Raw genomic sequence first — 229,647 nt, 5'->3', positions numbered from 1 at the left:
ATTTATTTTTTTTTTTAAGGAAATTGATCTGACTACTACATTTTTTATTATAATCTCTTTACTTACCGACATAATTTACAATGTATGGTTGATAAGTCGGCCTCTATAATCAATTAAATTGAAAAAATGCTATAACTTACACCATTATCCCACAATTTTTTAATCTTTTAATATATATATATATATATATATATATATATATATTTTAACAATGACTAATCCAAAGACTAATTAATCCTACCACACCAACAAGATAAAATAGTTGTGAAATAATAATGTGATTTATTTATTAAATTGACAAGTTAACCATTTCACTATTTTATATAGAAAGGGAACTTAGAGTAAAAATTACATACCCTAACAACTTTTTTTTTTTGGTTTCAAGCTATGAGCATGTGTTAGGATTTATTTATTTTTATTTTTTTTGTAAGTGCATGTCTTAGGTTTCAAACTTTCATATATACCACATGCTGAAGGAGCTAGGACTTGGTCAACATAATACTCCTGAAGAGGAAGGGAGTGGCCCAGTGGGAGGGCCCAGGGGGTCTTAAATAAATCTAGAAATATCATTACAGCATCGAAAGAGAGCGTTTGCGCAGCCCACTCTTTCAGAGGGATGTGCTCATTTTGTCAAGAGTGGTGTTCTCTTGACTACTCTCAACCCATTGAACTCAAGCACAGCCACCCCATTGGAAGATGGGGGAAGAGGGAGGAAAAAAACCCAATCATGATGCAATGAATTTTAGACTTCTCTTTACTTTTTGACGAATTGATTAATTTGCCACCGAACACATTTGTGGAATTAACCCATATTGAAGTTTTGAAATATCTACTACAACATCATGATGTTGGTCGGATCGGGCAGGTGAACCGTGTAAATCTCTTTCTATTTGATTGCTCGAATTGCATTGTAGGAATTCCAAAATAAAAATAGAACAAGATATTTTTGTCCCGACTACACTATAATCGTATAGGCAATTGGGCGAGTATTCTAATAGAGTCAAAGTGCACCCATCAAATATCTCTCTCATGTAACAATGTTTTTCCCTTGACGAAATATAGTACCAATCAATATAAGTTTATTTTATTTTTCCTTTTATTTATTTATTTTAACATATTTATACGTCAAATATCATGGGGTAGGGTCGGTTCAACCCTTAGACTTCTACGTAGAAAATATTTGAATATTTGAATTTAAAGAAAATATAGGCTTTTAAAATTAATCGTTCAAGAAAATACAGAACAAGCCATGTAGTCCACTTTTTATTCAACATATACGTTTTTCCACGACCGTATTATTCATTATTCAACATCGAATTATTTCACATGTTTAATTAGAATAATCAACTACGTAAAGCTCTCAAACTTTTTTATAGAAGGTTCAACACAAGCACTAGATTTGCTAACAACTACAAGTACTAATTACTCGTTCCCAAGAGGTAGGTCAATCGGCTGGGATCACGCCTAATGAAGCGGAAGTCACTAGTTCAAATTCCCTTCTCCCCTCTTATGTGGACATATCAAAAAAAAAAAAAAAGTACTAATTACTCATTAAAAATATAAAATAAAATCAATAAATAAAAAGCCTTCTGATTGATTCCCTATAAAATCAAATGCTCTTGGAGGATTTTTATTTTTAAAAAACAAGAGTTTATCTATGAGTTAACGAGGTTAAATTAGGTGACGATATAATATAGTATTGTTCTTTCTAAAAATTCTGATAAAGTGACAAATGGGTGCACCCTCTTTCGGAAAGAGGTGTACAATTGTCAAGAAAGGTAATGACTTTAAAGTGGGTCTATTTAGTTGCTATCAGATGACGGGGAGAGGGAGAAAAAAAAAATTCATGCAATGAATTCTAGACAACTCTAGTTGTTTGACAAATTGATCTTGCCATGAAAACATCAACGTAGAATTAAGCAAGATTGTTATTTACAAGCTGGTGATCGATGTTGCTTGGGGCAGGTGGATCTGAAACTTTCTGTTTGTTTGATTGTCAGGATTGAATGGTAGGAAATTGATTCTTAATAGTCAATGAAACCGAAATGATGGATACTTTGCAATTGCATGTCCCGATTACATTATAATCAGGTAGGCAATTGGGTGAGAATTCTGATGGGATTTACGTGTCCAAGTAGGTTTTTGGTTACCCAAGCTGCATTATAACCAAACAAGCAATTGGATGAGGACTTCGATAAAATTCACGTGTCCGAGTAAGTTTTGGGTTACCCAAACACTTTTTTGGACAAATGATCATCATCTCATACAAGGGTTCAATAAACTACAATTCAAGCAGGCAACCAATCCTAATCCATCATCGGTGCATCACCCTAGTAAAAATAATGCTTTGTTCTCCACGAAATATAGCACCAATCAACCATGTAACTTAAAGCTTATGATTACGTGTTGAAATGAAAAACTCCAATTACTCTTATATTTTTAGAGAAATGCTAGACTTCAATAAGTTTTTTATATTTAGTTCATATTCCCTTACAATCAACTATTGAATTTGTACACTTATGTAGATCCCACATAAGTCAATGGTGGACTCCACAAATTCAATGGTTGACTGTAAAGGAATATGAGCAAAATATGGAAAACTTATTAACCTTTAGCATCTTTCATATTTTTATTTTCTTTTATTTTTTTCTCCTTGAATGTTCTTAATATATATATATAAACAGCTTTATACTTCAAATATCATGGGTAAGTCAGTTCAACCCTCAGACTTTCCTGTAGGAAAAAATAAAAAATAAAATAATATTTGGATTTAAAGTGCAGAACAAGGTGGAGTCCAACATTGTGGGCATGAAGTCTGCTTGGATGACCAAAATGTTAGAAACAAATGTAACGAATTTGCATTTTCTATGGCAGTAAAGTTGACAAAATGAAAACATCTGATAATTTTCGCATGAGTTATTTTGTATCTATATAATATAGAAAGAACGTGGATAGACCATCCATGTATGAATTACAAAAGCCAAGAAAAGTGATATACCCAACCCAAGCAAGATGTACTTTATGTTTGTGATTTGCGAGACTTCAGGGCTTCAAAGCGAGCGGAAAGTGCATCGTAATCCGGCAATTTGGGATGAACACGATGAGCTGAATCTTGTTTATCATGATATGAAGGTGGTACTGGTGGTGGAGATCGCTTGGGTGGTGGTAAAACGCCACTAGGAGGTTCTTCCATCTCAATTTCTTCGTCACAGTCTGATTCATCAAACTTTATATCTGAATGTCTCGAAGGTGGTGCATTGTTGTAGCTATGCCTCCTATAAGCATTTCCATTTCCTCCAGTCACATTGGTAACCCTTGTCTCCTCACTGTTGACATAATGTGACCTTCCAAAACTCTGCGACTCGTATGTCCTCCCTGGAGCTTTCAGCTGATGACCAGCATTCTGCGAGTTAACCGGGGAATGGTCATTTGGCTTGAAGGAGCCAGAAGAATTGCCAGAAAGGGTTTCAAATCCATGGTTGATACTTGAAGCATTCAACTTATTATCAAGAACAGATGCTTGAGTGGCTGGATTGAAATCTCTGTTGGCCAAATAGGCAGCAGCTTGTGCAGCAGCAATTGCTTTCTTGGCAGATTCTGCAGCTGATTCAGCAGCTGATGCAGTGTCCTTAAAATGCATATTGCCATTTTCTCCACTGCTTGTTGATCTAAGGAAATAGCCAGAAGAGACTTCTAAGCAATGAACAAACAAATTCTTGATTGAAGTCTTTTTATGGTGAAACAAAGGGGGATAAATTCGATATCTTACCTGGTAGCAGGCTTCAAGGGTAAGCTGGTAGCACTAACGAAAGTCTGTGGTCCTTCCTGATCAGCGAGGAAAAAGAAGATTTTTAGATAAACAAACTTGACTTTCACAAGTGTGTGTGTGAGAGAAAGAGCGAGGAACACACTATACGCTCTTCTGCCGGCTTGAGAAGCTCCAACTCGGATTCTGTTGTATCCCATTCAATCTGGTACTCCTTGGCTATTTCCTTCATGACTTTCAACTTTACTTCACCAGTAGGGGTTCTTACAGAGAGCTTGTCAATTAACTACAATTTTGAAAGAAAAAAAATTATAATCTTACGGAGAACATAAAAAGCTAAATATCGTCGACTCACTCACAGGTAAGATATAATTAACCAAAGGAAGATGGTAGTTACCATGCGGTTCACACCACAACTAGGTCGCACATCAGTAGCTCCAGATACAAAATCTTTCCCATATTTTTTCTCAAAAATATCCCTAATTGCCACTAGTTCAGGAATCTCCGAGCACCTTGGGGCTGCAAATATTAAGCTGGCAATCCCTTCTTTCAGATCTGCTGGGCATTCCCTGGAATAGATGGACCAAGATCAGAATTACATGTTTTTAATTTCTTTCTTAGAAAGTAATAAATATTTCATTTCTTTCACCTTCGCTTTGCAATGATCGAAAGTCTGGACACAACTAATTCACAGAAGAGCTCAATGAACTCATTTGCAGCCAGAACATTCTGTTCTCTGATAACATGTTCAACCTACAAAAACAACAAAAATGAGCCATGCTGCTGGTCAAAATCATTTATTTTACTATCAATCAACAAGCCATGCCATGCTGCCTAATCCCAATTAGCAAATGTATGATCACAAAAATGAGCCAAAACCTTTGGCAGCTGACATGGAAGGAGGTATATTACCAAACAGGAAAAAAAAATAATAATAATAATAATTAAGAAACAGAACATTTTTCTTAAATTTAAGAAACAGACCCATCTGAATAGAAGATCCACAAATAGATAATGCTCAATGATAAAAGTAGCTGTTGGGTACCTGCATTCTAATGTGCCCTCGTCCTTCTTTCAAAACCATTCACTTCACAATCATACACGTACACATGCCTAGTTATAAGAATTTTGGTATCTGATATGAAAAGGCCAATCCAAGCCTCTGATAGCACTAATTCTAAAACCAAAATACTGTAAACCACACCACTTTCAGGATTAAGAAGAAACCTGAATAGAATTAAAAGGGAAGTAGTGGAGAAGAAGCCTTCTTATGTCCGCGAATTCAGAAAACCATAAAACTTACATAAAGAGAAAAAGAGACAGAAAAACTATGTACACCATAAACATTGGGGAATCCATTAGAAAAACCGGTAAAATAAAGTCAAAACAATACTTTGAACTGGAAATGACAGGGCAAGGTAATAATTAGAACCATTTTATATGATATAAAGAGCAAGAACAAATCAACTTTCATCAATTTAAATATGAGCATCCTAAGATTGCAAAGGCACTAAGCCATAAGCTATAGTGCCTTTGGAAATATAACTGATACAATCCAGTGTGCTATTGCAAAAAATAAATGGTAGATGCATGAAAGAAGAAGCACTCGGAGAGAAAATGAATAACTTCAATTAGTTAAACAGTAGACTTGATACATATTCTGGTTTCACAACACACCAATCAAAGCAATTAACTTGTGGAATGGAAGGGTGACACACATTTAATTTGATGACCTGTTTGAGTTACACACTTAAATGAGGGCAAGTCCATCCCTTCTAACCACTTCTGTGGTTCCTGTTTCAGTATGGTGATCTCAGAAATGCATCAAAATGCAGCAAACCTACCCTAAGGAAAAGGAACCCAATCTATTGTGATTCACATAATTAGTACCTTACAATCATGTTGTTATGTAATTTAAGGGCATGGTCATTCTGACCACATTAAAGTGAAAAGGAACCCAATCTATTGTGATTCACATAATTAGTACCTTAAAATCATGTTGTTATGTAATTTAAGGGCATGGTCATTCTGACCACATTAAAGTGAGAAAAGTTTTCATATCAACCAAGTTTAGCCTGCAAAGGCAGTGGGCTCATTTAGTATCTAATTCTTTTTTTTTTTGATAAGTAATAATTAATTTAGTATCTAATTCTAAGCACCACAAATTAATTCAAACCCAATGTCCAAACACCGTGGACTATTGACCCCAGCAACCCAAAACTGGGCCATAAAAGGAAACCCAACTAGCTCCATTCCTGTTCTCTTGATGCTTAAAAGACAAATGTTATTTCCTCTCATGGCGTTTCCATTATATTGCACATTTTCAGTTGGGTTTCCATTATATGGCAATTCCATTATATTCCATTAGTGACCCCAAGGGAATATAATCATAAAAATATAAAATGAAAAGCAATATGTTAGCAGCAATTCCAGCATAAAACAAAAAATAAAAAAATATTGTACTATACCCCAAGCTAAAATAATATCAATTCCTACTCCAATGAAGAAACCCAAAACACAGATATCCGCAAATGTTGGTCTTTAAGACTTGGTTAGTTTCATTTCAAAGTTCAGTCTCAAACCCAAAAAAGAAATGTAGATGGACAATTACCATCATGTTAACAGCAATGCTAATACATCAAAACACGGTAAACAAGATTCTAGTGCACCCAAAGCCAAAAAGAACATAAAATCCTACACCAATGAAAAAACCCAATACACATTTATGCATAGATGTTGGGATATAAGACTCCATTTGCTTCATTTCAAATTTCATTTTGACACCCAAAACAGAAATTTAGATGGTGGATTACCCGGATGCGAGCAGTGGCATCTTGACCAGACTGTAAAAGCAAAGCAATGTCTCGCCTCATCTGCTTCACCACCACCTGTCTCTTGTTCCTCAGCAGCTTTATTCTAGCCACCGCCATCTTCGCCGCTGTCTTGCTGTTGTACAAACCCAAAATTCATTTCTCATTTTTATTCCAAAGAAAAAAGAAAATACTAGGTAGATACTAGCTAGCCCCTGTCCCCTTTGGTTGCCTAGAAAATCAGTATTCTTGCATCGTCTTCCAAGGATATATACAGAACAAAAACCACAAGACCCAGAATCAATCATCAAAAAAATTTATTTTTTTACAGATTTTCTTAGCAACCCAGAAAAGAAGAGAAAATGGAGATGTAGAAGAAATGTACCATTTCGAAGAGTTGAAGCCACGGCGGAAGAGAGAGATGCTGAGCTTCATGAGACTCTTGGCTTTGGTGGTGGCTACACGAGTGACAGTCATGGCGGAGAATGTGTGGGAGAGAGAGAGAGAGAGACTGAGAGAGAGCGGTGTGGTTTTTGCTTTACCTTTCTTGGACGAAGTAACGGTCGCCTGAGTTGGAAAGTCGATCTTTTTGGTTCTCGATCCGATAGTCCCACTCAGGGGCCCCGCTGATGGCACCGATCCTTTTTGATTGAGGTTTATTTTCTTGACTCCGGAGGATCGTGAGAGGGGAAGAACAGATATAGCCGTTAGGAGATTCGACACGTGTGAGAAGAATTGGAGGATTTGATGATTGAGTGGCAGAATCCAATGTCGGATTTTAGAAGTTTAGAATTAGAAGTACCAATTTTCTTTTTCTTTTTCAATTTTTTTCTTCTGTTTTCCTTCAAACATCTCTTAATTTTTTGTGCTCTTCTACTGCTTTCATGACTAATTTGTGTTATTGTTTGTGGTCTATTATTTGGTTCTAATATTTGAATAAAATAGTATTTTTTATAAAATATTTAGGATATCAACATGTATTATGAGGAAATAAAATAATATTTCTTATCTTATGAGATATTTAGCTAGGATAATAGTATTTTTTTCAATTATTTTATTTTTTGAGCGAATAAAATAATATATTTTACAAGGTATTTAGGAATATGACTAATAGTATTCCCAATTTCGACAGGTGATTTGCAATTAAATAAATTGAATTATATTAAAAAAAAAAAAAAAAGTAACAAGAACAAGTCGATTGGCCCAAGTGGGCAAGAATCATAAGGTCTAAAAACATACAAAACAGGCCCAATGGATCCATTGACATAGTGGACCCAACTTGGCAAAGACAAAATCCAAAAACTTCTAGCCCAACTCATCAGTAACTCACATTGCACATTTGCGCTCAAATAAAGGAAAATCTTTAGTTACAATCCAAGAAATGATGTGGATTATTCAAGAATCCAAGCAACTTGCTTTACAAAATGAAGATATCAATGAAATGGTTTTGCCGGATTTGGCCAATTGTCTTGATCATTTAGAAATGAAAATTTGAGTAATCAAGAGATTTTCTGCCATTATTTCTTCCACCAATTTGGTATCTTATTGAACAAAAATGGTGATATATATATATATATATAATGTTTTGCTATTAATCAAGAATTTTGAAGGCCTATTGAATTGAACAAATATCAATATTGCAAATCAAATTACATAGCAGTGTGAGTGAAGTATATCTATACAAATTTTAAAGTAGAAAAATAAATATGCAGATCCTTCAACAAATTGGTGTTGGAGATCCCCTAGTGAGACATTATATTTAGGAGGAAAACTCTGGTTTGGATCAAGTGCCTAAACAAGCACTCCAACCCTTTCACAATGCCTTCCATGCTAACATCCAAAGCATCCAGCCCAATCTGCGCAGATTGCATCTTTTGCCCCTCCATTTCTCTGCAAGAACTCTGCATCAACAGGCTGCCAAGAGCCATGTCGACGCCTTCCAATTCATTCACATTCTGCACACTTTTCTGCACCAATTTGGAAACCAACGACCATCTGCTTGGCTTTGGTTTCAACACTTGTGCAGAAAGGAACAACAAGAGTGAATGGAAGATTGAAATGGTAATCAGGCTTGTTTCTCTAAGCACTCTGACCACCGCCAAGAGATGATCATCTTTCTTCTCTAAGCAATCCAAGCCATCCATCAATGGCGGCTTCAGTGATGCCAGAGACTTTGCAGTCTCCTTTTTCATCTTTCTTCTCGAGCAAAAGTAGGCAGAGACAACGCTTTCATTGCCCAATTCTCCAACTTTTCTCCGGCGAAGAGCAGATTGGAGCTCTCGAACGGTTTCTTGCATTGAGAGAACAGAGTCCCTGGTGTTCCCGCATGCATCCAAGTATCTCAATGATCCTTCCAACAACTCGTTGACCCATTTCTGGTGTTGATCTTGGGAAAGAGCTTGTTGGGTCAATGGCAGATTCAGAAGATCTTGTATTCGTTTATACAATTCGCTCAGAAGCGATAGACCGAGGCATATTGTTTCTGCCTTTGATGATGAAGAACTCGACGATTCCCATGATTTAAGCTTGTTTAGCTCTTCCTCCACTCTCACTGTGCTCGGATGAGATCTGGCCGGCAAGCTGATGGATCGAACATTGGGGGAGAAGGCTGCCGCCATTGTTGTTGGTCTCTTCATCATGAAGAAATTCAAATGTAAGATAGATTTCTAGTCATCATCTCGTATTTATATTTATATATATAAAGGAATTTAGAAGAGAGAAGATGTGGGAAGGCGACAGAGGAATCTAGAGGTGATTAATGCGAATGTGATCAACATGTGGAGGCAGAGTGGGGGGGTTCTCTATTGCGTTGCGTGGGTTATGTTGTCACGTCTTTCCACCAACAAGATTTGTTTTGTTTGATATTATTATTATACAAAATCTTTTGGTGTCATTTTGGTACGGTGTATTCCATAATTGGGTGCACCAAGACTATCTATATATTCATCATTACCCTTCGTTCTCTGTCATCTACCACCGTCACCACCAACCTATGCTTATCCATGGCTCAATATTCATGGAGCCATTGAAGAATGTGTGGCCGGCCAAAGTTGTTAGGATCTATAAATAAATTATTTACTCCCTTAAATTGAGAGCTGCCACGTTTAATTTGGAACACATTATATATTATAAAAATAAAAATAAAAAAGTTAAAGGGTACCAAATCTTTTATTAAGAGATGTGTACTAAAATGATGTAGAACTTATTTATTGGACATGATAAAGACAAGTAATTAAAAAAAGGAAAAAATATAAAAAAGCTCCACAAACTACCAGCCGTTTTCAATTTAGGCCCCTAATGTTCCAAAAGTGATAAAGTAGCCTCCCAAACTACCAAACTATTGCATTTTGGCCACTCCGCTAGTCAAAACAGTCAGTTTGGACGGAAACTGCAAAACATCGTCGTTTTGCTATGAATAAGTTACTACAATGCCCTTTTATGAAGAAAAAAAAAATTGAAAAAAATATCAAAAAGCCCCCCAAACTATCAGCCGTTTTCATTTTAGCCCCCTAATGTTCAAAAAGTAATAAAGTAGCCCCCAACAAAACGATGTCGTTTTGCAGTTTCCGTCCAAACTAACGGTTTTAACTAACGGAGTAGCCAAAATGCAATAGTTTAGGAGTTTGTGGGGCTACTTTATCACTTTTGAAACATTATGGAGCTAAATCGAAAACGGCTGGTAGTTTGGGGGACTTTTTTATATTTTTCCCTTTAAAAGAAATGTTACAAGTACCAATAAATAAGATCTACATCATTTAGTACCTATCTTTTTTGTAAAAAAATTGTTACCTATAACATTTTTCTATAAAAAATGCATGTACATACCAGATCGAATATGCCCCGTTAAGAAAAACTCAATTGTTTTGGCAAGGGTGACTGCGCAGCCGGGTCTGGCCAAAACAGTGGAGAGTGGTCATGTTGCCGCCCCTTACCAGAATAGTGTGTTTTCCTTGATAGGGCATACTCAATTTGGTGTGAACATGCATTTTCAATTGATAATGCTACATGTATATAGAAATGCTTACTCTTTGACGTGGCATAAAAAATCATCATTTACTTAAACAAAAATAATTAATAATAAATCATCATTGAATTTTGGACAGATTATAATAATTTTCATTGTTACAACAAAAAATAAGCACAAATAAGTGCGTGTAGCATTTTTCTTTGTAACAACTCAATCTTCATTGAAAGGTGTAAACGTTATTAAAGTAATTTTGAATAAAGAATCTTTAGTATCTAGAAATAAAGATCCGGAGAGATCCAGAACCATATTAATTAAGTAATTAATTGAAGAGTTTCGATAGAGGATGGTGGTTAAACAAAGAAATGTATATGTTATCATTAATATATGGGTGCACGGGTGGCATGTTGGCACCATGTACCCCTTGGGGTTTACAACCTTCCAATGTAAGATATGGGTTTAGTCCATGACTTGTGGCACTATGAGCTACCTTTCATACATCTAGTACTTGGTCCGTCCGTGAATCCAACCACTGCCCTTATTGGATTGGAATTCTCTATAATTGACTATTCAAATAGGTGATTGAGTCTATTTGTTTGAACGAATCCAACTAAGTAAGCTTTAACAAAGCCCTCTCTCATTTACAGACAAGGCAGATTGTGATTCAGTCAGCGAATTGTGACCAACTTTAATCTACATCAAAGCTAATGAATGCTAATTTTTATGAAGAGAGGAATCTGTGAAAAGTTAGATGCCGCTAATGTCTTTGTCTTGAATGGTTGTTGTTAGTTATCTGTACCTTATTTTCTTCTTTTTATTTGTATTTTATAATACTTTTTATAGGTAGACTCCAATAGTTTTGGTCACTTTTGAGGTAGGATTGAACCGAGGACAAGGATAGGTTCCAGCCAGCTGTTGGTTTCTAAAATTTTGAAAGAAAAATACTAGTTATAATGGCTGAAAATTACTGGTAGAGATTGATCTTGGTAGGTAATGTCCAGATTTAGTTTTTTAAAAAAATAAAAAATAAAAACAAGTCTTTCAAGTTTCTTCTAATTTGACTATGAAACTATTGCATCATGCATTCGGGCAAGCTTGAATTGATGAATTTAATAAACTATTCGACTGAAATAAACAATTTGGGGTTTATATCTAAAGATGAGCCTCAAGTGATTTCGAGAAGTTGGTCTTAATTTATTATAGGAGACAGGACAAAAAAGGCAATTTTATTATTATTAAATTTATATCTATGTGTAATTTTTAATAAGATTAATGGTTATTACTTTGTGAGGAGCTGGCTGTGACCCTTAAAATGTGAAAAAGGTGTAAGATTAGATTAGCCTTTGCTTGCAAATCAAATATAGAGTGGATTGCCTTTGCTTGGGAAATAGCTTCCAAAAAAAAAAAAAATATTGCTTAATCATCGGCATGAGATGTGGCAGAATCTGTGTTGGAAACTTGGAGTAAAGGATAATCATCGACTCTTTGTGCACACACGTGTGACATTATTATTAATAAACATGTTCTATGTTCCCTTATGCACGCTACACGTGGAGGAGGACAAAACCATATATAGGGCTTTTCAATAATTGTAATTAGGGGCATCTTTATTGTGGAATAATCGAGACTTCTAAGTTCTATCAAGTTTAAATCTTGACAATTAAGTTTCATGTTCTTGATAAGCTGTTGGGCCACCTCATGGCTTCGTAATTTTCATATGATATTTATTAATGTTTGTGTCACTATTTAATAAAATGATAGGGGTGTACCATCTCTAGCCATTCCCTCATTTCCCAAAATAAATTAATAAAGAAAATGAAATAAAATATGACTAATTCCAGATGATAGGTTGGGGGCTTCAGACTCCTAAAGTTTTTGATTATTTTACGGGTGAGATTAAATTTTATAGATCTAACTGTATATTTGAGTTTCAGACTCCTAAAGTTTTTAATTATTTTACGGGTTAGATTAAATTTTATAGATCTAACGGTGTATTCATGTTTCATATTTCACTATGTACTATTCATTAAACGATAATATATATATATATATAATATAATTGTCATACATCTTATGATGAAGTAACAGAAAAAATTATTAAGCAATGGCAGAGAGGATTGAATTAAATAGAAAATTTTCTAGTCAATATTGACGGTTCACTTTCTCCTACCTAAAATTAATATATATATATATACATTTTTTGAATATTATTTTTTATTTATTTAGTAGTTAGATATAATTAAAATTTCACATAAATTGCAAGTGTTGATTTTTATTATACATATCAACACTTGCAAAAGTTTTTGATTCCTAAAGTTTTTGATTATTTTACGGGTTAGATTAAATTTTATAGATCTAACGGTGTATTTGGGCTTTAGACTTCTAAAGTTTTTAATTATTCCATATTTCATCATAGTATGTACTATTAATTTTTCAAAATAAATAAAGAATGAAATTTTTTCTCCAAATTATATTAAAATAAATTATTCTAATTAATTTGAGGTTTGTTTTGATGATGTCATAAATACAACTAAGAATTTCTTTCATCCATACCTCAACCCAATTTGAGGGTTGTTTTCATCACTCAAGCAAACAAAAGATATCTTAATGAATCAATAGAGAATGTAAGAGGAAAATTGATGTGGAGCTCAAACTTTCCGTTTGTATTTACTCTATAATAATTTGATAAATGTACGTAGTTGTTGTTGAATAGGAAATATATATGAACCCTTTTGGCACATCCTCTTAAAAATCTGATGGCCTTCAAGGATTTGGATACAAAAATGGGTTTTGGTAATGCTCTATTGAGAGATTATGTTCAAAAGAGAGGCTCTTGTTTTGATCAAGCGCCTAAACAAGCACTCCAAACAATTCTCCATTTCTTCCATGCTAATCTCCAAATCCTCCAAACTTTTATGTGTGCTTTGCATCTTCTCAGCATCAGCATATCTGCAGAGGGTGCGGAGTGCAGCATCAACAGCTTCCATCTCATTCACATTCTCTTGCTTTTCTTCGCATGCTACTACACCCTTGTGCATCAGCTTTGAGACCAGTGACCACCCAGTTGCCTTTGGCTTTGACAATGGCACTGTCAAGAACAGCAAGAGGGATTGAAAGATGGAAACATTCATTACACAAACTTCTCTAAGCGCTCGAATCACTGCAGAGAGGTGTTGATCATCTAGATCTAAGACTGGAAATGCAGCCCATTTGTTCTCCATTTGCTTTAGTGCTGTGATCAACTTCTTGGCATCCTTCTTCATTTTCTTCTTGAACAAAGTGTAGCTGTTGATGTTGCTTTCAATGCTAGAATATTCTCCCTTTCTCCTTCGGAGAGCAGATTGAAGAGATCGAACATGTTCCTTAATCTGCAAAAGGGTATCTCTTGTAATGCCACAGATGTCCAAAAGCCTTACAGATCCATCCAACAATTCCTCGACATATTTCTCATGTTGATTTTGAGACAGGACTTGTTGGGCCGATGACATGTTTAGAAGATCATCCATGCATTTGTACAACTCCTCCAGACCAACTAGACCTTTGCAGATTGAATCTGATGTTGATGCAGAACATGTTGCCTCCCATGTTTTGAGCTTGTTCAGCTCTTCTTCGAGCCTAAGAGTGGTAGGATGAGATCTGGAAGGCAAGCTAATAGATCGAACATGGTATTTACCAGCCATGGCTGCTATGATTTCTTTTTTCTCTCAGAGAGCTTATAGTTAACTTTGAGGTGCTTCTGCCAATTCTATGATTCTCCCTATATATAGGAACACCCACAGAGATGAAAAAGAGACAAAACTATTCATGTCAATGTGGCCAGCATGTGGTGCCAGTGAATGGGCTTTCCGTTGTCTTCGGTTGCCTGTCACAGCTTTGGCCAGCATTGCCTCAATGATTTCCTATTCATTTATGCCACCTTTGTTATTGAGGTGTCCTGCTATTTTGTCATTTTGGGTGTTTCTGATCCAAGAAACAAGAGGAGTCATCACCCATTTTGCCTCCCCTGCTGCCACATTACCCTCCATTTTCAAACTAAAAAATTGCAGCTGCCTCACCTACAAAGATGTGCCCTGTCTGGGTTGTCTCAACTAGGAGAGCCATGCTCTGCAAAATGTATTAAACAAAAGCTTTAGACAGATCGAGATCCAGATCTGTTGAGATTAAGATAATGTGTAACGATTGATTTATAGATAATGATTAGAATTCCCATGCCATTTCAATGCTGAAGTTTCTATTTAATTGTGTGCACGAGTGGCCTGTACTTGCTATGTCTCCATTGTATTTAACCAACAAATGCTTTCTTATTTATCAAAAAAATAACCAAATTTATTTTCTCTTCCTCCATTTTCTCAGTAATCGAAAGGTAAGCAGTAGTAGGATATGGTAATGGAAACAACTTAACTTTATGAAACTCATTATATCAATGCTTTGAACTGGTAGTCTGTTAAGTATTAGTTAAATGATTAAATCATTTCTATTGACTTAAATTTTTAATATGGTATCAAAGAAGAGAGCTTATTTCTCATTTCAAGTAAATATTGCTCATATTGCAAACAATTTTATTGATTAAGCTGTAACTATCTAGGCATCACCAACAGAGCTGCAAGAATGAATGTACATATGCTGCTGCTTCATAATTTTCAGTGCAGAGTCATAGATTAAATCAAATAGAGCCCTAGGTTATGTAGTTAGACTAACTTGTCCTGTGACACATTTTAGGCACAAACTGTGAACCTCATCAATTAGATGGTGTCCCTATACCAAACTCCCCCTAGCAAGTGATAATACAACATAAAACATAGCATCAGAAAAGAATCACTTATTGAGAGAGAATTTGAGTTTACATGTGAGAAAGAATATATGATTAAATTCACTATTTCTTATCAACATATACTGTTGGAATAAGTAGTGATTTAACACATCTTAACATAGCTAGCTAGTGAAAGAAGAAAAAATATCATTCCTCTTACAGATTTACATGAGTTCCAACTTTCAGTAACACAGCCTGCTTGTAGTTCGATCAAAAAGGTGAGAGTTTTTGAATTTGTGCAGATTTTGCATATGCAGTTCAATTCCAAACTAATAAATTTGGAAAGAACAATAACAAAATTGAATGAAAAGAAATCGATAAGTTCTCTAAATACTATTTTAATTATATATGTCAATTCTCTTACAAAGATGTACAAAGATTTGATAGCCTTAATTAGCAAGGATGTTCAAGAAAGACACTCTATTTTGGAGTAAACACCTAAACAGACAATCTAATCCATCCTCAACATCATTAATGCTAAGATGGAGTTTTTCCAACATCCTTTGTGCCAATTGAACTTCGGCCTTAGCATCCTTATTTCTTAGATGCCCATGGAGGGAACAAAGAGCAACATCAACGCTCCCCACCTCATTGATAATCTTCTGGCCTTTCTCACAGGACAATAATCTCGCCGTCGCCGGCATCAATCTCGAAACCAACGATGACCAACGTGCAGCGTTTGTCTCCATTGCCGGCATGGACAGGAACAGCAAAAGAGATCTAAAAATGGACATGGTGATGGAGCTTGCTTCTCTTAGAACTTCGATCGCCATCGATAAACGGGGGTCTAAATCCAACAGTGGAGAGGAAGAAACTTTTCTTTCCGTTCTCTTCAATTCTTTAAGGCACTTAGCAACATCCTTCTTCACCTTCTTTCTGAAGAGCATGTAAGCATGAATATCACTTTCAATTCTTGAATCCACTCCCTTTCTACGTAAAGCAGACTGCAGGGTTTGGACATGTTCCTTCATGGTAAAGATAATGTCCCTTGCAGTGCCGCATGTGTCCAGCAATGTGATTGACCCTTCAAGAACTTCTTCTTCCACTAGCTTTCGATGTTCATGGCACAGAAGAGCTTGTTGGGTGAGAGGAGAGTGGATGAGTTCCTCCAAACAATTGTACAACTCTGCAAGCCCAGCTAGACCAGTTTGAATAGCCTCTGCTCCGACCGGAAATGCTGTCAAAACTGATGAAATTTGGCAGGATTTTATAGTGTTTAATACTTCTTCAAGCCTGACAGAACTTGGTTGTGTCCTGGAGGGCAAACTAATAGACCTAACAGGTAGATGGGCACCACTCAATTCAGATGAGGCTGCCATATTTACAGCTTTGTTCAAATGCTGAAAATCACTAGAACTCTATGAGTACACAAGTGATGCTTGAAGTTGAAGGCTATCAATATCATTGTTGAATCTGTATTTATAACAACACAATGCAGCTAGCAAAGTGTGCACATGGCAATGTGGGTGATCAGGATACCTTTCCGATTCTCCTGTATTGTTTCCGGCCAACAATCCGCCACCCCGATTGATTGTTAATCTTGTTTGGCCATGAGACAACCAACATATTGCTTTGGTAAGAATCTTCAGGCATTATTTTGAAAATGTAAACATTATTATGTACATGCCTCTTTGCCTGCCCAATCATCAACTGTAAAATTCTCTTATTAGAGCATAATTCAATATCATACTTTGAATTATCGTTTGTAATAAAGAATTTCATGCTGTACGTATGCCTCCTTGTCTCCCCAATCATCACTGCTACCATTCTCTTAAAGATAATATAGTATAATTCTCTGAATATATATATACAGTACAGTTGGTGTCCTTGGGAGACAAGGAAGCATTCGGCACTAGATTTTTCTTATGCCTTGGAAATTGATGTTAATTATCAGCCGAATACAAACAAAATTACTATAGAAAAGTTGTAGGGGAGGCAAGCTCGTTGTAGAAATTGTGAGAGCTAAACTTCATCCAAAAACCACTCTTTGGCTTCATATGCTCATTCTATATAATGATTCTCCTTGTCCCCTACAGTTTTCTGCCTGCATTCAACTCATAAGCAAGCCTTCATATTCTGCGGCAGGCAAAGAGTCAGGGTAGTAATTCACTGAGTCTTCCTGCCATGTCATACCAAACTAATGGCCGAGACAAGGGCATGACGAGGCAAATGGGATCCGGAATCCCACCAATTTGCTATACACATTTGAGGCATACATGTTCAAACAAATGAGCAGGGCAACCCAAAATTTGCTTGAACAAGTGGGCCTCATAATAGTTATCTCATATTTACTGTCTAAATTGCTAACAATCTAGTTAACAAAATTACTAGAATCTCTATCTAGGCAAATGAACCTCCGGCCCGTTGCTGAACTCTCATGCACACCAAATTTATAAAGAAAGTTCAGTTTTCCTCAAATTTTTCATACTCTTGCTATTCTGCATCTTTGAGGTGCGTTGACAAGTATTTGGGCTAATTTCATTTCTTTTAGTCAATTGGTGAAATAAAATAGAATGCCCTCATCATCGGCCCATGTTCCTTCAACTTGTGTTGAACTCTAGTGCAGCCTATGTTCCCTTAGCTTAAGAAGAAAATTTCCTGATGACCAATTGACCATCTAATTAGAGGACCAAAATATGAAGAAATCATGCAACAATTTTAAAATATAAAAAGGCATAGAGGGCAGCTGAATAAATTAACAATAGGCATAGAAAAATAAATTACAAGTATTATATATATACATATATGCGTGTGTGTGTGTGTGTGTTTTAAACGATACTGAAATTTTCTTAAATTGTTTATTTATTTCATTAGTTATATTCTTTAATATATTTTTAACCATTTTTTCAACTCTATTTTTTAAATTGTCCCTGTGAATACCAAAGACGCTCTTCTAGATTAATACTATCTTGATAGCTAGAATGGAACTAACGCAACCCAAGATTTGGGGGTAGTTTTGAACAAATATGCCAAGCCTCTTAAAAATGTGCAATTACAAACAAATGATACCAAATAGTTTGATTCTTACCCTTCCAAATCCATGCCTTCTAGACACAATGATATGTTTCAAAAGATCAACCGTGTTTATTGCTGACTATTGATTTTGGCCTATTATTTTTAGAATGCATAATATTCTCCAACAAAAGAACATGGGCATTACCATTACATCTGACCAAATCTAATTTGAACCATAAAAATTCATCTCTACTTAACCAACAGCTATTATTGCATGATGTGAGGCCTTGCTGAGCTCTATTTTGTTTCTCACATACTAGGGCTCACTCTCTAGCCCGCCACGCCTAGTTTTGTTTGGCAATGGGAAGCTTGGATTTTGACCGGAAAGGCTGTATCAGAAACTTCCAGATGCTAATCCAATGCGATTAGTTACCTAAGGCCGAACGTTATTCAGAACAATCTCTGCCAATTGAATGTTGCCACTCAACCCAGCAGCCTTGTCGCATGGCATGAATGAGAAGCCGTCAAGAAGCTTCACACACTTCAACCCCCATTTTTCCATCAAGAACTCAATAAGATGATGCCCACTGCATTTATGAAAGAAAAGAATTATAAGACGTTAAATGTGTACAAAAGTGCATATGATCCAGGGTAATATTTCACCAGATTACAAGAATACCTTCGATTATGATATGTAGTTATGAAGACTGACCCAGGCGAATTTTCAAGCAGGAAAGTCACGGTGGCAAAGAGGTCATCAAAGGCTTACAAATGCAAATGGAATCCACATATCAGCTCAATCAATAGAGAAAACAGACAAAAACATAATTCATAGCAAATAACCTACCGCTTGTGTCGTACAATACATCTGCCCCAAGAATAATCTTTGGGTATAAACTAAATATGGATGCATCCCAAACTCCCCATGTCAATCCTAGTACCTACAAAGACAGTACTATATCTCCTTAAAAGTGACTCAAAAAGGCTAAAGTCGCTTAAAGGGACAATATATTGAACTTTCAATTCATGCTTGTAGGTGATGAGCAACTAAGCAATGGGATCAAGAAAAATGAAGTCCATTATTTGTCTTTTCAACTAGAGCAAATTTCCACCCTCAGGGGAACTACATGATCTGGCAATTTTATACATAAATAACAATAATAGCAGCAATAGTATTACATTACACTGGAGTTTATTCAGATCACACACTCTTCTCATGTTGTCCATCACCTGTAAATCCAAAAGAATCGGACTGTAAGACGTTATTTACAGACATATTAAACAAAAATATTGCTTAGGGCATTAAATAACAAGTCTTGTTAGCAAAACTCGTGTACCACACAGAATGATTATTTTCCAGCAGAAAGCCCATATCTTGAATGCTCATTCCTGGTTTGTGGCTCTAATTATAGCCTCTTGAATTGGTTCATTAAGGCCCCCTATATTTGTGTCTGCATTGCGATTATTATCTAAGTAGGAAATTGATCTTGTTACCTTGTACATATTAACACAAACTGTGTCCAAAATATGGCAAACCCCCTTTTGGCCCTAAAGGAAATTTCAGGACCTTTTACTCATAAGAAAATGAATTGAATAGGACTAAAATATGAAAACAACCCATCTTGGCAATCACAATTGGGTTCAATTCTATGTATAAAGAATGTACAAAACTCAAATGTTAACCCTCATACTTCAATGTAGACACCACAACACAATAGATAATCATCAATTTGTAGTCCATATTAGATTTCACAGATTTAATGGTCTATATGTTACCATATGGTGAATGCATTACCAAGTAATTTAAAATTTTTAACTGATGTGGCAATATGTACACCGTTAGATGGAACAAAACAAAATTTGAATTGTGAAATAGATCCTCTCCATTTCACTTGAATACTAACCATTATTTCCAAATTAAATGATTAAGATTTTGCCACATAAGCATTTACCACTTCAGTAATTATCAAATTTTCCTCAATCTTAATAGTGGTTGATGTAGCAAAAACCCAACCAGTTAATTTGATAGAATTGTACATAGTATAATGCCCTAGGAATTGTCAAAGGACGTTTGGTCCCTCATGAAGTACATTGAACATGTCCAATGATTAATAATAATCACAATAAGTTAAATTAAGATTAGTAAAATTGATTGAGAAGTAAACCTCTAATCTATCGGAGTGGTCGGTAATAGTGACGTCAGCACCGACTTTCGCGGCGACCAATCCGGGCAAGGAAGTCCCGGCGCCAAGCTGCAAAACCCAACAATTACAATAACAGTAAATCTAAATTTTTCATGGAAACGTCGATTATAGAAATTATTTCGCAAACAATTTGGATGAAAGGAATTCAAAGTACCTTACCTCAACCACGCTTGCTCCGGAAAAACGCAATCTCTGTTGCCAAACATACTCGGCCAGGATGACACTGCAGGGCCAGACAAACAGGCCATAGTCCTCTTTCATATTCTGAATCAGAAATCGTTAACAACACCAAAAAGAAATGAAATTTCAGGTTTCGTACTCGGTCTTTTGTTTGAATTTTATTTTTCATAGAAGAAGAGACGGAGGACCTCAATGATAGAGATGGAGAAGGGCAGTTCGTCCGTGTCATCGCCGAAAAAATGCTCCGATATCGTTGTCAAGTGGTGATCGGCCGATTCGTCGGAGTCACTGCCTTTCATGCCGTGGCCGATATGCTATAGACGAACTTCGCAGGGGCTCTCTAGTCAGTGGAACGGATTCGGCTTCTATGCGGATGCGGTAGTTCGTTTTGGTGCAATTTTGAGCTACAGCAGGAAGGAAATAATGGGTGGGCCCTACCACTCAATAAAATATAATGAATAAATCATTAAAAAATAAAAATTATAAACAAATCGATAATTAAAAAATTAAAAAAGTAAAAACGAAGACCAGAGGGGCGGCTCCAGCCACCCCTCGGCCAAAATGGAGTGGCCGGCTGTAGCCACCTCCATGGCTGATCTGGGGTGGGGTAGTTCGCCACCCCAAAAAAAAAAAAGGTTGGTTTTTGCATAAATTTTCCTCCTCATTCCTTGCTAGTGCAGACAGTACCCAAACCAGCATCCCAACTCGGCCATATGGGTTTGCAGAATCATTTTCATCGGCCGATGGACGTAGAAGCTTTTGGGAATGAAGTTGGATTATTCTTGATGGCTCCCAGTGGCCATAAGAGAAAACAAAACCCACATTTTGAATCTTGAATCCTGGGCTCATCCACACAGGAGCAAAACTCACACTGGAGAGCTTAAGTTCACTGAGATTAGTCAAACAAAACAGGGAAGAAGCTTAAAAGCAAGCAAAATCTAAGAGCAGAGAAATGGCAAAGCCATTGAAGTCCACAGGAGTCAAAGTCGTATGGGTTTCACCACGGGTCTGAACCTGCTGCTCCTCGTAGCCATGGTGGCCACCAACATCCTCTCCCTCTACCACCTCTCCTCCACGCTTCAAACACCCAAGAGGCAATCGGACCTAAATTAGCTAATGAAAATGGACACAAATTTCCTCAAATTCGGTTGGGAGAAAAAAAAATTTCGATGTCGAGTGTCGTACATCTTTGAGTTTTAAAAAAATTAATACTTAAGTTCCTAGTTAGTAGAATGTCAATAAATTACTCTTAAAAATATTTAAAAAACTATATGAGAAATGACACTCATGAAGTAGGACAGAAGAAATTTTTTTCAAATTAGTTTGAAGGAAATTCTGTCCAATAAAAATGAGCTACATAAGTGTAAATAATGTCACGTAATAAATATTGTCAAAACATTATTTAAAAAATTTAAATAATATGGCATTATTTACCCTGTTAAATACAGTAATATTAAATTTTAACCAAGGCTTAGGCTCTTTTTTGGTCTTGCCTTTTTTATTTCAGTCTTCTTTGGACTACGATTCTATGAAGAAGAGTGCTACACATCCTAAATTTTCCTCTAAAAAATTAGTTTCCAAATGATGTGTCATCATCTCATGAAATTTATTATTTTGGGAAGTGTGTCACTAACTCATAGGATGTCAACACATCATTTGAGAACCAACTTTTTTTTAAAAAAAAATTGAAATATATAGCATTTCTCGTCTTCTAAATAGAGATTCAAGAATGATAGTCCTTCAAGCATCACTTGTGTACTTGATAGTGATTTTCAGCATAAGAAGAAAACACTAAATATGGCAGCCTCAACCGAATTGCCTGGTGCGCATCAGCCTGTTAGGTCAATCAGATTGCCCTCTAGGACACACCCGAGCTCTCTTATGACTAGAAACATGTAAACACCATAAAATACTGCCAAATTTCGTCAGTTTCAACAACAGTTCCTTTCCGAGCTGTGACTGCAAAAACTGTTCTAGTTGGGCCTGCAGAGCTGTACAATTGGCTGGAGAAAGTCATTCTCCTCTCACCAACAAGCTCTTCTGTGCTATTAACATGGAAGAAGTCCTTTTTGTCCCTCGTAAGTCAAAAATCACAAACCAGAATAGTCACTTTAAATTAAACTCCAGAAAACATAATCGGCTAAAAGAGAACACCCAATTCACTGCAATCCATAACAATCGACAAAGAAGAAAATTCACAAACACCCATTTGCATTACAAAACCACAAGCTCTTAACACACACACACACACACAAACACTGCTGACTAAAACGACAGTACCTTGGCTTGCCACTCGCAAGCCTTATGGTGCTTGTGATATATCTTCACCAGTCTCAAGTCCATACAACATTCATCAGCTTAGCAACATAATGAGCCAATGCTACTAATAATACTAATACAATTTCAAGATGGGTCCCAAAGCACTGATTCTCTGCCCAGCTGAGACTATCCTCATTATAACCTTCTTCCTTCTATATTCTAGATCCTCCTCCTCTTCCTCTTCTTCTTCTTTATCACCCTCGTCATCATTGTCATTATCATGATCATCATAATGTTCAGGATCTTCTGACCCCTATTCTTTATATTCTTCTTCCTAGAAATACCCTAACTTGAAGGATCTTTTGTCCATTGATATCCTACAAAGAGGTACATAAAGAAGGTCGCTTGGGCTCTTTAGGAGAAAAGTATTTCTGGGAAAGTTTCTAACCTAACATATAGACGCATGTGCTTCATGACTAATCAGACTAGAAACAACATCTTTACCACCTAAAAACCACATATCAAGGTGACAAGAAATAGTATGCCCTCAGATTAGCTAATCAGCAAAAATGAGCTTATACTGTGGTATACTAAAGCCACACGATAAAAAATAAGAATACCATCAGCTGATGTTTCACCTGACTCTACCTACTTGAGCTGGCGATATTGCTCTCTCAATTCATTCAACCATACTGCTGCAAGCCTTTCGTGCACCAGGGATAGTAACTATAGATTTCTTGAACAACCACTTCAACCTCAGGACCATCCAATCAGGGCATTTTGTTGCAACCGCTGGCAATTTGACTGAAACTGCTGCAAGCCCTTGTGCACCAACAATAGTGATGTAACACACACATGCAGTCTTCTTCTTTAGACAAGAAATGCTCACTGACGACTCAAGTCAACAACAGAACCTACAACAACCTCAGCACAAGAGAGCTCGTGGCCAGGAATGAGAGGATTATGTCACTTCTGTCAAGACCTTCCAGGAAGAGAAACATGCCACAGCAATATTTGCAGCAGAAGATAAATGAGATAAGATAGCCATATATATAACGAGTGAAGTATAGAGCTATGGAGATCATTTTATTTCCAAAGTTTAACAAAGAAATATTATGAATCAAAAGTGGATAAATGAGATAAGATAGCCATATATATAACGAGTGAAGTATAGAGCTATGGAGATCATTTTGTTTCCAAAGTTTAACAAAGAAATATTATGAATCAAAAGTGGATAAGAATAAAGCCATAATCAGCAATTCTACATGGATTAGTGCCTAGTGGCACAGTAAGCCCAAGTTGACAAATGTCGCTTACCATAACCATGGGATCATTTTATTTTAAAAAAATGATACATCATTTTGATTTTGGTTACTAAGACAGGAAAGATGGAAGTATGATTATGCCTTCGGGAAAAGAAACAAATGCAACAACTTTATTTGTAGAACAATAGTAAAAAATAAATTAACAAATCTAGCCTTTTTATGGACGTACAAGTAGCCAAAAACCAGGTAGTTATCATGATTAAAAGTGTGGAAAAGGACAACATGCATCAATAAATATTGGTGTCACTTTGTCAAATTTTAACATCAACGGGCTCAGGGCAAAGGGAGCAAAATCATTGTGATGTCTAATAAGTCATCTTATTGAGGTTTTTATCATAATGTGGAGTCATAAACTTCACAATAACATGGAATCTAATATCAAAATGTTTATCCACCTTACCTCCATTATTATAAAAGAGAATAAATGACCATTACAAAATATCATCACAAAGTTACTAGGTGGCACAAATGATACAGATTGTTTACAGTAATTAGAAACAAACAAGTTGACAGCAAGTTGTGTATCCTCGCCCAGTCAATGCTTGTGTTGAATAGAGAACTTTAAGCACCTTTTATCAAAAGCCAAGAAACACTTTCTATATAAGGAAACAAAAATTAGCATGCTATATTGATCACCTAATAATGAGGAATTGCATTTAAGATAAAGAGATGGCAACCAACCTTTCAATCAATCATAATTATTTTTGGATAACTGAGGTGTCCCTGACTAGATCCCCAGGACACCATGCAAAGTGCTCCACCACACGGGTTGACTAATAATGAGGAATTGTTTCACTCAGAATACTTATACTCATAATGAGGTAATATGCGTACTACTCTCAACCACCATCCAATCTCTTGATAAACTCAGTTGTCTATAAGTCTTATATAACTTGTTGGTGATTGGAAAACTTAAAGACAACTGAGTTGATATAGAGATTGGATGGTAGTTGAGATTAGTGCGCATATTACCTCCTTCAAGAATAGGTATTCTGAGTTAATTTCATACATCTAAAATCAAAAACTTATATCCTTGGATGGTAGCAATCACAAAAAGGATCCCATCATATATTAATTAGATTTCCATTTAAACCAATGCATATATTGATCATAAATCATTTGTTCAATATCATAGCTACGGTATCTCATTCAAACCCAAATCCTTCTCACAACAAATTAATGAAAATTTTTTTACAGTAATTGAAAAGCATACCAGTTAGATGGCATGGCCTTGTTCCTTAGCTTTCTTCAGCCATTTAAGCGAACTTTCCAATGTTGTGTAAGCAGCAACGTCCGTTAAACTCTTACTCTCAACCGCATAATCAAACACTTCATAAGCTTCTGCTACCCTCCCTTCCCTACAAAATGCCCTCACAAAGGTAGCATAGGCTGCCGTCTCAAGCTTCATATTCCCTGATTTCATCACCCCATACAGCTCAATCGCTTTTTCCATAAGTCTAGACTTACACAATCCATGAAGCAGCGTATTGTAAGTGCAAGAATTAGGACTACACCCCTTTGCTTCCATCTCCTCCAACAACACCAATGCGCCCAAAGCATTCCCCTCCCGACACATCCCATTCATCAACGAAGTGTATGTAATAGCATCTGGGAAATGACCCTTCTCCGCCATAATACCCAGAAGCTTCCTGGCTTCCTTAACCCGTCCGGCCTTCGACAACCCAAAAATCAAAGTGTTATATGTAACAAGATCTGGCTCCACACCTTCCTCCTTCATTTTATTATAAACCCCAATTGCTTCACTCCCTCTACTTAACATACAATAACCCTTCATAATTGTATTGTAAACAAAGCAATCAGGCTTAAACCCCTCCTCATTAAGCACGTCCACCAACCTCATTGCCTCACGGAGATTCTTTGTATTACACACATTATCAATCAATATTGTATAAGTAACAAGATCAGGCTTCAAACCAAAAGAATTTCGCATATCATCTATAAAACTATAGACCGTACTCAAAGCCCTGGACTTACAGAGATGCTTAACAAGAAAATTATACGTATAAGTATCAGGCTTAGTGTGTTTTGAAGATAATTCTTTTACCAATTCGATAGCATGCTCAATTCGACCCGCCAAGCAGAGCGACCGGACCGCAATATCTGTGGCGACCTTATCGGGTTCAAACCCATTGGTGAGCATAAGATTGAGGGTCTGGTGAACAGAGGCGAGAGTGGAGTCGGGTGCTTTGCAGGACTGGGAGAGTAGGATGAGGTAGGTGGATCGTTCGGGGGAGAAGGAAGGGTGGGACTTGATCATGTGGCGGAGGAGCGAGATGGAATCGTTGACGGTGGAGATGGAGGCGTAGGATTGGAGGAGAGAGTTGTGGAAGCGAAGGTCGAGTGGGCCTTTGGCGGTAGTGGAGGAGATAACGGAGTCGATGAGCTTCTTGGCATCTGAGAGGTTTGGGGATTTGAAAAGGAACGGTGGGGGAGAGGAGGAGGAGTCTTGGGTCTTCCCGGAAAGTTGGGATGGGGTTGTTTTCTTGGTGGGTTTCTTGGGAAAGTGATGGGGTTTTGGAAGCGGGGGTGGGGACTTTGCAGGAATAACAGAAGATTGGTTTTTCATGAGCGTAGTTGAGATTGCTGAACGCATTGACGGTGGGAACTTTCCCATTTTCTTCTTCCTCTGCTTGGCTGCTTCAGCTCTGTGCTGCTCAGAGTTTCCTAGGGTTTTGGCAGGGTTTGAGATGAGTTTCAAAGAGATTCATGTACAAGTGTCAGCTTAATGGGCTTTGCATTTCGTCTCGTTCAGGGATGTTTGTCATCATATGCAGTAGCCCATTTGACATGTTTCATGTTTTCTTCCCTTTTCATGAGTCGAATCGTTTGGGCTTTACATTTTATGTAACCCATTTAACCCCATAATGGTGGAGCTTAGGGGCTCCGGTCAGACTAACCGGAGCTTTATAACGATTCGTGAAAAGTTTTAGTCACGTATGTATTATTATTTTAAAAAGATTTATTAATTTAAATTTTATAAAGTTTAATCTCACCTAATACTTTGCCGTCCCTTTGACTTCTATCGAAAACGATAAATCACATTTAACCACGCCTTCGCTTGTCATCAAAAGCCGATTACACAAGTTGAAATCATGTCAACAACGAGTTAGTGGTTAGAAGCTCGGGAATTTCCGCTCCCTAAATCCAACTGAGCTACCAAGTTGCAAATGGATGGATTTTTTAACATGTGTTTGTGATTGAAAATAGAGCTTTTTTGGGAGACACAATGTAAAGATGAATGCTATAAATAAGAAACACTTATACAAACAAACAAACAAATAAAATATTGTGATTTTGGGGGCTAGTTTGCGTGATCTTGGACTTATTTATTGCTTGTTGGATTCTCCTTCGTGGGCCTTTCCAAGGATACTCCTTCGTGGGCTTCTAAGGGCACTCGAGTATGTGACATGAGTATTTACAATTATACATGACACTTTAATAAATAATTAATTGAGATGTGTTTGGTATAATTTTCTTATATTTTATTTTATTCATATATTTTTTATCATTAAAGAAATGCGTTTGATATCATTCTCTTACACATCTCTTGTCCATTTTTTTTTGTAAATCCATCATCACATATTCAATGACAGATTTGCTTCGTCTTATACAAAATAGACAAGAGATAGGCAAAAGATGAAAACCAAATATTGTTCACCATTGAATATGTGAAATTGTAGGTCCTATATATTCAATAGTAATTTGCACATCCTTTGTACATACCATGATACAAAAGATATGCAAAGAATGAAAATCAAATATTTCTTTAATTAAATAATTATTTATTGTTCTTTTTTATCTATGTTCTCCTATCCCTGGTAGATATTATTTTCTGAAAATCATAAGAGATAAATAAGGTCAATTACTTAATATCATGAAAATATTAGAAATATTAGAAGAACATTTTACATTTTTGTTGTTTTTTTTTTTTAAAAAAAAAAAACATTGACGGAAAAGAAGGTCAACAATTGGACCGTTTTCACCAATGAAATTCCGACACGAAAGATCTGACTATTCCTCCACCGTCATCCTCCTCCTTCTCTTTTTGTTCCTCTGCGTCGTTTTTCTTACGCAGCCCTCTTCATCCGCAAACCCTAAACCCTAAACCCGACGCGATCCAATCCCAGAATCTCGATGGCGAGAAAAGCCATACCCGTTCTAAAGCAACTCCTCTCGAAACCGCCAGTCCCCGCCACATGCGTCAACCCAACCCGGTCCGTGACGTACATGCCCCGGCCGGGCGACGGCGCTCCACGCCCCGTAACATTGATCCCGGGGGACGGGATCGGACCACTGGTGACCGGTGCAGTGGAGCAGGTGATGGAGGCGATGCACGCGCCGGTGTACTTCGAGCGGTACGAGGTGCGCGGGGACATGAAGAGGGTCCCCGAGGAGGTGATCGAGTCGATCAAGAAGAACAAGGTGTGCCTGAAGGGCGGGCTGGTCACGCCCATGGGCGGCGGCGTGAGCTCGCTCAACGTGCAGCTCAGGAAGGAGCTCGACCTCTACGCCTCGCTCGTCAACTGCTTCAACCTCCCGGGCCTCCCCACCCGCCACGAAAACGTCGATATCGTCGTCATTAGAGAGAACACCGAGGGCGAGTATTCCGGCCTGGAGCACGAGGTCGTTCCCGGCGTCGTCGAAAGCCTCAAGGTGGAAAACTATTCTTTAATTCATTGTGTGTTGCTGAATTGTATATATATAAAAACCGTGAATCGATTGAATGAAAATAATGGTTAGAACTCTTGAAAATCCGGACAAGGATGTCTCTGTTTGTTTCTTTCGATTTAATCTTTGTGATTTTGATTGGTATCTGCATTGTATTAGGTAATTTAGGTCGGTGTGATTTTTATTTTTTATTTTTAAAAAAAAACCTTTAAATTTTTTATAAATATGTTTGTGATGAAAAATTCTGAATCATTTCAAAAAAAAAAAAAAAACTTTAAATTTTCAATAAATATGTTTGAGATGAAAAAATCTGAATCATTTCACTGTGAATTTACCCTAAAAACTCTAGAGGATGGTTCGGTTTGTTTCTTTTATTTTCATCGTTGTGATTTTATTGGTATCCGCCTCGCGTATTAGGGCAACTAAATCTTTGTTACTTTTTGTGATTTTTCATGAATATGTTTGTTTGTGCCTCATACTAATGTTTTGGGTAGGTGATAACAAAGTTCTGTTCGGAGCGGATTGCAAAGTATGCATTCGAGTATTCTTACTTGAATAACAGGAAGAAGGTGACTGCTGTGCACAAAGCTAACATTATGAAGCTTGCAGATGGTCTGTTCTTAGAATCTTGTCGAGAGGTTGCGACAAAATATCCTGGGATCCAGTACAATGAGATTATTGTGGACAACTGCTGCATGCAACTTGTTTCCAGGCCTGAGCAATTTGATGTCATGGTATGTGAATCTATGTTCAAACAATACCATGGTTTATACTAGAAATGCTTGGCTACCCGTCAGGTGTAGTCTAGTGGTCAAAGGGCAGGTTTGGAATGACACAGAGACTCGACATCTAGGGTTTGATTCCGACTAGGAGTTTTCTGAATTACCTGGGGTGGGATCCTGTATCCGGGGTTTACTCCCTGGGGTGGGTCCCGTAGGTCTGCCTTGGTGAGGTTCCATGCCATAAGAAAAAAATATTAGTAGTACTTGGCTACATTCTGTGTAGTTTATGTTAGTAATATTAATGGAATATTATGAGCTACATCAGCTCTTATTTGCTGTAGGTTAGCAAAATGTCTTACTGGAGGGCTTTAGTAATGGAGAGTAATCAACGTTAGAATGAGATAATTAGAGATTATAAACCTTTTGTTTTTTTTTTAATCAAGTAATCATATGAGAAAAATTAATGCAGCAGGAGCTTAAGTGCTAAAGTGATAAATTTTTCTGCAACTGTTCTGATTTATCTTTACTCTTTGTGTTCTCCTCCTACTATATTTTATCAAATAACAAAAATAGATGATGCAGGCGGGTTTACATTTTGTAGGTGACACCAAATCTTTATGGTAATCTAGTTGCAAATACAGCAGCTGGTATTGCTGGTGGCACAGGAGTCATGCCGGGAGGTAGGTCCACATATTTTTTAAATTTCAGAGCTCATATTCCCATACGTTGCAACTTGCCCAGGAGTCATGCCAGGAGTCTGTGTGTGTGTGTGTCCTTGTGTGTACATGCCGGCGTGTGTTTGTGAACAAATGGTTGTATAAAGAAAGGAGTCAAACTACGGCACCATATTATTCCATTTGTGTCTACATACCCTTGTCTAGCTCTCCAAGCTAGGTGGAACACCATTGCTTGCATATAGGTAATAAAACCTTTTCTGCAGCCTAAGAAATCATTATGCCGTCTTTAGCCATGATGCATGACTTCTTTTGCAACACAGCAAAATATCATTGATTAGATTGGTTACAGATTAGTGTGAAAGACAACTTCTGTTTCAGTTGCATGAGAGCTAATCTTGATCAAATTAGAATTGGAGAGTCACCATGTGTGTAAGATTGAGAATGTGGACAACTACACTAGAGTGCAGCATGAGGGGTTTAAATTATTGATACTAGTTAGGATATAACATAGGAATTGGACAAGGATCCTGGAGATGCTGATTAAATTCGAAGGTAATAATAATCATATCTAATTACATAAGTTTCTAGTGCATGGTTGGACTAAAGTAAAGCTGAAGGTTTAAATAACTGTTGCCTGGGCGGTACATATGGTGTGACAAAGGGAGACATTCTGTATTTATGTTGATTCTGAGTTTCAGCAAACTTATAATTTAGTTGGGGTTTTTGCTAGAAGGCAATTATTGTGCTTATGATGCTTCGTCCAGCAAACTGCCATAGGAAAGTTATGTGAAGGGAGCTTGGGGTGAGTCTTGAGAAAATTCCTAGGCGCAACTTTTGTTGCTAAAACTTCAAGGCTAAGAAGTCAAGCTCACACGGCTCTTACGTTAGACATCCCCCAAGCCTCCAGCACTCCTCATATGCATAAATACACTCATTCTTGCTAGTTTCTTAGAAATATACTGGCCATCTCATTAAAGTTTTGCTAGGTATGTTCAAAATCAATTTTTCTTTTCAAGATGAATTCATTACCTATATTTCACTTTTTGTCCTCTGAATACTCTATGTTAGGCCTTACTTTAGCAGAGAAAAGAAGTTTTTGGTTGCCTATTTTCTTTAAACTCTAGTATGTGAATGTTTAGTCTGTTTGCATGTGCATTAAAAGATGAATTTTTCTGTATTCGTATCCCCCAGCCCCCCTCACGTGTCAGGTTCGGCTCGTGTCGAAACATAAGAATAATAGACTATATAGGTCAATTATAATCTAACCAATTTAATTAAACGGGTTAAACCTCTCAACTCCAACTGTAATTTTGTGTTAGGTTCGCTTGTGTAAAAAATAAAGCCCTAATTATATTTGGTGTAGTGCTGAGAATAACTCTCTCCCAGTAACCCAAAAAAGAAAGTAAGAAAACGTAACCATGTGTTTGAATATAATTTTGCTGCTTTTGATCCACGCATGGGTGATGTTGCAGGCAATGTCGGGGCTGATCATGCTATATTTGAGCAAGGTGCTTCGGCAGGGAACGTGGGCAATGAGAAGCTATTGGAACAAAAGAAAGCCAACCCAGTAGCCCTGCTTCTCTCATCTGCCATGATGCTCAGACATCTCCAGTTTCCTTCATTTGCTGATCGATTAGAGACTGCTGTGAAGCAAGTGATAAAAGAGGGCAAGTACCGGACAAGAGACCTTGGTGGACACAGCACAACTCAAGAAGTCGTTGATGCAGTTCTAGCAGCTCTAGACTGACCCAGAACATATTCATTCCCACCACCGACCTAAACAATTTTGTGGTTTACCGTGGAGTTCTTACCTCCTGTATTCATTTTTTTCCCATCTTCATAAACACATTTTCCGCTGACCACCATTGAAATGGCTTTTTTGGTCTAAATAATAACAATTCAAAGATGGAAAATGTTTCTTCTTTGGTAAATGCAGTAAAGTGATCATATACTTTGCTCTCGACTGTGATGACTGATGAGATCCTCATTGTATTCTAATGCAACAACTATCATTATTGGTTGAGTGTGGTATTATCTAAAAGTGGATGTTAATCATGGTTCTAGAAATCCTCATGGTATCATTTATGTATTTAATGGGAAAATTTCATAACCGGAGGCCATTGCTCCCCTCTGACTCCGACCCTGAATGATGATGCAAAGATTTTAGTAGGTTTTACGGCCAGACAAATAGTGAGAAAGCCTCTTGCTCTATGGAATACGAGTTGAAAGAAAGTTAACTTGATTCCTTAGATAAATGAATTCTTTCATTCATGGAAAAAAAAGAACCAACTTGACTATAGATAGAGTCGATAACAGAATAAATTATCCTATGCTACTAAACCTTAACTTCTCTGTACAGGAGTCAATAACAAAATAAATTATCCTATACTACTAAATCTTAACTTCAATCCTAGGCTCAAAATACATACTGCTAAGCTACAACTAGAGCTATAATGATCACTAAATTGTGTCAGGCATAAAACAAGCAGGCTGCCGATCAAAGAGAATGCATCAGAAATGAGTGATATATATATCAAAACAGAGTTGGAGAACAACTTACAGTCATTTACTTCAAGAATGCTTCATATTTGGGCTCCCTTGAAAACTCATTTTACCATAATCCGAATACCTCATGGCTTTCAGCAAGCTGCCATTCATTCTGGACTCTGGTGGCTTCTGTTCATCCGCTGCCTGAAGTTCTGTATGGGTCTTTCTCCGACGCTCATTATGACCGGCTAACTTTTCCCGACAACTCTTTTTGTTGCCATCAAACTGTGGAATCTCATGAAACCTGCACCACACATTCAGACCCCAACCAAATACTTATACAGAAACAATAGGAAAGTCAAACATGGATGCTTCTATTCTGGCATATGAAGGAAACAGAAGTTATGATTCAAATTTCTACAAAATTACCATGGCATGGAGAGCAGAAATACTACGGCAATTAACTGAGGAAACAAATTGTAAATCCAAATGAACACTACTGCTGCAATCTACAGAAATACCAGCCTCAAGAAATAAAGGTAGCAGGAATTCTTCAATTGCAGAACAGATGCCATAAAATGACATGAAACATATCAGCTACACTCCAGTTATGTTACCGTTGCAGATATACTAAATTCAACTAACCACAGTATTATGTGAAATTGGTCAAAATGTTCCCAGTAAGGAAAAAGGCGCAGAAAGAAAACAATCGAACACATAATGGGCCAAAAAAAGAACACCCAATTAATCCACTTGCAATCAATAACTCGACAGAAGCAGAAAAATCACAAGCACCCATTTGCACCACAAAATCAGAGAAGCTTTTGCAACATAAAAAGGAGGGAAAAGTTCAATACTTGCTACACTGCTGGCAAAACCTCTGGCGAAGGCCGCTGACCAAAACCACAGCAGCCTTGGCGTGGCGCTCGCAAACCTTATGGCGCTTGTGATATGCCTTCGCCATTATCAATTCCACACCACATTCATCAGCCTGGCAACGTAATGAGCCAATGCTACTAATATTGTTATCAATACTACTACTACTACTACAATTTACAAAGGGCGACAGAGTACTTAATCTCTGCCCAGCTGAGACTACCCTTATCATCACCTTCTTCCTTCTATATTCTAGTTCCTGCGCTTCTTCTTCTTCTCCTTCTTCTTCTTCTTCTTCTTCTTCTTCTTCCCCTTCCTCATCGTCTTCATCGTCATGATCATCATAATGGTCATTATCTTCTTGTTCCAGTTCTTCATATTCTTCTCCTTTCTTGAGAGATCTTTTGGCCATTGATACCCTACAAAGAGGAGCAGCAAAAGGGTATTTTGTGACTATCTACGAGGAAGAAATTTCTGAGAAGGCTGGAGTTTCTGGGTGTGAGAACTAGAGACGGAAATGGGTTAGAACCTGGAAAGAGAGAGAACAGAGGAGAGGACTGATGCCAAAGCAAGATGAAGAAGAAAAGCCCACTGGACTCTTCTAAGGACACAGAAAGCAGACCATAAAGTGTCGTATTCGTCATAAAAAAACACGGAAAATTTTGGAAATTTTCGACGTACACTTTTATATAAAATATAAACTTAGATTTGAAAATAAAAATCATTACTTAGGTTACTTTTAATCATCTTAAAAATCATTTCCTTTATTAATCTTTTCGTCCAAATTATTTATCGAGTTTTTGGCTAAGGTAGCTAGTACTTATCAAGTAACTTGCAATCACTTTTTTAAGAGAAGGAAATTAAAAATTACAAAATCAGTCCTTATAATTTATCTGATTTATAATTAATTTTCTATGATATTAAAATGAACTTATAGATATCTAAGATATGCAAAAATAAAAAATAAATAAAAATTTAGCCCTTATAATCGAATTTGGTGCACTGATTTAATAGATTTCGTTAATGCGTCATTAACTTAAATAGAACATGTGTCACAATTTTATTGGCATCGATGTATCACACTATCAAAACTTATTAAGTTATGGGAAAAATGAAAAATGAGTCCTTGTGGTATCAAAATGAACACAAAGGTCCCCGAAGTATGCCAAAAAAATAATTTAGTCCCTACAGTCAAATTATGTCCACTAATCTAACAGATTCTATTAGTGTGACACTGACTTAAATATGACAAGTATCACAATTTTATTGGTTATAACGTTTCATGTTATCATAATCTGTTAAGTCAGTGAATGAAATTCGACCGTAGAAACTAAATTATTTTTTTGGCATACCTTAGGGACCCTTGAGTTCATTTTGATACTACAATGAGTTAATTGTAAATCAAGTAAACCACAATGACTGATTTTGCATTTTTTCCTTAAGTTATTGGACAAAATTTGACTGTATGGATTTTTTTTTTTTTTTTTTTGGTGCATATCTCATGAACTTTTGAGTTCATTTTAATGTCATAAGGAATTAATTACAAATCAAGTAAACCGTAAAAACTGTTTATTAAAGGAAAAAGATATACTTACAATTTGCATGAAATTTCAATTATACTTTTATCCCATAAAGGAATGAAAGGATAGTCTCCACCCACCTCATGAGTGCAACCCCCGTCTCCAACCACCTCATCAAGGGGTGACTTATGACTGATTGATTTACGTCGTCATTTTGAATGGAAAAGTTAAGAGGGAATGAATTTTAAAATTAAAACTTACTTAGTAATTTTTTTTATTTTATTTTTTTTTAAAAAAAAAAACTAAATTATAATTTTAAAACACATTAAAATTCAAAGACCAATTTTTTTTAATTTTCAAATAAATATATAAATAATGAAAAGAGAATATGAGTTATATCCCTGAATTTTACCAACCATGCATACAGGACTTACATTTTGTTTTCAAAAAAAAAAAGAGAAGAAAAAGCTTTGGCCATTGATATGACAACATTAACCTATTATGTTGATATAATAGTATTAACCAATCCTTACCGTATCAAACAGTAAGATAATTATAAAATAAAAATGTAATTTTTAACGTGGGGTGTTCTAAATTAAGCATTGTCAATGATGATTTGCTTTTGCCAATTACATTATTCATTGAATAAAATTACAAAAGACAAAAGATGTTTGATTAGGGCATGTGAATCAGACACCGTACGTTTTCATTTGTTTTTGTCTACCTCAACGGGTGGTGGACCTACATTTGCAGAGAGTTGGGTGGTGGGCCAGGCTATTCGCACATGCAATGAATCGACACCGTCCAAAATGCTGGTAAAACTTTACGTAGCAGGAGTACTGTTTTGTTGATAAATCATGAATGACCGTTGATCGCCCAATTTGAAAGTGGATTGTCTGAATTTGAAAGTGGATACACGTGTCGCAGAAAAATGATTATTTGGAATTTGTTATGAATCTTGTATGATACGGATAATCTTGATGATGATGCAGGGAAACAATACAACCCCCTCAGTGAAGATAATTTTAATGCCTTTTAATTTAGCCTTAAATTCTTCATAATTTTAAGAATTGGTTCTTATTTGAAAGATAATATGCACAATGCTATCCGATGACTTATTGTAAACTTAAAAAAAATGTAGGGCCTTTCTCGTCTCTCCTCAAGGATATTTAATTAATATAGAGAAACATAAGAGAATTTATTTAGCAGTGTATTTAGACCGAGAAGTAGAACCACTCTCGTTAATAAATAAATGTTGTAAGTATTTAATTTTTTACTAAGGCCTTGTTTGTTAAACTACACACATTCCACCACACTATTCACTTCATTTTTTTATTTTTTATTTTTAAATCAACATCAAAACAGTCTCATTTTTATATCACATTATTCACTTTTTAGAGCATCTCTAGTAGCATTAAGTATTTTACCTAGTTAAAAAGCATTATTCTCTATTTTACTTACTCATTTTTCTGTATAAACTCCAACAGCTTCTTTATTCTATTATCTACTTTTCTTTAAATATTATTATTTAATCTTTTTTATTTTTTATTTTTCTCTCTCTCACACTCTCTCCCTTTGACTCAATCCAAACCCCCCATGGCCTACCTCTGCAATTATCTCTTCCCTCTCCTCTCACTCCCTCCACACCACCACAACCCAAGAAACTTAAAATTTGGGAGCTTAAACAACGCTACCACATAAGAAGGATTTGATACTAGAAGAAAAAAGGATTTGATATGGTCAGCTTATGGTGGGTTCTGGTGCTCATATTGAGAAATGTTCTATTTGGATTTTGGATGATTTTAGGTGTGGTTAACTTGGTCTTGAGGAATTGGGTCAGTCTCATGGGGTGTAGGTGTGGAAAAATGATTTGACACTAGAAGGAAATATGAGATAAGGGGTTGTTGGGTGTGTTTGTTCAAAAAACCATGAATGCCTCGGTGAGGAAGAGGAATATCGAGTGAGAGAGATGAGAGAGAAAAAAGAAGAGAGAAATAATATTAAATAATATTATATTCAATATAGTGTGTTACAATGAATAGCTACAAATTGTTATTCACTGTAGCAGTTAAGGTATAATAGCTAATATGAAGCTATTCTGTTGGAACAAAAAAAATGTCAACAATAACTAAATGTAGCTAATATCTCCATTTTAGCTACATTGTTAGAGATGCTCTTATATTATATTATTTATTTTTTATTACTATTCAAATAAAAAAATCACTACAAAACAAAAAAAAAAAATTTACTTTATAATACCACTTTTTTATTTTCCTATACCAATTATTTTTATTTTTATTTTTAATTTTTTAAACTATGAAGAGTGTCATGGGGGCTGTTGTTGTTTGCCAAACACCCTCTAAAAAAATAGGTACCAAAATATTGTATTTATTTATTGTTTGTTTCGGTCTTACTTTCCGAAGCTTCCCCGCTTGGGGCAATTTGGAAGACCAAAAACAAATCTTCAAGAGTCAAGAGTCAAGAGTGTAATTACCAAAAAAAAAAAAAAAAAAAAAAAAACAAAGAAAGATCAAGAGTGATGACAGAGTTATTGACGAATCGTGTCTCGTCACTGTCTTGACTCGTGAAGACTTTGAAAACGTCAAAGTGTGCTCTTCTTGGTTGTGGCCTTCTATAGACCAAAATGCAAACACACAAACTCAAACATTCAACAACCTACAAATTACACAAAAACAGCACCACTATTGACGCCCCCACCCCAAAGGCATGCAACATAAATCCACATTACCAGGTGTACTACGTACGAAAATGTCATTTCCATGCGGCCCGGTTAAAATGCAAAGTCAATGCAGGTATTTTAAAAAAATAAATAGTTAAAATAGAAAAATACGATGATTTAACTAAACATTTGTTTAGCAGAATGAGACTTTCGTAAGCCTTCTACTTTTTTGTGGGGGTGCTCTTATTTTGGTGACCGGTTCTGTCAGGTCCATCAGATGTTGAGAGAAGTCAAAGAACTAACTTTGTGTTAAAATATAATTTTTTCATGTGGGTACTCTTATTTAAGGAGTAATTTTACTTACCATTCATTTAATTAAAATATTTTATATATTGAACCTCACTTATTTATGAGGAGATTAAGCCTATACGTTAAGAGAAAGGTTAATAATATAATTTAAATACATACATCAATCATTTCCTATATCACAATATAAGAGCAAGTGTCATAAATTTGAGAGAGTATTCAGTTTACTTATTTCTATGGGAGTTCAAACTTTATATATGACCATTTGGAAATTTCGTTTTAGCAGTATTAAGAAGAATTATGAGGGTATTTGAAAATTCTTCAAACCGCGTATTGAACGCGCCAACTTCCTAAGTCTCCTCCACCCATTTCACGCTCGTCAACCCTTTCAATTATCCTGCTTAAATTGACTTCACCCAGAGATGATCAGACCTCATAGACACACGTACACTCTCTGCAACAACACCTTCTATTCTGAGCTATGGCCTGGCCTCCTACTATTCCTTCTACATACTACTCTTCCTTCATATTTTTCGTTTTGATGTTGCCTTTCGCTTCCCGGAGCAGTTACGGGTTCGGGTTGCAGCTCAGCTTTGACATCCACCACCGGTACTCCGACCCGGTCAAGGCAATTCTGGGCGTCGAGGGGCTCCCAGAGAAAGGGAGTATAGAATACTACGTCGCTATGGCACACCGAGACCGCATAATTCGGGGCCGCCACCTTGCCGCCAACAACAACCAGTCGTCGCCGCTCACTTTCTCTAGTGGAAACGACACCTATCTCTCCGCCTCTTTGGGACAGTACGACCCTTTTAAGCCCATCCCCGAGTTCTTTTTTTTTTTTTTTTTTTTCGGATTTTTAGGTGGGTTTTTGAAGATTAAGATGATGACTGTTTGGTTGCTGAGAAACGGGAGGAAAGAAAAGGAGATAAAAGTTTTTCTATTTACTTTTGTTGTTATTAGTCGACTGACATAAATTTAATCATTTAATCAATACTTTTGAGTTTATTAACCATTATTAAGCTCTTAATTAAAGTGTTTATTTCTCTTGTCGTCTTTTTTAGCGGATTCTGTCTTTTATTTTAGTAACGTGTACTTCTATGGCGTTTTTTCCATGTTGGTTATTGAAGATAAAAAATATATTAAAATATTGATTAAATTTATCTCTTTTTATAAACTTAAGATTTTATAATAAGTAGTAATTTAACAAAATATATTCTCGGAGCGTGTTCTTCAATGAAATTTTTTTGGAATTTCCCTCAATTTTCTTGCTGAACAAACAGGGGATGAAGGTTTTATTGGGTTCTTCTTCATGTGATCACTTCTCTACTAACAATTTCTTCTTATTTTCTTCGTGTTTCAGTTTGTATTATGCCAATATTTCAGTGGGGACACCAAGTTTATCTTTTTTCGTGGCATTGGACACACGCAGTGATTTGTTCTGGCTACCATGTGATTGTAAGGAAGGTGGTTGCATTGGTAGCTTGCTCTCGTCTGGACAGGTATGTTATTAAATTTGGATTTTAATATTTGTTTATTTATTTATCTTCTTGGAACCATGGTTCTTTAAATCATATTGTTGCTTAAACTGCTATGCAGAATTATAGTATTGCAATCATGCTTAAAAACTGATCTATATAATCTTTATTTTTAGGCTGGACTTATGTTTTCCAAGTAATTAGTTGTTTTAGTTGATGAATAATGATATTTCCCACCGACCGCGCCAAATGTTAGTGTTTGTAATAAAAAAAAATAATAATAATAATTTTTATTATCAAACCAACATAATTGTAAATTAGTTGTAAATCAATCTATTAAATAGTATTTCTCATAGTTGTTTTTTGGATTGGTGGTGAAAGAAAGTTTAGTCAAGTCTTAAGAATTACTTAAATCTTTTTATCCAGCGGGTATTACTCAACATCTACAGCCCTAGTAATTCATCAACAAGTGAAATAGTTTCCTGCAACAGCAAGTTATGCACACAAAATCAATGCCCTTCACCAAGCAGTAATTGTCCTTATAAAGTTGACTATCCTTCTGTTAGCACTTCATCTACTGGGATATTGGTGGGGGATGTTTTGCACTTAATTACAGATGATGATCAGCCAAAGGCCGTCGACACTTCGATTACTTTTGGGTAGGCTATCATCTTTCACTTACGTAAGTCATATAAATGGTTGATTTTGAAAAGTAGACCTTGTGATCGAACCGTATTACTCGGTTGCAGTTGTGGTCAGAGCCAGACTGGTGCTTTGTTGGAGGGTTTTGCACCAAACGGTCTATTTGGGCTTGGTATGGGTGATATATCTGTTCCTAGCACCTTAGCAAGAAATGGGCTAGCTTCGAATTCTTTTTCCATGTGTTTTGGACCTGATAGGTTGGGGAGAATCTCTTTTGGAAATAATGGCAGCTTATACCAAAAGGAAACACCATTCAATGTCGAGCAACCACAGTAAGTTAGTTGTCACTTATTGATCTTGAAAAATATTGATGGGAAAGTTTGTACTGATTTTTCCCTTTGGAACTTGTTACTATCAGTCCAACTTATAATATCAGCATCACTCAAATAGTTGTGGGAAGCAATTCTTCTGAGCTGGGGCTCAATGTAATCTTTGACGCTGGTACTTCGCATACAAGCCTAACCGACCCAGCTTATACTTTAATTTCTGAGAGTGTAAGTGCTTTATTGTTTCATGATATCATTAATTGGGAATTTCATAAATAAATAAATAAAACATATGAATACATATATGTTATTGTGCAGTTCAATTCCCAGGTGCAAAACAAGCGGCATTCATCTGATTCCTCCCTAATCCCCTTTGAATACTGCTATGAATTAAGGTTATCCATATATCTAATTCCTATTTTGTATTAGTTTTTTCCCCTTCCAACTCTGGGGTATTATTGACTTCCACTTTATTTACAGTCCAAATCAAGTCTATGAAGTTCCTAGTGTGAATCTGACAATGAAAGGTGGAGACCAATATTTTGTCACTAATCCAATAGAAGTTGTCGACACTGAGGTCTGGTCTCCCTTATAGTGTTTTTAATTTTCCTGCTCCTGCTTGAGTTATGCTAAAATTTTGAGGTTGTGGTCTCCAGGGAGGAAATGTTGTGTATTGTCTGGGTATTGTCAAGAGTGAAGATATAAGCATCATCGGACGTGAGTATCTATCACTTTATCTGTAACTTCTCTTATATTATAAATTCAAGATGGTCACGAATTTATTTATTTTGATCCAGAAAACTTCATGACTGGCTATCGCATAGTTTTTGATCGCGAGAATATGGTATTGGGTTGGAAGGAGTCAAACTGTGAGTGCTGTTTCACCCTGTATTTCTTTCAAGATTGAATTTGGGTGTGAGATTATTTCTTCTCATGACAATTTCTTTGGTGTTCTTAGGTAATGATGATGAGAAATCGAACACTCTAGCTCCATCACACTCTCCTTCTACTTCTCCTACTCTTGTTGTCGATCCCACCAAAAACAGTGGAAGCAGTCATTCACCCAAGTTGAAGTCTTTTGCCTACGCACTCACACTGCTTCTTGTTTCATTTTTTGCCTTTTTTTGATCATGCTTTTTAGTTTTTAGTATTGGTGGGGGCTTTTATTTGTAAAAACATCCATTGTGGACCAGTGTGTGCTTCTAATAAAGGAAACAGAGTGTTTTATCTTTCCTTTTCAACTCTGTTTACTGTATTGTAAATCTCGCGCAATAAATTCCAACACTTTCTTGAATTGAAAAGGGTATGGTGCATAAATCGTTGCAGGATGATGTGGGGATTACACATCTTCTGAAGGACGCGTGCGGTCACGTGCAGGAGCAGTCTGCTTTGCTCTGCTGATCACCCAGCATGGGCGTCTGTCTTCATCTTGCTCGGTTGGCATGAGCAGAGCAAAGCAGAGTGACATTAACAAATTTCCAATCTTGGGATTAACAAATTTTTCTTTAGCATGAGCAGAGCAAAGGAATCTTGAGTATGTTCTTTAGGCGACAAATCATTTTTCTTTAAACATATCAACTACACCACAATTGGACATCGCCTCTTTGATCTTTGTTTTTTAAAAGAAAGAAAAAAAAACTTAACTCACTGGTCCTTTATCATTTTTTTAAGAAAACAATATCAGAAAAACATAATTAGAACCTCACGAAGAACCGTAACATTTTTCGAAGTTAAAATAAGTTTCAACATTAATGGCATGCATAAATTTTGGAGCTTGACCTGGATGATACTTCAACATGGCAAGCCAAACGGCTACTTTCTAAACGTGGCTCTTTCCTAGCATCACGGGTTGATTTTCCCAAATATACAAGGACAGGTATTTCTTCCCAAACTTGAAAAAATATCTTTCAATCTATTTAAAATAATGTCAAATGCTTATAAATATTTAAAGTACGCATTAAATTCTTAAGATCATTAATAGCAGTTTAAGGATTCGGCTTACATGCTGTATGCTGTAATTTAATTAACGACTAAGATTGAATCTTAAAGTTAACTTATTTTTAGAAGCTTTTAATATGAAAGAGAAAATGAATAAAGATTTTGAGAATATCTGAATAAGGATCATCTCCATTTCAAAATCTCCATATTTCCACTATTTAGTGCATTTTAAAGGGTAGTGTTATCCAAAAGTTTTAATGATGGTAGTACACTAAATGTAATACCTTTAAAAATACACTAAAATGAGGAAATGGAGAGGATCTTTTTCCCTTAAAAGTTGGATAGACTGTTGATTAAATTACAAAATACATACTGTTATTTTAATAACAACATGTAAGCCGAATCCACACTTTAGTAACTTAGACTAACGTTTTAAATGTTTATAGACACTTGACACTATTTTAAATAAATTAAAAGATATTTTCTCCAAACTAATTTGGAAGCATGACTTTTAAAATGTGACCTTACTTCTAGGATATTGCATAGAAGGAAAATTAGAATATTCATTATGTCTTTTAAAATGTGTTGACTTTTAAAATTATTATTAAATTTAAAATAATTAATATTGAATTTCATTAAATTTAGAAAGACAGATTAGAATATTAATTACATGCATTCCTTCAGATAAGTTTAAAGTTGCAAATTAACTAGTGATTTAATATTCACCTCAGGTTGAAGCAATAAATAGGATCCTCATCTATAACTAGAGCCCAACATTTAATATTACTATCCTCTTTGTTTCTCCAACACTATGAACCAGTTCTTCAAGAACTCCTGGACTCGCTTCCTGCGTAGTTCCAATCACTTTCATTTTTCCTTCTTCACTCAAAATTCTCGTAAATTCTCTCACTTTTCCAGGAGCTTTGAGCCAGAATCATGGAGATCAATGGAGGGTCTGGTTCGTTGTTCAGCAAACTTCGCTCCTTTGACTCCCATAAGCTTCTTGGAGCGAGCAGCAAAGGCTTACGGAGACAGGAACTCGGTCGTTTATGGTTCTGTGAAATACACATGGGGTGAAACTCACGAACGATGTCTGAAACTTGCATCTGCTCTGACCCAGATGGGGATTTCCCGCGGTGATGTTGTGAGTCGGTTTATATAACATGCAATTTGTGCTACTTTTAGATTAAATTTCATGTTATTCTTACAGGTTTTTATGTTTTCCATGGTTCCTTGATTTGATTATCGGTCTTTATCATTGTTTTCCGGAGTTTATGTGACTTCTTCCTTTCCATGAAGCCTTGGTTTATATCCATCATGCATTGAATTTATTTGCTATTTATGGTACTTAATTATAACATTTGTTTTGTAGTCTCAACTAGTTCCTCTTTCTGCCATATATGGATACTTTGATTTTTTTTTTTGACAAAATGGATACTTTGATTAAGCCTGATCTGTTTTGGTATGAAATGGTTTTCTTTTTTGATAAGCAAATGTGTTGTTTCAGGTGTGCTGGGTATTACTCTGCTGTGATTTCTTGTCATGGTTTTTTTTTTTTTTCCTCTTGTATCCCTCCAATAATGATGTGGCTTTTAAAATCACCATTGAGCTTGTGATTAATTATTATTGGATTTTGATTTAATGGTGATTTTAAAAGCCAGCTCATTTTTAAAGGGATAGAAGAGAGACTTCTAGAATTACTAGTTAGGAAAGCTTGGTATGTTTGTTAATGTATTTTGAGGGATGTTTTTGGTTTTTTATTTGAAAAAGTGTTTATTAATGTCTTCTTTTTTGGATCAGAAAACGAAAGAGAGAAGAAGAGATTTTTGATTTTCACATTTTGAGATTAATTGAAAGTTGCAGGCCAAATTTTTCCAATCACTTTGAGTAGCTTGCCAGAATACAAGGCTATTGGGAAAATTTTGTTTACCCAAATATGCTACCCACAGTCCACAGAGTCACTGCTGCTAGATCTGTCAGCTGATATAAAGAAGAGTTGAAGCCCTTATTTTCACGTTTGTGACTCTTTGTTTGTTTTTGCAGGTTGCAACCCTGGCCCCTAATGTCCCTGCAATGCAAGAGCTGCATTTTGCAGTTCCAATGGCGGGAGCAGTTCTCTGTACACTAAATACACGGAATGATTCAGCTATGTTGTCATCCTTACTAAGGCATTCAGATGCGAAGATCATCTTTGTAGACTACCAGTTACTTGAAATTGCTCAGGGAGCTCTCCATCTTCTTGCAAAGACAGACACAAAGCCTCCATTCCTAGTCTTGATATCTGAATCTGATGGTCCATGTCCCATCGACGTTGCTTCGGAAACCTGCGAATATGAGAGTCTTCTCGCAAACGGACACGATGTATTTGAGATAAGGCGACCAAATAGCGAATGGGATCCTATCAGCCTGAATTACACTTCTGGCACAACATCTAGACCAAAAGGAGTTGTGTATGGTCACAGAGGTGCCTATCTCAATTCCCTGGCAACTGTTCTTCTCCATGGGATAGGCTCAATGCCGGTTTACCTTTGGACTGTTCCTATGTTTCATTGCAACGGGTGGTGTCTCATTTGGGGAGTGGCAGCTCAGGGTGGCACCAATATATGCCTTAGGAAAGTCACTCCAAGGGGTATATTTGAAAGCATTGCTCAGCACAATGTGACACACATGGGAGGGGCACCAACTGTCCTGAACATGATTGTGAATTCCCCAGTCAGTGACCGAAGGCCGCTTCCTCACAAGGTGGAAGTGATGACAGGCGGTTCACCGCCACCCCCACAGATTATTTCCAAAATGGAAGAGCTGGGTTTTGGAGTGTCTCACTTGTACGGCCTCACGGAAACATTCGGTCCGGGGACTTCCTGCATATGGAAACCTGAGTGGGATTCTCTGCCTCTTGTTGAACGATCCAAATTGAAAGCGCGACAAGGGGTGCATCACCTTGGTTTGGAAGAGGTTGACATAAGAGATCCTGTCACAATGGCAAGCGTGCCAGCTGATGGTAAAACAATAGGTGAGATCATGTTTAGAGGAAACACAATAATGAGTGGATACCTCAAAGATTTGAAAGCAACAGAAGAAGCTTTCAGCGGTGGATGGTTTCGAAGCGGGGATCTTGCCGTGAAACACCCTGATAATTACATAGAAGTAAAGGACCGGTTGAAGGATATAATAATTTCTGGTGGGGAGAACATATGCACAGTTGAAGTAGAAACAGTTTTGTATGGTCATCCAGCAGTTCTTGAGGCTGCAGTTGTTGCGCGGCCGGATGATCACTGGGGCCAGACGCCTTGCGCATTTGTGAAGTTAAAAGAGGGGTGTGATGATGTTGGTGCTGAAGAACTAATCAACTTCTGTAGGGATCATTTACCACATTATATGGCTCCCCGGACTGTTATTTTTGGGGATTTGCCAAAAACTTCAACGGGAAAGACACAGAAGTTTATTTTGAGAGAAAGAGCAAAGGCTATGAGCAGCCTTTCATGACCAAAAGTTATAGCTGTCGTCTGTTGGAAAATAAAAAATGTGGGATTTCATATTAGTTAGAAGAAAGCAGTGCAGTATACAAAATGAGAATGCTGAAGCTTAAACAAATTTTGTCTCCAACTTATACAATAAATTTGCAAATTTAGTCTTATTGAAAGACAATCATTTATAAAGCACAAAGAGTTCTTGAGAGTCTCAGACAAAGTGAAAAGACACAAATGGAAGAAAAGTTAAATACAAGGAAAAGTCTATTTTTGTCATTAGGTTCACAGATCACCGATTCATCAAATAGTCTCCAGCCCCACATTCGCACATGCACAGAGATCGACTCCAAGAGCCAGAACAATAGACAAGCTTGTTCTTAATCTTATAGGGGGCCTTGTTGCATGCTCATGTGGTAGCTCGCGCAGGATGTTCTTTCAGATTAAGGCGGGTAATGTACGGTGAAAAAGCGGAACCACAGTACAAATGATCTCTGATCTTGATCCCACTTGTAACAAATGACAGTCCAGGATCATGGTAGTAGGCAGTGGGTTTTCCTGCCAAATCAACGGCCAAAACCCCACTATTCTTCTCTGTACGTGGTCGCACTCTATACTTCTCCATGATTGCAATAACCTTCCGGATGAAAGGGTATCTGACTGCTAAATCCCATGAAAGTGTAGGTCCCTGCCAATATTACATAAAAAGATTGTCAAGAAAAAGCTGTTAAGAGTACTAAAATTGAGCATACTATCATTGTTTCACAGGCAACAAACAAACAAAAATTCTTAAGAATGAAAAATATATAAGAACCGATTTACCGTAAAGATTGCAATCCAGTAATGGCCTTCTCCATCATATCGGATGTTATCAGGCGTTCCTGGTAGATTATCGATAAACTCATCTACTCTTCCCTCTTCCTTGCCTTGTATATGATATTTTCTACACCTCCTCCTGCATTAATAATTAATAACCCATTTCGAATCATCAAAACTTTGACAGATGCCAAACAAAAACTAAACTTTCATTAATATATAGCAAACATACACTGGGGTTTCACAAAAGATCACATAATTTTGATCGGGTGAGACCGCAACACCATTAGCAAAGTAGAGGTCGTGGACCAGCACCTTGGTGCTTTTGGTTGCAGGATCATAGCTCAGAAGCCTGCCATGGGGCCTACCCTCCAAGATGTCCAAAGTACACTCGCTTAAACTATATTTATATGAAGCATCTGAAAAATAAATTATGCCATTATCTGCTACATCCACAGCGTCTGTGGTTCTGAATTTTTGTCCCTCAGCCTCATCTGTCAACAACTCCACAGTACCTTCCACGGTCACGTTTAGTAGGCCCTGTTATACAATATTACATCTCATTAAAACTTCAAAATAATTTTTTTTTTTGTGTCTTGGTTTCACCTACCTCTGCCGCACTTTGTGTGCCGGCTGTGAACCAAGCGTAAAGGCCGAGTCAGAATCCACCAGACTAATCCATAGTCCAATACTCCGCACCATTTGGTGCATTGAACATTGAGTCGTGGGCTTCGCCCGGGTGGCTGGCCCCAAGAGGTAACTAACACTAGGGAGCAAGGAAATTTCGAACTCGAGACCTCAATGAGTAATATCCCTATTCAATTTTTTCCAAGAATAGAATAGTCTTTTATTCAAAAAAGAATTGAATATTCTTTTTCGCAAAAAAAAAAAAAAATTAAAAAAGAATTGAGGTAAGAAGTGAATTTAGAAAATTCCCACAGTACCCTTATTACAATGTTTTTTCCAAAATTATTACGCTGAACAAGTCCAAAAGCAAATAAATGGACTGATTTACCTTTATGCCATCAGCGACGATGACTTCGTTGTTGCGTCCAAAAGCGATTCCCAAAGGTCGCCCGCCGGTGTTGACCCACTTCTCCACCACCGAGTGAGAGACCGAGTCGTTCACTGTGACCCGTTTGATCCACCCGTCGGCACAGCCCGTGTAGATGACTCCGGACTTGGGTTCGTAAGCGACATCTTCTGGGCCATTCAAATCCCCCACACCCACGAGCTCCGATCCTTTTAGCATGCGGTTGTTGCGAGCTGGCACGGCAATGGCGTGCCGAGTCAGCGCATCGGGGGGCATAGGAGCCGGGTCGAACGAGTCGAGTTGGTAGAGGATTGTGGCGGCGACAACGGGAATCAGTGCTGTAATAACAAAAGTGAAGGGCCATGAAGTTTTTCTCTTGGAAGTGATATTAGAAACGTTGCGTGGGGAAGCTGAGACGGAGTCGGACATGACTGGGGAGTTTAGGGACAGAGTTTCAGGAAAGGAGGAGATAAATAGATAATGGCTAATTAGTTCAAGATGGGAAGTTAATTAGAAAGTGGGCCACTTCCAACGATCTCGTGGGAACCAAAGGAGCAATTGATTTTAATTTTGGCAACTGATGAAAGCAAGGCAAATACATAGATTTATGAATTCAATAGCGCACACAACCAAATCCGATGACTTTTACCTTGAATACATCGGGATATCCCTTACAAATCTAACCAAGATTTATTGTATTAGGGTTTGTTTGGTAATGGGGATGGGGATGGGCCAAACACTGTTCATCACCATTTTCCAAAAAAATCAACATCAAAACATTCTAACTTTTTTACTTTTAATATCAAATCATTCACTTTTTATTATTATTCAAATAAAAAAATCACTACAGAACAAAACTTTTTTACTTTTCTATACTACTTTTTCATTTTTTTTATACCAAACATTCTTATTTTTTTTCACATTAATATATATCAACTACAGTGTTTAGGCCATTCCATTTGCCAAACACCCCCTAAATCTTGGTAACAGCCTTGGCCCACACACTGTTTAGCCTTGGCTCTGTTTGGTAACAGCCTTGACCCAGACACTGTGCAGTGTCTGGGTCAAGGCTCGATTTTTGGTGAATTTTAACCCCTAATTTTGCCCATTTTGCCCCTCTCTCTTCCAAAGTTGAACCAGAACATTTTTTTGTGACTTTCCCCCGCTGAACAGAGGAAACACGCCAGCTTCTCCCCCACAGTGCCCCCTCACACGCGTCGCAGCTGCCCAAGACCTCAAGAGGAACCTTCCACCAAACTACCCTCCTCTTGTCTCCCTCACCGCCCGATTTCGTATCTGATTTCACTATTGCATCCGCACCTGCTTTGTTCTCAATCGAGCCATTTCCACCGTCCAAATCACTCGAAATCTCTGACCCGTCTCGTTGCTTCTCATAATTATCCCCGAATTCCATCGAAACCAAAGCGTCCCTGCCAGAATCGGACCAGTACTTGCTTGAATCCTTGTCTTTCACATCGAACTCCCTAAATTTACTCTCATTGGGGCCCAATTTACCCCAATTTTCATTCCCAGATTTCATTTCTTCAATTCCTTCAAAACCCACTTGGCTTTTCACAGTTTCTGAAAGACCCAGATCGTGTTTAGAATCGAATTCACCCAATTTACGCTCATCCGAACGATCGCTGCTCGAATCGGACCAGAACTCGCCCGAGTTCTTCCTAACGTACCGAGTCTCGGACCCCGGATCGACCCAACTCGGATTCTCCGACTGAACCGAGTCTCCCTCCTCGCTCACATCACCCTCTGCCGCAGTCTTGGCAATCCTCTCCCGATTCTCGAGCGAGAAGTGATCGGACCTGATCATGCCCTCCGAGTCACTCTCGATTCCCTCAAAATTCCTCGGAGTTCCCTCCTTCTCGGACGACTCAACCAGGGCGGCACCCACCGAATTAACCAGGCCAGCATCGTCCGAGTTGTGGAGCAGCTCCCAGTCTAGAAACTCACCAGCCTCTCCTTCCATCTCGTATGTTTGTTTGTGGGGGGTGTTTAGAGGATCAAACTGAAAAAACAAAGAAAAAAGCAAACCCTATATAAGCCACGGAGAGGGGGAGCGTGCTGGAGGAGCTTCGAGTTTGTCTCTGTTTTCTGCTCTGTTTCCTTCACTACGCAGGACTTGGGTTGGAAATATGGGGTGAAACGACTTGACACAAGTTGCTCCTTCAGTTTTGCAAATATAAGGGGAAGAGACAATATAAGGGCATAAGTGTAACAACATATGGGCAAAAGGACAAAAACAGTAACTAGGCCTGGGTGAAGGCTGTTGCCAAACACCCCCCCTAAATCTTGGTAACAGCCTTGGCCCACACACTGTTTAGCCTTGGCCCACACACTTTTTGTTTGCTCAGCGTCTCCCCAACCCCACCCCCTCCCCCCCACCACACGCGTCCTCTGTTTCAAGGGGGCTTTGAACTCGCCATCAATCAAGAAATGGCCACCACACCCACCATCGAAACACCACTACTATTAGGCACCGTCGATGGTGCCATTGACTACAAAGGCCGTCCGGTCCTTCGATACACCTCTGGCGGCTAGTGATCCGCATCCTTCATCATAGGTAACACTCGCCCCGAATCTAACTCACAAGCAAAGGAGGGAATTTTTTTGAGTTTGACTATTAGGCACGAGTAAATTAGGTGTGGAAGTCGCGGAGAGGTTTTCTTACTATGGGATCAGCTGCAACCTCATAACGTACCTCACTGGGCCGCTGGGACAGTCCACAGCCATGGCCGCCGAGAACGTGAACGTGTGGTCCGGAACGGCGTCGTTGTTTCTGCTTTTGGGTGCATTCGTGGCCGATTCTTTTCTGGGCCGCTACCGCACTATTGTCATTGCTTCTCTTATCTACATCCTGGTTCACCTCTCTCTCTCTCTCTCTCTCTCTCTCACGTTGCTGCTACACAGAAAAATTGAAAATTCCTCTGCTAATCTATCTTTGAATTGAAAAACAGGGACTATTCTTGTTGACTCTGTCGGCTATGCTTCCGTCTCTAAGCACTTCTTCTGACTACTTAGACACCAAAATCGTACTGGGTTCTTCAAATCAGGTCCAAGAAATCTATTCTTTGTATCTCTGTATATAGTTGCTGTTGGGTAGGGTGGACACAAGCCTTGTGTTCAGGCTTTCGGGGCAGATCAGTTTGATGGGCAAGATCCAGACGAGTGCAGATCCAAAAGCTCATTCTTCAATTGGTGGAACTTTGGTGTTGTTGCGGGCGGCACAGTAAGTAACAATAATGATGATGAGCTATATACAAGAAAACCTTATCTGGGGTCTAGGATTTGGAATCCCCTGTATTGTGATGGTCTTTGCTTTGGGTGTCTTTTTGCTTGGTACTAGGACATAACGGGCTGGTGCAGTTTTCGCAAGGGCGACTCGCGAAGGAGAAGACACGGAGATGAGGAAATGAGGGAGCTGGAGGAAAAGAGTAAAGCGCTGGAAATTTTTTAGAGAAACAAATGAAGGGTAATAGTGTAATTTTACATCAGGGAAAAGACTTAAACAGTATTTAGGCTGAGCCTTGCTTTTTGCCAAACACCACCTAAATGAGTGAAAAAGACCCTTCAATCTTTTGTTTGTTATATGTCACATATATCCACTGATTAGCTCGGGTCGAAAATGTAGACCCAGCAACCACAGTTTGGGCCGAATTAGCCAAGCTCAAATCACGGGCCCTGATCGAGTCATATGAGATAAAGTGCCAACACAATAATTACATAAAGAACACCATAAGTGAAATATAGAGAAAACCCCACTCGTCACCGATAAACTTAGAATCCTGCACACCATTAGAACACGATCATAACTTGTTAGTAAGCCGTAACTCGGCATCACACTTGATCAGGATCATAATTCAGGCCACGCCTAGTTTAGGCCGTATGTTATCAGTAAATGACATAGTCAAGATTTTACTGTATTATTGGTGGATACCATGCATAAAGAGAAGACGTACATTATTTCAAGTACAATCAAATAGCGAATCTCTTTACCAATATTCTAGCTCTTTCATCCTTAGAGCAATACTACCTTCACTTTGCTAACTTAAGCACAAAAACACAGAGTGCGAGAACCAGAGTTTCATTGTCTTGGATATTATGTCTGCCCAATTATTTAAGATGTCGTCAAGGATCGATTTTTCTGCAGCATGCAAGAACTAGAACGCTCGTGCTGTTGCTGATCATGTCGCAGGATGTTGTTTCAGATTGAGGCGGATAATGTAGGGAGAGACAAGGGAACCACAGAACAAATGATCTCCTATCTTGATCCCAGTTGTAACCATTGACAATCCAGGATCATGGTAGTGGGCAGTGGGGTTTCCTGCCAAATCAACAGCCAGAACCCCGCCATTCTTCTCCATATTTGGTCTCCCAACGTACCTCTCCATGATTGCTATACCCTTCCGAATGATAGGGTATCTGAGTGCTAGATCCCATGAAAATGTCTGTGCCTGCAGCCAGTATTTGTACCAAAATATATACACTCAATGACAATGCTGTTAATTAGGAGTACTAAAATTCATCCATGAAAACTAACTTGCTTTTCTCTATTAATCAAAATCATTAAAGTATATATAATCACGTACACCATGGCCAGTCTTCTTTAGGAATTAATTACAGATTTACAGTGCTACAGTTGAATAAGATTTATTGCATTATTGTTAGTCAAGCTTAGAGATATTTTGTTTCAACCAACATTCCTAGCATCAACCGCAAATGATTCATAATTACCACCATTAATTGCCATTATATCCGTACGTGATTCGTGAATAACAAAAGTGGCAAACAGTATAATATTTTTCTCATCCTCTCGGTCTAAATTAGGAAAGGATTGTAGGTTTTGGATTCTATCTAATATGTTAGATTATATAGGAAAAAGGTTGGGCCCAGTGTATTGTACTCTATTTCTCTTTGTACCCAAGTTGCACAACAGCTGCAGTGGCAGATCCAGGAGTTCATTCTATCGGAGGCGTCAATAAAATAATAAAATATAATAATAAATATTTTTTTTTCTCTTTATATATTATATTTTTATTATAATATGGTAAATACAATAAATAAATAAAATTAAATCACAATATATGTATCACATAAAGCATATTTATATGCTAAATTGATATTTTAGTTACCATGTAGGCACTAGTACAAAAGTAAAGGAAAATACAAAATACAAAGTGCCTAAAATTGCATTTTATACGGTCTTAGAGAAACAAAATTATCAAGTATTAAATCTGAATCGAAGCTTTCAACAATTTTCCTTTCAATGTAGACAAGTAAATTATCTTTAAGAAATTCATCTTCCATTTTGTTACGAAGTATTGTTTTAATAATTGCTTACTTCTCATACTCTAATAATATTATAATAAAATTATTAACATATTCCGATAGCTATTAGCCTAAAATGAATTAATAAAAAAAACAAATCTAAGATTGGCAATAATCTTCTGAAACTCGTTAATACTTGACAAAATCTCAAAGCACTATATAAAACACATCAAACAAAGGAAAAAAAAAAAAATTAACAATATTGTTTTAGAATAAGATAAACAAAACGATGAAAATGAGAGATATATCTCAATTAAAAAGCTTAAATTATAACCAAGACAAATTAAGAGTGCTGTCATAATCAAGACAAATTTAGGGGGTTAATGGCTTTAATTATAAAATTTACTCTTAACTTACTCGGTTGGGTACTTGGATTATGACAAGAAAATGCCAAATGTTGGTAAATAAACATTAAATTTCTTGACTTTATTTTTTTTTATTTTTTTTTTTATTTTTAATGTGAAACCAATAAACCAAAAGAAGAGTTTTTTACTTTCTTTTTTTTAAAAAAAAAAAAAAAAAAACAAAATTTTGTTACCTGGGGCAGTAAACAATTCAGCCAGAAAAATATTTTTTTAAAAAAATTAAATTTTATTTTACCAGGGGCGACCGCCCCCAGGTCACCCCTGCTTCTCTCTGCCACTGAACAGCTGACTCCCGACCCTCAATCATGTCAAATAACGAATTTTTCACGTTAAAAACCTCCCCAATCACTACAAAAAATATATATATGATTTAGGGACATTTTTGGGCCAAAAAACATCCCTATTTAGTTAGGGACGCTCAAATGGTGACATTTTGCAAATGTTCCAAGTAAAGTGACTAAAGTTAAATTTAGGAACGTTGAAATAGTAAAAAATGTCCTTAAAATGGGACATTTTCACTCACAATATGACCTTAACAGCATTTAACTCCCTTAACAATCTTTGAAATTCCCAAACCCTAACAAGGAGAGACGGGAATGACGAGCATATATAAGGAGAGAAGAACTTTTTACCGGGTACACATTCATACACTCTTACTCTATCAATTTGTCTTTCTTCCTACTCATTTTAACTTAAGCATTGGAGGTGATTACGCCCTCCGATCGACCTTTCTAACTGTTTCTTCTCCTTTCAACCTTTTTTCTAGTACTTGGTGTGCAGTCACTAGTATTGACTAATAGTAAACCATATATATATATATATATACTCTTCTTGTACGGTTCTCAATATATATGATTCAAAAGCAGGAATATCAGAAAGTAAGAAGTGGCTTAATTTACCGTTGGAAATGCAATCCAGTAGTGGCCTTCTCCATCATATCGGATGTTATCAGGCATGCCTGGTAGATATTCGATAAACTTATCTACTTTTCCTTTTTCCTCGCCTTGTATGATATATTTTCTACACCTTCTTCTGCATTAGTAACCCATTTGGGGAATCATCAAAACTTTGACAGATGCCAAACAAAAACTAAACTTTAATTAATATATAGGAAACATACACTAGGGTTTCACAAAAGATCACATAATTTTGATCCGGTGAGACTGTAACACCATTAGCAAAGTAAAGGTTCCGGAGCAGCACATTGGTCCTTCTGGTTGCAGGATCATAGCTCATAAGCCTGCCATGGGGCTTACCCTCCAAGAAGTCCCAAATGAACTCGCTTAAGCTATATTTATATGAAGCATCTGTAAAATAAATCATCCCATTCTCTGCTACATCCACACCGTCTATTGTTCCGAATTTTTGCCCCTCTGCTTCATCTGTCAAGAACTCCACCACACCTTCTGCAGTCACGTTCAGTAGGCCCTATTTACATGTACACTACTTCTCATTAATATAATTAAACAATTAGCAATCTTCTTTTTTTTTTCTTTTTTTTTTTTCTTTTGTAATTAGCAATTATTGATCAAGTAATAATATAAACTACATTCTATCTCACAATGCTGATATAGCAGTTTCAATCAAAATCTTTGAATCCGTCTTTGTTAAAAATAAAATAAAAAATAAAAAATCAAACATCATTTGAAACTGTCGTGTTTATTAACCTCATGCGCACAAAGCAGAAAGAAGAAAATTTTTAATTTCCAATAGAAAAATTCGTTTGTTAATTTTTTAATTTATAGTTTACTTTAAAAATAATAATAATAATAAAGTGTTTTAATGCCGTATAAAAGTGAAAGGAGTTTTTAGTATTTTGTGAACGTTTTATATTTATCTTTTAAAAAGAGAAAACGAAAGGGGGAAGAAAACAGCAACATCCATTTAAAAAGGCCGACGTCACACTTCTAACTAATTAACCTTTAGATTAATTCTCGTTAAATAAAAAAGAAAATCAATGATTAATTTGCATAAGATAAAAATATAGTATTTAGCATTAGCAAAAATTAAAAAACCTTTCCCATGCAATTTGAAAAGCTCTTACAAATTGTTAAGGTGTATTATAGATTTTAATATAATTCTTTTACAAACTAAAGTGATAATCTAAAGTGATAATCCACTACTTAGCACTTTCAATAAAAATAAATAAATAAATTTACTCACTAGGCTCCACTCAACGTGAAAAAACAAAAAAACAAAAAAGCTAGCCTCCACTCAACGTGCAAATGCTCACAGAATCTAGTGATGTCAGTACTGATGTGGCTAAAAATCTAAAGAAGTCCGCACACAGATCGAGAGCATACCTTTGCGGGGTCAGCAACTATAAGTTCGTTGTGACGTCCAACGGCGATTCCCAAAGGTCTGCCGCCGGTGTTGATCCACTTGTGCACCACCGAGTCGTTCACGGTGACTCGGTTGATCCAGCCGTCAGCACAGCCAGTATAGAAGACTCCGGCGCTGGGATCATAAGCAATATCTTCTGGGCCGGCCAAATTTCCCACACCCACCAGCTCAGATCCCTCTAGCATGCGACTGTTGCGTGCTGGCGCCTCTATGACATGCCGACTCAACTCGCCCGGTGGCAGAGGAGCCGGGTCGAACGTGTCGAGTTGGTAGAGGATTGTTGCAGCGACAACGGGGACCAGTGCTGTAATAAGTAAAGTGAAGGACCATGAGGTTTTCCTTTTGGAGATTATGTTAGAATTAGAAGCGTTGGGTAGGGAAGGTGAGTCGGGGCTTTTTGACTCGGACATTGGTGGTGACTCGGGAGTTCAGTGACTCTGTTTCAGGAAACGACGAGATAATGCTATCATGAATTTATTGTTCTTCAGAGACATAAAAGTCTTTGCCGTGCGTGGACCCTGATCCCTTCTTAACATATTTATCTCCAAGTATTAAAAAATACTTTCTTTTTTTTTTTTGGTATTTGATAATATCAAAAATTTTAATCAGACATGAAAATCTTTTTTTTTTTTTAATTTATTCATCAAAAAATAATAATAATAAAAATAAATAAAACCATTTGCCAACAAACTTTTCTTATTTTTTTTTCTTTTTTTTCACCTTTTTTTTTCCGGACAATCAAATTTTATTTTTTTTTCATTTATTTTACAAATCATATTACTGCTTTTTTTAAAAAAAAAAAAAAACTCACAATAAAATTATTTACCAAATATACCCCTTACGAGGCACATTTGAAACAAAATTAATCTTATCCAATATCCACAGACCACAGTTATCTACCTTGAGATTCTAACTAGTCACTAGTCAGTGTCAAGGGAATAGGGATCATGCATGCGTGTTGAGTAAGAACTTCACCAACAGTAACTGCTAGCCTATGGCACAATAGGCCCAAAACAAAATATAATGAAAAAAGTCAATACCCTCTTTAAATCACAACTCAATCTTCACATTAATACAAATTATCAATATCCTACAAAAATCATGATGTGGACATTTTTTTAAAAAAAATATATTTTTTAATTTATTAAAGTGTTTTTGTTTTATTAAAAAAGCTGTGGTCTTTTTTATTTTTTTGCTGACTTTGGAGAGATATTGTCCATTTTTTTTGGTAATTTATGAAGATATTGTATTTTTTTTTTTTGGTAATTTAACGAATTTTTTCCTAATTTTATGCCGGTTTTTGTACATTCTTGTCTTTTTCTTTTTTCTTTTTTTCTTTTTTTTTTTGAAGAAACATTCTTGTCTTTTTCGAGGACATAAGTGAGTGAATATTTTGTAATTGGGCTTCTATGTGGTAAAAGAGGAGAAATCAGGGTTAGCGGCAAACAAAAAAGTGGGCCCGCCAAATTTATTTCCGAAAAAAAGAAAGCGAATCTTTCCCCCGGCGAACTCGAGAACAGCAATAGCTAAAATAAATGAATAGACAGACACAGTGACAGAGCTCTACATTGTTTTCCGTTATTTTCTCTTGCTGGGCTCTGCGTAAACTATGTTCTTGGTCCATTACGGCCCATCAGGCTATGATGGAACACAAACCTTGATAGCTTCATTGGGCTCGTGTGATTGGGTGTTGGAGGTTGGCGTCTAATTTGTGTCTTTTACATCTATTTTCTTAGAGTAGTGATTTTTGACACATCGGCGTGCTTACTGTCCAGTATTAAAATATTATTAAAATAATATTTAAACAGTAAAAAAAATAATATACTATAATATTTTAACATTGACGTGCTTACTGTTCAAGCACTAAGCATGCCGGTGTACCAAAAATTATTACTCATTTTTTTATAAGGAGGAATGGAGGATGAAATTGCTGCAAAGTATAAATAAATTTTTCAAAAGTAAAACTTTTTATATTTTTAATCACTTTTTAATTACAAATACTTGATTTTTCCCTAATTAATCTTAAATATGAAGAAGAAGAAAAAAATCCAACGTATTATTATTAGTATCCTCTCATGAGAAGCAAATTAAAACAAATGCTAAATGGTTTACACCAATTACTTATGCTCTTATAGGATTAAATGAAAATTTGGAAAATCAAATTACATACTTTCAATTCAATTCATGAATCATATGTATTAGAAAAAAAATGTTTTCAATGCCAACATAGGATGAATAAATATTAAATAATGGTTCTAGGACTTATTTTTTAAAAAACTGATTACTTGCTTTTGGGGTAAGTAAACGACATCCTATAGTTGACCCACAAAATAAATAATAATAATAATAATAATAATCAATTAAGTAATATGAAACCAAAAGTACCCGGATGTCACATTAATCCAATTGAAAAACATCAAGTTGATAATGATAATGTAGTCTAACACATCACCATTTTTCTTTTCCTTTTGAAATCACGTCACCATTTGTTTTAAATCAAAGACGTGGGTATTTATATAATTGACAAATAGCTATAATTTAACTTATTAAGCTAATTCTATAATGCACAAATGAGTATCCAAATGTCCAAGGCTTTTAAAAGTGTAAATAAAATTATAAACTTTACGTAGGCAACACTTCATAAAGTTAATTTCATATTGAGTGCACATATTACTCGAATCCAGATCCCTATCATTAATTATTTAAATTGTTTGCAATCGTAACAATTAATTGTCAGATGATCACTTATAAAGATACATGTTTGCACAAATAGGCCTGTAAAAAGTCATTTGTGACAATCAATTGTCCAAGTATCATTAACTACCTAAATTGTTTGCAATCGTGACAATCAATTGTCAGATGATCACTTATAAAGATACCTATCCGAGTACCTGTTTGCACAAATAGGCTTATAAAAAGTCATTTTATACTTGCTGCTCGAATTGCTAGTATCAATACCGATAAGTACACCAAATTATTTGCACAAAGTTGCTCACAAGTGTCTATTATTAGGTGACGTAATAGCGTAGCTATAAAGCAAAACTATATCTATTATTACGAACATCAAATATTTATTTATCATTTTAAGTTTTGTTTTACTCATAAAATACCATGCACGCTAATGCAATGATTGACAAACTTTGGCTCAGGACTCGCATCCTCTCTCCAAATAGTGTGAAGAACCACGCTACCTTATCTCTCTCGTAATCATCATTTGCTAAAACAAAGTCTCCCTTAAAATTTTGTTTTTTGTTTTTTGTTTTTTTTTTTCTTGTCAAGACAAATATTAACAAACGACTAAAGTACAAAACACTCTTAAAAATATATTAAAATATTAAAAACTTTAAGAACTATAATTACTAATAGTCAAAAAATGGGAAAAGTGTATTCACCCATCTCTAATTATCAAGCAATTTACAGGGTCTCTCTCTAAACTTTAAATTATTGCGATCAGGGACGAAACTGCATAATAACTTAAGAGCTCTAAATTTAGGGAATAAAACTTTAAGTTTTATGTAGTTTCGTCCCTAATCACAATAATTTAAAACTGTCTGCTATTGATTATTGCGATGTGGCTATAATTTAAAATTTAAATTTCTTTTTGATTCCCTATTTAGGGCTTTTGATGTGGCTGATTTTTTGTTTTTTGAGATTTTCCTTAAACAAAAAGAAGTTTTATTTCTTAAATTGAGGAAAAATGGTTGAGAAGCTTTTGCTAGTGCTCTAAGGGGGTGAAGCTCTCAAGTCACCATGTCTTCTATATAACCCTTTTAAAATCAATTTTTGATCTCCCATTTTTGTTTGTTCCCCAAACCTAAAATTATAGTTTTCGCCCATGCTTTTTTGCATGCTCCCGCCATATCCTCTCTCTTTGATTTTTTGATTTTTTTTTAAAAAAATTTTAATTTTTTTTTTTTTTTTTAAATCAAGATGTTAAAGAGAGAAGATGGTGGAAAGATGGGTGGGGGAATGAATTGTAGCAAACCTCTTTCACCCCTAGTTGCATTGTATCTCCAAACTATCATTGAGCTTGCAATATCTCCCATTTTATGAAGAGAAAAAGATAAAAATATCCCCAACAAAAAATTCTTATTTTTTCTAAATTTGTTACCAGGAATATTTTGTCATTTTTACATAAAAGGGAGATATTGCAAGTCTAATAATGGTTTGAGGGACATTGCAATAATTTAAGAAAAAATTGCAAATTACTTTATAGTTTAAAGGGGATAATTAAAAATGATATGACCAATAATAGTTAAATATTTATACGAGTATCATGAGGGGGCTAAAAAAAGACAAAAGCCCGACCACTCCAGGAGGCTACAAAAGCAGCAAGAAAGCTCCACACATGTGAACCGTTCATAACGCTTATCATGATGACTGGCATTCGCGATTCGCATCAGGTAGTCTTGCTTTTCTCTTCTTGAAAGCTGAGACTATAAGAAACGCAGCCGTTCGAGCAGCCGCCCCCACAATAGACAGCTTTCTCTCTCTCTCTCTCTCTTTCTTTTTGCTTTCTAGTTTCTTTATATCACTGCCACCGCTTTCTCTCCATTTCTCTCTTATGGTTGCTAGACTGAGTGTCACGGGGCAAATTTTTCGCACCAAACAAGCCACGTGATGGCCCTTAGCAAAGCACCAAGCAGTGCCAAGGCAGCCAACACACCAACAGAGGTTAGGGAAGGGTAATCACAACACAACAGAATTTTACAGGAGCAACACCTCCCAACTTTTACACTCAACCAAACCGAATGTACAAAGACAATGACCAGGGCCCTTGCAACACAATGGAACCCTTAGCCACAATATGAACTCAGCCACCAAGGCTTACAATAGGAAATCACATGCACTCATGTTTCCTCACAGCAGCTCCCTCACAAGACTCCTTCACAATGTAGCTTCCAGCTTTTTTGAATGAGAGCCCCAGCAGCCCTCTTATAGCCACCAGGAGGGAGAGCTTTGCTGCTGTGGGCTGCCACCTGGCTGCAGCCCACAGCATGGTGCAACAAGGTCACTTCCAGCAGCAACCTGCCACCTGGATCGTGCTCCCTGGTCCATTTGAATTCGCTCACTGCCCTTGCTTTGCTTGCTGCCCCAAGGCAGCCCTTGCAGGCACACTTGCAAGCATGGTAGCACACCATGCTGCCCACTGTAGCAGGCCATCATCAGGCAAGGGGCTTGGCCAGCGCCCCACACAAGCCCACTGCCACACTCAAGCTTGTTCTAGCATCCCAGCTCCACTGCAAGGTCATCATTGAACCATGGCATAGCAGGTTCTCTCCAGCAGGGCAAGGCAGGGGCGCCATGTGGCTGGTGCAGCAAGCCACACCATGCCTTAGTCAAACAGCACCATAACTTGGACAGGGCAGTGCCACCACGTGGCCACTGCCTGCAGGCACTTCTCCAGCATTTCTCAAGGACATCTTGGGCGCCATGTGGCCCCTCTCAGCAGCACACAGCACCATGGTCAGACAGACAAGCATACAAAGGGCCTGGGCCACGCCCAGCCCACTCACACAAGCCATCCCAGCACCCATGCGCCCCACAGCAGCTCTTGGGCCATCAGTAGCATGCCCAAGCACCTTGACAATGCATGGGCCATCGCCCAACCAAACAATCAGCAGGGCTGGAACAAATCCAACCTTCATCTTAGCCCAAAGCATGCCTCCCTCATGCCAGGGCATGGTGGTCAGCAAGGGTGTTTGGCAAACCCAAGCTGCCACCATGACAGCCATGTCACGGCTGTGACAAACCACCCCCACCAGATGAAGTCGACGCCCTCGTCAACTGGGTGGCTAGATACTCTAGGACTTTGTCCTCAAACTGCCATAGGGTGGTGTCCCTTTCCCATGTTGCCTCTGAGATGGGTGAGCCTCTCCACTGAACCAGATAAAATGTTCTCCAATTCTTCTTGTGTTGGCCCTCCCTTTTGTGGTCCAAAATTTTCTCCACTTTCTGTTCAAACTCCTTCTGAACATTGGGTGGTGCTCTTCTTGGTTTACCACGGCTTGGCTCCTCAACATCTTCATGGTATGGCTTGAGGAGACTCACATGGAAGGTGGGATGCACCTTCAATCTTTCAGGCAGCTTCAATCGATAGGCAACATTGCCTACTCTTTTTACCACCTCAAAGGGACCATCATACTTGGGCATCAGCCCCTTGTGGATCACTCCCCTTCGAAATTTCCTCAGAATTTTGTGGGGTAGCTTCAGCATCACCTTGTCCCCAACAGAAAACTCCAAGTGTCGCCGCTTCTCATCGGCAAACTTCTTCATACGTTTCTGAGCTTTGGCCAAACTGTCCTTGGCATGTTCCAGCAACTCTTGCCTTTCTCTAACAAATCTGAAGGCAGCAGGACATCTTCCTCCTGTTTTTTGTGCTGCAACTTCATGAGGGGCCAAGGGTTGATGGCCAAAAACCAGCTCAGATGGACTCATCCCAGTTGCAGAGGACTTGTTCAAGTTGTATGCAAACTGGGCAACGTCCAACAATTCCAACCAATTTTTCTGGTTTGTTGAAGCATAATGCCTCAAGTAGTCTTCAAGCAAAGCATTGACCCTTTCTGTCTGCCCATCTGTTTGAGGGTGATAGCCAGTAGAGAACTTCAATTCTGACCCCATCATGTTGAACAAGGCAGTCCAAAACCGCCCAGTAAACCTGGGATCTCTATCACTCACAATGTCTTCAGGCAGCCCAAAGATCTTCACTACTTGGGCAAAGAATAGCTTGGCAGCCAACTCAGCAGGGCAGCTTGCTGGCACTGCAATAAAGACTGCATACTTTGAGAATCTGTCCACAACCACCATCACAGCATTCATCCCTTCCACAGCAGGGAAACCCCCAACGAAATCCATGGAAACTGAGGCCCAAGGCCTGTCTGGAACAGGGAGAGGTTGCAGCAGGCCAGCTTCCCTCCTTTGCTCCCCCTTGTCCTGTTGGCACACCAGACAAGTCTTCACATACAGCTCCACTTCTTCCCCTAGGCGAGGCCAGTAATAAGCTCTGGACAGAAGAGCAAACATCCTTTCCCTCCCAGGATGCCCAGCCCATTTGGAGTCATGAGACTCCTTCAATAGTTCACGCCGTATGGCACCAGCAGGGACATATAATCGATGGCCTTTGGCATACAACAAGCCATCTTCCAGCCAATACCGACGAACAATACCTTGCTTGACTGATTCTGCTAGCTTCAAATAAGCATTATCAGTCTTTGCTGCCTCCTTGATTCTGTCCAAGAAGTTGGACTCAATTCTGGACAAAGCAGCAACCACCTCATCAGCATGCTTGCGGCTCAATGCATCAGCAACCTGGTTGTGTTTGCCAGGTTTGTGTACCCACACAAAGTCATACTCTTGTAAAAACTCCTGCCATCGAGCCTGCTTTGCTGACAACTTCTTTTGAGTTTGAAAGAAGGTGTTGGCAGCATTGTCGGTGCGAACCACAAACTTGGTTCCCAGCAAGTATACTCTCCATACTAGCAAACAATGAACAACAGCCAGCATTTCTTTCTCATGGGCAGAATACCTCTGCTCAGCCTCCTTCAACTTTCTGCTCTCATAGGCAACTGGATGCCCTTCTTGCACCAACACACCCCCAATGGCTCTATCTGAGGCATCAGTGTGTACTTCGAATGGTAGTTCAAAGTCAGGCAGGTGCAGGACAGGTTCACTTGCAACAGCAGCTTTCAACTTGTCGAAGGCGGCCTGGCATTGATCTGTCCAACGCCACTGCCTATCTTTCTTCAGCAGGTCAGTGAGGGGAGCTGCCTTCTTTGAATAGGCAGCAATGAACTTTCTGTAATAGTTGGCCAGCCCAAGGAACGAGCGCAATCCCGACACTGTCTTGGGTGGTGACCAGTCTTGGATGGCCTTCACCTTGCCTTCATCCATTAATATCTTCCCTGCACTGATTTTGTGGCCTAGGAACAGAATCTCCCTGCGAGCAAACTCACACTTCTCTTTCTTTACATAAAGAGAGTTCTCCCTCAACCGAGTTAGAACCAACCTTAGATGGCTTAAATGATTAACAAAAGACTCACTGTATACCACAATGTCATCAAGATAGACAACCACAAATTTATCTATGTAATCATAAAAGACATCATTCATAAGGTTGCAAAAGGTAGCAGGGGCATTGGTGAGGCCAAAAGGCATCACAAGAAATTCAAAAGAGCCATACCGAGTTACACAGGTTGTCTTGGGCTCATCCCCCTCTGCAATTCTCACTTGCCAATAACCAGAACGCAAGTCCAGCTTGGTGTAGTAGGATGCCCTGCTCAATCGATCGAAGAGGTCTTGGATAAGGGGCACAGGGTATTTGTTCTTCACTGTAACCTTGTTCAAAGCCCTATAATCCACACACATTCGAAGCGATCCATCCTTCTTCTTTTGGAAGAGCACTGGGGCACCATAGGGAGCTTTGGAGGGCTGGATGAAACCTGTTTCCAGCAACTCAGTAAGCTGCCTCTGCAATTCTGCCAACTCTTTTGGCGACATTCTGTATGGTGCACGAGCAGGTGGTGTTGAACCAGGCAGCAACTCAATTCTATGGTCAACATTTCGTCTAGGAGGAAGAGTTTTGGGCAACTCAGGAGGCATGACATCCTCAAACTCTTCCAACAAACTCAGCACCTGTTCTGGTGCATCCACACACGACTCCTCCTTGACTTCTCTCAAAGCAGCCAAGTAAGTAACATCTCCTCTTCTCAGGCCATGTTTGAGTTGCATGGCTGAGAGGGCACCATCCTTACTACTGCCATGGGGAGGTGGTGCCTCCTTAATGGCCTTCACATAGCAAGGGTGTGCCTTGTCCATGATCAACATTCCCCTCAAAAAGGGCATGGGTGCTGCCTCAGCCAGCACAAAGAACTCATTTCCAAGAATAATATCAAAATCATCCAAGGGAACCACAAGAAAGTTTACCTCTCCTGTCCACTCTCCGACCTTCAAGGAGACTGCATGAGCAATACCCACCACTGGCTGGGCTTCTGAGTTCACTGCCTTCAGCTTGCTTGGGCACTTGCTCAGCTTTAGCCCCAACCTAGTTATCATGCGTGCTGCCACGAAGTTGTGTGTAGCCCCTGTGTCTAGCATGGCCATGGACTTTGAGGAGTTGGCCTCCACAGGAACATACATTAGCACAGTAGATGGTTCTGCCTTTAGAGCATTCAACCGCATCTGGAGGGGGTTCATTCGAGCTTGAAATTCCCCACCCCCAGCTTCTGGACCTTCCTCTGTGACTAGAGCATTCAGCTTCTCCTTCTTTGGGCAATCCCTTGCCCTATGGGGACCATTGCATATGAAGCAACCAAGATTGTTCTTGTTGGGCTGCGGTTTGTCAACAACCCTGCCCTTGCCCTTCTCGGTTTTCCCCTTGAACTTGGGCTTCTCATTGCCCATCTTCTTCTTACCCTTGTCTTTCGACTTAGGTTTAGGTTTCTCCCCATCTTCTTTGCTCTGTCGAAAATCAACCAAGGCATCAGCAGCAGCCATGGCAGATGGGAGGTCACGTACCCCCTGCCTTCTTAGCTCAAGTTGAGCCCACACTTGTAATCCTGATGTGAAATTGTATAGTTTGTCGGCCTCCGACATGTCTCTGATATCCAGCATCAAAGAACTAAACTGTTTCACATACTCCCTTACTGAGGTTGTGTGCTTCAACTTCTTGAGGGAGTCCCTTGCAACCCATGCAGTGTTGCAAGGAAGAAACTGATCTCTCAGCTCCTTTCGAAGTGCTTCCCAGTTGGTGATCTTTGGCCTACCAGAATCGTCATCTTCCCTGGTACGCCACCATAGCTTTGCATCGCCATCCAGATACATGGTGGTGATGGTGACACGTTCTGTTTCTGGAATACGAGCAGCCCGAAAATACTGCTCCATATCCCATAGGAAGTTTTCCAACTCCTTAGCACTTCTAGCACCCCCAAAGGGCTTAGGTTCTGGAACCTTCAGCTTGGCCGTGGCCTCCCCACCAGTAGGTAAGCCACGAATAGCCCTTTTGAGAATGTCTAAATCAGCATCAAAGCGGGCTGAAAACCCTTTGATATCATCTTGCATGGACTCGATCTCTTCACCCATACCTTCAAACCGGTGAGCTGCAAGGTCAGCTTGCTCCTCAGCTCTTTCTTCCAACCGTTGCAAGGCCCTTGCACTATGGGCATCAAGGGACGACTGCAAGTCTGAGATAGACTTCTGAGCAGCAGCCAACTGCTCCATAATAGTAGTGGAGGAGGACTCCTCCGCAGGAACACCTAGCAAGGCTTCAAGCCTGGCTACTCTTTCCCGCAAGTCTTGTGTAGAGCCACCTGCCATGACCCCAACCGTGCTCTGATACCAATTGTCACGGGGCAAATTTTTCGCACCAAACAAGCCACGTGATGGCCCTTAGCAAAGCACCAAGCAGTGCCAAGGCAGCCAACACACCAACAGAGGTTAGGGAAGGGTAATCACAACACAACAGAATTTTACAGGAGCAACACCTCCCAACTTTTACACTCAACCAAACCGAATGTACAAAGACAATGACCAGGGCCCTTGCAACACAATGGAACCCTTAGCCACAATATGAACTCAGCCACCAAGGCTTACAATAGGAAATCACATGCACTCATGTTTCCTCACAGCAGCTCCCTCACAAGACTCCTTCACAATGTAGCTTCCAGCTTTTTTGAATGAGAGCCCCAGCAGCCCTCTTATAGCCACCAGGAGGGAGAGCTTTGCTGCTGTGGGCTGCCACCTGGCTGCAGCCCACAGCATGGTGCAACAAGGTCACTTCCAGCAGCAACCTGCCACCTGGATCGTGCTCCCTGGTCCATTTGAATTCGCTCACTGCCCTTGCTTTGCTTGCTGCCCCAAGGCAGCCCTTGCAGGCACACTTGCAAGCATGGTAGCACACCATGCTGCCCACTGTAGCAGGCCATCATCAGGCAAGGGGCTTGGCCAGCGCCCCACACAAGCCCACTGCCACACTCAAGCTTGTTCTAGCATCCCAGCTCCACTGCAAGGTCATCATTGAACCATGGCATAGCAGGTTCTCTCCAGCAGGGCAAGGCAGGGGCGCCATGTGGCTGGTGCAGCAAGCCACACCATGCCTTAGTCAAACAGCACCATAACTTGGACAGGGCAGTGCCACCACGTGGCCACTGCCTGCAGGCACTTCTCCAGCATTTCTCAAGGACATCTTGGGCGCCATGTGGCCCCTCTCAGCAGCACACAGCACCATGGTCAGACAGACAAGCATACAAAGGGCCTGGGCCACGCCCAGCCCACTCACACAAGCCATCCCAGCACCCATGCGCCCCACAGCAGCTCTTGGGCCATCAGTAGCATGCCCAAGCACCTTGACAATGCATGGGCCATCGCCCAACCAAACAATCAGCAGGGCTGGAACAAATCCAACCTTCATCTTAGCCCAAAGCATGCCTCCCTCATGCCAGGGCATGGTGGTCAGCAAGGGTGTTTGGCAAACCCAAGCTGCCACCATGACAGCCATGTCACGGCTGTGACACTGAGACTGTAGAGGCCGTGTAGCTCTGCTTCTCATGGCTTGCCTGAGCGATGAGAGCTGGGTTACTCTTCCCAAAATGCTCTCGGAGCGCCTTTCTCTTAGAGGGGACCGGGATGAGGAGGAAAAGAAGAGCTTTGTTGATTCCAAGACTACCCAGTACCGGTTAGAGAAGGTTTTCCCGCTTTATGCAATGGGGATTTCGAGGCCTGACTCGGACTCTGTTTTGTCCGCTGGCAATTTGGGTGACCCGGTTTCTGACCCTATTTGGGACGCTGTGACAGAGGAGGCAAAGTTGGAGGTACACACTACTACTCCAATACTTCTATGAAAATTTCTTATTATTTTTTCCTTTGTTGGATTGTGAGTGATGGGTTTTCAATGTTTAAGAAATTGGATGTTTAGTTTTTTTATTTTTTTTATTGGTTGTTGTGTAGGATTGATGTTACTTAGAAACTAACTTTGATGGGTACAGGAAGTGTCTTTTTAAGGTTGTCAGTTGGTTATGCATATGTTTGACTTTGTCTTGGGATGACTTCAGGTTGAGTTTTATGGTACTTATATATATAACCGAACCATGGGTAGTGAAATTTCATGTATTGGGGTAATAGCAGTGGCTTTCAGTGCATTTAATAATGGGTAGTGTGAAAATTGAAATCTTACTTATCAGGGTCAACTTATTTGGTGCCTAGTCAGATTATGGAAACACATACAAGCATATAAATAATTTGGATTTGGAACAGTGTTTTGTTTAATCCATCCTCCTATGTTCGTCGCCACACATAATTGCAGGCAGAAAAGGAGCCGATTTTGAGTAGCTTCTTGTATGCCAGTATATTGTCACATGATTGCTTAGAGCAAGCCTTGGGGTTTGTTCTTGCCAATCGACTGCAGAATCCTACACTCTTGGCGACCCAACTGATGGATATATTCTGTAATGTGATATTGCATGACACAGGCATTCAACGTTCGATCCGCCTAGATATGCAGGTAAATCGGTGTTCCAAAGAGTATGAGTGATCTTTGTTATGGAATAGCCAAATACGTGTTAATGTTTGGAAATCTTCTTTCTACAGGCATTTAAAGACCGGGATCCTGCTTGTTTGTCATATTGCTCAGTTCTGTTGTATCTTAAGGTACTTTTGGCAAAAACCTTTTTATTTTGTTGTTGCCATATATATATTGATCTTGGTTGTAAGACTATGTTAATGACAAAAGGTAGTTAATTATTTATGCTTTGTGATATAAAGAAAAGAAACATTACATGATCAGAATTAAAATATAATATGGTCCCCACCTTCCCTCCACCCCAAAAATGAATAGATAATTTGGTAACTACTGTTTCAATGCGATCAATTATGATGATGTGCCTTGTCAAATTCATATGATTGGTTGTTGGTAAGTTGTTCCATTAGTAACCAAGAAAAAGGGTAATCTGTTTCAATAGGCTGTCCATATCATCAGTTAGCTTGTGTTTTAGATGGATGGATGTGTGTTTAAACATCATTTTAGTTTGACTGTTTCACTCAAAATTGTTTCTCAGAAAGTGGGTGGACGTGGTAGCCATCATTCTCTCTCCCACTCCCTCCAAAAATAAATAAAAAACCAAAGTGCATCCTTGACGTTGTGAGCCATGCTTTATTGCAGGGATATCATTCTTTGCAAGTGTATCGAGTAGCACATGCATTGTGGAGCCAAGGACGCAAAGTATTGGCCTTGGCATTACAAAGCCGAATCAGTGAGGTAGTTTTATACTTTCTTGTATAATCCTTGACAAGTTCTTTATCAACAAAAAAGTGGAAAGGATGATCCCTGAAGAGCATAACTACCTCTCTCCCTCTTTGTTTTCTATCACCACTTAATTGTCAACCGTTTTTTCTCCTCAGGTTTTTGGAGTGGACATACATCCAGGTATGCTCATTTGTAGTTGTTACAGTTTCTATTCTAATTCTCTAAACCTTCCGATATTGAGGCGGGCAAGAACAAGACTGGTATTATTTAAATGTAAAGGGATGTTAAGGTTTTGGACACGTTGTTGAATATGGCTTAGATATATTTTTGGAAACATATTTGTGTTATTGTTTCCACCAAAAATTTTGATGAAAAGATATGGTGGATATTGACTACTTGAAGGTTTATGTACAAAACTTGATTCTTCTGCAGAAAGATGGTTGTTAACTAGAGAATTTACATCTATTTGAGATAATGAAGGTCATTTCTCTATTTTTTTTTATGATTCTGTACAGCTGCAAAAATTGGAGAGGGAATATTATTGGATCATGGAACAGGTGTGGTTATTGGTGAAACTGCAGTTGTAGGAAACAGAGTTTCATTGATGCATGTAAGTCAATTTCAATCTCTGTTGTGTTCCCATTATTTGATGGATGGGTTGTTTAGTTATCATTGTTTCAAGCCGCCAAATACTTTGAAACACATTACTAGATTTTCTTTTTCTACTTGTTTCGTTTGTTTGTTTGTTTAATTTCTAAACAATTATTTCATCAGAACTTCTGGGTGAGAATTGGAACATAAAAGAAGGTAAATAAGCTTTAATTTTTCACATATAGAAATGTCTTCTTTGGGTGACTTCTTTAGTATATTGAAGCTTGAAATGAATAATGAAGACTTTGTAGGTGCTGTTAGGTGTTTTGCTGATACTGTTTTGACAGTATTTTTGTTGCTTTCAGCTTTAGCTGCGGTGTTTCTGTATTGTGTTGTGTGTTAATAAAGTTCTTATTCATAATAATAATAAAAAAGAGTAATGAAGACTTTCTGATAATACTGTTGATAATTAAGAAGTTCTAAATTTGGAGTTTTTTTTTTTTTGTTTGGTTATGAAATCATGGCCATTATGTTGGTTTTGTCAAGAAAATATGAGAATTTCTTTATCAGGGGAAATGTCAGAAATTTCAAAATCCCCAAAATTTTTACTTTGTTCGTATTAAATTGCATTCTTTGAATTTCCTGAGTTACTTTAAATTTCATTTTGCATCTAAATTCTAGCAGAAAATCAAATTAGTCTTCGTCATATCATTGTATCTTCATATGTCTTTGTATATACTTTGGAAATTGCATTTCCAGATTATGTTATGATTATTGCAGAAAAATGTTTTGACAGGGTGTGACTTTAGGAGGAACAGGGAAAGAAGTCGGAGATCGTCATCCAAAAGTAGGTGAAGGTGCACTAATTGGAGCCAGTGTAACTATACTTGGGAATATAAAAATAGGTAAAGGTGCAATGGTAGCTGCTGGTTCCCTTGTGTTAAAAGACATCCCTCCGCACAGGTAGAAAGTCATTTCTCATTTTCGGCACGTCATTTTTGTAATCATTCTATTTTCATGTCATTAGTTTTGAAATAATAGTTAAGGGACATTCCTCTTCTTTTTTGGTTCACAAGCATGGTGGCAGGCATACCAGCAAAAGTGATAGGATATGTAGCTGAGCAAGATCCATCATTGACAATGAAGCATGGTATGTAGTGTATATGAATAAAGCCTACAAATAAGGCTTTTTTATATTTTTTATTATTCCTTTTAGCCTGGAACTTGCATTCATTTTCTGCATTTAATCAGAGAACAAGGATCTATCACATGAAAAACATAGAAATCTTTATCAAGGCATTAGATTGGTACAACAAAAAGGTCGCCCGGGCAAAAGGTGGACTTCATAGTATTCCTAATTTCTCTATAGCAATTTAGGATGAGAAACTGACCACTGGATCTATTTTTGAACCACATCAAGCTTGAGTTCAAATATCCAGATTTTATGACCTTGAATTTTTCTAAAATTAATCTTTTTTGTTCTCAAATTTAGCAGATTAGCTATAAACTTTTTGGTAAGTACCTCTCTCATATCATTCATTATCATGCTTGTTGCTCTGTGCAGATGCTACCAAAGAATTTTTCCAACATGTGGCTGTTAATTCTAAAGATGGAAGATCAACTGGTTAGCGCTTCGCATCGTCTTTTCTTGGTTCAGAAACTTTAAAAATCAATCAAATCATAGACTTTGCTTTTTCCATGTGTTCTCTGAGCTCTGTTGGTTTTATGATATAAGTCTTGGAATCTCAATAGGAGTATGCAACTGTTAATTTCAGGAGCTCAGGATCGTGAAAAGAAATGATCAAGGCACCTAAGAGATGCGGCTATTGTCAAGGCTCAAATCTCCTCTGCCAATGCCAATCCAAAAGCAATTCATTTGACTCTTGTGGGAAAATGGTTGTCATATTCAGGATGTTAAATTCAACAAAAACATTGAAATATTTTTCCAGGGTAGCTGTGGAATGTCATTAGTCATTTATTATCCCTTGTAATCTATGCTGGCATATTGCAAAATTCAACAGATCTTAAAATGAATCTTGTTCTGTTTCATAAAAAGACTTGTCATGTCCCAAACCCCACAAGGGCATTGTGTATGTTTTAACCATCCATTATGACAAACTTATATAAAAGAGAGTAATGTCAGAAACCATATTTTTATCCTATTATGTTGATGTGACAAAGTAAATTTATATTTGTTAAAAAAAAAAAAAAAAATTAAGGGCAAATTTGTAGTATCATGTCAACAGAGTGATAGTGGGATAAAAGTGTGGCTCGTACCATTACTATATATAAAATGCATTTTCAAATACTGAATACTCTCCATTATGGTAAATGATCAATCATTTGCTTTGTCAAAATCTTCCAAAAGTAAGTTGGAATGGTGTGAACTTCCACAAGATACCTATAAGAAGCAAATTGAGGTCCCTGCTTGCAATTCTATTGATTCAGGATGTTCATTCAAAATGAATGGTCTAGATTGAGCCATGTTAGCAATAAAGTAATAAAACAAAACAAAAAAGATTAAAGGATGAAGGATTGGTCGGCCACCTTGAACTTGGTTCACACTAACATAAAATCAACCCACCAAAAGGTGAGGAGGCAATCGGCCTACTCCAACCACACCTTTGAAGGGCCGACCATCTCTTTAAGAGTGAGGAAATGGTCAGCAACTCTCTTATTATTAGCCATCCATTAGCTTATTTAATTTTTTTTTTTTCATTATTTTATTATTGGTAGACTCTCAATTGTAGGGGATTTTAATGCATACCTATAAACATGGCATGTCATGAATATAATGGCTTTTTAAATCAGATTCTGTGAAAACAAAGATGATATGCTCCATGGTCAAGCTTAATAATTGCACTTTATGAATTGTTGTGAACCAGAATCCTCAAAAAGAACATTCGGATCTTTTTTGTGGTGGGGATGAAGGTGACCAAGCACTGAAGGGATCCAAATTGGCTTTGATAATTGACCAACTGGGTCCTCCTGAATTATGATTTTTTTTTTTCTTTTTCTGACTTGCTACTTGGCCATTCACTTGCAAAATGCAATTTGTTAAATTATCAATTATTTTAAAATTTTAAGTTGATAAAAATAAGAAATTTAATTGTTTAATTAATAATAAAAATAAGAAATTTCTGAGGCAAGGAATCAGTCAGAAATGGAGTAAACTAAATCTTATTCTATTGTTAATAATAATAATAATAATAATAATAATAAATCTATACTCAGAATATGATTATTTTAAGACAAATATAAGTCACAAAATTAAGGAATTACAAAGGATGTTTATCACTTTCAAAAGAAGAAAGCAGAGAGTTATGGAGGAAAAAAGGATTTGGAGGACAATTTTTTTTCCAAACTGAGTTGGAGAATCAACTTAAAGTCTATTAAAATGACATACATCTTTAGCAAAATGTGAATCATTTCAATATGAAATAGGGTTCGGAAAATGACATTTTTTAAAAAAAAATTGGGTTGGAGGATCAATTCAATTTACTAAACTGACGTATATCTTTAAAGTATGTGATTCTTACGTGTATTTTTAATGAGTTAACTAAGCATGTGATTTATATGCCTTAAAAATTTATTATGAGAATCACCATGCTAGGACAAATCTCAATCTAATAAACTAATTGAGAGAATCTTTTCAAGCCAATTTAAAGGAAAATTGTTGTCCTTTAAAGAAAGGAAAATGCTAGGTGTTCTTCTAGTGTTCTCCTTGTGTCCTCCTAACTGAGATGTGGCTTTTAAAATTATTGTTGAATTTGAGATTATCATTATTGACTTTTAATCTATTAGTGATTTTAAAAGTCACATCATAATTAAGAGGATTCCAAGAGAACACTAAAAAAACATCTAACATTTTCCTTAAAAAAAAGATACGACTGAATCCAACTTGGACCATGACAGAATCCACTATTTAATGCAAGAAATAGTGGGCCAAAATTTTTTGGATGACTATAGTGGCCCAAAATTGGGCTCCCAAAATACCAATTGCAAAGAAGTGTCGGCCTAGTTACCCTCGTTGGCCCAAAAAGTTTAAAATTACTGAAGCACCCTGGTCAAAGCGAAGTATTCCATATGGCGGAGTCGGAGCCATCTCTAAGCCATGGTTCCCTGTTAGAGAAACACAGCAAAAACGACACCGTTTCCAAGCTCGCTTGCCCTTGCTAGCGTGAGAATTTAGATCCAACCAAACATCGGCGATTTCAGCAACTGGAAACGCTTAGCTCTCAGCCTGAATTGAATCGCCGGTGTTTGGGTTCATAGAAGGTACCGTCATTGCGAAACCTTTAAATATAACTCTCGATTTGGCCAATTCCCGTTACAATTTTCGAAAATTGTACTATCATTAGCATTTTACATATATTGTCGTTTCAAATCAAATGATTCGTGTTCTGAACCTGAAATCTGATGGATTTTCAAGCTGTCCTAGGATTCAGTTATAATGAGATCCACTTAATTGTTGTTATTTTTAGTAGTATAGTTGTACTAAGATAAATGGGATATAGTGGGTCAATTTGCTCAATTCAGTAGCAGAACTAAGCAATGCCTTCAATAAGCATGTGGAATTTCATTGCATTATCTGTGGACGCATATGGCCTATGATGATGCTTTCGATAAATTGTAGATAATGAGAGAGAGAGAGAAATTGAAGTCCTGGTTGTGTTATGAGTTTCTGAATTTGAATTTCTACTGTTATCAGTTGGAAAGGCTGAAAATGAAGCATTATGCTTAGGCTGGTTACCCGTCTACTTGCTTCCAACTCATGATAATTCGAATATGAGATATTGTGTTCTTTAATAAGGTCCACGATTGATTAAGTACTTTTCTGGGCTTGTTTGGATTGCTTTACTTCAATGGGATCTAGCTAGTAATGATTTATATTTTCAAGGGACCATCTTGCATTGGTTTGTATATCATCAATGTTTATCTCCTTTCATAAGCAGTATAATGTGTATGTGATATGTTGCAGCTGATGCGGACAGAAGAGTGAAATTGAAAAGTGAAAAGATGGCAGCCGAAGGAGGTCATATGGCTGGAGTGTTGGAAATTCATACAGAAGATGCTTTAAAACCTGAGAAACAGCTGTCCGACACAAATTACATGAGCAATGGAAATATTGCCGTGGAAAATGGGTTGCCTGATGTTTACCCGTGTTCGGATGATAGCTATGATCAGTTGGTTCAAATGGTTACTGAACTAAAATTTCAGAATGAATTCTTGAAGTGTCAATTTGAGGGTTTGAAAAATCTTCAATTGGAAGAGAGTGTATCTAACCAACAAACAACAGCAAGTGAGACAGATGGTGGGGAGTCTGAAAATGTGAAAGAACTTCGTGAAAGGATAGAATCTTTGGAGAAAGAGCTTCTGGAGGAAAAACAGACAAGGGGTGCAGCAGAAGAGGCTTTGAAGCATCTTACATCGGCATACTCAGAGGCAGATGCAAAAGCCCAAGAGCTCTCTGCAAAGCTTGCTGAAGGTCAGGTTTTATCTGTTTGCTTTTTAAGTATTTCATCTATATGATAAGACTTGTTAAATATATTTGTTGCCAAGTGGTGGAGCGGATGTACTTGTACAAGTTTGTTTGTACTTGTATCCGTCCTCTATTAAAAAAAAATTCAATTGATAAAATGGATTCTCTTCGTTAAATGTTTAGATACTGGTTCTGCTTCTAAAAAATGATCATTTAGAGCTGGAGATTGGAGACTTAGGAATGGTTTTCCTTGTCCGCATCTCAAGAAAATTTGTAATTGCACATTCACTAAAGTCTCAGAGTCTTACCTCTATAGAACATTTCTTAGTCTGAATGCATAGCATGGTTTCTTTGCGTAGCTGAACAGAAGTTGGATCAAGAAATAAAAGAGCGTGAAGAGAAGTACTCTGAACTTGACTCAAAATTTAACAGGCTTCACAAACGAGCAAAACAACGCATACAGGATGTTCAAAAGGTACGTGGTCTTTGACTTCTTTCTGCCTTAGCTTGCTATTTTATGATTCTGTTTACCTTGCTATTTTTTAAAATGAATTTTTAATGACCCACATGTTATTGAATGTTAAAATTCCAAGTCAGTTATTTGGTTGTCTTTTTTTTTCTTTCACAAATTTGGGATGCGTGCATGTTCAGACCGATCATCTTTGGGAAACTTTTAGTTAAGCCCATCCTTAAAAAAAAACTCTACTATGACCTTGCTCTTGAAACAGCATCTTCTTGGGGACTATATGTTTCCTGTGATATTTTAACATTACTCATGTTATTTTGGTATCAAGGTTAAGTGTCTTATCTAAATTCCAAAAGTTTCTACAGAAATGGTGCCATTATTTGGTTATGGGCAATATTTACTGGCATAAAATGTTATTGAGGTTTAGCCTGTGTAAGATTTTGTTTTGTGAAAGTATTTCTCTTTGGCCTAGAATACTTTTCTAGTAAATATTTCATTAAAATAGATAGACCCCAAGAAACTGATATAAAGGATTAAGAGTTCATGCATTTATTTTAATTGGTACTGTAGGCAATTTTTGGAGGAGTGACATAATGGCTGCTACAAAACATTTGGTCTGAAACTGATAGTTGTCACCGAGTTGCCTTTACATGAAAAGAATGAACAATTAACTTGGTCAAGGGCCAAATATAATGCTGGATATATTTTACATTAAATTTTATATTCCACTTCTTTTATGTTGTTAGCCTTTTATTTAAAAAATAGTCATGTTTGCTCTGAAATCAAGTTCAGATGTTACTTGATTTGTCATTTTCAGGAAAAAGATGATCTTGAGGCCCGGTTTCGTGAACTGAGTGAAACTGCTGAGCGAGCATCGTCCCAACAGTCAGCATTGCAGCAAGAGCTGGAGCGGACACGGCAACAAGCAAATGATGCATTAAAAGCAATGGATGCTGAGAGGCAACAATTAAGGAGTACAAACAATAAGTAAAATCTCTAATTAACTGTTTATTTGAGTTGAGAAACTTGTGTATCTTTTTGTCGACATGTGAGACGTGTGTGGGATGGGACAAACAATAGTATCATTTGTTTAGGCAACATTGAGGATTTAAATTTTTCTGTTTACTGTCCTGTTTTCATTCTTTTCATAATTGTAACTTTGTCCTTGAAATCTAGACTCCGAGACACCATCGAGGAATTGCGACGATCATTGCAACCAAAAGAGAGCGCTCTTGAGGCTTTGCAACAGTCGCTATTGGAGAAGGACCAGGTATGCATATCATTGAAAAGGATGAAATTTGGCTTCCAAAACTTTGCTTTTCCTGGATATAGAACCCCCTTCATTTTCATGTGTGTTTATGCATGTGGAAGAATCTACCATATATATGTCTTTGTTTATGGTTGTTTGTATGTATACTTTGGTTACTATTCTTGTTTTGTCCAGATAATGGATGCTCTGAGGGTATATTTTCAGTTTAATTTTTGAAATGTACAAGCGTTTTATACCGCCTCACTATTAAGGTTTAATTTTTACTACATCAATTATTTGATCAAGTGTAAAATTCTTGGTGACTTCATTAGCAAACTTCTGATGATGACAATTAAATCACAGTAACGTAACAAGTTATTTTGACGAATTATTATTACTGGGCTCTTCCTTGTTGAAATTTTTCTAGCATCATTATGCCTTTACTGTTGCAGTTACAAAAAAAAATTGATGTCTTAACTTGCTTATGCCCTAGATGTTGGAAGACATGCGGGGATTATTACAAGCTGCAGATGAAAAAAGGCAAGCTTCACTAGCTGAGCTCTCCGCTAAACATCAGAAGGTAAATTTTCATTAAGATGGTTCAAATGTGGTTCCTAAATTTAACATCAAGAACTTTTGTGGTTTTTCACACAGCTGTGTTATGCAAGTTGTAGTGCTCTAGCTTCAGAACTATCTCTGTTTTTTTCAGAATTTGGAGAGTTTGGAAGCCCAACTTGCTGATGCATTATCTGATAGAAGCAAAGCAACTGAAACTATTTCTTCACTACAGGTAAGAGTTATTCATATGAGGTTCATTCTTTTATATGCTCTAGTGTAAATGGCCCCTTCTCCCCTCGTAAGAACAGGGTGGAGGCTGAGGTTGTGGTTGTTTTCTTGTTCCAACTTTCTTGGTTAACTTCTAGGGATGCAACAACACTCAACTAATTAAGATGACACTTTTCCAGTTTTTTAAATGAATAGATTTTCTAAACAAAGTGTTGGGAGTTTAACATTATTAATGTGTGTGTGTGTGTGTGTGTGTGTGTGTGTAAGGGCATGAATAATTGCTTTTAGAGTAAGGAAATAATATAGGGCACTGCTGCATTTTGAATCTTAATCTTTTTTTTTTTAGAGTCAATTGCTTATTTTTATAGCCTAATGGTACTGTATGACTTAGAAATTTTCTCGTGATGAGTTGGACTAAGGATTGGAAATATATTGCCAGGTGCTAGTTGCAGAGAAAGAGTCTAAGATTGCAGAGATGGATGCTGCTTCAACTGGTGAAGCAGCTCGGCTTAGAGCTTCTATGGAAACTGTAAAGGGAGAGCTTGCTCACCTGAAACATGAGCATGTATGAGTCAAACATTAAGAATGAGTACAATTTTTATCTTCAATTGCATGAAAGGTCTTTGAGACGTGTATATTAGTAATTGAGAGATGATCACAAGTTTTGGCTTTCAATTTGTGCTTCTTTAAGAAGGGGTGGGCTTCCATTAAAATGAAAGGAATCAGAAGAAAAGAGTTGTATACTTGACAATTTATTTCGGGATAAAACTTTGTGGATTGTATTGTGACCTTCTCATTTATATAGCTAGTTACATGCTTATGTATTTTCATTTCTATACTCATATGTAATGCATCAGGAGAAAGAAAAGGAGAGCTGGGAAGCTGACTCCCGGGCACTAAAAGCTAAACTGGAAATTTCCGAGAGTAATTGCATACGTGCAGAAATTGAAGCAGCTAAAATGAGAAGTATATTTGCATCCATTATTGAAATTTTGTCAAATTACATATATATATATGAAAATGATATTCATTCTTTTCTTATTTGGCAGGTCAGCTAGAATCTGAGGTGTCTGTACAAGCCCGGATGCTAAATACTAGAGATGCTGAGTTAGTGGCTGCCAAGGAGGAGGTGTCAAATTATTCTTACTTCCATCTGTGATTTCTGAAAATCATTCTATATAGCCCCTGATGTTTCAGTGTTTTTGCTATCATACCTTCAAAGTTTAAAAATTTACAATGTTACCTGCTAACTTCTGGAAAGAGCTCATAGTGAGAAAACCATCTTGGTAGCATTTTTGTATCATAATCTCCTGTTCCAGAGGATAGTATTCATCCATCTTGTTGATGTTGTGCTTTAACAGAAGGGGAATAAGTGTTGATGCATTATGAATATTGCTCTACGTCATTTATATCTTAGAGCTAATTGCTTGCATATTCAAATTTGTTTGCTTCTGCCTGAAAGCATTTGTTTCTAACTTTGGTCTAAAAATATTATAGAAACTAGTCTCGTTTACTCAGGCCTTGAAACACTGATACCCGACCATCCCCCTTAACTATAGTGGTGATGGCCTTTTGACTTCTATTGTTATTAGGAGTTAGCAATGGAAATTTTTGGAGAAAGATACTGAAAGGCACGAGGGAGAAGATTTATTTTTTTGGAGATGCTGGAACTCATCTAGGGAAATTATGCACCTATTTTCAATGGTTATCAATTAACTAATGGAATATTTGGTGGTTCATGGCTTTGTAGTTCAGTAAACCATGTACCTTTTCCCATGAGGAACATGTAATTACACTCACACACACGTGTGCCGAAGAGCATGTTCTTTGCTTATCTAACTCTGATATTACTGCTCTTTCACGCGAAGTTGCATATTTTTAATAATTTCATGTCTATTGCCTGACCTCAAATCTTCCTCTTTCTCAATATAAATTTTGCAGATCAGCCGCCTTGAAAGTGAGTTTGCTTCCTACAAGGTTCGTGCTCATGCACTTCTCCAAAAGAAGGATGCAGAGGTAGCTGCAGCTAAGGACTCTGAACAACTTAAAGTTCTTGAGGAAGCACTAAAGGTACATGCTCGTAGTTTCCTTTTATCTTATAATATGAAGGAAAGACATGGGTCATTATAGATATGTTAAAACCACTGGCATTTCTTTGTCCTGTAGGAGGCTGAAAAAGAAGTATCATCTGTATCTGCAGAAAGGGATAGGGCCCTTCAAGATCTTCAGGGTGCTTTGGCTAATCATGTTAAAGAACTCAAAGAAAGGTGATTAATAATGCTGATAATGTCATGTTGGCTCTCTCTCTCTCTCTCTCTCTCTCATTGCTTTGTTTTATATGGAATTTGAAGTAAACTAGTAGAGTTGAGCGCAGTTTCTGTATTTTATATGGGAAATTTTCCTTAGTTTATCTGTTGATAATTCTTGTATAAAATTATTTTACAAAGCATCAGGTAAATGAGCAGCACATGATGTGTGTGAAAAGGACATGCTGGTTTATGCTAATCAGGCTGTTATTATTATTATTATAATTGTGATTAGAACACCTATTCATTAATATGTTATATTTGTTTTTGTTTTGAAGCTCCCTCATTTGAAATTCTAAGTTACCAGTATTTGTTGCAATAAAATGTATTGACTTTCGGAGAAGTGCAAATAACTCTTCTTTGACTCTTCAATTCAACATTTATTCCAGAGATTTGCTCCTTGACAATGCCGAGCAGCAGATTAAGAGCTTAGAAGTGAAGTTTGTTTCTGCTAATGCTAGCCACCAATCAGATAAGGAAGCATGGGAAATGAACCTCCAAAATTTAGAAGAAACATGGCGAAGTAAGACATCCATGCTAAGTCAAATAATGATGATTCTTACTTTCTTTTCCTGCGTCTTTGTCCAATCCATAGATGCATATCAATTGAGCATTTTTATAAGGTTACATTAATAATTTTACAGTCAGATGCGAGGCACTACAGGCTCAAAATGAAGCATCCTCTGGCCAGGATATACAAAAAGAACTAGATGAACTCAAACTACGTTATAAAAGATTGAAGGTACCTTGTATGTTGTTGTTTGGGGCTTGGGTTAATTGTTAGCATGATCTTGTGTTAATTGGATGCTTAAACTTGTAGGAAGAGCACGATTCATTTCGTGATCTTGCTGATAGAATGATTGAGGAGAAGGACAAAGAAATCTCTAAACTTCTTGATGATAATAAGAATCTTCATCGATCTATGGAATCAAGACCAACTGTATGTTCCTTCTTTTGTGTTCTTCAATATTTGTAAAATTTCACCTGATACTTATACTTTCCCATGACATGGTTTTCTATATTTCCAGTCCTTTCTCTGACATGGTGATTAATAATCTCAGGTTGATCACAATAATAATTACGACGCAGGTATGAAGCCATTCTTGGTACCACTTGTTGGCATCTGTATTAGTTAGATAAAAGTTGAAAGCTTTTCTGGATAGCAAACTAAACTGTTGGTTGGCTGCTGAGGTCCTAACGTATCCTTTTTCTCAAACTGGTATTATCAGCCACGCAAAAGCAGGATGCACAGAATTTGAGCACTTCTGCAGCAGAACAGCAGATTCTGGTATAAACACATCTTCTCTCGAAAATTCCATTCTCATGTAAAAATGTACTTTGTGGAGTCTCCAAAGGCATTTAGTTACAATAGCTTTAGCAGGTAGCCACTCATTTATTGACAACAGTTTTAGCAGGTAGCCACTTATGTCATAGAGAAGGACAGATTTATGTGCCTGAATAAATGAGCTGGTGTAGATAAAAACCCACACTAACTGGAAACTTTTTATTTTTCTCCAATTTGTATGCCAATCTTGTGCTCCTGATATTTCCCCTCAAACCTCTCTTGCTTCTACCTAGGCTTGCTTTATATCTTTATGAACTTTTGTATGTGTCAGTTAATTGAAGTTTTTGTGGATAATGTTCAAGGACCCATTAGTTATACTCTGAAGAATGATGGGTATCCCTGTAGCCTTTATTGTTCAACATGTTAGTGCCAGTTCACTTTTTCAATGGAGATAGACAATTCACCTTGAGACTCCTCTCATTTACGCAAAGTTTTCTTTAATACGAGGGGATGCTTGATAATTGGTATATCTTTGAAATAATTTGTCTCGTGCATTGCATGCGAGTAGAAGGTTGAGGAACCATCCAAATGTTTGGGTGATGATTTTTCCTTTGAAACTCAGATTTTAGCAAGGCAGCAAGCTCAGAGAGAGGAAGAGCTAGCACAGTCGCAAAGGCACATTTTAGCACTTCAAGTATGTCATATGAAGTCTAAATATCAAATTCTTTTTTCCCCACAGTTCAGTTTCTGATTTTTGTTTCAATTCAGGAGGAAATTGAGGAGCTTGAACGTGAGAATCGTCTCCATAGCCAACAGGTGTACAGTTGTCTGAACTTTTGCATATTTCAATTGTTTGTTCACTTAATGTTAAAAGCGAAGAAATGCTGGCTATCAGGAAACATTTCCATGAAAATGTTAGGTTGATGAATGACCATTGAATTGAATGTTTATGAATATGTGTGTGGTGGTGTACTAAGATTATTCACCCATGTGCCACAAAACCAAGGACTACTCGTATATGAAGTGTTTTCATAAAATTGCATTCTGCTTTTTTTGTAGGAAGTGGGGGGGAGGGGGATGAGGGCTTACCTTAGTACATCAGATTATTTATTAGTTTATAATACAATTTTGAACATAATAAGTGCAGGAAGCCATGCTGAAGACCGAGCTTCGCAATATGGAAAGAGCACAGAAGAGGGAAGGGGTAGATATGACGTATTTGAAAAATGTTGTCTTAAAGCTTCTTGAAACAGGTAATATCTACAAAAGAGTAGTTGTTACAATCGCAAAACTAATTGTTGAAGTCTACTCCCTTTTCTTGATGAAGTATCTAGATATTAATGATATCAGAAAACTTTGGTTCTTATAATTATCATGACATTTTAACAAAACAGGTGAAGTGGAGGCTCTATTACCCGTGATTGGGATGCTTCTTCAATTTAGTCCTCAAGAGGTAAAACTCCAGTTTTTACTTGATGCTCCATTTTTATTGGGTATTCAGATTTAAGTCATGGTCTCCATCTTTATTGTGGATATTGAAACAAGTTATGGTAAGCTGATGACCTTAACATTGCATATGGATACTTGTCTAGCATGCGAAGATGGTATAGCCTAGGGCCATAAAGGAGCATTACAAGTAATCAATCTGAACCTGTCATTCCACTTGGTTTCCTTGGGAGAAAACTTGACTAAAACTTCAGAAGAGCATTTAAATCAGATGAGCAAGAACTAAATGGCCAATTTGTTGACCTTTTGTAAGTCGTGTATGTCATGTCTAACAGTTTCAAGTGATGATGCTGCATTGCTAGAATGTGAATCAAGTAGATATTAGAAACTGTTCTTAAAAATGTCAATGATGTTCGATACAACATCTTCAACTGCCTGTTAATTACTGCATCTTGAATGCAAATGCAGATTCTAAAGTGTCAGCAAGCATATCGCGCCTCTACAGATGTTCCACCAAACCCAGCGAGCGATACTTCAGCCTCTGCTCGCTCTCTTTTCTCAAGATTCTCATTTTCTTAACAGTGGGGTAAGTAGTCAGAGGATTATCCGCAACTGCAACTCAGCTGCAATGATGTTGTCTGCTCGCATGCAGATAGGAAAGTGCAGGTTTGGCCTCCGTAAATGTTGTATTCTTTTTGTGACACCATATTGTTGCATAATGAGGTTCTGATATTGTAAAGAACAATTAGAAGAGAGAATGACATACATCAAATATCAAGTGAGGGAGGACAAATATTTTGAGTGCTTACTTACTCTTTCTGGAAGAAGTCCTGAAGCCAGACAATTTTTTTTTGTTCGCCTCCTTTTTTCTTTCTTCTCACAGTTCGATGTTTTTCTTTCTTTTCAGAATTCAATGTAAAGTATACGTGAGAATGATATTATTGAGAAACAATGCAATTCCCAGAGAACCTAATAATACAAATGGGATAAGGACTACCCCTCTCTCTCTCTCTCTCTCTCTCTCTGCGTGCATGTATGGTATGTATAGAGTGCGAGGCAAGTGAGCAAGTGAGCTCCGTAGCCCCTCTATACTGAAATTTGGCTAGTTTAATTTGAGAAAATTCTCATCCAATTATATAAGTCTTACGAGAATGGCTTATAAATTCAAGAAAAATGTTTGGTTTCATTTTTCAACACCTCTTGTCATCTCCGTACAAGAGATGTGCAAATTCACTATTGAATTCACTAATGAATTAACGGTGGATTTTTTTTTTTTTTTTTAAAAAAAAAAAAGAACAAAAAATGTATAAGAGATCAAATATATCTCTAAATTCAGTTAGGCATAATAAATATTTATAAGGTAGAGGAAAAAAATGGTAAATAATTTAAAGGGGTTGGATCTATTTGCACCCACTTGGGTTCTGATTGATTATTCAGGTTTTGATGTGAACCTTTACATTCTTGAAGCTGTTCCACGCTTACAGGAGAGGAATTGGTCAGCAAAAGAGCTCATGAACAAAAAGAAATTCTGGCAGTTTGAAATATGCGTCACAATCCTTTTTTATTTTTACCGTTGTGAGAGAGCCACTCACTTGTCCAAATAGGCTTAATTTGTTCAAATTACCTATTTAGACAGCGATTATGAAACTTATTAGCCAGAATAAATTTTAAACCACTCGACCGAACAATTGCCGAAATTGGTGCGGGTCTCAATCCCGAATGTTGTTGGAAGAGATTGTCCCCGTCATTCAAGGAGTGTGAAGTGTGTGAAGTACAAATGAGAAATGTCAAATGTTGTTGGAAGAGACTGTCCTATTCTTCCTTTCTTTAGCTTATCATATGTGAACAAAAAATGAGATTATTTCACACGCTCTTGAATTGAAATACAAACAATCAAACGGTTGGAGCTATGAAGAATTTTTATTTTGTGTATTTTGTTTTCTATTTTTAAAATAAAAATATTAACAATCAACAAAACACAACTACCCCAAAACAATTTTTCAAAAAAAAAATACTCCACCAAATCACAACTACATACCTAAGGTTTCTTTCTTTATTCTTTATTGATCATCAAAACTCAAAACAAGATAATCCATATAAACGATTTTGCAAATCAGTAACTCATGTAACAGGAGCTTCAAGACATTACAATAATCTAAAGCCTAACACACTAAAATTTCTCTTGCTGGACATGAAGATGAACATCATCCCAGATCATTATCCTGAAATGCACTTCAATCAACAACAAACTAAGTAGCAAACAAGACCAGAAACAACAAAATTGCTATAATGTCTAAAATCATCAGGCATGCCTGGTCTGGAAATCCTTCATGAAAGCAACCAAATTCTCAACCCCGGCCAAAGGCATAGCATTGTATATAGAAGCACGCATGCCCCCAACCGACCTATGCCCCTTGAGCTGAATCATCTTCTTCTTAGCCGCCTCCTTCACAAAATCAGCCTCCAACTCCGGCTTCTCCAACGTGAACGGCACGTTCATCAACGACCTCACCGACTTCTCCACCGGGCACCTGAAAAACCCGTTGCTCTCATCGATCGCATCGTACAGAATCTTAGCCTTCTTCTCATTCTTCTTCTCCACCTCCACCAACCCACCCTGCTCCAACAAGTCCTCGAACACCAACCCACACATGTAGATACAATAACAAGGAGGAGTGTTATACAGCGAGTTGTTCTCTGCGTGGATCTTGTAGTCGAGCATGATGGGTGTGATCTCTTGGGCGTTCCCAATCAGATCTTTCCTGATGATCACAATGGTGACCCCAGATGGCCCCACGTTCTTCTGCGCCCCAGCGTATATGATCCCGAATTTCGACACGTCCACCGGCTTGGAACAGAAATTCGAAGACATATCCGCGATGAGAATACCATTCTTCGGAGTTGGGTAGTCCTTGAACTCGACCCCGTGAATTGTCTCATTGGCGCATATATGCAAATACTTGGCGTCCGGACTCTGCTCCAGCCCCTCGAAAGCCTGGATTCTCGTGTACTTCTCCGATTTGCCGGACCAGATCACCTTGGGCTTACAGAACTTCTGTGCCTCCTTAAAGGCCTTGTCGCCCCACGACCCAGTGACCAGGTAATCGACAGGGTCTTCGGGTTTAACCACGTTCAGAGGGATCGCGGCGAACTGGGTAGTGGCGCCGCCTTGGAGGAAGAGGACGGCGTATTCGGAGGGGATATTCAAAAGGGTGCGGAGATCCGCCTCTGCCTTTTGGATGATGGAGAGGAACTCCTTGCCGCGGTGGCTCATCTCCATGACGCTCATGCCGGATCCGCGCCAGTTGTAGAGCTCGGACTGGGCCTTGAGGAGGACGTTCTCCGGTAGGGTGGCGGGCCCGGCGGCGAAGTTGAAAACCCGATCTTGGGACTGAGCAGGTGTGTTGGTCAGTGGGCGCTGATCCTGGGTCTGGGCTGCGGTGGCGGCGCATTTGATTGAGATGGGCTTGGCGGGGAGGTGAAGAGTATTGAGGCGGGTGATGGGGCTGATGGGGTTTTTGAGGAGGGGACGGTTGGGGTTCTGGAGGAGGAGTGAGTGGGGTGAGGTTGCCATAGCCATGGTGTTCACAGGTTAGATTCGAGATCTCAGAGACCCAGAGTGAGAGAGAGAGAGAGAGAGAGAGAGAGAGAGAGCGCTTTTTGCAGAGCTTACAATACGATACGAATCTTGAGTGGCATATTTATTGATTGGAGATTTGAAATAGGAAAGTGATACTGCCAGCCAAAGGCATGTTCAATGCTTGCTTTGAGGAGCGCCGAGCGTGGTTGGTGGGAAGCTTGGATTTTTAGAAACGATGTCGTTCTCTGATGTGGAGAGGGCGTCTTTTTCTCACGGTTAGGTCAAAATATGGAGTTTGATCTATGTTTTTAAAACAAAAACAAGAAAAATAAAATTTATTTTTACATTTATATTACATCAAAATAATGAAAAATAAAAAAACATCTTTCTAAAAAACAATAATTAACAAACAAGCTAAACTTGCCCAAAAAAATAAAGTTTAAAATATAATCTAATAGTAATTAATACAAGTAAAAATATAGGCGTCTGTAATTAAGGCCTAATGAGATATATTATTGGAACTAGGAGGATATTATTAATGCTTATAGTTGGTATACGGATACAAGAGTATGATAAAAGTAGAGTAATTTTAAGATTTCTTTAAGATATCATATCGATTAGGAATCAGATTTGTATTTTAAACTCTCACAAAAGTATGCAATCGGCATGTTTAGGTAGGCAAAAAGTCACATCAGAGGTAAAGACGGAGTTTCCCAAGGTTTTTGACAGCTCCACTTCACTAGTCCCCTCTTTTTATACATTTGAAAGATATTTTGGCTGTGTTAGGCAAAGGGGTGGATCGGATTGGACCGGATTCAAAAATTTAAAATATTTTTCTCAAAATTAATCTTAATATTAACATTTTTATTTTTTACATCACATCAATTATTTTTTATTATTATTCAAATAAAAAAATCACAACAAAATAAATTTTTTTACTTTTTTATACAAAACATTTATACATTTTTCTCTCATATCAATCAATCAAATCTACTACAGTACCGTGCCAATCGCAGCCTTTGTGTTTTGAAAAAGTATTTTATGATTTGAATTGTATGTCAATTGTGTTTTTGGTTTTGAAAACAAGAATTGATCATGGATCTCTTTTTCTTTTTTTCCAGATCATGGAAAAGCAAACAACAATATTCGACATAAGAAGAATGAAGGGAAATGAAACAAGTTCTGCTTTACTGAAAAATGAAAAATGATGTTGTCATCACTTTATTGCTCAAAGGGAGCAGCAATAGAAGTACAATTCGAAGGGGAAACAATGAAATGAATAATAATATGTTCACCCAATTAGAAACTTAGGAAAACAACCATGGCTGCGTGCGTTTTGTGCCCACCCAATTAGAAGAACTTAGGAAGACAACCTAGGCTGCAAAGCAAGTCAATTAATTCCCAGTGCAACCCAAGTTGCTGTATGAGTATTCCCCCCACCCAACCCAACCCAACCCAACCCAATTACAAAGTCATGCAATGTTAGTAGCTGTACATGCCCTGCTATTGTTGGGTATCCAAAAGAAAATGAGCCGGTTCAAATTTTGCAGTACATCCAAACTTAGATGCACAATATTTCCTATGTACGCCTGTGAGTTTCCCTGTTGCTGCCTTTTGATGGAAACCGACCATCAATCTTGAACATTCTCTGCAAGTCCACAAACAATGCATCTCATTAATAAAAGTTTTATGCAAGAAGAAACTCAAAATTCTAGTTAAGATGGTAAGAAACTCACAGCAGCTGATCTTCTGAGTAGCTGGTATGCCATTCACAGGTTTTGCTCCACTGCTTGAACCCATAAAAAGTGCATTGAGCAGTATAGACTGCAGCAGCTGCTAATAGAGAAGGTGGAAACTTGAGCATTTCGTACTCCACGAGCGAAAGCTCAATCAAGAAGAAGGATAGTTGCTCAAGCTTTTTGTCGTATTGAGCAGCCTTGAGAAACCTTTGCATGAAAACATATGGGGTTGGAACTGACATGTTGAACTGCAATTTATTGAGTATCAAGCTCTCCTGCAGGTTTATGAAGAGTTCAATGAAGGTCAGTCACTTTGTTTAAAGGTAAAAAAGGGTATGTTGTTGGCAGAATCACAACCAAAGAAAAGTACCATTTCTAGAACCTCCTTCTTTGTGTAAGCTTTATCTGATATAAGAATCAAATCCCCTACTATAGGAACAGAAACCTCCTCATACTTGCATGCTAAGAGCATGGCAACCAAACCGACCAACTGAAGTTTCTTTCTGACCACTGTTTGTTTGGACAAAAATCTGTCTATTACACTAACTGTAAGGAACAATGTCTCCTTCATGAGTTCAAATTTATCGTGCACCTGTGTTAATATAAACAATTAGTACCATAAACCCCAGGCATTGGTTTAGTAGAGGACATTGTGTATATATACCTCAATAAGCCAGTCAATCAGAATAGACCTCATCCTCTCATTAATGTCAAACTGTTGTCCCATATAGTTTGGTGAGACACAGCTAAAACTCTGCACAAAAATTGCTGGTGTTTTAGTAACCAAACTTGGGTAGAAATTGATGTTTTTTCTTGTTAGTTTACCGCATTTGTAATCAAAATAGATTTTGAAAATTTAAAGCATACCATAAAATTCTGCTGAAAGATTAATTGGATAAGTTCTGCGAGGAAATTCAATTAAAATGAACTATACAAGCAACGGAAAACTTGAGCCAGGCAACTGCAAAGCATAATTAAACAAGTTCTTTTTTTGAAGTATCACGATAAGTTCTTAAATTGCATTGGCTACATCTAAAAGATCAGTGTGTTTCTGAATGAAATTGCTTCTACAATTGCAGAATATGGACATCATAGTTCAGTATACCTCCATTTTTCTGTAGTAGGCATAGAGATCTTCAATGTAGTCCACAACTGCGAGAGGATTCTTTGCATCACAGCTGTCGATATCCATGACAGGCTCTTCAACTATATCCTCCATTTCAACCTCCTCCTAACAATTTATAGTACAACAAATTACAATTTTGCACATTGGTCAACACAATTTTCGAAGAACTATTTTTAGAAAGGTAGATACCATCTCATCAGTTTCACTAGGCATATCTTCTGCTTGTTCTAAAAACATGGGCACTGGGATATCTTCTTTAGGTGACTTGTGTTCCTCGTCTACAAATATGCAATCTCCAAATCCAATTGAGTTTGAAGCTGATGGGTTTGCCTTCTTAGTTTCCTGTTCATAGTTAGAGCCAAGAAATCAAAATCCCAGCAGCACCCAAAAGGGTAAATATTTTCTCATAGAATTTGTAAGAGAAGCGATACCTGAGGACAAGGTGGCTGCGCATTTGCAATTTGTTGAGCGAACTTCCTAAATTACACAGCATATCAAAGTTAAACTTCAAAAATCTTGATAAAATTGCAAAAATTTCAATCATTTCCAACTGCTTGATGAGAAATTTGAGGATGAAGCAAAGAGAAGTTTGGATAATGTGTCTTGTCTTGATTGTTGACTTAGTTGAGTGGAGAGTTTGTTTTCCAAAGAAGATCTAAGGTTCAAATTTTAAATTTCCTTTCTTTCTAAGTAAGAATGTTTTTGTCATCCGCCAAGAAACATAAAAAGAAGAGAAATTAAAGACGACATTCTAAGTTTCTAACCTCGTAATTGGTCGATGCACTGGATCTGCCTGCTTCTTTTCACAGATTTCATGTTTTCTAAACACAAGAAATAAATAAGTAAAATAAAAAATAAAAATCAGTTCCAATTTTTTTTTTTTTTGTTTAAAAGAAACAAAACTTGAGAGAGATTAATGTAGCAGCATCAAGAGAAGATTACACTGACAAGCCTCTCTTATTGACAACACAAGGGTATGGTTGACCTCCCACTAAACTCTGCTTAATAACGCTTAAAGCCCTTCTGGTCGGCCTAATCTCCTGCCCAAACTTTCTACTACCCATCTCAAAGCCTCCTATCATTTCAAAAATGAAAAACCCATGTCAGATCTTGAGGTTTAAGAACCACATCTAATCTTAAACTCGGCAGCGAGAATCAAACATATTTTACCTTGAAAATTTGTGGGCTTGTTCAAATTGAGATTGTTCTCGTCAGTGATAACCATTTCCTTTGATTATCTGAAAGAACAACCACACCCAAGAACAAAGCACCTCCCAAGAATCTAGAAGCAAAGGTAGGGGGAGAAATATAGAGCTAAAGTTAAGAGACGGAAACCATGGGTATTTGTCTGCCCGTGCCCCCCGCTTACCTTTTTTCAAACGCAACGGCTAGTGATTTGTGACCGTTGGATCATGGGTTTTGACAATACGGGAACTTTCTCAATTTTGTCCTAACAACGGTCACTTGGTTGGCATGTGGCGTGCTGCATATGATTTCAAAATTATATTATTGTTTTTTTTTGAGTTTGTCTGATGATTGGTCTGAATCGGGCTTGGGTTTGCTTCTGTGTGTTGCCTTTTACGCTGAGCGGGAGCCAAATCCGCTCCTTTCCCTACTTTGGACATGCCAACTTGGATTCTGATTTTGGTTAAAGTTGAGCAATAAATTTGGTGCAATTTTGGTTTCCACATCATGTTCATGTAATCATGTTCATCGCGTTAAAATTTAATATGATAAGTATCATGAAGATTGTAACGTTAATTTGTAAGGAAGTTATATTAAAAGCTATAGTGCTTTTAGTAACGTTCAGTTCGTAGGATAATGCTTGGGATATTTAAACTTTGATTACAAATTCACATAGCAGTCCACATGAGTGTGCCACATGGGTGAAAACATTAAACAACGAAAAATTCAATTATTTAGTAGATGATGTAGTAAGTGCTGCGTAGATTGTCACCTCTAAAAAGACTTGATTCGTAAAATATCATGAGGACAGTGCATTAATTTTGTCATAGCTATTTTCAAATATCATTAGTCATCGATCCTTAAACTCTTTTATTGGAAGGAAATTAAATGAGTGTTTGGTAAAATGTCGTAAACCTGTTTCCTTTTTAAACACTGAAAACTCTTTTTAAAATTCTTTAACTAATCCAATTTTTAGATATGAACCTTCCACTAATACATTTTTCAAAACAAACTACAAAATCAAAATACTTTTAAATAAAATTACAAAACATCTTTTCAAAAAAAAAAAAAGTGTTGTGTCGGGTTTTGCTTTTGGAGAGAGAAAATGAGCTAAATTAAAGTTTTGATTTTCAGCTAATCAAGCTTTTTTTTTTTCAAAAAAAAAAAAAAAAAATCAATCTTTATCCTTTCATGACCTTCGCTATTGTGATTTCAGCTCTTGGTGGGGGCCCCTTAGCAAACATGCAATACTCTACTTAGGGGCCAATAGATGAATGAGTTTGAAGGAGCATGGCCCCTCACATATTATTTCACTGGCCTCGGGAATGTCAGCAGTGGTCTCCAAACCTGACTAGTTTTTTTAAGGACCATGGCCCATACTTTGACATATTTTATTACATTCATGTGCAACGAACCTGGATAGAGCTTCAAAATAAACAGGAGCGTGTCATTTGCATCATTGCTTGGCTTGAGTTTTGTGGTTTCGAAAAATGACTTTTAAGAGAACAGTTAAGCATTTCATAAAATTGCAATTTGACTTTCTTTTAAAAGCACTTCTTCACTTACAATTTGAAAAAGTAGGGTTCTTTGTTTTCAAACCACTATTTTTCAAAAATTGTACTCCTAAAATGCATTTTGTTTAAAATCACAATTTTTTATTTGCAAAATCACATGGCCAAATGAACTCTAAGTTCAATACACTGAATGCAATACTTTTAGATCGCAACAGCATATAAAAAGGAGAAAGAAGTGTGGCTTCCGGGCTTTGGGTGGTTCAACCACACCAACAACCACCACCCCTTGCAATCTAGGGGTGGTAAAATAAAAGGTATTACACTGGACCTCAATTTAAAAATTGGACTGTTTATTTAAAATAAATGGTCAATAAGAGGTATTGCACCAGTGCAATATCCCAAGTATTACATTGGACCTCAATCCCATTTGCATAATGGATCTTATATTCCCAGAGTTCCGATGAAAGTACATAGTGGAACAAATTTGTATTCATATACATGGTTAAAAAGTATGATACTTTCATTCACAACATCATGCAATTTATCCAACAGTTCAGAACTAACATTGGGAGATTCAGCAACAGATTAGGTTAAGGACTTCCAAAGAACTATCTAGTTCAGAACAATCAGCAAGAATCATATGGCAATTCACCTGAATAGAACTGGTGAGTGGCTTATTTACACTTGATATGAAGAGAAGCACAAGATGAAGAAAACCATGAAGTCAAGCCATTCATTCCTTAGCCATGTATACATAACAAGCATCCCCTTCTTTCCAAAACCCACAACTCTTTGGGCATACCGAATGGGTTAGTTTAACATTGATGCTACCAACTATCTTGAAACATGATCTAAATAAAACATAATACGAAATTAGTAACACCCTAGTTTCACATTGGGAAGATAATGAACCCACATAGAATTGGTAGATTATTAAGGCACTCATTAGTGTTACGTCCCTCACATTGGTTCCTTACTAGGTGACTAAGTTTTATAAGTGATTCTAATGAGCACCAATTGTTATTGGACTAGTACCAGTCTAATTTTTGAGTGATAACGCAGATGCGACTAACGTTTTCTCTAAGTCATTACGGCATTAATTCCATATACCCAAAACCAAGTGTTGATACTACTCATAATTTCAAAATTGTTAATCCGTCCAAAAAAAGTTGAAAGTTCTGATGATTATAACCTTAAAAAGTAAATGAGAAGCATGTTTCCATACACCTGCAGAGAAAAGCAAAGATTAGTCATCCAGATAAAAGAGAGGAACAGAGAAGGGGAGGGCCAAAGGGTGGGGGGGTAGGGAAGGTACCTGTCCAAAATTGTTGAGATTTTACAATGACGAATTTACTTGAAGAAGCTTGACAATAGAGGTCGACTGCCTTTCTCCTTAACCACTACTTCATCTTGTTTTTCCCTGACCACCATCGGAGGTGCGAACTGTAACTGTTTCTTCTCTAGCACCTTTTTCTGCTTGATCTTACTCCTGCCAACTACTTTAGGCTTCTTAGTTACCTTATCCTGTGAGAGCAGGCGCTCCCCCTTCTCTACAACCTTCAAATGCCTCTTACTATTAGCCTTGCACTTATCGTTCTCAACATCCTCTTGCATTTCAATAGTAACCTCATGCTCCTGTAAATGGCAAGTTTGATCGTCTAACACGTTTCCCTGCTTCATATTTGTTTCTTCCAGGGGTGATTGACATGTCTCAATTATTTTCTGGTGCTTCTTACCCATCTCCTGGTACTCCACTATCTCAACTTTCTCTGGGTTCATTATAGCCACCTCCGGCTTGGAGAGACTACTTTTCTTCTCAACAAACTTCCGTTTCTTCACCATCTCATTCTTTAGTTCAGGATTAGATGTTGATAGGCCACGTTCATGTTTTCTATCTTTCAACACTTGATGCTTCATGAGATCTGAAAGGGACAGATGACAACTCTCCTCATTGACATCTGGCTGCAGCTGAGTTTTCTCCACCTTGACAACCTCAATTCCTCCTTTAACAACACCACTACTCATAGTTTCCAAAATAATCTTCCCAAGAACAAATCGTGTCTCGTTCACATATCCCTTCCCAAGCTTTTGGTAATCAATCTCGAAATTATTTTTTCCACTATTATAGGACTTAATATCTTTCAAGAGCACTCGGAAAATTTCAGCAACATCATCCCCCTTTGTCTTCGAAATAAATACCTAAAGAACCACATTTTGTATCAGATCAGGTGCACATCTGAACTACATACAAGTAATACACATACGTTTACTGGAAGAAACCATGGGGATAAGTTAATCATTGAGACAAATATCTCCACTATGGAAGGAGACGGTGAGGCATAACTGAGTAACATGCCTAAGCAACCACAATGGAAATATCTGGTGCGTAAATCATTAAATATAGGGTCAAAATTGGAGCAGAGTTTTTCTAGTCCCTGCAAAGGTTTGTGGTGGAAATAGGCTGTGAGCTTGCACATTCAGTAACTTTGTCTTAACACCGTTTTCCCCTGAACATGATACATGGGCATAGATTTATGGCATAAGAAATACAAGCAACAGCTGTGACCATCAGTGCACACTGATCAAAACAGCCCCGTCTACATGCGGGCCTTCAGCTGTGTAGATGTACAGGGTAGACCCGCATATTACATGTGGCACATTACCATTGCCAACTATTGAAACAGTCAAGCATATCCAAATTTGATTTCTTTTTAACCTAAAGTATTAACTTACCCTAAAATGAGGTTAGTACGTTGATAATTTAGATAGGTTGGAGGTCAGGTTGGAATTTAGATAGCTTCCTTATACAGTATGACTTGTTTGTGTTAAAAATTTCATACATGCACACATGACAAGTACCTGTGCTTGTAAAGTCATTAACAAGAAGTCAGGAAAATTATGCTGATGATGATGAAGAAACACATTGTGCGTATGTATGTGACAATGAATCAGTCATGTAACAAGTTAGAATGAGATGACAACTTCACTCAATCAGATTTACGCAATCATGTGACTCAGTAACACCATGATCGAACATTCATAGAATAAGATGAGATGAAATCAACCACACTATTACTTATACACAAACCAAAGCATTAGCCTTATCCACTGATGAAAAAGCAAAGATAGAGGTATCAAGTCTGCAGATTTCCTATTTATTTTTTAGGTATGCAATGGGCAAGCTAAGCTAGACGAATCCAATCCGAACTTGAACTTTGGCCAAGCTAGGTTACTATTTACAAGCTGGTGGTGGATCTAGGTTGAAAAATGCTGTCATAAATTAAATTTAGGTTGACCTAGGGTTGAAGCTCTTTCAACCCAAACCCACCCATGCACCCAACCCATAGCCCAACCCTTAGCGGCTTAGCCCAACCTAACATGCCACAATTCAAAAAAAGTATTAACATTTCAAATCATTGTACACCAGCTATTGATTTTAGATTGTTTGTGATTAGCTAATAAATATATTGTTTAACACATGTATTTCATTTTATAATGTTTCATTTTAAGTTTTTTATTTGGAGCATATCAATCTTAATTTTATATCTCAGTAGCCACTTGATTTTTGTGAAATTTTAGCTGTTTAATGATGAGTAAGAGATAAAGAATTAAAAGGTAGCCAGATCAAAAATCAACTTGACCTATTCTGAATTACAAGGTAGGTTGAAGACAACCCAACTACGAAAAATAATACACAAGCTAGGATTGGGTTGAGTTGTATGGTTTGATGGTTGTGTTGGACAAAGTCAGGGTTCAAGACTGGAGAGCTAAGGTTGAGTGTGGGTCAACCTCCTACCCAGACCAGCCTGCCCAAGTTACAGCGTTATAATTTTTGCCCTCTCTTTTGTCCTGATGAATTGCAGACCAGTATTTCTGGCTCTGCAGTCAAAACATTAACCCAAATGTGCCCCAAGGGAGGCCTACAATGTCAGATTCGAATTACCTCAGACAAATGTAACCAAAATTTGGCATATTTATGCTTGGGTTAATTATGCTGCATATTTGAGGTTATTAGCAATATAAATTACGGGAATAGATGTACTTACAAAACCAGAGCATGGAGAAGTTGGGTATCTGCGCAATGATTCGAAAAGACTATCTCTATTGGTCAACGCATCTATGGAATCCTGCACCAAAGATGCTAACAGAGTAACTCCTTCAGCAATTTCTTCATCTGATTTAAAATCAGAAGACCCCGAGATCTCCGGTACAAAATTAACATGCATTTGAGCATGTTCTTTAGCAAATTTAACACCTTTCTCCCGGTTTCCATAGTACAGAGTAGAAGCAAATGCCCAAATCACAAGAGCCTCTTGAGGGTTGTTTACTAATGCCAAGTGAAAAGCCAACAATCCGATCCTGTTCCATAAACAAAAATATGACCCCATCCAAACGGAAAACCATTGTTGCAAAGAAACAAAAACATATAAAACCACCAGTTACATCAGCCATCTGAGACCAGACTATGCAAGACTAAAGCTCAAAAATGAAGCACCTATTTCATAAATAAACAAAGTCGCATGGATAACCCAGTTGTTTTTTTTTTTCCCCCTTAAACGAAAACAACATACCACTGCTGCTCACACCCAGTGATTGTTCTGTATCTACAGTAAGGTATAAATGAGTTCCTAACCACGTGTCTATAATTTAAACAGGAAGTAAAAACATTTTTTGACAGGAAGCCAGCAACCCTCTTGAACTAAAAGATCGTCATCCACAAGGGTTGGATGTTTGCTACATAAATGAAGAGGCAACATGTGTATTGGTAAAACAATCACACAGAACATAGAGTTCCAAATGTTTTGACGCACATGCCTAGGGCTTACATTAGGTGGTCCTGAAGTCTCTCCCAGAGCTTGTTACATATTACTTCCTGTCTAGACCCACATCCCCACAATAAAACCCTCCACGGGTTCCCACATTATCTGCCATATTATCAACAGTGACTTTTACGAGGCTGAAGTGAAAAGGCATTTGACCAAAATTATTCAATTTTTTTTCGAATTCAAGATAACTCAATAAGTTAAGCAACTATGTCCCACCAATCAAGTTTATGATGATCACACCATAATGATATTGTTTTATATTCATAACAGAGAAAATAAATCATTGGCTCACCACAGAATGCAACTAGAAGGCCGATCACAAGTAACCAATTTATCCAAATGGAAGAATAATCTCTGCCCAAAAAAGAAAGAGGACACGTTAAGAAGTAAGACCATGAAAGAAAGAAAAAAAAATTGGGCTTGAAAAATTCTAAGCCAAATTAAGCTCATAATAAAGTAGAGTCAAAAGATCATTCGCAAGCAGGCGCAAATAGTACCAGAGCAAACAATGTTTACTACAATGACTAAAGTTGAATAAGAACTTCATAACAGCTTTTGTTACATTACTCCAACTCCATATTGTATCTTAGCCAATCTACCAGTATATCCATTATTTCCTGTCTAACTCCATGATATCAAATAATTCCAAGATTGAATCAATTTCATACTACATCTCATACCATAGGTGCATGTTTACCACTAACTAAATAATGACATAATATAGAGTTTGTTTTACTCCTTCCTTGTAGAGTTAAGCTTACCATCAACATAATGGAACTCTTAACAGATTCCTTAGCCTCTTTAAGGTATGCTGCCTGTAATACAAACTTCAAGTTAGATGTAAGCTATGACCGAAATCATTACAATGTTGTGAATCAGATCCTGCAAGAACCACTTACCTGAAATGGAAGGATGACTTTAAGCAGGTTAAATCTCTGAAGCAAGCAGAGAGAAGGTTCAGCAGCTCCATAAGACAGCATATAGTTCAACTCCAACATTATCCTGTCCTGTATATATAGACAATGTCATTTTATTAAGGAGTAGGATGAAGAAGTTGATAACATAAAGTTACATTTGCTAGTACATCTAAGAGCTCCTATAAAGTAGCTTTTATGAGAAACAGCACATCTTTAAAATAAAAATAAAAAGGACACCGATAGGTGGTTAACAAAATGCCATAAACAACAGAAAGGGGGATGGTACTAAGAAATGTCACAAACACCCAATAAATTTTTAGTGACATGTTTCATTCAGGATACTAATCTTGTTGAATGATATTCTTCTTTTTAATGATATATTGTTCACTTATAAAGAAAAAAAAAAAAAAAAAAAAAAAAAAACTAATCTTGTTTAAATTTCAGCAACTACCTTGGCTAAACCCTGAACAGAAGAATAAAGGTTATGCATTGCATCCGCTGTGTCCTTTGATAATGATAAGCCCAAACGAGCTGCAATTCTTAAGCCACGCAAAATTCTTGCTGCAATAACAATTGATATAATTGGTCAGAGTCATTTAGTTTGATACCAGGTTCAGCCAATGGCTTCAAATATCAGGATGCTAAAAGAGGTTATAGACAAATTAACAAAATAAATATCTACCACAATCCTCTTCGAATGACAAATGAGCAGGGATCAATGTTCGCAGCTGAGTCCACATCACCCAACAATATCAAATCTAAGTAAACTTCCAGCGGCAACTTTGAAATGGATTAATTCAAACTAAAATTGACTTGTATTAACTCAGCAAATGAAGAGTCACCTTCAAGGATCTTAAGTCTGACATTCCATTTGTGTAATCATATATTTTATTGACAAAAGGGTCAAAGAATAAGCTGCTTCCACAAAATCAAAATAAGATTTTGAGTTAAAATAGCATCAAACTAAAGTCACATAGTAAATAAGCAAGGACACTAAAAGAACCTTTTGAGCCTGAAACCCATAAACAAAAACACTAAAAAAAAAGGCATCAAAAAGAGAAACCTTACCTATTGACAGTGAAGTCTCGACCTAAGGAGTTTCTCCAACGGATGAAGTCTTTCTCATCACAGCCTCTTGGCATTTGTAAGGAAATAACATCTTTTTCTTTTTCTTTTTCTTTTTCTTCAGTATGTTTTGCCACTGTATCAAAACTAGATACCTGTTGCAAAAAAATTATAGAAAGTAAAACAAGAAAACTGAGATAGAATATTAAACCCAGGACTGCAGAATATATGGTATATTATACACCATAGAGTAATATGGAATAATCTTATATCGCTGCATATATAGTTACTAATTGCACCAACCTCAATTACAGACCCTTTGATATGCACCCTGCATATAGGAAATCGTCGTCCAACAATCATAGAACGATGAAACTGCTTCTTGATCTGTAATAAGTTTTTAAAAAACAATAGAAGAATCTGAAGGTCATCACACTGCCACATCATCATACGTGTAGGAATCAGAACAAAAACCAAATTGGTGTCACTAAACCTGCGTAAGTTGAGCTGTGGTGATCACATCAAAATCTTTTGGTATCTTATTTAGGAGTAAATCTCTCACACATCCTCCTACTAGATAGGCTTCAAACCCTGCATATCGTAAGGAAAAGGAAACTACCTTGTTATGAATAAAGGACACTCATGTCCAACAATACCAATACAACATAAGCAGAACACAATATAAAATGGGAGCAGAGTCAACATAAAATGAGCGGCACAAGGGCACGGCCAGGGGTTATAGGTCATGTTTGTTAATGTTTTAGTTTTTTGTCTTTTGGTTTTTGTTTTTTGTTTTCAAGATAAATACATTAACAAACAACTTGAAACATAACACATTCCTAAAAACATTCTTCCGTCAAACAATATACATTATCTTCCAAACACAAGCTTAGACCGAAAATCCATGTAGTTCAAGAACGACCCTTTTAACCACTGCCTCTCCTGTTTACAGGCAAGCATCACCAAGCTAGAAATAATATCTACTTTTTTGCTCATACGCCAATAAAACATAAATGCTCAAATCTAATACGCAAAGGAAATAAGTTTCAAAACGTTACCTCCACTCCTAAGAACTTTCAACACAGTCCAAGAGGGTAGCGGAATCATTGAACGGTCTATCCCAAACTTCCTCGAATCTAACTTTTTCCACTTCGACATGTCAATGTGGCTTCCTAAGTAATCATTGAAACCAAGCCTTACTAATACATAAACAGCGTATCCGAGGAATGGCAAAGCAGTCAATGAAAATCATGCCCGCACAAAACGCATATTAAGTTTTATAAATGACTAGCTAGATACAGTGAATATCAGTGTTGAATCGAATATATATGAGAACTATATAATAAATATAAGGAAACCTCGAGGAGCCACAGAATCAGAACCCGTCTCTGGGTAGAATTTAGCTTGCAATCCCTCTTCGGCTGACGTGTGGTTGAACCTTTGCCCATTAAACATCTGCCCAGATGAAGTAAAAATATAGTTACGTAACTGTTCGAAGAAACGCCTCAGATAAACCAACGAAAGATATGAAAACCGAGGGAAGGGAGACCTGTAAGTTAATTAGGGCTTTGAGACGAAGTAACAAGCCACTGTTGCCGTTGCCGTTGCCTCTCAGGGATACTGCCATCACAACTTGAAAGTCATGGCGCGCTGTGTGCCAATGTTATTCAGTGTGAGCTCACTGCGGTCTATTCTTCTCTGGTTCTAAGCGCGGGTGGGCGTGCGTCCTTAAAACCTAGCGCTTCACAAGCCAATAGCTGTGACCCATTTAGCACTCACTGCGCCATCTTCTACCGTCTTGAGACGAGTCGTGCCCGCCGGACCCACTTAAAATGCATGAACAGTATTATTGTTATTATTATTATTTTGAGAAAAGTCCACATAACCCCCTCAAACTACCACTCAATTGACAATATCTCCCTAAACTTTCAATTATGACAATGTCCCCTCCAAACTACCAAAAATTGTCAATGTTCCCCCAATGACGAAATTACCCTTAGTAAATTTTTTTTAAAAAAAAAAACTAAAACTTCTAAAAAAACCTAAAACTAACAAAAAAAAAAAATCCAAACGATGGCCAATTTTTTTAAAAAAAAAAAAAATCAATTTTATAAGAAAAAAATTTCGATTTTTTTTTTTATAAAAATTGAAAATTTTCGTTTTTTTTTTAAAAAAAAAAATTTAAATTTTTGTTTTATCATTTTATTTAAATAAAAATTTAAGTTTAAAAAAAATAAAATTTTCGTTTAATAAAATGAAATTTTTTGTTTTTTTAAAACTAAATAAAAAAATATAGTTTTTTAAAAAAAAATAAAAATAAAAATTTCCGTTATAAAAAAAAATTAAAAATTTTTGTTTAAAAAAAATGGTTTTTTTTTTAATATTATCTTTAAATTAAAATTTTTCGTTTTTAAAAAAAAAATCATTTTTTTTATTTATAGGGGTATTTTTGTCTTATTGAGAAATTTATAAGGGTATTTTTGTCTTATTGCTAGTCTTAGGGGGAACATTGACAATATTTTGGTAGTTTAAATGGGACATTGTCACAATTGAAAGTTTGAGGGGGACATTGTCAATTGGGTGGTAGTTTGAGGGGGGTATGTGGACTTTACCCTATTATTTTTAAATGTTCACACAAGAAGGGAAAGAGATTCAAACTAGTGACTTTCGTTTCATAAGGCATGATCTTCACCCGATTGAACCACCTCCACTCCTTTTTTTTTTTTACAATATTATTGTTTTCACTTATTTATTACAGTTAATATAATTTTTAATGTCGACCACTTAAAAAAATATATATATGGTAAAGTGCACCTACCCTTTCACCTACTACACAATTATAGTATTCTTTACGAACTTTCAATTATAATAATCTCTTCCTAAACTATCAAAAATTATTAATATCCCAATATATTGAGATAAAAATATGTCAAAAGTGGTTGTATCACCTCCAAAAACTTGTTTTGACAGCAATCTAACCATCCTTATAGTTTCCAAATAATAGCTCAATCGGCTAAAAACCACATTTCATAAAGCAGATATTACTAGTTTAAATCTTTATTCCCCTTCCTTTGTATGTACATAAAAAAACAAAAACAAAAAAACCATCCTTTATCTTATTTTAGGCAGTTGACCTTAATTTCTCTAACTCATTTTTCCTCTCTTTTGGCACATTGAGATTACTTTTTTTTTTAAAAAAAAAAAAAAAAAAAATTTATAACATTGAGATTACTTGACTGATTGCAAATTGAGAGATCTCAATCTTTGACATAGAGTTTCAATTGGTTCGGGTCAATTCAGTTTAGACTATAGAGGAAGCTATGAGCTATCATTTGGGTTATCATTTCCAAAAAAAATTGGGCATAAATTTTCTATAAACTTAGTTTAACAAGTGACAAGTGTCATATCTCACATGTTTTCTTTAATATTTTAACAATAATTTATTATAATTTCACTAATTTATAAACCCCAAACATTAATTTTTTAAAAACAAAAAAATATTGAAGGACACTTGTCACTTATAAAACTAAGTTAAAATAAAATTTCCTTCGAACCAATTTTTTTTTTTTAAAAAAAATTGTGTCTTTACTATAAACCCATTTGAGTGGGGAAAATGTTAAGGTCACAACACAAATCCAACTTCTCTCATACGTGTCATCTAAAAAAAAAATTGAGAGAGGATTTTGGGATTCTAAAAATTTGGGAAAAAAAATAATTTGTTTGGTTTAAAATTTTAAATTTTTTTACACGTAAGAGAGAAGTTGGTAATGAGTTGAGTTTGTATTGTGTCCGTATCAAACCTCTTTGAGTTTATAACTTTGTACATTAAAAGACGTGAGCTGTTAAAATTTTAACAAACTCATTTAATATTTGACATAGGTTTTCTACAAATTTAATTATAAAACATCTTGTTAAATTTAATCTTTTTATAAATTGTTATGTATTTCTTAGTAAAGAGAAGCATATACATTTTTAATTTTTTTAAACAAAAATTCATGTACTTTTTACATGTTTAAAGCCTCGGGTAAAAGTTAGAGGAAAATTTGGCCATTTAAATGGATGGAATCAAGCGGGGTTGTGACAATTGAGATCTTTGAGGATTAACCGTGTTAGAAAGGATGTTAACACATTTGCTCATGCTATAGTTAGAGAGGTTATTTTGTGTGTTATAAATAGCGTTTGAGATGAAAAAAATTCCAAATTGTATTTATGATGTTGTATATAAGGAACAATCTGTCCCAGTTTAATTAATGTTTTATCAATAAATAATACAATTTGTTTAAAAAGAAAAAAGAATACATAATATTTTTAGAATATGAATTGAAAGAATTCCAATAACCTAATTGTAAGAAATGCATGTCCTTTAATATTGACCATATGTATAATCAAAGCAAAATGATATACAACTTTATATTATACCTTCAAAAGCTTATAATTTGATGCATATATAATTGACTATACTAAACTATTAAACACTAATTTTGTGAAGAAGTGTTAGGGAGCTAAACAAATGAAAATTTTTAAACTGACATGCTAAGGGCTTTTAAATTAAAAAATGTAATTTCCTCTTTTTTGTCTGCACGTCAGTTTGAAAATTTTTCTGGATTAATTTATTTGACTCCCGGGCACTTCCCAATTTTGTAGCTAAACCGTTTGTTCAAAGTTTTTTTTTTTTTTTTTGTCATTCAAGTTTTTAATATACGAGTATAAAATTATCTTAAATTAAAAAAAAAAAAATATATTAGGATTGTGGTGGTATTCAATTCATCGAGCTTATTCAAATGGGTAAGTGAATCCCAAAAATCCAATCCCATAAACTAATTCCGTAGGTATAAATGTCAAAGCATTGATAAGGTTCACACATTATTTGATATTTAATACAAATATGTATTTATATTTTTACAAATTTATCATTCAATTTTTTTATATCACAGTGTAGACTAACCCATGGGGTAAAATAAATATTATAATTGGTCTTAAAAAAAAAAAAAAAAAAAAAAATCCTTTTTTTATTTTTCTTTGGGACTGGGAGGCAATTTGTCAAAGGTCGTGGCATGAAAATAGAACGAAGAGAGATGAAAACGAGAAGGAAAAAGAAAAAAAGGGATTACACGTGTCAAAAAAAGATCGCGGTTGGATTCCTAATTAACTCAACCCCCCCATCCAACCTGGAGAGTTTTGAGACAGACAGGCTCGCGGCTCGGCTCGTGGGCCTTAAGATTCGCACCCGCTTTATGCTTTCCCGGCTTGGGTGGGCTATAAGTCACCTCCGATTCCCCTCCCTTGTTACAAGTATATAATAGTTTTGTTCACCTCAAATTTTTTCCGTTCTTTTTTTCTCTATTTCTGCATTTTCTCCGTACAAACACCTCTCTCTCGTAGCTATTAAATCTCTCTCCTTCATCTAGTTCACAATTTTCTAGGGTTAGGGTTTCCAATACCTTGTTCATCGTCGATCTATAATTTTCGTTTTTTTTTTTTTAATTCTTTTTTGTTTTTTTTTTCCTTAATTTAAAGAGGGGGTGGGAGACTATGGGGGGTGATGGAGCTGCGGAGGAGGGAACCGAATCCAGCGGTCGAGAGGGAGTCACCGTCAACGTGCGGTGCTCCAACGGCTCGAAGTTTTCCGTCCAGATTGGGCTGGACTCCACCGTCGGATCGTTCAAGGACGCTTTGGCCCAGAAGTGCGATATACCGTCAGATCAACAGAGGCTGATTTACAAGGGTCGGATCCTCAAGGACGATCAGACCCTTCAAAGCTACGGTACGTATCCGTTTCTCCGTTTCTGATCGATCTTATTATTATTTATGGTTTATGAAGAATGCATGATTTAGTTTGTTGAATACGATGATGATTTTGGGCGTTTGCTGGCTGATCGAATTCTGAGGAATAGCAGTGAATTGCTTCTTGGGTATCAAGTTTTGTTCTCATATTAGGTTACCAGAGAAAGGTTTAGGGGATATTCTCCATTTATAGAAAACTTGAGCAGGAAGCAATCACATACACATATAGAGAAGCGTTTTCATTACTTCAATGCGATATTTTATGATTTCTGGAGGCACTAGTCTGGAGATCTCGTTAGGGAGTGTTATTGTTATTTGGATTGAGAATGTATATAATGTTATTTCAGAAAGTATATGTAATGGTTATCTAGCAGGCATGGTGGGGTCTTATTGATATGAGGGGTTTATGCCCTGGCTAAAACGACCTAAACCGAGGATTGAATTACTGTGAATCCTAAAGGAGGCAACCGGTCTGAAATTATATGGGGAAATGGGCTTTTGTTGGATTTCCTTGTAATCGCTTGGTAAAAAACAAAAGGGCCAAATGATACATTTCTGATTTTTTTTTTTTTGGAAAATTGTATAGATTGTAGGATTAGTGTGGGAAACCTGCTTGATTTATTTGCTTATAAGCCTTGCTAGTTTAGATTGCTTAATTTTTTTGGGTAAATCGCAGGTCTTATATATGAAATACTTGATTGTAGCCAGCACAGAGAATTTGTATATTTTATCTGTTGAATAGAGATGGAAAGATAGGAAGTCATGGAACCTTGGTTAAAGACTAAAGGGTACAACTGTCCATTTTCAAGAGTTTTATTGCAGGTCTTATATATGAAATACTTGATTGTAGCCAGCACAGAGAATTTGTATATTTTATCTATTGAACTAGAGATGGAAAGATAGGAAGTCATGGAACCTTGGTTAAAGACTAAAGGGTACAACTGTCCATTTTCAAGAGTTTTACTCTTGAGATCTTTGTTGAATTGACCATCTTTTTTGTTTGTGGTTTATAGGCTTGGAGGCAGATCATACTGTCCACTTAGTTCGTGGTTTTGCACCAGCTGCTGCACCAGCCAATGCTGCTGGTGGAACCAATCCGGGAGGTCCAACTACCACTCAAAGTAATACTAGAAGTGTTGGTTCAAATGAAGGTGAGGCAATGGGAGGAGCTGGTTTTGGAGCTTCACTATTTCCTGGACTCGGTATTAATGGGATGGATGGTGGTGCTGGTGGTGCTGGTGGTTTGTTTGGAGCTGGGTTTCCAGATTTTGAACAGGTGCAACAACAGCTGACTCGGAACCCAAACATAATGAGAGAAATAATGAATATGCCTGTTGTTCAAAACCTAATGAATAACCCCGATATAATGCGGAACTTGATTATGAGTAATCCTCAAATGCGTGAAATCATTGATCAAAACCCTGAGCTAGCACATGTACTTAATGATCCCAGCACTCTCCGTCAGACACTTGAAGCTGCAAGAAACCCAGAGCTCATGCGTGAGATGATGCGCAACACTGACAGAGCAATGAGCAATATTGAATCTTCTCCTGAGGGATTCAATATGCTGAGGCGCATGTATGAAAATGTTCAAGAGCCATTCCTGAATGCAACGACAATGGCTGGGAATACCGGAAACGATAATGCAAACCCATTTGCAGCTCTTTTGGGGACCCAAGGTGGGGACCAGGCCATAAATCCATCAAGTACATCACCAACCGCTGGTTCTGAGACGGCTGCTGGTTCTCCCGCTCCCAATACTAACCCACTTCCAAATCCTTGGACAGCTACTGCCAGTAAGATTTCACTCTTTTTTCTTCTTCATGATACTCTGGTATTGAAGTAGTGCAGCTCTAAAAACTTATTATTGGGGAAGTTTTGGTTTTGAAGCATATAAGATTGAACCTTTATGGTCTCGTCCTTCTGATAGTAATATTGCAATACAGATGTTAAGCTTAACTAATCTACAAATGGCAGAAAGAGACATGTTTGTAACTTTTTCAGAAAGCTATAAACTTCGGCCTTAATCCCTTATATTTAATTTGTTGTCTTGAATTATCCCCTTGACAAATTATGGTACCAATATATGAAGAAGTTGCATATGTGCTTTGTAACATGGTATTTAATTTCTTAGTGATTTAGTGAGATGCCCATTTAGAATCATCTATAAATGTTTCTGAAAGTACTCTAATGTTTTTCTTCAGCTGACCCAAAATGAGATTTATTTGTACCGATTTTGTTTTCTAGCGTTCAAATATATTGAATACCAATAAATAGGTAACACAATAATGTGAATCTAGCAGCTGGAGCTGCCCAAACAAACACCACGAGGTCAACTCCTATTGGGGATGCTAGGGCACAGGCACCTGCTGGCTTAGGTGGGCTTGGTCTTCCGGGGCTTGAAGGCATGCTTGGTACAATGCCGGATGCTTCTTCAGTCAATCAGTTGATGCAAAATCCAGCTATTTCGCAGATGATGCAAAGCATCCTTTCCAACCCTCAATATATGAATCAGGTATTTAGTTATTATTCTACTATTCAGGATCTCGCTAGATCAGCACCAAATGATATATTGTTTGCTTCACCATGTCATTCAGTATTAGTTGTGCTTCAGGTGACCTTGTTTCTCTAACATCACTCAATTTTCAGATTATTGCTCTCAATCCCCAGATGCGCAGTTTCCTTGATTCCAATTCTCAACTTAGGGAAATGATGCAGAACCCAGAAGTTCTTCGCCAGTTGACTTCTCCTGATACAATGCAGGTACATATTAAAGTTTTTCAGCTGCTCTCTCTCTTGACACCCTCACCCCCACCCACATGCATGCACAATGACGCATTCCCATCCATTTCCACATTCACATTTTCATATGTTCATGTAGAGACATTAATTTATAATTCTGGCATGCAATTGAGTATTTTGAAATTTCTGCTAGTTGTTTACTAACAGTAACTAGACTCGCATTGCATGAGTGCTGGCTGGCTTGGGAAGTAGTGCCTGTTTATCTGCTTCATTAATTCTGAAGTATAAGTTCTCTATGGTGAGAAGCGGAAGCCCGCTCATTGATTTTTGTTTGCTTTTTATTCTCTCTCTCTACCCTCTCGTGCAGCAACTGTTGACTTTTCAACAAGCTCTTCTGTCTCGGCTTGGTCAGCAGCAGTCAACACAGTAAGTGATGACATTGCTCGTTTTCTTTTGTTGATCAGTAAGAACACTAAAAAAAAAGTGCCAAAAGTAGGTGCAACAGGTAAGCACAAAGTTTATAAGTGGGAACTCCTAAAAGGAAGATCAACAATGGGTATCTAAGAAATTTTGAAAAGATGCAAAGTAGAAGAAGCCATGCCTTAAAGCCATAAGAGTATGAACAGCTAAAATTTGGCTAGACTATATATTTCCAAAAATTTGGGAAAACAAAAATTTTAGGGACATTTTTGTCATTTTATCAATGGTGGCTCCCTCAAAAAAAAATTCCAGTCTAACTCAACCCCACTAGACTGAGTTCCTACCTGCTCCCTGGTAGATTCCTAATTTTATCCTTAGATTTTACAAAGTCCCAACTTCGCTAGAGAATTTTTATTTTGAGCAAATGTGGCTTTTCTCAATGTTTGCCACATGATCAATTTTTGTAATGGTGTCATTAATTGGAAAAATAGAGTACATTGCTCAAAATTAAAAGTTTTAAAGATGAAATTAGAAGTCTTTGAATTCTAGGGACTAAACTAGAAATTACCCCAAATTTCAAAGACCGGAAGTATAGTTTTAGTGTTTTCTTTTTCTAAATGCTCCATACTAGACAAACTGGGGACCTCTCCAAACTCAAAGATTCTTTCCTTTAAAAAATGCAATATGATAGTTAATGTATTGCTTTGTTCGATTAGTTATAATAATTGATTTCTGCTCTTAGTTTTCTATTGATTTGTTGCATTTTGCAGGGAACAGGGTCAGACTGGAGGAGGTACAGGTATGCAAGTGAATCTTTGAACTTCTGTGGCTTCTTTGGCCAGTCTTCTATTAGTATGATAATATGATCGGTAACTCTAGGAGTATAGTGCGTGTGTGGGAATGTCCTCAAATTATCGGTCCCTCTGAGGAACCTCCAAAATATAGCTACATTATCACATCAGTTGGTCATCTGCCTATACAATTGGGTTTCCTGAGTTATACGGGGTACCTCTTAGAGCTAAATGTTTCTGAATGTTAAATTCTGAGTCAGTAGAGAGTTCTATTTCAATTCTATAACAAGGAATTTGTTAAGATTGTTTTTGTGGCTATAAATGGAGGTAGTTGGTTTTATTGTCGTCATTTCCTTAAGGATTATCAAACCCATCGTGTTGTAAAGTTCTGCTTTAGGAAGTTCTGTTGCTGTATGATATGGCAATTTTTTTTCTCTTCCCCACAATTTATGTAATCGCTTTTGCTATGGGTGGTCTGTTAATGTCCTCATAATAGCAGGACCATTGAACAACACTGGGTTGGAGATGTTGATGAACATGTTTGGTGGACTCGGGGCTGGCAGCCTGGCTGTTCCTAATAGATCTAATGGTTACTATACTCTTCTTTCTCTTTTCTTCTTTATTCTTTCCTTGATGGATATCTTTATTTACTTCCATTTGCGTTGGATCTTTCTGTTTATCTTTCCAGTGCCGCCAGAAGAACTCTATGCTACTCAGCTGTCGCAGCTTCAAGAAATGGGTTTCTTTGACACACAAGAGAATATACGGGCCTTGATTGCCACTGCAGGTAATGTTCATGCTGCGGTGGAGCGACTTTTGGGGAACTTGGGCCAGTAGTTTCGTATAGTTATTATCCCTTTTTATCTGATTAGCGTCTGCCATTTTGAGTTCTGAGATTGGTCGCATAGGGCCTCAGTTGTATTCAAGCACTCATCTTGGGTACAAATAAGTCTGAATTATATCCAAATTATGTCAGCAAGAGCTATAAAATTGGTGTAGGTTATCAAAATTGGACTTCCCTCTCTCTCAAGGGGTCTGGCAGGCCCGAGTTTCTTGTACATTCTTAATGTTAAGATGCGACTTGTGATGATATGAATTGTTTGCCACATTTATCGACTACATTGGAATTTATGACATTTTTGTTATAATTGTTATCATTTTCTTCCTTTTTTTTTTTAATGACAAATTATACTCACCAGCTGGTGATTCGTACTTCTGCAATGCCAATTTTTGGTTCTTTGTTGTACTTGTTCTGTTGTCGCTTAGTGATTGTCTGAATTTTGTGGAAACGAGGAAGACGAAGAGGTCAGACCCACTTGCCCTGGGCAGTCTGTGGTTTAGAGCCTATTTGCTCAGGGCAAGTAGGCTCTGCTGCCTATGAGGGCTGCCTGATCTATAGGGTGTGTTTGGCTAACTATTCTATTTTTTGTTTTGTTTTGTTTTTTTTATTGTTTTGGAATAGTAATAAGAATTGGTTAAGGTGGAGAAAGGAGTTTGACCCTTTCCTTTTTTTTTTTCTTAAGAGGAAAAAGGAAAGGAAAAAGAGTTGGTTGCCAAACGGTCTTGAGATATTTCACACAAGGTGGGTTGATGAGCCCTTTCAAGTTTCAATGGCAATCAACTCGGCTTGGGGAATTGGTATCATGCCACAACCACAAGGCAACCTTATACAATTCTTCACTTTGAACTACTATACCTACTTTTTTCTCTCCCTCTCCCTTAACGAAGTGTTTTCTGCTTCTCTGGATAACTAGATTAAGGTATGGAATCGAAGTCTCGCGTACATTAGCTAAATAGGCTAACATGATCACTCTTTCTCCTCCAGTAAATTAACTTCACGCTAACAAAAACACCTTTTGTGCTATAGTAAATAGCAACTTAATTGTCCCCTTTAACCCCTCTTCCCCCTTCTCCAAGCTCGGCTACCCTCTCTGTCTCTCCCCTCTGCCACCCGTCTCTACTTTTGCCCCAGTTTTTTTTTAAAGACTTTTTAGTCCCTCATATTTAACCTCCAATTCCATAAATCTAGCCTCCTTAGTCCTTTCCATCGCACCACCCTCTCACCCATCTCTACTACCTTCTCTTGCACCCCTTCACCCTCTTATGTCGCCGCCGTTCCCTTTCCTTTCCTTCCCCAAATCTAATTTCCTCTTACAGGTATAGAATTAGGAATTTAATTAAGGGGTACTGACACGAAAATTATTTTGAGAGAAGAAAACAGTCAAACACCTAAAAAAATTCTTTCTAACAAAATTGTTTTTTCTTTTTGCGGGGTGGGGGGGACACCGGGGTTCCAGTTTGTCAGCTTTGGAAGAAGATCGCCAGATATTGAGATGCTCAAGGTATGGATGTCTTCTTGGTTGATGGCTAGGGAGACGGGTGGAGAGGATGATCTTGAGCCAGTGCCAAAATATTAAGAATCAAAAATGAGAATTTTACATAATATGGTATTATCTCAGAACAATTTCTGCCAGTATATTATCTCAGAGGATTATGTGGGAGGCAAAAAGCAGAAAAACATAAAAATAATAATAATAAAACACAAGATAATACTCTCAGATCCTCCCACATACAAACTTAAAAAGAAAAGGATACACCAAAATTAAATACTTCATAATCCTCTCATAAAAGATCAACCAAAGTGTCTTGGTAAACACTGCTCAGCCATCAGGATACGAACTGAACTGAAGGCCACAATGGGATTCTGAAAGAAATCTTCCGTAAAAATTCTTATATATTGAACTTGAAATGAATAAGAAAATGTCTGTGGCACCATCCACCTACAAATCTGCATAAAAACTGCTTGAACTGCTAAAAACATTTCCACTTTTTCTCTTGGTACCTGAGAGATTGAAACAATAAATCAAATACACTTCACATCGTAAACGCAAAAAGGATCAAAAAGAGATAAAAGTGGCCCAAAGTATTTATATAGCATTTGAAAGACAAGCCAAAATTGTCATTTATCAGGTTCAACTATGTCCACCATCCAAACACGCACTAGGAAAAAGTTAAGAGCTGTTCAGATGCATGAAAAATACAGCAACCTGAATTGCAAATTATAAAGCACGTGTGGCTTACAATTTTTATCGAACAATCAAATCCTAACTCCTAGTGAATGACCGTACTTATTGTTTGCTTCTAAATCTGTCACAAATGCATATGCACTCAGTGACCCAAGCAACCATATCTAAATGTAAGAACATCTGAGCCAGCTTGACTGATTTAACCAGTGGCCAGAAAAACCAACACATTGTATGGGGATTCATTGAGCTTTATATACAACTATGGATACTAGTGTACAAAGCTTTAGGCTGCAGCCCCAGCCCCGGCCCCTGCACCCCTAAATAGTGATTAGAACATGACTATTCAGGAAAATCTTATTTTATCAAATCCTTGAGGAGATGTGTTTGAATAATATTTTAAATGAATTTGTTGAAAATAAATCTGGTTAAAGTAATTTCTAATGAAGTATGTAAAGAATCATTGAAGCAATATATGTAAGGCCACTCATCCAGCAATATTGCTTAACACACTATCATTCAATAGGTGAAAGAAGTCGCATATATTTGATCACATGAAATTCTGCAAGAGACCAGGAATACCTTTATTATTCTCTGGAAGACTAGTTTCCGTTTTCATCTCATCACTATCACTGTCTGCGTTGGCAGGCTGACTTGGTACAGGTTTTCCAGAACCTTGCAATATATCATGCAAATCCCATAGCTGCATGAAACAAAAAAGTAGAGTTGATATGAAGCTTATAATAACGTACAGCATCATCTTTCAAATATGTATTCATGCATGTTAAAGCAACTAGTTTGCAATAAAATTAACATTACTTTGACAAACTTTTTGTTGCCTAAGATAGTACAACAACTACAATGCAACATAACACACTGAACCATTAGGTCAGATGAGAACCCATTTGACCAGGGCCCTCATATAAGCTCAATGAACAGCCCTTCTTTTTTTTTTTTGAAATACTTCAAAGCTCAATATGTTTACCAAATTCTCTGCAGGTCTTACACCACTTATATATATATATATATATATATATATATATATAGAGAGAGAGAGAGAGAGAGAGAGAGAGAGAGAGAGAGAGAGAGAGATCCACACCTTCAGCATCTGATCATGTGCTATACTGCCAAGGAACTTTCTATCGTATGAAAAAGCTACAATACCAAGCAAAATCACAGCTTAAATAACTTCCAGTGGTGATCAAAGCTCATTAGCTCAGCATGAGAATATCTAAGATTAAGGAGAGGATTCCAATGACATAATTTACAAATTACACAAAAGAATCTGAAATGTAATTGGAAAAACTATTCACCAGTTTTTTTTTTTTGATAAGTAACTATTCACCAGTTTTTCAAAAATAATCAACAAAATTTTACAATTTTATAGGTGGCAGATACAGTGCAACAAAATTGTGAGCGCAACATACATCCTAGTATTAGGCCTACCATTGATGGATCCACCGCCATAACTACTTAGTAAAAGAAAATACAAATCACAAAATCCTATTAACTACTTCATTTAACTATTTCATAGGAAAAAGAAGCATATATCACCAAGGTTAGCATCTCACAAGAGAAAGAAGCATATATTACCAAGGCGCTCCACGGGATACTCTGAGTGCTCCGCAATCGGTTGAATGATTCTGTTGGGTAATATGCCTACCAGGCTAAATGAAAAATACATGAAAGTTTTAGGGAAGGCGTGAAACAGTTGAACTATTACATTAATTATTATAAACAGGTGGAACAAGATAATTTGACATATACTGCACAACTTCTCACCTGATGAGTCCATTCTCGGATCCAGTGATGATTGTATCTTCGTCAAGCTAACACAGTGAATTTAAAACGTTTTAATAAAGCAATATCCTCGATAAGATGAAAAGAAAGTGATGCTAAAATAGTTGTGACACCTACTCACCTTTAACAATGCATCAATAGAGTTCGGAGAGAGACCAATAAAGCGATCACTGAAAATAAGAGTCACCCGGCCAAAAAGTGAATAGTTTTTTTTTGTTTGGGATAAGTGAATAGTTGGGAGGGAGAAAGAGAGACAAAGTTTTCTCATCTCTAACAGATTGAGGTACTTATCCATCTTTCAGAGAGATTCAATATAATATACCTGCAATCCTTGAAGCATCCCCATGAATACAGTAATAGAGTTCCAGTTTGTGATCCACAAACGACTTTCCAATCATCTTGCCGACCATTTTTCTGACCAGCATAGAAAAAATAAAGTAAATATTAAAAACAATAAACATCTCAACAATCTCTTTCTTTTGAATCAACTACTAAAATCATCTGAACCATCATATGATTTTCCTTTCTAAGTCATCCAGTTTGTAAATAAACATTTTTTTCCTTTTATTCCCCCCGCCCAAAAGAAAGACTTGTGGAGGACACTGCAAATGAAACATAATGAGGAGTATGCAATTAATATCTTAAAATGCCATATGTTGAGTCTATATTCCAATGATCCTCATTCCCCTTGAGCTATTTACAATTACTATTTAACTGCGTCCATAATCAAGACAATTCACATTCCCCATGACTTTTGTGGAAGACATATATAGAGCTTGAGAGACATGTCCGGTAGAAAAGCAAGACAAAGAAGAGTAAATTAACCCAGTTTTTCAACATTTAACACTAAATTTGTGCATACCATGCAGCACTGGATCAAAACACCCATCGTCCAACAAGAAAAGAATTGAGTAGAATGCAGCACTTGAAAGACAGAAGAAAAGTTACCTTCATGATAACAACGGAGAGTAACTCATCTTCAGAGAACTCAGACTGAGCTTGGACCTGTAAAATCAACAAAGAACAAGTTTAATCCAAAGTAATTTAAGCAGTGCGTATTCAACAATTTGGAAATAGATTGAGCAAGAGCATAATTGTAAAGCAGCTTACTTTATTTTTTCGAAGATCGCAAACAGAAAGTGTCCCATCTCCACTTGAAAAGAGAACACACTAGTTTAGAGTTTTACATACTAGTGGCATTGAAAAGAAAAAGAAGAAAGTAAAAGAGAGAGTGATTGAGCGAGACAAGTACCTAGTTGCCAAGAGTTTGACTTTGGAGCCCTCAGAATAAAAAGTGATATCAGAAATGTAATCACAATGAGCATCAAAAGAATTGCAGCAAGAACGCTGCCTGGTATCCCACACCTTGATACACCCTTCATCGTCACCCGTGGCTATGGTTGTCTTGTCCAAGTTTATCAATCTATTGATTGCATCACTGCCACATAATATATAACAGCGCACACATACATCTTAGCAAGACCAACGAAGTAGCACATAACAAAATGCAGAATATATAGAGCACCCACCCGTGGGCATCTTCAAGACGAAGTTTGGGTGATCTAGTCTCCACATCTGTGGTCAGAATTGAGCAGTCCGTAGAACAAGTTGCAATTGCTAACACACATGCCACGTTTCTCATTACTCACTCCATTAGGCCATACATAGAAACAGATACATATGAGAGAAAAAGGGCATATGTTATATTACCACTTCCGCCTTCAATGAATCTAACAGCTCTGCAAGACCCGGTGTGTGCGCGAACTTTCAACAGCCTCTGCGGTAAGGCATTAGCAGCATAACTGTAGAGGTGAAGTTCCCCATTTATGAGCCCAGTGGTTACGAGTTCTTTCGAAGGATGGAAATCAATGTCGAAAGCAAGTCCTCCCAAGTTTATCTCCATCTTCTCCTTTTCCTTTTCCGTCACTCACAATAACTTCGATTCCTTAATTCAATGCAAATGCGAAGAGGCCGGCTGCGTCAGCCAACATACAAAGGAAGTTTAAGGAGCAAAATTAAATGTCAATTTTACACTACTAGGGTTCAATACAGAATACAGAAGTGACAAACAGATGGATGGCCTGATTGGGACATTACATGGGCTACTCGTGAGCGCATTGAGAATTAGATGAATATGAACAAATACCAATTCTAGCAATCAAAACCCACCCAACTTTCTCATTTGGTTAGTCTTACAGCTTTTGGAAGTTCCTCATCTAAAACTACAGTTTCACACATACTTCTTTTTTTAATTTGTTCAAGTATATTCACTGCCGTACAATATGTATATACCTGTTAAGGAATTAATGTGCAAGCTGACATAAATTGAGATTTAACTTTGAAATCTTCTACAATTCTTCTGGGTATCCAAATCCACGGTTGTTAGCAACCCAAATAGAAGGGTACTACTTTTTGAGTAATTTCATTCTCACATGACTACGCTCCATAAAGGCACAAACTTTAGCTTCGATAAAGCAAAATTGAACATCCCATAACTCGAAATAAACAGTAAACATAAAATAAACAAAATTATAAGGGAAATATGGGCAACAGAAACACACAAACTGAAAACAAAACGTTAGAAACCTCGGAGAATTGACAACGAGCTCTAAAACATGACAGAAAAACAAAGGTTTTTGCTTACCTTTCCAACGACTAATGAGCGTAGAGAAGCCACCACGAAACAGAGGGAGAGAGGTGGGAGAGGGAGAGACAGAACGAACTTAAAACTAGGAGTAGAAGGGTTTTTAGGGATCAGGCGGTAGTTTCAAAACTGCACCGTTTGGATAAAAACGGTGCAGTTTTGAAAAGTGAATAAATAGGATTTTTTTAAAAATAATAAAAAACTATTTAGAAATTAAAAAATATAAAAAAACTAATAATTAAAAGCTAAAAATTAAAAATTAAAAAAAATAATAAAAATAAACCTAAAAATTAAAAATTAAAAGCAAAGGGGTGGCCCCTTGGCTTGTTGGTGTCCAGCCAAATGCAGCAGAAAGTAGGGCTAAAATAGCGGTTGCGGTTAAAATCGTTAACTGCAATCGCTTAAGTAATTAGTAATTTTTACTAACCGTATTTTTTGGGTCTTTTTTTGAGTTTTTTTTTTTTTGACCGGTTTTGGGCTCACTTTATTTTTTATTTTATTTTATTTTTTTGCTCATTTTGGACGTTTTTTTTTTTGTTTTTGGTTTTTGGTTTTTGGTTTTTTTTTTTCCCCTTTTCCGGTTTTCAGGCTACGAGATATAGGCATGCTTTTGCTGTTTCGATCTGATCCTCCAAATGAATGAGACAAATCTTTTTTTATTTGGCACATTTTGTCAACATTTTTTAAGGTTAATACTATAATCCATGTGAACCACAATAATGACAATATATATGAGACTGCATTCAATGATGAAGTTTTCTTTCTCTCCGTTATAGCTTAAAACCTCTTTTTCACGAAACTCCTAAGAAACAGAAGCTTCGTTTGGCAAGGGGAGGTCCAGCACTGTAACTGGAACGGTACTGTTCCAGCTACAGTGCTGTCTGACAGCACCCTTGACTTTGCTATTTTTATTTTTTTTAATTAAAATCAAAGTATTAAAATCGAGTTAGCCGCACGTGATTTTTTTTATTTTTTTATTTTTTTTTTCAAAGCAAATAAAAAAAAAAAAAAAAAATAGGGGGAGAATGATGGGGTGGCTCCAGCCACCCGCCAAGGGGGTGGTCCGGCCACCCCCAGATCGGCCTGGACCACCCCATTTTGGCCAAGGGGTGGCTGGAGCCACCCCATCGTTCTCCTCCATAATTTTATTTTATTTTATTTTTTTTTATTTTTTTTTTTTTGCTTTGAAAAAAAAAAAAAAAAAAAAAATCACGTGCAGCAACTCAATTTTAATACTTTGTTTTTTTTTTTTAACAAAAAAAAAAAAAAAAAAAAAAGATTGCAAAGTCAATATTAGTGTCTGACAGCACTGTAGCTGGAACAGTACCGTTCCAGCTACAGTGCTGGCCCTCCCCTTGCCAAATGTAGCTAGAGAAACTCATAATCTTCTACAAGAAGAAATCAATAATAAATAATTATAAAGAAAATTCTCTAAATCCAAAAGAACCCCATTGTATGATCAAAATAAAAATAATGATCTAAATATTTCCGGGTCATATGAATATGTACAAAGGAAAAAAAAAAAAAGGCATGGATTTTTTTGTTTACCTATGCTGCAACGCATTGTGTCAATATGGAGGAAGAGAGAGCTTTTGGCTTGAGAGTTGAGAGCAAAACCGCAGATGCAAGGATGGAGGCTGAGTTTCTGAGAAGTGAGAAATAGGTTTAGGGTTAGAAAATAGAGGAATATATATAAGTGCAAAACTACGTCGTTTTGCACGTCTATATAATAAAAAGGGGAAACTTCACTAAGACCCCCTGAACTTCCGGCCGATTTTGCAGACCCCCTGAACTTCAAAAACTCTCATTTTAGACCCTTAAACTTTAATTTTCTCTCACTTTGGACCTTTCCGTCAGTTTTCAATGTTAGATTTAACGGTTTGACTTTTTTATACCCATTATACCCCTCGTAAAAATTACACCGTTTTGGATCCTTAAAAATTACAACTCACACAGCCCAAAACGACGTCGTTTTGGGCATTAATTTTTTTTTTTTTTAAGCAAAATATTAAAAAAAAAAAAGAAGGAGTAATATCGGGGTGGCTCCAGCTACTCCTTCTCCCCCTTTTTCCCTTTTTTTTTTTTTTAAAAAAAAAAAATTAATGCCCAAAACGGTGTCGTTTTGGGCTAGGGTGGGTGCTGTAGTTTTGGGCATTTTCGAAATTTTAAGTAGGCTGGGTAGGGGTATAATGGGCATTTAACATTGAAAACTAACAGATGGCTCTAAAGTGAGAGAAAATGGAAGTTTAAGGGTCCAAAATGAGAGTTTTTGAAGTACAGGGGGATCTGCAAAATCGGCCGGAAGTTCAGGGTTAAAAAAAAAAAAAAAAAAAATTTAATGCCCAAAACGGTGTCGTTTTGGGCTGGGGTGGGTGCTGTAGTTTTGGGCATTTTCGAAATTTTAAGTACGCTGGGTAGGGGTATAATGGGCATTTAACATTGAAAACTAACAGATGGGTCTAAAGTGAGCAAAAATGGAAGTTTAAGGGTCCAAAATGAGAGTTTTTGAAGTACATGAATTTTTAATAAAATTTATTTCAACTTTTATAAATTAAATTGAAAGAATTTTTTCTAACCTAATTTAAAGAAAAACTCAGTCTTTTTTACATAGTAAAAAAAAGGAACCGCAAAAAATGATGAATTTTGAGGTACGTATTACTTCAGTGGAAAGATTGCTTAAAGAAACGTCTATTGCAACTAAAAAAGAATTTAATAACCACAACAAAGAGAATAAAATTAACATTAAAATCGTCGTAGAGAGAACTTGGGATTCTTATTTGATGAAAAAATCTGAATGAAAAAGTACACTCAGGGAGGGGGATGTCCGGCTAGAAAGGTACGTATATATTAAAAGTAGTCCAATCTCAATATACTGACGTAAAATATACATTTTTTTTGTTCAAAAACTTTATTTCCGTATTTGTATTATAGTGGCAAACTAAGCTCGATCCACGCTGTCAAGTAGGGGCATTATCGTCATTTCACCTCAACCAAACGGTACCCTGGTTCGTTTCCCGCCTCTCTCATTTTCCATGTTCTTTCTTTCTTTGGCTGATGAAGCTTCCCGCTTCTCCAGAACTGAACGAGCAGTGTAAGTCTCCATGCACAAGCACAATCTCGTCCGTACATCCACGGAGTTCTGGACTTAAACATGAAGCGTCAAGCGTCGTACCCTTTCAAAAAAAAAATGGAAAATACAAAAAAAGAAAAGAGAAGAGCGTCGCGCCCTTTGGTGCGAATATGGGAGTTAAGAATGGCTGTAAATCCTTGTAACTGTCCAAAACTGTAAAATATCTCACCATTATATAACGAGGCCACATCTACAATGTGAGAACATGCGGGAGGGAGGCACACAGATAATACTGTTTCAATCTTTGTTCTCTCTCGCACAGCCAACAACACAGTAGTTGATCATCTCTTTCACCATCACCATGAACGACGACGACGACAACAACAACAACAATCAGAACCCTAAGGACTCCCCCTCCTCCGCTGAGAAACAACAACTCGGCCAGGAGACGCCTCAGGGTGCTGATGCTGCCACCGACGCTGCCCCTACGCAAGAAACTGATCAGAGGGTGACAGTTACTGTTACTGTTACCCCGCCGAAGAAGCGGAGAGGTAGCCGAAAGGAAGATTCGGGTGCCACGAGCAGTGGCGTTCAGAAACCAAAGAGGAAGGTGGAGTTGCTTGATCCTCCAACGCGCGACCCCGACTGCGTGGTGTGCGGGAAGCACTTCCACTCGTGGAAGGCTTTGTTTGGACACATGAGGTCTGTTACAATACATGATATGGTCCACCGCCCTAAAAGATAAATGCTATTTAGCATACTCAGCATATATATATATAAATCAGCAAATTTGAATATTTTTTTACGAGTTTTGTTGATGCAAATGTTGATTTTTATGGTCAGATCATCATACTAAGAGTGTACGTTTAATACTATGATTTTGTTGAAAAATCTGCATTTTCAAATTTTAAGTAAGTGGGTTCGTTATTTTGAACTCCTATTTTCTATTTATTATGGTATTTTGTTTTGAACTTGTTGAAGGTCCCATCCCGATCGTCAATGGCGTGGGGTGTTTCCTCCACCAACTGGAACATGGGACCCTTTTGGATTACTGGAGGGGAGAGAAGAAATCGCTTCAACTCTTCTTAGTGTGGCTGAGGGCGTGCTGGCAAACATGAATGCAGGGGCTGGTGCTGAAGGAAATGAGGGTACTGGTGACGGGGCTTCCGCTTCATTGGCAGGGAGAGAAGGAGGGCTAGGAATTGATCTCAACGAGCCGCAAGAGAAAGGCTCTCCTTCGAAGTCTCCCAGGTTTGATCTGAATATGCCGCCGGCTCCAGAGAAGGATGATGAGGAGGACAGTGCCTCTTCTTCCTAATTATCCAAAGGGTGATTCTTTTGTCCGCATGTCTCGCGCATTTTTACGTTGTTTGAAGTCGTCGTCCATCATGCATGGGATTCATGCATGAGTAATAATAAGACTCGGGCGTTATGCCCACCCTCTGTACTCTCTTTGTTTTCTCTGTTCTCGATCGCTAGCAGCTGTTGTCCTCCTTTGTTGTTGGACGCCATTGAATAATGTGCTCTTGGAGCTCTTTGTTACTCTAATAAATTAAACACTTTTTATTACTTTCTTCTATTAGAATTTAGAATAGTGTGTCAAATGAAATTGGTGATTGTCATTCATAAGGTTTTTACTTTTTCTTTTGACGTATTAATCTTAATCAGCATGAAACTTTACATGCATGCATGCAGTGAGCCGGCGTCTTCATTTACAGTGATACACTTATTTATCAGTGAGGAAGGAAATGAATAAAGATCTTGCTAATTTGCATGCATGCATGGCATCCAGGGTATAGATCTACGGATTTAGGCCATGTTTGTTAGTATCTTTGTTTTATTTTTCGAAGATAAATACATTAATAAACAATTCAAATGATAATTCACAGTTTTTGCCTGCCATCCAAGAGATATAGTCTAGGGTTTTAAGTTTTCACTGCCGTTTTTACCAAATGCTATATATGGAATTGCTGCGTCATCCATGCAAGCAGTAACTTGACGGAAAGGATCATGCATGCATGCATGGTTCTCAGATGTAACTCAATGGGAAGGAAGGAATTTAATTTTAAAGTTTTTGTTATCGTCGTCTAATATAGATTTACTTGAATATCTGGGAATTATCTAAGAAACCCTTGTTTAATTTATCATTCTGGTCTCAATGCATTTAACAAAAGTGTGTGATAGGGATTCAACTTCCCAGCCCGCTTAAATATTTTACGAATCTCTGTTACAAACTCATAATAACCATGGACAGTAACGTTCGTTAGGCAAAAAGAGTTTTCTTACAGAAATTTTGTTCCATTACGTGAAAAAGTGAAAATATATCTGTTTGTTTAATTTTAATATTTGCATTACACCAACTATTAACTTTAATTTCATAATGATTCATTTCAATAATCACCCGAATTCAACTTAGCTAATATATAAGGACCCCCAACCATTAAGGTAAATCCGCCCTGGCGTCAACATAATGGAATAAAGTAGAATAAAATTTCAGTGTATAGCATTTCTCTATACATTTTATCTGCATAATTAATTATTAACTTTAAATAAAAATAAAACTATACCAATAAATTAAAATGCGCATACAAGAGATGTCTCTTAACAAAACTCAACTCGATCGAGGCTCAGCCCATCAAAGCGGAAAATGTTTGCTTAGTCCAAAACTAGATCGACGAAGCCGAAAGGAATCCTGAGGGGAGCTTGGGAGTTGCGAAGAGGGGGAAGAGAGTTTGGGTGATGGCCCACGAAGATTATTGTTCTTTGAAAATGAGAAAGAACGAAAGCTGATCATTCTAGAAGATTTATTTTTTTATTTTTTTTCTCTCTCTCTCTAGACGAAACGAGGTCGTTTTGTAAATATACCTAGCTAGAGGGTAGATAATATCCGTCACTGCCTACCCAAAATTCGCTATCCGCATTCTCGGAGTCGGAATAATGTGCTAGATGTACATCCACCCGTAACCATGCAGGCAAGTGGATGGCGGAGGTGGCCAGGCCAGTTACAAGCCTAATATAAATTGCTCATTTGCTCATTCATTTAGAATAAATATATAGTTTAAATGTCAATAACAAATAAAAAAGAGAGAAAAAAAAAAGAAAAAAGAAAAAAAAAAGTGACTTACAAGCCACAGGAATATATGGCGTGCAAGCATTGACGGAGGGAGGGGGGACTGACATAGGCCAAGACTCCCCTCAATTCTTAAGAACAACAAATTTTTAAGGTAAAAAAAAAAAAAAAAAAAAAAATTATAAGGTATAAAAAATATTATAAGGTACGGGCCTCTAGCAGTAAATTTTTTTGGCTCCTGGCCATGGCCCCGGCCCATAATAATTTATGGTTCTATCCCTGCGTGCAAAACACTGAATAGTCATTGGAGATGATAAAACGGTCCAAACACCTTGAATTACATTTTTGATGAATTACAATATGATTTTTTTTTTGTCTTAAAAATAAAAATAGAAAATATCAGTTCTATACTTAATGACAAATAATATCAATGCTCCATTGATAAATAGTTCAATCACGCCTCGTAGTAGAGCGAAGAGTAATGATATAAGGATAATTAAAGTTTTTTTAAATGTGATGTACCTTTTAAAATCACTAATAGATTCAATTCAATAATAATCATCTTAAATTCAAAATGATTTTAAAAATCACATCAAATGGGTGGACTCTAGTACTCCTTATATAATTACTTTAAGGGATCACTTCACTTACGACTTCTAAACTATCACTTATTTTGATAAGACTTCTACAAATTTTAAAAACTCTCAATTTCATTTACTGAAATTTTAATTTGATGCAATTGACCATTTTTCTGTCAATTTTTGTCATTAAACCCTAATGGAAACCACTAAAAAGATTCAATTACCCTTCAACTTTTAATTTTTTTTTTTTTTTTTTTAATTTTAATTTGAAATTAAGGGTATATTTGAAATTTTATAAATATTTTAAGAGTATAAAAATCATTTCATCACTTTTAATGCCCAAAATTTGACTAAAATGATAAATTGTATCAAATTGAAAGGTGAAACTGTAAAATTAAAAGATTTTGAAATTTGTGAAATATTTTCAAACCTTTGTAAAGTTTTCCCAAACTCTACAACTAAAGTCACTATTGTTCTGTTTGGTTTTGTCCAACCTTTTACTGTTTTTTTAGGGGCATATTCCTCACCGACCATGTCTCAGACTCTCAGGACTCTCTCCCCTATTACTGGGTCACCACCCAATAAGCACATTCCACGTCCGTAAACAACGCTCTTCAGGTGCGAGACGCGGGCAAAGTCGTCCGCCACAATTTGCTGCCTTTGTAAATTACAACCGATCTCAAGTTCCGTGATACCTTGCGTAACGCGCACACTGAAACTTGGTGGTGCCGGGTGCGGTTCCAGTTTCCACTACGTTCTTTGTGAGATTGATGTTGGATCTCATTCCCTTTAACACGTGATTTTTTCGTGGGATCTCCCGCCAGGTAAGCCACGCCTACTTTCTATCCTTCTAGGGTTTGTTTGGCTGCTGAGAAAGGGTGGGCAAGTAGGAGAAATTGTTAACGTTGAATGCTGGTTCAAATCTATTGGATTTAGTTTGAGGTGGTATAAGATGGATTTCTTTCTTAGGATAAGATGTAATTTTGAAAATTGGAATTTTTTTGTGATTTTTTTTTGAAAAATAATTACTTTTCGATGTATTTGTTTCATGCATGCTTGAATTATTGAAGTCGATAGTTTATCACCAGGAATTGGTACATGATTCCACCGTTTTTAAAGATTTCTTGCTAGCCAACAGAAATATCAGAGATGAATTTGGATTTGGTTTCTTACTCAGCATAATGTGAAATTGACTTGTCTCCATTTTCTATTTTTAGCTCAGAGAAAATTTGCATTTATTTGTGATTTGTTAATGTTTTATTTTTACATGCATGTCTCATTCATGCTTGAATTATTGTCTTTTTCAATTGGCCACTGATTAGTGAGGGATTGTTGCATTTGGTGACTGGTACATGACTCAGTGTTTGTTGTCGATGTTGTTGTTGTTACCAGTGGATTTTTTTGTTTTCAATAATGATGGAGAGGGCAGATTCTAGTCAGAAGCTATATACACGAATGCGGCTATGGGAATTTCCAGATCAGTATGTTGTTGAGCCCACTGATGGCTCTTGTGGTTCCTCCTTGGCAATCAGTCGAAAGGACGGCTCGCTGAATTTGATTGGTGGGTTCATTCTTCTTGCTGTTTTGTGTCTTGGTTTCTGTTCTATATGTTGTGTATTGTTGAGTGGTGTTAATTGTGGACGTTACTTGATGGGCCTTTCTTTTGTCACCTTCAGATGAACTTCCAGAGTGCAACTCTGTTCGGGTTCCTAAAATCCGGACAATTTTTGGTGTAATTGGGATGCTAAAGCTCTTGGCAGGTAAAACATCTTATCAAACACTCAAAATTTATTCGTTTATGTTTTATGATGTAGAACCTTGACTTACTATATGTTCAGTATTCACTATTCTGTTGCTTGTATAAGAGCTATTCCCCTTTTCATTTATGATAGCATACATTAACCATGGCGGGTTATAGAGTATTGGAAGATGGTAGCATATTTAATGGCTATAAACATTCTCGGTAGTTGTTTACAGTTCATTGACTGTGATTGATGCTGATATTTATTTTTGTCTGGGTTTTAGCTTTTGGGCCATATTGCATAGGTGGGAGGATGTATTACATATTATTGTTTATCCTAATTTTTGGTAATAGTAGACAGATGAACTTGGGACATGCGAAAAGGCACAGTTGTAACTGACTGCCGAGGATATGCCTTTAGCCAGACTTAATTGGCAGAACTGCAGTGCCATGTAGGATCAGTGGACTAAATAGAACTAAAAACGGACGAAGGAAAGATTAAATAACATGTTTGTTGACTTGGGTTAACTTTTGCTAGCTCTGTGATGGTCTCAGATGGTGCAAACCTTTCAGACTATCATATTTTAAAGTGCACACAGATTGGATTCCCAAACACCAACACCCCCCCACAAAAAAAAAAAAAAAAAAAAACTTGCATATGTGATATATGTGTGTGAGGTGTGTATTTAATGTTCTAATAATTGATTGCACTGGATTTGCCACATGGTTGATTATATTTATGTTTCTGTGCTTTTAGGGTCATATTTAATTGTAATAACGGAACGTGAATCTGTTGGATCTTACTTGGGGCATCCAATCTTTAAAGTTTCATCACTGAAGATTTTTCCCTGTAATCATTCTCTTGAAAATTCCCCTGAAGAACAGGTAAGTTGTTGCTTTACTGTTTGTTTGTCTTATTTGGATGGAATTTCATTTAAACTTGGTAATTGTTATGTGAACTTTGGCAGAAAAAGATGGAGAATGAGTTTTCTGGGCTGTTAAATGTTGCAGAGAGGACTTCTGGTCTGTATTTCTCATATGACACCAATTTAACACTGAGGTGATCATTTTTTCCATGTTAATGGCAATTGTCTCTTTTTAGTTGTGGCTGGAACCAAATATACAGATATACATAGATAAAGTTGTTGAGCAACAAAGAGTTGGCTCCCATTCCTGCTCCAAAAAAAAAAAAGAAAAAAAAAGAAGAAGTCAGTATTCTTCTTTTGGCCTTTGATCGAAAGAGGAGTCTAGAAAAAGAGGTTGAACATTAGGCCAAAAAGGCAAACCAGATCAATATATGAGTTATTTAAAATTGGTTTCAACTTACGACGGAAGATATTTTAATTGCAACTGATGGAGGCACTAAATATTTAGATTCAACATTTATGATATTACAACTTAGTTTAACTAACTAACCATTAATGATGCTTACTCATTTCGAGTTTAAGGTAAAACTAAATTGGTCATTATAAAATGATTTTACTTTTTTCTTTGGTGCAGCGCACAGCGATTACATGATCTGGGTGATGCATCTAAATTGCTTCCTCTTTGGAGACAAGTAAGCCTTCATCATAGAAGTAGTTCCTTTTCTTATGTTGGTTGTGCCTACAACCATATGTGAATACTGGTTTTCAATCTCTGTCTTCATGATGTTCAAGCTTCATTGATTTTCCTTGTAATTTTAGTTTTCTAGTGCATGGGGTGTTTTGCTAATGTTACCAATTGTTTTGCCACAGGCAGAACCTAGATTTCTCTGGAACAACTATATGTTGGAAGTTCTCATAGATAACAAGGTCAGGTTGATGCCAAACTTGTTGTCAGTGATACATGCTTAATTTTCGTGGTAGTTTTACCTGCGTAGTTTACTAACTACTGAAACATTTATATGGTTACCTTTGTGCAGCTTGATCCCTACTTACTACCTGTTATCCAAGGGAATATCCTTATCTCGTTGTTGGTTTAGATTTTTGTATCATTGCTTGGGAACATATATTATATAGTTAGTAGCTCATGTAATTTAACTGTTAACTGCTGGATGGATTTAATACTGTCTTTCCATTTGAAGTTTTTCCTTAATTGATCATCAAGCTTTCATAACTTTCAAGCAGCCATCGGGAAAGATATTATTGATGTTACCCTGATTGCTAGGAGATGCTCAAGGAGAAATGGTATCCAAAACTTGTACTACCTTTTAAATTTTTTAGTCTGTAGTTCAGTCTGTTCATTTACAATTATTATTACATTTTGCACAAAGACAAGTTCAGTAGTATATCTTCTAGGGAAGTAATTAAGAAAATGAGTCATTCACTACTGTTTTGATATGTATATCTGGATGGATTATTAGCGTTTTCACCATTTGACCGACTGTTTTCATTTGCAGTTATTAACTGATAGAGGAGGATTGTATTTATTCAAATTGAAAAAAGGGCTAAAATATATATCTGATGGACCTAGTAGGGGCTGTGGTAGATTAAGGAAGGTTTTGATCGTAGGATCATTTGTAAAGCTTTGATTTTAAAATCATTTGTAAATTACTACTTCCAAAAGAAGAATTCATTTGTAAATCAATGCAAAGCTAGCAATTGTGTCGGTAATTAACCATTTATTGATAATAATGGGGCATGATTAATGCATTTTAAATTTTTTTAACCCACACACTTAAGGTGTCCCCTATGAACATCCTTTTGAAGAACATGATGTGGGCAGTGGCCACGATATCTAGAAGCTTGTAGAAAGATTCGTCACAAATAAATTTGAAAGATATATGCTTCCAATCTTGACATCTTGTGGTTTGATTGGATATAAAATGATCCATTATTCAAAGAAGTCTCTAATGAGAACACTTCACATGCTGACTGATTTTTCTTACAACTTCACAGATTCTGCTGACTGCATGATAGCATGATTAAAAGATAACCATATATTTGTGCCATTAAAGTTTGCGAAGCACCTAGTATTTCTGCATAGTTGCACATTGAAAGACGTACAACTGTTTTCTCTATCAAAGTGGCATATAGTACTAGCCTTGTATTGCCTTGCTACTCTACTTGATAATAGTTGCATTTCTTGCTAGGCACTCGGATGTGGAGAAGAGGAGCTGATTCTGATGGTTATGTTGCAAATTTTGTGGAAACTGAGCAAATTATGCAATTTAATGGGTTTTCAGCATCATTTCTTCAGGTAATATTTTATACATTTTTAAATATGAATTTATTCATGTTATGACTTGTTATCTACTTTCTTCCTTTCTTTATACAAATATGAAGTCCTAAATGCTAAACATAAAAGAGTAAGTTTTGCATAAGGCGCTGGGGAAATCAATTTTCATGAATGTTAAGAGTGATAGTACTGCTGATTGATGGGCTAAAATTTTGTGGATAAAGTGGGTCTTGTGGCTTGGTATGGTACATATTATAATTTGTTTTTAAACCATATAATAACATAGATTGTACCCTTGACAATCTATGTGAAAAAGATACCAGTAATTTGCTAATAAGTTGATGGATACCACAATCTCAACGTGGATTAAGGACTGAATTCCTCCAAAATTACCACTCACTGACTCTTTACAAGCAAGTGGTTGCAAATTCTGTTAACAATGCCTTGGTGATCTGTCCAGGGTTTTGAATATTTCTTTTTTAAGTTTTCTCACTTTCAGATTGCCAAAAATAGCAGAGTGAAAAGAGATGCTAGAATTTGCCTCCATGCTTTGAAATGGTAAGAGCTTAATATGCATGTGGCAAAAGCAGGGAGACATGACTATTCTCTCAGTGAGACAGATGGTAGCTCCAAGTGGAATGAGAACATGTGCATAATGAAAATATACTGTGGTTATGAAGTTTTCGTTTACATAATGAGATACTATGATTACCCTCTTCTTTCACTTGTTAATTTTTCTCCTACAGTCTGACCTTGAACTTAAATTTCCACTTTAGTACCGGACATGAGTTTGGACCACTGAGATAAGCGGTATTTTTACTAACTAAAGGTGCTCAGAATGAAATTTCTTGAGTTGAAAATTGCCTTGCATGGTTCTTGTGGCCATGATAGTTAAATTCCATTTCTTTCAGATTCTTAGAGAAAAACAAATGTTTTATAGCATTAGGTGGTTTGTAAAGAACATGGTTTTTTAGGCATGGCCAAAATAAGAATGTGAGGATGCTCACCATCAATCACACGGAGAGATGTAGTGATGTAATTTTTTACTTTTTTATATTTAATACTTGAAAATGTTTTAGCAGCACTAGTAGTGTATTGTGCTTGCATGTTTTTATCTAATTTGTCTCGTCTTTATCCTGTTTGTCTCATTTGCCTTTGCAGGTTCGAGGGTCAATTCCATTGCTTTGGGAACAAATTGTTGATTTGACTTATAAGCCCAAGTTTGGAATTGTGAGACCTGAAGAAGCTGTGAGTGTTGTAGTTATTTGTTCATTGATTGCATTGTTTGATTGTAAACCAAATGCTTTCTACTTGCCTTTGACTATGGTGTACTTATGCAGCCACAAGTAGTTGAGCGACATTTTCTGGATTTAAGAAAAAAATATGGGGCTGTCTTCGCTGTTGATCTTGTCAACAAGGTACGTATTTTTCCCCTTTATGTAATGAATTTTGGTTAAATAACTAATATGATTTTCTACCTAACTAATCAGTTACACAATTTCTCTACCTCATAAAGGCGAAGTGGCATGTTTATGTGCTGTCACATGCTATCCATGTATCTATGGGGGGTGGGTTGTATATGTGTAGAAGTGTATTAGGAGTGTATTCCATTTAAGCTATTTATTCTTATGGACCTTTGTCACTGAGCAGCATGGAGGTGAAGGACGCCTAAGTGAAAAATATGCATTAGCAATGCAGCATGTTGTTGGTGATGATGTAAGGTAGAATTCCCTTCGTACTAACCTTGTACAATATACAAGTATAGATATCTTTTTTATTTTGTTCCATCTCATGCTAAGACCTACTGACTATTGTAGATATTTGCACTTCGATTTTCATCATATCTGCGGCCATGTTCATTTTGAGCGCCTCTCAATCCTTTATGAGCAAATCTCGGATTTCCTTGAGAGAAACGGGTATGGTTTCCTTCAGATGATAACAAATATCTAACTTAGTCTTGATAGATGCACTTGGTTTCAATAGTGCATATGGAAATAGTTAAATTCTTCAGTTTTCTATTTACTTATGGAGGTTGGTTCAGCTTTAAAATTTTGATCAAAAGCACTTATGTGGTTTTGTGTCAGAGATATGAGATGTTTTGACTCAATTTTAAAGACTCATAAACTAGAGTGTTGTTATGCCACATATGTAGTTGATATATAGTCTCTGACATTAATTATTTGTGCTTTGTTGTCTTTCTCATGTTCTTAAATACTAATCAATACAAAAACAATTGGCGTGTCATGCTGGAATTGGTTGTTTATAACATTTTGCTTCATTCTTTTTGGTTATGGAGATCTGCTTTTTCAGTTTTTACTAGATTTTGCCATGAAAATGTGTGAAGAATCATTTTCTATAACACAAATTTATGTACCCGAGACATAGCCAAAATAAGTATGTAATTTATTTCCTGAGCTGCTTCTTTGTTAACAATTGGTAGGTACCTTTTGTTAAACGAAAAGGGTGAGAAAATGAAGGAGCAGCTTGGAGTTGTGAGGACGAATTGTATTGATTGCTTAGACCGTACAAATGTTACACAGGTAGGTTAACATAAATGTTAAACAGAACATGTTAATTATGCCTCTCCTGAAAGTTGCATGTGTAGACTATGATGTCTGTTTAATGCAGGGTGAGATCTAAGGAATCAGTAATTAATATTCTGCTTTTTATCATTTTTTTAAAAATTAAAAAGAAAATCAATCACCAATAATTATTGAGTCACCAAATTTATTATCTTTTTCCTCTTTAAGCTTTTCACATTGCAGGCAAGGCATGCTTCCTTATCCTCGGTGGTTTTTTTTTATTAATTTATTAATTTTTTATAGTTATTATTCTACTGATTCTTTTTTCAAGTTTTTAATATGATGTTAAAGGAATCATCTTGTTTTTTTCTTATTAATATTTAAAATTTACACAAATAACAATATGGTTGCAGAGCATGATAGGCCGGAAAATGCTGGAATCCCAACTTAGAAGACTTGGTGTTTTCGGTGCCGAAGAAACTATTAGTTCACATCCAAATTTTGATGAAAGCTTTAAATTCTGTGAGTACATTCATTTTTCTTTTTCAAATAATTTGCTTTAAGAAAATGATTATGTTGCTTGTTATGTTAGTTGTGATCATTTTCTACTTACCTAATCATCATAGTTTTTGTGGTTCTTCTACCATGTGAAGCTTGGATTTTACATATAATTATTGTTTTTGTATCTTCAGTATGGGCTAATCATGGGGATGACATAAGCATTCAATATTCTGGCACTCCTGCTTTAAAAGGAGATTTTGTTCGGTACTTTCCTTGGATCTACTCTAAACTTGCTCTTACATGCTTCTGCATAGGCTCTTGCATTGTTGTTTTATTGAAGCTCATGGCTGAAATTACTTTGAATATTTTCTGATTTGGACATTGGTGGATGAATTGTGATTTTATGAGCTGAATATGAGGTTATCTACAAATATGTGTATTACTTATTAAAAAAAATAAAAATTGAAAGAAGCATTTTGGCATAACTGTATTTTGTCTATCTATTTTTGCAACTTTGCAACATTTCATCCTTTGGTTGAATATTACTTTGGAGTCTGTGGATCATCTTCTACTTCATTGTGAGGTTGCTTGTGCCATTTTGAATGTTTTCTTCAGACGATTTGGGTTGTCTTGGGTTATGCCTAGATTAGTATGTGGATCATCTTCTACTTCATTGTGAGGTTGCTTGTGCCATTTTGAATGTTTTCTTCAGAGATTTGGGTGGTCTTGGGTTATGCCTAGATTAGTATACATTTTAGCAATATTCGGAGTGTTGCCGTGTGGAAGATGGTGCATTTGTACATTTTGTCGTGTCGATGGAGAGAAAAGAATAATATAAGTTTTGAGGACTATAAGAGAACTTTGGAGGAGATTAAGTCTTTATATTTTTTAACACATTATATCTTTGGACACCTACTTTTGTTTCTCTTTTAGTGAGTAGTTATTATGATTTTCTTGTTCTTTTTTTCCTACTAGGTAGGTGGCTTCTCATTTATACTTCATGTGTATCTAGGAGTGTTGCATAATATCTTGAGTACTTGTTAAGAAAAAAAAAACATTGCTGCCAAAAAGATGATGAATATCTACAAAGACACAATGATAGTGAAATAGCATAGAAACTCTTTTTTCCTCTCTTTTCTGTACAATAATTGGTTCTATTTGATTGGATTTTATAGATATGGCCAGCGGACAATTCACGGGATCCTTAAAGATGGATGGAATGCCCTCGCACGCTATTATTTGAATAACTTTTCTGATGGAACTAGGCAGGTTGGTATTCGTCTCTCTTCATTCAATTTGTAGATACTTGAGTGGTGTTTCAGAAATTATACCCAATTCTCTGTGAAAACAATGGTTTATTTCTTCGTACCCCCATCCCCAAAGAAAATAAGTTTTTTTGCCCCAGAAATTTTGTAATTACTTCATCAGTTAGTTATGTTTTGCATCAAGGCTTTGTTGAATTATGTCCTATCAATTTAATGAGTATCTTTTTACAATAGTATAATATCTAGTTGGATATACATAATTTGATGTGTCTGATTGTTGAATCAGTAATTTGTTTTACACATGGTATGGTTCTTTTTATTTGATAAATTGCCTTGTAGCTCTGGCAAGATCTCATTTTTTTTTTTTTTTTGTAAGCTTTCTTGTTGAACATTAAACATCCTTTTGGGTGAAGAGATCAATGTTTCTTTCTGCAGCTTTATCAGAATCAAAACTGACTTTCTATTCTCTTATTGGCACATATCTGAAGGATGCAATTGATCTCCTGCAAGGACATTACATTGTTTCTGTCAGCCGAGATATGACTCCAGCTCAAAAAGGAGGCCTTGAGACTGTAGCTGTGAGTACAAGCCAAATGGCAATTAGTTTTGTACATATAATTTCAGGCAACTAATTATTTCAGTATGTATTATGTATATATCAGGATGTGATATATTTCTTTCTAGTTTTTGTGGAAGATATTTCCCAGTAGTTTTCTCAACAAAAATAATTTTTACCTGATTGATTTCTAGATTTTCTTTTGTTTTTAAATTAGTCCTTTAATTGCATCCTACATGTTTTTCATTTTACATCGAGATGTATACTTGACTTTGTCGTTGCTCATTATGCATCAGTACTTTCTAGTGGGTGTGGAGTATATCCAACCGGATTTCTCTACCGAAGCAACTTATATTTTTAATTGATTTCTAGATATTTCGCTGTGTGTCAGTTGTTCCCAATTTAATTGAATCCTTCGTGTTTTGAATCTGACATTTGGTGAGCTGGTTCCATGCCTGGAAAAAGGCAGATGGGGTTAATAATTAATGGTAGTTCCTCTCTGAAATGCCCATCAATAGTGACATCGACCAGTTCATATGTGCACCAAACTTATGCCACTGATAACCTTTAGGTCAAAATCTGCAAGTTAAGGTCCATGTTTTGTTCGATGTTAGTAGTTTTTGGGTGCTATTGCTGGATATCAAAAGATACTCTTTTATTGGTGCCGAGGACAAAGTTTCACGTGTCTTTTAGTTTGTGATATTCCACACTCATTGCTTATCTCAGACTTTAACCTCAGAATATTTCTTTCTGCAGTCTTTTCCGCTGGCTTTATCATTGGTTTTAACTGGGTTCGTTTTAGCGACCATGTCACTGAGGCAAGGTGAGTTGACTTTTGTTTGTTTAACATGAGGGATTAGTAGCTACATCAGAATAAACAGATGTATTAATTTATAGCATGTGTGCACGATGTGGTTCACTTGAGAGGGGTTGTAAAGTACCATATTGAGGGTCCTAAGTTGGAGGTGGCTAGGCCAAAAGAATTGTGCATTATATACACAAATATTCCTTTCACTAATGTGGGCAAAATCTGTTATTTTAATGATCATCTTGTATTCATCTTTCCTGCAGGTCGGTATGATGTTAGGCACTTTTTCTTCTCGTTTATGTGGGCAAGCATGAGTATAGCTATAGCAGCTTTAATGAGGGCCAATGGACGGATTTTCTGTAACCGGCCTCGTCTGCACAAGCCTCGTTGATTCCAGATCTGACTGATTTGATTATTATTTTTTAAATGAATTTATCAGCGTGCTGCTTGTTATACCAATTCTTTCATACAAAGTTTTGTAATCAGTGTTGTTATGAATTCTTGGTTGGTCAGATCTCACTTAAGCAGTTGCTGCTTTGGGGATGTCTTAATGTTATCATTTTTATTCTTTATTGTATAATTAGATTTTTTTTTTTTTTTTTTTTTTTTTATATAATTAGATTTTCATTGTGCCTTCTTCAAGCTAAAAGCTTTTAGGGTGCAATTCTTGTGACATATAATTGTAACACGAAACTTTTTGTATCTGCCCTACCATGGGAAAATCTTTTTATTGGAAGATGGAAGTTTAATCTCAAACATAATACAGTTTGGCGGACGTAGATGAGTGTTGTAGGGGTTCATCTTGTGTAATGTGGTAGAAAGTGTAAGAGTTCGAGGTGCTACAATGAATCATTTTGTAATTTACGAGAAAGATAACATGGAGGGACAAAACAGGGTATGAAAGATGAACATCAAGCTCAAAAGAAAAGGCCAAAAGGTAGCATAAAAGGTCAAACATGACGTTAAAAAAATGCCTGCAAGATTGGGATTTCTTACAATTGGCTACTTAAAGTACGTGCAAATTTGATAATTCTACAGAGATAGGACTAGAACAGGTGAACTCATCTCCTTTCTATGAAATTGCATAGATCCTTAGCAACAGGTAAATGAAAATTTGGACCAGTAGATTTATTATACAGACTATTGGTTACAGCTTAGCAGATGAAAAACAATGGTGATTGGTGACAGTTCATTTTTCAAAATATCTAGGAAAGAGAAGCTTGAGCAGCATATGGAGGCCAGTAAAGGTGAAACTCTATCTTGTAGACGACAGTAATGCCCTCGAGATCGACCGGAGATGATGTCACATAGCCCTGCACGAACAGGAAGTCACCGGTGCCTCCCACAACAGGATGATCAGAAGGCTTGATGTTATGTGTGCCTCCAACGATGGAAATGGAACCCTTGTGGTTTTTCAAACGCAAAGTGATCTTAGCAATAGAAATGGCCCTCAGCCCATCCAAACCAGAGGTGATGGAAGTTCCCTCTGCAATCCCAACCAGCTTTGAAGATCGGTTGGCTGTTTCAGTCAATGGGTCCTCGAAAGCAAACAAGGTCCCGAAAGGGGTTGTGGTTTGACCCACGGCTGGCCCTGTCACTCCATTCACTATGATGTAGCCTGTCTTGTTTATTGTTTCATGTTGAAAGAGATCAAAGTGGAGGGATTTCAGCCCATGCTTGTGGTGGTGGTGGTGGTGGTGGGAGGTGGAAGTGGTGGTGGTGGCCTCAAATGAAAGGAGAGCAAATAGTAGAATAGCAAGAGCTTGGAGAGCAGCCATGGCAGTATCTGATAGTAAAGAGGAGAAGATCACAAGTACCCATTTGTTGTTGATCGTGGGGTTCTTAAATAGACATTTTTAATGCCTTGTTCAGAGCAGCCAACTAGCCAAGGCCATCAATTGGTGACAACTGAGAACGCACACCAGCCTTCTTAAATACGCTGACTCAGTCAAGGAACGTGCGAGATAAGGAGGCGGCAATTTGTGTTCTTATTAGAATTTGGATTGTATTAACTCTAATTTGATTAAATGAGTAAGACTTTTTAATTTTAACCCGTTAATTTTGTGTTTAGTTTGTAAATCGTATCAAAAATTGACAATCCTAAATGTTGGATTCAGATCGTGTCGAGACATGAATATAAGACTATATAAGTTAACCATAATCTGATCCATTTAATTAAACGAGTTCAGACCCATTAATTTTGTATCAGATTTATAGATCATGTCAAAAATTATTAGCCATATGTCTATATACAAGAGGGAATGGGATCTCTCCATTTAAAATGAAATGTATAATAAATAATTTTATAGTCAGTTGATAAATTTAACGGTGTACATGATGCCACATTATTTAAATGCTTTAGAAGACGTGTTAGTATTATAATCATATACATCGTTAAATATACGGACTTTAAATTTTTACCATAAAATTATATATATATTATTTCAAATAAAATGAAAAGATACTTGTCCAACAAGAGTGCCCAGTGGGAACTCTTGATCATTAAGACAGGCCTAGATAAGGGAGTCTCCACCCACCAGGAAAAAGAAAATGAAAAAGAATAAGTTGAGTCCTAAATCCCGTGCCTTAAAAGTCAATTTTAGGTGGGATTTCATTTTCAAATGCTGCAGCTGTATTGTACTGTGCCAAGGCACTCACAGTTGACTGGCAAACCATGGAGAAATCTGCAAGAGTCAAAGCAGCAGACTATTCTTTCTATTGTTTTACTTGTTTTTATATGGTTTTTATGGATTCCTTGACCTGTACAGCTAAATGAGTAACAGGAGGGGACACTTAATTAAGATTTTTCTATTCAAAGGTTGAAAGGTTGAATTGGAAAAGATTATGTTTGAATCAAACTCTCATAAAGCGTCTCAGTGCTCGGTGTGTTTGTGTTGTAATCTCTTAATCACCATTTTCCTTTCTCATTAGAAGTTGCTTCCAGAAGATGTGACTTTCAAGGTTATCTATCTCCACAAAAAAATTAAAAAAAATAAATATGACTTTGAATATATAAATCCTAAACCCTAAAATCCTAAAACTTTAAACACTAATCACAAACACAAGATTTGGTGATGTTACCATCATGCAGAGTGCAGACATTCACCAGAGCATTCTTAACCTGGCGATATGTAATTGGATGTCGTGGTGCAATTCTGCAAACCCAAAAATTATGACATGGCAAATTGAAAATTTCTTTTTGTAGTAAAGCAATAAAATTGGAACCGAACAAGTAGAGATAAATGTGCCATCTACTTGTGGCTCTTTCCTTAACCTCCTTGTCTGTTTGTCTCAACTTGAGAAGATAATGCCAATTGTATGGTCATTGCCTTTGAATAGAAAAGAAAATGAGGGGTCTTGGAAGCATCTTGGGGAGGCTTCTTGCAATTCCCTCAATTACCCCACTAGGAAACAAAACTGAGGGCATTGTTTGTCTTTGTTAAGGATGTTTGTACATGGGATGGCTGCAGCCAAGGACACTCGACTTTTCTTTGAGCTTTGCTTGGGTCCATAACTGATTGACATTGATCGAGATTCCATGGAATTCACTGTCTGAATTGCTTGAGAGCAGATGGGAAGGTGGGCCTCAAACTTGGGGCTGCCTAGAATAAATGCCCCGCACCTACCCTTCATGCAAGGGCTGCCTGAATCAAGCAATTCTGACAGCTATAATCTCAGAAAATTCTCATTTGCTTTACATACCTTAGATGACCTAAGCATTTTACATACCTCAGATCTGTCAAAGCAAAATCTTGTTAAGAAATGAATGGAACTAGAAAGGATCTTGATCCAAGTTTTGTTTATGAAAGCATATCATGAATTTCTCATGGCAAAGGAAACTTAAATCACCAAGTTGGTATCAAACCTCACAGGCATCCAATTTGAGACCAACTTCGAAACGAAACTGGTATGCTTAGGAAATCAGAATACTTAATTTCATTATAGTTTTATAAACTAAGGTAGCATACAAGTAGGCTTGGGGCTTTTATTTATGAGTCTTCTCCTCCCCTCCTATCTCTCACCATAAATAATGGCCTATACGTACATCCAATATCAATTCACTGGCTAATTAAAGCCCCAAATACAAATCAGCAGGCCTGACCATTTGAACAATTCAAAGTAACTATAAAGCTGCCAACTCTTAGAGGAATTTGAGAATTTCCCCAGTAAAGTAATGCAGGATTATGAAATAAAGTAAGACTTTGTGTGGCCTTATAGCTGCTTCTTTTTCTTCTCAAAATACTGGTAGCTTCGCTGGAAGTTCAATACTGCCCACACCAAATGCCAAAAACCTAACTCTGGCCACAATGCAGTGGGAGAGTACAATGGACAGTTAGTAGTCTGCCAAAGGAGAAAGTTGCTGAGCCGGTTCTCACCAGAAGTTCGGATCAGAATGTCCGGTTCGGGTGCCACTGACATGTACATGTGCTTCTCAATGTCCAACACCTTGATAGTAGGAAGCACCACTTGCTTCTCTTTGCTCTCTTCATTTCCTTCAATCTCACCATTGCGAGTTGTACTAGCAACTTCATCCCACCCATCTTCACTGGTTCCTTGAATAGGATGATGCACAGCGACTCCATTCTTCTTTTCAACTCCAATCACAACATTGCAAGCTGTAGTTCTGTTCAATGCTCGGAATTTACTTGAGCTATTTTCACAAGATCCTTGAAGATTGTACACAATGACTTCATTTATTTTCATGTCCTCTTCAACTCCAGGCACACTATTGATACCTTTAGTTGCATTCAGTGCTTCAGTTTCATTCCTTTTAGCCTTGCAGGATTCTTGAACAGCATGCACAATCTCATCATAAGAAGTATACGCCACACAGATTAAAAGTACAGCCTTGGTGTTTTTGGCAGTAGCTGCCATTGCCCTTTCAGCTGCAACCCTGACAGGCTCATTCAAAAGTTTCAAGTTACCAATAAAATATATTCTGAGACCATATTGGTTTACAATACTTTCTTCCTCGAGCAGCTCTTCAATCTTTTCTAGCATTAGATCCATCAAGGAGTGAACCTCTTCAGGACGCCTTTTGAAATTGTCAATGCTGAAGGCATAGACTGTTACGTATTTCACTCCCAGTTCATAGCAGTGAGAAAGTACCCTCATGAGAGCGAGATACCCAGCCTTGTGGCCAGCCCCTTCTGCCATGTTCTGCTTTTTTGCATACCTTCTGTTTCCATCCATGATTAAGGCAATGTGAATGGGAAGGGGACCCACAGACAGGATACTAAAAATGCATTTTCTCAAAAAACTGCCCAGACCCCCAGCCAATTGGCTTGCACTATCACCTCTAGCTTTCTCCATGATATGAACTAGCAGAGAAACTTAATCACCAGGGCCAAAATAAGCCTGTTCAAGATATGACTTTCAATCCATACTAGTAGAAAATCCACAGCCAACAGAGAGCAGAGAATAAAGCAAAGAAATTGGAAAACAAAAACAAAAAAAAATTCAGAAACATGCTCATTTTAAAATTTAAATATAGCAAAATTTCAATGAGGCAGCTCAGTCAGGGATATCTGTTCTGGTACATGTCTATAATATCAAGAAGTTGGATTCACCACCCTCTCCATCTTTCTCATGAAAAACTTGGAATTAAATCTAGACAGTTAAAAAAAACTATAGACTGTGATTTTTTTTTTTACAGCATCTAAGCCAAATCCACTTTTGAGAATAGTTTCATACCATCTAGATGGTACACAGTGAATCGGTTAACTAATCAACACATGACTCGGCACAGTTTTGCCCATTGTACCATCAATGTGTTTACCAGCCGCTTCTGTCAGGATGACATGAACACAACGAACAGTCAAAATAAGACTAAAAGTTGACAGATAGCTAAATTAAATACACTCAGCAATTCATCAAACAGTATTGAGGACATCCCAAGTCACCCTACTGTTGAGATATTCTTTGAAGCCCATTTGAAAGCATCATTCTTAGTATATAACTTCAAACTGCTGACTATTCAATATGACTATTCATATTCCTTGTTCTAGGAGCTAAATTTCTAATCTGAAAATTCCTTTTTGACTCCACTTACTAGCCAAGAAAATAAAGGAAAAGAAAAAAGAAACTAACAAAAAACCCAAAGAACAAAACATAAAAAATCAAAATTGAATATATCTTCTTCTTTTTTTTTTTCCTTACATTTCCGAGCAACCCCGAAAAAGAAAGAAAATATAAATGGGCAAGTATGAAGAAGTGCAAAAACTAAAGGGCACTACTTTTTAAGAAATATGAAATGACTTACGTGAATATTCTAATTCCCGTTAAAATTCCACAATCAAACTATAATGGCCATGACTATCTGGGTCACCGTCTATTCGCTACCGATCAAAAGAAGTACAAAGAGCGTTGAAACCTGCCAAAAATTTCATCAAACACCAAGGCCATGGTTAGTGCGCCACAGACTTGTATATATAAACTTTGAAGTTATTCTCATAAACTTTGCCAATCGACAATTTTAACAAAATCCCAGAAACAAAACTGAATAAATTAAAGTGGGAATCTGCAATACACGGAGAGCAACCAATGAACAGGGTGTTTTCTGAGAAGCGAGAGCAGCTGAGGAAGAAAGAGACGCAACTTTTACCGACACAGAGAGAGAGAGTGAGAGTAGAACCACACAAAAAAAAAAAAAAAAAAAAAAAGGCGAGGATTAGACGTCAGGGGCGAAGGTTGTTTGTCTAGTACTACTGTAGATTTACCTGTGGCTGCGGAGGCGGGAAAGAAAACCCAGCACTATAGAGAATGGACACTGGACACAGGCCTTCCGATGTTCATTGGGCTGCACTATTTTTCCTCGTATTTAAATACAATGAGTACGGGAGGCCGAGGCTTAGGTGTTCTTTTGTTTTTTTCTCTTTATATACTAGGCTTAGGGGTTCTGTTCACCTACTCTTACAAGTGTTCGGTGGAGATTTTTTTACAATTTTGTGGTTCAATTTGTTAGTTTTTCCACGGGTTTAAATTCAATATGTAATGAGTATGGTCGGCCGAGGGTATGATTGAATTTACATGCTCATGTGCAAGGTCACATATAAATCTTCAGCAATTTTATTGTTTAAATTATAATTTAGACAATAAATATGAGAGAATTTACGTGTTCGATTAGGTCGTGCAATTCACTCACATATTCAAGTAAATTATTAAAGATTTTAATCCATTTAAATGATTCATACGTATTCAAGCAAGTGAACCCCCACAAACTTTTTCTTGTAGGCAAGGACCAAGCCATAAACTATTGTAGGTATAGGCCAAGAGCCCAAAAAAAATCTACTGCTAGAGGCCAATTGGCTAAAAAAAAAAAATTACACCTTATATATTTTTTTTTCCACCTTTAGGGGGGAGTGGGGCATGACCTATACTAATTCCCCCTCGTAAGTATATTGATAACTCATAGCATCTAATCTCATAAATTTTATTCAAAATGCATGTGTTTCTCATATGAAAAATGACACATTATTTTTATAGACTAAGGACCCGTTTGGGAGTACGATTTTAATAAGTGCGATTTTAAAAATTGCGTTTTTAAAAATTACGTTTTTAAAATCGCTACTTTTTAAAATCACATAGACGTTTGGTAAAACATACTAAAAAGTACTTTTTTTTATCAATTGAGTGTTTGGATAACATTAGCATATAATTGCGGTTTCATGACCAAATTACCAATAAGGATGAACAAGACAAAGAGGATGAAGAAAAAAATAAATGAGAAAATAAGGGTTTTAATATATTTTAGGTGAGTATTCTTGGTATTTTTTTCATTCCCATTATAAAAAAGGTAACTATTGCGTCAAATATCTTTTTAATAAAAATCGTGATTTTGTTTTAAATTCGCATTTTTTCAAATAAGCACCCTCTAATCAGCTTATGGAAATCGCAGATTTTTTTGCCATTTTAAAATTTGTATTTTTAAAATCGCAATCCCAAACACCCTAAAGTTGTGATTTGGTTTAAAATCGCAGATTATTTTTTTGAAAACGCACTCCCAAACGCACCCTAAGTTAGATGAATTCCCTCCAATTCAATTTGGAATAAAACTATATTCTTTTTTTAATTGTTCTCCTCTAATATAATGTGATTCGGATTTGAGAATAAATGTAATCTTTAACTAAACTCAGCCTAATCCAATCTTTTAACCAATCTAAAATTTAGCAAATGCTACTTCAAGAGCTCCACTTCCCCCTCCCCCTTTATCTTATTATAAGAAGTGATAAATGATAATTATGTTAAGTTTTGGTAATTTTAAATTTATTTAAAAATTAATATTATACATCACATTTTCATCGCTCAAAACTTATGCTACGTGATTTTTCATAATTTTTTTTTTAAAAAAAAAAAAAACATTTTTACCTTCATTCAAGATCAAAAGATAATCTAGAGCATTAAATCTCTAAATAAATCTAAGAGCATAAAGCTCTAAATGATAAGCGTACATTGCTTTGATATTACAACATCATATATCCTCGAGGATTTTTTCTATCCAAATAGCATGAAAAGAAGAGCGGATTTAACACATGTTTGATTTGTACGTTTATTCCTATTTAATATTTACTATTTTTAGTTGGAGAAAAGGAGGGAACAGATCTACTCCCTCCCCCTCTACTCCCCGCTCCTATCCTCCCCCTCTTCTTCTAGTTTTTTCTTGTTTTTTTTTGTTTCTTGTTGGTTTTAGGTGTTTTTCGACCAGATCAGCATCTTCGGCCTCTTCCACCATGTTGTACCGCTCATCTCCTCCTTGAGATCGGTGGGGTTTTGGATCTAAGTTTTCAAACTTAGATCTACTTTCTTCAACCGGGTTTCACTCCACCACGCGCCAACGCCAGCCAGTGCACATCGTCTCTTTCACCCCGCCGCTGTTGATGCTTGTTGGTTGTTTGTTTGTATTTTTGTTTTTGAATAAGAGTTTTCTTCTCTCTAGATCTGCCTTCATGAGCGATCAATTGGGCGATGAGGATTCACTACAAAAAAATGAAGATTTTTTGACATGTCTATAGTAACCCACTTTTTGCCACATCACTAATTTATGAAGTGGCAAAAAGTGCCATGTCAATAAAGTTTTTATTGACGTGTTGAATTTGCCACGTCACAAATTAGTGACGTGGCAAACTCCACATGTCAATAAATAGCAACGTGTCAAAGATTGCCACGTTGCTAAATTTAAATTCAATTTAAAATTAAAAATATATATTTAAATTATATCAATCAGTGACGTGGCGAATTATGCCACATCACTCTTGATTGACGTGTGAAAATGATATGTCAAAAATTGTTGACGTGCCATTTTGACATGTCACCTTTTATTGACGTGTTAAAATGATACATCAATATAGGGTTGATGTGTCACAATGACACGTCAAAAAATTTTGACATGTCATTTTTGACACGTCAAAAATGATTGACGTATTATTTTAACATGTCAAAAATTATTGACGTGTCAAAATGACACGTCAACCCATTATTGGCGTGCCATTATTTCACATGTCAATAACAAATTTCAATTATAATTAATTAATTAATCATATTAATTATATATGTGTTTTAAAAAAAATATTATGTAACAAAATTTAATTGGTGTACCCTATATATGTCTATAATTATATTATAGTTGTCGAGGGACAAGTAGTCCCAGTTGAGAGAAATTTCTCCCCAAATTAATGTCCCGGCATAGAGGGACTTTTATCCCTGTATAGGGAGAAACTTTTCCCCCTGTGTAGGGAGAAAATTAGGGACTTTTCTCCTTGTATAGGGGAAACCTTTTCACATGTTATTCATCCATTTCCCATTTATCTTTTTTTTTCTTTTTCGTTTTCTTTCAAATTCACCATTGGATCCCTTTACATCTAGCATTGAATGTTGATGGACCTCATACATAACTCTCATACATAAGTTTATTGTATATTTTGTTTGATATTGAAGAATTGGCCATACCTATAAGGCTATAATCATAATTATTGACACCGAGCTATATTTAATAACTATAGGTGAGTTTTCAAGAGATAACTCAATTGGTTAGAGACCACGTCTCATAAAGCGAAAGTCACTAATTTCGAAATTTTTTTTCTCTAAAAAAAATAAAATAAAATAAAAACCATCTCTTATTCATCAAATAATGCTATTTAGTAGACTCGCTATACCATTGTAATACAATTGGGATGACGTGATAGTAAAAATCAGCCCATAATTTTCTTTTTCTTTTTTTACAAGTATCAATCCAAAGGCTGAGTTATAATGCCACATCATAAAATTGTGTGTATATATATATATATATATATATATATATATATATCATTTCATTCCAGAAACTACTATGCTTAATTAGGAAATCAGAATACTTAATTCCATGAAAGTATAGCTTTATAAACTAAGGTAGCATACAAGTAGGCTTGGGGCCAATACCAATTCACTGGCTAATTAAAGCCCCAAATACAAATCAGAGGCCTGACCATTTGAACAATTCAAAGTAACTATAAAGCTGCCAACTCTTAAGAGGAATTCGAGAAATTCCCCGGTAAAGTAATGCAGGATTATGAAATAAAGTTAGACTTTGTGGCTTATTTTTCTTTTTCTGGCTTTTTTGAAATAAAGACCGACTTTGTGTGGGCTTAATTAGAAGAAGAATGTTATAGCTGCTTCTTTTTCTTCTCAAAATACTGGTAGCTTCGCTGGAAGTTCAATACTGCCCACAGGAAATGCCAAAAACTGAACTCTGGCCATAATGCAGTGGGAGAGTACAATGGACAGTTAGTCGTCTGCCAAAGGAGAAAGTTGCTGAGCCGGTTCTCACCAGAAGTTCGGATCAGAATGTCCGGTTCGGGTGCCACTGACATGTACATGTGCTTCTCAATGTCCAACACCTTGACAGTAGGAAGCACCAATTGCTTCTCTTTGCTCTCTTCATGATTTCCTTCAATCACACCGAGTGCTTCAGTTTCAATCCATTTAGCCTTGCAGGATTCTTGAACAGCATGCACAATCTCATCACAAGAAGTATAAGCCACACAGATTAAAAGTGCAGCCTTGGTGTTGTTGGCAGTAGCTGCCATTGCCCTTTCGGCTGCAACCCTGACAGGCTCATTCAAAAGTTTCAGGTTACCAATAAAATACATTCTGATATCATATTGGCTCACAATACTTCCTTCCTTGAGCAGCTCTTCAATCTTTTCTACAATTAGAGCCATCAAGGAGTTAACTTCATCAGGACGCCTTTTGAAATTGTCAATGCTGAAGGCATAGACTGTTACGTATTTCACTCCCAGTTCATAGCAGTGAGAAAGCAGCTTCATGAGAGCGATAAACCCAGCCTTGTGGCCAGCCACTTCTGCCATGTTCTGCTTTTTTGCATACCTTCGGTTTCCATCCATGATTAAGGCAATGTGATTGGGAAGGGGACCCACAGACAGGATACTGAAAATACATTTTCTCAAAAAACTGCCCAGACCCCCAGCCAATTGGCATGCACTATCACCTCTAGCTTTCTCCATTATATGCACTAGCAGAGAACCTTAATCACCAGGGCCAAAATAAGCCTGTTCAAGATATGACTTTCAATCCATATTAGTAGAAAATCCACACCCAACAGAGAGCAGAGAATAAAGCAAAGAAATTGGAAAAAAAAAAAAATCAGAAACATGCTCATTTTAAAATTGAAATATAGCAAAATTTCAATGAGGCAGCTCAGTCAGGGATATCTGTTCTGGTACATGTCTATAATATCAAGAAGTTGGATTCACCACCCTCTCCATCTTTCTCATGAAAAACTTGGAATTAAATCTAGACAGTTAAAAAAAACTATAGACTGTGATTTTTTTTTTTAGCATCTAAGCCAAATCCACTTTTGAGAATAGTTTCATACCATCTAGATGGTACACAGTGAATCGGTTAACTAATCAACACATGACTCGGCACAGTTTTGCCCATTGTACCATCAATGTGTTTACCAGCCACTTCTGTCAGGATGACATGAACACAACGAACAGTCAAAATAAGACTAAAAGTTGACAGATAGCTAAATTAAATACACTCAGCAATTCATCAAACAGTATTGAGGACATCCCAAGTCACCCTACTGTTGAGATATTCTTTGAAGCCCATTTGAAAGCATCATTCTTAGTATATAACTTCAAACTGCTGACTATTCAATATGACTATTCATTTTCCTTGTTCTAGGAGCTAAATTTCTAATCTGGAAATTCCTTTTTGGCTCCACTTACTAGCCAAGAAAATAAAGGAAAAGAAAAAAGAAACTAACAAAAAACCCAAAGAACAAAACATAAAAAATAAAAATTGAATATATCTTCTTCTTTTTTTTCCCTTACATTTCTGAGCAACTTCGAAAAAGAAAGAAAATATAAATGGGCAAGTATGAAGAAGTGCAAAAACTAAAAGGCACTACTTTTTAAGAAATATGAAATGACTTACGTGAATATTCAAATTCCCGTTAAAATTCCACAATCAAACTATAATGGCCATGACTATCTGGGTCACCGTCTATTCGCTAGCGATCAAAAGAAGTACAAAGATCGTTGAAACCTGCCAAAAATTTCATCAAACACCAAGGCCATGGTTAGTGCGCCACAGACTTCTATATATAAACTTTGACGTTATTCTCATAAACTTTGCCAATCGACAATTTTAACAAAAACCCAGAAATAAAACTGAATAAATTAAAGTGGGAATCAGCAGTACATGGAGAGCAACCAATGAACAGGGTGTTTTCTGAGAAGCGAGAGCAGCTGAGGAAGAAAGAGACGCAACTTTTACCGACACAGAGAGAGAGAGAGTGAGAGTAGAACCACACAAAAAAAAAAAAAAAAAAAGGCGAGAATTACACGTCAGGGGCGAAGGTTGTTTGTCTAGTACTGCAGTAGATTTACCTGTAGCTGCGGAGGCAGGAAAGAAAACCCAGCACTATGGAGAATGGACACTGGACACAGGCCTTCCGATGTTCATTGGGCTGCACTATTTTCCCTCGTATTTCCCTCGTATTTAAATACAATGAGTACGGGCGGCCGACGCTTAGGTGTTCTTTTGTTTTTTTCACTTTATATACTAGGCTTAGGGGTTCTGTTCACCTACTCATACAAGTGTTCGGTGGAGATTTTTTTACAATTTTGTGGTTCAATTTGTTAGTTTTTTCACGGGTTTAAATTCAATAAGTAATGAGTATGGTCGGCCAAGGGTTTGATTGAATTTACATGCTCATGTGTAAGCATTTGTCACATATAAATCTTCAGCAATTTTATTGCTTAAATTGTAATTTAGACAGTAAATATAAGAGAATTTTATAAACTTTACGTGTTCGATTTGGTCGTGTAATCCACTCACATATTCAAGTAAATTATTAAAGATTTGAATCCATTGGAAGGTTTCGCCCTCCACCTCTCAACGCTAGACCACCGCATTATGCTCAAAATGCACAGTTCCGTTAGCCTCCACCTTATAATAATTATAAGAATAAGAACAATAATAATAATCAAAGCCAACAGACTCGGCCGAACCGGCCGTACTATTCGAACCCAGGGTTTCGTCTGCCTCAGCACCTTCGCCTGAAGCCACTGGATTATCAGAATTGGGAGTATGCGACGGAGGTGCCGCCTCCTAATTATGGTAATTGAGAATTGTGTGCTTTCATTTATTACTACATGGTAGTGTTTAGTTACTTTTGGTGTTCATTCAATTGTATTTGAATTCTACTATTATTTAGCTGTCAGTCATCAAAAGCTGTTCTAAAGCACCGATATGATATATGATATCAGAAACATTGTAAAATGAGGTTTAATGTTGTAAATTGTAATAGAAGTTTTCCTTGAAAAAAAAGAAGAAGATCGAAACGCCCATTTGCTCGTAATGAAAGACTTTGAGAGTTAGAAACGGTGAAGGACAATATGAGAGAAAGTGAGTAGGGTGGTTTTTCCATGTGCTAATAATTTCACTTGTATGCACATCAAGTCAATGCAATAGAGCTAACACATGAAAAGGGAGTGATCCAGCTGACCCCATGAGTATTTGATAGGGCTTAGTTGAGTAGAACTCGGATAGTAAAAGTGGATAGGAGTGTGATTATGCTACAAGTGAATTGGGATCTTTTTTTGCACTACAGTGTTTGAATGTTCTCTTATTTCATGATTTTGACTGGATTTAATTGCTGCTGTACCAGTTGCAGAACAAATTATTCTCAATTTAGCCTTTTATATATGGGTTGTGCTGGTTCAAGTGAAGCCCCCACCCCCCCCCCCCCCCCCCCCCCCCCCAAAACTTTTTCTTGTAGGCAAGGACCAAGCCATAAACTATTATAGGTATAGGCCAAGAGCCAAAAAAATCTACTGCTAGAGGCCAATTGGCTAAAAAACACAATTACACCTTATAATTTTTTATTTTTTTTTTAACCTTTAGGGGGAGGGGAGAGAAATGCTAAAATCTAATAAAATCCCAATATTTTGCTCATCAAAATCTTAGGTGTCAAAGAGCACATGATCCAAGTTGATGTAAAGGGGCACATGGACCAAGTTGATGGCAAATAACACTTTGCCACCTATAATTTTGATGGGCAAAATGTGAGAGTTTTATTAGATCCTATCATATCTCAGTGGGGGGCATGACCTATGCCAATCCCCCCTCGTAAGTATATTGATAATTCATAGCATCTAATCTTAAAAATTTTACTCAAAATGCATGTGTTTTTCACATGAAAAGTGACGCATCATTTTTATAGACTAAGTTGGATGAACTTCTTCCAATCTAGTTTGAAAGAAAACTCTATTCTTTTTTTAATTGTTGTCCTCTAATATAATGTGATTCGGATTTGAGAATAAATGTAATCTTTAACTAAACTCAATCTAATCCAATTTTTTAACCAATCTAAAATTTAGCAAATGCAATTTCTAGAGCTCCACTTCCCCCTCCCCCTTTATCTTATTATAAGAAGTGATAAATGATAATTATGTTAAGTTTTGGTAATTTTAAATTTATTTAAAAATTAATATTATACATCACATTTTCATAGCTCAAAACTTATGCTATGTGATTTTTCATAATTTGTTTTTTTTTAAAAAAAATAAAATAAAATTTTACCTTTATTCAACATCAAAAGATAATCTAGAGCATTAAATCTCTAAACAAATCTAAGAGCATAAAGCTCTAAATGATAAGCGCACATTGCTTTGATATTACAACATCATATATCCTTGAGGATTTTTTCTATCCGAATAACATGAAAAGAAGAGCGGATTTAACACATGTTTGTTTTGTACGTTCATTCCCATTTAATATTTACTATTTTTAATTGGAGAAAAGGAGGGAACAGATCTGCTCCCTCCCCCTCTACTCCCCACTCCTATCCTCCCATTGTTCTTCTAGTTTTTTCTTGTTTTTTTGTTTCTCGTTGTTTTTAGGTGTTCTTCGACCAAATCAACATCTTCGGCCTCTTCCACCGTGTTGTACCGCTCATCTCCTCCTTGAGATCGGTGGGGTTTTGGATCTAAGTTTTCAAACTTAGATCTACTCTCCTCAACCAGTTTTCGCTCCACCACGCGCCAACACTAGCCAGTGCACATCGTCTCTTTCACCCCGCCGCTGTTGATGCTTGCTGGTTGTTTGTTTGTATTTTTGTTTTTGAATAAGAGTTTTCTTTTCTCCAGATCTGCCCTCATGAGCGATCAATTGGGTGATGAGGATTCACTACAAAAAAAAAAATGGAGATTTTTTTACATGTCTACAGTAACCCACTTTTTGACACGTTACTAATTTCTGAAGTGGCAAAAAGTGCCGTGTCAATAAAGTTTTTATTGACGTGTTGAATTTGCCACGTCACAAATTAGTGACGTAGTAAACTCCAAACGTCAATAAATAGCAACGTGTCAAAGATTGCCACGTTGTTAAATTTAAATTCAATTTAAAATTAAAAATATATATTTAAATTATATCAATTAGTGATGTGGCGAATTATGCCACGTCACACTTGATTGACATGTGAAAATGACATGTCAAAAATTTAGAATTTTTTTTTTTTTTTTTTTTTCTAAAAAAAAACAAATAAAATAAAAACCATCTCTTATTCATCAAATAATGCTATTTAGTAGACTTACTATACTATTGTAATACAATTGGGATGACGTGATAATGAAAATCAGCCCATAATTTGTTTTTCTTTTTTTACAAGTATTAATCCAAAGGCTGAGTTATAATGTCGCATCATAAAATTGTGTGTGTGTATATATATATACACACACAGACACCAAGCCAATTGCCTTGCACTAGTTTCACCTCTAGCTTTCTCCATTATATGATCAAGTAGCAGAGAACCTTAATCACCGGGGCCAAAATAAGCCTGTTCAAGATATGACTTTCAATCCACATTAATAGAAAATCTACACCCAACATAGAGCAGGGAATAAAGCAACGAAATTGAAAAACGAAATTCAGAAACATGCTCATTTTAAAATTGAAATATAGCAAAATTTCAATGAGCTAAGCAGCTCAGTCAGGGATATCTGTTCAGGTACATGTCTATAAATATCAAGAAGTTGGATTCAATGCCCCTTTATTTTTTTCATGAAAAACTTGGAATTAAATCTAAACCGTTAAAAAGACTTTAAGATGTTATTTTTTTATTTTTTTTTTTAACAGCACTTGAGCCAAATCCACTTTTGAGAATAGTTTCTTACCATCTAGATGGTACACAGTGAATCGGTTAACTAATCAACACATGACTCGGCGCAGTTTTGCCCATTGTACCATCAATGTGTTTACCAGCCACTTCTGTCATGATGACATGAGCGCAACGAACAGTCAAAATAAGACTAAAGGCTCGATTTGCGGAATAAACCTACAAAATAGAATGATTAGAATATTCATTTTGTTTGATAAGACGATATTTTTAGAAATAGTTATTTTCGTGAGAGTTACTATTCTTTTACATATAAGAATTGACAACTTTTTTATCAAAAAAATCAAATTTTTTTCAAAAGTTTCTTTTAACCCTTAAATTTATTTTTTATTAAAAAAAAAGAAAAAGGAAAAACCTAGAATTCCATGGGGTGGCATGACCTAGTGGTGGTTGCACTACTCCGGTGGATTTGCCACCCTCGAGTCTCATCAGGGTGGCCTAGCCACCTCCGATGGCAACAGGGGAGGCCGCTACCACCCTAATGACATCTAGCGATCAAAAGAAGTACAAACCTGTTAAATTACAAATTATTAAAAAAATATGAAAAATTTCACTTTGACCTCCTGAACTTCCACCTGATTTTACAAATATTTCCTGAATTTTTAAATCTTTCACTTTTGACCCCTGAACTTTGAATTTCTCTCAATGTGGACCCCTTCGTCAAATTTTAAACATTACATGACATTTATACCTCTAACTTTTGTATAAAATTTTAACTTCTAAAATGTTTTTTTATTTTTTAAAAAAAAAAACCGAAAATTATGGATATTTTGATATTTTTTTGTAATGTTAATGGCTAAAATTGACAGAAGAGTTCTAATTGAGAGCAATTCAAAGTTTAAGAGTCCAAAGTGAGAGATTTGAAAGTTTATGAGTTCAATGTAAGAGATTTAAAAGTTCAGGAAGAGTTTATAAAATCGAATGGAAATTCAAACTAAAGTTTCCAAAAAAATATCATGTCAATCTTCGGTTCTTGACATCTTTGGCCACAACGCAAAAGCTTACGAAGCCTGCGTCCTCGAATTTTTTTTTATTTTTTTATTCGTACCATTTCTCTTTAACAAAATCCCAGAAACAAAACTGAATAAATTAAAGTGGGAATCAACAACTCATGGAGAGCAACCAAATGAACGGTGTGTTTTCCGAAAAGCGAGAGCAGCTAAGGAAGAAAGAGACGCACTTTTACCAAGTGAGAGAGAGAGAGAGAGAGAGAGAGATCGTAGAACCACACAAAAAACAATGACAGAGGACATAGGCCTTCCGATGTTCATTGGGCTGCACCATTTTCCCTCGTATTTAAATACAAATAGAACGTACTGGCAACCGAGGCTTAGATGCATGTTCACCAGCCTACTCACACAAGTCTTCGGTTGAGATTTTTAAACTATTTTGTGGTCCAATTTGTTAGTTTTAGTTTTCCGCGTGTTTAAATTCAATGAGTATTGGTGGTGAATGAGTAATTTTAGAAGTCATTCTAAGATTGAAGTGATTTTTAAAATCATCATTTAATCATAATTCAATAATAATCAATCACAAAGTCAGTGTTAATTTTAAAAGCCACATAATTTTTTAAGTAATACAAGAGTGACTTTTAACATTATTCCATCAAGAGTTTAGTTGAATTTAATTACCTACTCATCTAAGTATACATAGAATTTTTCAGCAATTTTATATTATTTAAATTATAATTTAGACAACAAATATGAGACTTATATATTCGATTAGATCTTGCAATTCACTCACATGTTTGTTTGAATAGGTAGCTTACATTTGTTGCCATGAACAGTACACTATTAAAGATATATCTGAATCCATTTAAATAATTCACTTATTCAAGTAAGTGAACCTCATCGAACCTTTCCCCCACCCCCCTTTTTTTTGTTAAATTGCATAGCATATAATCTCAATCTTTTTTTGCTTCTGTTGTCCCCTTTTTTTTTTTAATTGCATAGCATCCGATCTCAATCTTTTTTTCTTGTAGTATGTGTACCTTGTCCCCTTTCTTTAATTGCATAGCATGATAGCATCTAATCTCAAATATTTTTTTGCTTCTAGCATGTGTTGTCCCCTTTTTTTTAATTGCTAGAGCTCTACTGGATGGTTTGGATGGAGGAATCTCCTGAATATATTTGTGATATTATTTTGATTGTGCAATCTACTCTATCTTTTGATTAATCTATAAAAAATACAATTTTCTTCAAAAGGAAGTTTTGGTAATTTTAAATTTATTTAAAAATAATGTTATACATCATATTTTGATCCCTCAAAACTTATGGGACGTGAATTTTCATAATATTTTTTGGTTAAAAAACATCACGCCGCACTATTTTCTATGGTCATGAAAACCAGAATTAGCACATGTTCGATTTGTAAGTTCACTCTCATTTAATATTTACTATTTTTAAGTTGCCTATTTCAGATAATATATATATATATTATCTGAAATAGGCAACTTAAAAATAGTATATATATATATATATATATATATATATATATATTTTTTTTTTTTATTTATTTTATGTAACTTTTTGACGTTTACGAGTAGTAAAACTGAAGCTAAAAATAAGTGTACTTCTTTCCTTGCTGAAAGACATAAAGTTGCGCATTCTTAGAAGGGAGCTCAATTGATTGTGAATCACGCCTCATAAAGTGAAGGTCATTAGTTGGAATCCTCCCTTCTTCTTCCCTTATGTGGACATGTCAAATAAAAAAGACATAAAGTTCAAAGAGGGAGTAGATCTGCTTCCTCCTCCTCCTCTCCCCAGGACAGAGTTGACACCCCTATTCTCGGTAGGATAGCATGTAGTTATGATTTTACAGAGCTTTATGATTTGTGTTATAAGAGCTTTATACTCGTGATCTTTAATTTGGCATAAAAATAAAATTTTTTTAAAAAAGAAAGAAATACAATAAATTAAAAAAGAAAAAAAAGAAATGCAACAAACTTTTTGTGTTTTTTGTGTTTTTTTGTTTTTTTTCAGCTGAAATGCAGCTAACTAGTAAAACCTAACAACCTCTACATCTAGCACTGAATATTGATGGACTTTGTACAATAACTCTCCTAACTTACCAAATATTTTGTTACGTGAATGTTTTTACATACACACAATCGGATAGATTGTTAGGTTTTAAGGGAACCTATACCCTTTAGATTCATTGAAGGGAACCTAAAACAATTTTCATATATATATATATTGACTTATGCCTATATTTAATTGAGGAATGCTAGGCTTATAAAGATATTTTACAAAAAAAAAAACTTTTACAAACTGATGTGGCACAACATGATTGGATATGAGATAAATTCAAATTTTGAGAAACTCAATCATGTTGTGCCATTTTTTTGTAAAATATGTTTGTAAGCCTAACATTTTCCTATTTAATTACTATAGGGGCTTAGATTTAGTAATTACAACCCACCGAGAATAGACACATGTTATTCATCCATCTCCCATTTATCTTTTTATTCTTTATTTTTTATTTTTTTTCAAATTCACCGTTGGATCCCTGTACATCTAGCATTGAATGTTGATGGACCTCATACCATAACTCTCATAAGTTTATCGTATATTTTGTTTGATATTTAGAAATTGACCATACCTGTAATCATAATTATTGATACACGCCTATATTTACTAACTATAGGCGGGTGTCTAAGAGGTAGCTCAATTGGCTGAAACCACGTCTTATAAAACGAAAATTACTAATTCAAATCATCTTCCTCGATTTTTCCTCTCCCTTGTTTAGACATGTCCAAAAAAAAAAAAAAAAAACAACTATAGGCACCTAGATATAATAACCACCAAGAATAAACACATTCTATTAATCCATCTCTTATTCATCAATTAATGTTATTTAGTAGATTTGTTGAGATGACGTAATAGTGAAAAATCAACAATTAATTTTTTTATTTTTTATTTTTTATTTTTTATTTTTAACAAGTACTAATCCATAAGCTAAGTTACACTACCGCATCATAAAGTTGCATAGAAAAAAAAAATGAATTCATTCCATATTTTGTTTTGTTTTGTTTTATTTGCCTCATGAAGCGAAGGTTATTAATTCGAATTCCTTTCTTCTCTTTCCCTCCCCTTGTACGGACATGTTATTAAAAAAAAAAAAAAGCAATTAAAATACTGTAAGGACGTTTTTCACTCTATGATGATTACATTTAGAGTATTACAATGCACTCATTCCATTGAACAGAACAGAAATGGTGAGGCAAAACAACCAAAATTTGTAATGAATCCAAAGAGATAACTAGACAAAAAAAAAAAAAAAAAAGAATCAAACAAATCAAACCAGATTACTTCAAACGTCAGCAGCATGGTGCCCAGTGTGAAATGGAGAACGATGATGAATAGGTTGTTGACCATGGCCATGACCATGGCGATGAGTTGTAGTAGCAGAGTTGATTTTGGATTCTTTTGGTTTTTCCTTCATTGCTTCAATCCCTACCAATACCTCCACAACTTCTTTCATGGAAGGTCGGCTTTTAGGATCAAAAGCTAGGCATTTTAGAGTGAGTTGCGCTGCCTGCAAAGCAGCCTTCGATGAATATTGACCCTCCATCCGCGTATCCATGATGGTTTTCAGCTTTCTCTTGCTAGAAAGACATGGCTTGCGCCACTCCACCAGAGCTTGCTGTCCGTTTGGCCTTTTTGTATCAAGTGCCCGAAGGCCTGTTAGCAGTTCAAGCAGCACTACGCCATAGCCATACACATCACTCTTCACGTACAAATGACCTGTTGAAGAACAGTGCAATGGCAGGCAAATTAGCTGATCTCCTTGGCTGCAAAATGTTAAGAGTGTTTTTACAGTTCTAATTTTGGCCTAATTCTGCTTAAATCGCCATATAATAAAACATAAATTTGAAATTTTGAGTTCTGTTATATGTTTTATCAATCCACTTGGTAGAACTATACAACCTACATATTCCTTAAAACTAGACCGCCTTCATTTATGTGATTAAATAGCAAGACCTTTAAATATGGATTTGGCTCGAGTCCAATTCCAGTTAGAATTGGATGCATTCGAACTAGGACGCGTCCCTTGTGACTTGCTATGGGATACATGTCTCAATCCTAATGATTTTCAATAATCCAAGCCAAACCCTTCAATATGATATCTCTGTTTCCATGAAGTATTAAATTTCTAGAACTTGTTCCAAGATATCATTACCTGTTGCAACATATTCTGGAGCTGCATAACCATATGTGCCCATAACCCTGGTTGTCACGTGTGAATCACCACCAGAAGGCCCCAATTTTGCCAACCCAAAATCTGAGATTTTTGCATTGTAGTTCTGTGGGAGCATAAAAAGACAAGTGGAATATAAATACAGAGATTATTATCACTATGTCTGCAATATTGTTGAAATATCTATGTAATATGGGTATTGGGTGATGAGTATATTACTATATGGTAGAAAACACTAAGTTTTGCTACAAACAAGATTCGATGTATTTTGTGTGAGGGAGATTAACCAAAAATTTAAGTAATACTAGTTCTGTATATGATTATTCACTAACTAAAAGGCAAGTTTATGCTTATACTCCAACCCCAAATTATTATCTCAAACAACAAGTTTATATCTCTTCTCTAGTGTCTCCTCATAAATCAACCCGAGAAAAATGATGCATTTGGCAGCCAAAGATGATTAGCCACCTCTTGCTCCATTGCGAAATAGGCATGGGCCATGCCTCATCGGTTGAGATATCTTCTCGCTTGTTGGAGAAGGAAGATTGGCAATTCACAAAGTAAATCTTTATGGAAGATGGTCTCGCTTCCTCTTACTTATAAAATTAAATAAAAAATAGAAGGAAACAAAAAAGAATTTGGAATAATGAGATACCACCGATCATTTCAACATAGCAGCTAGCTTTCCTATCTGGTTTTGAGTTCCTATGTTATCAGCAACATATTAGGGCATTAAACTAAAACTGGAAGTAGAAAAGAAGATATGTATCAAATAGAGACAAACCCCATCAAGCAGAATATTTGATGCTTTAAAATCTCTGTATATGACTTTCTTCTCTGAAGTGTGTAAGAAAGCCAGGCCACGAGCTGCTCCAATAGCTATTTTCAGTCGAATGTCCCAAGAGAGCGGTTCAATGTTTGGATTCCCTGCTCAAAAAAAAAAAAAAAAAAAAAAAAAAGGTCATTTAGTTAACACAATAATCAAAGCAAGCACAAGCAGTTCTATTTTCTCAAATTTCTCCACAAATTCATACTTCGAAAAAGATGATTCTCCAAGCTTCCCCTCTGCAGGTACTCGTACACAAGAAGCAGCTCTTTATCCTCCCAACAGTATCCCAAAAGCCTGACTAAGTTGGGATGAGAAAGCCTTCCTAAAAAATTTATCTCTGACTGCACAATCAAATGGAAAGGGAAGAACATATTACTATCTAAATGGTGATATTCGGAAGGATTAAAAATAAAGAAAAACTGGTTTATAAACACATAGGCAGAGGCTCATAGCACTGTGTCAATGCTAAGGTAGCAAACTAAACTCAATGTCATTTGGCATTACAAGACAAGTAATACTATAAATCACGCTTTTATCTCGCCATTATTCCACATTTCTAATGTGACAATGCCAATCAGTTTTTGAATCAATCCTTGTTTTAAAAAAAAAAAACCAAATGATGATTGTCAATTGTCATTGCCATATCAACAATGTAAAATAGTAGTAGGATAAAAGTGTAATTTTTAGTATTAGTCATTACAAAACAATCCCCATCTGTACCGACCATGTTAGCATGTTAAAGCATTAGATTTCATATTGACCCAACAACAACGTGACAATTGAGAAGTTGAGAGAAGCTGAAATCACAAATGGTAATTAATGCAATGGTTAGTTCACAAAAAGGCATCTAGTTGGTCAACTGTCCACTTGACCTCTAAATTACAAACTTCTGAACTTTAGGACGGTCTAGTCAGACATTACAGGAAGCATTGGACCAAGTCTGTAGGTCACTCCCAATTATTTATTTCAAATTATTACATTGCCTAGTGTCAGAGACGGAACAGAGACCTTGGCGCCATGGCCCCAATGGCCTCTTGTTCCCAGGAGCTCCATTTGATTTCGTCTCAAATTATGCACAAATTTTAGAATAAAAAATCCTCCTAATTTCATCAGTGCTTTGAATGCTTGAATGCCTAGGATAAGAAGATTGTCGGTGCTTAAGGATTAGTAGAACTTCCCTTTTGTTCTTTTTTGGTTGTGATATATCGTGTCTTCAAACTAGGAGCGGCAATTCATGTTCGCATGTCAAATTCAGGTTGTGTCGAGGCATATATATAAGACTATATAGGTGATCCCTAACCGAACCCCATTAATTAAACGGGTACGGGTCAAACCCTCAACTTTAACTCGCTAATTTCGTATTGAGTTCAAGTCGTGTTGATGCATAGATATATGATTAAATAGGCCAACCCTAATCCAACCTATTTAATTAAACGAGTTAGACCTTTCACTACTAAAACAAGCTAATTTCATGTTTGAACTCGCCACTCGTGTTAAAAATTGCTAGCCTTACTCCAAACAAGTGAACAACCTTACAAAACTCAAATGCTTTTGCATGAACAATCCTGTGCACTTCAAAATAAAACGTGTCAAAAACCGTTACCAAATTTGTGATGGGTTGGTGGATATTAAGATTCAATTTTTTACGCTAACCAAGATTAGAAAACTAATTATTGGTCTGGCTTTACAACATAAATGGCATGTGCTACCGCATAACGCGCTCAATGGGTAATGCAATGTTCTAGAAGTGTGACTATCGTGGTGGCCTTAAAAGTCACAACTATTTCTATTCATTGGTGGACTGGGAATCAAGGGCAAAAGAGGCATGTGATGATACAAGTGGAACAATTCGCATATGCTGGATTCCACCATGAGTCTCTGAAAGCCCAAACAAGAAACATATACCAATCCAATAATAACAGTGTCTGTTTTTTCTCCAATCTTTTCTTTTTCTCATAATTTTTGATGCAGAAAATAGAAAAAAGCAGTAAATTAAAGAGTTGAAAAAAAATTGGTACCTGCCACTCTTGGAAACCTTGCATACTTTCTGAGTTCAATTTCTTGATAGCAACTACCATTCCAGTGCCGACCTTAGAGGGTGTAAGCGTCTTCTCATCCATCCAACCCTTGAAAACTTTCCCAAATCCTCCCTCACCCAACAAGCTATCCGTCTTGAAATTCCTGGTGGCAGTCTTCAAATCCGCAAAGGTGAATTCTTTCAAGTTGGGTGTCTCCAAGATTTTCCCATTAGGGTATAACTCCTCCACCCCTCCACCAGCTTCCTCTGAAAATTGACTCTTCCCGGTGCTGCCGCTTGTTGCTGAAGCTGACGACCCTGTGTTCTTGCTGCCATTACTTGATGCCACTAAGAAATCGAAAACAGTAGACGATCAGATGGGAAAACTCCAAGATGGAAAGAATATGTGAAAACAGATTTTGGATTACACTTAATTGTACCTGGAGTGGTTGTTGACGGGGTGGCAGGATCAGCAGGCTCACGAGAGGGAGCTCCAAAGCAAATACCCATTTCAGCAGATGATTCTTTGGGCGTTCTTCGGCCAACAAGATGAGCAAAAAGTCATTAATTGAAGTCCAAGCTGGGAGAGAAAGCTCGAGTAGGAGAAAATGGAGAAAGTGGACTTTATCTCTTATGTAGGCTTTTCTTTGTTAGACTTTCTGCTTGGCAGTTACCATGAATCCACTACGATGGTTCATGGTTGCCCCAATTTTATAGCCAATCATTGTTTCCAATTTTAACCCTTTTTTACTTGGCCGCTATTTTTGTAGTTGACATAGCGGTCAACGTTTCAATGCCCTTGTGCAGCTGTGCCGTGTCTTGGAGAACTAGTCCACCCAGCTCCATGGCATCCCTGTCAAAAGATAGAGAATTATTGTGTCGCCAAATAATCTTTTTTTATTTCATTTCAACTCTATATTTTCAACGGAAAATTATTTTTCAGATTTTTTTAAAAGTAACTTTTAACTTTTGGCTCATATGAAAGATGATCACGCCGGAAAACGGATAACTACTTTCGCTAATCTCTAGCACTAGCAGAAGTTTAACAGTTTTTGACAATGATCTAGTGAACTTCTCAGCAAACTCCAATAGTGGTCCAATGAAGCAAATTTCCATAGTGGTCTTGCGAACTCTAGTAGTGGTTTGACAAACTCCAACGATTTCAGAATAAAAAGTTCAACTCAAATTTAAAAAAGAAACTAGTTTACATTGATTAATTAAATAAGAACTTTTTAGTTAACTAAAAATATTTTTAGTTTAACCATAATTTTTGATCGTACTAACCACTTAAAAAAAATTTCATAAAATATTTTACGTCCAAACAGGACGTTAACAAAAATTGGATGATGCGTGAAGTAATCATGTTTTGTTCTCCTATGAGAGGAAAGACAAATAATTCACTTATCCCGTGAACAATCATCTCATTCACGTTTGTTATTGTGTTATCATTTGTGACATTTGACATTCTTCAATTTACCACCTAATGCAAATAGCTCCCTCCTTTAGTTGATGACACTAAATCAGGCTGAAAAATGACCACGTGGCACAAACGTACATATTTTTAACATGAACTAACGAAAATATATCTTGAGGTTAGGCAATACATTTACTTAAATATCCTCCAAGTTAAAAAATAAAAATAAAATAAAAATAAAAAAAGATAAAGGAAACCACCCTTGGGTGGTGTCAAAGCTCTATTGAAAGTGGCTGTGATATCTCAAAACACCTTTGAGATGATTTGATTATCCTTGAAATGCTATTAAGTAGGGTGGAGTTACCTAAAACTGCTTAAGAGTGGCTTGACCACTTTTATGTGATTCCAAAATGGCCTAATCGCCCCATGTGCAATGGTCAAGACACTCTTATATCACATGCTATTTTTTTGTCCGTCTTAACAAGAAGAGACTCATTGCATATAAATTATAGGAAACAGGATTATCTCCAGTTAATGGTCAGGATCATAATGCCATAAATGGGACACTTGTTTCATTAATAAAAATAAATAAATAAAATAATATATAATTAAAAAATAATAATTAAAAAAAAAAACTTAAGGGGTGGCCAACCACCCCATGGTCCTTGGGGGTGGCCGGACCACCCCCAAAGGCCAAATCAATATATATATATATATATATATATATATATATATATATATATATATATATATATTTGGCACTTGGGGTTGGCCGATCCACCCCAAGGGCCCTTGGGGTGGCTTCAGCCACCTCCAAGGGCAGGTCTAGGTGGTTAAAGCCACCCCACGATCCACCCCCAAGGGCCAAATCATTTTTTTTAAAAAAAAAAAAAAAAAAAAATTGGCCCTTGGGGTGGTCGGACCACCCCCGGCCCCAACTAGGGTGGTCAGTCACCCCTTAGTTTTTTAAAAAATTTTATTATTTTCTTTTATAATTATTTTTAAAAATATATATTTTATTTATTTATTTATTTTTGTTAATAAACAGACCTCAAGAGATCTTGTTCCAAATTGTCTAGATATTCTTTAGTCCAAAATGAACTAGAGATAATCCTCAGGATCCTATTCCAAATTGTAGTTAGAATTGGTCAAGGTATCATTAAGGATAAATGCAAATAAGGTGTATCATGAGAAGTAACTAACTGTATTTTTCTGAACAAAAATAAAACTTTTGATGGCAGGATTAATTAACATCAACGAGGGAAATATTTTTAAAGGAAAAATAGAAGAGCATGTAGTATTCTTTGGTTGGGTGGAATTTTTATTTTATTTAAAGAAAGAGAAAGGGTTAATTGGTCATAAAGGAGAACCCAAAACAAAACTGGCTCTCCTCTTTACATATTTAGAAATTGAAAGTGGAAACGTGATGAGCAATTGAAATTGACCTGAGGGGCCGATCACGTGCATCAAAACCTTCTTACTCGGTTTCAATGACTTTGAATCTGGTTGAGCTTCTCAACGTATGGATTTTGCAGCATTTTGGAATAACTATATATGCACAAAAAGTTCATTCTCACACACACATACGTGTATATATATATATATATATATGTCACATCATATTGCCTTGATAGGTTTAGCTTATCGCCATCGATAAAAGCTTTCAATTTATAGCTTTTGGGTGTTTAAAAATGACGGAAATGGAGATTGAGATGGTCCAGATGGAGATGGCAACTTGTGACAATCTTGTATATTAAGCTAAGAAAAATGTTTGGGATATTAAGCTTTTACTATAATCTTTTAACAAACTCACGGAAAAGTTAACTATTCATATTTTATAAAAACGAGTGTAATAAGAATTAGTGCATAATAAACTGTCACTTAAAAGTATATTCTAATGGCTGATGTAGTAAGCGTTATGTTATTTTGTTCCCTTCAGGAAAACCTAAGTAGACGATGACGATGACGGGACCAAATATAAATTTAGAAAAGTCAACCCAAAATCCGACGGCGTGTGTGAAGAATAGAATCCCACCGGCCTCTTAAATTTCAGCTTGTTTCGCCGTTCCCACCGGCCACGGGTCGGGAAAAAGACGGCGGCTGGCTTCCATTACGGTAGGCCCTTTTGTCGTTTTTTGTGTGTTTGGCTCCCTTTCATCTCTAGTCTTTTCACCATTTTGTTCTCTTGATTCTTCTAAGAATATCTCCAACAGCCCTTCTATCTTAACTTTTTAGTTAAATTTAGAATTTTCCTTCCTAAAGTTCAATGTGTTAGCAATATTTTATCATTCCAAGCGTCTCTTTTTCTAATTTTATTATTCTTTCTCTCCCCTCCTTTTCTCTCTTCTCTCTCTCCTTCTCCTCCCCTTCTCCCTCAACGCTCCCTTCTTCTCTTAGCTCTCTCTTCCTCAGACAAAAAATCAACCCGGAGTACCCAAAAACATATGCCCAAAATCTCTTGAAGCCACCCCTTCAATTCCTTTCCTTCACTCAAAACATACGCCCAAAATCAACAGACCCGATCGAAGAGAAAAAAATGCATCAAATCAAATAGCTATACGAACTCAAACCCCATGAAGGTGAAGACCAGCGCCTCCAAGTTCCGGATCATCGGCCGACTCAAACTCAAACCCAGCCATTCGAAGCTCCATTGACTCATCTTTCTCCCTCAAACAAACTCAAACCCAACCATTCGAAGCACCGTCGGTGCAGACATGAACCACTTCAGTGCAGATTTTTGTTTGGTGTGTATGATTTGTTGGGTTTTTTTGTTTTCTATTTGTTTGGTTCTGATTTTGTGGGGTTTTTTTTTTTGCATCAAATCTTTTGTTGCCTCCACTGTTACCAAAGAGCCCATGCCCACCAAGAGATTTGCAGGGATTTGGGTGAAATTTTGCAAGGATCTGGGGGCGAGAGGGAGACCAGAGATGGGGAATGCGACTGGTAGAGATGAGCGAGAGAGAGAGACGAGAGGAAGAAGAAAAGAAAAAGATAAAAATAATACTGAAAATAATATTTAATTAGAGGATTGGAATCTCCTTCAAGCAGAATCCTATTGGAATTGCAGGGGACCTCACTCCTTCCTATTAATTGGATTATAAGATGTTACAGAACCGGGCAAGCAATTGGTCAGCTGATAAGGAAGCAAATGATTCTTCTGGTGCAAAAAAAATAAAAATAAATAAATAAATAAAATACCAGTTATATGAGTACACAAATTCTTTGTTAAAATATCTATATACTATAAGACTGCATTTTAATTATAAATTATAAGTTCACTTTCCATCAAAATAGAAACTTAAGAAAAAATAAATAAAGGCTAATTCTTTAAACCACATTTTTATTCTAAAATTATCTCATAATGCTAAGAATGTTCAGAGTAACGTTAGATAAAATACTTAACCAAACAATGTAATTTTGTACTTTAGTTATAGACCGTAACAGATTTTCTTATTCTTTTTTATTATATTCTTCAGCACGGCCACATCAAGCCAATGAGACACTTGTGTAATATATAACATTTATTTGGACAATGACTGATACATAAGTTCGTTGAGGTTTCTTATCAATATTATGAAATAAAAATATTGTTTATAAAAAAAAATAAGAATAATAAAAAATCATATGCCATTTGACGGGGCCATTAATTTTATAGTTTTTCAACACATATAATTCTACTCTCTCACTTTTCCATAGAAATTTAAAAATTAAATTTAGGGTTAAATACCTAACACCACCATAGGGTTTTATTTATTTATTTTTTTCTCTCTTATGGTTTAATTTTTATCACAAGGGGTATCTGTGATTTTGATAAAGACCAAATTGATATTTCCATCCATTGACCGTTAGTTAATTTAACGAAAGTTCACATCACTAACACGTTGACCAATTAAAATTTGACACTTGACATAAGTGGTCACGTCATCATTAATGACATAGCCACTTAATTAAATTTTTTATTTAAAAAAATTAAAAACAAAAAACAAAAAACAAAAAAAATTTGAGGCCACCCCATGGAGCCAAAGGGATGGCCAAAACCACCCCCAATACTAGGGGTGGTTTCGACCACCCCTTGGGCTCCACTGGGGGTGGCCCACTAGGGGTGGTTCTGCCGACCATGGCAATTTGTCCCTTCCATCGATTTATCAATGCCTAGCACCTACCAAACGCCTACTCAAAACTAAGAGGGGGTGGGATGGAAGAGTAATAGCAGCATTCCAACCAACATACCTTTATCCGAGCCAATAATTTTGACATCCTTGAGTTGCCAGCCATTCATAGGTTTTTCCTCATTTTGGGATAGCCAAAAAAAAGCCGAAGATCGGTAATCAATGCCAGGTGACGCTAGAACTGTAAGGGCTATTGGGTGGGTGTCGATCTATGCCCCTCGCTTTTATTTCATCGAAAGGATTAAGTGGCTTTCAATCACGAAATGCAGGTTCAAATTCAAACTCCCTCTCTCCGATTGCTCAGATGCTACTATGCCTACGCCTGCAACAACTAATAAGGGTCCTTTTTCGAAGGTACGGAATGTATTGTCAAATATTCAAATGAATATCGAAAATTCGAGTGGTTGAAGCTGAAGCAGCTACTAGAGACTCTTCCCAGTGCCAAGAACTAGGATGAAACCGAAGGGACTTGCGGGAGAAAACGGAAAGATAGGTAATCCATATGGTGAAACATGAGAACGACGGATTGCTTAAAACCGGATGAAATTGAGTCCACCCACACAACGACCGACGGACTCATGGTACTGAAAACGTCATTAGATGAGAAGGTAGTTGACTGGCAAACCCTGGTAATTATTATCTCTGTGGCACATCTGTCATTTGCACCTCTCTATATATATGTGCTTTAGCCTTGATTACGTAATTGAGTATTGAAAGACGAATTGATTCGTCTTGCTTATGTGCTTGTTCATTGGATTGAAGTGCGTGATAGATGCTTCTAATTGAACTGCCAATTTTTTTTTTTTAATTCTTTATTTTTTGAAAAAATATATATTTTTTAAATAAAAAATTTAATTAGGTAGCCACTTTATCACTGATGATGTGGCCACTTATGTCAAATGACGAATTTTAATTAGTCCATGTGTCAGTGACGCTGGTTAAGTCAACTAGATCAATTTGGTCTTTATCAAAATCACAGATACATTTTGTGATAAAAATTAAACTACTAAAAGAGAAAAATAAAATAAAAAAATAAAACCATTTGGGGTGTTAGGTGTTTAACCCTTAAATTTAAACCACTAAAAAAACTGCAAAAAAAAAAAAGAAAAAAAAGTATTGTAATTTTATAACACTCGCAACAAAACATCCAGATTGAAGTTAGGGTTTTTTTTCACTCTCTCTCGTCCCTTTCTCACTCGCGGCTGTCGACACGCCGGTCTGGTTTCGTCTTGAGTATCGGATCGAGTCTCGAAGGAGGTGTGGTGCAGGTCCTTTTCCCACTGCCCTATTTGGTTTATGTGTGTTCTGTCTGTTTTCTGATGTTGTTTCGAATGATATTTGGCTCATAGCTTCTTCAATCCTAAAATGATATTTGTTTCGAATTATATTTTGTATCGTTGTGAGTTTACACGTAAGGTCCAAAGCTAAATTCGAGATACTGGTTTGCCCTATGCAGTAACGTGATATTTTAGTGAGTCCAATGGATGTTGATCGTCCGAGAGAGCTATCGGCGGAGGCTCTGGGAGTACTGAGAGAAGGCATTCATCTGGTCTTGTCTCGTTGGTGGGCGCTCCAAATGGCCGTCCAGAACGAGTGGGGCGGCCCTCACTCGGGCCAAGTGGCTGACCAGCTCGCCTACGATATCGCCTCCTGGTTTACTCAGTCCAGAGGTACTCTTTAAGTATGCTTTTTTTTTTTAGTACGAGAATTTTGGGTTAAATTAGAATTTTTATGCACTAAATCTCACATTATATGTACCGAAAATGAAAATTTGTGTACTAAATGCCATTGTTTGCTGCATTTGATTGGGTTTTATTGTTGAAATTAGCAAATTAGTGCTTAGAATGGGATATAATTGGAGTTCTATCGACGAAATCACAAACCTTTTGCCTTTTGTGAGTATTTTTTTGGTGGGAATGAAGTTTTGAGTGGTAGAGATCCTGATGTTGTGGTAGATGAGAGAATTGGTATTTCTTTTTGCCTATTATATTCATGTTTAATGGACTTTTATGACCTAAATGGAAGGTTTTTTCTAATAAATCTATGTAGTAGTTTTGTAGGCAATTAGGCTTTTGAGTTTTATGTCTTTGGGAATTCATTGAGGTTTGATTTTTTTTTTTGGGTTTAATGTTGTAATTGTTTTGGGGCCACACTCGCTGGCACAGCCGAACTCTTCCCCAATCTGTGTGAAATGGGTGCTTTGCATGGGTATGAAATGGCCTTGCCTTGAGTTTCTCATGATTTTTTTTTTTTTAAAAAAAAGGTGTTGTGTTTATTTGTTTCAAATATGCTTGTCCTGTTTTGTTTTGTTTATTTTTATCTGTTTAGTTTTTTGTTCAATTGACTTTGCAAAGCAAACTAAGGATTGATAGGGGCTCTTACTATATGAATTTGCTTGTTTTATGATCTAAATGATTTTATATTTAAGTTTTGTGACTCGTTGCACTTTATTCTGGATGTAATTGATGTTTGATTTGTTTAAGATGTGGATGAGGAAACATTGGTCTCTAATCTTCACATTGAATTGTGATTTCAATTCTTTTCCTGATATAACTTTTGTTTTTTCTTGTTTGTTTTCCCCAGAGCCGCTTTATATAGATGATTTAGAACATATGCTTCAACAAGCTCTTGAGTCTCTCAATACCTTGGCTGAGGACGGCAGCGTTGAGGAGGTATGCCTTCTTGCCATTTTTTTTGCCTAGATTTCGTGAGATCATGGTAGTTCTTTGATCGCATCTCTTCCTCCCCTAGCAAAGGGTGGAATCTTTTCTTTAGTATTCACTCCTGGTAGTACCTTACATAAGAACGCCTATCATGTGTAGTGCTTCTTTATGAAACTTAAAAATTACAAATACACCTATATTTCTTCTGACGGTATTATTTATCAGCTTTCTGATGTACCTTTATTTGAGATATTGGAATTTTTTGGCTGAAGGATTGTGACTTTTAAAGATTTTTTATTAGTAGTAGCTTAAGGTTAATGACTTCATAGAGGGTTTTTAATTGATATAATATAAGAAAGAATGGGAGTTAGTAGCCTAGGGACTTTGGATAGTACTTATAAATATTGTTTTTAATGTTTGGCTTAAGTGAGGCCTTATTGTGCCTGGATTTTGTATGTGCTCAGAATTCAAAGAAAAGTGAAAGAAGAAGGATGAAATGAATTTTGATGTAGTCTCACCATCATAGAATTGATGGTATGCTGAACATTTCATTTACCAAAGTTCATAATATTCTTCAGAAGCCTTGCTTTTGTAGACGCAAAATCTTAATAAGAGATGGGAAAATTAAAAATTACTAACTAGAGAGGGAAAATACTTCCTTATAATTAAGAAAGATTCAAAGAAAGCTAAAAAATTCAGTCCTTAAACTATGTTGGTTTTGAAATGTTCTTGAACAGAGACAGCAATCACTGGTTCTGCAGTTTTGCTCAATTAATTTTAGGGAAAATGCTTCTGTTGTTTGTGGAGTGCAAATGCCTAACAAACTAAATTTTTTAGGTTTTAAGTACATGAAAATTATTAATATCAAATTAACGATCTTTAGAAATTTAAACCTGGTTTTGGTAATTTATCATTGACCTTGCTTCTTTAGGCAGTTTTGATCAATTGGTCATGATTTTTGCTGTTTGAATGTCATTTTATTATATGCTTCTGTTATCTGATTAATTTTTCAAATGAGGGTAATCTGTCTTGTTGGTTTTTGTGTTTTTGCATTCTCATACCACACAGGTAGCTGAAAAATTGATGATTATGCATGAAGAATGTTTGGAAGGGAATTTCAAGTCTATTGAAAGCCTAAGGAAAGTTTCGGTTCCTCATGTCGGACAGGTATTCATATATCAAACTCTTGGCCTAAATCATGTCCACTTCCTAAATCAAGTTCCTTAAATTTATATGATGGTCAGATCATATAAATTGGGACAGTAGAGGTAGTATATCATATAACAAGATTTTAAATATATAATTTCTATATTATATATTACAAATTTATGCCAATGACCTTGGGCCAAATGGCACCTCCATATAAAAATAATGGGGGTGGTGGTGACGTCAGGGGTTCAAGTCTTATGGATTGCATTAGTTACTTATAAAAACACAATGGGCTGTCGATAGGAAGGAAATTGCACTTTCTTTTTTTTGCTGCACTATTATGTTAAAAAGCTATTAAGATAGTATGGGGGGTTTGGACCTAGCGGATGATCCTTTTAAGGTTAAGAGAAGTAGTGCCTTCTTTGGTGTAAGATCTGCTAGAGAATTTTCAAATGGCTCTGCCTTACAATATTAGACAACCTATTATGCTGCGTGGTGAGAGTATTATTTCCTGTTTCAATTAGAAGGTTTGGTTAAAAAATGCCAGATTCTACCAAGTATACAATTGGAACCTGATTCATCGTCTTATTATTATTATTTTGGATTTAGTTGTAAGAGTCTGTGCAGTGCTGTTTTCCCTTGAACGATGGCTTATTTTACTTTGTCGAAAGCTGAACAGTAATATTAATAGTGTTTCCAGTGAATCCCCAAGAGAGTTGATAAAAACTTAAGCCCTTAACCCCCGGGGGGGGGGGTGGTTGGCTAGAGTGGTAAGGATTTTGGTCTTGGTAACATTCTCATCAAGTATAATGGCCAAATTTTCTTGAGTGCAAACATATTCTTAGGGCCTTGCCCGCCAGCAAAACCAAAGTCTTACTGGATCTGTGTAAAGGGAGCGCTTTGCATGGGTCTGGGGTTTACCTGACAAGGGTGAGTACATGAAACAACCTTCCTTTGGAAGGGTTACCCTTTTATTTATTTTTTTGAAGTTGATAAAAACTTAAGCTTTTTTATGTAAGAGAATTTATAATTGTTAGGTCTGGCATGTGAGCCATTATGTTGCAAGTGTTGCAGTCAATGGTATGATGTTTTGTCAAATTTGAGATTTATAATTATCTCATTATTTTCGATTCTATACCAGGTTGTGAATGATGATGATGACGACAGCGACAATGATGTTAGCGGAAATGATGCGAACAAGAATGATGATTTGTCGAATATGATGCCGGATGATTCATCAAATATGGTGCTTGATGCGCCAGAGTCGCTGTCAAATTCAAGTTCTATAGCTATGCCAGTCAATGAACCTAGACCCAAGTTGGCAACTGAAGCAGAAGATGGATGGGTCCAAGTTGGACGCAGACGAAATAGGGGTAAAAGAAATTAGGTTGAGACTATGTACCGCAAATCTCTTCTTCCTTGCTACCCCCGCACCCGAAATAGTATGAATGTGTTCTTAGTCGCGTTATAATTATTGTAAAAATTTTGGTTTGCGTTATACTGGCTTCGTTTTACAATATGCTTTATGGGAACGAGCAGCTTGAAATGATTGAAACTCGCCACCAACTTATGAGGTTCTTTTATGTTCCCTCTATTTTAAATTAAATGGACAGAACTTGTTTTTTTCTGTCCTTTTGCTGAAGAAAAAAGAAAAAAGAAAAAATCTGTTCTTTTGATTTACTATCTGGCAGATCACGTGGTCTAGGATGGACTGAAATGAAATATTTTGACAGGCTCTTTAGAGTCCCTCCACTCCCATTTTGACAGCATTTCCATTCATTAATTGGCTCTACCTTTTATTTTTAAAATTTATCGTTCAATAATATGTGAGACTTAACGTGAACTTCACATATTTAATAATAAATTTATTCATGTAAAAGAGACAATCATTTCTCAAAAAACTTATTAAGGAAATCAACTATAACAAATGCCTCGGGTGCATGCTTGATAAGTGGTGCGAAAAGTCAGAATGGATAATAAAAAGTGAGATCAGATTCTGTCGTTTACTGAAACGACCGTTGGAGACTTGGAGTAAAGTTCCGTTGGTTGGTGTGATTAGGTACTGTTTGGTTGGCTAAATTTTCATGAACACCCAACACTTCAAGCAATTTAGTTCTAAAAGGGAAATTAATTAAATTATTTTATTTTAAATTTAATTTATAGCATTATATTACTAACAAGGAATGAGAACAACCCTTGTTATTTATTAGTTGATTGATTTTTTTGAGACAATTTATTTCAAAAGCTTAAATTAATAAGAAATTATTTAATTTAATTATTTTAAGTTATATTCATATACTCACTTTCAGGTGTGGTTTCAAACTCTCAATTAATAGGTGATGATTAAATCGTAAAAATATTTAAATAAAATAGAAGGAAAATACTGAAGATAGGGTTTATATTCAATACTTGTGTTATGATATAATATTAAATTACAACTTCTGGTAAAAGCTTTAGCTAATAAAAATGATTATTTAATTTATATATTCTAAACAAAACCAACCAAAAAAAACATGATGCAAACTTGTTAGAAAACGCGGCTGCTTCATCGGCCTTTTCACTTTTCCGAATGGTTCCTTGAAGCACTTGTTTTTCAATGATCAACTTCTATTCTTCCCCATGGATTCTTCTCAAACCCATGTATTAAGAGCTCTCTTAATCTTTCAAAGCACCATTAATGAAGGTAGCCGAACCCCCTTGCTTTTCCGAAGTGCGCAGTTGTCTGTTAATTCTTCTTTTTCTTGTTCAAAAAAAAAAGAGTTCAATGTCGTATTTTCTTACAGATTTGAAGCTACCATTTTTGAATCATTTTTTTTCTCCTGATTTATGATTCTTTGTTCAGAGTTGATCAGGAGTTTGCATGTGTACCGATCGGAGGATGGGAAGGAAAATGAAGTTGAGAGGGAGTTTTTGTTCTCGCCCAGTGGATCGTACACGGAAATGGAAGCTAACCCAGCTCTCATATCGCTTAAGTTTCGGGTTTCCGAAGTGTTTGAAGGGCTTGTGAAGGGTTTTTGGGTTTGCATTTTTGCATTTCATGCCGATCGCCCACCTCTTTCTTCATGCATTCCTTCTCTACTCTCAATCTCCAGGTACCCTGGCCTCCGAATTCTCTCTCTCTCTCTCTCTCTCTCTCTCTCTCTCTCTCTCTCTCTCTGTTTTTTTTTTTTTTTTTTAAAGATAAATTTTATTATCTGTCTGAATTTGAGGGTTATTGATTGAATTAACTTAATGGGTTACCGTTTGATTTTTATGATATACACTATAGGATGATTAATTTTTGACTTGGGCATGCAAGGACTGGTGTTTGTTAGATAAGATAAGCCGATGATGTTACTGATTGAATAAAAGTCCATAGAAATAGAATGATGCATTTTAATCAAAAACCCCACTCTTTGGTGTCATAATTATTTTGCTATAGCTAGTCTCAGATCATGTGCCATAGATTCTTGCTTTTCCTTAAAACACTTTCCCAATAGGCTTTCCCTTTTGTTGGCCTTTCTTCTAATAGGCTGTTTGGGCAGGAAAATAAGCAAAGTGGTAGCCATATATGGACCCAAATCTATTTCAAGCCATCACTTTTTGCCTTTTTATCTCTTCTGAAGCCATGCCTTCAGATAAATAGCTGTACTGATTACATTGCTGGAAGTCACACTCTCAGTAAAGCAGCAGAGTTGTCTGCCATAAATGTTTCATGATTTCTTTTTCTTTTCTTTTCTTTTTTTAATTTTTCAAAATTTAGAAGTAGTGGAGATGCTTGCATATGAAATTTATGGTCACCCTGTTTCTCCTTGGTGATACTTGATGTTCTGATGCATTCTCTCTCTTTTTGTTACAAATTGTTGAGGCTTGGACCTAACTTTCTTTTTAAATTACTCAGAAATCCCAATCTGAAGTCAGTACCAACATTGGCAGATGATCTTGAAATTATTTTTCAGTTGGGCTGCAGAATGGGCGTCAAAGAGCCATCAAAATTTCCAATGAAGGAGAGTGATGATTCTTACCATCAATCAAGAAAAAGTATGCCCGCGCTTCATCAGGATCTGAACTGTCTTCCCATGTCTGAACTATCTGAAGATCAACAAAAGGAACCCTGTTCACCAGGTTTAATGCATGTGCTCTCTGCCTTGTGTAAAACATCAAAAGAACTAACTTTCTACATGATGTTTATCATTGACTAGCTTCTTTCTGCAATTGTGTTGTTGACTCCATTCAGCTCCTTTGTGAAACGGGTTGTTTTATAGGATTCAGTTTCGATGTCCGAGGTTATGTTGGAAGAAACAACAATTCCTCTCTGGACAATAATGGATAATGTTTCATTTAATTCTTGCATTTTGAGTTTAGAAATTGACTGAATTCTTCAAATTTGATACCTTATAGATAGGATGGAAGATTGCAGGTATTGCAGAGAGTAAGAAAAAGAGGGCGGCCAGTGAAGATGTTGCAAGAATTGCTCTACCCGATCTGGCCAAGTATTTCGATCTTCCAATCGTTGAAGCTTCGAGAAATTTGAAAGTCGGACTTACAGTTCTCAAGAAAAAATGTAGAGAATTTGGTATTGCTCGTTGGCCACATAGGAAGATCAAATCCCTCGACAGTCTCATTCAAGATCTACAGGTCTTTTCTCTTTTCCCTTCTTAATATTTTAACTTTTGCTGCACTAAGTCATCCTAAACAATTTTCCTCACCCCTTTAAAAGGTGGAAGGATGCGCATGGTGAGTAATGATATGCATTACCATCCCCTAATTCCCTCAAAGCCTATGTGGCGTGACCCTCGTAGCATTTTGTGCATTGAGATTGGTTTTATGGTAGGAGGTACCATGCCATTTGGGGATGGGGAAAGTAATGAATAGAATTAATCTGTGCATGGCATACGGGCCGACTTTTTCTCACAACATTATATTAAGCTTTTCTAGATTCCAGGTTTGCAACTTAGAAATTAATTGAATTTGATGTTATAGTCCTAGGAGCATTTAGTATTTTAACTATCCACTTTTATTATTCAATTTAAAATAATTTTTTTAATCTATTTTCAGTATTCCCAAAGAGGAGAGGAAATAAGATATATGTTTTTAATTCTTACATGGTTGAATTGTTCAATAGTACACCTGCATATGTTAATCAGCATGCATGCGCTCGAGTGTGCGAGCACTTCCACAAACACATCTGAAAATGATCCTTCCTTAAATATTATACATGCACAGCTGTTAATCGAGCCTCATTTACAGGAAGAGGCAAAACGCCAACAGCAGGAGAATGAGGCTGCAGCCATGGCAGTGGCAAAAAGGCAACGGATGCTGGAGAGAGAAAAAGAAACTATAGAGAGAAAACCCTTCATAGAGTTGAGAAGTGAGACCAAGAGATTCAGGCAAGATGTTTTCAAAAGGAGGCACAGAGCTAGAGCTCTTAGAAATCATGGTGCATCAGCCTAAAGCAATAAAGGTAGAGACTAACAAAGTACATATCAGAAGAGTAGGAGCAAGAACAAACCATATTTAATTTGTATAAAAGTTGGCTTTCTATTGGCACAGTTTTGCTTCCTATTGTGGTCTTTCCCTATCTTTTGTGGTTTGCCACCATATGTGCGTTTACATGAGATTTTCAGCTCACTTTTTCTCTCTTTTTTCCCCCTTTTCTTGCCCCTATTGCATGTTTTATATGCGTTGGACTTTCATTTGGGTTGAACCTGTTCCACTGGTCAAGCATGAACTCAGTATCAACCCAAGTGCCCAACCCAGACAAAGAAGCAAATCTGTTAACGGCAGCAGTAACCCATAAGCATAATATCGATCCTGAGTACCTTCGCATTAACTAAAATTCAGAAGTCAAGATATAACAGAAAAGTCAATCAATGTTCTACGCACAAAACCTAGAAAGTCATAACACCAAAATGCACATAGAGATTGAAGGGAACATGCACATCTCATTGTTCTACGCACAAAACCTAGAAAGTTAATAACACCAAAATGCACCTACAGATTGAAAGGAACATGCACATCTCATTGGAACACCAAAAATAAATCACAATATCAGCATTAAATTCCCTGGCCTGAGTGCCTGATCACTGCCTAGATCTCGACTCAGCCCGTCTTGCTTCATCTGGTGTTGAAGGGAACAACTCCACGTATCTAGATCCAATTGTCATCTTATCCTTGCACATCGCTTTCTTAGCCTCCTCTGAAGAAGCAAACTCTACATATGCTTCTCCAGTAGCTTTCCCATCCGGGCGACACGCAATGTGTACCCTTTCTTCTATGAGCTTGAAATCCCGGAAAAAATCAACAATTTCATCTTTCTTTGCAGAGAATGGGAGACCACGCATCTTCAATATTTCAGTGTATTCCAGCTGCTCCTTATCACTGAACCTCTTTGATCGAGATGGAGGAGGGCTTCCATGGTAGTCATTATCGTAAATTCCTTCATAGTTTACCTCTGCAGCAACAGCATTGTAATAATCCTGCCTCTTGCATCTGAAAACTTCCACGTACCTCCGACCCATGTTCTGTCGATCTCTCTGTATAGCAAACTCAACCTGCATGGATCCGGCAAAGACAACAAAGGCTTCTCCTGAGAACCGCCCACTCTTGTTAACCAGCAAAACATCCACGATGTCCAGTCCAGCAAAGAATTTGAAAATGTCAATGTCGGTGCAGTTGAAGGGAAGCCCCCTGAGCCGAACCACTGGAAAGGGAGGGGGCTGAAAGCCACCACCAAAGCCATAAGGTTGAAAGCCACTTGTGCTGCTGCTCACTGCGAAGTAGGGATTGGATTCCATCATTCTTTGTCTCTTTGAGCCGACCTCGTACCCGTCCGAAACCCCCCCGCTTCCCAACATTGCCCTTCAATTATAAATACCCACAAAAGAAAAGAAAAAAAATCCCCCACTAAACCTGTTAATAAAACCAAACCCAACCCACGATTCCCTGACACCTAACTCTTTATCACTACATTTTTAATCCTCAAACAAAATTATGCTAGCTCTCTTTAAAACAACCAACATATAAAGTTATAAACCCCACACACTCATCAAAACATAAGTTTGCAAAAGCAATGAAAAATCAAGCCTCTACAAAACAATACTTAGCAGTGACACATCATCATTAAAGCATGACATACGCAAATTGAACACGTCGACAATAATTATACATTACAAAGAGCTAAAAAGTAATGAATTAATCAGGTGAGTAAAAGAAATAAAAGAAGTTCACTTCCTAAGCTAATCAACTCCCACAGTTTGCTAATAGCACATCCTAACTTCAATAGTAAGTATTACCAGCAAAATGGAAAATTAAGAAAGGAACACATAACATACACCAACAATTATAAGAGAATAAGATATTCTGTTCAAAAACTAGGCGCTAAACCAGTCGCTAACTCCTCCCTAGATGAGATGCTACATGGAGAAAGATTAAGTTCACATTTGCCAAAAAAGACTGAATTACATTTTTTTTTTTTTTTTGATAATTAAAAAGTCAGTGTGCAAAATTATTAATAAATTATTTTGAGACCTAAGACTTCTAAATTGCAATAATGCATGAAACACCGCCGGACGATAAACATATCCCACTGTCAAAAAGGGTTATAATTTTACGCTGATTTTTCTAATTTGCATAACTTTTCAGGAAATCAAACCAAAAATCATGATTTTTAATTGACCAAACACCAAGCGGTTAAAATCCAGACAAAATTTTCTGTTCTTTTTATTTCTATTGAGAAAATGAACCTAAAACCAAAGGTTTCTATTACCTCAAATTCAGTTTCTAATTCATAAAACGAAATCATCAAAAGCCCTAAATCCCATCCATCATCATTATCAAACAACGAATTTACGGCTTTGACATAGCAAACGACAACACGAAGAAAAACAATCGCGAGAAACAGACAGAAAATTATACAAACGAAGCATCGAAGAGATCAGATTTTATCAACTTACCCTCTCGATCCGTACATGGCTACGACGCTTTATTGGGCCTTCCGGAAGCGTTCGATTCTCTGAAGAAGAAAAAAGAAGACCTGAATGTTGAAGAAAGCAAAACCCTAACAGAACGTCGTCGTATAGGGAATGGAAGAAAAACCCCAACTCTCAATCAATAGGTCAGTGCCAGTCCGTCCCTTCTGTGATATTTATTTCGTTCTCGTTTTGTTCCAAATTGAGCTTGCTTATAATTACTGAAATATCCTTGGAGTCAATCAGGACAACCCATTATAGAAGCATATGCTATTTTCGCAAATGTTTTTATTTTACAAAAATATGAATTTAAATCCATTATTTGCGATTTCAGATATTTGCTTAATTTAATTTTTTTAAGATAAATGTATTTTTTGTCAATGTGTTTCGAGGTTTTGACAAAATAGTTTTCTAAATTTTAAAAGCGGGTTCCTACAATCCTACTTTTAGAAAAGTTAAAAAAAATTTATTAATGTGCCAGGTTAGCATCAATTATAACGTAATATAAATCATTTACAAACAAAATATTAAAATTATAAAATATATATAAAAAAGAAAAAGTAATGAATACGGGTGAAATTTAAAATCACCTAAGTGCAACTGCTAACCGCTAACTGTCTAACCGCTTTGAAAGCAGTTAATAAAAACCGCTAACCGGTTATGCAGTTGCGGTTAGTAGGTTTTGAAAATCCGCTATCCGCTTTCTTAAAATATATATATTTTTATTATATATATAAATAATATGTAATGTATAACAACATTGTATTGTAGTGGTAAGTGTTCCTTCAGGCCACATAGGTGGTTGGGGTTCGATCCCCTGCAATGTTGATTAAATTTCATTTTTAATATTTTTACTTACGTAAAAAATATATTATATAATATAAATCTTAAGGTGAAACAACATCGTTTTCTGTTTCCTCTCCCATTTCTGTGTTTGTTAGGCAATTACCACAAAGAACCAGAACAAGGAGATTAAAATTCAAACATAGAAGAAGAGGACTGCCCCACATACTGGAGAGGAAACAACCGCTTTTTGGACTGCCCCACACCAGGAGATCCCGCATGACGGAAGCCTCTCGAACTAATTCTTAAACACACCCACTTATCAATCTCACCCTCATCGCCGAAAATCCACCATAAATCCCGACGAAAATTATCAGAAACTCCCAGATTCGGAGATTCCTACTTGTTCACATCAAGATTATATAAGGAAAACACTAAAAACTATCTCTCTCTCTCTGAATCCGTCTGTGTGCTTTCTCTTTCTCACCTGTTTTTTGGTGTGCTTTTTGAGTTTTTGTGCTTGACCTCATCTCCCTCTATCTCACTATTCTTGTATATTCACATCACACTCTTAACCTCATCTCTCTCCATCTGTGTGACGATTTTGCTGCTATTTTGGCCGTCATATGATAACTATTGAAGCGTGAAGCCTATGTTTTGGCCTTGGGTAAGCTTCTGCACCGGAGGAAGTTAGGATACTTTGTTAAAAACATGCGTGTCCCACATCGAGAAAAGCTACGAAGACTCCTCTTCCAAATATCTATAAATTGAAGGGCCCTTATTACGTGGGTAAGGCGTGGGCCAACTAACGAGAGTTACAAATATGCCCTTGATTCTCAGTTAATTGACTTAGCTAAGCTGGCTCAATTGTTAAGCTGCCTTATTAAGTTCAATTTTTTTTTTTTATAAAAAAGGCCTGTTAACTGGTAACTGGTTTAATTAACTGTTAATAAGGTGGTTTAATTGCTTAGTAGTTACTGGAGGGGGTTAGTAAATTTTATTAATTGTTTCGGCTACAGTGATTTTAGTAAAATCACTAACTACTAATTATAATTGTTTTTTCACTCTTAGCAATGAGGAAGAAGAATGGTGAACGACAAAGTCATTAACCGCTAATTATAATTGTTTTTTTGTTCCTAGCAATGAGGAAGAAGAATGGTGAACGACAAAGTCACTAACCGCTAATCATAATTGTTTTTTCGCTCCTAGCAATGAGGAAGAAGAATGGTGAAGGATTGTCGTTTGATAGGGAGAGCCATAAATTGATCCATATTAGATGATTGATGATTACATAAGAAGTTGGATAGACCAATTTAGAATATAATCAATGAAGAAGAATGATGAAGGATTGTTTCCGATTTATGATTTGCAAGGGAGAGCAATAAATGCATCCATATTATTGTTATTATTATTATTTGAAGTGAAATTGATCCATATTAGATCATTGATGTTTACATGGAAAAATTACATAAACAATAAAAATAAAGGATAGACAATCTAAACAGAAAACCCATCAACTAACATTGCATATTTGAAATGACTTCTTATATCAGTTACTTAAAATATATATAATGGATATGAAAAATAGCATTCATTATTCATAATCAAGGCATGAACCTTTCGATCCGCCTGAGTTGTTTTGTAACATCGACCATTGTTGGCCTCATCTCTGGATTTTCATCCATACATCTCAAGAAAAGCACCCGTACTGCTTGCAATTGCTGCTCCACACTAGCTCCTCCTTCCTCTGCTAGGATTGCAGGATCCACCATCTCACTTATAGTGCACTTTCTTATGTAATTAACCAAGCCATCTTCATGAGTAGTTGGTTGGGGAACATAACTACGTTGTCCTGTTGAAAGCACTAACAGAAGCATACCGAAGCTGTAGACATCAGTCTTCTCTGTTGCCTTGCTTGTAGCTAAATAGTTGGGGCATAAGAAGCCGTTGCTCCCAACTACCTTATCTTCTATGTGAGTTTCACCTTCAGGAATTTGTATGGAAAGTGAAAAATCAGCCAGTTTGGGAACGTTATGTTGGTCTAAGAATATATTCCCCGGTTTAATATCCCTGTGAATGATGGGTCTAGAGAAGGCAGTATGGATATATGCAATTGCATGAGCAATCTCCCTTGCAATCTTTAACCTGATTTCCCATGCCATGGGAGGATTTTCCCGTGGATATCCGTGAATATCACATTGATAAAGTCGATTGGAAAGGAATCCATTCTCAGAAAATTCAAAAACTAAAGTAGGAAGTTGAGTCTCAAGGCAGCATCCCACCAGCCGAAGAACATTTTTGTGAGAGCTCATCTTTGCAGCCATGGCTATATCAGTGAAGGAGTTTTGAAATGTCGAGTCTTCTTCATACTTCTTAATGGAAACAATTCGGCCGTTGAGAGAGCCCCTGTACCATGTGTACCATCGGTTGACTTGTAGAACATAGCGCTGATCGTAGTTATTCGTTGCACGCCTGAGCTCTTCATATGAGAAGCTACGGATAGGAATAGGCTTGCCGTCGCAAGCGGCAACCAACTTCTCCAGTAGCACACCTCCATTCTTTACAAACGCCTTCTTTCTCTCTCCTTTGGACCCACCCAACTTGCGAATCCCAAAAAGTTTTATAGCCATTCCGTTAGTAAATAATCAATCTCAGCTGGAATTAGACGATGACATAAACTTTAATACCCTTTCCCAGCCGGCCGCGAGAGCAGAGGAAATTTCGTCGAAAAAAAGAGGAACCATCATTGCAATTTCCGTGGGTCAACAACCTTTGGTTGGGCGGAAAGTCTCTATTGTTTATACATTTCAAAAACAATTGCGTATGAAATAGCGCCACAAGTAATAAAATTATCTATCGACTATTTTATATATTATTTTAATATCCACTTGTAACTCGTGCTTTGTTTAATCCCGGAACATTCCAACTTTGAAAATGTTACTAACACAAGTATCCCTACCATGTTAGCAAAGTAAGATACTTATAGAATTAAAATATGGTTCTCGTCTCCTAAACAAAGATTTTTGAATTAAGATTTCTTATTTGAGCATTCATTTAAAATAAATGGTCCAAATCGCCACAACACATAAGAAAGAGGGAAACAAAATGAGTAACTTACAAGCACAAGGGTCACCTGCAAGCCACTAGGTCGGCAAATCACTCTCTTTGGCCACTGAGATTGTTCAACCACTCTTTAGTAGCCGGGTTGAGAGTGGCCGAACCCAATTCAATGAAGGATGCAGCATTCGGTTTGCCCATAGCAATGATGTGATCTCATACTTGTTTCATGTATATTTAGACTATTTATCTGGGGCTGTGTCTATGGCCTTTTACTAGAGGCTAATTTATTATTTACTACACTCTCTGGATTTACATGCAGGCCAAATAACTAAAAAACAAAATAATGTACATCGTTACAGGAAATGGTTATGAAATTGTTTTCCTTCCTCGAAATTCAGAAAACAAATATTATATCTTTTCTGAGTGAGAAGATAGTAATCACCATAATCCTTTTTTCTACTTGGAGAGTCGACAAACAAATTTGCTTACTCTGGTGGATATTATTAACCAAGGTATTATCCCAACCTGCAGTTACATTAGGAGACCAATCAGAAACAATATTAGGAAGCCAATATGCACTAGAATACAAGCTCTCTCTCTCTCTCTCTCTCTCTCTCTCCCCTTTTGTCCCATCAAAGAATAAGACCCTAAACCTTTTAGGACTAGGTCCAAAGAAGATGGTTCTAAGAGCATTACGAGATTACGTAGCTCCATAAAGTACATGATTTCAAGCCCTAGGAGAGATGTTCATCCCAGTACATCGATCAATGGTTACCACACAATAACACCCACTTCATAGCTTTTACTGTTATCAGGTTGCACCAAGTGTGTTATTTCTTGATAAATAAATTTCCACGTAATTTTTCTACAAGACTTAAATCAATTTAAGATACACTACAGCCGGTATAGGAAGTGAGGCTCAGCCCACCCATTTCTCAATAGATGACTAGTATAACAAATTTCCCATTCTCCACATAGGGCTTCTCTTATAGAGGATATAAGCAAATAATAAGAGGAGAAAAAAAGTTAAAAGGCTATTTACCATAACATTGTTGTTTAAGGTACCTCCAGCCCTCCAAGATAACACCCTCCCTGCAAAGAAAAATAAAAAGCAGGCACATCAATAGAAAATACAACAGGAATATTCTGGATAGTTTGAATCATGCCTACCGGTGGAAGGACATTTGGAAAGTACAGCATAGTTTTATTAGCTAAATTTTTTTTAAACAGAATGGTGTGGGTGAAAATGAAAATCTACATAAAATTTTGCAGCCCATGTTGATAATAGGTATTGTCTTGTGGGGGTTAACGGGGGGGTGGGGGGGTGGGGTGGGGGAGGGAATACCCACTTAATACCTGGTTCTGCACCTACCACCTGTTGTTTGTCTACTTAGTCCATTCTTATATTAGGATCTATTTGTTTCGGAGTAAAATGCTTTCTAACGTAAAAAGTTTTCAGCTGAAAACATTTTCTGGAAAATTACAATTTTTTTTTTTATATTCAACAATCTCCTTGAAAATGTTTTCCTGAAAAAAATAAAAATAATAAAAAATAAAAATAAAAAAATTCTGCTGTTTGGTTTGCATTGAAAATGTTATCCATGAAAATATTTGCCGTTGGTAGGAGTGGCTCCAACAAAGGGTTGGTGCCCTGCCAGAGGGGGGCTGATGCCTGGTGTGTGTCATAGTGTGGGTGTTCACTAGACGGGAAGATTTGAAGAGAGAGTTGTGTGACAGAAAATGTTTTACGCCTTAAAAAAATATAAACCATTTTACAGAAAAGAAAGGGTGTTTTACGGTATACTGAATTTTTTAACAGTTGACCATGTTTTCCAAGCGAAACCAAACACCGGGAAATGTTGAAAATGTTTTACCAAAAACGTTTTAAGTCGAAACAAAAGGAGTCTTGGTTTAGAAAAGCATGTAATAAGCTGATCAATAACTACAAGTATACAGAGCAAAACTGCAGGGGCATAAGCAAACATAGTAAAATGATTAAGGGCAAGAAGCATTACCAAAGGGTTGCACAAGTTGATGAGATATGGTGGCCACGGGAACCCTCCAAAACCAGCAAATGAGCACAAAATAAGTCAAAACCTACAAGACACGAACAAATCAATAAACTCTTTGGAACTCAACCAAGGGAACAAGATAACTTGACAAAACCTCAAAATACTCTAAAATCACCTTAGAAAGAAACAGAACTTTCAGGTACAAATCATATGACATTTTCATTTCCTTGCTCTCTGATTCTTGATCTGGAAATCAATGAAGTGTCAGAAGCATCCATTTATATGGAGGAAAATAAACTAAAACTAGAACAATAAAACAAATTAATAGAACCGCATAATTTCAAACCTGGAAGACATGGATGGCAGAAAAGAAAGCAGCAGGAATTAATAATTTCAATAGAAATAGGAAATAAACAGATAAAGCCCAAAAACATCCACAAAGAAGATCTCCTAAGGTTTATATATATATATATATATATATTTTAAGGTTTGCATAATGGCAGTGTGAAAGCTACATTAGACATAAATGAATTATTTGAATAACAGTTGACACAATAAATCTAAAGGAAGCTAGTAGGCTGAAAACTCAAGACAATGAACCGCATAACCACTAAGCAGCAAATAATTGCCATAATAGCACAATTGATCATTCAACAAATTAAAATCAATACAACTTTGTAAAGTGTACATGCTGACAAGTCCTAAAATGAGTAAATATATGTGAATGAGTTGAGCTGCAAATTGCCTCACAATTTGCAAGTTCCTTCTCCTTGGCAGCTGCTAACCTCCTAAGTTTTGTAGCTTGTGCGAATGTTGATGGCCTGCAATCAACAAAGAAGCAAATCATATGGTCATGTTGGTATTTAAGATAGACTCTTTGAAAGGTAAATTGATATTTACGACCAAAATATTCCATTAAGTTACACCATAGATGTTGCAAGCATGCTTGTGGGACTGCTTATGTTTAGGAAAAAGCGCAGGTGATTAATTTATTTAAAATTGTTTCATCAAAGACAATTTTGAAATAACCAGAGAGAAAGAGAGGGGGATAGAATGTCCTATTCAGGTAAGAATATTATAGTAGTCAGTCTAAATTCTTTCAATGAGATCAATCGTATTAATCAACATAATTAGATTGCTCAATTCATCCTAAATAGATACCCAACAAGCATAATTTCTTTTTAAAAGCAGATTTAATTCTAGACATAATCTACTACTACTTTAGGGTCCTCATTGGGCAGCACGGTTTAAGTGCATTACAAGTTTTTGGAATAATTACAAAAATCGCATGACACATCGATATCCACTAATGGTTAAACATCACAAAATTTTGTTTTAGGCTTAATCCGAGTTTTGATATTAGTGCCCCTACTAAGGGTGCAAAAATAGACGAACAAACTCCACCCACAAGAGAAAGGCAATGCAAGGATGATTAGAAGTGTTACATCCCAATGGCAACAATGTCAATCATGACAAAGGTACAAGCAGCAGGTCCCAAATATGACACAAATTTTAGATTTAATTTGAGCCAGCATTTACTATCCATGAGACATTTCACAGTACAGCTGTCAATTAACACAAATTAAACCCAAATTTAAACAGCACATGCTTAAGGTTTTTCAGGCAAACATACAACTAAACCCAAAGCAAATCATATCAAATTGGAAGATACTAACATTGCAAAAACATGAGTGTAAATGCCCATGAATAAGACAAACTTCCATATGATGGATTTGGATGGAGAGGTGAGGGAAGACACTTCACATAAACCTCTAGAATCACTCACTGTGACAAGGAGCTCGCTTCTTTCAGTAGTTGATTTATCTCTCCACGCAACTGGATTACTACTGTACTCTTGGATCCTTTCTGAAAAAGAAACCACATGACCTAATAAGAGTTTATTTAAGAATGGGCAACTTAAGTAGAAATCAACTTCATGTGCCTCACTGCCGATATTATACTAAGAATAATAAATTTCAATTACTCAAAGAAATTTACAACCTTAAAAATATATATCCCTGATATCCAATACAGGAGTAATCTCTTGTTCCTGTACAACAGATAATTATGGCATGGGGAACGAGCAGACCAAAATCTTTCCCTGAGAAGACCAACATACAATTATTGCAGTTAACAACCATTATATATATATACGTCTTTCTATTTATCCATCAATCGATCTATCTATGAATCCATCAACCGTAATTTTTTAATGCTCGATCTTTCAAAAAATTACAAAATAACCTAAGATTCATAGTCTGAGTTTCATTTAAGCTTTTCTGTTAACATTATATTTTGGTTTAAGGCGAATTTCGAAAAATAAGGATATAAAATCAACCAATTTTAGAACAACATTCAATCCTATACAATTCAAAATGTGCCACAGATTCATACAAACTATAAAGTATCACAATCGATCAACTACTATACTTATCAAAAAAACTACACTGATTCCTAAGCAATAATGCGACACCACCTCCACTCGCAATCGTATTCCAACTCACAGAAATCACACGACAATATTTGACTCTTCAATTTATTAGCGCACAGGAATCGAATGAAGCTCGGAATTTATCGGAACGTACCTTTTTTAAGTGTTCGAGCCACCTGGAGAGCAGGTGGAAGCTGATGACGATCATGAAGATTAGAGGAGCTGCGAGCGAGCCTCGGTGTTTTAGGGTTTCTTCTCCTCCCATCTCTGTCTCTGTCTCTGTCTCTCTGTCTCTCTCTCGCGCGCGCGCGCTCGATCCTTCGTTGCTCTCGGCGTCTCAAAGGAGCGTGGGCCGAGCCGTAACTGAGCTCTCATGGAGCGGGTTAGCAACGGTTAAGGAGTCCAAGGCTTGGCTAGAAGCCCGGTCCGTCTACAATGCAGATTTTTGGGGCCGAGGTGTGAGACAAACGTGATCAACTCAAATCTACAAAAAAGAAAATAATAATAAATGTTAGAAGTACAAAATCTTTTACCAAGAAAGGTTTATCAAATTGTTGTATAGCTTATTCGCAAGTCCTGTTGTTTATCTCATTAAAGGAATTGGCTTAAGACCAAACCTTAAAATCATAAAAGAATTTATTATCTTTGATCTGTTAAAAGATGGTTGCTTGTCAAATAGAGGCGTATGTCATTTCACTTGTTTTCATTAATTGATCAAGTAGGAATAATAATAATAATAATCCGAAGAGTTAAATCGAAACTACTATTCATTTTATTCCACTTAGGGCAAGTAACTTGACTCCTCAAGAAGTACAATGCTTTATGAATCAAGTTTTTATTTTTTCTTAAAAAAAAAAGTTTACTCATATTGCACTGTCTTTCAATGTGAAATTTGTTCTTGCATCTGTAGGTGATTGATGAAGGCTTTTGCAACTGAATCTTTATTTGGAGGGTGACACACACAGTGGGCAAGTTTGCATTGGCATGGGTTAGGGCATCCTAGCTCTGGTGTGCATGGAATTACTACAACATTCCTTGCATCTGCTATAAATTGAAAATCTGCAACCACCACATTTGGGGATTAAGAAACAGACAATTTCAATTATACTTCAACAACTAATCTATTTCTTCTCACATATTTTATGATGTGAAATATATGGATCCAATTAATGGTGAACAATAAAACAATTGAAATGAGAATTTCTTACTAGAGGCAATGACCAAGAGCGTAACCAAGAAAGCCAGTTTGAGTGAAGACTTCTCCATATCTTTCGGCTTGTTGAGTTCAAGTATAACTTATGATGGATATAGTGTTATAATTCTGCACTTTGAGTAGCTTTATCTACTACCTTACAGTTATATAGGCGAAACCATGTGATCTAAAAAGGTTAGAAAATTTGACATACCAAATTTGGATTTTGATATTAATACCCCCATATCCAAAAGTTATTGCCAATAAGAGGATATTTAAATCGTTTGATGGAATTTTAATTTCAGGAAAATATCCTTCTAACCTAGTCTTAATTATTTTGTTGTATTATTACAGCCTCAATTACTAACCTTTTATGGTCTTATTTACGGACTGGGGTCCATTTGGATTGGAGGGGATCCAATCATTGTAAATGCAGGAGCATAATTGGCCCCAAAAAAAAAAAAATTAGGGACAATTATGCCCTATAATAACAAGGAATGAACCAGAGAGGATCCAAACGCCTTATTTACACATTCTGTCCCATTTAGAAAAGGCTATTATTGTGCTATCAACCCTTCCAAAATAATGAATTTTTCTTAATAGGTAAAAGTTGATTTGGTAAAAGTCATGGGGTCCTTTTTGTTTCATTCTTTTATCTCAAATATTGTCTAATCACAATATTTTTATTCCAAATTGTAGAAATAGTTAAAAATAATAATAATAATAATTCCAACATAATAATTTTTACAAGCTTTGTCGAATCACATTCCAAGGTTCCTATAGATATTTAGTGGACCCACCACCAATTTTATCAGAATAAAAGTATAAAATATTTTCTAAAAAATATAAAGGTCACATTTCCTTAATAATTGCCCAGGTGAACTTTGGTCTTTGGAGTGGACCTCGTGGCTCACAAGAACAAGACACAAAACATATTATATATATATATATATATATGTACATTGCACGATCTTGTCAATAAAGTGATTGATGGGGACCAAGCAGAACAATACGTACATTACTGCATGCATAATGGGCCAACCGAGCCAGTTGTATTATACTCTATCCCTTATCCATTTCTTTCTTGTGATGCATCATTTTTTTGGGTCTACTTGTCCCCACATAGCCCCTTGCTTATTTCGCTAATAATTTTTATAGGCTGATGACCTATAAGTTAAGTTGGTCGAGGAAATTGGGGGATAGCGATAGTCTAATCTACCCGACCACTTAAAGCCCATAAGGCCTGTTGTCTCGAAGTTCCTTGGGTCTCGATGGCAATTGGAATTATTCATTGTCAAAGAGCCCATAAGGCCCGTCTACTGAATAGCTCACTGGCTTATCAAAGAGATTATGGACAATAGTTATAGTCTTATAGACCAAAGAATAGCAAGACCATAATATATACTTTGTACCATGATAGGATGCATCACAATCAATTTTCATCTCCACACTTGTAAAAGTAAATACATATGTGATATAATAATTTTACATGTAAAAGCAAAATGTAAAACAAAACAAACCAAGATGAAAAACTTGTCAACATAATATTTTATAGGGGTGAAAGTATTTTCTAGGGGGTGAAACTCAGCTAAAGCAACCACTCAACATTTATTATCTATAAATAGGATGGGTTAGCCGGAAGCAAATGCACAACTTGGTGCAAGCCCATGTGCAATATAGCTGGCTTTTTAGCTATGTTAGTTTATTAAAGTTTAAAATTTATATAAACAAGTTTTTTGGCCCATATGCAAGCTAGATGGCTTTTTAGTACTCATGAGTTTACGCTTGCCCAATGAACTTTCCTTGATGAGTTTAGCTAAGCCTAATTTTTTTTTTTTTTTTTTTTTTTGAAAAAAAAAACGGTTAACCGCTAACCGGGCGATTAACTGCCTAGCAGTTAGCAGAGGTGATTAATAAATTTTAATAACCACCTAAGCGATTGCAGTTAGTGGTTTTAGCCATTAACCACTAACTAGAACCACCTTTTCACCCCTAATATTTTTCACGAGCTTTCACTTAGGTCTACTTTTATAGTTTGTGGTCAATTTTAATTGAAATTGAATTCGTTAAAATTGAGATGTATCTAGTAAACAAGACACAAAGGATTCTATTATAATTTCATCGAGTTCAATTCTAAATAAAACTAACTAGACTCAAACCTAATCCTTTTGGCACAACCATATCTCCATGCTCCACTAGGATTGTAAAAGAATGAATATCTCATTCAAAATCTAGATAATTGAAGGTTCCATAGTTATCACATTTTGTAAGAGGAGTAATGCTATTCTTGGTGGCGGCCCACTAGATATTTATGATAATTATTTTTTGGGAAGTATTTAGATTTGTTTTTATTTTGTTTTTTTAAAAAGAATTTTGTTGGTTGTTTTGAAAAGTATGTTAGTTGTGGGGGGTACATTTAAAAATTTATTTGGATAACTAACATTTAAGAAGAATTTATAGAACCCAAAACCAATTTAAAATTTTTGCCAAGTTGTTCCATGTCATTATCTTCAAACCTTGCGTGGGCAAAATGAAATCCCAGAAACAGTCCAATTATAAATATCAAGCCAGCAATTTGACATAATTAACCTTCAAGGCAATAATATCAGCAAGCAGAAACGTCAATCAGTCTAGGTGAGGTGAAGCGTATTTTACTGTGGTCCTTGATGAGTCCCAACTACCACCCCTTGGGAGAGTCGTAGAATAAAAGGGCTAAATTTGTCTTTCCAGGCACAAAGAAGCCCACGTGACTAGTCCGTGAGTTGAGCCAGCGATCTTTTAGAAGAAACACACAAGAAAGCACAAACAAGCAAAACAAAGAAAGCAAAGGGAAAGCCAATAGAATGAGAGCACAGGTATAGACACGGATAGATGAGGTGGCAAAAGATTTTTGAAATCCCGCCTAAACCCGGACTTCAATTCGTTCGTGATTCAATTTTAATTTTCGTTGGGTTTTTTTTTTGGCACGCCTCTCTGAAGCCCCTTCTTATCCCTCTTTCTCTCACACACACACATACCCACCACACCAGCAAAGCAAAAGCGTACATCTCTCTCTATTATTCTCTTTGCCTCCTTTGTTATCTTCTTGGAAAACCCTAACCCTACAGGTAAATATCGCCGACCCTGACCGAGTCCCACCGGTTTTCGCTGGTTTTCGACCGATTCTCACAGTTTTTTCGTCGTTTTCGTGCAGAAAATCGCCATGAAAGGTGCTAAAGCTAAGGCTGACACCAGAAAAACCGACAGCAGGTTAGTTTTTGTGGGTTTTTTTTTTTTTTTTTTTTTTTTTTTTTTTTTTCATTTTCGAACCTGTGTTTGCGATTATTTGTTTAGACGATGACTATTCAGATCTAAGATCTCTTGTAGTTTAGCTATTTTTGTTTCGAATGTAATAGTTTTGCATATTTTCTGAGCGCCTTGGATTTGTTGATAGGCTGAGGAGTAAAAGTGCTGCAACGGGAAAGAAACCATCGAAGAAAGCCGCAAAGGATCCAAACAAGCCGAAGAGGCCTGCGAGTGCCTTCTTCGTTTTCATGTATGAATTCTGAATCTCGTTCAAGTACTTACAGATCCGTAGTTTTCTCATTTTTCTATTAGTTGACTTTAGTTTCCATTTTTTTATTAATATCGAAAAAATGTTTCGATTTTTAATGTGTTTCTCAATGAATAAATAAAGGGAGGAGTTTAGGAAGCAATACGCAAAAGAGCATCCCAATAACAAGGCCGTGTCCGCGGTAACTAATTTCTCCGACTCAGATCTACTCGTTTTTATTTATATTGTTCTCGATTCTTTTTTTTTTTTGTTCTTTAATTATTTAAATTAATACACATTTTTATCTTTGGAAATGAATAAAATTAGGTCGGTAAAGCTGGAGGTGAAAAATGGAAATCAATGACTGAAGCTGTGAGTATTTTATTTTTCAAAATTAATGGATTTTTTTAAAAAAAATTGAGCATTAAAATCAATCGCATATTGGTTTCTCTACCAAATTTTCAGGACAAAGCTCCTTTTGTAGCCAAAGCAGAGAAGAGGAAGACCGAGTACAACAAGAACATGCAGGCTTACAATAAGAAATTGGTAAATAAATTTTTCTTGATTAGATTACTGCTTTTTTATTTTTTTAATTATTATATTGAAGATTTTGTTTCTAATAACTGTTTGAATTTTTTTGATATATAAGGCTGAGGGAGGAAATGGTGCGGATGAGGAGTCTGATAAGTCCAAGTCTGAAGTGAACGATGAGGAGGATGAAGAGGATGAGAGCGGAGAGGTTGTTTGTGATAGTCTTTTTCACCATTCAATTCTTTCGCTCTATGCGTTTTTGTTGTTGACAGTTTGTTTGTTTGTGGTTTTTGTAGGAGGAAGATGACGATGACGAGTAGATGAAAGCGCGGGGGGATGAGCAATTGGTGTATTGGTTGCTTAGGACTACTTGCAATTTCAGATTCACTCTTTTGTCTAATATCATAAAATAGCTACTTTTTTATTTCCTTTAATGGTAGAATTAGGTTAGAGAAAGAAGGGATTAGTTTCAGGATCTTCCTGTGTCCCATGTGGTTCTGTACCTAATCTTTTCATCCTTCAATGATTTAGCTTGCCTTCATGCTTTAAATCTTTTGTTTTTTCCATTTTGCTGTTAAATCTTCTAGCTATTATGATTTGTGGTCATGTGCTTTCGGAATATCACGGATTTAGATTAAGACCCTTGGAATTACGCGTGAAACTTGATAGGGGAGCTGGGTCCTGGTGCTGTTGACAAAATTTGTGGTAGCTCAGGCTTTGTTGCGTGAAACTTGAACTGTTTTGCCAACTTATTGTCCAATGTAGGCCATTCTTTTTTCAAATGACCTGGAACCGGCACTCTTGGGGAATCAACTTTGGGGTTACAGGTCATTCCAAGCCCCTTTTTGGAATACTCGGCTGCAAAAGGGGGTTCGTGGAGGCTACCCAAGTGATGGGATCCTTGGGTGACAGGAAGATGTTTTTGTTAGGTTTTCAATCTCTCTCACTAGGTTCTTTATTGGCCTGAAGCAGGAGCGATGTCTTGAGGAGGTTGCTAATTGGTTTGGCCATACACTGAAGATATTGATATTTAGAATCCTTGGCTTTGGTGAATAGTTGGTTAGAAGGGATCAAGGGTGGGCGAATCTTGATGCGGTCAACGTAATGGGAAATAAGTCTATTTTGTGGCGTATTTTCAACTCAAGGTACGTCCGTCACCCCATTCTCTGAGGTGAAGGGTGGCTTAAAAGGCCATTTTACTTGGACGAGAATTTTATATCAGTCAGGGAATAGTAAACTTACGGAAATAATGAATAGCCAAGAAAACACCGTTGGGAAGCTTTCATTTACCACCTCATACTTGTGGGGTGAAAATGCCATTGAGTTGAGCCCAAAATTCATTTGCCATCTACGCCTTTGTTAATAAACGACCACCAAAAAAAGCCAAACTCGTTGATACACCGATGCCATCGTTGGCAAATTTATAAAGTAAAACATATATCACCGACTTTTAGACTGTAATTGGGATTAAACAGATATTATTAGTTAGCCAAACAACTTATACTACGGTCATCCCTTTATTTTGGGCCTTGTCGTTAATATGTTATTAAGAGTAACGCTATATGTTATTAATAAGTTCAATAAAAGTGACTAACATCTTTTGAGCTTAAAAGGGCTCATGGGAGTGGTTATGAGGCTGTCTGTCAACCTCTCAATAATTTTTTTAGATTTATGATTTTTTAAAATAGAGTTAAGTATTTATTAAAATTATAGTTTAACATTTAACATTTTTTTTTAAAATTATAGTTTAACATTTGAAAACATTATTATTATTTTTTTAAAAAAAATACACTCGCAAACAATATATTTTTTTCAAAATTTAATTTAACATCACAAATGCAGTCTACTTCGGAAAAATCCGAACCGTTGATTTTGGCGTTGCATAATTCTCTCGCGCTACAAAACATTTGCATCCTCACTACTCTCCTCACCGGGTTCCCAGCTGAACAATGGCCGGTCCGGGCAAATGCTTCCTCGTCACCGGCCCTCCTGTAAGCGAATTCCATTTGGTAATAGAAGCTTGTAATATAATGTCTTGTTGTAAGACTCTGGGTATTTTTTTCTTGCAGGGTGTGGGTAAAACCACACTGATTATGAGAGTTATTGAAGCCCTAAAAGCCTCCAACCCCAGCTTGAAAGTTCAGGGCTTTTACAGTCGTATGCTCTCTCTATCTCTTTGTCTTGCTTCCTGATGAATTGGGTCTATTTTTTATTCTTATTTTTTGTAAGTGATTTGGGTTTATTTGCTTGTATGAAGTTTTGTGATGGTGGTTTTGTAGGTGAAGTTAGACAAGGAAGCGAGAGGGTGGGTTTTGAGGTGGTCACTTTAGATGGCCGTAGAGGTCGACTCGCCTCCTCCACTATTTCAAGGTCTCCTCTCTCTTTTCATTTTTCTTTGCTCGGTCATATCTCATGGCTTCTCTTGTATTTATATCTTTGATGCTGAATGTGATGATTCTATATACAAAAGCCCATATATCAAATCTTTTTTTGGAAGAACACGTTCAAATTTGGGATCTTTAGTAATGTCATTCCATGTAATTGATTAATTGTGCTGTTATTACCGATTTCACATGCCAATAGAACTTGAGTTTGATTTTTGTTCATGGAACATGACGGTCCTTTAATTGACATCTGAAGGATTGCTTAACAATTGGTTTCTAAATGGTGTTTGCTTGTTGCAGTGGTGAATGAACAAGTAGGGAAGGATAAAAATTTAAAGCTTAAAGATTGAACACAGTGAAATAGTGAACTTATAATAGAGCAAGGTTTACAATCTTTTACATTCTGACTGCACATTCATTTTGTTTTCAACCGATTAATGTGGTGTCTGTTGACTAACTCAACTCCTTCACATTAAAGATTGGTCGGATATTTCTTTCCCATCTTTGTTATGCGTCGAACATCTTTCTCTTCTCTTTTGGAAACAAAAGTTTTTATTTATTTTTTGATACTGCAAGATCTAAAAGAAGCTGGAAAACTTACAAGGTTGTTTGGCAAAAATTAACTACACCCATTAAACATATTCCTCATTAGAAGTGCTACTAGCAGTCAGTACTTTTTTTCTCTCTAATAATTCTGAGTGTTTTTTTTTTTTTTGGTTAAGTACTAATAATTCTGACTGTTGAATGCATTCTGATGAACTCTTATCAAAAAAGAATGCATTCTGATGAACTATAGCATGTTTCGCTTAGTTGGATAGACATATGAATCTTTCCTTGGTTTCATTGGTTTCTAGATTTGTTTTCTTAAAATGCATGGGAAGTTACGGACCATGTTACCTCATACTACCAAATTGCTTTTTCTCCTGAACATAAACTACTTTTTTTCTTTTAACTGATCATTTTAATTTGTCGTAATTTTCAACCCCAGCTAATGGATCTTTTGCAATGGCAGTCCCGAGTCCTTTAGATGGCCCAATGTCGGGAAGTACAAAGTAGATATAACATCATTTGAGTCACTGGCGCTACCTGAGTTGCAGGTGAGTTGGTTTGTCAAAGACGAGCTATTAACATATACAAGCTTATTTGTCTTTTTGCAATTCTAGAGGTGTTTCTAAAGGCTTGCAAATTGTTATTAGGTCAGAGAGGATACTGATCTCTTCATCATTGATGAGGTTGGGAAGATGGAGATGTACAGTTCATCTTTCTTCCCGGCAGTTCTGAAAGTTCTTGAATCAAGCATCCCAATTTTGGCTTCTGTCCCTATTCCGAAATTTGGCCATGATATTCCTGGAGGTACATTTGACTGACACATAAATATTTTGGCCTCATCACTACTTAAGTTGTCATAGACTTGTGATGATACTTTTGTAAATAGGGAACCAAGAATCTTAAGGTTATGCAAGAGGGTATTGTAAATTAGGTATAAAAAGTCTTTTGGACCCTTCAAAAGGAAGGTTCCTCTGCTTTTTCAAAAGCTAAAACAGGATTAAAGGGGTAGTTAGACACTTCTATTAAACGAAGTTTCAGACTTGGTCTAGCAACATAGTTTTCTCCCTTCTTGCTTTTGTGCTCGTTTTCTAAATGACTAGGGTGTCTGAATTTCTGCAGTTTCAAGGTTGAAGAATCACCCAGGGGCAACCATTTTTACATTGAGCACAAGTAACAGGGATGCTGTTAAAGATCACATATATTCCATATTGGTAGATTTGCTGAATAAACAATAGGTGTTGCCCCAAATATTGGGTTCTGTATATATGGTAAACACTAGGACAGTTAGGTGGTCGTGGTGGCTGCTGGCAATCGACAAACACATAATGGCCACCACCCTGCCAGATTGTTCCAATGGCCATGTAGTGACTGCTAGACAAACACTGGTTCTTATTCATTGAATAGTGGTTTTCATATCGGTTACCAAATATGTTTTCATAAGAGAGAGAGAGTTGGATTAAGCTAAATATGTACTGTCAAGCTTCCATGCTCGTGGTATTCGAAAATTGGCAAATAACTCTGTTATACTAGTATTTGGAACTGCAAAAGAAAACTAGTAGAGGATTAGTCGTTCGAAGCCGGCTTGAGAATGCTAAAATTGAATCTTTAATTGCTTTGATCCCAATAAAAGTCCAAGTCACCCTGGTTCAGGTCCCATCTCTTCACAAATTACTTGGGCCATTTTTCAACTGGCACATAGCTACCACTCAGCCTCTACCCAAGCCCAATATAGCATTCACTGATGTAAGGCGAGAAATTCTAAAGCTGCATGATGTTGAATATTTTTCTAGGCACTTCGTTTTACTTGTATATGATGTCAAAAAAAAACTAGGAGAAAATAATAATTATAGCTTCTGTTTAGGGCGTTAGGCAAAATTGTGCTCCATTTTAAACCAAAATCTTGCGAGTTCGTTTAAGTTTATCCGTTGCCATTAGCATTTAAGAAGGTAAAAGGAAAGGAAACGAACAGTGTATATATCTCCATCCCATCCGTTATATACACAAAAACAATTCTTTACATATCTGTCTGAAAGTATTCCACTATCACACTGCAGCACATCTTATTTTCCAGGCTTCCAGCTATATGGAAAGGAATATACATTCCAAAGAATCAAGTAAACAGAAACAAATCAAACACACAAAAAAAAAAAATTTACAATGCAGTAATCCATTTCTGATCAATATATCCATTAGAATTATGAGCTTCGCTTCTGCTGTTCGATTTGCAGCACTTGTTCTGCCATAGATGAGAATGACTTTGCTGTGTCTTGCATCTCAGTAGCTCTCAGGCCAATCCCCTGCTCAATGATGCAAAAGCTTCCATTAAATTATACATTCTACAACACTTATGTGCGCCAAGAAGAATGCAAATTCATGTACATCAATTGCAAAAGAACTAACCCCTTTCCCATCCCTGGGAACTTTTCATTTTATGGGAAAATAACCAAACATTACTGACTTGGTATAGTTTAAGCAACATCTAGAAAACCACTACTTTAGACTACAGAGTTTCAACAAAAGATTGTGTCTGCATACTGAACATGGTCACTATCTGAGAATTACACAACAAACAGATAACACAGACACCTGGCTCCTGCAACTTAATTAGAGAGTTACCTGCAACCTACTCGAGTTCTCTTGCAGTTTGCTTTCTGCCATTTTAGCAACTCTAGATTCCTGCAGTCAAAGAAAAAGAAATTATGCATTTTTGCAAAACACTGGCATTGCTATGTTAGGATGATCCAAAAATTGCAAAACATCCCGGCCATGATTTACTACTCATAAGTAATACAAATTGAATATTAATCAATAAGTCGTTTTATATCTTTGTAACGAAATTTTTCGTGGAGTACACTCTGCTAGGCAAATAACTGAACAGCACATATCAAAATATCATATAGCTTTATATTCAATTTGGTTAGATAGTGGAGACCAATTCATATACTTTACTTTGATTAATAGAGTGCCCCAGAAAAGGGGGAAAAAGGAAAAAAGAAAATAATAATAATAATAATGAGTGCAATTCTAGAGCTATATTTTCCAAGCCTATCCGATTCAAAACATTGTACCAAATAAGTTGAACGTATTAGAGGATGTGCATAATTGGATGGAGACTTACACCAGATGAAGAAAACCCATATTTCTTCTTAATTTGATCAACTGCACCGACCTTCTCCTCTTGCTGCTCTTCACTGATGGAACTCTTCTGGTTCTTGCCCTGCATCTGTTTCAACTTTCCTGAAAATTGAAATAATTTTTGACGAGTCAACTAGTGTGTCTAAACAATCTTCTAGTCACTGTCTTCAGACCATGTTGGTTGGCGCCCTAGGGACTGGACCCCTTTGGCAATCTCTTAATTTTGTTGTGCACTTATTCTGCAGTTTTAACTTCTGTCTTAAAATACTAAATATTGAAATCCGAGAAAAGATTGAAGCATTAGCATATTCCATACAAAAGATCATATATAAGTTGAAAAAAGAATGTTACTTTCATTTGGCAAACTTCATCAAAAGTAGAAAATACTGGTTGTTATGGCTAATAGGACATATAAGATGTATAGTGTTATCCAGTTTGGTACTCATTTTTATGTCACATAAGTTGAACCAATTTATTATGGCATTAATAGGCAAAAAGCCAACTCAGTCTATATTTGCTAATTGGAACACATAGTGCTTGATGACAAAGAAGTCACAAACTAAAATGATAAGAAAAATAAGAAAGTCTATGAATGAAGTTTAATTGCTTGCACATACAGGGATCTATCTTGTACTCACCTTTTAAAGTCTGAAATGTGCTTGATATTTTCTTCTTATTAAGAGCTGTCAACATACTCTGTTCTTTCGGCTTTTCTCCAGGATCATCAAGGATGATGTCATCTTCAAAAACAAAAGACCATGTAGTTTCTATCTCAAGATCCATTTGGGAATATAAGAATAGATAATAAAGAAATATGTTATAAGCATGAAATTCATACCTATGTCTAAGTCTATTTCATCTTCATCCGAGACCAGGTTATCTCTATTCTCAGTTTCACTTGGAAAGTTAACTGTTGAAAAGATCGTGTGAAGTTCTTCTATACTTTCTCTAGCATCTTCTATTTCCACATGAGGTACATGCTTTGCTTTACTGCCTGTAATATCTTTAATAACAGAGCTAAATATACCCTGTCACGCCAAATAATGCAGAACAGCATTAGTTTGAGAACATACATAGGGTCATAGGGAAAGTTCAAACGTTATCAATTACTATCTACCTTTTTCCTTTCCTTGTAGACAATGGGTTGACAGGCAAGCCCTTCTTGTGAAAGCATCAAATCTTTCCTGTAAATGTGGCTGATAGTGTCCAGAAGCCTAGAATGAATTCGAGCAAAACATATAAATAGAGGCATTGAATGCACTTTTTCTTTACAATTCTACTTATTGCAATAGCCGTCTCTCTACTCCATAGGTTTTCAAACAGAAAGATAGAGAGCTATTTCCTTTCCGAAAAACACGACAGAAATTTCATATAGAAAATTAAAAGATTTGACATTTGAGTAGGAAGGAGTAATTCAAATAAACAATTAAAACTTTTTTCTTTAAGTACATGTATATACCTAAATGTTTTCTTTTGGAACAAAACTGAGATGACAAAGATTTCCTGATCACCATTAACCTGTGCATGAATAAAGTTAAGCAATTGGTCTGAGCATCTCCAAGATTATGTCCCCCAGGAAACTTATTTGAAATAAGAAGTCCACTATGTCATACCACAACAAGTTCTCCTTCTGATGAACCGCATATTGAAATGTCAGAGAATGAATTTGGTTTTGACGTAGAATACGTGAAACCTCTTATTGACGTCTCCTTTATTAGGGATAAATCTGGCAAGGACCTGACATTTCACAAGCAGATGTATAAGCTAAAATGTACTAAATCACATTATACACTTTAAATATATACAAATCAGAAACTAGAGTAATTAAATGGTTTCAAATCCATTTCAATGCATACGTGGTTTCTTTTTGCCCTAGACATGATCATATACCAGACAAAATTACTTGGAAACACATCACAATTCAATTCCAATAGTAGCCCAAAACAACCCAAAATACTAGACACGTGCGAAACTAGCCCACAAACATGTATTATGCTGCTTTCTATTCTAAAAATATTCTTCTCAAAATTCCTAATAAATTTAAATCTTCATCTTCTTTTCTTGATATGAATTGTAATTATCATGTTCAACATAGGCGTTATGTGTAAGAATACTATTGCAGTTATGGGATAGAAGCTAACTACATGCAATGAGTTATGAGTATAACGTGCTAACAATGATATCGTCTTATCTGTCATGGACTAGCCATAAATAGCATCCCTTTCTTTTCTATATAACCTGGTTTGCTAACTATTTGTCACTTTCCTTTTTCATTTCTACTAAAAAAAAGTCTAAACATTAACAAACAACAAACTCTTAACTTTTTTCACCTTTATGTTACATCAAAATACTTTTTCAACCAAAACACACAAACACACAAAAAAAAAAAAAACTCTTAAAATTGGTTATCAAACGCCACCTATATCTTTGTCCATTTTGACAAAATGCTAAAAAATGGTACGAAAACTAAGGAAATACAGATTAAGAAAATTCAGCACCTTATTTCAATTTTTCCACTAGTAAAAAGGAGTATAAGCCCAACATTAGAGGGACTATAAAATGTTGATGCCCAGCAACAAGAAGAGTTCTGAAACTTCTTCTTATGGGACACCTTCTTAACTCCCTGAGACAAAGGAGAGGGAAGGTTAGATATGAGCTTAAATAATTCACCGGTTCATGACTACTGACAAAAATAAATCACTGCTTACCTGAACAAGATGTGTTAAAGAATAGACATACACAGCTTTCTCAGAACATAGCAATGCTATCAGCTTTGGTGTGCCATCCTCCAAGGCATTCCCTTTGATCAGATCTTGACTATTTGATGTATCACGCCCATCTGTGAAATAAAAAATAATTATTATTTCCCTCATGAGTATATTAACTGATCATTGTAGAGGTAATACTTAAGGTACCAACATTTGTGATAGATTCATTTATTGATTATCCTGTCAAGTAGAAACCTGAAGCCAGTAGCACTCACCCAAGATCTGCATGAATAGAGCTTTAGAAGGTTTCTTGGGGCGAACCCTGTTAGTGCCCAGGATGTTTCCAGTATCACTGTCGAGAGCCAGGACAGATGAATCCATTGTTGCAACCACTAAAACATTCTTCTCAAAACCATGTAAACTGCAGGCTTGGAATTGCAAAGAGATGACACCAGTACGAATTTCACTTGCAATATGGTTTTGATATAATAGAGTGGGCCCTTCCATATCAATTACAGAAACCTGTAAGAAAAATGAGTTGATAGTGAAGGAATTTGAAGGAAATAGAATAGAGATAAGTTGGGAGGATCTTCCTGTTAACGTGGAAATCCAGGAGGACAAAGAAAAACAAAATGGTCAGGAAATTGTATATAGAATCTGTCTGACCCCATCTCTATTTTTAGAATGCAATGCAACTATTCATCAAGAGTTGCATTGTTTTTCTTTTATAACCTCCGTGGAAGGTGATAATTTTCATGGAGTTGCATAAAACCCAATAATAAACAAAAAACCTATTTGAAAAACAAAGAAATTAAACTCTGTTACATATAGATACTATTTAAAAATTATAAAATTGAATACAACGAACCTTCCAACAGAAAGTATTATAATACAGTGAAAGTAGATGTAAAGTGTGCCAGTTGTTTAATTTTACAATTTCACACATCCTAGTTGGTTGCTTTGAACTCAAGATAGAAGAGACCTAAGTTTTTTACTCCCACTAACTAATTATTAGTCATTAGTTGAAGCTCATTAAGATTATCAGTGTCATGCATTTAACTTTCTTAGTTATCTTTTTCCCAAAGGAGAGGAGAAAGAGGAGATTCAAACTAGTAACCTCTGTTTCATGAAGCATAGTTCCTAACCAATTGAGATACTCCTTAGGGACAATCAATGTCATGCCTTTAATTTTATTTTTTACCTATCAAAAAAAAAAGTTATCAAGTCCAAGCTTGACCTGCTACTTCCAACCAAAATTTATTCTTAAAATGTACTATCCATTATAATAGAAGATCAACCATATTAAGGAATATCTAGTATTTGTTGAATTACTTTACTAGGCAAGATTTAAACTTAAAATCTTTCCCAACCCAATCCCATACCTATCCATCTAAGCCAAGGTCCGGGGGCCTTTCCAGCATTTGATTAATTAATTCGTAATACTAATGTCTCTGTTATTCTCAAAGTACCTCCAAAAACAGGTCATCTAACCCAAGGCCTGGGGGCACAATCTTATAAGTATGTCAACAACAACACATCAACAATAAAAACATAAGGGAAGAGCCAGAAGAAAAGTTAGTAAGCTCACATATCCTTGATCAGACCCAACAGCAAGATGTCTTGAGCTGCAGCTAATGTTCATAGAAAGCACGGAGCCATTAATCTTTATAAGCTTAACACTATGGATGATGTGATTGTTTCCCTTCTTTGTACTGCCTGCCAAAGGATGAACTTGCCATCATCACACTTGGACTAAGATGTAAGCTTGAGAATCAAGGCAAGGCCTAAAACTTCACAGTAGTTGAATCATGCACTTAAAAATACCTGAGCGTGACATGAAAGTGTTTTCTGTGGCATACGGTTCGGGCTTAAATTTAAAGATGCGAACCTGCAGATCATATATAGAGTGAAAACGCCAATACAATTTCCAATACACTAAAAAATTGATCATATTTGACAAAATCTATCAGCAGAGGCAATTCACCGTTCCCTTCTGATCTCCTGAAACAAGAAGCTGAGACTTGCCATCAAAATACAATGCTGTCAGTGCTATACCACTTAATGAAAAATCATCCTCACTCTGCATTAAAAAAGAAAAGGCACAATAAGCACAATAGAAAAAAAAACGTATATCCATTTTGCAACAATCTAGCAAAGAAATATAGAAAGCAACTGCCTTGAATATCCTTCTATGACTAGATAGCATTCTGAAATCCTAATAAAGAAACAAGGACATCCCAGGAAGTCGGAGTCAAAAGATTCAAATTTGACTAGAATATAATTTGTTGAGTCTTTATTATATTTTGAAAAGCCACTTTTATTTTATCCCCCATTTTGAAAAGGTAATGTTCTAGTGTGAGAAGTCTGAGCAGTGCATCCAGCCAGCGGCCCAGCAGTAAGGAAAATGCTTAGAATAACAAAATGAAAACCAACAGAGAAGTAGTTGTCCATTTCTGCTCATGCAAATAATATAAACAATTACTTCAAAAATTACCTGTTGCTTTATCGAGAAAATTGGAATAAGAAAGGGACATGATACATCCCAAAAATTTATGGCTCCATCACTATGTCCAGTTATATACAAGTTTTTAACCTTCGAAAATCCACTAAAGTTGGTTGAATTCAAGTGACTTCCATCTTTCTGTTTTGTCTCGGAGGGCAGAAGTGGTGGAATATTTCCTGCCATTTGAATGTAATCCTGAATAAACCAAAGAAATCATTAGGCCAAATCACTAAACTAATCACATAATGCTAAAAAAAGAAGGCAGACGATCTTATAAGGAAAAATTAAAGGTTGCATTACCTCATCTGCAGGACTAAGCATACAAGGACTGTCTGTAATAAATTTTGCTATAGTGATACTTGAATCAGCAAATGGCATTTTCAACTTGACCTCCTTTGGGAGTGAGGTTGGAGACTTAGATTGGCATTGTAGAAGATACTTTTCAATCAAACAATCATCATAGGCATAAGCAGTTCCTGATTTTCCAAGCAAAAGGAGACAATCTTGTTTATGTTTGTATTGCTCACTGCTAGAAATTATCTCCATGTCAATGCAAGGCTCAGGCAAATGAAGCCCCAACTTAATTGTGCGAGATTCAGTATGCTCATTCAACAACATTACCTGCCTCATCAAAATAAAGTTTATGATTATAATCCAACTTAATTGTGCATATTGCAGAATCAAATAAAAAAGTAATGTTGATCACAAAAACGCAAAAAGCGAAGTTAAGGTGATGTTTTGAGACAGAAAAATGGTCATTAAGATGGGCTTGGTCTGAAAAATTCTAATCCTAGCAGATTTTGTGGTGGCGCTGAAGGTTTCAAGCTACCTCATCCAACTCATAATGTCTAGAAAGCCAGTAGACTTAAAAAAAAGGAAATGGAATGGGTTCACTTTTTGGTTCAAGGAAATGGAAAAAAGACAATTCTGAGAGACAGGACTAACATGAAGATATATGAACACTGAGAGACATGTCAAATATAAACATATTTGCTTCATTGGCCTACGATGATATTACTAGCATAACTGCCAAATACCTGCAAAAAATTTCCTGAAACAGAGTTGGAGGCACCCATAACATATAGGCGACTCGCTTTCCCTTCTGCATAAGCCCATTTTAATGATGCTATAGGAATTTTGTCTATCTTATACCCGAGATTAAGTTTACTTATAGGAACATTTTGAGAACCATGGTCTGATGCTGTAGCGGTCCTTGGAGTTGTGGTAGAAGGAATACTCCATATGAAAATCTCTCCATTGCTGTACCCAACAACAACTTTACTTCCAAAAGGGCATGCCCAGCATGCAGAAGTCACTTTCTTTGCTTCATGAGAGAGTGATTGCAACATATGTCCACCTGTTGTGAAAATGGACTTGCTTTCTCGAATTTCCCATAATGCAATTAAGCCATCTCTAAATATTATAAGAAGTCTGCATTCAAACAGATAGCACAAGAGGAAAATGAGGATTCAATAACTCATAAAACATAAGGATTAAAAAATAAAAACTTAAATCGTTCGAATCCCCCCTCCCCCTCTTGTGTGGGCATGTCAAAAAAAAAAGAAAAAAAAAAAGAGGCCAACAAGGTTGGTGAAACTACCTCTTACTTTCAGCTGTTGGTTGAGGTAGAATATGCAGCACAGCAGTATCACCAGACACTTCAGTTATATTCCCTAAACAAGATGAATGAACAGGATAGATTTTGGAATGAAAATGCATTATGTACCAAAAAAAAAAAAAAAAATTATTAGAGAAGGAAAATGATTTGCAGAAAATGTAAAAGAATTTATTAGACTATTTAGACAAGGTCAAATACAAGTTAGTAGAAAAAAAAACTCACAGAAATACGGAATCATCAATTCCTACTCTAAGTAATATTTCCTATAAAAAAATAAAAAGATAAACAGCATATGAACAAAAATTTGGCCAGGAATAAACAGCATATGAACAAAAATTTGGCCAGGAATAAACAGCATATGAACAAAAATTTGGCCAGGAATGTATCTCACCATGAGAAACTGAGAGAGGTATAGTGTATTTCATTTGTACTATACCAAATGGTCCTTCTTGAAGCTTCAAAACTGAAATATTACCATTAGAATCTCCAACATACCTGTCAATAAGATATTACACTTAGTTGAAGGTGGTGAATGAATCCCTTATTTGGAGGCAATAATAAACACTTACATGTAACTACTGTGACGCATGACTGTAAAGGAGGTAATTTCTTCCTTAAAAACGAGCACATGAGATAACACCTTCTTGTCTATGTCCCAAACCTAAGTTATAATTTGATTTGCAAATCAATTCCCAGAATTATTATTCAAAACACAATCCATAAAACATGGACTGGCAGTAGATTTTGATGTTATGAAAGAAAAAAAAAAAAAAATTATTATTATTATTATTTTTTTCCTTTTTTAAATAGCAATTAGTCTAGTGGAATAACTTGCCTCAAGGTGATTCTTCAACGTCATATTTAGAAGGATGCCTTGGTTCTCCATAAACTGAAGATAAATATCATGATTGATATTAGATAAACAATGTTCTGAACAATCTGATGAAAATTGATTTTCCAATACTTAAAGAATAATCAGTATTTCATGGCAGCCAAAACTGCAAATGAAAAGGAAAAGAACACAAGACCTGCAAAAATTTGCTTGGTACTATCTCGTTAGATTCAAGTAAAGCCTGAGTGTTATCTTTTCCAAATAACTTGATTCGGCCATACCTGAGAGGGGAGAAAATGAATTTAAAAAAAAAAAAAAAAATCAAATATCGAGTCAATAATGCTTCAACATTTTGACAAGATAATCAACCATATATTCAAAATTTATGGAGTCCATCATAAAACAGATTGAAATGATTTAAAGTCAAAGCAATAAACTAGTATGAATGCCATTCGTTTCATATTTAATAGAATATTTGCAAAATAACATCAACTGTTCATAAGATTTAGTGCACAGAATAGATGCTCATTAGTACAGAAAGTTGCCATCCAATAAAACATTAAAATGTTAAATTTTAAAAAATGAAAATGCCAAAAGAAACTTGAGCTAAACATGCAGACACAAAGACAAAGTTTTGCTCCAATATGCATTAAAAATGCATATGACAATTACATGTTCGAAAGACACATACCAGTTTTAATAAACTGAGTTTGAGGAATTTTTCCAATTTAATTTGGAGAAAAATTTTGTCATATCCACAATATTTTGAAATCATTCACAGGTCATGTGAAAATACATAGAGCTATAGAAATACAAAAGAGCACAACTTAAGATAACTTAGGAATAAAAGGAATGGCAAATGGCAAATGGCAACTTACTTTGTAGAAATTGCAAGTATCTTTTGAATGGAGTCATAAGCGAACATGGTAGATCCAGAGGGGATCCCATAATGGAACACAACTCGTGGGTCTACCTCACTTGATTTCAAACCATCAGAATTTCCTCCAGGCTGCAACAAGAGCAGCAATAATGTATCAAAAGCTCAACAAATCCAAATAGAATTTTCCTGCTGGCCAGTTACTTTAGTATTGAGAAATGAGTATTTGTTTGCCTCCATGTCTAGGTTGATTATATTTTCTTGTATAGGTTGATATTATTATGTCCATTAATATCTTGATTGTATTTCGTATTTTAACTGGCCTTATTCAACAATAAATATTATCCATTCTTATATTCTAACACTAACTATTATTTTGTCGAGTGAAAATGCAGCAATGACTATATAAATCAATTAAGTCATAGATACCACTCATTATGAAATCATGTAACCCTGCAAGATCCAGCAAAAAAGCATAGAAGGGTCAAAAAAAACAAAAAAAAAAACCGACCTCCCCCAATGGGAAATATATATATATAGAAAATTGAATTACAGATCCTGCGATTTGATGATATTCGTTGACCATAAAGGACCTTACAAATCAGATGGTAAGTGGTAACAACTCCTTGAAAAAAAGACCTATATGGGTAGGATTAATACTTACCACCGCCCATCACGTGGATATGTTTAGTCGTTGACTGGTTGAATTATTTAGAGCAATATGTTGACTGTTAATCCATCATTTCTTATTTTTTTACAATTTTTTTATCAAGATCCAATCATCAATTGGCACCTCATGAAGTTTATAATATTTCATAGAAGGGTCAAAAAATTCTTGAGGATAAGAAGTATCTTTTTTCTTTGTTTTTGGCCTCTATAAATGATATAGTCATATATAGATACACTAGAAAGCCACGTGGCCTAGGCCATGATAGTCTTAAACCCGAGTTTAAGGTTAATATAATATTTACCATATAAAATATTTGATTATCTTTGGCCTTGTCAGAATTTTAAAAACAAAAAAAAAAAGAAATTAAAATACTAAAAATCCGGATTGTCTTAATCTCTCAATCCCTTCACACGCTAACCCAATAAATGAATCAAGATAAGATTATTCTAAAAACTTAAACCGAAAGAAAATATATATTTAATGATTTAATTAATATTTTGAGAAAGTATATTTCAACAAATGACGGAGACAATAAAAAGAAAGAAACTAAAAATCAGTGTCAATCGAGACAAATTCAGCCAAAACGTATCACTCCACTAGTCACTGCTATGAAACTCAATGGAAGATGAATAAAAACCATTTCTCATTTAACAGCAAAAATCAATTTCACCCACCAAATAAAAACCCTTTAAATTATCATTTCACAGTTTAGCTGTACCAAATCACTACACCATACAGTCGCCATTAATGCAAAATGTTACTGTTCAGAGAAATGTTTCTCAAGTCTTTTTTATTACCAAAAAGATTGAAAATTAGGAAGCAAGATCGGTAAGTCTCCAAAGAAAGCTTGATTTGCAGAATCAAGCTGAGAGCAATTATTTTAATGACATATTTAATCCAATGCTGATTTTCTTTTGAAAAAACTTTAAGAAAGTACCAATATTGAAGCAACACCTATAAACAAACAAAAACAGTGAACACCGAAAGCTTGGAAAAGAAATTAAAGAAAAGAAAAGCAATGAAAGGAATCAACAAGAACAGTGTTCAAAATAGAAAAATGTGAAATATTTGGCATCCGTAGCTATACTGAGATGTTCTTTCACAATGAACCCAGATGACATAAATCAGAGAAAGAGATCAGATGAACCAAAGAACAGAGAAGATCGATCAACCACTTACCTTCTTTGCAGCCTTCTCAACAAGCTTCTTGACAAACATTGGATGATGTTCTTTGAATCAGCACTCAGATGGAAAGAAAGCAAAGAGCCCAATAACAAACAAAATGAATTGAATATGACAAGCGAAGCCAAAATCTGCTTTGAGATAACCGAAGGGAGAAAGAGAGAGTTGGAGCAGTAGATTACAGTTAGATTTCTTTAAAAACGTTGAGAAGAGAGACAAAAGCAGCGGTTTTTTTATAGACAAAAATCGGAGGGTTAGGATTAGAGAGTTCGTACACGTGGAAGGTTGATTAGGTGGAATGGAAGGAAATGACGTTTGACCGTTGATTAACCCAAAAAGGCAAACGAAAGCCAAAGGCAAAAGCTTGAGAGTGACAAGAAGCAAAGTTTGTATGTGGACAAATCAAAATATGTCACCTTCATCCGACAAGTTGCACTGCAACACGTGGCACCGTTCTTTTCGGTGTGGGCCTCTTACCCGGTCGTGGCATAACCGAAAGGTGTTGCTTTCTTGGTTGCCTAACCATTTCTTTGGTTCACTTTTTATTTTAGAATTTTATTCCATTTCTTCTAATTATAAATTATCCTTCAATTAGTTGGAAGAATTTTTTCTAATTTAGTTTATTAAATTGACACAATCAACTTTAATTTTTTTAAAAAAAACTAGCACTAATCAAAATATTTGTCTGAACATCAGTATTATAAGATAATTATAAAATAAAAATGTAATTTATAGTTTAAAATGCATATGCGAAGCATTTTTAATACAACATATGAATTTTTAGTACATTTTTAAAAAATGCTTGCTGAATATATATTGCTAGAGGTCAATATTTTTCTTATATTTTGCTCATATTCTATTTACAATTAACCATTAGATTTATAGACTTATATATGGATTCCACATAAGTCAATAATGATCTCACAAATCTAATGGTTGATCTATTAAATTTATAGGAGAATGTGAGTCAAATATATAAAATGAGTTTATTGACCCATAGTAGAAACTCTAAACTAAATAGGCTGAATCGAAGAAAAATCTTGTATAGTACATTAAGAAAAATGCTAGGTGTTCTTCTAATGTTCTCCTGGTGTCCTCCTAATCGTGATGTGGCTTTTAAAATCACCATTAATCTATTGGTAATTTTAAAAGTCACATCACAGTTGAGATAATACTAAGAAAATACTAGAAGAACATCTAACATTTCTCGTACATTAATTTTGTACTTTAATACATTAATACATTAAAGTCTAATCATCCAAGGATGTGCATATCTTGAGCAATGATTCGATGGATTAAACTTTAAAAATTTGTATAAAAGGTATATCAGGTGTTAATGTCGTATCAAATCACAATAAATTTCATAGAAGGAATTACATAATTAATTACATATCTTGTTAGTATAGATCCTAGTGGTAATGAACACCATTTTAAATGTGAAAGATTAGGCCTTTAAATATTTATTTTTTTCCTTTTTTTTTTTTTGTCTTGAGTAGGTGCAAAATTTTTAAATTTTATTATTATTATTTTTTTTAAGTGAATGAGGAAATAGTTACAAGGAGGGATCTTCCCTATTCTTGATCCGAATGAAAGAAAGAATGGGATACCAATTGTAAATGTTTTCGAACACTAGGTTGAAAGCAATCCGTCTAGCTAACAAATGTGCTCGAACATTAGTACTTTTAGAAACTTTACTAGTTTTTCAGATATAAAAAGATAGTAAGAAAAAATAGATATCCGAAATAATGGAAGCAAAGTTTCAATCCTTAAAGAGATCCGGATTTTAAATGACTAAGATGATGTTGATTGCATCCCCTTCTATAATGAGAGAGTACATCCCAAAAGAAACTGCTGATTGAATAGGTCACCTATGACAACAACTATGGTAGAGAGGCGCTTAGTAATCGCCCAGATGATATTACCATTTGAATCGCCAAGTACAAATCAGACTTGTTTGTTTGTTGAAGAAACTAATTCCCAAACCTTTTCTCAAGTTCATAGGAATTTTTTTTGGGTTTCCTGGCCGGGGTATAGGCCCAACTTTTGGCCCTTTATAAAAGGTGAAGCACATTCCATCAAAGTCAGGCCTAATGGGCTTGATGTGCGTAGAAGTAGCCCAAATATGAACCATCATTTGAAAGGCCCAGTCGGGGCCTACACAAATTATTAAATAACGATTGGTATCAAATCCAAGTCCAAACACTGCCTAAAGGTGGCCCCGGAAATAATAGAGGGCTAACTTTTCCAACAAAGACTTGTCGAGCTGTGATAGCGCCACGTTTTGTAGTGAAAAAAGCTTTTATAGACATTGGTCCCCGCTTGTTTGGGGTCCCAATTGAGCGAACAAAAGCTTCAGTAGCTATAATGCACTCACGTATTCATCTCACTTGCACAAGGCTTTGGTGCACATGACAAAGGCTCTTCCCTCTTGGCGTCATTATTTATGGGTCACTTTACAACCTAAGCTCCCCCCCCATAAAGAACTTCATCTTCATGAGTTGTATGATATGGGTTTCCTCCCTTTTCCCTTTTCTAGGGAACCACGCTTTTAAGAAATATCCCTTCTTTGAGCATTCCCTTTTTAATGTAAAAATATTTCAAGTTAGTTTATTACTAATTCTGTCGTATTGATGAATTATCGCTTCATTCCAAGTGAAACGGAAAGGATTCATTTGGAGGTCAATATTACATTTTAATGTAAAAATATTTCAAGTTAGTTCATTACTAATTCTGTCGTATTGATGAATTATCGCTTCATTCCAAGTGAAACGGAAAGGATTCATTTGGAGGTCAATATTACATTTTACAGATCTAATTCTGTATGATCACTTTGTAGTTAGCAAAGTTAGGTAGGCTCTAAATAGAATATCTCATTTATGCTAGCATTATCATATCATTTATAATTTTAAATGGCATGATGCCATGTTAGAATGACAATCGTGGTTGTGTGTTGGATTTAGATCTTATTATCGCGTATCATGTATAAAACTATATAAGTTAATATAATTAGACCCATTTAATTAAACATTATAAACTTATCAATTATAACTCATAAATTTCGTATTAAATCCTACAACATTTAACACCTTTTGTGGACAGATGACAATTCAACGAGGATAGGACAAGCAATAGACATCGGAAAAGGTTGTGTCTATTTCAGTATTTAAAGATGCTCCTTTTGCTTCTCTTAATCCATGCTTGATGTGTCTCTCCCATGCTTCTAAGCAGAGCACCTAAAATTAAAAATGTCTCTTCCATGCTAGGACTAGCCGACTCCTTTTTCTTTTTCTTTTCTTTTTTACCTTAACACTTAAAGAAACCATATTTTCAACACACAATGCCACAACATGCACTCTATAATGATTGCATCTTACTACTAAGACTATGATGACCGATTAATTAAGTAGCTAGATGGATAATAAAAGCAGCTTGTATCTCTAGTTCAATATGTGAACTACAAGTGAGTTTTATATGTTAGGCTATATATGAAGCTTGATTTGTATCCGACACGGTTTACATCTGACTCAAATTGACGTTAAAATAGCTACAATTTAAAATATATTTTTAAGCAAAAATTTGATAAAAAGTGGTAATGAAAAAATAGTAAGGCCCTCGAAATGACCAACTGCCTAATAAAGAGTAGCAAGATGATCGACCTATTCTAATTACACTCTTGAGTAGTTGACCATCCCTCCCTTTTTTTTGGTTTGAGAAAAATGATTTTGAACTTTCATTAATCAATCAACGATCAACAAGAAATAATGATTTGCCAAAACAATATCACTGATACAAAGAGAAATTGCCTTCGGCCAAATAGTATCTATGACTTGTTTATTTGATTTTTCATTCATATTTTGGCCTTCAATTAAAAAAAAAAAAAAATTATGGTCCAATCTCTGACCTCCTCAACTTTTTCTAATTTTTATTTTATTTTACGTGATTAAATCCAAATCATTCATTTTCGCCTTTAGGGACACATCCGAAGATGCTAATTAACCGGCAAAGCGCCGAAGAAAAGTCAAAAAAGCCGCTCTATGACTTATTTATTTATTTATTTTCTAAGCAAAGCGGCTCTATTATATTTATGTGATTTTAAGGACGCATTTTTTAGTGTAATGGAACGTCCCAGGCGCATCCTGGGAGCGTGGGTGTCAAAGCCAATGAGACAGCAGGGAGCGTGATTCCCACGAGGCAGGCATGCGTGGAAGGACCAAATCCAGGAAAACAATAAAAAAACTAAAAAAGGCAAATTCCTTACTACCCATGTACTCTGGCGCCAAATGGAGCTGTCGTGGGCAACATCAAACTGTCTCTGAGCTGTTCTTGTACGTGCCACAACAAATCAATCAAATCCTACGTTATATAATAATGCAAATGCAAATTCCTTCTCCTAAAACCCTTGAAGCGAAGCCATTTATTTAACAAAACATTGAAGCCCACGTACTCATTATACTCTAACTTATCTTATTTTATTGGATTAATATGATAATTTTTATATTATTATTATTATTATTTAAACTAACAATAAAAAAAATTAATGAAAATCAACAAAATGGGCTTTGAATTTAGATTTGTAACCTTAATATTCTAATTTGGAAATCACAATCAATATTCAATATTCTTGCAGTCGTACATGCAGATGAAAGGTGTAGATGCAAACTTAATTATGTTGTCATTATTTGTCCAATTTATTGAAGAGGGAGGTACAATTCCCCTCTTTGACGCCCTTTTTAATGCCTAATAACAATTATTAATCACACGTACCTCCCATCTTTCTTTTAATTATTTACCTTTTTTTTAAATGATATTCTTTTTTTTTTTCTTTAATATGATTTAAATGTCAAATTAGTTTTAAGTGTTTTATAAATATTTTAGAATTTTAGAATTTTTTTTAAAAGATATATATATATATATATATATATATATATATATAGTTAAATAATAATATATTTTGGTGGATAATTTTTTTTTTTACTTGGCACATATTTTGTGAAAAATATTAGTTAAATAATTAACTTCATAAATTTTTTTTTTAAATTTTTAAAATAAGTAATTATTTAACATATGAGTAATTATGAGTTAAAAATATCAATTAAATGATTAATTTTGATCCAATAATGAAGTTTTCATGAAAAATGTGATATAATTAAAAAAAAAAAGGGAGGAAAAAACAGAAAAAGAGAAAAAGAGGGGAGATGGAAGCTTCGCTTTCCGGTGGCCTAGTCCAGCAACGAACCTCCATTCTACTCGTAAACTAAAAAGCTTGTAGCTTTTCTCTTTCCCTGTCTGCATCAATATATTATTTTAGTAATAACTACTGCTTGTATTATTATTTTTTTGCTTTCTTCATTCTCTTTGGGGTCTCCGACTGTGTACAAAATCCCAGCTTTGAATCCACACTTTTTCAAACGTCACCCTCTCTCCCTGTTCATCACCACTCATCACAACCTCATTGGTTTTTGAATCTTGGAGCCGACAACTCCAATTCTGTTGCCGATGCGATTCCATTTTGTGGGCTCTTCCTTTTTCTTCTCTCAACGGTAAGTTCTCGATGTGCTTTTCGGTATTGACATGTTTGGTTTCTGAGAAAGTGTAGGAAGCGGTGTAAGAAAATCTTATAGCTTTGTACATTGTTTTGGGTTTTCTCCAACGATTTGGACAAACTGAAATTGTCTCAAACGAAGTCAAGCAATTGTGGTAGGCCTAGTTGACTGGATGTTGTTATGTTTTCCAAGATTCAAAATTGTAATTGGGTCTGGTTTGATTTTTGTTGCTCGTATGAGAGTTCTATGAATTCAGCTCCTAGATTTCTCGCTCTTATCATTTCAAATTCACATGTAAAATGGGGCTCCAATTTGTCCATGAACTTCACTAACACCACACACACACACATGTATATATTTTCCTTGCATAATTCAAGCCATTCGAATTTAATATTGAAACCCAAATGCAATCTTAAAGATATCTGGGTGATTTATGCTGTTGCAGGGTATAAGGTGAAAACAAAAACAGTTACTTTTGGTTTTCATGGGATAATACATACGCTGAAGCAGTAACTCGGTAGGAAGGGGATGACTGCATTTTGGTAGGCCCACTGGCTGCATGGGAGGCCTCTTGCACTTTTTTGACTTCCATCAGGGGAACATGGCCAGGAAAGTTCGTACCCAGAAGAGAAATGTTGGCGGTAAGTATCAAGAACCCTTTCTTTTACTGAGTCATGCTCTTAAATTGTTCACTGTGTTTTAATTCCAAAATCGATACAAATCTATAGTAAAAAATAAAAACAGCTCAATGGTTTGATTGTATGGTGATGTGATATACAAAGTTGGTTGGCTGAGCAGTTAAGATTAGAAAGTTCAGGGTATCAATTTCTTGGGTGTGCCTTGCATTGATGAGAAAAGAAACTCACCTGATTTATATCAACAAAATCTTGGAGTCTTTTGTCAATAAGGTGTTAAGCTGGAGGTTATGGAAATCTAGTCCTGATGGATGTTATAGTTTCACATCATACCAACATTAAGAAATAAGACTATTGTCCGTCCAGAAGATGGATGACACAATGACTTGCTCTGTTTGTTGTTGATCATACTCTCTTACTCAGCTTAGAAAGTAACTCTGTTATTTTCATTAATTTGCAGGCCTTGGAGCTCCTCAGAATAGACTGGAGCTGCAAGTAGAACCTTCTGAAAACTATTATGCTGTACAAGATGTGCCGGTAACTTTCATCTCATGCCTTGTTATAGCTTTAATTTGAGAAGGTGGTTGTATTATGTGGAGACTACACTCTTGCGGTAGTGAGTTTGTGGTTTTCACAAGTGTGTACTAATGGTCGTGTGAAGTCTTTGGGAGTTGGGAGCGACAATTTATGGGACATCAGATTTATAGGAATGAAGCTTTCCTCAGTATTGGGGTTCTTTGTGTTAGCTTTTTCAAAACGTATTGTTATTTTAATCTCATTTTGTGGAAAAAATGGTGAATTTTTTTTATCAGCTTTATGAAGGATATACTCCTATGAGAGGTGAACCTAAGAAATGCGTTGTGAAATCAGGAGTTCCATAATCTATGGTCGTCATTATTTATATTTCAGTCTTTTGAGACTTAGCTAGGTTTTAACTGTTTAGGTGAAGTAAAATTCCTTGAATAAGTTTCTAATTATTACCTACCGTTTTTATATAAAAGTGCTTCACATATATCTTGTAGTATTCTGTTGCTAAATGTTCACTTGCTATTAATTATCAGTACTCTCATCAAGTGGAAGAAGACTGGTCTGAAAAGAACTGTTATCCAATTGAGGCTTCAATGAAGAAATTGATAAAGGAGGAAGTATCCAAACAATCAAACAACAGACAAAATGCTCCAAGCATTGTTGCTCGGCTGATGGGAGTGGACACGTTGCCATCAGATACAAATTCTGTAGCTCAGCCAATTGACAAAAAGAATGAAAAAGTGGGAGTAAAGTTCTCAAAGAAGGAAATGGGTGGAAAGAGCTCAGTTGGTCATGTCTCTTCTGACTCAAATTCTTCGACACTGATGGAACTCAACTCATCTTACTGTGATAAAGACAGAAGTGCTGATAGATGGAGCAGAGAGCAGAAGTTAGGAAAACCGAGGCGTCGAGAACATCCTCAAGAGGAGGAACTACAGAAGTTCAAGAAAGAATTTGAAGCATGGCAAGCAGCCAGGTTTAAGGAATGTTCTAGGGCTATTGAACTTGACAGCATCCCTGGACTACTTACTCAAGAGGACCTCAACAAGGAAAAGATGACAATTTATTCAACTTCTGGGAGAAGAGGAAGCGAGAAGCCTGTAGAACCTAAGAGTCTTACGTTAAAGGAAATGTCACATGAAAGAGGCAGCTTACAGCAACATGGAGACAAATTGGATTTTTTCCCTTCTGAGCAGAAGGAATCTTTTCCATTGAGAAGCAGGACCATGAGTAGAGATTTTGAGCAGTCTTCCCTGATGAGTTCTAGTCAGAAGCTGGATAAATCTTCTGCTCCCACAAAGATAGTGATCTTGAGGCCTGGTCCTGATAGGATTTCTTACCACGAAGAGTCTTGGCCAAGTTCCTCGGGCACTTTAGAGGATAGAGGTAGTATAGAAGATTTTCTTGAGGAGGTGAAGGAGCGGTTGAAATGTGAACTGCAAGGGAAAACTGTTAAGAGGGGTTCTGTTGGCCGAGGAAGTGGAATTGAGACTCCTTTCAGTGAAAAGCCATCAGATCCCAAACAAATTGCTAGGCATATAGCAAAACAAGTCCGAGAAAGTGTAACTAGGGACTTCGGAAAGAATTTGCTCCGGTCAGAATCAACAAGGTCATATAGAAGTGACATTCAGTTCAATGGACCAGCTTCCCCAGATTTCATCAGCCGAGACACCAGGAAATTCTTGTCAGAGAGACTAAGGAATGTTCTCAAGCAAGAGACACAGCTTGACGTTCCCATAGTGGCCTCTTCATCATACACATTAGATAATGAACAGGCCAAACTAAAACAAGTTAGAGATACGTTGAAGGCCAGAAATGAGGTGACCTGCCGGGAGATTGTGAAAGATGAACAAGAAATTCAAACCAGATCTTTCAGGCATGGGTCTGATGATGGAGTGCTCCAGAGAGAGTTATCCCCAAGAAATCTTCTTAGGTCTTTATCAGCCCCCGTATCAGGAACATCATTTGGGAAGCTTCTTCTGGAAGATCGTCACATTGTAACTGGTGCCCACATCCAGAGAAAGCATGAAGGCATTGATAATGTGACACTGGATGTAAAAAAACAGAAGAAAGAGAGGTTTAATTTTAAAGAAAAAGTTTCCAATTTCAGATATAGTTTTGCTTTTAGAGGGAGGCTATTTGGTAAAAAGATGCAATCAATGGTGGAATCACATAGCAGTGAATACGATTTTATGAGAGATATCATGAGTGGACCAACAATTCTTATGAACTATGGCGAGAGGCATGTAAGAATATACTATGTTTCTTTAATTTTTTTTTTTATGTATATAAGGATTACTATGGGTTCAATTGTTTTCCATCTCTTCTTCTTCTCAAATTAACATATCTTTCATTGTGTGGTCTTAGGAGAACTCCACTGAGGTGCCTCCTAGTCCTGCATCTGTGTGCAGCAGTGCTCAAGAAGATTTCTGGAGGCAAGCTGATCATGTCAGCCCCATGTCAACACCGGATGTAACTCCAGGAGAAGATAATGGTGTGCCACAGGTTTTTAGAGAGATCAGCTTCAATCTGAATGGTATGGAAACAATTGATTTCTAGGTTTGACACATAAAATCCTACATATGTTCTAAATGTGGCTTATATATGAAGATAGACTGTAGATAACTTGTGCTGTATGTCTCTCATTGCATGGTTGACTTCATTTGAGTCATGACCACAGGCATATTTCCATTATGGCTTTGCCGCCTGCTTGCAATTTATAGATGAACTTCTGTTTGTTATATGTTTCAATAGACAAGAGAGTATCTTTAGGTTACGTGCTTTGAGGCGCATAATTTCTGCCCAACAACCGTATGATAAAACTCAGACATTGATCCTGCTATCAGGGTCCACTACCTTTGAAAGTATTGTTTTATCTCTAAAATGAGATTGTTCTTCTAATTGAAACAAAATACTCGGTGTTCTACATGTTATAGCTCAAACCAAGAATTTCAGGAAGCCTGGGTCAAAACATTGGGAGGGAATAATCTTTAGTTTTGATTTAGATATCTAGAAGACTGGAAACATCTTGCTCTAACTCTCAACAAAATGAGGTTGGGCTTTGTTGCAGTAATAAAATATATTAAGCTATTTCTTATTTTTCGTGGTGTTTTCTCTCGTGGACATGTGAAATAATTCTCTTGTGCTGTTTTCAATTTTTCAATTTTACAGAGCTGCGGAAGCAACTAAATCAACTTAAATCTCATGGGCCCGAGGACACAACAATCGAACCAGAGTCTGATGAGTCTGAAATGGTTGAGCTGGAGGACCCAACAGAAGCTTACATAAGAGATCTTCTTGTTTCTTCTGGCTTGTATGATGGATCATCTGATACATCCTTTGTCAGATGGGACACATTTGCAAAGCCAATCAGTAACTCCGTGTTTGAAGAAGTGGAAGAATCTTATAGAAAATCGGCCAAGGATGACAATGAGAAGGTAGATCACAAGCTGCTACTTGATTTATTAAATCAAACACTTTCAACTATTCTTGGACCACTTTCGATCATGTCTACATTCAAAAGAAAAATGATTCATTCCTCTATCCTCCCGACTTTGCGTGGAAGGAGGTTATTGGATCGTGTGTGCGAGATTATCCGTGTGTATTTACACCATTCAACGGACAAATCTCTTTCCTCTCTTGATAGTATGGTGACCCAGGATCTGGGATCAACCCCTTGGTCTGTACTGATGGATGATGAGATTAATGTTTTGGGAAGAGAGATGGAATTTCATATAATTGGAGATTTGGTTGAGGAAATTGTGAAGGACATGAAACTATAATCATGTGGGTCATGTCTCATTCCACAGGCACAGCTTTTTTTTTTTTTTTTTTTATGGGAATAGCGGTGTAAATTTGGAATTGCAGTATCTGCATGCTTACATGGATATCAAAGCCAAAGATCACCATGTTTGCTTAATACAGTTAGGTGTTAAACTTAAAGTGGAAGATTGAAAGTGCATGTATATATGTTCTTTGTCCATGTTCATGATGTAGGTATTGGGTTGAGTCAATACGTAATGTACATCACTTGTGCATGTATTATTAACTTATTTTTGGAAAAAAAGAATTTTGATTTATTTTTTATATTGGAATTTGTTGGATGTGATTTTTTCAATATTGTTTTTGATAAGTGAATGTCAATATTCTATCTCCTAATATGACAAATAGTTGCTTCTGATGTCGGCAGCTGCGATCAACATGAGATGCCCATGCTTGAACTTAAATGTTTATATTGAAATTTGTTGGATGTGATTTTTCCAGTATTGTTTTTGATAAGTGAATGTCAATATTCTATCTCTTAATATGACAAATAATTGCTTCTGGTATCGGTAGCTGCGATTAACATGAGATGCATAAGCTTGAGCTTAGAGCTCAACCCTTTTGCATTGTTACCAATGAGCTAACAATTTTTGTCACAATCCGCAAACATTACATCACAGTTGGGCCGAACACAAATTTGGGTAAAGTATATGCAAAGGTGACAAAGTTTAGTCCTGTATTAAGGCCTACTTCCCCAATTGGCAATTGAGATTAAATCATGAAATGATGAGTTATAAGACTTTGCCCACTAAGAACAGAAATGGGAAAAGTTTATTACCAGACCCAAAAGTGTGAGACCAAACATATTCAAAAGAAGACTTGTAAAAGATCTTCCACTAACAATAGAGATATTGTGGAAACCACGAGAAATCGTTAAAAAAACAAAAAAGGCCGACCACTTAGGAATCTTGGTATAGACATTAGAAGCACGAGATAAGGATCAACCAATAGCTCTGTTTCTTTGCTTCTTTTCCCTGATATGGACATCAGAACTTTGTGGCCTTGTTAGGTACACCAGAATTGTCCTGTACCGTTGACGTTAGACTCCCAGAGAGAGAGAGCGAGAGAGAGGGAGAGAGAGATTAATTCTATAGCCAAGTTGAACCCATCAATCGGAGCACAACATTCTACCAGCAGAAACAACTATTTAAAGCAGAAAATAAGTATTATAAGCTGGTAGATGGGTGTCCATTGGTTTTTTTATTTCTCTCTCTCTCTAATAATGGAAATTATTCAAGCAAAATTGACATGCATTTAATTACTTAATCTGACCTTTTAGCATACATGGTTTGCAAAAGGGCATGTGTAATGGCCTAAGAATAAGCTGCTAGAGCGACAAGGATTCCAATGTTATTTAGTTGTTTGAATTTTACATATTTTTGAGTAGTTTAAAAGAGGGAGACTATAAGGCCTACTTGTCGGGCGTGCCTAAGAAGCGAATCTCGCAACCCCTTCTTTTAAGCTATCTAAATTTTTATAAAATTTGATTTGATAACAGTTACCTTATCAGATGGACCGATGACCCGAATAAATTAAATCAAAACTCCGTAGGAAATTACTAGGCTAAGCTAGTAATTGGGTAGGATATGTGTATCTCGTAGGCTAAGCTTTGTATGAAATGTAAACTGTTGTGTCAACCTCAATATTTGACTCCACCCGGAAGGCAAGGTGGAGGAGCACATGCCTTGTCGGGACTCAGCTCCAAATTGTCACTTCAACAAATCGATTAAATAAGCCTAACCATGTAACTCTACTCCAACCAGATTCTAAAGCATGTACACGTGTCAAAGCATGGTGCTTTTGCAATTAATCTAATCAAGTTTCAAAGAAAACAAGGGTTCGACAGGAATTGGTCAAAGACCATATTCATTAGTCACAAATTTTCTTTATTGATTTGGATTATGTCCCAAATACACTTAAAACGCATTTTACGCCTTAATTGTGTAAATCTCATGTCATGGTACACATGTGATTGGAAGATCACATGCATGTATGATGAAGACATTATATAAGAAAAAAATTTATAATCTCTTTCCTTCCTTAAATATAAGAAAAAATTCAAAATTCAAAAAAAAAAAAGTCACTATTTTATCAATTTATGTGACTTTAAAAACTACAAAGGATTAAAACTAGGCTTCAATGCCTTTCTAGTACTGGTACTATATGTCAAAATCAAATAATCATCTCGATTTTTAAAAATATAATAAATAATACTTATGATAAGTAAATAAATCCATTTTTGGTACATTCGTCAAGATTCTGTTAATATTTTTGACGGAACTCCACATCACCCTTACACGTGGACTAGCACTTGTAGTTTCAAGGCGACATGTGGCGTGGTGCCTATGTTTTTAGGTGCCATGTCAGATTAAAAAAAAAAAAAAAAATCAGAGTTGGGGTGGCCAGCCACCCCGTTTGGCCTGAGGGTGGTTCGGATACCCCAAAGAGCCAAAAACCTTTTTTTTTTTTTTTTTTTTTTTTTTTTTTTTTTTTTTTTTTTTTTCATTTGGCCTTTGGGGGTGGTTTGGCCCCCCGGCCAAACGAGGTGGTTCAACACCTCAACTTTGATTTTTTTGTTTTTGTTTTTGTTATTTTTTTTTAATTTGACGTGGCACTCAAAAACACAGGTAATACACCACATCTTGCCTTGAAACCACATGTACTAGTCCACGTGTAAGAGTGACGTGTAACTCCGTCAAAATAATTAACAGAATTTTGATGAAAGTACCAAATAAGTTTATTTGCTTACCATAAATACTATTTGTGACATTTTTTAAAACTGAAGTGGTTTTTTTGATTGTGGTGTAAAATACAAATACTAAAAATGTATTTTAACTCTTAAAACTATTAAATTTAAAATGAATCAATATTCAACTATTTATTATAAAAGCATGTAATAGAAGGTGAAAACAAGAATGTTGAAGTGAGGGTGGTGTGTAATATTTCTCATAAAAAATGATATGATTTTATTTAAAAAAATAAAAATAAATAATATCCACATAAAGTTTAAAGAAAAAAAAATATAAATATATCTTTCTTTCTCATGTCTTAATGCGTACATGACAGGATGCAGATGAGAGTATCCAATGAGCAGTTGACAAATGGGCATTTGTACAAGTTCAAATGATGTGAAAATAAATGGCTATTTAGTTTGTGATTGGTTAGGGTGAAAGAAAAATCAGTTTTTTTTTTTAAAAAAAAAAAAAAATTCTGACAGAAAAGCCGCGTGTCAGACGGAAGTTGCAACAGCAGTGGCGCGTTGAGCAAGAATTGAGCACTTTATCCAAAGCCAATTCACAGATGACCCACATCGATTGATTGTTCAGATTTGAGACACTTCAGAGTTTGCACTGACACACTCATCTTCTTCGCCCCTTCACATTCCAACATACATGTACATTCATTCCCACCCAACCCACGTAATACACGAGTTGTCAGTGGAACTCTGTGTCTTTCTTTCTGTTTATCTTCTCCTAATTGCTTTGTAATTTTTCATATTATTGAATTTTAATTTATTAATAAATTATTTAAACTAAAATCACGATTTCACTTAAAAAAAAATATTTGGGACAATATTTACTTATTTAATTATAAAATCGTAATTATATGCTAATATTATCTAATAAAAAAGTAAATTTTTAACATGTTTTACTAAATTTTTGTACAATTTTAAAAAGAAGCGATTTTAAAAATACAATTTTTAAAATCGCACTCCAAACAGATCTAAAAGAGAGTGGAAAACAATCCAAAAGATTTGAACAAATCAACTATTAAAAAAAAAAAAAAAAGATTCTTACAAAGCTTTGGAATCTTTTATTTCTATAAGCATCGTTTATGGTTCATCTTTTTTACCATAATATTTTATTTCATACGAAAATTTCTCTATAATATTTTATTTCCATATAAATCACTATGTTAAAATATTTTCATAGTTTCATATTGTACAAATATTGATAAACATATCCATGTGATGTTTGAATTGAAGCCACTAGTTGACAATATATACATATATCATTTAATGATGACCATGAAATTAATTCTCTCCCATTTCAATAATCACATTCATTAACATATATTTCCTTTCTTCTCAAATTAACCGTTTATAATAATAATAATAATAATAATAAAATCCAATATTCTGAAGAGGGAGTAATTTAATATATATATATATATATATAATATTTAATTAAAAATAAAAATAAGGGTGAAGGCCCAAAGTCCAAACAAAACATTCTGCAAACTGGTTCCATGTTCATAGAATCCCCCGGAACTGTTGAAACTTGTGTCGGTAGGTACACTGATAGATTTAGAGTTGGGTAATTACTATAAAACCTGAAAAGAAAATCGTAAAATGCGCACGAGCCACATGGGAACGCTATAGTACGCTGGGTAGGGCAGTGCGCCTCCCAACAACTGAAGCACACTTTTCTTCCACGCCTCTCTTTTGGTCTCTACCCCGTTTTGTCTCTTTCTTTGCTTTCTCGTTATCTTCCCTTACTGACAGACCACTGACCTGCTTTTCTCACAGACCCAGCGACCGAGAGAGAGAGAGAGTTTGATGACTGAGTTTAACGTGATGGAGTGGGAGAAGCAGGGAGGACATGACCGTCATCATCACCATCATCATCATCATCAGCAGCAGCAGCAACCGCAGCAAGAGAGGGAGGAGAATGGGAGTGTTGGTAATATCGACGTTAATGGGAATGGGAATGGTGGGATGTTGTATGTGAAGGTTATGACAGATGAGCAGTTGGAGACTCTTCGCAAGCAGATTGCTGTTTACGCCTCAATCTGCGAGCAACTAGTTGAGATGCACAAGAACCTCACTGCCCAACAAGATCTCGCAGGTTTTACTCTTCTGTCTTTGTCCTTTTTTCTGGTTTAATACTACATTTGTTTGTATTTTGTATTTTGTTTTTTGTTTTTATATATGGGATCGAACGGCTTATCGTTCAATACTTTGTTCTTTATGGGGGGTTTGTTGATGAGGTTTTCATCTGGGTGCTAATGCTTTTAAGGGGAAATTCAGTGTTACTTTTTTGTTTTGTTTGGTTTTCTTTTGTGATCTCTAGTATTTACAGACGTCCAATATACTTCTTTACCAAAATAAAAGTATGTTTCTACTGTGAGCTTTTTCATTTGTAATTACTGTTCTTGTATGTTTCTTATTGTGAATCTTTGTTTTGATGATGTCTCATCTCATACATCTTTGCTCTAACCATTGATCTATGAGTTTGTATTTTCAGAAAAATTTCTACCGTCTTTGGGGGGGAAAACTGACAACTTAGTGCTTTAATTTACATCTCAATGAAGCACTTTTGACTTTGTTCTGATAAATGCTTTTGGTACAATTGAGTAGGGTTGAAAACTTGAAAGGGAATGGGTGTGAGTCCTGCCGATTTTTACACCTTTTCTCACTTGGGAAAAGTTTATTTAGCTCCAAATAGATCAATTTCCTTGATATCTTAACCAATTTAATAAATTCGGTTTTCCCCATGCTTCATTAATCTGCACAATGAAGCTGCTATATTAATATTGTGGCTGGACCACCAGAGCTCAAGGTATATGCTTCCTGAGTTTTTATTGCTTTATCTTAAAGAGCTATCAAGTGTGAAAGCAGTTGATCTGTAATTAGATCGTTAGACGAGATGTGGCTCTGTATTGATAGACAGACTATTCTCTAATTCATTTCTTGTCATCATTTGGCCAGTTTGTTGTTGTGAAGATCCTTTTCAGACTTCAATTTTAGTTTCTTTGCAATTGCCTGTCATACAAGTTCATTCTAGTCATGGATGCATATCAGTTAATCATTTTATCACCAGTCTGTTCCGTTGCCTGCGTGTGGTAGCAGACAGGGATGATTGGAGTAGAAACATTCAGGATAGTCTCTGCTTCCCCAATCTATGGGGCATTTGGTCTAGATTTTAGACACGACCTTATGGTAGAATGTTTGAAATTAGTACTTGATGTGTAAGAGTGTGCTTATCACTATCTTAATTTATGTAAGCCTTCACTGTTTCAAGCATTTTCAATATATTTGGGATATCATTTCTAGGAAGTTTGACTACAAGGGATGTCTTGGGTTATTCCTAGACGGGTTATCGACTTGCTGGCTTGTTGCTGGTCCTCTGGAAGGTTTGGAAGATGGTGCCCACTTGCCCCTTTTAGTGTTTATGGGGGGAAAGAAAGTATAGGTGATTTGAGGACTTGGAGAGATCCCTGGAGGATATTTTATCCTCTTTCTTCCATTTGTTGTTTCTTTGGGCTGCTGCTTTTAAGAAGATTGGTTTATTACTTATAAAAAAAGAAAAAGAAAAGAAGTTTGACCCCATGCAGCAGTTAATGCACTATGTTGTCCTTAAGGTTATTCCGATTGTAGTTCATCTTTTCGAGTTTTTCTTTCTAAAACTATGTTGATTTGCAAAAGCAACTCGTTATGTCCAAGTTCTTAAGATGTGAGCCATGGATTAACTGTGATTTAGAAACCTGTGGATAGTGGCATCCAATTTGGAGCCTACTTATTGCTCTCTTTCACATCTATTCACCTACACTTTGTTTTTCAAAGAGGGAGATAGTTTTCTAAGTTAACAATATCTTTTAAGATACCATATTTGCTTAGTTTTCTAAGTTAACAATATCTTTTAAGATACCATATTTGCTTAAAAACAAAACTTTGACTTTTGCTTTCTCAGGAGTGAGGCTGGGCAATATATACTGTGACCCTTTAATGACATCTGCTGGCCACAAAATTACTTCCAGACAGCGGTGGACTCCAACACCTGTACAGCTTCAGATTCTGGAGCGTATATTTGAACAAGGGACTGGAACCCCAAGCAAGCAGAAGATCAAAGACATAACCTCTGAACTGAGTCAGCATGGCCAAATTTCAGAAACAAATGTCTATAATTGGTTCCAGAACAGGCGTGCTCGATCAAAACGGAAGCAACAAAATGCAGCATCGAACACTGCTGAATCAGAAGTAGAGACAGAAGTTGATTCACCTAAAGATAAGAAGACAAAACCAGAGGAATTTCACTCCCAACAGAACTCAGATCCTAGGGCTGAAGATTTGTGCTTCCAGAACCCAGAGATAAGCTCTGATTTGCACTTCTTAGATCCACAGAGTAGTAAAGAAGAGACTATGTTTCCTACAGATGGCGGCTTAAAACCTGCTAGAGGCTTAGGCCAGCTCTCCTTTTACGATGGTTTGCTAACAAATCCAAGTACGTGTGTTCTTTAACTTTGGTTTCTTTCTATTAGCTGACACATTTTCTTGTTATGGTAGGACTCTTAAGAGGTCTGATATATCATAGCTAGAGTACTTCTCAACAACTTAATTGACAAGTTTTGCTTCGACTCCCTGTTGAAGAATATTACAACTTTTCAATAGATTTCGTTTCTAAAAAATCTACTCTTTTAATTAATTCGGTAACGGTTGTGTTCCGTTTAGAGATTTTGATTAGTATCTACCATTTTTTTACACTCAACATAACAATGCCTATATATGATAATTAAGGAATGGGCTTTTTAATATAAAAAAGAGGCCATATTTCTGCTAAGCTCATAGCTTATCTTGTCTTCTCTTATAATCTTAACAACATGCTCTTGGACCTCTCTTTTGTCATTGTAGCACTTATCTCTTAAACCTAATTATCCTGTACTAGCTGAGTCGTTGCCCTTTGCTGGTTTTCTCTAATTGCTTCTCAATTTATAGGGATCACTTTGTATTATCACAGCATTTACTTGATTCCGCTCAAGTGTATCATAGCTAGGAATAAAAAAGTATCTTGTTACATTCATGTATGAACACAAAGTTACACACACACGCAGCAGACATTTTATGTATGCATATATGTATGCATTAATTTTCAACTGTGAAATCTCAACCACAATCCTGTTATTACCTCTCTGATTAATCTTTGCAGGAAACGACCACCTGACTGGAAAGATGGAAGTGCCAGGGAGCTATAGTATTTATCACCACTCAGAAGACTATGGCATGTAGTTTGACACTCATTTTGTCCAGCATTGTTATTATACTTGACGAAGTTATATTGTCACTAGAAGCCATGTAGATCGCAGATTGTGGTTTTTGGGCTTGCAAGCAGCAATCAGTGCAAATCGATTCCGTCGAACCTATATATATATATATATCTCGCCTAACGTAGTAGAGTGGAGTCATATACTTATGGTTCAGCTTCAATGACACGAATGAACTGAAAGCTGGAGTGTAGATATACCAGTATGGCATCATAATTTGGGACTGGTTTTTTGCTTTTGACTGATTAATTTTGAGTTGCTTCTGTCTTTTGTTAACAGAGTGGGCTTAGATATGTCTTGAGCAGTTTAAAGGGGTATTGATGATGATGTTAAGTTTCTTTTAGACTTACATTATGATAGCTTTGTTTGCAAGGAAACAATTTGGATGTTTGCCTATTTCACTTTTTGACATTTTGCACCAAAGATGAAGAGTTTCACATGAGTGTTGTTTCAAAGGGGAGCAGCTAAGCGCAATCAAAGTGGCCGCTAATCATGATGATTACTATTGTTGTTGGCTATTGCTGTAATTATGATAAAGTTGTGAGGGTTGATTAAAGTGATAATAGCAGTGAACGATTCTGTGTAATTTGATTTTGAACCTCTGATTTTGAGTTGATTGCCTTTGAAGGAATCTTAGAAAATGATAAAAGACAAGTCCGTCACTATTAATGATTAAAGTGAATTCCACTATTAATTGTCTTTACTAGTAATTAACTTTATTAGAAGCAAGATCTTGAAATTTCTCTCCCCATCAATTCCAACTCCAAACCAGATTGGTATCTTTATGGTTAAAAAAAAAAAAAAAAAAAAAAACTACTCGTACTTATGGCATTTATTTAACATACTTGAGAATAATAAGAAATAAATTTAATCATTATTATAACACTCTTTCTCACTTGTAAGCTCAAGCTTTCTTTTAAGAATTTGGATAATCTCCAGTTCATTTGGACTAGATACTATCCCGTTAGTTTTATTGGAGGGGTATTTTTATTCCATTAAAAAGTAAAAAAGACAAAAATACTCTTCCAATATAACTAAGTAGATACTCTCCCATTCAAATAAACTTGAGTGAATCTTGTTCCCTCTTTTAATAGGTAATGTCCAACACGTGGAATATTAATTTAAATAGGATTCGAACTTAAGACATTTGACTTTGATACCATGTTAAACTGCTACTTATCTTAAAAGTTTAAACTGAAAGGAAAAGGTAGATTTAGTAATTTAATAAATATTATTACATTTGTTTTATTTTTTAATGCTTCCCTTTCATATCCTAGTTTTTTTTTTTTTTTTTTTTGACAAGTCTGCGCAAGAGGGGGAGGAGAGATTCGAACTAGCTAATGACCTCGATCCACTTCATGAGGCATGATCCTCAGTTGAGTGAGCTACCCCTTGGGGACCCTTGCATATTCTAGTTGATCACATCTTTGGGGGACTTGAGCTAAGACAGAAAAAGCATTCGACAAAATTTCATTAATTTTCGCAGATCTCCTTGCAAACAAAGGTCACACGAATCCATTGTCGCCACTATCGCCTGTGCAATCGTTGAAGCACGTAGTGTAGCAACTAGCAAGCCTGGTCCACTTTCATCTTGGCTTCTCCAACCTCCATGGATGCTAGCAAAACGATAATGGTGAGATAAAGCAATGTCGCAATCTTGCATGAACCCATTTTTTTTTCTTTTCTTTTTTCTTTTTGTTTTAATTATTACTGCCTTAAATGGAAGAAATTGGGAGATGTAGTCAACTTGTTTGTGTTTTATATATAGCCATTGCTCAAAGGATGATCGTTTTTGTGGCTTTGTGGAGCAGAGGCTAATGCGGAAAAGCCACTCGTCTTAACTCTCAAACCCACACCGACAATGTTCCTCTCACTTGCACTAAACAACCCCAAAACTATATATTATGGTTTTCTATTCAAGAAAATTGACACGTTTATTTTGTTAAAAACAACAAATTAAAGTGAGTAATGTTATTTGTTGGAATCGAATTGGGCTGACAAAACCAAACCCCGAAATTAAACCCAATAAGGCATAAGATCGAGAGAGTAGACATTTGAAAACCTTTCATTTGGAAAAACATAAACCAAGAAAAAAACTACACGTCTCATTATCATAAAAATTAACATCAAGATCGAAAACGTTTTTATTTTGTGACATGAGTATTAAGTTATATAAAGAGAAGTTATTGATTAAAATTCTCATACTATTATCAATCATCATTATTTTAGATAAAGCGTTATGATCTCATTTGACAACGCATTTTTGGAAGTTTTATTTATTTATTTTTACTTTTTAGCAAAAAAAAAGTAAAAATATTGATAAATTAAAATACAAAATATTCAAAATTATTTTTACTTTTATGCCATATTAGAATATTTTTTCAATCAAAAAAATTAAAGAGTAATGCTACCTATTACACAAATATCCTACAAAACTAAGATGACAAGGTTTAGTAAATTAGGATCCTCTCCACTTCATAAACTGAAGAACATTCAGTTAGATACTCTCATGTTCAAAACTTCAAATGAACTAGAGAGAATATTGTTCATTTGAAGCATTTGAATCGGTCATAATTAATATTTACTAGCTGTTAGACCTTGCCATATCAATTTTTGTGAGATATTTAAGATGCTTTTTTATTTTTTATTTTTTATTTTTTATGTAACACACTTATAAATTTTTTTTCCCATAACTATCTTATAATCATTTCATCCCTTAGACACATCACTTCAAGTTTTTTTTTTTTTTTTTGTTACTCTTCACTAACATTAGGGGTATAGTTGGACAGTTAAAAATCGCTCCACATTCGCTATACACCTGTCCGCATGGGTTACAACCGGGTTCTCAATCCCTATCTGCACATATGCAAACAAATAGCGAAATATAAGTAGGCGGAGGCGGATATGTGATGCGGTTTACACTCCTAACACAAACAGCAACATTCATTATTTGTACAAGTCAATAATAAAAAGGCAATACACAAAATTGGAAAGGAAAACAGTGAGAGTTTTTAGTTAGAGCCTATTTGAGATTGCGTATGAGAAATAGAGCTTGTATGTCAAAAAACGTTTTTGGGCAAAAGACTCATTTTTAAGTTTTTGCCAAAAGTGTGTTTTTGTTATTTTTAAGCTTTTTGGATGCTTAAAATCGCTTTTAATTTTTTTTACCAAACAAGTACTTTTTTCTTCAAACGGGTTTTTTGAGTATTAAAAGCACTTTCAAGCTTATCAAATGCATCCAAAACAAGCCCTTAGGACATGTTTGAGATTGTGTTTGAAGGGCCTAAAAGTGTTTTTAAAACTTAAAAAGTCCGTTTGAAAAAAAAAAAAAAAAAAAAAAAGTATTCGTTTGGTAAAAAAATTAAAAGCGCTTTTAAGTTAGGGTAAAAATAGCCTAATGGTCAAAACGCACTTTTGGCAAAAGCTTAAAATGAAGCTTTTGTCCAAAAGCTATTTTTGACTTAAAAGCTCTATTTTTCAAACACAATCTCAAACATGCTCTTAACTATCCGCGTAATTGCGTAAATGGTAGAAAAAGGGAATTAAATTAGGCAGATATTATTAATTATTAGATCCCATGCCTTGCCATGCATGCATCACCCTTTCATGCACATCCTCGTTTATGATCATATTTTGGGCCGACTTGAAGACAGAAAAAGCATTCGACAACCGTGCATTGATTACTGCAGATGTCCTTGCATGCAAAAACCACGTCTCCATTGTCGCAGCGTCCGCCTGTGCACGTCTTGAAGCACGGATCGTAGCAACCATGGTCCAATCTCCATTTGATGCCTTCTCCAACCTCCAACGATGCCACCAAAACCATCACGCTCATCAAAACCGCGGCCGCAGCCTTGCATGAACCCATTTTCCTGTCTTCAATCGGTTGCCCTTTTATGAACCCAACACGAGGTTAGCCGGGTAGAATTGAGAGTACGTACGTATGACCTATTTGAATAAATTGTTCGGGTTATGGTTGATTTATAGTTGTATACGCATGCATGTTTTTGACCTGGCCCGACAGTTATAAACCATATTAATGACCAAATGGTTATAAACCAAAATGGTTAATGCTGATTTTTATTTCCCATAAAAAAATGATAAAACATTTTCCAAAGATTGAAAAATTAATGTTTGTAAAGCATATTACAATAAACCTTTTTAATAAGGACAAAAATTTTCTCAAAACCAGTCTAGAAGAAATATCTTCCAACTCATAATAATTCTCATACTATTATGAGAATTAAACATAAGTTATAACCTCGAGATTGCAGATCTCATACTATTATTGGTCATCATTATTTTAGATAAGCGTTATGATCTCATTTGAGAGCGCATTTTTGGAAATTTTTAGCAAAAAAAGTAAAAATATTGATAACTCAAAACACAAAATATTCAAAATAATATATACCTTTATCTCACATCAGAATACTTTTTTAGCCAAAATATATATATATATCTTAAAGATTAATGCTACATACTACACAAATATCCTATAAAACTGACATGACAAGGTTTAGTAGCCTTTGAAATTGAATCAGCCATAATTAATATATATTAGCTGTTAGCTAGACCTTGCTAGATCAATTTTATGAGATATTTAAGATGTTTTTGTGGTATGTAACACTTCTCAAATAAAAAAACACACTTATAAATTTTTTTTATTAAAGAATAATTTGTAATTTTCCCATAACTATATATCTTATAGTCATTTCATCCTGTACACACACACATCACTTCGATCAAGTTTTTATTTGTTATTTTTCACTAACATTAAGGGTATAATTAATTTAATTGAACAGATAAAAAATCGCTCCACATTCGCTATCCGCCTATCTGCATGGGTTATAAGCAAGTTTTCAACCCCTAATTCCAAGCAGCGAATGACGTACCATACTGGCAATCCGCGAGCACATATGCAAGCAAATAGCAAAATATTCATTATTTGTACAAAATATTCATATGTAATACGGATTACACTCGTAGTTAACACACACAACAACATTCATTATTTGTACAAGTCAATAATAAAAAGGCAATATTAATTATGCACAAAATTGGAAAGGGAAACATTAATTGAGAGTTTTTATTTAGTCATCTGCATTATATATATGTATACTAATTAAGTTATAAAGTGTAGAAAAATTGAACTAAATTAGGCAGATATTATTAATTATTAATTATTAGATCCCCATGCATCACCCTTTGATCATTGCACATCCTCGTCTACGACGAAATTTTGGGCCGACTTGAACACAGAAAAAGCATTGGACAAAGGTGCATTGATTATTGCAGATGTCCGTGCATGCAAGAACCACGTCTTCTTTGTCGCAACGTCCGCCTGTGCACGTTTTGAAGCAAGGATCGTAGCAACCATGGTCCAATCTCCATTTGATGCCTTCTCCGACCTCCAAGGTTGCCAGCAAAACCATCGCGCTCATCAAAACAACCGCCGCAGCCTTGCCTGAACCCATGGCGCGCCCTTTCTGATCAATATCAGGAGTTGCAAGAATTTGGCAGATCGATCTCGATCTCGATCACTAACTTTTTATGTTTTTATATCCATTTCTCAACAATGATTTGTTTTTGTGGGTTTGTGGTGCAGAGGCTAATGCGCGCGGACAAGCCACTCAATCACCAACCTTTCTCACCTTCCCTAACCAATTACCCCACATTTCCGAGAATATTGACACAAAGGATCTTAGTGTATTCTGCCCACAATTTGTTACAACACGAGATTAGCCGGTTAGAATTAAAT

The 229,647-nt window shown here is 36.3% G+C and overlaps 34 protein-coding genes and 1 pseudogene across 51 annotated transcripts; 13 read left to right on the top strand and 22 right to left on the bottom strand.

Moving 5' to 3' along the window:
- Positions 1-2,898: 2,898 nt before the first annotated feature.
- LOC132170869 (Regulator of Vps4 activity in the MVB pathway protein) lies at positions 2,899-7,271 on the bottom strand. The gene is made up of 7 exons (XM_059582006.2): positions 6,962-7,271; positions 6,580-6,712; positions 4,416-4,519; positions 4,164-4,335; positions 3,912-4,052; positions 3,770-3,825; positions 2,899-3,668 (listed from the first exon to the last, which is right to left on the bottom strand). Exons 1-7 carry the CDS (start codon positions 7,051-7,053, stop codon positions 3,020-3,022), a joined length of 1,347 nt encoding a protein of 448 aa, XP_059437989.2. The 5' UTR covers positions 7,054-7,271; the 3' UTR covers positions 2,899-3,019.
- A 920-nt stretch (positions 7,272-8,191) lies between these two features.
- Positions 8,192-9,302, bottom strand: LOC132172346 (uncharacterized). The gene has a single exon (XM_059583830.2). The coding sequence runs from the start codon at positions 9,213-9,215 to the stop codon at positions 8,319-8,321; it is 897 nt and encodes a 298-aa protein (XP_059439813.2). The 5' UTR covers positions 9,216-9,302; the 3' UTR covers positions 8,192-8,318.
- Positions 9,303-13,182: 3,880 nt separating this feature from the next.
- On the bottom strand, positions 13,183-17,832 carry LOC132172640 (uncharacterized). The gene is made up of 2 exons (XM_059584174.2): positions 17,779-17,832; positions 13,183-14,644 (listed from the first exon to the last, which is right to left on the bottom strand). Exon 2 carries the CDS (start codon positions 14,218-14,220, stop codon positions 13,342-13,344), a length of 879 nt encoding a protein of 292 aa, XP_059440157.2. The 5' UTR covers positions 14,221-14,644; positions 17,779-17,832; the 3' UTR covers positions 13,183-13,341.
- Positions 15,740-16,715, bottom strand: LOC132173002 (uncharacterized). The gene has a single exon (XM_059584566.2). It carries the CDS (start codon positions 16,667-16,669, stop codon positions 15,740-15,742), a length of 930 nt encoding a protein of 309 aa, XP_059440549.2. The 5' UTR covers positions 16,670-16,715.
- A 580-nt stretch (positions 17,833-18,412) lies between the features above and the next one.
- Positions 18,413-21,191, bottom strand: LOC132172639 (Putative methyltransferase family protein). Its single transcript, XM_059584173.2, has 7 exons — positions 20,878-21,191; positions 20,669-20,773; positions 20,471-20,557; positions 19,485-19,535; positions 19,153-19,246; positions 18,985-19,069; positions 18,413-18,892 (listed from the first exon to the last, which is right to left on the bottom strand). The coding sequence occupies exons 1-7, from the start codon at positions 20,986-20,988 to the stop codon at positions 18,739-18,741; spliced, it is 687 nt and encodes a 228-aa protein (XP_059440156.2). The 5' UTR covers positions 20,989-21,191; the 3' UTR covers positions 18,413-18,738.
- Positions 21,192-22,830: 1,639 nt separating this feature from the next.
- Positions 22,831-26,997, bottom strand: LOC132171974 (Tetratricopeptide repeat (TPR)-like superfamily protein). 2 transcript variants are annotated; one of them, XM_059583393.2, is made up of 2 exons: positions 25,487-26,996; positions 22,831-23,930 (listed from the first exon to the last, which is right to left on the bottom strand). In XM_059583393.2, exon 1 carries the CDS (start codon positions 26,906-26,908, stop codon positions 25,490-25,492), a length of 1,419 nt encoding a protein of 472 aa, XP_059439376.2. In that variant the 5' UTR covers positions 26,909-26,996; the 3' UTR covers positions 22,831-23,930; positions 25,487-25,489. The 2 variants fall into 2 exon arrangements, with proteins under 2 accessions (XP_059439376.2, XP_059439377.2); XM_059583394.2 differs by lacking the exon at positions 22,831-23,930 and adding an exon at positions 24,647-24,869 and having other exon boundaries at positions 25,487-26,997.
- Positions 26,998-28,251: 1,254 nt separating this feature from the next.
- Positions 28,252-32,321, top strand: LOC132172307 (isocitrate dehydrogenase [NAD] regulatory subunit 3, mitochondrial). 2 transcript variants are annotated; one of them, XM_059583785.2, is made up of 4 exons: positions 28,252-28,947; positions 29,469-29,696; positions 30,286-30,364; positions 31,834-32,321. In XM_059583785.2, the coding sequence occupies exons 1-4, from the start codon at positions 28,429-28,431 to the stop codon at positions 32,106-32,108; spliced, it is 1,101 nt and encodes a 366-aa protein (XP_059439768.2). In that variant the 5' UTR covers positions 28,252-28,428; the 3' UTR covers positions 32,109-32,321. The 2 variants fall into 2 exon arrangements, with proteins under 2 accessions (XP_059439768.2, XP_059439767.2); XM_059583784.2 differs by having other exon boundaries at positions 29,457-29,696.
- A 138-nt stretch (positions 32,322-32,459) lies between these two features.
- Positions 32,460-34,293, bottom strand: LOC132171830 (uncharacterized). Its single transcript, XM_059583232.2, has 2 exons — positions 33,706-34,293; positions 32,460-33,152 (listed from the first exon to the last, which is right to left on the bottom strand). The coding sequence occupies exons 1-2, from the start codon at positions 34,134-34,136 to the stop codon at positions 32,933-32,935; spliced, it is 651 nt and encodes a 216-aa protein (XP_059439215.2). The 5' UTR covers positions 34,137-34,293; the 3' UTR covers positions 32,460-32,932.
- A 4,370-nt stretch (positions 34,294-38,663) lies between these two features.
- Positions 38,664-41,970, top strand: LOC132171316 (aspartyl protease family protein 1). The gene is made up of 10 exons (XM_059582602.2): positions 38,664-39,031; positions 39,594-39,732; positions 40,135-40,367; positions 40,458-40,682; positions 40,769-40,904; positions 40,995-41,071; positions 41,157-41,253; positions 41,333-41,393; positions 41,474-41,545; positions 41,635-41,970. Exons 1-10 carry the CDS (start codon positions 38,712-38,714, stop codon positions 41,802-41,804), a joined length of 1,530 nt encoding a protein of 509 aa, XP_059438585.2. The 5' UTR covers positions 38,664-38,711; the 3' UTR covers positions 41,805-41,970.
- A 1,443-nt stretch (positions 41,971-43,413) lies between these two features.
- LOC132170473 (AMP-dependent synthetase and ligase family protein) lies at positions 43,414-46,215 on the top strand. The gene is made up of 2 exons (XM_059581470.2): positions 43,414-43,758; positions 44,658-46,215. Exons 1-2 carry the CDS (start codon positions 43,426-43,428, stop codon positions 46,098-46,100), a joined length of 1,776 nt encoding a protein of 591 aa, XP_059437453.2. The 5' UTR covers positions 43,414-43,425; the 3' UTR covers positions 46,101-46,215.
- A 115-nt stretch (positions 46,216-46,330) lies between these two features.
- On the bottom strand, positions 46,331-48,588 carry LOC132170475 (protein STRICTOSIDINE SYNTHASE-LIKE 5). The gene is made up of 4 exons (XM_059581471.2): positions 47,913-48,588; positions 47,130-47,437; positions 46,904-47,036; positions 46,331-46,769 (listed from the first exon to the last, which is right to left on the bottom strand). Exons 1-4 carry the CDS (start codon positions 48,357-48,359, stop codon positions 46,491-46,493), a joined length of 1,167 nt encoding a protein of 388 aa, XP_059437454.2. The 5' UTR covers positions 48,360-48,588; the 3' UTR covers positions 46,331-46,490.
- Positions 48,589-48,903: 315 nt separating this feature from the next.
- LOC148587832 (uncharacterized) lies at positions 48,904-49,982 on the bottom strand. Its single transcript, XM_088512415.1, has one exon. It carries the CDS (start codon positions 49,909-49,911, stop codon positions 48,904-48,906), a length of 1,008 nt encoding a protein of 335 aa, XP_088368541.1. The 5' UTR covers positions 49,912-49,982.
- A 1,864-nt stretch (positions 49,983-51,846) lies between these two features.
- On the bottom strand, positions 51,847-56,476 carry LOC132172449 (protein STRICTOSIDINE SYNTHASE-LIKE 6). Its single transcript, XM_059583957.2, has 4 exons — positions 55,939-56,476; positions 54,756-55,063; positions 54,535-54,667; positions 51,847-52,396 (listed from the first exon to the last, which is right to left on the bottom strand). Exons 1-4 carry the CDS (start codon positions 56,386-56,388, stop codon positions 52,127-52,129), a joined length of 1,161 nt encoding a protein of 386 aa, XP_059439940.2. The 5' UTR covers positions 56,389-56,476; the 3' UTR covers positions 51,847-52,126.
- An 11,004-nt stretch (positions 56,477-67,480) lies between these two features.
- Positions 67,481-71,837, top strand: ATSERAT3;1 (Trimeric LpxA-like enzymes superfamily protein). Its single transcript, XM_059584184.2, is given in 11 exon segments — positions 67,481-67,782; positions 68,274-68,471; positions 68,558-68,617; positions 69,129-69,224; positions 69,368-69,392; positions 69,728-69,822; positions 70,600-70,766; positions 70,880-70,953; positions 71,368-71,427; positions 71,579-71,595; positions 71,597-71,837. Coding segments are annotated over 11 exon segments (1,077 nt in total). The 5' UTR covers positions 67,481-67,518; the 3' UTR covers positions 71,618-71,837.
- Positions 71,838-73,892: 2,055 nt separating this feature from the next.
- ATGRIP (Golgi-localized GRIP domain-containing protein) lies at positions 73,893-83,819 on the top strand. The gene is made up of 22 exons (XM_088511456.1): positions 73,893-74,081; positions 74,785-75,291; positions 75,645-75,760; positions 76,569-76,738; positions 76,928-77,021; positions 77,494-77,580; positions 77,710-77,790; positions 78,226-78,351; positions 78,644-78,752; positions 78,836-78,915; positions 79,728-79,856; positions 79,953-80,053; positions 80,482-80,615; positions 80,737-80,834; positions 80,913-81,032; positions 81,154-81,181; positions 81,322-81,380; positions 82,000-82,071; positions 82,146-82,193; positions 82,525-82,630; positions 82,772-82,830; positions 83,292-83,819. Exons 2-22 carry the CDS (start codon positions 74,823-74,825, stop codon positions 83,400-83,402), a joined length of 2,397 nt encoding a protein of 798 aa, XP_088367582.1. The 5' UTR covers positions 73,893-74,081; positions 74,785-74,822; the 3' UTR covers positions 83,403-83,819.
- Positions 83,820-84,854: 1,035 nt separating this feature from the next.
- On the bottom strand, positions 84,855-86,537 carry LOC132170635 (phosphoserine aminotransferase 2, chloroplastic). The gene has a single exon (XM_059581682.2). The coding sequence runs from the start codon at positions 86,401-86,403 to the stop codon at positions 85,126-85,128; it is 1,278 nt and encodes a 425-aa protein (XP_059437665.2). The 5' UTR covers positions 86,404-86,537; the 3' UTR covers positions 84,855-85,125.
- Positions 86,538-87,569: 1,032 nt separating this feature from the next.
- On the bottom strand, positions 87,570-90,613 carry LOC132171033 (G2/mitotic-specific cyclin-1). Of its 2 annotated transcripts, XM_059582235.2 has the most exons (10): positions 90,439-90,611; positions 90,211-90,343; positions 90,033-90,089; positions 89,700-89,745; positions 89,458-89,610; positions 89,248-89,373; positions 88,807-88,896; positions 88,513-88,734; positions 88,140-88,417; positions 87,570-88,051 (listed from the first exon to the last, which is right to left on the bottom strand). In XM_059582235.2, exons 1-10 carry the CDS (start codon positions 90,491-90,493, stop codon positions 87,907-87,909), a joined length of 1,305 nt encoding a protein of 434 aa, XP_059438218.2. In that variant the 5' UTR covers positions 90,494-90,611; the 3' UTR covers positions 87,570-87,906. The 2 variants fall into 2 exon arrangements, with proteins under 2 accessions (XP_059438218.2, XP_088373973.1); XM_088517847.1 differs by lacking the exon at positions 87,570-88,051 and having other exon boundaries at positions 88,136-88,417; positions 90,439-90,613.
- Positions 90,614-93,074: 2,461 nt separating this feature from the next.
- Positions 93,075-100,542, bottom strand: LOC132172756 (Polynucleotide adenylyltransferase family protein). The gene is made up of 15 exons (XM_059584321.2): positions 100,325-100,542; positions 100,134-100,230; positions 99,834-99,947; positions 99,269-99,366; positions 99,079-99,162; positions 98,779-98,930; positions 98,553-98,625; positions 98,393-98,438; positions 98,162-98,271; positions 97,693-97,800; positions 97,555-97,608; positions 97,086-97,147; positions 96,014-96,326; positions 93,283-94,166; positions 93,075-93,194 (listed from the first exon to the last, which is right to left on the bottom strand). The coding sequence occupies exons 1-14, from the start codon at positions 100,400-100,402 to the stop codon at positions 93,318-93,320; spliced, it is 2,238 nt and encodes a 745-aa protein (XP_059440304.2). The 5' UTR covers positions 100,403-100,542; the 3' UTR covers positions 93,075-93,194; positions 93,283-93,317.
- A 3,487-nt stretch (positions 100,543-104,029) lies between these two features.
- On the top strand, positions 104,030-109,669 carry LOC132170400 (ubiquitin domain-containing protein DSK2b). 4 transcript variants are annotated; one of them, XM_059581379.2, is made up of 8 exons: positions 104,030-104,539; positions 105,573-106,355; positions 106,863-107,074; positions 107,209-107,322; positions 107,669-107,727; positions 108,492-108,520; positions 109,009-109,101; positions 109,201-109,669. In XM_059581379.2, the coding sequence occupies exons 1-8, from the start codon at positions 104,308-104,310 to the stop codon at positions 109,347-109,349; spliced, it is 1,671 nt and encodes a 556-aa protein (XP_059437362.2). In that variant the 5' UTR covers positions 104,030-104,307; the 3' UTR covers positions 109,350-109,669. The 4 variants fall into 4 exon arrangements, with proteins under 4 accessions (XP_059437362.2, XP_059437360.2, XP_059437363.2 ...); XM_059581377.2 differs by having other exon boundaries at positions 104,031-104,539; positions 106,860-107,074; XM_059581380.2 differs by having other exon boundaries at positions 104,033-104,539; positions 109,012-109,101.
- Positions 109,670-110,925: 1,256 nt separating this feature from the next.
- Positions 110,926-116,058, bottom strand: WDR55 (transducin family protein / WD-40 repeat family protein). 2 transcript variants are annotated; one of them, XM_088512329.1, is made up of 13 exons: positions 115,980-116,058; positions 115,046-115,280; positions 114,865-114,952; positions 114,588-114,773; positions 114,446-114,488; positions 114,284-114,340; positions 113,658-113,749; positions 113,457-113,505; positions 113,318-113,364; positions 113,129-113,202; positions 112,635-112,690; positions 112,118-112,238; positions 110,926-111,354 (listed from the first exon to the last, which is right to left on the bottom strand). In XM_088512329.1, exons 2-13 carry the CDS (start codon positions 115,236-115,238, stop codon positions 111,293-111,295), a joined length of 1,068 nt encoding a protein of 355 aa, XP_088368455.1. In that variant the 5' UTR covers positions 115,239-115,280; positions 115,980-116,058; the 3' UTR covers positions 110,926-111,292. The 2 variants fall into 2 exon arrangements, with proteins under 2 accessions (XP_088368455.1, XP_088368454.1); XM_088512328.1 differs by having other exon boundaries at positions 115,046-115,310; positions 115,980-116,048.
- Positions 116,059-123,212: 7,154 nt separating this feature from the next.
- Positions 123,213-133,841, top strand: ATSAC1B (Phosphoinositide phosphatase family protein). Its single transcript, XM_059581210.2, has 21 exons — positions 123,213-123,524; positions 124,093-124,261; positions 124,377-124,460; positions 125,199-125,326; positions 125,410-125,501; positions 125,942-125,999; positions 126,178-126,234; positions 126,345-126,378; positions 126,529-126,609; positions 127,515-127,621; positions 128,762-128,848; positions 128,941-129,018; positions 129,251-129,321; positions 129,418-129,516; positions 130,041-130,140; positions 130,536-130,644; positions 130,815-130,887; positions 131,799-131,892; positions 132,377-132,466; positions 133,201-133,267; positions 133,516-133,841. The coding sequence occupies exons 2-21, from the start codon at positions 124,114-124,116 to the stop codon at positions 133,641-133,643; spliced, it is 1,785 nt and encodes a 594-aa protein (XP_059437193.2). The 5' UTR covers positions 123,213-123,524; positions 124,093-124,113; the 3' UTR covers positions 133,644-133,841.
- A 458-nt stretch (positions 133,842-134,299) lies between these two features.
- Positions 134,300-135,163, bottom strand: LOC132170288 (dirigent protein 2). The gene has a single exon (XM_059581209.2). The coding sequence runs from the start codon at positions 135,028-135,030 to the stop codon at positions 134,458-134,460; it is 573 nt and encodes a 190-aa protein (XP_059437192.2). The 5' UTR covers positions 135,031-135,163; the 3' UTR covers positions 134,300-134,457.
- Positions 135,164-137,165: 2,002 nt separating this feature from the next.
- LOC132170393 (dehydrodolichyl diphosphate synthase CPT3) lies at positions 137,166-140,063 on the bottom strand. 4 transcript variants are annotated; one of them, XM_059581363.2, is made up of 3 exons: positions 139,972-140,063; positions 139,515-139,625; positions 137,166-138,610 (listed from the first exon to the last, which is right to left on the bottom strand). In XM_059581363.2, exon 3 carries the CDS (start codon positions 138,563-138,565, stop codon positions 137,465-137,467), a length of 1,101 nt encoding a protein of 366 aa, XP_059437346.2. In that variant the 5' UTR covers positions 138,566-138,610; positions 139,515-139,625; positions 139,972-140,063; the 3' UTR covers positions 137,166-137,464. The 4 variants fall into 4 exon arrangements, with proteins under 4 accessions (XP_059437346.2, XP_059437347.2, XP_059437348.2 ...); XM_059581364.2 differs by lacking the exon at positions 139,972-140,063 and adding an exon at positions 139,782-139,856; XM_059581365.2 differs by lacking the exon at positions 139,972-140,063 and adding an exon at positions 139,794-139,856.
- A 3,522-nt stretch (positions 140,064-143,585) lies between these two features.
- On the bottom strand, positions 143,586-146,203 carry LOC132170389 (dehydrodolichyl diphosphate synthase CPT3). Of its 4 annotated transcripts, none has more exons than XM_059581356.2 (4): positions 146,143-146,194; positions 145,955-146,001; positions 145,688-145,798; positions 143,586-144,795 (listed from the first exon to the last, which is right to left on the bottom strand). In XM_059581356.2, the coding sequence occupies exon 4, from the start codon at positions 144,748-144,750 to the stop codon at positions 143,890-143,892; it is 861 nt and encodes a 286-aa protein (XP_059437339.2). In that variant the 5' UTR covers positions 144,751-144,795; positions 145,688-145,798; positions 145,955-146,001; positions 146,143-146,194; the 3' UTR covers positions 143,586-143,889. The 4 variants fall into 4 exon arrangements, with proteins under 4 accessions (XP_059437339.2, XP_059437338.2, XP_059437340.2 ...); XM_059581355.2 differs by having other exon boundaries at positions 145,955-146,022; positions 146,143-146,166; XM_059581357.2 differs by lacking the exon at positions 145,955-146,001 and having other exon boundaries at positions 146,143-146,203.
- Positions 146,204-154,081: 7,878 nt separating this feature from the next.
- Positions 154,082-158,811, bottom strand: CST (Protein kinase superfamily protein). Its single transcript, XM_059581354.2, has 6 exons — positions 158,419-158,811; positions 157,980-158,326; positions 156,167-156,302; positions 155,917-156,059; positions 155,115-155,238; positions 154,082-154,678 (listed from the first exon to the last, which is right to left on the bottom strand). Exons 1-6 carry the CDS (start codon positions 158,486-158,488, stop codon positions 154,245-154,247), a joined length of 1,254 nt encoding a protein of 417 aa, XP_059437337.2. The 5' UTR covers positions 158,489-158,811; the 3' UTR covers positions 154,082-154,244.
- A 5,892-nt stretch (positions 158,812-164,703) lies between these two features.
- On the top strand, positions 164,704-168,920 carry LOC132168899 (Pre-rRNA-processing protein TSR2, conserved region). 2 transcript variants are annotated; one of them, XM_059579985.2, is made up of 5 exons: positions 164,704-164,829; positions 165,018-165,231; positions 166,145-166,233; positions 167,293-167,391; positions 168,515-168,920. In XM_059579985.2, the coding sequence occupies exons 2-5, from the start codon at positions 165,042-165,044 to the stop codon at positions 168,758-168,760; spliced, it is 624 nt and encodes a 207-aa protein (XP_059435968.2). In that variant the 5' UTR covers positions 164,704-164,829; positions 165,018-165,041; the 3' UTR covers positions 168,761-168,920. The 2 variants fall into 2 exon arrangements, with proteins under 2 accessions (XP_059435968.2, XP_059435969.2); XM_059579986.2 differs by having other exon boundaries at positions 164,708-164,818.
- Positions 168,921-169,883: 963 nt separating this feature from the next.
- Positions 169,884-173,164, top strand: RKD5 (RWP-RK domain-containing protein). Of its 2 annotated transcripts, none has more exons than XM_059579983.2 (5): positions 169,884-170,056; positions 170,216-170,465; positions 171,254-171,477; positions 171,773-171,990; positions 172,603-173,164. In XM_059579983.2, the coding sequence occupies exons 1-5, from the start codon at positions 169,993-169,995 to the stop codon at positions 172,804-172,806; spliced, it is 960 nt and encodes a 319-aa protein (XP_059435966.2). In that variant the 5' UTR covers positions 169,884-169,992; the 3' UTR covers positions 172,807-173,164. The 2 variants fall into 2 exon arrangements, with proteins under 2 accessions (XP_059435966.2, XP_059435965.2); XM_059579982.2 differs by having other exon boundaries at positions 171,758-171,990.
- A 113-nt stretch (positions 173,165-173,277) lies between these two features.
- LOC132168897 (RNA-binding (RRM/RBD/RNP motifs) family protein) lies at positions 173,278-175,499 on the bottom strand. Its single transcript, XM_059579984.2, has 2 exons — positions 175,308-175,499; positions 173,278-174,213 (listed from the first exon to the last, which is right to left on the bottom strand). The coding sequence occupies exons 1-2, from the start codon at positions 175,322-175,324 to the stop codon at positions 173,436-173,438; spliced, it is 795 nt and encodes a 264-aa protein (XP_059435967.2). The 5' UTR covers positions 175,325-175,499; the 3' UTR covers positions 173,278-173,435.
- Positions 175,500-177,709: 2,210 nt separating this feature from the next.
- Positions 177,710-178,750, bottom strand: LOC132172923 (serine/threonine-protein kinase ZRK1 pseudogene; annotated as a pseudogene).
- A 675-nt stretch (positions 178,751-179,425) lies between these two features.
- Positions 179,426-183,957, bottom strand: LOC132171258 (protein GET1). Of its 3 annotated transcripts, XM_059582529.2 has the most exons (7): positions 183,763-183,957; positions 182,964-183,043; positions 181,928-181,998; positions 181,353-181,423; positions 181,181-181,262; positions 180,208-180,257; positions 179,426-179,690 (listed from the first exon to the last, which is right to left on the bottom strand). In XM_059582529.2, the coding sequence occupies exons 1-7, from the start codon at positions 183,871-183,873 to the stop codon at positions 179,622-179,624; spliced, it is 534 nt and encodes a 177-aa protein (XP_059438512.2). In that variant the 5' UTR covers positions 183,874-183,957; the 3' UTR covers positions 179,426-179,621. The 3 variants fall into 3 exon arrangements, with proteins under 3 accessions (XP_059438512.2, XP_059438514.2, XP_059438513.2); XM_059582531.2 differs by lacking the exon at positions 181,353-181,423 and having other exon boundaries at positions 181,923-181,998; XM_059582530.2 differs by lacking the exon at positions 181,353-181,423.
- A 3,788-nt stretch (positions 183,958-187,745) lies between these two features.
- On the top strand, positions 187,746-189,413 carry LOC132170547 (high mobility group B protein 3). The gene is made up of 8 exons (XM_088516575.1): positions 187,746-187,907; positions 187,994-188,049; positions 188,234-188,335; positions 188,477-188,534; positions 188,660-188,704; positions 188,798-188,878; positions 188,982-189,071; positions 189,160-189,413. Exons 2-8 carry the CDS (start codon positions 188,003-188,005, stop codon positions 189,181-189,183), a joined length of 447 nt encoding a protein of 148 aa, XP_088372701.1. The 5' UTR covers positions 187,746-187,907; positions 187,994-188,002; the 3' UTR covers positions 189,184-189,413.
- Positions 189,414-190,671: 1,258 nt separating this feature from the next.
- On the top strand, positions 190,672-193,368 carry LOC132171628 (uncharacterized). The gene is made up of 6 exons (XM_059582999.2): positions 190,672-190,854; positions 190,933-191,020; positions 191,143-191,233; positions 192,260-192,344; positions 192,444-192,600; positions 192,916-193,368. The coding sequence occupies exons 1-6, from the start codon at positions 190,813-190,815 to the stop codon at positions 193,029-193,031; spliced, it is 579 nt and encodes a 192-aa protein (XP_059438982.2). The 5' UTR covers positions 190,672-190,812; the 3' UTR covers positions 193,032-193,368.
- A 365-nt stretch (positions 193,369-193,733) lies between these two features.
- DAW1 (Transducin/WD40 repeat-like superfamily protein) lies at positions 193,734-205,499 on the bottom strand. Its single transcript, XM_059582436.2, has 24 exons — positions 205,319-205,499; positions 203,471-203,601; positions 202,789-202,873; positions 202,596-202,649; positions 202,330-202,421; positions 202,152-202,255; positions 201,743-201,815; positions 201,180-201,573; positions 200,443-200,763; positions 200,134-200,337; positions 199,624-199,719; positions 199,464-199,527; positions 199,228-199,355; positions 197,915-198,161; positions 197,640-197,770; positions 197,430-197,554; positions 196,545-196,668; positions 196,391-196,449; positions 196,049-196,145; positions 195,770-195,959; positions 195,570-195,671; positions 194,915-195,033; positions 194,413-194,472; positions 193,734-194,093 (listed from the first exon to the last, which is right to left on the bottom strand). Exons 1-24 carry the CDS (start codon positions 205,355-205,357, stop codon positions 193,992-193,994), a joined length of 3,141 nt encoding a protein of 1,046 aa, XP_059438419.2. The 5' UTR covers positions 205,358-205,499; the 3' UTR covers positions 193,734-193,991.
- Positions 205,500-210,574: 5,075 nt separating this feature from the next.
- Positions 210,575-216,050, top strand: TRM26 (RB1-inducible coiled-coil protein). The gene is made up of 6 exons (XM_059579998.2): positions 210,575-210,861; positions 211,310-211,505; positions 211,960-212,036; positions 212,561-214,273; positions 214,395-214,563; positions 215,199-216,050. Exons 2-6 carry the CDS (start codon positions 211,424-211,426, stop codon positions 215,807-215,809), a joined length of 2,652 nt encoding a protein of 883 aa, XP_059435981.2. The 5' UTR covers positions 210,575-210,861; positions 211,310-211,423; the 3' UTR covers positions 215,810-216,050.
- Positions 216,051-220,268: 4,218 nt separating this feature from the next.
- WOX13 (WUSCHEL related homeobox 13) lies at positions 220,269-224,391 on the top strand. The gene is made up of 3 exons (XM_059583029.2): positions 220,269-220,696; positions 222,542-223,072; positions 223,775-224,391. The coding sequence occupies exons 1-3, from the start codon at positions 220,408-220,410 to the stop codon at positions 223,852-223,854; spliced, it is 900 nt and encodes a 299-aa protein (XP_059439012.1). The 5' UTR covers positions 220,269-220,407; the 3' UTR covers positions 223,855-224,391.
- The last annotated feature ends 5,256 nt before the right edge of the window (positions 224,392-229,647 follow it).

Source organism: Corylus avellana, chromosome 1 (genome assembly GCF_965113065.1).
Source record: "Corylus avellana chromosome 1, dhCorAvel1.hap1.2, whole genome shotgun sequence".
In the NCBI taxonomy this organism is placed as follows: domain Eukaryota; kingdom Viridiplantae; phylum Streptophyta; class Magnoliopsida; order Fagales; family Betulaceae; genus Corylus; species Corylus avellana.
Note: the sequence above shows the minus strand (reverse complement) of the source record. Positions and strands in the feature narration are given on the sequence as shown.

Excerpts from the sequence above, each read along its gene's own strand:
- CST (XM_059581354.2), bottom strand. The coding sequence starts at position 158,488 with ATGGGTATTTGCTTTGGAGCTCCCTCTCGTGAGCCTGCTGATCCTGCC. Across the intron at positions 156,303-157,979 it reads AAGGTTTCCAAGAGTGGCAG|TCAGAGATAAATTTTTTAGG; the intron begins GTACCAATTTTT and ends TTGATTGTGCAG. Across the intron at positions 154,679-155,114 it reads TCCAGAATATGTTGCAACAG|GTCATTTGTACGTGAAGAGT; the intron begins GTAATGATATCT and ends GTTCTTCAACAG.
- LOC132173002 (XM_059584566.2), bottom strand. The coding sequence starts at position 16,669 with ATGGCAGCCTCATCTGAATTGAGTGGTGCCCATCTACCTGTTAGGTCT.
- ATGRIP (XM_088511456.1), top strand. The coding sequence starts at position 74,823 with ATGGCAGCCGAAGGAGGTCATATGGCTGGAGTGTTGGAAATTCATACA. Across the intron at positions 77,581-77,709 it reads TCTCCGCTAAACATCAGAAG|AATTTGGAGAGTTTGGAAGC; the intron begins GTAAATTTTCAT and ends TGTTTTTTTCAG. Across the intron at positions 82,831-83,291 it reads TTCAATTTAGTCCTCAAGAG|ATTCTAAAGTGTCAGCAAGC; the intron begins GTAAAACTCCAG and ends ATGCAAATGCAG.
- LOC132170547 (XM_088516575.1), top strand. The coding sequence starts at position 188,003 with ATGAAAGGTGCTAAAGCTAAGGCTGACACCAGAAAAACCGACAGCAG. Across the intron at positions 188,336-188,476 it reads AGTGCCTTCTTCGTTTTCAT|GGAGGAGTTTAGGAAGCAAT; the intron begins GTATGAATTCTG and ends GAATAAATAAAG. Across the intron at positions 188,879-188,981 it reads AGGCTTACAATAAGAAATTG|GCTGAGGGAGGAAATGGTGC; the intron begins GTAAATAAATTT and ends TTGATATATAAG.
- LOC132172307 (XM_059583784.2), top strand. The coding sequence starts at position 28,429 with ATGGCGAGAAAAGCCATACCCGTTCTAAAGCAACTCCTCTCGAAACCG. Across the intron at positions 29,697-30,285 it reads CTGAGCAATTTGATGTCATG|GTGACACCAAATCTTTATGG; the intron begins GTATGTGAATCT and ends TACATTTTGTAG. Across the intron at positions 30,365-31,833 it reads CACAGGAGTCATGCCGGGAG|GCAATGTCGGGGCTGATCAT; the intron begins GTAGGTCCACAT and ends GTGATGTTGCAG.
- LOC132172346 (XM_059583830.2), bottom strand. The coding sequence starts at position 9,215 with ATGATGAAGAGACCAACAACAATGGCGGCAGCCTTCTCCCCCAATGTT.
- LOC132172449 (XM_059583957.2), bottom strand. The coding sequence starts at position 56,388 with ATGTCCGAGTCAAAAAGCCCCGACTCACCTTCCCTACCCAACGCTTCT. Across the intron at positions 55,064-55,938 it reads TAGTTGCTGACCCCGCAAAG|GGCCTACTGAACGTGACTGC; the intron begins GTATGCTCTCGA and ends ACATGTAAATAG. Across the intron at positions 52,397-54,534 it reads ACTGGATTGCATTTCCAACG|GCACAGACATTTTCATGGGA; the intron begins GTAAATTAAGCC and ends TACTGGCTGCAG.
- LOC132168899 (XM_059579985.2), top strand. The coding sequence starts at position 165,042 with ATGGATGTTGATCGTCCGAGAGAGCTATCGGCGGAGGCTCTGGGAGTA. Across the intron at positions 165,232-166,144 it reads CTGGTTTACTCAGTCCAGAG|AGCCGCTTTATATAGATGAT; the intron begins GTACTCTTTAAG and ends TGTTTTCCCCAG. Across the intron at positions 166,234-167,292 it reads AGGACGGCAGCGTTGAGGAG|GTAGCTGAAAAATTGATGAT; the intron begins GTATGCCTTCTT and ends CATACCACACAG.
- LOC132172756 (XM_059584321.2), bottom strand. The coding sequence starts at position 100,402 with ATGGCAGTATCCCTGAGAGGCAACGGCAACGGCAACAGTGGCTTGTTA. Across the intron at positions 99,367-99,833 it reads GAAAGTTCTTAGGAGTGGAG|GGTTTGAAGCCTATCTAGTA; the intron begins GTAACGTTTTGA and ends TACGATATGCAG. Across the intron at positions 98,931-99,078 it reads TCAAAGGGTCTGTAATTGAG|GTATCTAGTTTTGATACAGT; the intron begins GTTGGTGCAATT and ends TTTTTGCAACAG.
- ATSAC1B (XM_059581210.2), top strand. The coding sequence starts at position 124,114 with ATGATGGAGAGGGCAGATTCTAGTCAGAAGCTATATACACGAATGCGG. Across the intron at positions 126,000-126,177 it reads TGCTTCCTCTTTGGAGACAA|GCAGAACCTAGATTTCTCTG; the intron begins GTAAGCCTTCAT and ends GTTTTGCCACAG. Across the intron at positions 126,379-126,528 it reads ACTACCTGTTATCCAAGGGA|GCTTTCATAACTTTCAAGCA; the intron begins ATATCCTTATCT and ends ATTGATCATCAA.
- LOC132170475 (XM_059581471.2), bottom strand. The coding sequence starts at position 48,359 with ATGTCCGACTCCGTCTCAGCTTCCCCACGCAACGTTTCTAATATCACT. Across the intron at positions 47,438-47,912 it reads TCGTCGCTGATGGCATAAAG|GGCCTACTAAACGTGACCGT; the intron begins GTAAATCAGTCC and ends ATTGTATAACAG. Across the intron at positions 46,770-46,903 it reads ACTGGATTGCAATCTTTACG|GGACCTACACTTTCATGGGA; the intron begins GTAAATCGGTTC and ends TAATATTGGCAG.
- LOC132170869 (XM_059582006.2), bottom strand. The coding sequence starts at position 7,053 with ATGACTGTCACTCGTGTAGCCACCACCAAAGCCAAGAGTCTCATGAAG. Across the intron at positions 6,713-6,961 it reads GGCTTCAACTCTTCGAAATG|CAAGACAGCGGCGAAGATGG; the intron begins GTACATTTCTTC and ends TTTGTACAACAG. Across the intron at positions 3,826-3,911 it reads AGCCGGCAGAAGAGCGTATA|GAAGGACCACAGACTTTCGT; the intron begins GTGTGTTCCTCG and ends CTCGCTGATCAG.
- DAW1 (XM_059582436.2), bottom strand. The coding sequence starts at position 205,357 with ATGTTTGTCAAGAAGCTTGTTGAGAAGGCTGCAAAGAAG. Across the intron at positions 197,771-197,914 it reads TCTATTCATGCAGATCTTGG|ATGGGCGTGATACATCAAAT; the intron begins GTGAGTGCTACT and ends TTTATTTCACAG. Across the intron at positions 194,094-194,412 it reads AGAACTCGAGTAGGTTGCAG|GGGATTGGCCTGAGAGCTAC; the intron begins GTAACTCTCTAA and ends ATCATTGAGCAG.
- LOC132170393 (XM_059581363.2), bottom strand. The coding sequence starts at position 138,565 with ATGGAGAAAGCTAGAGGTGATAGTGCAAGCCAATTGGCTGGGGGTCTG.
- LOC132171258 (XM_059582529.2), bottom strand. The coding sequence starts at position 183,873 with ATGGGAGGAGAAGAAACCCTAAAACACCGAGGCTCGCTCGCAGCTCCT. Across the intron at positions 183,044-183,762 it reads GGCTCGAACACTTAAAAAAG|AAAGGATCCAAGAGTACAGT; the intron begins GTACGTTCCGAT and ends TTTCTTTTTCAG. Across the intron at positions 180,258-181,180 it reads TCAACTTGTGCAACCCTTTG|GGAGGGTGTTATCTTGGAGG; the intron begins GTAATGCTTCTT and ends TTTTCTTTGCAG.
- WDR55 (XM_088512329.1), bottom strand. The coding sequence starts at position 115,238 with ATGGAGATAAACTTGGGAGGACTTGCTTTCGACATTGATTTCCATCCT. Across the intron at positions 114,774-114,864 it reads CGTCTTGAAGATGCCCACGG|TGATGCAATCAATAGATTGA; the intron begins GTGGGTGCTCTA and ends ATTATGTGGCAG. Across the intron at positions 113,506-113,657 it reads GGATGCTTCAAGGATTGCAG|TGATCGCTTTATTGGTCTCT; the intron begins GTATATTATATT and ends TCTTATTTTCAG.
- TRM26 (XM_059579998.2), top strand. The coding sequence starts at position 211,424 with ATGGGAGGCCTCTTGCACTTTTTTGACTTCCATCAGGGGAACATGGCC. Across the intron at positions 211,506-211,959 it reads CCAGAAGAGAAATGTTGGCG|GCCTTGGAGCTCCTCAGAAT; the intron begins GTAAGTATCAAG and ends ATTAATTTGCAG. Across the intron at positions 212,037-212,560 it reads ATGCTGTACAAGATGTGCCG|TACTCTCATCAAGTGGAAGA; the intron begins GTAACTTTCATC and ends ATTAATTATCAG.
- LOC132172640 (XM_059584174.2), bottom strand. The coding sequence starts at position 14,220 with ATGGCTGGTAAATACCATGTTCGATCTATTAGCTTGCCTTCCAGATCT.
- LOC132171628 (XM_059582999.2), top strand. The coding sequence starts at position 190,813 with ATGGCCGGTCCGGGCAAATGCTTCCTCGTCACCGGCCCTCCT. Across the intron at positions 190,855-190,932 it reads TCCTCGTCACCGGCCCTCCT|GGTGTGGGTAAAACCACACT; the intron begins GTAAGCGAATTC and ends TTTTTCTTGCAG. Across the intron at positions 191,234-192,259 it reads GCCTCCTCCACTATTTCAAG|TCCCGAGTCCTTTAGATGGC; the intron begins GTCTCCTCTCTC and ends TTGCAATGGCAG.
- LOC132171316 (XM_059582602.2), top strand. The coding sequence starts at position 38,712 with ATGGCCTGGCCTCCTACTATTCCTTCTACATACTACTCTTCCTTCATA. Across the intron at positions 39,733-40,134 it reads GCTTGCTCTCGTCTGGACAG|CGGGTATTACTCAACATCTA; the intron begins GTATGTTATTAA and ends CTTTTTATCCAG. Across the intron at positions 40,905-40,994 it reads ATACTTTAATTTCTGAGAGT|TTCAATTCCCAGGTGCAAAA; the intron begins GTAAGTGCTTTA and ends GTTATTGTGCAG.
- LOC132171830 (XM_059583232.2), bottom strand. The coding sequence starts at position 34,136 with ATGGCCAAAAGATCTCTCAAGAAAGGAGAAGAATATGAAGAACTGGAA. Across the intron at positions 33,153-33,705 it reads TTTTGCCAGCAGTGTAGCAA|GTTTCATGAGATTCCACAGT; the intron begins GTATTGAACTTT and ends TGTGTGGTGCAG.
- LOC148587832 (XM_088512415.1), bottom strand. The coding sequence starts at position 49,911 with ATGGAAGGAGAGGCTGGTGAGTTTCTAGACTGGGAGCTGCTCCACAAC.
- WOX13 (XM_059583029.2), top strand. The coding sequence starts at position 220,408 with ATGACTGAGTTTAACGTGATGGAGTGGGAGAAGCAGGGAGGACATGAC. Across the intron at positions 220,697-222,541 it reads TGCCCAACAAGATCTCGCAG|GAGTGAGGCTGGGCAATATA; the intron begins GTTTTACTCTTC and ends TTGCTTTCTCAG. Across the intron at positions 223,073-223,774 it reads TGGTTTGCTAACAAATCCAA|GAAACGACCACCTGACTGGA; the intron begins GTACGTGTGTTC and ends TAATCTTTGCAG.
- LOC132170473 (XM_059581470.2), top strand. The coding sequence starts at position 43,426 with ATGAACCAGTTCTTCAAGAACTCCTGGACTCGCTTCCTGCGTAGTTCC. Across the intron at positions 43,759-44,657 it reads GGATTTCCCGCGGTGATGTT|GTTGCAACCCTGGCCCCTAA; the intron begins GTGAGTCGGTTT and ends TTGTTTTTGCAG.
- RKD5 (XM_059579982.2), top strand. The coding sequence starts at position 169,993 with ATGGATTCTTCTCAAACCCATGTATTAAGAGCTCTCTTAATCTTTCAA. Across the intron at positions 170,057-170,215 it reads TCAAAGCACCATTAATGAAG|AGTTGATCAGGAGTTTGCAT; the intron begins GTAGCCGAACCC and ends TTCTTTGTTCAG. Across the intron at positions 171,991-172,602 it reads GTCTCATTCAAGATCTACAG|GAAGAGGCAAAACGCCAACA; the intron begins GTCTTTTCTCTT and ends CCTCATTTACAG.
- LOC132172639 (XM_059584173.2), bottom strand. The coding sequence starts at position 20,988 with ATGAAAGGCAGTGACTCCGACGAATCGGCCGATCACCACTTGACAACG. Across the intron at positions 20,774-20,877 it reads TCTCCATCTCTATCATTGAG|AATATGAAAGAGGACTATGG; the intron begins GTCCTCCGTCTC and ends TTTCTGATTCAG. Across the intron at positions 18,893-18,984 it reads ACTACATATCATAATCGAAG|TGGGCATCATCTTATTGAGT; the intron begins GTATTCTTGTAA and ends TCATAAATGCAG.
- LOC132171974 (XM_059583394.2), bottom strand. The coding sequence starts at position 26,908 with ATGGGAAAGTTCCCACCGTCAATGCGTTCAGCAATCTCAACTACGCTC.
- LOC132170288 (XM_059581209.2), bottom strand. The coding sequence starts at position 135,030 with ATGGCTGCTCTCCAAGCTCTTGCTATTCTACTATTTGCTCTCCTTTCA.
- LOC132170635 (XM_059581682.2), bottom strand. The coding sequence starts at position 86,403 with ATGGCTATGGCAACCTCACCCCACTCACTCCTCCTCCAGAACCCCAAC.
- LOC132171033 (XM_059582235.2), bottom strand. The coding sequence starts at position 90,493 with ATGGTTATCACTGACGAGAACAATCTCAATTTGAACAAGCCCACAAAT. Across the intron at positions 89,374-89,457 it reads CTAGTGAAACTGATGAGATG|GAGGAGGTTGAAATGGAGGA; the intron begins GTATCTACCTTT and ends ATAAATTGTTAG. Across the intron at positions 88,418-88,512 it reads AGAAGGAGGTTCTAGAAATG|GAGAGCTTGATACTCAATAA; the intron begins GTACTTTTCTTT and ends ATAAACCTGCAG.
- LOC132170400 (XM_059581377.2), top strand. The coding sequence starts at position 104,308 with ATGGGGGGTGATGGAGCTGCGGAGGAGGGAACCGAATCCAGCGGTCGA. Across the intron at positions 104,540-105,572 it reads TCAGACCCTTCAAAGCTACG|GCTTGGAGGCAGATCATACT; the intron begins GTACGTATCCGT and ends TGTGGTTTATAG. Across the intron at positions 107,075-107,208 it reads ACCCTCAATATATGAATCAG|ATTATTGCTCTCAATCCCCA; the intron begins GTATTTAGTTAT and ends CTCAATTTTCAG.
- LOC132170389 (XM_059581357.2), bottom strand. The coding sequence starts at position 144,750 with ATGGAGAAAGCTAGAGGTGATAGTGCATGCCAATTGGCTGGGGGTCTG.